Source organism: Channa argus, chromosome 24 (genome assembly GCF_033026475.1).
Source record: "Channa argus isolate prfri chromosome 24, Channa argus male v1.0, whole genome shotgun sequence".
NCBI classification, from domain to species: Eukaryota; Metazoa; Chordata; class Actinopteri; order Anabantiformes; family Channidae; genus Channa; species Channa argus.
The window spans coordinates 7,440,518-7,728,078 of NC_090220.1; the positions used below are offsets into that span (position 1 = coordinate 7,440,518).

At 38.9% G+C, this 287,561-nt stretch overlaps 17 protein-coding genes across 31 annotated transcripts in view; 4 read left to right on the plus strand and 13 right to left on the minus strand.

Annotated features, from left to right (window-relative positions):
* Positions 1 to 26,344: 26,344 nt before the first annotated feature.
* Positions 26,345 to 28,003, minus strand: bhlha9 (basic helix-loop-helix family, member a9). Its single transcript, XM_067494477.1, has one exon. It carries the CDS (start codon positions 27,778 to 27,780, stop codon positions 26,929 to 26,931), a length of 852 nt encoding a protein of 283 aa, XP_067350578.1. The 5' UTR covers positions 27,781 to 28,003; the 3' UTR covers positions 26,345 to 26,928.
* A 12,928-nt stretch (positions 28,004 to 40,931) lies between these two features.
* Positions 40,932 to 67,635, plus strand: sptbn4a (spectrin, beta, non-erythrocytic 4a). Of its 4 annotated transcripts, XM_067494875.1 has the most exons (20): positions 40,933 to 41,615; positions 41,822 to 41,976; positions 50,789 to 51,051; positions 52,923 to 53,160; positions 53,259 to 53,348; positions 53,437 to 53,715; positions 53,818 to 53,948; positions 54,074 to 54,278; positions 55,262 to 55,507; positions 55,654 to 55,788; positions 55,923 to 56,164; positions 57,172 to 57,310; positions 57,427 to 57,511; positions 57,829 to 58,040; positions 58,323 to 59,683; positions 59,840 to 59,900; positions 59,987 to 60,255; positions 62,051 to 62,221; positions 62,413 to 62,455; positions 64,641 to 67,635. In XM_067494875.1, exons 2-20 carry the CDS (start codon positions 41,854 to 41,856, stop codon positions 64,917 to 64,919), a joined length of 4,572 nt encoding a protein of 1,523 aa, XP_067350976.1. In that variant the 5' UTR covers positions 40,933 to 41,615; positions 41,822 to 41,853; the 3' UTR covers positions 64,920 to 67,635. The 4 variants fall into 4 exon arrangements, with proteins under 4 accessions (XP_067350978.1, XP_067350976.1, XP_067350977.1 ...); XM_067494876.1 differs by having other exon boundaries at positions 40,933 to 41,976; positions 50,789 to 51,052; positions 52,927 to 53,160; XM_067494874.1 differs by having other exon boundaries at positions 40,933 to 41,976.
* A 7,043-nt stretch (positions 67,636 to 74,678) lies between these two features.
* micu2 (mitochondrial calcium uptake 2) lies at positions 74,679 to 80,924 on the plus strand. The gene is made up of 12 exons (XM_067494884.1): positions 74,679 to 74,913; positions 75,183 to 75,312; positions 76,293 to 76,324; positions 76,405 to 76,480; positions 76,744 to 76,791; positions 77,090 to 77,172; positions 78,712 to 78,765; positions 78,848 to 78,945; positions 79,683 to 79,854; positions 79,940 to 80,048; positions 80,129 to 80,286; positions 80,384 to 80,924. The coding sequence occupies exons 1-12, from the start codon at positions 74,716 to 74,718 to the stop codon at positions 80,483 to 80,485; spliced, it is 1,260 nt and encodes a 419-aa protein (XP_067350985.1). The 5' UTR covers positions 74,679 to 74,715; the 3' UTR covers positions 80,486 to 80,924.
* On the minus strand, positions 80,922 to 85,138 carry LOC137109278 (interferon regulatory factor 2-binding protein 1-like). The gene is made up of 2 exons (XM_067494880.1): positions 82,943 to 85,138; positions 80,922 to 81,784 (listed from the first exon to the last, which is right to left on the minus strand). Exon 1 carries the CDS (start codon positions 84,745 to 84,747, stop codon positions 82,969 to 82,971), a length of 1,779 nt encoding a protein of 592 aa, XP_067350981.1. The 5' UTR covers positions 84,748 to 85,138; the 3' UTR covers positions 80,922 to 81,784; positions 82,943 to 82,968.
* Positions 85,139 to 86,322: 1,184 nt separating this feature from the next.
* Positions 86,323 to 99,449, minus strand: hnrnpl (heterogeneous nuclear ribonucleoprotein L). 2 transcript variants are annotated; one of them, XM_067494881.1, is made up of 14 exons: positions 98,988 to 99,435; positions 98,447 to 98,565; positions 97,224 to 97,461; positions 96,852 to 96,939; positions 96,619 to 96,713; positions 96,440 to 96,512; positions 89,143 to 89,178; positions 88,811 to 88,879; positions 88,466 to 88,716; positions 88,138 to 88,259; positions 87,637 to 87,838; positions 87,506 to 87,563; positions 86,808 to 86,903; positions 86,323 to 86,657 (listed from the first exon to the last, which is right to left on the minus strand). In XM_067494881.1, the coding sequence occupies exons 1-14, from the start codon at positions 99,069 to 99,071 to the stop codon at positions 86,599 to 86,601; spliced, it is 1,590 nt and encodes a 529-aa protein (XP_067350982.1). In that variant the 5' UTR covers positions 99,072 to 99,435; the 3' UTR covers positions 86,323 to 86,598. The 2 variants fall into 2 exon arrangements, with proteins under 2 accessions (XP_067350982.1, XP_067350983.1); XM_067494882.1 differs by lacking the exon at positions 89,143 to 89,178 and having other exon boundaries at positions 98,988 to 99,449.
* Positions 99,450 to 99,739: 290 nt separating this feature from the next.
* On the minus strand, positions 99,740 to 128,074 carry slc8a2a (solute carrier family 8 member 2a). Of its 2 annotated transcripts, XM_067494878.1 has the most exons (13): positions 127,887 to 128,074; positions 113,409 to 113,819; positions 111,840 to 111,977; positions 110,729 to 110,956; positions 110,376 to 110,648; positions 108,320 to 108,754; positions 107,747 to 108,108; positions 106,432 to 106,535; positions 105,833 to 105,850; positions 104,196 to 104,308; positions 103,240 to 103,339; positions 102,601 to 102,873; positions 99,740 to 101,480 (listed from the first exon to the last, which is right to left on the minus strand). In XM_067494878.1, exons 2-13 carry the CDS (start codon positions 113,754 to 113,756, stop codon positions 101,104 to 101,106), a joined length of 2,769 nt encoding a protein of 922 aa, XP_067350979.1. In that variant the 5' UTR covers positions 113,757 to 113,819; positions 127,887 to 128,074; the 3' UTR covers positions 99,740 to 101,103. The 2 variants fall into 2 exon arrangements, with proteins under 2 accessions (XP_067350979.1, XP_067350980.1); XM_067494879.1 differs by lacking the exon at positions 105,833 to 105,850.
* Positions 128,075 to 132,972: 4,898 nt separating this feature from the next.
* On the minus strand, positions 132,973 to 136,739 carry nccrp1 (P1, F-box associated domain containing). Its single transcript, XM_067494752.1, has 6 exons — positions 136,518 to 136,739; positions 135,452 to 135,532; positions 135,280 to 135,376; positions 134,995 to 135,090; positions 133,317 to 133,455; positions 132,973 to 133,222 (listed from the first exon to the last, which is right to left on the minus strand). The coding sequence occupies exons 1-6, from the start codon at positions 136,657 to 136,659 to the stop codon at positions 133,088 to 133,090; spliced, it is 690 nt and encodes a 229-aa protein (XP_067350853.1). The 5' UTR covers positions 136,660 to 136,739; the 3' UTR covers positions 132,973 to 133,087.
* Positions 136,740 to 145,028: 8,289 nt separating this feature from the next.
* On the plus strand, positions 145,029 to 148,995 carry ckma (creatine kinase, muscle a). Its single transcript, XM_067494325.1, has 8 exons — positions 145,029 to 145,169; positions 146,337 to 146,544; positions 146,737 to 146,891; positions 147,075 to 147,207; positions 147,404 to 147,575; positions 147,965 to 148,088; positions 148,196 to 148,385; positions 148,496 to 148,995. The coding sequence occupies exons 2-8, from the start codon at positions 146,352 to 146,354 to the stop codon at positions 148,672 to 148,674; spliced, it is 1,146 nt and encodes a 381-aa protein (XP_067350426.1). The 5' UTR covers positions 145,029 to 145,169; positions 146,337 to 146,351; the 3' UTR covers positions 148,675 to 148,995.
* A 182-nt stretch (positions 148,996 to 149,177) lies between these two features.
* On the minus strand, positions 149,178 to 172,930 carry mark4a (MAP/microtubule affinity-regulating kinase 4a). 2 transcript variants are annotated; one of them, XM_067494323.1, is made up of 18 exons: positions 172,363 to 172,928; positions 170,119 to 170,316; positions 168,705 to 168,758; positions 164,766 to 164,814; positions 164,398 to 164,463; positions 162,134 to 162,204; positions 161,985 to 162,041; positions 161,372 to 161,608; positions 159,685 to 159,804; positions 159,496 to 159,595; positions 159,278 to 159,387; positions 157,604 to 157,790; positions 157,055 to 157,266; positions 156,146 to 156,249; positions 155,050 to 155,334; positions 153,871 to 153,953; positions 153,217 to 153,261; positions 152,896 to 153,103 (listed from the first exon to the last, which is right to left on the minus strand). In XM_067494323.1, exons 1-18 carry the CDS (start codon positions 172,414 to 172,416, stop codon positions 153,039 to 153,041), a joined length of 2,097 nt encoding a protein of 698 aa, XP_067350424.1. In that variant the 5' UTR covers positions 172,417 to 172,928; the 3' UTR covers positions 152,896 to 153,038. The 2 variants fall into 2 exon arrangements, with proteins under 2 accessions (XP_067350423.1, XP_067350424.1); XM_067494322.1 differs by lacking the exon at positions 153,871 to 153,953 and having other exon boundaries at positions 149,178 to 153,103; positions 172,363 to 172,930.
* Positions 172,931 to 183,101: 10,171 nt separating this feature from the next.
* On the minus strand, positions 183,102 to 197,584 carry exoc3l2a (exocyst complex component 3-like 2a). 2 transcript variants are annotated; one of them, XM_067494685.1, is made up of 13 exons: positions 196,563 to 196,807; positions 194,750 to 195,301; positions 193,766 to 193,983; positions 192,534 to 193,284; positions 192,319 to 192,433; positions 192,126 to 192,236; positions 191,930 to 192,030; positions 191,512 to 191,622; positions 191,217 to 191,352; positions 189,839 to 189,961; positions 189,585 to 189,740; positions 187,347 to 187,468; positions 183,102 to 186,330 (listed from the first exon to the last, which is right to left on the minus strand). In XM_067494685.1, the coding sequence occupies exons 1-13, from the start codon at positions 196,601 to 196,603 to the stop codon at positions 186,021 to 186,023; spliced, it is 2,847 nt and encodes a 948-aa protein (XP_067350786.1). In that variant the 5' UTR covers positions 196,604 to 196,807; the 3' UTR covers positions 183,102 to 186,020. The 2 variants fall into 2 exon arrangements, with proteins under 2 accessions (XP_067350786.1, XP_067350788.1); XM_067494687.1 differs by lacking the exon at positions 196,563 to 196,807 and adding an exon at positions 197,382 to 197,584 and having other exon boundaries at positions 183,103 to 186,330.
* Positions 197,585 to 201,308: 3,724 nt separating this feature from the next.
* ppp1r14aa (protein phosphatase 1, regulatory (inhibitor) subunit 14Aa) lies at positions 201,309 to 208,807 on the minus strand. The gene is made up of 4 exons (XM_067494589.1): positions 208,553 to 208,807; positions 204,399 to 204,479; positions 203,435 to 203,467; positions 201,309 to 201,554 (listed from the first exon to the last, which is right to left on the minus strand). Exons 1-4 carry the CDS (start codon positions 208,790 to 208,792, stop codon positions 201,366 to 201,368), a joined length of 543 nt encoding a protein of 180 aa, XP_067350690.1. The 5' UTR covers positions 208,793 to 208,807; the 3' UTR covers positions 201,309 to 201,365.
* Positions 208,808 to 213,230: 4,423 nt separating this feature from the next.
* Positions 213,231 to 217,919, minus strand: dlb (deltaB). Its single transcript, XM_067494785.1, has 7 exons — positions 217,695 to 217,919; positions 217,375 to 217,614; positions 217,223 to 217,280; positions 216,856 to 217,113; positions 215,426 to 215,787; positions 215,050 to 215,266; positions 213,231 to 214,846 (listed from the first exon to the last, which is right to left on the minus strand). The coding sequence occupies exons 1-7, from the start codon at positions 217,743 to 217,745 to the stop codon at positions 214,131 to 214,133; spliced, it is 1,902 nt and encodes a 633-aa protein (XP_067350886.1). The 5' UTR covers positions 217,746 to 217,919; the 3' UTR covers positions 213,231 to 214,130.
* Positions 217,920 to 227,722: 9,803 nt separating this feature from the next.
* Positions 227,723 to 232,923, minus strand: zgc:153990 (uncharacterized protein LOC768125 homolog). Of its 3 annotated transcripts, none has more exons than XM_067494653.1 (5): positions 231,192 to 232,075; positions 230,904 to 231,006; positions 229,500 to 229,937; positions 229,110 to 229,163; positions 227,723 to 229,008 (listed from the first exon to the last, which is right to left on the minus strand). In XM_067494653.1, the coding sequence occupies exons 1-5, from the start codon at positions 231,330 to 231,332 to the stop codon at positions 228,566 to 228,568; spliced, it is 1,179 nt and encodes a 392-aa protein (XP_067350754.1). In that variant the 5' UTR covers positions 231,333 to 232,075; the 3' UTR covers positions 227,723 to 228,565. The 3 variants fall into 3 exon arrangements, with proteins under 3 accessions (XP_067350754.1, XP_067350756.1, XP_067350755.1); XM_067494654.1 differs by lacking the exon at positions 230,904 to 231,006 and adding an exon at positions 232,770 to 232,923 and having other exon boundaries at positions 227,729 to 229,008; positions 231,914 to 232,115; XM_067494655.1 differs by lacking the exon at positions 230,904 to 231,006 and having other exon boundaries at positions 227,728 to 229,008; positions 231,914 to 232,073.
* Positions 232,924 to 234,696: 1,773 nt separating this feature from the next.
* capns1a (calpain, small subunit 1 a) lies at positions 234,697 to 239,573 on the minus strand. 4 transcript variants are annotated; one of them, XM_067494244.1, is made up of 11 exons: positions 239,424 to 239,573; positions 238,255 to 238,308; positions 238,135 to 238,171; positions 237,952 to 238,044; positions 237,610 to 237,667; positions 237,331 to 237,395; positions 236,838 to 236,906; positions 236,479 to 236,557; positions 235,889 to 236,005; positions 235,404 to 235,462; positions 234,697 to 235,273 (listed from the first exon to the last, which is right to left on the minus strand). In XM_067494244.1, exons 2-11 carry the CDS (start codon positions 238,296 to 238,298, stop codon positions 235,247 to 235,249), a joined length of 648 nt encoding a protein of 215 aa, XP_067350345.1. In that variant the 5' UTR covers positions 238,299 to 238,308; positions 239,424 to 239,573; the 3' UTR covers positions 234,697 to 235,246. The 4 variants fall into 4 exon arrangements, with proteins under 4 accessions (XP_067350345.1, XP_067350346.1, XP_067350348.1 ...); XM_067494245.1 differs by having other exon boundaries at positions 239,380 to 239,477; XM_067494247.1 differs by lacking the exon at positions 239,424 to 239,573 and adding an exon at positions 239,130 to 239,226.
* A 6,533-nt stretch (positions 239,574 to 246,106) lies between these two features.
* On the minus strand, positions 246,107 to 269,497 carry nova1 (NOVA alternative splicing regulator 1). 2 transcript variants are annotated; one of them, XM_067494242.1, is made up of 4 exons: positions 268,873 to 269,497; positions 261,521 to 261,664; positions 254,455 to 254,621; positions 246,107 to 254,079 (listed from the first exon to the last, which is right to left on the minus strand). In XM_067494242.1, the coding sequence occupies exons 1-4, from the start codon at positions 269,045 to 269,047 to the stop codon at positions 253,060 to 253,062; spliced, it is 1,506 nt and encodes a 501-aa protein (XP_067350343.1). In that variant the 5' UTR covers positions 269,048 to 269,497; the 3' UTR covers positions 246,107 to 253,059. The 2 variants fall into 2 exon arrangements, with proteins under 2 accessions (XP_067350343.1, XP_067350344.1); XM_067494243.1 differs by lacking the exon at positions 268,873 to 269,497 and adding an exon at positions 264,257 to 264,903.
* Positions 269,498 to 270,396: 899 nt separating this feature from the next.
* kptn (kaptin (actin binding protein)) lies at positions 270,397 to 278,726 on the minus strand. Of its 2 annotated transcripts, none has more exons than XM_067494714.1 (12): positions 278,254 to 278,726; positions 278,052 to 278,134; positions 277,888 to 277,972; positions 277,756 to 277,810; positions 276,341 to 276,419; positions 274,745 to 274,818; positions 273,802 to 273,908; positions 272,794 to 272,889; positions 272,647 to 272,710; positions 272,405 to 272,540; positions 271,353 to 271,523; positions 270,397 to 270,753 (listed from the first exon to the last, which is right to left on the minus strand). In XM_067494714.1, exons 1-12 carry the CDS (start codon positions 278,453 to 278,455, stop codon positions 270,589 to 270,591), a joined length of 1,317 nt encoding a protein of 438 aa, XP_067350815.1. In that variant the 5' UTR covers positions 278,456 to 278,726; the 3' UTR covers positions 270,397 to 270,588. The 2 variants fall into 2 exon arrangements, with proteins under 2 accessions (XP_067350815.1, XP_067350814.1); XM_067494713.1 differs by having other exon boundaries at positions 272,785 to 272,889.
* Positions 278,727 to 286,501: 7,775 nt separating this feature from the next.
* crx (cone-rod homeobox) overlaps positions 286,502 to 287,561 on the plus strand; it is a 2,488-nt gene continuing 1,428 nt past the window's right edge. Inside the window, exon 1 of the mRNA XM_067494490.1 lies at positions 286,502 to 286,726. Within this exon, the coding sequence (XP_067350591.1) occupies positions 286,630 to 286,726 (97 nt within the window). The 5' untranslated portion in view covers positions 286,502 to 286,629. The remainder of the gene's footprint in view (positions 286,727 to 287,561) is intronic.

A 287,561-nucleotide genomic window follows, 5' to 3' on the forward strand; every position in this document is an offset into this window, starting at 1 on the left:
CTCTTTGTACTTCATGCTTTTTGAGTCTAAGTTTAAGTTTTTTTGGTTTGTTTATTTTTTTTACAAGTGTCAATTGCTCCTTTGTGCACGCTGAAATATTTAATGGAACGGATATGTTAATTATCAATGTTTAGAGAAATGTGATTAGGTTTCGACATAGCAAACTACTTTAAGTCATGTTATCATACACACACAGGGGAAATAATGTTGCACATGTTTAAGATAATAATTGCTCACAGTTTCTACAATGAAAATCCATTATATAGTAGCAATTTTTTCCTAAAATGTATTATTTGAACTGCAGGCAAAGCAGAGTCATCCCTGCAATGATGTTTCCTACAGCTTTGGAGCTCTTCGTGTCTATTGCCACATTTACCTGTATTTACTTCATCCAATTAGAAAGTTGCTGCTTTTTTACTGCTTAGTATTTGTGGATGATATCACCCAGGACCTCACAATAATGTGGGGAATATTTGTCTTTATTTATTAGTTATTTTAAAGTCAAACCCATTGAATAATGGATGATCAAATTATAGTAAGTTGCAGCCTGGTGTTAGTCATGCGCAGCACAACAGACATTTCTTTTATTTATTCTGAACAAACCATAAAACTGACAAAGTCCTGTGAACCAGAGTTTTGTTTTATTCACCAAATACAATGAAAATGCTTGTAAATGTCAAAGCTTTCATGAACTGGGTATAGCTTGAATTACATCTTGCCACCAAGGAGTACAGACAGTTAAATGACATTTATATGAAAATGTTACCGATATTTTTAACAGAAGAGTACACAGTGTCTCGTGTTTATAGAAAAACATTGGGTTTTCTTTTTTCTACAAATTGATGAAGAATTCTTTGCCTGTAAAGATTCAGATATTTCATTGTTGTCATGGCAAACTTCCATCAATGATGCTGAGCACCAGTGAAAGCATAAGTGCGCTGGTCATTATGTGCATTAGTATCAAATTGAATAGATTAGCTGCTAGTTCAAATCCGTGGGTTTGCTCCACAATAAGAATCACTGGACGCCGCATCAAACAGGACTCCACTTTCTGAGTGAGCATTCAATTTTGAAACCTATCCTCTAATGAGGACTGTTGCTGAGCTGAACTAAATGTCAACTAATGGATAGGCTCTCAGACCGCAGTCTCCAATGGCCCCCAGTTATCTCAGTCCTCTTAGCGTGCTCATCAGGGTAAGTATACATGCAGGCAGTGCAGAGGTAGAGCTCAATCTCTGGGCCCTTAGCACACAAACTCAATTCTCTTTTAATGTCATCTCACCCCTCGTAAATAACTTCAGTGGGTCCCAGGCGGTGTTTAATAAAACACATCTGATTATGTGGGAAGGGGAGTTTATTAAAACTGTATTTCTTCCATACGCTTTGTGACTTTGGTGTGCACCTAGATGCAGGGCATGTGACAGGTGCTATTATTCGTTATTCTGCTCTCTCCCACCCGGGCCATTTTCCTCTTCTTTAAATAGTACCTCATATCAGAGGAAGGCGTTTCAGGATGTTTTTTTCCCATGTTATCTTGTTAGAATGGAGGCCTTGGAAGAAGACAAACTCTGCATAATTAGCGGAGCCTATGATTATTGTGTCTAAATCGCTTTCTGTATTCTGAGGAGCTGCAGCCTCCAATAAGTCTCACAGTTAATCCATTTGACAAGCACACAGTGAAAAGATGAAGAAAACACATCTGTTTAAAATCAATAACATTGCTTGGCGAGTCTCAATCAATAGCTGGATTTGTGTGGAAGCTAAACATCTGCCCACTGCATTACTCTGAAAATGGGACTTTTACTGTATGTGCAATGTAAAGCACACACGGATACTTACAATAATCTTGCTGAAGCAGTGATCATTGTTGCACTTACAACTAGTCAGGAGTAAGAAGAAAATCTGGAGTTTTTTTATTATAAAACCTCCTCCAGTGCTTTTGTTGAACAAAGGTACAGAGAAAAGGGGACTTTTATAATAAATACATCTCCTTCTAGTGGTCCACCTACTGTAGCTTATTAGTGAGTATACAAAGCAGAAAATCGTATTCAGTCCCTATGTATTATATGGAACACAGAAATGACTCCTTTGTGAGAGCTTACATCCACCATTAATTAACTTCCCTGTCTTAAGGCAACATTCCTCATTTCAGCCATTCAAGAAATCAATCTCAGATTTTTTTGCATTACAGATGTGATCAGTGCTCTTATTGCTAATTGCTTTTTGCCAAAGTCTTTCTGCAGGTGCATGTACTGCAAAAAAGTAAAACTAACAAAGCTAAAATACTGTATCATGCAGGATCCGCATGATTAAAACCTCTTCATGCACTACAAAATCTACACACTGTTGTAAAGATTAAAATCAAATATTTGTTATCTAAAAATGGTAACAGATATCAGTACTGGTAAGTAATCAGTCATCAGATTAACATTATAATCTATCAAATGATATAACATGTCCCTTAGCCATATGCCTACTGAACTGTACTGACTGGTTTGCAATCCACATGAAGTTACAGTACAACAGTGTCTTGTCAAGTGTCCTCTCATTATATAACATTAGCTTGTTAAGCCTCAATCGAGCCTCCACTTCCCCCATACTGCTAATTATGTACCTAGACCTCTTGTGACAACACACTGTCACGTAGCTCACTGACTGCAACCACTGGTGCATTCAGTCTGTGCAGCCGAGGGCAGATGAGACTATAGAGAGAGGTTATAGTATGTCAGACTTTCACTTTGAATTAATGTAAGGGGATTATATGATATACATTATAGAAAAAGACATCACTGAAAAGCTGAGGAAATACCTATTTGATAAGTAAATAAGAGGTATAATTGTCCTTACCTGACATAAAAATTGATTTATAATCTTAAAATAAAAGAACAACCTACAACCTTAGGTTGTATTATTCATGATCCAAAAAACAAAAAATCTAACATTTCAAGAGGTAAGAGTTTGTTTTATCATAACACATTAAATTATGGCTCTGAAGATCTGATTTAGAGTGGAAAAAAGCTGCTTGTGCCATAGCGGCTCCATGATATGAAAACAACAAGCAACATATTGATGATTTGGCTTTTTGTACACCCTCGTTAAAGTTTTCCTTTAGAGTTCTGTATTTTTCAAATGTCTACATGCATTTTCACTGCTTTTGCAGTTTGTTTATTTTTTTCTAAGCAGAAAGTGAATGCATCATCATTTATTACACTTTGTAGGGTTCTCAGTCTGCTCCTATTACATTCATTTCAATACACACTGCAGTCTATTAAGTTCTATAAGTTAGTAGCTCAGTAGCCCCATATTTCCACATACAGTACAGTATATCAAAATATGCTTGTGCTCTGGTTTCCACTGTCTGCAGTACTGTACAGTATAGATTCAGTCAAGTTACTTGGTGATAATTTATACTTCATGTGCTGTATGTATCTATTTTTCTTCGGTAGTGGAAATTTTGTCCCCATATATTGAAGGACATCGTATGGCCCTGGTGTCTCAGTGGTAGAGCATTTGGTTGGGATGCAGAAGGCAGCGTGTTTGAATCCCAACACACCAGGTGTGGCCCCACCCAGCCACCAAGGGTGACCTTGGTGCCGGTTCCAAGCCCAGATAAAAAATATGTTGCAGGAGTTGCAGAAGCAGGGGCATCCGGCGTAAAAACATGTGGCAAATCACAGTGCAGAACATGTTCCGCTGTGGTGACCCCTGAAGGGACAAGTCAAAAGCTGTTGAGCTTTTGTATTGAAGGACATCGTGTTACCAAAGACAAAAAGATTATCACGTGGGTGACTGTGGCGCAGGAAGGTAGAGCGGTTGTCCACCAACCTCACAGATGTTGGTTCAATCCCCGGCTCCTCTGGTCACATGTCAAAGTGTCCTTGAGCAAGACACTGAACCCCAACTTAGTTGCTCCCGGTGAGTGTTGGCCAGCTGCATAGCAGCTCCCCCATCGGTGTATGAATGTGTGTGTGATTGTGAGTGTGAATGGGTAAATAAGAAGCAGTGTAAAGTGCTTTGAGTGCCAATAGGTAGAAAAGCGCTATATAAGTCCAGACCATTTACGTCAACCTTGTCTTGGCCAACTTGTGGCACTACAACACACTGCAAAGACAAAAGCCGATGAGCATGGATACAGGATATGTCTGATAACAATAAATGCAGTGTCTTCCAGTGCACTGATTCACTAAGCTGAACAGCCAATCAGATTGATCTCCAACAGTGATATAACATGTCGAATTGGCCGAAAAGCCGACAAAAGGGCTCCAAAACACGCCACTAGTTGTGGACACACCGCAAGAACTAGGCCAATGGATGTTCCCCATCAGCCTGATGCAGGCTTATGGGCAACAGCCAATGGGCAATCAGCTTGGTGTGTCTTTTATGTGTCCTTTAACATCCAAGAATTTTGCTAGCATGTAAGTCTTCACCAGGTGTGCGTTTACCTTCACACCTGAAGCACTTTGTTTGCAAAAAAAGAAAATACACAGAAGAACCTACTGTAAAGGGAAAACTCCTGGGGCTGGGACAGTGCACAAATCAATAACCTTTTGACATTGAGTGACCAAAAGTCACTCTTGGGTCTATGGCTCCAACCAATCTCCTGTATTGTGCAGTGCAAAAGCTCACACAACACGGATGATTCAGTTTAAAATGTTTGATCTGTTTTTTTTATTGATTTATTTTTTCCTTTTGGTAGAATTCCAATAGAAATACTCTGGGTGATGTCTGGTTGAATTTCTATGGTACTATTTTGGATTTCTGTTTGCCTCCTTAAACTTCAAATATCTAAGCCATAGATAATTATATCTATATCTAAAAAATATCTATAAAAAACATCAGGTTGGATCTACTGATAGACTTTTGTTGGGTAGAGATGACTGTTTTGTTTTGAACAGTAATTTGTTTTCTGCAGCCAGCATCTCGGAGGCTCTTCCAGTGTTTGACGTGATATCAGGGGCATTTCAGTAATAGAGGCTGCAGTTATTTTAGCATAGGGGCCAAGGTCCCTCTTGGCTCTCTGCCTGAGGGCCCCATTGATTGCATTGACTTTTGTGTCCTTTTGTCTCCTGACTATTATGTGCCACATTAGCCTTCAGCTGTTCTGTGCATATCAAGGAGCAATAATGGAGCTTGTAGAATTGGGATTTGGGTGTTCCATTTAAAACTGAATGAGCACCAATCGTATTCTCTGTTGTTATTTGGCAGCAGACCCTCTAAGAGATCGACTGCTCAGCTGTTACAGGCCTCCACTGCTGTACAGTTGAATGTGTGGGCTGATGGAGGCCAACTTCACCCTCTGGCAGTTGTTCAGACTTACTGACTTTTTTGCTTGAAGGTGGACTCTTAGCTCCCTAAATTGACAATAAACCCTTTTTCAACCCTGTGGGTGCTGTCTGTGCCACTTTGGATAACATTCCTGAAACAGGATGGTTCCCTGGGGTCTAACTTTAAGCATGACCACTTAGTTTAAAGGCAGCAATTGTTGAAAACTTTTGGGATCTGCAGTTAGGACCGCTCACAAACTTTTTTAGCTGTTGCTGCTTTTAAAATGAAAATTTAATCTGTTTCTAGCCGCGAGACAGTCTCTAATGTGAAAGCCATGACTAATAATTTATTAATTATTGTTGTTAATTGTAGTCTAAGGGGAAGAAGGAAAGAAATTTACCAGCTAAGTCAAAATGCATTATGTCTGGTTCACCTCCAGCTCTAAAATATAAATGAACAAACTCAGATTGTTTTGGGATCTGCATGTAGTTTATTAGAAATACGCCTGAAAATATACATGCCATACCAGGTTTATTAAAATGTTTTATGAGATTCCATATTTATCATTATTATCATTTATTTGTTGCTTTAGAATATTCACTTTTTAAATTACAGTGAAACTAAATCATTCACTTACATCACGAGAACTTCACTTTTGTCCTCGCTTTGTTTTTAAATGACATGTGTTTCTAAGAAAGTGGAAATTATTGCATATTGTTTTTTATCAAATATATAAACAGGCTTAGGTCCTTTTCAATAATTAGGTTGTAACATACCACAAACACAAATGTTTTTCTCTACACAATTTATTGTTCCAGTTTTCTTTCATTGTGAGCTAATGTGATCAAGGCCTGACTATTTAAACCTGCAATAACAGATTTTTTTGGCCCCTATATAGCAGATGTACAGTACAGGTAAGTTGTGACCACAACACTGACATGTTAGTACCTTAGACTGTAGGTTGAGGTGTAGCTTGGTAAAACCTGAATGCATTTACACAGTATGCAAAAATAAATTGGTTATAGTCAACTTTCTGTATTAGCTAATTACTTAACTCCCATCTAAACAGAAGCTTGGTTACTGTAATGGGGGTAGAGAATTAGAAAAAAATAATTTCTGCAGCTATTATTCTCCTGGAGAACACATACAGTGTTTCTAATTTCTCTGGGAGAAGGCTGTGCCATTGGTATATGTATCAATATTTCCAATCAGTTTTTTTCAAGTGTGCTAAAGGACAGAAGAGAGGGAAAATAACAAAGTGCAGTGGCTGGATGAAGTGACAGATTATTACATGGAGCAATGCCTCCTTGTATTCAAACCAAATCCAAGTAAAGCAGAAAGTTGCCTTTAGAAGTATAAATACGTCAGTTTCCACTGTGTATTTGCTACATTCAGACAGTTTGCACTGTGAAAAGAAAGTCCTTTGACAAAGAAAAAAGTCAGGAAGCAGAATTTTCTATCACTACATTTCTGAAGTTGAAATCTTTGAGTCATGGTTCTAAAATACATTTGAAGTACATGCAGCAGATAAGCTAACCCATCTCCTGCATGTTCATTATACATGGCTCTACAGTAATCAGGTTACTTCTGTATAGTGTAAAAGATGCATTCACTAAGTACCAGGTTACTTAAAGCTTTAATATGCATCTTAAACACTGAGGCACTGGAAATATTATTTTAAAAAGTTGCATACTGTAGCTTTTAAAGCATGTATGTACAGGGGAGATTAACTCTTTAAGTTACACCAGTGCTTTTCAAGTGATTGTGACTAAAAAGCACTATTGTGGTGTATGATGAAGGAGTTGAGATAAGGATTTTATCAAAACAATCAAAACAAGCAAAATGCTTTTTCATTGGTATAAACGAGTTGTAATTCTTTAGTAACGCACTATTTTAATCCTGAAACTCACAGTGCCATCTTCCCTCTAAATTTTATACATTAGCATGAATTCGATTTTTAGAATCCTTCTCCACATCACATCCATCCAAATTTTCACTGGTCTCTCACCTGTCTAGCTCCACCATCAGTGACTAGGGGTATTCCTCTACTGCTTAATATGGTGATTCACAGAAGGGTCTAAATGTAGCCAGAACACCAAACCAAAATGATGAGCTAAACGATGCAGAAATGCTGCTTCTCCCACTAGATGCTGAAATCTGAGCTACACTGCTTGTTGTTTGAAAGTTTCATTTATGGCGTACCTGATTACCTTTATTCCTATTATTTTCACACACACACACACACACAGATAGAATTAATTTCGGAACGTCTGCTTTGTACTCCTCTCTGGTTTGATCTCCTTGCTCATCAAACAAATCACTCATTATAGTGCAGCAGCACTTGCTATCTGACATTTCACTTATTGGACTAACTACAAGATTAATCTCCTCAAAGCTGCAAGGGGCAGCTTTGTTCATCTGGAGCCAGGCAATAACAGTGAGAGCAGAATGAATGAATTTTAATCATTTGACTTCTTGATCTACAATTCATTTGATACAGTTCAAATAATCTGACCACTGTTAATGTTAACAGACAAACATGCAGGATACTAAATAAACAGCAGAGGCAAATATTTGAATACTAATTGGACCGGGTGTCTGTACTCAGTAAGCTACTGTATTTCTGTGTTTTTTGTGTACTTCCAAATTACTGGGCTCAGGATGTACAGTTTTAATAAATATAGAGAGTAAAAATTGATCCACACCCACATTTGCTAAAGACCTGTACTTACAGTATTGAGGTACAGTGCTTGTACTTCACTTAAACATTATGTAGTGAAGTAAAATTACTTTTACTACAAATGTAGTAAAAGTAAAAGTAGCCTAAAATACACATACTCCAGTATGGTACAAGTACCACAAAATTGTACTTAAGTACACCTTTTGAGTAAATGTACTTGTTACCTAATACTGCTACTGTCCAATACCTGGATACCTTGGTGAACTTTTAATGTGGAAAATATTATTTGTACAAAAACAGTATGATGTGATCTGTGGCATTTCGGTGGGGATGCGCAGCTTTGTTGCAAAAATATTTAGCATTTTATTGTGAACACAGTGGTTTGTGCCCACATTAAAAACTTTCATTCTCAATAGCTATTAAATTTTAGCTCTTTACACCATCTCAAAAACATATTTGACACCACAAACATGCACTGCATTATCACGAAGCTCCCCTGTCCAGCTCTGTCCCCCTGCATCATTGAGGAACCTGTGTTATATGGATCAATGTATTCACAAACGAACTAATTATTTTTTTCACTCCTCTAACTTGACATAATTTGACAGGTTTTCCTATAAAAACTGTTGGCTGTCTGCTGACCTTTATCACACTATGCTGCCTTGCATTGTATTCAGTTTGCTCACTTTTCAGGAATTTATCAAATGGTGTCACTTTGCTGACATGAGTTAATGTGCTATTTGGAGCTAGATGAAGCTCACAGTGCTGCTGATAACACAGTAAATTGCCCTCATCTTAATGAGCCAGCCATGCACTATATTGTCATGAACAATCTATTATCTGGGGCCATTTCAGCATCTTCATTAGTGTACTGAGTTTTATATAAGATTATTCATAGTTGATCGAAGCACCTTTTTAACTTCACTTCAATGTCTTTTAAGAAGTGAAAGACAATTAATATGCTACAGATAAAAGCATCCGTGTAGGTGTAATAAGGTATTAGAAATCACATTATACCTGGTGCTATAATACTCTAGTTTAAGGTATTTTTTTTAATTTGTCATTAAACTTCAAAACTGTGGGCCCACCCCAGGTCATAGTCCTCCATGAGTTTAAGACTAAGTGAACAATTTTGCAATATAACAATGACCTCTACCCTGATGTGAATATTGGCTTTTATTTTGTTCACTTCCTGTAGATATGGAGGTTATGTGAGGGTAATTGCCCTCTGGGTGAGTGCTCCACAATTCTATGGTAATGTTCCACGATAATTACCTCCCGCTTAATTGTCAACAAAGGCTCAGCAAAGGCATTATGTTGATCTCTTAGTGTTCTGAGAGTGATGGATGTGTTTAGTATTTGCAGGTTATTTGCTATTATTCATATTTTTTTTTGTTTACCTGTTTTAACCTACAACCTAAAATGTTGTGTTTTAATATTTGTGTTTTTTTTGTTTTTTTTTTGTCAATAAAACTGAACAGGATATAAAAATGTATATTTTAGAAAGTGCCTGGGCATTTATTTATTTTTGAACATCCTGGATTTCTTTCAAAGAGCAAGCCTGAAGCTGTCCTTTACTCAGCAATTCATCTAAATTGTCTTTCAGGATCATTGACCGGCAAGCTTACTCGTTCTCATGAAAACAATTTGACATTTCAATAGAATAAAGCAAGCAAAGCACATTAGTTCTGCTGCATGTACACTTTCAAAGGCAATTACAGAACAACAGAGGCGAAAAATAAAGTGACGAAGCAGGAAATCTTTTGTATTTCAAATGTTATATATAGCATGTTAAGTATTGTTGGAGTCTGACTGTTCAGTGACTTGAGAAAATGTTTCTTTGTTACTGAGTAAAGGCCCAGTGACTTCAACTGTAAGGCACAGTGCACCACTGATAATGGAAAAAACATTTTATGTGACCCCAAAGTTTGAATTTCATTGTAGCCAATCATTGTTCATCTTTTCACAGAAACAAAAGGCCCTGGGCCCCCTGCAAGCTGTGTTAGGGGTGTAATGGTTACATTTTAATGGGCCATTCTCACAGCAAAATTGGTACAGCAGGAATAGCAGAGCTCACTGGTAAAATGGACAGTGCTTTTCTACCTTTATGGTCAATACACTTTACAATCTCTGTCATACGCCCATTAACACACACACACACACCCCGATGCTGGCAGAGTCCAGGTTCAGTGTGTTACACAAGGACCGCCAACCCTACGATTAGTGGAAGACCTGCTCCCCACCCCCGAGCCAGAGCCACTCATGTGTAATTAATAACATTAGCGATGACTTTGTTCCATTTAAATGCCCCCAGAAGCCAGCATGCACAACACCAGGTTTCTGGAACAGGCACACCCCAACAGAATTTAGCCATTAATCATGTTAACTTGCACCTGTGTTTGATGAGCCAAAATGTCTGCTGCTGTGCGAAATGTCTATAAACAGACGTTCATGATACACTGAAAGCTTAGACAAGGTTGAGAGAAAACTGAAGTGTACAAAAGTAACACCTGAGTGACAAAAGACATCACATTTTGACACGTCCCAATAGAAAAAGTCTGTAAATAAAAAAATGGATGATGACTGAATTACATTGATTCAGTTGCAGGGTCTTGATCCTCACACTGCAGACATGTGGATTTGCTTTGTGAAAGAGGCACAAGTCTTGGTGAGCCCCATTGAGCCAGGATGTGCAACATAACTACTGTGAGCTTGTCTGCTGTGAAAAAGGTCTATTGTTAATGCTGCTGCAGTGTCAAACTGGGGCATGTGAACAGGGCAGAGACATTTTTAATATTATTTGTAACACCTTTGCTTAATGCCAGTTAGAAATGATGGCAGTGGAGGGGGGGGGGGGGGGGGGGGGGGGTCAAATTCACCACTAATACACACAAAGAAATAAGAGTCAAACCACAGGTTCATTCATATTCATTGTTAGCTGAGAAGAAACAATGGTATGAAACAAAAGTGCTCACTGGCTCGTTGTGGATGAAACAGACTGTGAAGTCAAATAACCCACAAAGAAATTCTAAAGAAGCAAATCACATAACAAATATAGGATTGTTTTCTTTTTTTTTTTAAGCGTTAAATTGCAAATCATTGTTTGGATGCAGTGGAGAGATATTTATCAAATATTCCCCTACTGGGATAAATTATTGACATTTATCAAATAGAGGACGGCACAGTCCTAACAACTGACACAACATTGTCAATTAAAACTAATTTTGCAGTAGAGATTCAGCAGCCTGCACGCAGAGACGAGTTAGAGTGAGCCTCATTACAGCGAGCAGTCACAGGATAGGCTCTGGCTTTTCTATAATTGGGTCTTGGTTTTGTAGATGTCTCATGCTTACAAAAACCGTCCATCTTATGTTGATTAATACATGGTGCAGTATTTTCTCACTGATCATTTCCAGACAGAATTACATTAATTATTAGTTTTCTTTTTCCAAGACTGATGAATGCAAATTTTTTAGCACCAATCTAAAAGGACTGCCTTTTCAGTCATTAACTAATTAAATCATTTTTGATCTTGCAAGTTTACCTCATGAGTGATTATGAGGGAATAAACTTGTTATAATCTACGGAAATGTGCAGTGTGTAACACTAGAGTCTAGGTCCACATTTTGGTACAAACTGGGTTTATGTACTAATTATAGAATTTGGAATATAATAGCCAAATCATTTATAGGCTATAAGAGTTATGTAAACCTGGGTCAGTTTTTGTTTTTCTTTGAAATCACTATCAAATTGTTTTTTATCAATTTATTATGTATTACTATTTCTGTTACTCTCTGTAGGGACACATCCACTAGAGGACGCACAAGACCAACTTTTCCCCTCTTCTGTAATTTGATCTAATTGTTGAGCTTGTTGCTGTTTAATAAAGCACTATAATAAATATATCATCTATTCCTGTACTAAACAACATACATTTTATTTGAAGGGATTTTGTTTAGCATTTATAACCTTAAAAGCAGCCTTAAAATGCTTGTACTTGTTATCATTTAAGCTATATGCAAGCTCTAGATAGCTACTGTTAGCCCAAGAGCTTACTTCAATTTTACACGTAACAGCTAGCTGTTATTTCAGTTTAACTAAAGTTTGAGGTTAATGAAGTTCAGTTACTCTTTCCTACCACGAACAGTCAGTAGTTGTCTCTTTTCATTTACTACTCTATGTACAGTTGTTACCTTAAAGCTTAATTGTCTTAAATGATAAGGAAGAGAATAGTAAAAAACTGGCGAGGTAGCTCAAAAATAGGTGTTTGTGTAACCTCAAAGGCTTTATTAAGCTGTGTTTTATTGTTCGACTGCTTAAATTCATACTAAGGTACCTATGTTACTGAGTGCACAACCTCACACAATCATGGAACAGTTCCCTAAGGAGTACAGCTCTATGCACACAACTCAGGCATGGGTGTTATTATGTTTGCGTTTCATTTTCTTTAACCTCACAGTAAATATAAAGCTTGTTTGTCTTACCTAACTGAACAAAACTAATCCATCTTCTTTCGACAGTTGGGGTTCAATTCTTCACTCTTATCATATTTTCTTGCTCAGTAATTGCCTTTTCTTTCTATTTCTGCAGCTCAGAAAAGAGAATTTATTAAATTCTGAGTCTCAACAGCATAGGAGGGGAAAGAAAACAGTAAAAAATACAGTAAAGCCCCAGAGGCCAAGTAAGTCTGGCATATAATGTATCTTTATCTGTGACTAATGACACAACTTTTCTGGTACTCTCATTACAGCTGAGCCTTTGCTATCTCTCCCAGAGGACACTAATTTGAAAGAGATTGTACAAACGTGTATGAAGATCTATGTTGCCTAGGTCCAATATTAATTTGACCTCAGGATGTTGAAGTTCAATCAGCAATGATAATTTTTTTTCTCATAACTGTGATGAAATTGTTTCAAACAAATGGTTAGAGGGAGGTTGTGGAATACAAGTGGGTGTAATTGCTTGGCGAACCTATTAAGACACAAGCATGAATTTCGGCTTTTTTATAGTATTGTCCTTAGTGTCTCCCCTGATGTCTTCTGACACTTTTCTTTAAAGCCTTTAGTTGTTCTCAGCCCATTTCCCTCTTGTCTGACACATTCCTGTTGCTCTCCCTTCTCAGAGGATCTATAAACTAGTTTCCCCGGGGGGAAAAAAAAATCAATCCCGTAGAGATAGATTCCAAGAAGTGGAGAAAATTAAATAATTAAGGGTGCAGCAGTGAAAATAGCTGCTGAAATGAGCCTGCCCAATCACTTAGCAAGGTGTCGTTTTATATTCCTGAGAGGTGGTCCCGTGTCAGAGTACAGATAACCTTTTAAAAGACCAATTTCTTTTTCACAATTATTTAGACCAACTCTATTAACTAAATTACCAGCTTTAAGTGATCTAGGCTCCGTACTCACTTAAGGTGTCCCTGCTGAGGGATGCACAGCATGCCAATAAATTTACCTGAAAGTTGACATACAGTATATACCAAAAATCTCCTACTTTTGAAGTAAATCAGGTCCAACTTCCAAGTAAAGGTTTCTTGCACAAATGTGCTCACGAAATCTTCTATAATTACAATCATATGATCTTAAAATTAAGTAACACACAAATGTGACACACTAAAATCTGTCAGAGCAAATGGTTTGTAGTTTAATCAAGTGAAAGTACTTTGCTGAAAATGTCAGCAACTGACACATCTCAAAGTTCACTCAGTGTGAACATGTATTTATTGACCTTTGAGTTAATACAGAGTGGCGGTGGGAAAGCAGCACCTAATGTACATGTACAAGCTGTCCGTGGGTAAGGTCAGAATGTGACATTGAAGTTCTCCTCAGTTTATGTCATTAAGTGCTTCTCACATGTCTATAACCTGCTTCACAGATCATTATAACACAGAAGAAAGAGAAGTTAAATGAACACACTCAGAGCAACATTATATAATGTAATATGCCAATATGCTCTGCCTGACATCTTGATTACTGATGTTAGAGGGTACTTGGAGAAATGACATCCATCTTGACCTTATTCAGGTCAGTCAGAAATCATCTGAAATCCTGCTTGTTTGTAAATTTTGTCTGCCTGTATCTGTATGTAAGCCAACCAATAATTGTGTGTTTTATGTAGCAGTCTGTTGCAAATGATCTCCCTAACATACTGATATAAAACAACCACATCCCTAAATAATATATTCTACTTCAACCAAAAATCCCAATCATAGTACTAAAAGTAACAGTAATGTCAGAACTATGCTTTGTTGAATAATATATTTTTTGTATGTTAAAACAAAAACATCACAGGATTTGCACCTCAGCGGCCTTTGCACTAAAACTAATTGAAGGCAATTGAACAGAGGTAAAGTCAACTGGGATATGGACAAATCCAACACAAATGAACAGAGAACAGGCCAATATGGACAAACCACACCAGTGTTAATCCAGCATTAACACTGAAGCCTGAAGTTTCAGGTCAGACATTTCTCATTCATCCACTTGTTTTAATCTAGGGAAGCTTCACTCAAAATGCGTGTGTTCCAAAAACAGCTTCTCTGGCCTAAATGTACATTTTCAAAACAGTAAAACCAACTTGGTGGTTTAACACAGCATTTTTCCAGATACTTTATTTCATGGGCCTCCCCCAGAGCTGAGTGCGCAAAAAAATAAAATAAATAAAAATAAATAAATAATATATCTAATATATAACATAAATTTTATATATATATATATATATATATATATATATAGATATAGATATAGATACACACACACACACACACACACACACACACATGTGTGTTCACATATGTGTGTGTGTGTGTGTGTGTGTATGTGTGTGTGTGCAAATAACCAAAAACTAATTCATTTCACATCATTTACCTATTTGATAACATGTGTATGCTATGTGTATCAACAGTACTACAAATGCAAATGTAGACAGTACAGCTTTCACAAACAGGAGCTCAGTTGTTAAAATGTTTTTAAGCAGAAACTAAACTGATAAGCCACAACATTAATACCATCTGTTGATTTTAGTGTGTGGGTCTGTGGCTTGCAGCCCTGTATAGATAGCAAGCTCTAATGTGTTCTGACACCTGTTGTGATTTTGGGTTATAACTGCCAAGTGGTATTAATTTTTTACATAATTCATTTTGGCTGTGTCTGTAGTTGTGTGTTTTCTGCATGTGTTGTGAAATTGGTGAATGTGTGCCAAAATGGTCAAATGAGTAAAGATTTGTGTTACTTTGTTAATATTTGCCATTATAATTTCTGCCAGTGTGCCTGTTATAGCTAACAGTTATGAATAACACATTTCTTATAGAGTGGAAGCAGTAGCAGCATGTTCCGAGAGCACTTAGTGCAGACATCCAAGTAGTTCCAGTTTGGACACAGACATTTTGAAAGACACCACAGATCTTTTTCAGAGTTGTATTTTTGTCAGATTCTGTCCTTGCACTTATGATGCAGGCTTAATTGGAACAGACTGTCCTCAGAGCTGAAGGCAGTAAATAAAATGAAGGAGGAGGAGTGAATAATAATACAAAATTGTTGTTTACATACTGCATAAAAATACATAGCCAGCAGTGAATAAATAGACCAACTGTAACACAAAGTACTTTTCTGTCTGTGTCTATTTGTGTGTGTGCGTGCGTAGGTGTTCGTGTGTGTGTGTGTGTGTGTGTGAGCGAGATTCCAGATGAATAGTAGCCAGAACAGTAAATGTCATCAAATTTCCCAGCCCTTGGTTATTTCCTGCTGCATATCAACATAAGGCTGAATGGTTTTTTTCCCATCGCAAAGCAAATAAAAACATGTACTGTATTGGCAAATGAAGAAAGCCTGAAATTTAATGAAAAAGCAAAGATGCAGGGCATGGAGACAAAATCAAATCCAGAAAATCCATTAGAGCTGGGTTTCACGTTTTCAAAGTCATAAAGAACGGGGGAAACTTTCTCCTGACATTGAAAATAGCCCCTCTGAACTCACAGCCAGATAAGAACTGCCACCCTCTATTCTCAGCGCATCCCCTGTTACTTGCTAACTTCAGTGTCAGTCAAGCAGGTTTTCCGTTGTGGATTGTGAGATGTCATAGCTATCAGCCAGCTTTGAGCAGCTCATTTTTGTGGTGCATCCTGCAGCCCTTACAGTAGTTGGAACTCCATCTGCAGCTTCTCAGAATTCTGCATGTTGACTCACTTCTTTCAATCAGTGTGACCAATCTCATTGGCTGGGGTCAGTACACTACGGTATTACTTTGATTAGAAGTGGCCCTGAACTGTTTGCGATGATTGTAATTGATGTGAAAATGATAAGCTAAAGCTGCTTTATTTACAATTTGTGTATCTGTGGTGCCAGGTTATCCGCTTTCTCTTCCTCTGATGCAAATGCACATGCACATGCTACACACTCATCTTTGGTGTCAGCTTGATGTGTCATGGCCTTACATGGAAACTTCCTTACTGTAGATCAAGTTGCACAAAAATGCTGTATCGATTGGAAAACAGTCATTTGTATATCTGTAGTTAAAAGGTAATGGACACATGATTTATAACATTAAAAGTTCACTTTAAACTTGTTCTGGTTGTTCAGTATGAACCTTGAAGCTGCTTTTAAATAGCCAAAAAAAAAACATCGCCTCAGCAGCAGCAGTCACAGTATCAAAACTGCGTCCTCCATTTCCTTTACTATTTGTCTACTGGATATTGTGCTACACATTTAAAACAGCTAGAACAACAGAACTAATAATTTCATAAAAGGGCCAGCATGGTGGTGGAATGGTTGACATGGTGATTAGTGAAAAGGTACCCGGCTCGATTGCGGGGTTAACATGTTTCCCTTTGCTTGCATAGGTTTTCTCCAGGTACTCCAGTTTCCTCCCACAGTCCGAAGACATGCTAATAGGTGAGAATGTGAGTGTTAATGGTTGTCTGTCCTTAAGAGATAGACTGGTGACCTGTCCAGTGTGTATCCCCCTCTTACCCATGACAGCTGGGATATGCTCCAACCCTGAACAGCATTAATGGTTATAGATAATGGATAGATGGATATTTTATAAAAGTGGAGAAGTTTGCTTTTCTTAATCTAAAAGATATTGTATTTTATGGTGGCCAAGATTATTAAGATAATGTTAATAGCTAGAATGTAATATTATATTCATATTTTTTTATACTAACAAATGTGTGTGCTTTCTGTGTTGATCTAATATTCAATTAATAGTAATAACGGACTTATGTTGAGGTAGGTTTTCTGAGCAGGTAAATGTGGTCACACCTTTGATTTTATATGTTGGATGACAATTTTCTTGCTGTTTTTTTGCCCAATTTGTGTGGCAGCCCACAAAATGTCCAGCCTGAGTAGCAAGAAGACCCTGAAGCAATGGGCTCTTCTAGACGTGTCTGTAGCCTTCTGCAGTAAATCACACAGTAAAGACAAAGCTTTACCACTACAAATCAAAGAAAGACAACTTTGTATGTGTACAATAATGTTTGGTCCACAGTGGTGTTGTGCCATCGAACAATGGGAGAATTGCCTGGCAGATTGAAGATTTGAAAGATAAACAAATTGGATCCAGGATCATTTTGCAGCTGCTGGGGTCAGCTTCTCCCTCCCAAATTCTTGATTGGGCTTCCGCTTCTGCAGATTTGTGATTGGTTAATAAAGCAGTACTATGGTGTCCAGATGTTCCAATTAAATTGTGTTGCTCCCTGTGGTTTAGTATTTGTCCTTGTGTCTCACCGGGGATGCTACTTGACATAATTATTCTAATTATAAAGTTTGACTTTTCATAAAAATAAACACTCAGTGACAATTGTTGAACAGAATAAGTTAGATTGTGGTTGTAAATAGAAACTCTCTCTGACTGTGTATTAGACCACGGCAGAGGAAACATTCTCATGTACACCTTATAAAAGGTCTGTTTCAGTGCTAAGACCCCAATGGTATGCAATTTGAAAACAAGTTTCTGTGGCTCGTTGGGGAGCCTTTTGTGATTCTTTGCTTTCTATCTATGTTTTATTTTATCTCTAGAATTTTACTTCTATTATTTTCCTCAATTACCCCTATTATGTGTTCTTGTATTTGAGCCTCAGCACCAATTTTTAGCTTATGGCAGAGGGAGAATAGTCTGGGGGAAAATGAAATCATATAACTTGTCACGACAGGAAATCTATGATAATTAAACCCTAAAACACCGGAAACTAAACAAAAAGAATATAATAGGCAGCAATGTTTTGCCATGTCCACAGATGATGTTGTAACATCATGCAAGCCGTTGAACCCTTTTGGTTGTAAATCTCCTGAGAATTGGCATTTAGAGTGTTTGCATCCTTCGTTAAAAGCTTACAAAAGAGGCTTTGTGTTTACATATTAAAGAATAGAAATCTATCATGGAAAGTAAAAATCATCATACTAATGTATTTAAATTGTTTCGTTTTAATTTTTTGTTTGTTTTGTTTTGCTGTCTTACATTTAATAGTTTTTCCTGCCACCAGTTATACACTGACTGTACAGCTCAGCGCCCTGATTCCCTCACTAGCAAGGAAGACAGCAGAACTGTGCTGTCCTGCCTCCATCTAGTGTTTAGTAGGGAAACTGCTTATTGCTCTGTGAATCCAAACAAATCAATAAATCAAGCTGCAGCTTGTCCTGTTTGGTAGGAAAAAGGGCAGAGAGAACATTTTAAGAACGACTGGGGCAGGAGTTTTTGATATTTAACAAGTTTTATATGCACACTGAGAGAGAAAGCGTAGTTAAAAATCAAGTCATTTTGTTTTAATGATGCAACAACTTCTACAACTGCTACATCTTCTGACCCCTCCGGTCTAACCATATATGAATGGAAAGCCTTGTATAGTTTTACCAAATCTGTATAAATTTTACTTGTAAAACTTAATATGTGAATATTATTCAGTGTCTCTGGGCAAGACACTGAACCCGCAGCAACCCATCCTCAGTTGTGCATTGCTGGTCCCAAGCCTGGAAGAAATTGGTGATGGTTGGGTCAGGAAGGGCATCCGGCATAAAAACTGTGCCAAATCAACAGGCGGACAAATGATTCAGTGTGGCGACCCTGACGTCAGAGGATAAGATGAAAGGACAGAAAAAGAAAATTCAGTGGAATCCGACTCTAAAGGCAGCATGTCAGAATGCAAAATTTCATAGTGAGACAAAAACTAAGAATTCCTCCAAAAAATACTGGAAACAAAATGACTAAGTATCCATTGTTCCAAATGTAGCACCTAATTCTTGCATACAGCTTGTGGTGCATAGATCACTGCCCAAATTGTTCAAACAAAGTGATTTACAAATGTTAGCAATTTATCATTTCAAAGGAGACTTTTATGTTATTAACTAGAAAAAGCCTTTCCAAAGAAAAAATGCGATTTTACAAGCAAAGCTGAAAAAAGCTGAACTGCTTTTGCTGAAATAGCTGAAACTTTTGCTTTTGCTGAAAGCTGGATTGAAGCTGAACTATTTAAAATTAGCTTTTGTTAAAATAGCTGTTACGTTTACTATAAACATATTTTAAAAGATTTAAAAAGCGGAAAAATAAGTAGAATTGAAGGTTAACTGTTTTCCTTTGAGTAGATATCACATGAAATAGTAGCATAAAAATCTGTACGTGTGTGTGTCTCCAATGTATATCAAGAGGGAGAAAAACTCTCAGGTAAAGTGTTTGCTGAGACTGATCACATGACCTGATTCAGCGGTATCCATTACCATGGCAACAATAGAGTCAATTGCATATCATGAAGAAGGGCTGTGCTCAGACTTTGCGTCACAAAATGTGCAAAATATGAAAAAGTATTAGCTGAAAGTCTTGCGATTTGCTAAAAGTTTGAACGGTCTCTCTAGGCTGAAGTATGGCCGACTAGTTAAAGCTGAAAGGGGACAAAACTGAAGAGGAGGTGAGGAGTCTATCCATTCATTTGAATGAGAACAAATTTTTAAAGTATAAAAGATATTAAAATGCGTAATGCAAGAGCACATGTCCTTAACAAGCCAAATAGTGGAGCTAGCAGCAGATACACGTATGACATCAGTGTGATCAACCTGGTGCCGCGTTTTTTGGATGAGGTTGACCAAGTTTGTATAATCTCCTTAGATCAGCGTTGTTGGGATCAGACTTATACAAAGGAGGTTATATTCACAACACTCAGGTGGACAAAGGCAGATATTAATATATTTAATATTTTAATAAATTTAGATTAGAAACTCCATCTCAGGAGATGACATTAAGGACGAGATGGTTCAGCCGGGATTAAGTGGCTTTGGTGTAAAGAGGAAGCTCCTAAGTCGTGAAGGCACAGGTTTTAAGGACTGATGTAATGGGATGTGTACACAAGAGCAGATGTTTGTGTGATTGGTGCAGGCTTTTTGCACAGTGGTTGTAGATCTGGATGAGGGAGTTTGGGTGGGCATGTGACCTAGACATCTGAAACCTGGAGGCACGCAGGTCCTACTTGAGGATGTGATGCCATTCCTGCCATAAAGATGTCATAGTTCAGTCACCTTTTAATGAGAAAACAAAAGCATGAGATTAAAAAAAATACAACAGTATTCAAATTGATAATATAAACATCAACATCAGATATGATGAACTCAACTTAAAATAACTAGCCTGATGTTAACAACATTTGATTTACAAAGTCAGGTGTGTTGTCTTAGATAATATTTATATTATGTTGTAATATTAATATGTTTGTAGTTACTGTATAGTTTCTCTTAAAATAGCATATTAGTCCCATATACACTGAGATGCAAATGTTGTGTTTTCTCATATAACACTGAATTTAATTACCTGGGAATTGAAGCCCTGCACAGTGAGGTTGTTCTTTACTGCAGAGAACTGGAAGCTGGGGGGTGACATATTAAGCCACATAGTCATAAAACAGTCACAAAACTAACAGCCAAAAATCACGTTTCTGCTGAAATAACTTGCTGAGTCTGTCCTAAGAATGAGCCAAAAAATGACCCAGGGCAGACAGAGCAGAGGGTTATTCCTACTGTTTTATGGACCACTGATAATAAATGAAGATCTGGGTATCCATTTAAATTCTTTTTCTGATGAAATGAAATAAAACTGTATTTAACTGTATTTAATTTTAATAAAAGTTAAATTAAATGGAATTGTAACAGCAACACTCCTGTGTGCATCTCCAGCAGTTGTTGTGGCATTTAAGCATGTGCTGGAAAGTCATTAATTATTCATAAATTTTATTTAATCCTGACACTGAGACAGGATCAGCCAAGATGTAGCAACAGATGGCATTTGAAATTGTTCTTCACTTCAACAAGAAACAAGAACAACAACAAGAACAATTACGAGTACTACTATAGTGATAAAATAATAATAACTAGAAAAAGCATTTCCTAAAAGAAAATACACTGTGAATGTTTCAGTGCTGAAAGGATTTTCCAAGCAATGCTAAAAAAAGTGGAACCGTTTTTGCTGAAATAGCTAAAACCTCTGTTTTAGCTGAAAGCTGAGTTAAAGGTGAACTGTTCAAAAATACCTGAAAGTTTTTATAAAAATGCCAAAAAGCTGAAATGTGTAAATTTAAAAAAAGTAAAATAAGTTGAATTTAAGCTTAATTGATTAATAAAAGCTGAATCATTTTGCCTCAATTAGTTGTAACATGAAATAGTTGCATGAAAATTGTGGAAACTGTAATAGCTGAGTGCAAAGTCAAACATCTGAGGAATAGTAGAATTTATAAAATACAAATAATATTACAAACAATGTAGAACCATTTACATCTGAATGTGGAGTAAGTTGAAAATGATTTTAGCAATTGTCCAATTAGCTGAATACTGTAAAAAAGAAAAAGCTGAAGGTCAATAAGATGTCTTTAAGAAGGTGAATACTTTGATAGTTTAAACATGTTTAATCTCATATCAAGTCTCAAAGTATTCTAACAGGAGAGCGATAGTGTTTTAAACGAGGCATTAATTACTTGTCATCATTCAGATCAGTCTGATGTTTTTTCTCTGTCTTGTTCTTTTATTGTGAAAACCCACTTCCTGTAAGGTCTGGGATCAGAGGGTCTTTAAATTTGAGTAAGTATACCACCACAGGGCCTTTTTACCCTTTCTATCCATCCATCCACCATCATCGACCTCTTATTCTGTTAGGGTCATGGGGAGCTGGAGCCTATCCCACCTGTCATATTGTGAGAGGTGGGGTCCACCCTGAACAGGTCTCCAGTCAGTCTCAGGGCCGGAAAAGAGAAACTTACACAGACAGATGAGCATACACATTCATATTCAGACCTACAGGCAATTTAGAGTCACCAACTAACCTAACATGCATATATCTTTGGAGGGTGGGAGGAAACTCGAGGAAACTCACATGAGCACAGGGGGAACATGCAAACTTCATGCAACCCTAGCTGTTAGGCGTCAACGCTAACCACCACTGTACTGTCTGACTGGGGGTGACTGTTGGCACAGGAAGGTAGAGCAGTCGTCCACCAATCTCGCAGTTGTTGGTTCGATCTCTGGCCCCTTCGGTCACAGGAAGAGCAAAACACTGAACCCCAACTTAGTTGTTCCCGGTGAGTGTTGGCCAGCTGCATAGCAGCTCCCCCATCGGTGTATGAGTGTATGAGTGTGTGTGTGATTGTGAGTGTGAATGGGTGAATAAGAAGCAGTGTAAAGTGCTTTGAGTGCCAACAGGTAGAAAAGCGCTATATAAGTAGAGAACATTTACTATTTTACTGTCCCATTGTTTGAAATTACTCATGAGTTATTTCTCATAATTCAAATCATTCTGGGATTTTTCTGTCCTTATCTTGTGCTTTTATTGTGAAAAAACACTTCCTTTGAGCTTTGAGGCCTAAGGGTTTTTAAATTTCACAACCCCCTTGAGGAGCTCCCAGATTTTGAGACTCTATTTCACGTCAGTGTATTAGAATTTATCATTTAAACAGAACAACAACAGTTCAAAGTAGCTAGTATTGAAAATGCTGAGTCATGGTTGGGGGGTGCTATTTGATAGACAGTGTCTGTTTCCATAGCGATGAGAGAGAGAAAGAGCTACAGAATGTTCGAGAGACACGCAGCTGCAGTTTTTTTGTGTCTTGTGTCTTGTGATATATGTTTATATACAGACACATGTCAGAAAAGACTAAAACCTTTGCCTCAGAAACAGTGCAATAAAAAAAATAAATAAAACTACAAGTCATATCTGACAAATTGCGGTCTCCAACAAACATGATGATGTACTTTATGTCAAGAAATTCCAAACAAATTGAAGTGTTTAAAGTTTAAAAGCTAGAGAGCAGAAGCTAGAGCATGTGATGTCATAACGACTCTGCTGGAGGAGCAAATTTAAAATCCTTAACCTTATTTAAAAATGTGACACTTGCATCTGATTTAATCTAATATTCTTCTTTGGATATGAGTATAAAACAATGAGTAATAGTTCACGTTCAGTTGAATTTTGTTTGTTCGTACATGTCATGAGAACAAACTCACTTCATGTCCTCCAGCGCCTTTACTTACTTACAATAATCCGTGATGTCATATCAGCATCTAAATGTGTGTGTGTGTGTGTGTGTGTGTGTGTGTGTGTGTGTGTGTGTGTGTGTGTGTGTGTGTGTGTGTGTGTGTCTGTGTCTGTGTGTGTGTGTGTGTGTGAGCAGTTGAGTAACTTGTGATGAGGAGACATAAATCTTTTCACATGGTTACACAGTTGGGTCTTCAATGATTACATTACCTGCTAGTTTAAGATTAGGTCAAGGATAAATAAGTAGAAAATAGTGGTTATGTTTAGGTGTAAGTCCGTTTCATGTCCTCTGAAGTGATGGAAACATGACTGTGTGTGTTTATGGGTGTTTGTGTGTGCATGTGTACTCTGAGAGAATGGGGGGTCAGCATAGTAACATGCATTTTCAGTCTGAAGGCTGACTCATCCCCATATATCACTCAAACACACCCTCGTGTCTTGGCATCATTTCTCCCTTGTTTGCTTGTTTTCTTTTCCATCAGCTTGGCAGTAGAGGGTGTCAAGGAGGCGGAACAGTCTGAAAAAAGATTCATCACTGACATGCCTGCATGTCGGACAAGTGCGGTAAATCCTCAGGTGAGTCACAATTCAGCATGAAAATGTTGACCTGTTAAAGCACTTTCTGCCAGAGACCAGACTAAGCTGTGAGCTTTTCACTCAGAGCTACATACATATTAATCATACTTTTCTCATAATAGTTTTCTCATAAACTGGTTTAGATATTTCTGTGGGATAGTTACTATGAATGTATATCAGTGTCACTTTTTAAACACTAATGTAAACTATGATAATTATTTATTTAAATCCCCACAAAAAAGAGTGAATGTCTCCACATCGCTACCAGTGCTTTTCAATTACTCTCTTCAAAGGCGGCATTTTTTGGAGCATATTATTAGTAAACAAAGTTTGGAGAAAAGTCTCATAATGTAGTTTTTAGGGTGGCAAACTCCCGGTTTTAATTTCTCTGTATATGTAAGTCAGATAGTTTGTTGCCTTTCTACACATACCTGTTACTACAGCATATAGAAGATGGTGGTACATTACATTTAGGACTGTAAAGAATGAAATATTTCTTATAACACGCAGCTATGAAATACCCATCATGTCCCCAACCAATAGTCTGTGTATGGTTGTGCACAGGTGTAAGACTTTGTCTAACTGTTAACAGTTCAGGGTCTTGCAGCTTTACTCTTACTCCACATCTTTATCTGACTGCACTACTGGCAAGTAAACTGAATGATTAATACAAAATTTGGAAAAATTTGAGAAATTAATTGTTGTGGTCAGTAAACAGAACATGTTTAAAACTATCAAACTTTTAACTTTTAACTTCTATACCCTTTGGAGGCAGTTTGACCTGATTCTTAGGTTAATTTGTGTGGTCTGAATAAAATAAGATTTTCTTTTTGCTACATTAAAAACTCACTACTTTTACTCTATACTCACATTACAAATGGTTATATTTGCTTATCTGAATACCTGTATAATGCATCACTTAACAATGCTGCATAACATAATGTAAGAGTTAAGCCTGTTCTAGGTGAAGGTGCTTTAGTGTTAAAGATGCAGAAAACTTTCCCAGCCAAACAGCCGGCCACCACATTATCCATGCTCGCAGTATGGGCCAAACTCTTTGCACTTTTATTTCCCTGATTCCTGTGGGGATTTTCTCTCTATGATATACAACGACCACAAGAACTAGAAAAGCAGTGTAGTCTTAGTGGAATTGCATGGTTCTATCAGACCACTTTCACTCTTGATCCTCTTGAGGACCCAGACAAGTAGATAAACTGGCACTGGGGTGAGTGGAGCTCTGCTTTTGTGCCAGAAAGGAAGGAGAAAGAGACATACCGTCACTGAGTGCTGTCAGCCACATTTGTTTCTCACTGGTGAGTCAAGGGTTTGCAGTGATTCACGTCTGTGCAGAAGCTGAACGACAGCCTCAGTGTAGTCACTTTCCTCTTCCTTTTTCTTACCACCTATGCCCTCCTCTTCCTATTATTTCACACCTCCTATCCATTCATCTTTTTGTCCTTATTCCCGCTCCTTCCTGCCTGCTAATTGTTGTTGTACCACACCATTTATTTCTCGACTGAGTCGGCATTTCTTCTCCCCGGGCCAACTCTTTTCTGCAGCATCTTCGAGGCCCTTGCTGGAAGACCTCCAGGATGTTCAAAAAAACCTCACACACCCAATTTCACCTGCGGGCCAGTGCAGCCTTTCAGGGGATTTCACCATGCTGATGACGGGGCACACTCTTCCTTCCTGAGCCCACATAAATCTGTCGATGGGCTCTGTCCTTTAGTCTAATAATTAAGCTGTTTTCCATGACATGCTGCTCTGCAGGGGAGGAAAAGCTGTGGTTGACTAACATGAGCTGATAAAGCTGGGAAGAGAGCCTGTTTTTAGAATTACATTTTTTGATCTCCAAAGAAGAGCAGTTAATCTATGACTAGGAATTGAGCTCTATAGCTGTTGCAGTAGAATTTTGAACCAAAATTTACTAATGTGCAGAAGTAAAGTTTAGGGAAATGTATCGTGCAGGATGCACTGTATGCACCTTTCAAACCTGCATTACTTTTCGATTTTTTGGATCACATAGCAAAAATAAATTCTTAGCGTTGTCCTTGAACCCACGAACCCATGCTTTTATTTTTCTGTGGGTAAACAGCACCTTGCCTTTTGTCTCCAAGGAAAATGACAAGAATAGACTTGTAAGAACATTTTTTAACTGAGTGAAGGACCTCCATCATCTCATACTCGTAATAGTAAAGGCTTTTGACCTTAAGCTATAATCAAACACACACACAAACACACAGAGACTCAGACCCACACAACTGTAAAACACTGTGTTGTGTAAGTTTTATGGGGAAGTTTTGAAATGAAATTAGAGGACCCATATTATTTCAACATTTAATTTTGAAAATCGAAAATAGTTTACAGATGCTTAACAATTTTATAAACAGTCAATACTTTTATGCAGTATAAAGAATAAATACAATAACACATTTTAAAATCTCAGTTAAATCACATTTCATTAAGATGCACCTTTCACTGTCCAAACAAGTTACATAGAATGAATAGCATGTAGGCTGTTCTATCATTCGACATTAGTTTGCTTATTGCTTTTTATGGTTTAAATCAATTGTTTATTTTTCTTTATAAACGTATCACACATCTACATTGTGAAATGATTCAGCTTTTGCAGAAGGCAAACAGATGTGAATTTATTCACTAGAAAACTCGCTTTGTGGTAGAATAATTACACCAGATAAAACATAATACATTTCCTATATTTACAACATTCTGCTGTCTAGATTGCCATTGCACTTTTTTCTTATTACTGTGACTCTGCTCTACATTAAATGAAGTGTTGCTGAAATACTGAGCTCATTGCAGCAGAAAACACGAAACCTCATATTTTCTCCCTGAGATCCTTTAACAGTACTAAAAGAGCAGTCTTCAGGGTTCGCAGTGGAGCATGAAGTCTGTTACAGTATGTCGGAGCACAGAGTGCTGCTGTGCTCTGACTCTTGCAGGTAGCTCACCTGCCATGGAAGCCCCAGAGCTGGAGGTGATTCGACAAAAGGGTCCATGTTTCCCTGAGTGTTGGAGCCCCACATTGCTGGCTGGTACCCCAACCCCTCACCCATCTGTGGGTATCGCAGAGGACTGGTACAGTGTCCATGTGATACATAAAGCTGTCCCTCTGTGGGATAGCAAGGGTAGTGTGGTGATGGGGGGCATGATGACACAGTGTTGTCCATGTAGACATGTGGCTCTGTGGGCAGCCTGTGCACATGAGGTCCTTGTTGTGGCTGCATGTGGTGAGATATGGAAGCATGCCAGGGGACGTAACTCTGATGCTCCAGACGAGGAACTGTTACCCTTGTCTGCTCATGTCTAGAAGCTCCTGCTGCAGCTGGCCCCAAAGAATCCCTGCTGCACTCTCTGTGAGTGCAAGGCTTGGCGGGAGGGTTGGAGTTCAGGAATACTGAGAGAGCAGAGATGCGGTTGATGGCCCTCTGCAGCGTGGCTATCTTGGAGAGCCGTTTGCCACTGAGGTCATGGTTCAGAGCAACTCGCAGAGCATTGAAAGCTTGGTTGTAGTCCATGATGCGCTTTCGCTCACGGACATTGGCAGCCATTCGTCGAGCTTTTGAGCGGACCGGTCGATTCCGCTTCTTAGTCTGGCCTTCCTCTGGGTCACTTGGGCTGCTGGTTGAGCTCTCGCTATCTTGAAAAGATGCCTTTAGACTTTCTTCATCCTCCACTTCTCCCAGCATACCAATCTCCAACTCCTCCTCGGAGAATTCAGAACTTGCAACACTGCTGCAGCTCATTTTGTAAGTAATGTGGAAACTAAACCAGTTAATAAAACGTATTTGTATTGTAGTTGTAAGTCTGTCCGGTTTAAAGTTGGTCTGCTCTTTTTGCAGGCTGTGATAGTTCTCTGAGTAATCCGCGCCTTGTTTTCCAGGGGCTGTCGGTATTTGATACTGTGCCGACAGCCCAGGTATTCTCCTCTTCTGACTCCTCCAGCACCCTGTGATTACTTGTACCTTGACAAGACAGGTTGGCCTGCTTTTTAAAGCTATTCAAGTCACATGGTACAATCACCTGTGAGGAATGGTACACTCTCTCTCCTACTCCAGGTTTATGGGCACCCTCCGGGCAAATGGCACTGTCACCTCCTCCTCCTACTTAGACTCTCCCTCGAATCCCTTAGACAATCTTACAGAACACTTAATGTCAGTGTAATATCATAAGTGAAACATGGACATTTTTTGGAAGTAGCAGTTAATGTTATGCCTCCTGATTTCACTTTTTTTCACTACCTAATGCTCATCTAATCCCTGACTACAGTTATAAATGCTGTCTCTTGACACTTGATACATGAAACTGTGGAGTATTAAAAAGCTTTGGTAGGGTACTGCATACTCATGTCAAATGGACCATTTTCTGTCATTGTAATTCCCTCCTTACAAAGAATAACACAATAATGCCAATCAGACTTATGGTCCACCAGGGGCAGAGGTCAGTGGTTCGCGCCCCGCTCTTCCCGACCATTCCCATAACCAGCCGCGCAGTGCCAGTCCCAAGGCCGGTAGAAATTGGGGAGGGTTGCATCAGGAAGGGCATCCAGCTTAAAAACTGTGCCAAATCAACATGCGGACAAATGAACCACCAAAACCATTATTTCTTTTTCTGCACAGTAGCCTACTGTGTGCTTGCCTTTTTTTAAACCCGATTTGCAATGAAAAGATGTCCACTTATTTGAGTATTGTATGAATACGTGTTTATACAAGTACCCTAATATATGTAGGTCCCCTTTTTTCAGGCAGGGGGAAAAGGGGAACCTTCTTATCTACTGCAGGGTAGATTTGTCCTTGCAATTAGTTGCCTCTAGAGTGGCAAATCTCTCTCTCTCTTTCTCTCGCTCTCTCTCCCTCTCTCTCTCTCTCTCTCTTTCTCTCTCTGGTTTGAGGGGCCATGTAATTTAGAGTAGCTCCTCTGGAACCCATCCCCATAAATCAGGACTGGGCAGCACCTGAGGACAAGAGCAGAGTAAGCCCAAGACTTCAAAGAGAGAGAAAAAAACAACGGCAAATATTTTACAAATAGAACCTACAATTGCTGCTGGCTTAGGCTATTGATCTTTCATAATCTTATGCTTGTAAAAACTTGAATGGGTTTCATTCCATACCAATTTTGACCAAAATACTTGAAATATATATTTTAGGAATTACCTTGTAAGCTGGGGAGTTCCATGTCATTTTTAAAACAAACTTTCTGTAAATTTATTAAATATTACTAAATACACTAAATATTGCCCTTTTTAGTTTCCTTTGACACAAAACATGAAAGATCTGTGTAGTGGACAGGGATAGGGGATTGCACTGACCTTAAGCTAGGTTACGAGCCAAGTACAACAGGTCAGGTAACTAAAGGGCTTCAGAGACTGAACTGGGGGTCGTTGAGAAGTATTGCTTCCTTCCTGCCCTTAGCTTTTTGTTTTTACAGTCCAGCGTTGTAGCTCTGGAAGCACAACTATTTATTTCAGGCGGGAATGTTCAGTTTAGCCATTTTACTCTCACTGGGAAAAGAGCATAAACTTAGATTAGTGATTCACTATCTATTGTTTTGTTTGTACACTATAGTTATTGAAGATAAGTGCACATGGTAAGATGCTTCCTGACGTTTTACATATTTTCAATGCTACAATTCCTTTGGAAACACACATACTCTTAAAGTATTGTGTTGTGCGTGCAAAACTCAGTCTCCATGTCTTTGCACTGTGTATTCGTTTTCAGTAAAGCCACACACAGTGCACACCCATCACGCATACTGACATGTGTTTAACGCATTTTTGTCTTTCATGGTTTGTGTTAAACTGTTGGTCGATTCTTGTGAAGTTCTAAAGTAACCATTTTAGTAAACGTGTGTTTTAAATAGCTGCATGCCTTTATGGTTACAATTGTTTGAAATGTTCAGTCCAAACCCCTCTGCTCCAAGGAGTATGTACGTTTTATCACTAGCTGAGATTTATAGCTTCACAAACATGTCAAATTTATTGCTTTGGTGTAAAGAGCATGAAGACTGCAGCCTCGGACTCTCCCTGTCCATTCATTTTTGACAGGTGACAAGACACCAGTAATTATCAAACGCCAAGAATAAATCACGAGATTTTATCACACAGCTCATCATGCTCCTGATGGAATAACCGTTTTCAAGCAAGGGGAACCTGTCCAACTCTGCTGAACTTAAGATTTGTAAACCTCCTGCTCAAGCCCCTATAATGACTGGTTGTTAGCCATTTGTTATTAGAGGTCTGTGTGCCAAATGTTATAGATGTATATTTCCAAGGGGGTAGTTAGGAGTAATAAGTGAGTAAGGTCCAGGTTCGCTAACCTTGGCTTTGCCGTGGTATGTTAATGTATGTTTTTGGTGCCTGTCATGGAATTTTCTCACCTCAATAAAAAGCCTCCAGTCAAATAAAAAAAGGGTTTGCAGTTACCCTCCTCCTCCACTATTTGTGCACCACAATCCCTTAGGAATTGTTTATGTCTGCAGAAATCCATGTTATCATGGTCAATCTGTGCTCAATTCAATGCGGTTACATTTTACACCTACCAAAGTATAATTTCTTTTACAACATAATTTCACCATCATTTCTGGTTCTTTGTGTGTTACTCATGCTTACGGGCTTAAGTAGAAGAAATTTGATGTATTTTTTTTTTATTTTTTATTTTTTTTGTGGTGCAAATGGAACTCATTAAAGACAGTGCTAGAGGAAGTTGTTACAATATTTTTCTTAATACTACGGTGTGTAACCTTTTTCAAAATATTTAAAGTGGAAATGAAAGGAGCTTTCAATGCCTCCTCCCCCCTAAAGTCAGACTCATTGAACAGCACTGACAACACTGCAGAGATGTTTGCTTCTCCAAGTTTATCAGCAAGTCTTACCTTTCTGACCAATCAGAGAACTTCAACAATTCCGCTAGATTAGTAGGCTCTGCAGAATTATTAGCAATAGCTAATACAACAGTTATGCATATGGTGATAGGCAGTAGCACATGGTAGCAGAGCAGAAGAGAGCAGACTGATTTCCAGCCTTATGCTAGCTAGGTATCTATCTATCTATCTATCTATCTATCTATCTATCTATCTATCTATCTATATATCTATATATATATATATATATATATATATATATATATATATATATTGGGGCTGCACCTAATGATTATATACTTTTTTGTCAATAATATATATAATAACATAACATAACAAATGTTTTTTTTTTCCTTTCGGCTAATCCCATGAGTTCATGGTCGCAACAGCAGATCATTGTCCGGATGTTGATTTGGCAGAGTTTTTACGTCGGATGCCCTTCCTGATGAAACCCTCCCCAATTTCTACCGGGCTTGGACTGGCACTGCACAGCTGGGGATGGGAATGGGCTGTTAGTAGTTCAGTGTCTTGCCCAGAGATACTACCCTGTAGTCTTGTTCCATTCAAGTTAAAGGAATGAGGTGCAATCTACATTTCCTCAGTAAATAGTTTACTTTAGTTTAAATACTGTAACGGAATAGAAGAATGAACATGAAATCATCCTTATCACTGATCACTAGACAGGACCCTGTAGCAGCTGTGAGCCCCATCAACATAGCAGCTCACAGCTGCTACAGGGTCCTGTCTGGTTTGGGACTGTGACTGTCTCAATGTGATTGTCCACCAAAACCTGTGGCACATTAGGTTGAAGAGTTAGTGTATTAAGTGCAGCACATCCAGCTTTTTCTGACCTCCAGCTTTAGGTGGGTGAAAGCTAACGTGTTCATAGCAGTTAGTGATTAACCAACAAGCTTATTGTGGTGAACACATGATGACGGATGGGGCACAGCTAAAATTATCTTTTTTTTCCAAGTTTTGAATTGTTTAATAAATGTTTGGATTTCCTCTTATAGATTTGCTGAGCTTTTTTAAGTCAGTACCCAAACGAGCACTGATGATGTCCGGTCTAGTTAAAAAGTAACTTTACCTGAGCTGTTTGCCCCCTCTCTATATGTCAAAATGGGTAGTGGAGATGTACTGGGGTGCACTATAAGAAGAGGTGGTTCCTATGCTTTGGCCACCCAATTTAAAATGAATGAGGTGGCCAAAACAATAGAACCACCTCTTCTTATAATGCACTCCAGTACGACTATATAAGCTGATATTAAACAGAATGGTATGTTGAATGTCCACATTTATTAATTTAATGCCAAGCTTGCATATTTTGAAGACTTGCAGCATAAATATAAAGACCCTAAAGCACACAGAGAAGAAGCTAGGAATTTAAAGAAGTTCCCTGAGAATTGAGTGAACATCTTGTGCATAAAACTCTGCAAAATTTTTAATTCTGTGGAAGAAGAGAAATAAAATCCAACCCAGTGAAAGCAGAAACCAGATATCAGGAACATTACCTTGAAACTTGAAGATAAAAATAAATCAGAAGATAAATACAAGAGAAATAAAGCTGAAACAACAACTCTGATCCAGCAAAATGGGGCAGAAGGTTCAGGATCTCCTGAAGAATATTTCAATGCAGAATCACCTGAAAAATGCACACACAAACTCACAATCCCACAAACTCAAATGCCAAGTCCAGGAACTGAAACAACAGTATGAAAAGTTAAAAACATAGCTTGAGAAATACTTCAAGGAATCAAGGCTGAGACAGATGCAATTCACAAGACAAGGTACACCCCATCAGAGGAATTTAAGGAGTTTGGAGATAAGGTCAGTGAGTACAAGACATTGAAATCAGATAAACAGACCATTGGCAGTGAGAATACTGCTCTCTATCAAAAAAAGTCTGAACCTCATAGCTGATCAGCGTATTTATGAGTTTACTCTGGGTTTACCCCATCTAATTAAATAAAATCAAATAAAAATATATTTGTGGTTTTGAGTGAAATGTCTTTATTTCTTATGATGAAATTTGGTATATACATGCAACGTAATTTTACACCATCAAGTCAAAATTTCAATTTGTTCAATAATTGTCCTTAACGACTGCTGGCATGCAACTTAGTATTGGTGAATTTTTGCATGCTGACGTCAACATTTAATAGAAACCAATTCTCTGATTACAGTCAAAGCCACTAGTAAGCTGTAGACTCAGGGAGGACATAACTCCTAAGTATGTTATGTGACAATTTTACTTTGAATATAAACATAATATTTTATTATCGTGTTCAAAGGTTCATAATTACTAACTAATACTACTAATTACCTAACCCCATAAAAACACAATGTGGATTTCCCTTTTTTGATTAGTATTTATAAACTGCAATATAGTGTGTGTGTGTGTTTGCGCATGCGTGCGCGTGTGCATGTGAGTGTGCGTAATCGTGTGTTAAACACATCATTGAATGTTCCCAACATGTCAGCAGTATTTCACTGTCATATCAGTCTAAAATGCAGCTAACTTCAACTACTTTTAATGCTAAGTATTTATCATAAAATTGCATCCTATTTTGTAAATTAATTGTTTTTTTAGGTCAATTAGTTGTTGTATCTCTAGATTTTTATCAAACAGTGAGCTGCTTGACAGGTCCTTCATTGTCGATCATCCCTAAAAGCAGCCTGTCATAGCTGTTGTTGTTTTTTACATAACTACTGTAGTGAAGGATTTGATCAGGGCTGTCTGCGTCACACTTTCGCTAAATGATCAAAGTGAGACAAGTTGCCATATTGATCTATGGTCTAGTTAGGCTTACTATGAGTCATTGTGACCTTCTGTCAACATGTACCACAGACACATACTTGAATGAAACACACTTGACATACTAAGAGAGTCTCTGTTTCAGAGATCTCACCAAACAGGTTGAAAACCAAATGAGAAAACAGCCTACTGACACAACAATTGTGAATCACTCTGTCTGAAATTACTGGCAATTACGTGTAGCTGGCTGCTATAATCCTTCTCAAAGTGCAAAACAGCTATAAAATCTTAGTTTTTGGTTTGAAGCAACGCCCGCGGTAATGCAGCACACACAGCTCAACACTGAAAGTGTTATTCACTGAATGTCTGTCACAGTGTTGGCTATTAATCATTGAGGTGTGTTAGCGTTTATTTTGCAACATTAAAGATGTTTACAGTGGTTAATACTCAGACATGTATGAAAGTTTGTTTGAATCTTAACCCTGTACCAGAGGTAGAACAGTAAGCAATTGATTAATGGGACATTTTTGTTTCAGTCATAAAGACAGGCCAGTTGCCATGTAGACAAAAACAACAGATTTAATGTTTGGGTCACTAAAAATCCTGTGCTCTCTAATTTAGCCATAAGCAGAACATTTAGTATAGCCTCTGTCCTTGGTGATTTATACCTTGTAACAAAACCATGCATATCTGTCAGTACTGATGTCATAACATGTCTAACAGTTTCCTCCACATAGGAATGTCAGTATACTTCCTCCCCTGTCCCACATACTTTTTTTTTTCCATGATAGGATCCACTGTATGCAACAAACAGAACTGCAAACAGAAGAAATTTGCTGAATGTGTTTTTTTTTTGCTTTGAGCAGTCGGCAGGCCTCCACATAGCTGTTCACTAGAATCTTTTTTTTTTTATTTATTTATTTGTGCATGTCATTAAATTGTACATGACAAAACAATATGCATAGAGTTAAAAAGGCAGAGGTGTATAGTATGTTCATGGTGCATTCCTTACCAAGAGAAGTCACTCATTATGTGGGGTTGTCATTAAAGGGTACATTTGGAGTGTTGGAACATGTGGTCAAGGTTAAGTGTCTGTAGGCTAGTTCCCACACAACCCACAGCAGTTAAAGTGATGCCCTCTGACATGAGTCTAATATACTCTCTGTTTAATGGATGGATGGCTAATGTCTGCTTGCAGTAATATAGATTAATTGGCAGTGTTGATAAGACTTAGTAGGTCATTTGTACAAGGAGGCAAAAATGACTAATGTTGTCACAAATGCTGACTCTCCATACCTTTGTACAAATGTATAAAGTAAGCCAGCTACCTGTGCATGCTCAAGATCTGCTGCTGAAATTGTGAAGAATCAAAGCCTTTGGGGCAACATTTATGTATTATATTTTGACAAAGTATTTTGTAATGAAGAAAGATGTCCTCCAGTGGAGCGATGAGTCTAGCTTTAAATTGTTTTTGAACTACTGTAGAGATCTATGGCACAGACTAATAAACTTATCCAGGTTAAACTGAATGAAGTTGCTTGTCATGTGACGTGAGTAATGTAAATGGAGATTCTTAGTTTTAATTTCTTTAGAGGTGATTATTAAAAAATAGATAATTCCAAAAATGTATAAATGTTTAGGAGAAGCTTCAAAAACTGGACCTGTCATATTCATTTATCATACATTATTACTAAAGTCTACAAAAAATTGGTATCTCATCCCTTTCCATTTGTCCCTCGTTGAAGAAAGGTTGCCCTCTAGTGGCCAAAAGGTTACACACAAGTACTAAGGTAAAGTCATGGCAGAAAATCAACAAAAACCTTTTAGCAAGAGACTGTTATCCTCACACATCTGTCTTAGTCTTATTGATCAGAAAGGGCTTACATAGTATGCTCTATATGTATGTGGGTCAACAAAAATAAAAAAGTGGAGTGGCACTCATATTATTTACAAGGTGACTTGACCCAGACATTTCTTGTACTTGGTGTTGTTTGCACACCATGCACACATTACTTACAGTAATGATGGGGTCTGATGTAGCATATAGCTAAAAGGTAATACATACACTTTTTGGCTGTGGTGGTTGTTTTAAGCCACATGACGTTAGGATAATGTCACTGGTTAAAAGTTGAAAATTAGCTTCATCCTTTGCTTTGCTTGGGAGATAAGCTGGTTAGATTTATGATTTAATTTCTTACTGTTAATGTCAGTGGAGTGATATGAGGGTAATGGATAGTGAGATTTGAACATGTCCCCTACAGTTATCAGTTATTTTAGTCTTGACTTTATTCTGAAAAGTGCCTTGAGATGACTTTGTTGTGAATTGGCACTATATAGATACATTTGAATTGAATTGAATTAAAGTGAATTGAACTTAATATATTTATTTATTACTGCCAGATACTTTGAGTAACATTTAAAGAGACGGTTATAGTAACTACATTGCCGTGTACACAACAAATACACATCCGGTATTATCTTTTTTGGGGGTGCATTCATGCAGTTGAAAGTTTTGTGCAAAGAATTCACTATACCCATAGACCCAAAAAGGAAATTAATTGTCTTAATAAAGGAAAAATGAAGATACTGAAAATACTGAAAATACTGTTCTAGTGTTTGGCCAACCAAATGCCCACACTTTCCTCTAGGTGGTGTGAGTAAGCTGTAAGTTTACTCACACCACCAGTGTATGTGCTTTCTGTTAGATATATTATTTTGGATTGGGGTTGTCTCTAGAAAAGATTAAATTATAAGTTTCTGAGGTTATTTATGGTCGTGAGGATCTAAATGACTTTGCAGGGTTGTGTGTTGTAGGCTTGTGTTAAAATCATTGGAAGTTTGATAGAAGTTCATAAAGACAAAATATCCTTTAAAATTATTAAAGGATACACAGGAGATCACTAATCACCAACACATTTCCAAAAAACTTGCCATAGAAAAAAACTTAAAACTAAAAAAAAACTATAGTAGTTTTTGTTTGGCACCACTGTAATATGATTATGGATGGCAGTTAGTACATTTACATCAAAACTTTTCCATATTCATGTTTTCATCAGTGCCATAGAAAGTAGTGCTTTAGCTTTAGCTTTTACATGTTGTTAACAAGTGGGGACATTAAATGTCAAATGCTGAAAATACAGACTAATCTAATCATTAATCAATCTTTAAAGCTTTGACTTTGTACTTGTAATCACTGAGTCAGTATGAGAAAAAAGACTTTTGTAGAAGACAAAAGTGTGCTAAATTCATTTACAAATTGTAAAAAAGTCATAATAAAAGTCATGTAACTGTGGTGTAGTTTGTTTTTAGCCCAACACTAGCTTTTTACTTGTTGTATTAAAGCTTCAGCAATCATGAAAGTTGTGTTCATCTGTAAATAAACTTCTGCTTTTCACTGATCCTTTATTCAGTAATTATAAATGCAAATGCAAAAGTCTCATTAGCTTGTTGTCGAGGTAAGGTGGTGAGGAAATGTAAACCATTGCAGTCAAGCTGTATTTCACTTTAACAAAAAGAAAGAAGTAGTTGCAGAAACAATATTAAAACAGTAAGTTGTTGTTGTTTTTTTCAGCCTATTAACAAGACATTTTCTTCTTTCTGGCATCTGATTGGTCAACAAAACATACTGCTCCAGATGAGCAGGTCTGAGTACTTCAGAAACTGCTGATCTAATAGGATTTTCATGGACAACCATCTCTAGGGTTTGCAGAGAATGGTCTGAAAAAGACCAGTTCTCTGCAGTTCTCTGAGCCAATATGCCTTATTGAAGCCAGAGGTCAGAGAAAAATGGGCAAAGTGGTTCAAGCTGATAGAAAGGCAACCGTAAATCAAGTAACCACTTGTTATAACTGATAATGCAGAAGAGCATTTCTGAGGGTACATATCAAACTCCTGTCAGTAATACGAGGGTACAATTTGCAATGGTACACAAAAACTGGACAATAGAAAATTGGAAACACCTTGATTGCTCTGATAAGTCTCTATTTCTGCTTTGACATTTGAATGGTATAGTCAGTATTCGGTTTAAACAGCGGCAAAGCACCACTCAGTGTTGTTAATACAAGGCAGGATGGATCCATGCTGCCTTGTATTAACAACACTGAATGGTGGTGCAGTGGAGTTGGGGATATTGTTTTGGCACATTTTGGGCCTCTTATTAGCAATTGAGCCTTGTTTAAATGCTACAGTCGACCTGTTGGTTGCTGATCATCTCCATCCCTTTATGACCACAGAGTACCCATCTTTTGTTGGCTACTTCCAGCAGGATAACACTTCCAACTGACTAAAACACTGTTGGATCTAAATCCAAAAGAGCACTTTTGGGATGTGGTGGATTCACAATCTGCAGCAACTGCTTGAGGCTATCATGTTGCTATGAATCAAAATATCTAAGGGATGTTTGCAGCACCCTGTTGATATTTTTCCATTCAGAATTAAGGCACTTCTGAAGGGAGAAGCTGCTCCAACCCTGTACTAACAGGGTGTACCCATAAACGTGGCTGGCCAGTGTACTGTATGTTAATTTTCTAACATTTATTCTGCTGGATTAGAAGGTTTGGAACATTCTCATAGCTTTATAAACAGTAAATTAAGTTGGAATTCAGTGTTTTGCTTAAGGACACTTTGACATGTGACCAGAAGAGCCAGGGACTGAAGCAACAACTGCGAGATTGATGGACAACCGCTCTACCTTCCTGTGCCACAGTCACCCCATAACATTTATAACAGTGACTGACAGAGCATGTCAGAATGTAGCAGAACACAGGAGAGAGATGGTGCCCTCCTAAGTTGCATATAGCTTTATTGTTAACTATAAATCGCCTATAGGTGTGGGAAGTGTGAATGGTTGTCTCTCTTTCTGTGAGCCCTTTCTCTCTCGGTGCCATCTCTGTGATAAGCTGTGTTTAAGAATTCCACTGATAATCACATTAAGAGCCAATCAGGATAAAAACGTGTCATGTAACCGCATGATGATGATGATGAATCTTTGAGTGAACTGCATCAGGATTAATTGAATTTAATTAGTTCATAATTTGGCAGCATGATGGTGAAGTGGTTTGTGCTCACAGCTAGAGGGTCTGTACTTGCATGGGGTTCTACCATGTACTCCATTTGCCCTTAGTTGTGAGTTTGAGCATGAATGGATTTCAGTCTGTGCATGGCTCTCTGTGTTGGCCCTGAGACTGTATTATGAGTGTACCCTGCCTGTTGCCCAATGGCAGCTAAGACTGGCTCCAGCCCTCGCTGTTACAGATAATGGATGGATTTCTAGTTCATTATTTCAGTTTATGAACAAGTAGCTGAAAAACGAACCACACGCCAATGCATTCCATTCCATGCATGCTGGCATGCAAACTATGGGCATGTTGATATGCTGACATTTGCAATTTGCTCAAAGCCTTAAAGAGCATGGATGTAGTCTTGTTGACTTGATTTGCTCAAAGGGCTTAGGGTCCCTCCCAGTATCATCAGCTATCAGAAAAGTCTGATTTGGTTATATGATGAGGATTTGACATCTGCAGTAAATCTGTTTATGCAGAGGTTTAAGTAACTAATAGTGTTTGCGTGCATCAGAGTGCTAACAGTATTTAAACATCTGAGGTAGGGATTTTGAACATGTGATATTTTTGGAAGAAGGGGAAATTTACACCATGTTTTTAAATTATTTTAAAAACCTTCTTTCAAAGCTTATAGATTGACATGTGTTGTGCCTGAATTGAATCCAGACTGTGTACATTTTGTACTGTGCTGTAAAGTATCTAAATGTTGTACAATTTTTACAGCACTGGGTCAAAAGTTACACTCACTCTTAAATTGCCTGGCTCCAAATATACTAAAACAATTATTTTAAAAAAATCATGTTTTATTATGCTTTACATTTCAAAATCAGCAATGTTGATAAATGCAGATGAAGTACACAAGACCTTTATCTCAAATGATAGAGGCCTTGTGAGGTCTGACTGACTCCTGCAATGACAAGATGGTGAAAGAAAAGTATAAAAAGATGTTTAATGTAATCTTCTTTCAATATACATTATAATGTAACATGAGGTAACATGATTTTTGATTTTTAGTTAAAGGACGCCTTCACTGATTTTAAACTTGCTTCTTATGGTTCTAGTTTGGGCTGTACATGTACATAAAGGGCATTAAACGTCCGATTGACTTCCTTATATCAAAATATCTCTCTACTTGTAGCTGAAAAAATGCCTCCAGATGACATCACTTGGAGGAACCTTTAGTTTAGATTATGTTATCTTGTTGCTCACAATATAGAGTTTGTAATCATGGTTATCCTACTTTTCAAGAACTCCCCCAGATGACATCATCTGAACTCCTAATGATGAAAAAGTTCTCTGGATGATGTCATCTGGAGGTCTTTTTCAGCTAGAATTAAAAAAATATTTTAATATACGGAAGTTAGAGGGAAGTTTAAAGTGTATATTTACACCCTAAACTAAAGCCATAGATAGCAAGTTGAAATTTAGTGAAGTCGCCCCTTAAGAAACTTTCATTCAGATTGAAAGCATTCAATCGGTTCAAACATTATGAACTGAACATAGAACTCACATTTACCCGAACAACCAAACTTAGTGTTTTTGGGCAGTGGTCTACTTCAGCCTCTATTTCTGAAACTTTAATCACCTCTAGAGCCTTTGATAATTTAATACGATAAGAATTGGTATTTTTAAAGAACAGTATGTAAATAATAAATGTTTCAATTCTGTAACGCCACGACAGAAAACAGGTTTTTGTCAAAACAATTTTTGATAATATATAATAAAATGAATCTGTTTCTATAATTCAGAGCTGAGGGAGCGGTACAGTAAAATGTGCACACAGTCTGCACCCAAATGACATATTTGCAGCTAGAGAGTTACATTCATATCCCCCTTAAGAAGGGTGAGTGAACAGTGATCCCAATCAGGCAGCTACACTGTGGACCATGTGCATGCATTTTAAAATCAAACCACCACACCACCACCACCACAGTCATTTTTAGTGCAGAGAAATGTCCCTGGTAACACTTAGGGATGACGCAGGCTCTCTCTTCCTTTCTCTGTTTCAGTATCCCCCACCCTCTTGCCAACATCATCTTTCCTTCTTCCATCTTTTCTCCCCTTCTTTTTTTGCTCTGGCACTCCCCTTTCTCTATTTGCTCTCTCTTGCTCCCTCTACACATCCTTGCTGTCCCCCAACACCCCCCAACCTCTCCTTCCTTCTTGCTCTTCCTTTTTCTAACCCCCCCCCCCCCCCCTCTCTCTCTCTCTCTCCCTGCTCCAGCACTGCAGTGCTGATTGTGATTGCACACTCTCACACACACTCATGCAAGCACACCCGCACACACAGAGGAGCATAGCTAAGAGGCAAGGACTGCAGCAGCATGCACCATCCACGGCTGAGCTGTTCAGGGACACGAGAAAGGAGAACTGAGGAGAGAAAATAGTCTGCTGTCTCACACCAGGCTGCATGTTCATCTTTTCAGTGGTGGGAACAGGGTATTTCAAGAGCAGATAGCTTGTGTTATCCGGCCTCCTCTGCACTGCCTCTGCATCCCATTCAGCCTGCTCCTCCCACTCCAACACTTCCTCCTCCTCCTGTCTACAGCATCGTTGAACAGGACTACAGATTGACTGGCTAGTGGTGGATAGTAAGGTTTTGCCCCAGCCAAAAGGTTCTTCTGTGGCTATGCTACATCTATACCTTCTCTGATACCTGGATTGTGATCAAGATTTGGAGCTAAAAGATAACCACTATCTGCAAGGAATTTTGGATGTGTGTGTCATTTACCGGTGCTGTCACTGGCGCATTTCCTCTATTTCACCGGGTGTTTTTGCCTTCTCTGACACTAGCTAGCAGGCACTGCAGCATCAGGACCGCAAGACCCATGAAGTGGTAGGGCATGAGGACCCAGGGGCGACCCAAGGGAAGGGCTTGAGTGCTTCCATTGCTAACGTTGCTGCTGAGGTGCTTATCTTGATTTTTTTTTCTTCAAAAAGGGTCTCTATTGCGGGTTGGGGTGGGTGATTACAGCACAGGTACCCAGGCCCCTGCAGAGCTGAGCGGGTGGCTCTTGCATCCAGGAGGCAGGCAGGACGTCCTGTGGGAAAGGGGGGAAGAAGGGCTGGCTCAAGCATTGGGCTCCTGATGGTGGCTATTTTTGTCTCTCCTAGCTGAGTGTTTGAGACAGCGGGTGGAAGAGAAGATGCTGATGGCCCGAGACACAGCACGGGATGAGGCTCAAAAGCTACACAGGAAGTGGCTGAAGCATCAGGCCTTTATGGCCGAACTGGCCCGCAATAAAGAATGGCTGGCCAAGATAGAACAGGTGAGTGGAGGCATAGCGATGGATCAAGGGTTGGATGGGGAGGATAGATGAGCAAAGCAGGTGAGTCTGAGGTGGTTAACGTACCAAAGAGAATGCATGACTAAGAATCATTGTCAAAGGTGGGTGTGGTGTGAATGGAATAGGTGAAAGTGGGAAATGTCATCACTCAGCTTTAATTTTATCTCTTAGAACTGGGATATCTTGAGTTAAATTCTCAAGGTTATGGTGCTGTTATCAGGTTGACAGGTGGTGTGATCCCTGCTGTTCCCTTTGCACTGAGAATAGGCCATATGGTTTACATGGTTTAGTTATGGATATAACAATGACTGATATAATATAGAGGACATGTAAACCTTTGCACAAATGAAGGCCTAACATACAGAGAATGCACTTTTCTTTCATTTTCTTTAATTGACAAATGGTATCTGCTAGGAACACACAGCCTATAGAAGGTTACATCATATTAACATTTTCTGGTTTGCTTTATGCCCCACATTGCCATGATGTTTTGCTGCCCTGATAGATCAACATCCAATCTGCACAGAATGTTCTCCATGCCCTCTACCTTAGTGAGATAAAAAGTAGCCAGTGACCCTATATTTTCATCTCTATTATTGGGAAATTGTATTGGGTTTATGTTTAAGACTTTGGTTCAAATAACAGATATAAAACATGACAATAGATTGTGTCACATGTTAAGTTGCTAATAGTGAGAACATGTTGAACATATGGGATACAAGTCCTATTTTTTGCAACCTTCTTGGTGAAGGTTGCAGAAAATATTTGTTTATCTGGTTTGTTTGGCAGAGTGCAATATCCTTTGACCCATTAATGCAGAATTGTTGACTAAAGCTTTGCACTGTAAATTTGTAATGTTTTATAGTGGAAACAATGTGGTGTGGTTAAACCAGGAATTGCTCTTTTGAATTCAGCCCCAAAGCACCCTGTGAAGAAAATGTCTGGCAGAAACTATTTTTGCAGCTAGACTCTTCTAATTGCTTTATTGTTACACGTATTACAAATAATATTATTTACTTTGATGCGCTTTACAGGCCAAAAGCTTTACCCATGCAAAATGTATAATTTATATTTTTTTATTGTGTAAGATGTGTTCTATAAGTGATCAGTTTATTTATTATTAAGTAGTTATTTATGGGTTCCTATCAGTTATTATGGTGAAAAGTTTAAATGAAACATGTAGTATCCTGATACCTTTACATGATCCTTCTGGACTAGTCTATAGTAATAGTTTATTTCAGCATTGGTGATATTTATCCTTGACCTTGCTAAAATGTATTTACATCTCTACTTATATACTATTGATATTATTTGTGTTTTAATTATTCATTTTTATTGAATATACTACGGAATTCATTGGAGTGTATAGATTTTAACACAGTATTTGGAGTATATATAGTAATATGAAATATTCATAGGATAGCAGTGCAACTAATTATTACGGTGGTCCATGAAGACAGGCACCACTATAGTGTGTTACCTAATTAAGAAATCCTCATAAGCCTGTTTGTTCATGTATGAAGTGTATTTTAAGGATTATAATGCTGTAGTCTAGACCCATCAAACAGATGCTTCGATTTAATTTCGTCTCAAGGAGCTAAAAGATGACTTCAGATATGACTGCATTGTCATTCCTTGATATGTCCTAATAAGTTTGTGCTTTAGTAGATGATGATTTCTTAAACATAGCTTTTTTGTATACGTTAGTCACTAATTCTGAAGCTTTTTATGTTTGTGACTCATGGCTTAATTGTGCAGAATAGCTCAAATACTGAGACTTGAACAGAACAATACAGACATATTTATTCATGGTGGGAACACCTCAATGTTATTTTTGAAGAATTAATCAAATGTAGTAACCAAAAGTAGCATAAATGGAACTGTAAAAAATTTATGCCATCAAAAAGGTTTGTAGAACAATAATGAATCTAATATTTCAGAGAATATCTGGGAAATGTTTCAGTATTCAAAATAGCTTTTATTAGTTTGTTGGTTTGGAGAAGTTTAATCCAAAGACTTCTCAACATGTTGAACTGTAAATTATTACAAAGGCACTACAGTAGGTTTGTGTATCTCAGTTTGATTTGGAAATACTTTATTGATCCCATCGGGAAATCATTGTTGTGGACAGCTTCCATTCGAGGGCTACTACTTGGGGGTTTAGTGTCTTGTAATACTGTAGGCATGTGGCCAGGAGAAAGAGCCAGGGATTAAACCAGAGTCTGTGGTTTGTGAACAACTCACTTTAGCAACTGAGCCACAGCTGCCCCTTGACAGCCAAAATGAAAGTCACTTAGTAAAGTACAACGGTATTGTGTATACTTTATATTTGAAAAAACTTAGAAAGCCCCAACATTAGATTTTAACTAATATTGGTGATATAAAATAAATGTGCTTGAATACAGAGATAAAGACAGGGAGAATTGGGGAAGAAGGTTTCAACATGCAACAAAGTTTAGGAACCAGGACACTTTGTAACTCAAAACAAGTGTCTTTTAATAGATGTGAACACTGAAACTTTAGAATTTGAAGTGTCCATAAGGTAAAACATTACAGCTAATCTTGGCCACAAAGAGGCCATCTACCAAGAATGACACCTTGAGCTTGAAATGAAAATGGGCTGAAACAGGATACTGCTTTACTTCTGAATCATCAGCATATCGGTGTAACCTTTCATTTAAAAAAAGAGAAATAAGCTGAAAGGACTGGTACAGAAGATGGCTGCTTCACAGAGCTTCTCTCACCTGTCTGGTATGATTTCATAAAGTTACTGTGTATGTAGCCCTGTACAGACAGTTACAGTGCTCCTCGTGGCTTCATAGCCTCCTTACATCACTTAATCTACCCCCATCATTCGTTCAGTTGTTACCTGAGAAACAGAGAGATAAAAGATGACACTGCATCTTGCCGTGATCAGAGAACTGTGTGTCCTTTTTTGGAAAGGTTTCTGTCTCAGCCCCTTTCCTCTTTTCTGTCTCAGTACTTACTCTGCGCATGATGCCAGACGTACAGCTCTAGACTGGCTTGTGTAGATAGAGGATCTGTAACGGTCTCTGTTAAATCAAGAGGACTCACAACTGACCTTGTGCTAGGCCTCACCATGGGCTCATAAACCATGTACCTGTCTAACTGGCTGACTTAGATTCCTGACTATTGGACCCACACTGCTTACATACAAAAATGGACACTGATGTTAATTGGTCGCTGGTATATTTTTCAGTGTTTTTCTATTTGTCAATTAATTCCATGATCAATAATCCAAACAATAATTCCCAATAGACTAAAATTAAGAATACATTAGTCCATCTCATAAACCTTTCATTACTGTTTAAAATGTACTGTGACATATCACTCTGGGAAAAGCAAAGATGTAATAAAACAATGGCCGAATTCCGTTTTGCTTAAGTTTGAAGGTCCTGATACTATTTATGCAGGCTCTCTGTCACACTGTGGATATTAAGTAACAATGCTATTGTTCTTCCTATTTACTTTACAACCTCTCTGCCCCCGATGTGGCACATAGCTCCTCGCCCATTTTAAATGTAGGTTTTAGAAACAGTAAAAATGTACAGTAATTTCCATATTTAGGGCTTAACAGTGTCCTGAATTAGCTGGGCACAGTCTTTAACAGGTTAACACTGTTAAAGACCCAAAAAGGCAAAAAATTAACCGTGCAATTCTTTGTAATTTGGTGAGCACTTTGCAGGATAGTGTATGGCAATGCTGTGTTCACCTTAATGAAGGAACTTGCAACAGTGTGACTCTTTAAAAAAAAATACTTTTCAGCCTCAATTTTGACAACAGTGCCTGGTCCAATAATATTTTTTTGAAGAGCATCTAAAATTTGAATGTGACAAAACAAAAAAAACCTTTGCTCCTTTTTTGCTTGTTTACATATACCTGAAGATAAAATAGATTTTAATAAAAAAAATAAAATAAAATAAAAATAGAAAAAAAAGATTTTGCCAACAATATTGACATAAAAAATGAAAGTAAAAAATAAGTAATAGCACCATAAATATTTTAACAATTAGTTGTTTTTATATTTGTCTTCATCAATTGACTGTGATGTTTTTGAGTATATATGTTGATGCAGAATACAATGATTTGTTTACTATTTGTTCGACAATTTAGTTTAATGTTAGTTCTAGTCTTCATAGGATTTGTTAATCAGAAAAAATAATAGAATATTGCTACTGTTATAATTAAACACAAATAAGCAGAAAATTGTGTTAATCCTTTCTTTTACAGTCTGCTAATTACAGAATTTTGCCTGACGAAAACATGGATAACAGTATAGTATGTACAAGGTAATTGTAACATGTAACAAGTAGATAAATACAGTGAACCTACAGTTGAAATACTAAGAAAACCTTCCAATTTTTACGGAAATAAACTGTAAAAGGTACCCCTGTCTTTTCTGTAATATTATTAGGATCTGAACATGATAGATTATTCCATTTTCCATGCAATCACCACAAATGCTAATCTTCTAAATTCTGCAAGGTTAGTAAAACATGACTATTTACTCTGTAAGTAAGCTGCAACTGCAATGTAAAAGAAAGCCTTGTTTTTTTCCATTGTTTTTCACAATCTCATCATATTCACCTTCCATATAACTCCAATTTATTTTCAACCCCTAACCACAGTAACTGTAGGTTTAGAGAAGCAATATATTCTTGGGGTTTATCTTGTATAAATGTTCTCTCCTCCTGTATAATGGGCTGTATGCCTGTATGGTCAAGTAGTGTATAAAAAGCAAGTTATGATTGAAGTGCAAATGTTTGCACCCCCTTTGTGAAATGTCCTAATATCGCCTTCCTTTGCCTTAGTAACCTCCTGCAACCTGTTTGGGTAACCTCTGAGTAGCATTTGTATCCTTTCAGGCCTAATTTTAGACCATTCTTTATGTTGCTCCAAGTCTACCAGCTTTCTTAGTTGTCTGCCATGTAAAGCCTTCCTGAAATCTATCCACAGGTTTTCAATTATATTTATGTCAGGAAGCTGAGAGGGCAAAAGTGAAACTTTCACTTTATTCTTTTAAAACCATACCTGAGTTGCTCTCGCTTTTGTTTTGGATCATTGTCTTGTTGAATGATTCACTACCTCCTAATTTGTAGCTTTTTTACTGGTGGCCTTGCTTAAAAATCTTCTGAAATTAGGTTCCATTAATTTTTCTTTCTGCTTTTTCCGGAAATTGAGTCATGTCAACTTGACTTCTTTCTACTTAGTTGGAAATGTTTTGGTACTCATTTATTCTTTTTTCCTTCCACTTTATGCAGAGCTCCAGTGACTGATGCAGCCATACACCAACACTAGTGTCCATCATGTTTTGGAATAAAGTTCACCTCCTCATAGGCAATTTTTTTTTTTTTTTGCCACAATACCTGTGAAAATTATGAACAAATAACTCAAGTTTAGTTTCACCGGACCATATAATCAAGTTCCCAAACTCATTTGGCTTGTTCCCATGCAATATATCATACTCTGTCCATGCATGTACGTCTAGAAGTAAGCAAGGGCTTCCTGTGTGATTTTATTACAAACAATTTAACTCCAAACAATCCCAAAACTCCGCAGTCTATACTTGACTATGTTCTGGATTCTTATATTTCTCTCCACCAAGTTTCCTAGTGTCTCTTTCTTGGCCTTCACTTCTCAAAAGAATCTTCGTGTGTCCATGTCTTCATAGTTGGTACTGGTGCTCTTTCCTGATCCAATTATTTTTGTTGCTCTATCCACTTGCAAATGTAAAGTCCAGTTTAACACCCCTGGTGCCACTAATCAAGGATTAAGTGTTTAACAGACAAATTTTTAAGATCAGCTGATTTTTAAAGTATTAAAATTAATTACCTAGAGGGTTTATTAAGGAAGATGCGAACATTTGCACTGATATAACATAATAACTTTCTTTTTAAACACTCTATTTTCTTTACTTCTGATGCTGAAAGAAGCACATTCAGCAGTTGCACTAGCTGAATGTGCATTGATTATTATGTTGATGGAAAAACTGTTTTGCTGTTTTTACTCGTTTTTGCCATTTTAACATAAGATTAATCCAAACCTATTAGCACGTCAACTTTCCTAAATCATATTTCAAAATTTGTATGAGTACTTTATGGTCATATATATAACAGCCAATGAAAATGAGTCTTTAGCTAATTATCAAGTTACTTCAGCTGGATAAAAACTAGTGGATTCTGTGATGTTGTGCAAATAGTAAAGTAGTATCTTGGCAATGTGAAGTTCTACTCTATTTAGTAATATCTGTTGTGTGAGATTTAAAACAAAACAAAACCGTTGCTTTAATGGAGAATGCATACATACAATACTGTACATACCATATGGCAAATGTGCTTGAATTTCACTGGTCTTTTTTGTTTTTTAAACAGAGCAGAATACACATTAGCTGAACATACTCTATTTAATAAAAATCTATTTACTAACATCCGATTTTATAAAAATACTTACCTATATGTTGCGTAATAAACGTTTGTGACTGCTTTCAGCCTACATTCCAGTTGTGTGTGTTGTGGGTTAAAATGGTATGAAAACTAAGTAGGATGTTGACACCTTCACGTGCTGATATTCTCAGGTTTGCAATATGACTATTTTTTTAGCCAAATCTGAATACCAGCCATCCGCATAAGTTGCATAGTGTTTTCTTTGTGAATAAATTAGGTGTTAATACATTTTTTGTGGTGTTAAAATAAGACAAGCCCTTGAAAATCACCCACAGTTTCACTATGCTGCATCAGCATTATAAAAAAAGCAGGCAGATTTTGGCAGCACAATGCTGCCATAATAGCACGATTCATATGTGGTGGCCAGTAAAATATCACACTACGCCTGACATGACTGCCTAGAAAACCCATTTCACAAATGCCCTTTGGATGAAACCCCAGCACAAATGCAGCATCATTTCTGTTCCATAAACCTTTGATTTCCTCTCCTTTCGCTTCCCTTCTTGCTTTACTTTGCTTTTCTCCTCTCCTCTCTACACCACCTCTCTGATTTCTTCTCCCTCTGTTTCAGTCTGTGTGTCAGTAAAGCCAAGAGAGAGGAGAGAGAGAGAGAGGGAGAGACCTGCTCTCTGCTGGCTCTGCATTATGAGAATGAGAGCAAGGCTGAGGAAAGAGGAATGAGAGAATGTGATGTGAGAGAGTGAGCACTAGTAGCAGTTAAGCAGTCAGCTTGTGCCAAGAGGAAGAATGCAGCACTGCATTATGAAACCCATAGGATATAGGTCCAGCTTTCTGTGAAAGATGATTGAAGGAAGCAGGATTTGGATTATAAAACAAATCATATGCACATTGTATTGCAATTCAAGTTAAATAAATAGTCCACCACTTTTCAAATGCTTGTATATTAAGTTATAATGAAAATGTCATAATTAGGGGCTTGAAGGTGTAGGCTATGAATGAGCTTTCAGGAAAAAGATACAGAAAACTTGTCATAAAAACAAAAGGCCTCATACTCGCTTAAGTCTGGGTATGGGAGGAAGTAATCATCTATTTTAAAGAAGAGCTTTATGGACCCATAAAAAAATGGCACAATCTTTGATGTGTGCCATCTACCCATCCAGATCACATCATTCAAATCCTAAGAGTTTGTTGAGTGAAAAGCTGAAGAGCTCAGGGCAAAGGACAAAACAAAGGCTTATTAGACTCACCATGGATGCTTTTCAGGTCAGCCTGAGGCCAATCTTTGCTCCATACACCTGCTTTTCTGTGAGCAGGGGGCTTGCTCTTGGCATGGACCTGTGTTGTCCCTATCTATTTTGGGGACAACACTGAATTTAGCCACTAAAGTTTTAGTGCTACAATATGTAATGTTATTCACACAAGTTTTAAATAATGGAATGAATATAAAATATAGATCCAGAGGTTTTTGATTCGGAATAACTTTCTAAATTTAGGTGCCTGTATGGTGATTTGTAAAAAAAAAAAACTGTCCATCTCAGTCTAGCATATTGCTGGAACACCAATTCCAGGCGCTAAAAAGTATTAATTGAAGGTTGACAGTGTCTTAAATTGTTTACATTTTGGAAATAGATTTTTGTTTTGTTTAAAATCTAAAATGGTAGTCAATGGTAGAGAGGCAGATTGGCAAGGATTTCTTGTACCAAGGGAGGCAGCAATCATCTCAGCTTATAAAAATCATCCCTTGAAGCAAAAACTGACATTAAAGGAGTGTGTGAGTGAGGAGCAAAAAATCTCTCAGCCACGAAATGACACTCTAACACACAATGTAATTCGTAAATAGTACACTTTTATAAATAGGTGTAGATTCGTCCTTGCAGTTAATCTCTGTGCCCCAAGGAACAGTCTATACTAATCTACCCCCTAGGGCTAAATATTAGACCTCAACGTAACGTGTGTGCTATTTATGGGCTAAAAGGGTACGTATGTACTATTTATTCAGTTAAGTTACAATTTCAGCAGACAATCTGCTTTTCAAGTAGATTTGTGGATATAAACATTTGCTATTACAGTTATAAAGTCAAAAATGTAATTATGATTGACTAAGTTAAATGGAAAGCAATGACATATATGCACTCAAGTGGTAAGGAGTATATAGTAGCTATTACCACAAGGATACAAATAAGTACCCATTGTGAAGGGTACAATTTGGCCTTCTGGAGGGTACAGCCCTAGTGGCATTCCATTGTACCCCATTGTAAAGGTACAGCAGTGCCGCTTATTTTCTGAGAGTGTAGTGATTTTGATCAATGTGTTATTCAGTGTTATTTTACAGCCGTTGGTCCCTTAAAGTTACTGTTTTCTGTGTCCAGGAGGGTCAGGAGCTGATCCAAGAGAAGCCAGAGCTGCGTTCAGTTGTTCAGCAGAAGCTGGAGGAGATCAGAGAGTGCTGGTCTGACCTGGAGAGCACAACCAAAGCAAAGGCTCGCCAGCTGTTTGAAAACAACAAGCCTGAGCCAGCAGTGAAAAGCTACTCAGACCTTGACAACCAGCTCTCACACCTGGAGCAGCAGCCCCCTCAGCTGGAGCAGGCACACCATCTGCCTACCTTCAATGAGCAGCTCCAGAAATTCCAGGTAACTTTTAAAGCTTCCTGGGTTGCTCTCAGAGTTTTCTGGCACAGCCTTGTAAAACTCCAATGATCAGTGAAATATCAGTGAAATTCTGCTTCTCTAATAACTGAATAGGCAGAATAACAAACTCCAGTTGGTTGCCCTCTGACACCTATACTTTGTCTTGACCTGCATAAGTGTATGTTTGCACTCTACACCACAAAGTTTTATTCACATATTTAACATTTTCATCATTCAACATATTATGCAACATTTTTACACAGTGGAAAATTGTACACAACACAGTGTACTTAGAATTTTCTATTTATATACATACATTTTCTAAAATATAACTAGTAACTAGCTGTGAAATAAGATAACGCTTTGTCCACAGTGTTATGGCTGCTAAGGAAACGGAAAAAAAAGAAGAAATATCCAATATAAAATAAAACTAAGAAATAATAATAATAATAATAATAATAAACATGTAAAAAGGAAGGAAGGGTATAAACCTCTGTAAAACAACCTCTGATCCTTTGATTCAGCCTATTACCAATTATTTCTCATTCCACAAAGAACTTTTGCAACTGTGTTTCTTAACAAGCTGGGATGCTGTTTAAAGTTTAGATTAGGAGAACACAGTGATTTACAAATCACTGACAACATATTAAATGTTGAAACCAAAACAATCAAAAGTTGCTCATTTTGAAGTTGATGCTAAACTGGGACAGGGCCATGTGTACCACTGTGTTTCATCAACTCTTCTCTTAACAATTTTAACAATTGGAGACCACCGGAGAGCATTTGATACATATGATTAATGTAAAATACCAGCTGCTCAACATTTCGGGGTCCCCTTTGTTGTAGTCTTTGCTTCATAATGTTCCAGATATTCAATAGGTGACAGATCTGGACTGCACACAGGCCAGTTTAGCAGAGTGACCCTTTTACTATGTCAACATGCTGTTGTTATACTTCCAGAATGGGGTATAGTTTTGTCAAGGCCTTCCCCAAAAAGATGTTGCTCCAAAAGCTGCAAATATCATTCTCCATTAATTAATTTTTTACATGTGTGCAATGTCATGTGCAGTAATGCATCCCCACACCATAATAGATACTGGTTTTATACTGTGTTCTGTTAAGTCATGTAGGCACTCTCTTCTTAGTATGGAGGATGTGGCGTCCACGATTTCTTTGACTCGCCAACCACAGGACAGTTTTCCACTTCACCTTACTCAGTTATGAAGTCGGGACCAGAGCAGTGATGTTTCTGGATCTTGTTTATATATGGTTGTTTCTTTGTATGATAGAGATATAACTTGCATTTTTGGGTGCAGTTGTGTTCACTGACAATGTTTCTAAGATGTGTTCCTAAGTCCATACAGGATCTTTCTGGATTCTTTGGACCTTTTAATTATATTATGTACAGTAGATGGTGAAATCCTCAAACTGAATTTTATGTTGAGTACAGGATGTTCTTCTGGATTTTTTGTTAGCGTTACACAAGTTTTCCAGTCTTTAATCGGCCAGTAATATCCTCTTTTTTACTATTTTTATGAATCATTGTTTTCTCTTTTAATTTATATTTTACGCAGCATCACAATGTATAAGAAAAGTGGTTGGTTAACTTATTGTATCTAATCTTATTGTATCTAATGTTTTTGACGTACTGTTTAGTCAGCTCGTTGTAGTTTATGTAATTTTTCATTGCTATGACGTGTGTCCAAAGATGTCACTGTTGTGGCGTGGTTCTAAACCTGAGATTCGGTGCCATTAAAAAATGCAACATATCCTTTTTTTCCTTAAAGTAAAGCAAACCTTCACGTAACATTGAAATGTTCTGACGTGCTGTGCTTGTCCATGTCTGTAACATGACCTTTTATTTAATACTGTTGCAGGCAATGGAGTCCCAGATAGGGGACTTTTACAAGGATGTGGGAGACCTGGGAAGCTTACAAGGGGTCTGTCTACCCCAGCGAGGGCTGATGGCAGGTGACAAGGAGGGAGGCGAGCAGCCAGGTGAGGTAGAGACCCGCATCGTCCGCCTCATTGAGCCCCTGAAGGAAAGACGCCGCATCTTGCTGGCTTCCAAAGAGATGCACCAAGTCGCCCAGGACCTGGAGGATGAGATAGTGAGTGACAAACTTCTATTCTTTGAGCTTTCTATGCCTATGTCTCCTCTTCCATGTACATTACAAAATGTGATGACCTGATATTGACTACTTGTTAGCTGTGGATTCAGGAGAGGCTTCCTCTGGCCTCGTGTAAGGATTATGGCACTAACCTGCAGAGTGTGCAGCAGCATGTAAAAAAGAACCAGGTATGTGTTAAAAAAAAAAACTTTTGTCATTGTGGAGTGTGACCTAACTGTGCTCAGTCAGGAAACTTGGCTCTGATTGATTTTTCAGACACTCCAAAGGGAGCTAACAGGGCGACGAGCTCGTATTGAGGAGGTTCTGGACCGGGCGGGTATTATTGCTTCGCTGAGGACCCCTGAGGTGGAGTTTATACGTGAAGGCGCAGGACATGTACGGCAGCTGTGGGAGGTTTTGCAGCTGGAGACAGAGAGGAGGTCAGTAATACTGGAGGCTGCATTGCAGGCACAGCTGTACTACAGCGAGGCGGCTAAAGTAGAGTCCTGGCTATCAGGTCAAAAGCTCCAGCTGGCCAATGAAGAAAAAGGCATGGTAAGGACAACTCTTACCTTCAGGAAATAATAAGTATTTTTGGGAATAAACCGTAAATCAACATATTACCAACAACTTTTTTATTCTTGATATATTTGTCAGGATGAAGCAAGCACCCTGCATCTGCTGAAGGCCCACCTGACTCTGGAGCAAACAGTGGAAACATATGCAGAGACAGTAGGCATGTTGTCCCAACAATGCCAGCATCTCCTAGAACTAGGACACCCAGAAAGGTGAGCCATGACTGACTCTCACATTTGCAGTTAGTTTTATCTCTACATATCCTGTCTACTGTATTGGATAATATAGGAATAGCTGTAAATAATGTTCTTGTTGGTTGCTATAACATTTTCAACAGTGAGCAGATCACCAAGCAGCAGTCCCACATAGACCGGCTGTATGTCTCATTGAAGGACATGGTGGAACACAGGAAGACCAAGCTGGAGCAGCAGTATTGGCTTTATCAGCTCAACAAAGAGGTGGAGGAGTTAGAGAGGTGGATCACTGAGCGTGAGACAGTGGCCAGTTCCACAGAGCTAGGCCAAGACCTTGAGGATGTCACGGTCAGTCCATGACACAGTTTTAGCTACTACACAACTCAAATCAAAATAAATGTTAGGCATGAAACCTGATATTTGACCTTTTCATATCACATACAATTGCATTTATACTTTTTTATAACAGCATTAAATAATTGCATTTTTTAAAAAGGTGTTTTTTGAAATTAATTTGAGGCCTCTTCGAACGGTGCATATCTCAATGAGCCAACACCCAATTCTTTTAACAGATAATACTAATGTTAATTACACATAGCATAATATTGTTGTTTAGACTGTTGTGCAATATCTTTAGCCATTCAGCATGTAGAGATAAAGGAATTCTGTTAGTCAAACAGAACGTTTTGATGATTGCTCCGATTATTTCAACATCTGTTGTTGTATCAGGATGTCAGAATGTGATTCATATAAATAACACCAAAATACAATTAAAATTAGATTTTTATTGAAAGAACAGAACACGAGAGCAAAAATAGCTATAAATGTTCTAAATAAAATTACATTTTTATGTGAGAGGCTAAAGTCTCTGTCGATTCAAATATTTAATAGCCACTATGTCTGCATATATGTGCAGCTGTATTTTCCCCAAATGAACATATAATAAAGACAAAGAAAAGAGAAATGGTTTGTCTAATGAAAAAGAGCATTTTCACAAACATCAGTGTCAGGTTTGGTATTGTTTCTTACTGCCAACGTTGCCCAGTCCTATTAAACAATCAGTCACTGAAAAGAGTGATGCTGTCCAGTAAAAATATTTCCTTAGAATACACCTGTGGTTCATTACATAGTCTCCATGTCTCCTCTGAGACACAGAATGGTCAAGTATAGAGAAACACAATAAAATTAGTATACTGGAAAGAACCAATCTTCTCAAAAATAGATATAAGCATCACAAAAGTAGTATTTATAGCAGGGTTGATGCATCAGAATATACTAGTTCATATATTTGTGTCCAGCTCCTGTAGTGTTTTGTAGTTTCTGTATTTCAGGTGCTTCAGGAGAAGTTCACTAAGTTTGCCTCAGAAACCAACAGTATTGGCCAGCAGCGGATGGAGCAAGTCAACAAAATGGTAAATGAGATGATCGACTGTGGTCACTCTGACGCAGCCACCATCGCTGAGTGGAAGGACGGCCTGAACGAGTCATGGGCAGACCTCCTTGAGCTGATGGAGACACGCAGGCAGATGCTGGCAGCATCGCACCAGCTGCACAAGTTCTTCACCGACTGCAAAGAGGTACAGCCACATCAAATATCAGTATTCGACTTAGATGTACCCCATTTTTCATTTACATTTCAAACATAGGAAGCCTGACATCTGCCTTCTATTTTCTTTTTTTTTTTCATTTAATACTCATGATGCTGACCGGTCCTGTGTTGTAGGTCTTGGCTCAAATTGCAGGGAAGACGAAGCAGCTGCCAGAGGTGAGGGCATGCCAAGCCAACATTACTAATCCAGCCACCCTGCAGAGACTCATGCACTCCTTTGAGCATGCCCTTCAATTGCTGGTTGCACAGGCAAGTAATTTCTGAACCCAGTTGCACAACGCATTCATTGTTTATAGACAGAAGAGTGGATGAGTGGAATTTCAGGTAATTTTGATGTTTGCGCGATGAACGCCACTTACTCCCTTCATCTTGTACTGGTGCAGGTGAGGCAGCTGCAGGAGAATGCTGCACAACTGAGGACTATCTATGCTGGTGAAAAGGCTGAAGCCATTATGGTCAAAGAGCAGGAAGTAATGGAGGCATGGAAAGATCTGCTGAGCTCTTGTGAGGCCAGTCGTGTCCAAGTCACTTCAGTAACCGATAAGGTGCAGTTTTTCTCAGTGGTCCGTGAAAATCTGATGTGGATGGAGGGCATCATGGGCCAGATAAGATGGGATGAGCCTAGGTAAGACATCAACTTTTCTCTATTGAGGTGTGCAAACAAACTAAAAAAAAGGAAAACGGTATAGTATGTGGTCCAGGTTTAGTGTCTGCATTTTGTGTTTCAGTGTTCAGTTAAACTGAAAGTCTCTGTGGTCCTGTGCAGTCTCTGTAGACAAAATGTCATTACTCTGCAGTGTTGAAATAGGCTGCTGTGTCACCTTGACCTAATTTCAAACCACAGTTGTTTCTCATATGAAAGCTATAATTTTACACTGCAATCACTGCCATCATTTTCCGTTTTCCTGTTTTGTTGTCATTAGGCTTGCAGAATTACCGGCTTGGTTATAAATATTTTAGCAGATGTCCATCTATTAGCATATGTGTGAACATAGAGCACTGTGGTATTGGAACAGTAAAGGAAAGGGACAGTTTCTACCATTCAAAGCTGACCTGTCAATTAAAGTTAGTAGTTTTAATAACAGAAAGTGTCCAGTCTTCTAGGGTCAGAGCCTTGGTGCTATTATTATGTGTCTCATATAATATTTAACTGCTTCTCTTTAGATTTTGGACTGATGGTAGAGGAAAAATTGTTGTTGTTGTTGAACGGGTTAATCAGTGATGGAACTAATTTACTTGTAGCCATACTTCAATTACTGGTTAATCTGTGGCTTATTTTGTAAACAATAAATTGTTTAGGCTAACAAATATCAGGAGATGTATTTGATTAGCTTGCTTTGTCCCAAAACATTTAAGCCACAATATTTCACTCAGAATTGGTGTCAGATTTTACACAAATTCAGATGCCATATTAAAGCATTTGGATTTATTTCTGCACAAGGTAAATGCCTATCAATATATTATCATTAAAGATAATATATTGTTTAGTTTTGGCACAACTACTGTATATAATGTGTAAAAATGTTTACTTATGAAGCATATACAGCTTTACTGTCTGCATGCAGGTGTAGGATTCCCTACTAGTATTTGTTGCTCAATTCAATCTGAATAATCTGATGAATCCATCCTCAGGGATTTGACTGCTCTGGACATGATGATGAAACAACACCAAGAGTTGAAATCCAAAATAGACGGCCGCAGCAAGACCCTACAGCAGTGTGCAGATCTTGGCAAGATTCTGATAGCTGCAGGCAACCCTGCATCTGAGGAGGTCAGGCTAGCACACTGTACATCAAATGAGATATCACACGCCCCATAGAAAATAGATAACTAATGAAGATATAACAGTATGCTGTAGTCATGACTGCAATCTCTCTGTCACCACAGATTAAGGAGAAGTTGGACAGCCTTCTGTCTAAGCAGAAGGATCTCGTTGAAAAATGGGACAAACACCAAGACAAGTTACAGCGCAGTGAGTACAGTAGCTCACTCACTAGTCAGAGCAGGAGCAACACAATGTTAAATGTCAAATGGACTCAAAGAATAAATGCTTTTTCCGCATCAATCTGTTATATTCAGTTAAAATATCATGACTGATGTATGAATGTATTACCTCCTGTTTGAGTTAACACTGCAAATCTACTCGGAACATGACTCCAAATAAGATAAACATCTAAGTTAGGATAGAATGCATAATACACATCACCATAATTCATGCACAAGCATGTAAATAACACATTCAATTGTGGTGTGATGGTAATCGTACTGTTGGTCTGCTGTTACCTACAGAACAGGAACATTTCCGGTTTGCCCAAGAGACAGTCAAAGCGGAAGCCTGGCTTAAGGCCAAGGAGCCACTGATCACCTCTAAGCAACCAGAGGGAGGAGGGGCCCAGGCCCAAACAGATGAAGCCGAGCAGCTCATCCTTCGCCATGAGGCCTTCCGCAAGGCTGCTGTAACCTGGAAAGAACGCTTCAGCTCGCTCCGCCAGCTTTCTGCGGTAAGCTTAACTGCACATAAATGTCTAATCAGTTAGGTGGAGATGTTGGGTTTGCTTAGCAGACATGGGGACATGCATGTCAGTCTCATTACATTTACTTATTTACGGCATCCCATCTGCTTTTCATACTATATAGTTCAGTAGCCAAAGAAAGCAGCGTTTGGAGCAAATATTCTTGATAGCATGTTATACTTCCATTTTCCTACATCAATCTGGACTGCTGTTTCTGACCTTATTGTATTTTTTATACTGCTTTAATTTATGTAAACCCCTTTATTTTAGGCTGAGAAGAAAAAAGAAGAGGAGAAAAAGACAACCCCTCTTTCTAGCCGTAGGATGTTCCCATTATCATGCCTGACGCCAAGTGTTTCCTCACCTTTTGCTACCTCATCCTTTTTGAGGCAGACAGTACAGGCACACATAGAACCCAAATCTTTACAGACCAACCTGGGTCTGGGGGCCACCCCTGCAACTCAGAGATTGTCATCAACTCTAGCCAGTTACAACCCGGTTCAAAATGGATCAGGCTACCATGGACTGGAACATCAGAGCAGTGGCAAGTTGGTTGGATCCTCTGGAGGTGGAAGTGACTCTGGTTTTTCAGCATTGACTTCGCAGGGAGGTGAACCAGACACTTCTACTTACCTTGGGATAAACCATCAAACTGCTGGCAGTGCAGAAAGCTCTGGGTACTTTGGAATGACTACTGGGTGTGTGGGTGGTATGCAGAACCATCTCAGCAGCGGCAGATTAGGAAGTTCAGGAAACCTAGCTCAGCAACCAAGCAGTGGAGGCATGGGAAGCCCTGGCTTTCTGCCACAACAGAATATGGGCTTTGCTGGATATTTGGCCCAGCCACAGAATATAGGAAGTTCTGGATACTTGGGACAGCAGCCTAATTTAGGGAGTTCAGGATATTTGGCACAACAGCCTAATATGGGGAGTCCGGGGTATTTGGCTCAGCAGCCTAATATGGGGAGTTCGGGGTATTTGGCACAACAGCTTAATATGGGAAGTTCTGGCTATTTGGCACAACAGCCTAATATGGGGAGTTCTGGATACCTAGTGCAAAATTATCAGAGCAGTGGGGGATTGGGCAGCTCAGGATTTCTGGCACAAAATCATTACAGCAGTGGAAGTCTAGGCAGTTCTGGTTACCTGGCACAGAGTGGTGGCATCATGGACCCTAAAATGGCGTATGCATGGCAGCACTTAAAAGCTGACTTTATGCAGCCCAGAATCAATCACATCCACAAGGCTGTAAACCCACTCCTAGAAGCCAGCAGAATGCAGCGTGAACAGTATGGGGACATCCCAATGGCAGACATGACGGGACCAGAGTCAGGACTGGAGCTCCTCCATGGTCGTCTCCAGAGGGATCCCCGTGGAAGCCGCTCAGACCCTCAAATGGACCATCTGAGGCGAGAAAGGGAATACAAGCTAGGTAGACAGACATCTAGCGAACAGGAGATACAGGCCAGGCTGAACGAGTTACCAATGATTGTGCGTCAGGAGCGCTACCGGAGGCGCCTGGAGAGGCAGTCGTCCAGTGAACAGGAGGGGAGTGGCAAGCAGAGGCTGCAGAGACAGGACTCGAGTGACCTGGAGGGCTCTGCTAAGGAGGGCTCTGACAAACGTTCAGGGTATGTAAGGGAGCTGTGCTAGTGAGTGTAAATTCAAATATTCGTAACAGAATTTGGTTTTACAGTAAGTATCTAGTCAGCTCTGGGATTCTAATAATTTTTAAAGTTGTATAAAGTATTTAGGTGTTCATGTCATCATGTCTGCTGTCACTGCAGGGAGAAGAGATCTACCATGGCAGAAATTGTAGAACAGGCCCAGGAGCGAGAGGCAGCACATGTGAGTTAGCTTTCATAAGTTATATCACGATGTTGTTTTGTAAAATAATTTGTCTTATTTTCTCTTATTTTTCTCTGTTTTCTCAGGCAAGAGGAGAGCCTTATCGACCTCCTAGCAGCCTATCAGCACCGGTAACCCGCTTTGATGGACGTCCTCGAGCAAGGGACCGCCCGAAGCCAAGGAGGAGGCCTCGTCCAAAAGAACCCGAGGAAACGCGACGTTCTCGTTCAGCCCCAGCAACTGGTGCCCCTACAACACCCCAGCCACCTTCACACACTGCCCATAACGAAGGCTTCCTCTACCGCAAAAAGGCCACCAGCTCTGACCTCGAAGCTCAGCAGAGGAGCCCTAACAGGTGCAACAATCACAGACAATTCATACAACTGTTTTTCGAAATATCCAGTTGTTGACTAGCAGTTATAAGGCACAAGAATTCTGTGATGCTGTAGAGTGAACATGCCTTCAACAAGGGCAATACACAGCATTTATAAATTAGTAAGGATCATTTAGGCACTCAAATGCCGCGGGGTCGATGTACAAAGGTTTATTGTCTTTGTCTTGCCTTGTCTTGTTTTTTTTTTGTTTTGTTTTTTTGTATTATCCATCGTCGTAGATTCATACCCTCAATAGCATCCTCAGTGTGTCGCTCTTCTTAGACTCCTTTAAGTGGAGGCTCCTGACATTTAAGTGGCAGAGCAAGATTGCAGCTCTGTCTGCTTTAGCGTCACAGTTTTGCATGGTCTTTTGAACATAATGGCTTTCAGGCACTGTCTCACTGTAACTGACTAACAACAATATAGCTCCTCTTCCTTAATTTGCATCTGTAGAATTCACAAGGCAGCAAGTTGAAAATGTTTATCTGCCCTTTTTTTGAGAGAGAGACAGTGTGCATTTACACATTGGCCCAGATCCATGATGCTTTTGTTAATCAAGACTTTTTAAACCTAAATTATTTTCTGCGTGGCAAACATGAAATCCTCTCCAGCCGTCCCTCCCACCCACTGCCTCATAAACCTGAAATTATGTTTGGAGATACTTTTTTTCTGTCTGTTTTGTGATTATTAATTTTCATTTTTCGGTCATAAATGCATCGTTGTGTGAAGTAGTGGTGTTTCTGCGTGCACAAAACTTCAATATAAAGATTTTGTCTGATGTAGTACAGAGCTACGAATTTCTGTTTTACAGGAATTGGTGGGTGGTGGGTGCTAAGAAGTCAGGGCTGACCTGACCTCTTGGTAAAGATAGTGTCTTTTTGTAGTTCTTTCAAAAAAAAAATAGAAGTCTAAGAAGTGTAAGGTAAAGTAAAAATTGGGTTCATCTACTTTAATATAAGATAACGTTACAAATAACAGCATGCTAAATTAACTAATTAACTAACTAGCCACCTAGAACAAGGAGCACATGAACTTTATTATTTTGTGAAGAAGTTGAAAATATGCACATGGCTGTTTTTCCCCACAGTGTGACCCTCAGTAATGGATGTCATTAAAGCTTGGGCTAACATTAAAAATACAATCATTTTAACAATAAATTACAATAAACAATAAATTTCCTGTGTTGTTGTAGCAAGTGTACATATCAGCCTATATGCCTTTGTGCATAGGTTTATATTAAGGAAGTACCACAGCGTAGCATAAAGAGTTGTCTGAACTTGTAGTATTATCTATGTATGGTCTTATGCTGTTGTATTTGTTTAATGTTCATTTATCAATTTCTTAACATATAATTACATTTAAAGAAAGCTGTGACTATTATTTTGCTTTGTGTCTAAAAAATTAGACTGGTTTGTGTGTGATTAAGCAATTTAGTGTATTAAAATACGCTGAAAACGTAGCAGAAATTAATAGTTGTAATTATCATTCTGCACTATATTAGAAAATTCTGATATTGTAGGAAAACTCATTAGAACAAGCTTAACAACAAGTTAGTTATATTAAATTAAATTAAATCATAAGTTTAACAAATAAAATATGTCTCACACTGTGTTTTGTTTTTGTATCCTTGTAATGACTTGGTCATAGAATTAAGCACCAGAGTTGAATGAAGCATTTGAAGTAGTATTTTGACTACCTTAAACCATTTTTTTTCTTTCTAGTTATCTAGAAAAAAACATTTCATATTTATCTATTAAGATGTACTTTTTTTTACAGCAAGTCCTGGGTGAATGTATACTGTGTGCTGAAAGAGGGAAACCTGACCTTCTACAAGGATGCTAGGAACCACAACGCAACATACAATGGAGAGCCTCCTGTGGACCTTAGTAACTGCTCATTTGACCCTTCGGTGGGATATAAGAAGAAGAAAAACGTTTTTGTTCTTCAGTAAGAACAATTTTACTATTATAAATTTTAAGTTTGATTTTTTTCTTAATTCTAAATTCTAAATTCTAAAAAGCATTTTTCCTGACTTGGGAGAGATTTATTATTCATTACACAATATTAAGAGAACCGTAGAAATCCCTGTTGATGTTTTCTTTTCTTTTCTTTTCTTTTTTTTTTTTTTTTTGCAACAGAATAAATGATGGGAACAACTTGGTTTTCCACGCAAAAGATGAGGTAAGGACATCTATTACATTACTAGGCACTGTGGTTACTGTTTACCCAATCTCAAACATATCATCCTAGTAAAATATTTACTATTATGCACAATGTATATGAATCTGATTCAATAATAGCCTGCAGACAACTGACTATTACTCCTGTTTGAATAATGTTAGCTACAGTAAAAGCTATAGTCACCAGCTGAAATTATGCATCTATGAGCTATTTTTATACATCTATATCATTCGCAGGAACAAGTCAACTTAGAGCTAAGAGTGAAAGAAAGAGTAGAGGAGTGATCTAATTAATCAATAGACAAAGTTTTCCTGTGGAGAAAAACAACCAAACAAAACCTCCATGCAAAAATTACCCTAAGAATTTTAGTATGCACCAAGTGCATTGGAAAAAATTGGACAAAAATAGTAAATCATAAAAATATACAGAAAACATTTTTTACAGTTTTCTCTCTTTGATCATCACATTGTGCAGAAAATATCAGACACTGCATCCCCTTGGGAGTTTTGAATATTCTTTCTTTTTGTTTTATGTAATGGGTTAACAAAATAATAAGGTAATTATACAGTATAACAGGACTACTGCAAGGAGATTTCTTAATCATCGGTGTAGTCTCTATATGAACCATGGAACCTGAGAAGACTCGTGAAAGACTTCGAATCAACATTAAAAAATATTTCTTTCATGCACTTTTATTGCAAAAAAAAAAGGGCACAAGTGATGTGGAGTAGTGGAAAGTACTTAAGTATAATTTCGAGGTATATTTTACTGGACTGCATTTTCCAGTTTATGGATATGCCCTGATTGACTCACAGATAGCAAGCTCCTGAATCCTACACAAATTAGAGAAAAAACTATTAGAGTATCTTAGTAAGATGGCCAGCAGAAGCCTCCAGAGTAGCTTCACAGTGCTTTGGCATTGATTCTCCAAGCATTTGATGCTCTACTTTGATGCTCTTCCTAAAGATATTTCCAAAAAATATTTCCATTAGATGTTTTTGGTGATAGTGGTGGAGAGCACTATTTACACATAGGTCCAAAATCTCCTCTAGGTGTTCTACTATGTTGAGATATAGTGACTGTGAAGGTCATAGCACATGATTGAAAACAAATTCCTGTCCACATGTTTAGGATTTTCCTTTGTCACCTGCCTGTATAAAAAAAACATCTATTTATTTTCTAAATAAGCAACACATTTAAAAATAACCATAAAATCAACACAGATTTGTGAAGCAAAACATAGTTTTTTATTCTTTCCTCATTCTTGAATTATTTTATCACTCATCTGATTTTAATTCAGACTTTTGAAGGGCCCCAACCCCTATAGATTAAGAAGCACTGGACTGAATTATTTGACTTCATCTAAACTTAATAAAACTAGGTTAAAATCAAGTCAATACTATTTAATAAACCATGCACATTATATAGGGGTGCAGGAAGGTAGAGCGGTTGTCCACCAAACTCGCAGTTTTTGGTTCAATCTCCGGCTCCTCTGGTCACATGTCAAAGTGTCCTTGACCAAGACACTGAACCCCAACTTAGTTGCTCCCGGTGAGTGTTGGCCAGCTGCATAGCAGCTCCCCCATCGGTGTATGAGTGTGTGTGCAAATGGTGAATGAGAAGCAGTGTAAAGCGCTTTGGATGCCAATAGGTATAAAAGTGCTATATAAGTGCAGAACATTTACCATTTACCAAATATAATAAGATGTCTTTCACTGGCATAGTGACAGATTGTGTAGGATTCAGGAGCTTGCTATCTGTGAGTTTATTGCAGAATATTAAGTACTTTTGACTTTGCTTTGACTTTGACTTTGACTGGCTTTTGACATTCTTGTAGTAATCTTTACTCTAACCACTTCTTTAACCACTGGTTGTGTCAGTTTAGCCTGAAATCCTAACACCCGCAGGTGAGGGTGAGGAATGTCAACCAAATATTTTGGTTGACATTTGGTTGACATTCCTCACCCTCACCTGTGAGGTATATGTCAAAAGTACAGACAATTGCCAGGAGCACACTGGTCATTTGCTGTTTTGTACTGATACTTTATTTATTTAAATAAAGGTTTAATCAGATGCTCTGTTCATTTGCAGGCTCATATAATCCTGAAATGACAGTTGTGATGATTTGATTCCAAAAACCCAATATACTGTGTACTGTAAGCTATGTGTCTCTTTCACTTATAAGGAGGACCTGAAGGCTTGGACTACAAATATCTCCACCTGCATAGCTGAGCATGAGGCCATGGGCAAGTGGGACAAGCCAGGCACCTCGTCCATGGACCCTGACCACTCTGAGAGGAAGGAGAAGTCTGAAGGGGATGCGGACGCCAGGTCAGAGAGGTCCGAGCCCGCTGAAGAGAGGTCAGACAAAGGGGATGGTTCTGAGAAGTTAGACACATCTGAAATCGCAGACAAGCTGGAGGGTGGGGCGGGGGGCTCCAGCACGTCTGGGAAAAGCAAATGAGGAGCCCCTTTGTAATTTAATGTTACTGACAAAAAGTGTATGAGGCAGTGGGTGGGAGGGACGGCTGGAGAGGATGTGCAGCTAGGGTTGTAAATCCTCAGTCATGGAGCTGGAACACGTGGAGGCCATGGTCCTTGGACTGACTACTGTAACTGTGACGGACTAATCTCTCAGCCCCTCCCCTTCACCCAGGCAATACATCCGTGCTTGCTTTGTGCCACCTGATGGTAGATAGGAGGTCGGCCCAGACAGACAGACTGACCTACAACAAGTGGTCCCAGGAATTAGTCACTGTCACGTCCCATCATTGATCGTTTAATCTCTTGGATTTACAGCATCTTTCTGTATGTATCTCTGACTGACAATGTAATGCTCTGTCTATCTAGACAAACCTGAGAAGTGGTGAATGAAATGTTTCACAATATTAAAAAAAAAAAAAGAACAAACGTTTTTTGAAGCAATATACTTTTTTATTTCTTCTCTTCGTTAGAGAGAAAAAGGGAAAAGGAAACAGTTGCAAACGTGAACTCTGTTACTGAACTATGATTCTCCACATCCATATAAGCTTACACCAGGCAGTTGTGCACCTTTGACACTTGACACTTCTGTATACTAATCATAAAGACATGTAAACCCATCACATGGGTAGCTTTTAATCATGTTAGTATAACGGAATGCTGGTGTTACACACCTGACTTCATTGGTGCCAGTGAATCCACAATTCTACAGTTTCTGATCAGTTGTTACTATTATTATTCATCCTCAATGATCCGTGATCGGGAAAAGACCTGGACATCATGTTCTAATTTATAGAATTCAAGGTGTGTTCAAAGTGGCAATGCTCAAAGTAACACAGAGCCTATGTGACACAATGTCTTTGTATACATGACCAGAATCAGAACATTGCATGGAATAGTCTTAGTGCACCTGCTAAAATTGCCTTTATTTTTATGTTCTTGAATAATAAGTTGGGCAGTATTGGAATTGCAATAATTTAATGCAAGTGGAAGATACATGCATATTGCTAACATGGTCCACTTCTCAAAATCTAGAGGTAAGTTTGACAAAGTAGGGTTGTCTTCTATCCACAGTAAGCATGAGAAGAAGGAAGGATATCAACTTCTCTTTTATCTGTAACATGAACTAAGCCACATGGCCCCTGTTTGTACTGTGTTACTGCGATTTATTCTCTACAGAACATACTGACTTTAATCACCACCGAGCTTGCGGTGGCCAAAATTGTAAACTCTTAAAGCAGGTTCACTGAGAGGGAAACCTCTCTGTGACACTGTGCCTTTAATTTGAAGTTCACTCTGATTGGAATCTCTTTACCAAAGGCAAGTTTAATGTAAAATTGTAATGAATTAAGTCATGAAATGTATATACCTATCTTTGTATGTATACCAATAAATCCTGTGCTATAATAAAACAATACTCTGAACTAAAATGGGTAAAATTAAACATTTGTATTAATCCACAAATCAATCATCACTCAAATATATTAATGTTTATTACATTTATTAAAATTGACAAATATGCAAAATTAGGAGTCACTATTAACTATAAGAGTGTATATAAGTACACCCGTAGCTAGTTGTATTAAACATTTTTACCAGGGAAGAGCAGCAGGACATACATGTAAGTATGCTTGCTGTATTGTTATATGCATATATTTATTCTTATTACATCAGGAGTAGCCCCAGGGCCCCAATAGGAACTTGTGATATTTGATGATTGAATAGCAAGGGTATCAGTGAGAGGTGGGCTAAATTTATATCTTACCACCAACAACAAAACTAGTCAGTGCTGTTCACTACATGCTTCTCTGGATAATCAAATTACTGGTGACTTAGTACAGAACAGAATGCTGTGATCACAGAGATAAACAGATGTTAGTCCACCTATTGTTTGTGATTCATGTCAGTAAATTTTACTAAGAGAAGTACCGTTAAACTTCATCTGATGTTAGTAAAATGTGGCCAATTTGACATTGTACTTATACTGAAGAAAAATGGGGAAACAGAAACAGCTAAGATTTTGTTCAGATTAGAAGGCTTTTCTGTTTCCCTTCCTGTCAAATTACACCTATGTAAACTAAAAAAAAAAAAAAAAGGCTTCTTAACAGTCTTCCTTTTGATTTAAGCACCAGAAGTGTATGTCAGATGCAGCAGTGTTTGAATGATTGAGGTTGTCGGCATTTCTGCAGCATCGAGATCAGTTAAAGAAAAACACTGGGTGATATGATGTAAATGTCATTGTTTGTTTTTACATGTGTGAGATATCATGAAGGTTGTCAAATGAGAGGCTAAGAAGAGACAACAAATTGGTTATTTAAAACATTTCATCTGAATCACCTGACAGAGTCCTTGTCATTGCAATACGGATTTCTATGGCTATAATAGGAGCTTTAGTATTTTCATGTGGCTGTAATTGTTTAGATTCATTGCTCACGGCAGATATTTAGACCACTTCATCATGTATGTTTTGAGTGTGTGTTTCTCATCACTTTTATGAAACACACAGACCAATTTTTGCCACTATGTTATAACAGTAACAGTGAAAATCAAATTGGACATATAAATCCTAACAAAAGAAAAAACAATACTGTGCAGACCTCATTTTCTTTATTGATGGTCTACAAGTGTGTGTGTATGTCTTTGTTATTTTACATTTACAACTTGCTGCTATGACATAAATAAATCATCTTGCTGATGCAGACTTGGTGTCGAATTGTGAAAATACATGGTTGTCTCTCTCTATCTTTGCTTTCTCTCTCTCAAACACACAAACGCATGCACACACACACACACACACATTTTTTTTCAGACTTCAGCTGAAAAAGACAAAACATTAGCTTCACCAGATAGCAACAGCATTGATTAGAGTGTAGATGATCAGCTGCATCTACTCTGTGCTAAAACCTTTGTGTTTCTTTGTCTAGGGGCGGGTCGTACATAAAATATGACATAATAGAAACTTAAGTACATTTGAAAACACTGATTACATTAATCAACTAATTTAACTTGTGAAGATGTCTTTTTTTAATAGCAGCATCTCAGTACGTGTCAATGAAGCTGAACTAGTCCTTGCCATTTTTCTACAGGAATCGCTTCTTGGTGGGGATCAACTAAAGGCCTTTTGTTTACCAAACTGTGTCCATGTCTTGATATTATCTAGACAAGAGCCATTATATTTGCTTCTGTACATAATACTATAGTGACTGCTAAAATAGAAACATCATTTTGCTGTATTTTTGGCCTGTAGCAAGAACTGAAAATGCTGAATCTCACCCAGGCTTGGTTTGTGGACTTTTAAATCAAATGTGAGTGAAGGTGTGAATAATTTATGTGAGTAAAAATAAAGATTGATTTTGTTTAGCAACAAAGCACAGTCCCATGAAGTGTGTGAAACAGTAGTGACGCAGGCTCCTATTCTATAATAAAAACAAATACATGTATACAAAATTGCACAATTCTGCACAACTTGATGTGTGTTTTAAGAATGTACCTTAGAATTATGATTTATTTACTGGATTGAAGATAATTCATTAATATCTTTCTGTGGAAATATAAAGTATAATATTGTCTCAGAAAATCTGTTTATCCCTTAATTTTGCCATTGTCTTTTTTCCCCCCATGCTTAAATTTATATTAAGATTGGTCACTCTACATTATTCCACCTGACTCTGCTTGTCCCTCTGGTTTTGTGAGTACTGACTCTCTGTTACCGACCTTATGAATGCCTAAAGATTATGAGTACTGTTATCTCCCCATGAGGAATCAAGATTATCACAAGCCCTTGTAGCTAGGAGATTGTAAGGAGACGATTAATCACGTCATGTCTATGCTTTAATCCTGCCATGTTCACGTCACATGTTCACAGGCCATGTGATTATCTGGCTATTACTCTATACGGAGCCCAAATGAGTGTCCATCATGTGTTCAAGTATTGCATGGTTACCTGTATCAAGGACTAAATATGCACTGTAAGGATTTTCATGTGTATCATTGTTAGTCAAGACATTATCAAGTATCAAGGACTTCACCAAGTAAGTATCCACTAAGGATTTTTATGTGTATCATTGTTAGGAAGACCAAGTTTATGCCATGTAAGAGAAATATGGAATCCAGAGCTAAGAGATTATGACACCAGCGCACTGTAACTAAAGGGATTTTGGAGTTTTTGATATTATTTATTAAAAGGGGATTTGGAGTTCTTTTCAGTATCAGGGATTGGAGGTTCACCACGGCGACCTTCCATGCACTCATTACCAGGTCTACCTCTGGGTTACGGATCTCGATCACTACATCTTCCCCAGTGGACTTACCCCCTTCTACCTTTTCTTAAAGTTACTCATCCTCGCTGCATCTAAGGATCTACCTACACTACCAGGAACCTACTCTGCTCTTCCCCATAAGACCCCTGCCTCACCTCCAGACTCCGCTCTTCTTTCCACTCGCTCTGGTAAGTCTAGTTTCATGTTTAGACACCATATCCCACAAGTCATTGCCAAGATGCTCATCTGCGTATCCTCTCTCATAGACTGGAGTTCAGCACCACCTAGCAAGTCGGAGGACTCACTACATCTCCATCTTGCTTTGCCAACTACTATATTTTATAATAAATTTTATTTAAACTGAGTAGTTGTGTCAAGCACCTTATTGGGTCCAACCCTAAAACTAGTTATCTTACATAATCATTAGTGTTTAAAGCAGTGAATAGTTTCTTAAGCAAAGAGAAATTTGGTACACTGTTGTCATACTTTTTTTAAAATAACGGGTTAAAATCTATTATTATAAATGGAAACACAAATTCCTTTTATTTGAGGGCTGTATCTTTTTACTTGGCAGCTGCTTTGCCATGGAAAGATGTACAAATGACATTCTTGACAGATATTGACAAGGCAATTGAATTTAGACTCCCTGTCTGTAGCGACATAAAGATGCTGCAGAGACTGCAGGTCCAAGGGTCCAGCAATAACAGCTGGCCTCACATAGTCCTGGGTCACTGTGACCTGAAGGAGATGTTGTTGTTGTGATACATTTTCTTACTGTACTTTATTGGAACCATGTGAGACCCCCACAGATCTTTAGTGTCATGACTTAATGTCTGCTTTCTAAATTATAGGATATTGTAGGAATTGATAAACCCAGGTCCCTCTGCTACAATAAGTAGTGTTTCTTCAAATGCCTTGACCTGTATTGGGAGAAACTAGCAGCACCTTTGAATTAGAATACAACAATTAACTCCTCTTCATCCTAAGATCATGCATAACACGGCAATGATATCTTTTAGATCCAACAAAATTGATTGTTCTTCTGTCATAAACATTTAACCCTGTTTTAGTACCTTATATTTCTGTTTATAATTTCTTATTTATGATAGACAATTATTTTTACATTTATTATATAGTAAATATATAATAAAAAAGTGTTTTTCTAATAAAATGACTTTTGGTCTTGACATTACAACTGTCTTGGAAGCAATTTCTGGTCAAATTGAAAGCTTGCACTAAGTGTTATACCCTAAACAAAAAACATCTTCATTATAACCAGGTTTTGTCTGTGAGGGAGAATGAAGAGGTTAGAAATGTCAGCAAGGCAGTAATTAAAACTTTTAGACAAACCATTAGAGAAAAAGTCTGAATTGAACAAGAGTATTTTATGACTTAAAATGTGCCTGCAGGTGAAATGGTTATTGAATTATTCTTCCAAGATGTTCCTAGAAAATATCTAAGATTATATAATTAACCACTGATTTGTGAGCTTATTTTTTTTAGTCTCTAGATTCTCATAGATTTTATTGTATACCTTAAATGAAGTCATTTAATGTTTTGTTGGACATGCAGGGACATGTATGTTGGTCATGTGTTAGCCTTGTGTGAAGATTTGCTGCAATGCTGAAGGGACAACGAAGACATAAAAACAATCAATTCACTACAAGGAACTTTACTGAACAATCTCCTTGTGACCACAGGCTAATTACTGATTACTCTAATAACCAACACAGATTGTGTTTACTAATCCATACTAGCCTGACATTACATGTATTTGGAAAGAGGAGAAACTGATGGACCATGTTCAAAGGCCTCCTGCTGAGATCTGTACTCAGACTAGATTTTGACCTTTTGACTTTCATCCCATATTATGCAAGACGGATATATACTGCCTTTGACATTTATAAATAAAAATAATAATGTAAACAGTATTATTAAATGTTTGCCACTCTCCTCTTACTTGTAAATAAAGATGCGAAGAACAATGTCTTTAAAAGAAAAGCAGAAATCAGAATTCGATTTGAATGAAATATGGCACCGGACCAAAACACTTCAATAAAATTACAGGTCCAGGAATTACAGTAAGAGCAGTTGGTGTCAATGTTCTTTTTAAACCTTAGGGAGAGATTTCTCTTAATTTATTAGTTACAGTACAAACTTTTTTCCAAGGCTAGTGACGTTTAATATCATCCCATACAGCAGTTACACTAAGTTGTTGATAGAGAGTTGTAGTGGCTGATTGGAAAACATATCTTTCCTAAATTACTTTGTCTGGGATCAATATCTGAAACGTCATGAGCTAAGACAGAAAACCCCTTTAACATTATGACCACACCAGAAGGTATTATATTAAGAACTATAGAGAATTCCTTTAGAGATACAGGAATTAAATAAGCTGTGAGAAATTATGTATAATTACAAAATTGATCAATTGGTTTCAACAACTGACCAACTAATGCAACCGCAAGGGGGCACAAGCCAGTGTGTTCTTGTGCCCGTCCCAAGTCTGGATACATGCAGAGGGTTGTATCAGGAAGGGCATCCGAGGTAAAACATATGTCAAATTAAAAACGTGAATCGAGACAATGACTCCCATATCAGATCGGTCAGGGCCCGGGATAACAACGACCGCTGTTGACCTACAGGGTACCGGTGGTAATGTGGTTATGCCCCACAGGTAGGATGTGAGTAAGAAGAGAAGGAGAAATTCTGGAGTGAGTTAGATGAAGTGATGCACAGCATCCCCAGAGGTGAGAGAGTGGTGATTGGTGCAGATTTCAATGGACATTTAGGTGAAGGGAACAGAGGTGATGAGAATGTGATGGGCAGGTTTGGTCTTCAGGACAGGAATGCAGAAGGACAGATGGTGGTAGACTTTACAAAGAGGATGGAAATGGCTGTAGTAAACACTTTCTTCCAGAAGAGGCAGGAACATAGGGTGACATATAAGAGCAGAGGTAGAAGCACTCAGGTGGACTACATCTTGTGTAGACGTTGTAATCTGAAAGAGACCAGTGACTGTAAAGTATTGGCAGGAGAGAGTGCAGCCAGACAACACGGGATGGTGGTGTGTAAAATGACTCTGGTACAGAGAAGGTCATAGGGAGTTGCATTGTGTCTTCGTAGATTTAGAGAAAGCGTATGACAGGGTGCAGAGAGAGGAGCTGTGGTATTGTATGAGGACGTCTGGAGCGGCAGAGAAGTATGTTAGAGTGGAGCTGTAAGACAGTGGTGAGGTTTGCTGTAGGTGTGACAGAGGAGTTCAAGGTGGAGGTGGGTCTGCATCAAGGATCAGCTCTGAGCCCCTTCCTGTTTGCTCTGGTGATGGACAGTCTGACGGATGAGGTTAGACAGGAATCTCCATGGACTATGATGTTTGCAGGTGACATTGTGATTTGTAGTGAGAGCAGGGAGCAGGTGGAGGGAAATCTAGAGAGGTGGAGGTCTGCTCTGGAAAACAGAGGAATGAAGCCGCAGTAAGACAGAATACATGTGTGTGAATGAGAGGGACCCAGGTGGAACAGTGAAGTTACAGGGAGCAGAGGTGAAGAAGGTGCAGGACTTTAAGTACTTAGGGTCAACGGTTCAGAGCAACGGAGAGTGTGAAGAGACGTGTGCAAGCAGGTTGGAACGGGTGGAGAAAAGTGTCAGGTGTGTTGTGTGATAAAAGAGTATTAGCGAGAATGAAAGGAAAGGTGTTCAAGACGGTGGTGAGACCAGAGATGTTGTTCGGCTTAGAGACAGTGGCACTGAAGAAAAGACAGGAGGCAGAGCTGGAGGTAGCAGAGCTTAAGATGTTGAGGTTCTCTTTGGGAGGAATGAGGATGGACAGGATCAGGAATGAGGACATCAGAGGGACAGCTCATGTTAGATGTTTCGGAGATAAAGTTAGAGAGGCGCGATTGAGGTGGTTTGGATATGGTCAGAGGAGAAACTGTGAATATATCGGTGGAAGGATGCTGAGGTTGGAGCTGCCAGGCAGGAGGTCTAGAGGAAGAACAAATAGGAGATTTATGGATGTAGTGAGAGATGACATGAAGTTAGTTGGTGTGAGAGAAGAGGATGCATAGGACAGAGTTAGATGGAGGCACATGATTCGCTGTGGCGACTCCTGAAAGGGAACAGCCGAAAGGAAGGAAGAAGAACTGACCAACAAATAAAGATTGTTGTAGAACCAGTTTTCAAAGAAAATAGATTTGTAATTGTAAGTAATGTATCTGTTGTTCCAGGTATAGTACCTGTGTGGTGTAAAATTATGTTTGAAGATGAGAGACCAGGAAAGAAGCATCTGTCTGTGAATGGGGATCTTTGAGATATCATAATTGCAGACCAGGAGAAACCTCAGGCCGCCTTTGTTAGAAAAGACAGGAGGGGTAGCATTCCACATGGAATCAGGATCGTTTAGCCAGTTGATTTTTATTTAATCGTTCGAAGCTGTAAAATCAAGTAGATTCATACCAGCACATTTGACTTGGTTCATTAATACAGACAGAATATAAGGAATTGTCCTCTTCTATACAAAATCCAATATATTCTGTCAATCTTTTTGTAAAGTAGGACCATCTACACATAATGAGAGTGTAGCATACGTTAGTCTGGAGAGACCTTCAGCCTTTGAAAGCAAAATTCTACCCGTCACGTGAACTGTTCTTGTGCGTGGCACCGCCCCCTTTACGTAATTACGGAAGCTTAGAAGTGTACGCTAGTGATGGGCGATACCAGTGATTTCAGATTCGATCCGATACCAAGTAATACCTTGGCTAGTATCGCGATATCGATCCGATCCGATATCCAGAGTGTTATGTTAATTCTGTCATCTGATCACGATGAAACACAATCACGTGAACCCTTACAGGGAATAATTAAAAAAATTAAAACGACAGCAAAATCATTGTTCAACCTATTGGCATTTTTAACATTTTCATTATTTTAAATAAAACGTATTAACGTTCTGACTTATCTCCATGACAACAGCATGACACTTTCTTTATCAGGTGAACAGTTTATGTCACTTGATATCCATGACTCGCCCTCATCTACATGTACGTCTTATATACCCATCTGTATTTCCTTCCCTTTGTTTAAAACCAATTATGGATTAGACAAACTTTGCCTATTTCTACAATTCTCTTGAAACAGAACGTTCGTAGCGAAATAGTCCGTGAATAAAAATGATACATTTCGCTCCGAAATGCTGCCTGTGTTTGGAGGCGGAGCCGCCAGCCGGCCGAGCAAGTGTCGAATTAGTTTAGTTGAAGATTGTGGATCATGGGGCGGATCGGCGGAAGGAAAAGTAGTTCCTATGCGGTGCATCACAAATAATATACAAATTGATGTAGAATGAGCAGAAAACATTCGGATATGACTGCAGAGAAAATATGAATAAATAAACAGAACATATCGATATTTTAACTTGAGAATCAATATTTAAAAATTGGCCGTCAAGATCGAAATATCGATATTTTGGTATCGATCCGCCCATTACTAGTGTACGCTGTCTGGCGAGGACGCTTCCTGAAAATGGCCAGCTGGGGGAAGGTTGCTGCTCTCTTGAGGAACGTTTTAAGAAGTTCTAGCTCTGTGCGACATTTAGCAGTGCGCTGTGCTGTCGGTTCTGGTTTCCTGGGCTCTGTATTAGGAACCGGTGTTTTCTGGTATCACCAGTATCATGCTAACAACAGGACTCTACCCTTCGCTGTTCATGCTGAGGGACAAAAAGTGAGTACACCCCTGACGTTAGCTAATAACATTTTACCGTCGTCGACATTGCTCGCGAACAGAGTGATTCGTTACTGCGCGGCTCATTTGTCTGTCAGGTTTAACACAAACTGTGTGTTGTTATATTTGGATATTCTAAGACTTTGCGTACTGTTGGTATAAACAGTTACCGCCCCCCAGCTGTCACTGCCTGACTGATTCTTTTCTCTCAAGCATTCGCATGTGTCGCTTATGTCACAGTGATGTGCATGTTTCCCTTCACCTTGCAGGAAGCTGCAGCCCCCCAGTTGTCCGGCAGAAAAGTCCGTTTCACCAAGTTCGCCTCTGTGATCTACGAAGATGAGCCCTACATGACCCCCAGGGACTTCTTGTTCTCTGTGATGCTGGAGAACGTTGACAGTAGGCTGCACCATTGTCAACTAATAGTTTATAGTTTCCATGCACTGACAGTATGCAGTATTTCCTCCCAGGCAACAACTAACTTGGTCATCCACCTTGACTATCCAAAGGCAGGACCAGATACAAATATTATAGCAGGACCTTAAAATGAGAGTTTAATTAGAAGAACTGTATTTTTCTTTTGAATTGTAAGATAGATTCTGTATTGACAAAGCCAGACGAAGTGGGATGTGTGCCTGCATCAACACCTCATGTCCATGCACCATAGAAAATAGAAAAAAAAATACTGAAAGGTGTATTCTGATAATGCTGATAATTGTGAATGCATTAGAATAGACGGGGAATGGGAAAAACAGTAGCTCAACGCATGGACCTGAGTGAAAGGTTTTAAAACCTTTCATGGAAACACAGATTAAAAATTAATTTGCCTGCAGTATCCTCAAAGTAGATATAAGAGATGGTGTAATGTGAAAATATTGAATTCCAAAGCTCATATTAAGACTATTATCTTGACAAAACATTATTTATAAAGTAGCCTCAAATCAATTCATTTCAGCTTTATTAATATAGCAACCAATTTCATCATTGCACCCATTAACTTTATTCACTTATCCTGTTTAGCATCATGGGGCAGGGCTGGAGCTTATCCCAGCAGAGAGGCATACACAGAAAGACAACCACTCACAGTCACGTTCACACTTAACGGCAATTTAGAGTCACCATATAATCTAACTGTATGTTTTTGGACTGTCGGAGGAAAACCACACATACAAATGGAATAAAAATAAAAACTGGATCCTTTGCTATATCATTTCAAATTTTGATTTGCCACATCCTGCCTGCTTTGACTTTCCCATGGGTGTTGTTTTTATTAAATATGCAAAAAGTTTTAAAACCATGTAGTTGTACATCACTCCCACATGTATTATGTGCGGTGTAATTTCTACAGTTTAATTTTTTTCTCTTTTCTTTCATTGTAGGAAAGCTGCACAAAAGAACTTTAACAAATCAGGTTTGTTCATCATCATTTTCACAGTGTGGAGCACAGTTGTTAGTTGGGGTTAGTAAATGCTGTTATCTGTTTTTTCCCAGGAAATTAATAAGATGTTGGTGGCTGCCTCCAAAGCTCGGGCTGCTAAAGATCTGTTCAGAAACTTAGGAGACAATGGTACGTTATGAATCTATCATCAGAGTCCAGTTGGTTCACTTAAGGCCTAATAATCTCTAACCACATATGTCCAGATTATAGTATTTTATACATTTTATACATTTTGAGGGACAGACTGTGGGGTGGGCGTTTTATTTTCACATTTACCTTCACTGTGATAAACCTGTATGTCCTGAGAGGATTTCTTTTCAGTATCATTCACTCTGTTTGTTTGTCCTGTTTACAAAAATCAGGTTAAACAAATGTTTCTCTGTGTTGTTCAGGTTTGATATCCTACACGGAGTATCTGTTCCTGCTGACCATCCTGACCAGTAAGTCACACCTAGATTCCCTAAAGACCAGTGCTCTCTAAGGTCTTTCCTGCTCCTTCCACTCTTCTGTCCACACTGTTCTGTTCTGTCCATGCACTCTTACACATTACAGTTAAGCTTCACAATTTATCAGCAGCCTTCAGCCTGATTTGTGAGATGATTTTATTTGTTGTTTTTTTGTCAGTAGCATTCTCCAAGGTCTGTTTAGAAATGCTACATTTCCCTATTGGCCACTTTTATTGATTCATTGTAGTTTTTAGTAGTAAGATTATCAGATGACTGTGCATTACTGTTTCAGAGCCACACACAGGATTTCATATAGCTTTTAAAATGCTTGATGTGGATGGCAATGAGCAAGTGGACAAAAAGGAATTCCTCAAGGTAAGACCTCTGAGATATGAGAAACAGAATAAATATCACTTGTAAAAAAGATTGTTTACTATTATTGCAAGAGAATACAAGTCTGTACCCTGAAAATGGGACATTGTGTAAAATGTAATTAAAAAGAGAATGAAGTCATTTGGAAATGATTAAATGAATTGATTGTTTTTCAAAATATTAACTCATTCTGAATTTGATGCCAACAACACATTTCAAATTTGGGCAGGACAGAGACTTGAAAAACTAATGAGGATAATTGGCAACTGGTCGGTATCACGATCGGGTATATAAATTACATCCCAGAGAAGCTGAGTCTTTCAAAAGGAAGGATTGGACTAGGTTTATCACAATGTAAAAGACAAACGGTTCAAAGAACTAAAAACAATGTTTCTTGGCATAAAATTAAAAAGAATTTGAGGGTATCAATTAAAGCAAAACAAGGGAGAGTGTGCAGTACACAATGGACATATACATGTTTTGGCACAACATAATTCACCAACACAATGTCCAACCGCATTCTTCAGCTATTACAGCAGCATGTCTCTGAAGGACAAGAGTCCAAGCAGGTAAACTGCCCTGCAGTACAGACCTGTCACCTATTGGAAACATTTTTAACGTTGTGAAGTGAATAATTTAAAAAGGAGGTCCGAACTGTTGAGCAGCTGAAATACTATCAAGAAAAAGGGTCAACAATATTACTTTAAACAACTAAAACTGTCAGTCTCAACAGGTCCCAAACACACTGGTAAACGCCCCTGTTGCTTTTATTTTCTTTTTTTGGTGTTGTTGGCATTGAATTCAAAATTAACATATATTTTTCAAAAACCATCTCAAATTTCTCAGATACATCATTTGATAAATCAGAAGAGATTGGTAAATTATGGTATTTTTAACTTTTACACAGCTTTTTGTGGGCATTGAGTATTGTATTGTGATTCTTTTTGTTCCAATGTCTGTTATTGTCTGCATTTAAATTTCAAACTATTGCCACCTTTAATGCTGCCTCAAGCACTGATGCTACCTCAGGTGTAAGTATGGAGACATGGCCCCATGATGAGGTGAGGGAGAGCTGCACTGCTAGCTGCTCGACTCTGTTTTTCATCATGTCATGTGTTTGCATCGCTAAGGCCTGAATCGGCTCCTGTTTATTTTAAGAATTACTTCCCACCAGACTTGTCGCCTCTGATGAGGAGAGAGGCCCTAATGTGCTTAGTCCATATCAGGCCTAGACTAGTAGACCTGCATGTTGCCACGTTACACACATTGTATTTTCATATTTTTAACTGATGCACAGGCTTCAAGTATTGAGTATGATCAGGTGCATGGAATCTCGTTTGCTGCAGTTCCTGTTGTGTGTGACTTACTGTAGATGAGGGTTGTACCTTTTGGTTTATAAGTGAAGTAATTAATTCTTTTGATAAGTCGGAGGATGTATGCACACTTTTTGTCATTTCATACTGCAAAACCTTCTTTTGTATTTAATGTAAATATGATGTAAAATGTAAATTTCTAACATTTTCTTTCTTTTTCATGCTGAAGCTCAAAAATATAATTGGGAAAACTAAACTAAGAGCTGCGAAGGATAGTGCAGAGGTCGGTATTCAGTTTCAACATCACCAATACCGTGTTATGTTTGATTTTAATGGTAACAGCATATAATGCATGATGTTTCAAGAACCCAGCAGAGGACACACAAAATGCGGACACAACACTACAGGCCTACTTCTTTGGGAGGAAAGGAGAAAACAAGTTGCAATATCAGGAGTTCCGCAGGTAAAACAAAGTTGTCTTTCACACACACACACAAAAACACACACACACACACACACACACTTGCTGCTATCAGTGGTGGTGTCACATTTGGCATTTATAAAATATGGAATACTTTTTCGAAGGCATTTACTGGCTTGTTACTTTATTTATTAACCTGGAGATTAAGTGGGTCTAGAAATTCAATGTCAATTGTTGTTTCATCATTGCTATTACACAAACAATTGTTTATTCCAGTATTTTACAGTTTCTTTGGCTCAATTTGTTTAAGAACAATAATGAAACAAAATTAAAACAGACTCGCCAAACAAAAAGAATAAAAGATTGTGCCTTGTTTCCATAAAAATCTTTATAATGGACACAACAGAGACAGTAGACAGTAATGTTAATGTAATGTATGTAAAATTATTATTTTACTATATAAATGTAGAATTTAATGTAAAGTTAAAAAAACTACATAATTATATACACAGCAAAATTCTTGTTTCTGTGTAGCCTTAAAGAAATGGTGCAGGCTCTGTTTCTGTGAGAATATTTTGCTGTCGAACCAAATATTTCATGAATATTGAAAATACATATGAAATAGAACAATTATAACAAATCAGTACTAAACATGCTGTTCATATGTTGCACACAGTGTTTCCTTTTGATATGTAATAACTATTAGATTACTAGTTACCTCTTGAAAATGTAATGTTACTATAAATTATTTAATCAAACTGTTAAACACGGTTCTTCAGGTTCATGGAAGACTTGCAAGCTGAAGTTCAGGAGATGGAGTTCCGACAGTTCTCTAAAGGTATGGACACCATGCGAAGAGAAGACTTTGCCGAGTGGCTGCTGCACTACACCAGTGAAGAAGACAATGAAGTGTATTGGGAAAACATGAGGAGGAGGATCCCTGCTGGTCAGGTACAAACAATGCTATGAAGCTCTGCTGCTAGACAAATCCTGCAACAATGCAACATGAAAGTGAGCTGATATGTTTGTGTGGCAGAGTATCACATTCGATGAATTCCAAGCCTTCTGTCTCTTCACCAACAATCTGGAAGATTTTGCCATTTCATTGAAAATGGTCACCGGAGCAAATCGTCCTGTTGGAATGGGTAAGGACTATTCTTGGGTTTGAATTCCTCCAACACTTTCTATAATGGGTGACTACATTGTTCTCTTAATCTGATTACAGCCCAATTTAAGCGAGCTGTGAGGATCGCCACAGGCAACGATCTCTCTGACAACGTGTTGGACACTGTATTTAAACTCTTTGATACAGATGGAGATAACTGTCTGAGCCATAAGGAATTCCTTGGTGTGATGACTGACCGAGTCCTGCGAGGTCTAAAGGTGCCTTCACCTTTTTGAAGTTGTAAATATACTTGTGAATCAAATTTGACGGCTGGTAAAAAGAAAAAAACTGTGACTAACACTGTTCTGCCCTTAGGTGCCATCTCAAAGTGGCCTCTGTGGTTACTGGAAGTGTGTGAAGCGAGAAACGTTGAAGGGAGCTCAAGAGGCCCTGGGAAACACTCGGGGGCCCATCTGAACCACAGTTCCTACAATCATACAAGTTGTATGAACATGATTCAAATGTAACCACGTGTAAAAACAAACAAAAAAAGCTAAGGGTTTACACCACTATCTTGTGTGGAATTATGTTTACAGATCAAATCTGTTGTTCGTTATTAGCTACCTGTGGGATTGTGGTGTTATTTTTATTAGTGCACTGTGCTGATCTTTATTTAGTCATGCGTTGTATATTTGAATTGTCAGCTAATATTAATGCCCTGTAAACTTTGTGTAAACACCACTTATGAGGTACAATTGGGTATATTTGGTTCCAGGACTACTTGGCTTTGCAACACCTGGTGTGGGTTTTTTGTTTTGTGATAATATTTCTAAGACATATGCTATGGTTTTATTCGTGTGTTGTACATTTCAATTTCAAATCAGTAGCACAAAAATAAAGCAGCTGTAACAAATAAGGGTTTTGTAATTTATTGGAGAATTGACCTGTTACGATCACATGAGTATGTGGGTTAACCATTGAAGATTGTGTAGCTAATTATCTTACCATACATACAATTCAAAAAGTAAATAGACAAAACAAGCTTACCTCTGTGATAGATGAACAAATTAGTGAGTGATTCCAAGGTTATCAGTAAATACAGCATTACATAGCTATATTACCATAAAATTACATTGAGCATGAAGCCATCTTTGGTCTTCTTATCGCTATAAACAAATACATAGAAATTTGTATTGTATCAAAAATAGAAATTACATAGCCATATTGAAAGTAAATTCACATTTTTGACAGACAATATGAGGAGAATACCTAAGAGACATTGTGGGATTACATTTTTTTCAATCCTTGGCTTTAAATATCCAATGGTTTGCCATATTCTAAACATTCAATTGCTTTTCAAACAACTGCATGATTTTGTCAATTGTATCAATATCACCATCATCCATCTGTATAAGAACATTATGTAATGTATATAACAAACAAAAAAATAAAACCAAATAGATTGTCATTCTTAAAACAAGTGTGTGCTTTGAAATGGAGGCTTGACGAGAGGTCTCTGCTGCACTGGACAGAGGGGGAGACGCATTGAAGGGACTCAACATTCGATCGTGGTTAAACAGCTCAGCCTTCACAGGCCAGCCCAGCCCTGACAGATGGACATGTCTCTCCTCTCACAAGTTGCTTTATTTACTGCGTGTGTAGCTCTCCACCTGGTCGTCAGAGTTATTCTGTTCTCAGAGGCACGATTGATGAAGTGGAGCCAAAGAGGACCTCTGCTTGAAATAATTGGGAAGTGCTTTCAAAGTGTTTGATCCACTGTGGAAACAGAAGAAGTGTGTGTCAGGATCTGGCAACATGTCAAACAGAAGGGTAATAATGAGTAAACTTTTTGTCTGAGGAGTGATACAAAAGCATTCTGGAGATGTAGAAAATGTGGTTCTTAATAAAAGAGGTGTCCCCAACATATAGTACAGCATCTTACAGCTGCAGCTAATCAGGCTTTCTTCAATTTAACAATTTAATAAATGTTTTCTATAAATTCAAGAGTTTTATTTACTGCAACAAAGACCCACCATACAACAGAGTGGCTGCTTTCTTCTAACGAGGCTAAATAATTGATTGCAAGATTTAAAGTGTGATAATTGTTAAAAACAGAAATAATGTATATATATTCCAATTATTTATAATCTTTTCTAACACTCATCTGTGACATTTTGTCTTGTTTACTTTTGAATCGAAAACCAAAAAGCGTAGTCGGATTTCTTTTTAATCGTTTTTCTTTTACTAAGCCAGTTTTAAAATTATGGGTTTCCTACTTTTTTAATGGAAGGGTACCAACAATTTGTCCATTTCTGAGAGTCAAATTAGTATCATATATGCCCACTTGGAGAGATGAAACCAGGTAACTTGTATTCTTCCTTTTTGACCTATGAAATAAACTTTTTATGTTTAATGACCAATACAATAAACATTTAAGTAACACTTGAATGACCTATAATCAGAACAGCAAGATATCTATTGATCAACTAATTGTCAACTAATTCAGCTCTTTTCCCAGTTATGTGTACAGAGCAGATGTCCCCAAGGATAAAAACTAATTTAAATATGCATTTCTAATGCTAAATGTACTCTGTATGTTAAGATTCCCTTATCCAGCAGACACATTAGACCTGAGTAGGTCAGTGTACTTTGTTTCATACTAAACATTATAACTGTTGGGTATAATTAACTTAACATTTTATTATTATACAAATGTATGCACTAAGAATTTAAGACTCTTCACATCTTTTTTCCTCCTGTGTACACGGTGCACTCTTTTGCCTCCAAACTAGATGATTTTTGATAGCTTTAAAAAGTTGAATATTAAAATGTTACACAATGGTGACATCCAGAGCCACCTCTGAACAGTTGCATCCTGTGTGTCACGATGGAGATAAACATGCTGATCCCAGAATTACAAACTCTCCATCTTACCATTGACCAACAACAGGATGAAGACATCAAGGGTCGTTCTCCTTCTTTACCGTCACATCTCCATCTCCAGCCAGGATAGTCGAGATCTCTCCCTGCATGAAGGCCCAAGGCACAGTGGATCCAGCCAAAGGACAGCGCTCTCCACTGGGGCAGTACACCTCCCCCCCTTGACCTTGGTTGCGGATGAATCCTCGGGTACAGGGGAAACAGAACTTGTGGTGTGGGACAGAGGGACACTGGACAAAATGTGTGTCCTCCAAGCGCTCTCTGCAGAGAGTGCAGCAGAGCAGATTGCCCTGAGTGCTGCTCGAGGACTCACCACCACTGGTGTTGCTGCCCTGCCCCACCACACCCTGCACCATGGCTGCCTGGGAGACTGAGGTGGAGGCAGTTGAGGGACTGCTGCTGGTGGGACGCCCTGCTGAAGAGGAGTGGGCTGCGGACATGCTGGGGCTCTCTCTAGCCATCTGGCTGGAGCTCAGACTGTCTGCAACTCCCATGAGTGCCGAGATGGGTGAGGGCTGGCTGTGTAGACGAGGTGGGCCCTCTTGAGGGGCAGCCATGCCAGGAAGAGGCTCCATGCCTGGGTAAGCACCTCGAGGCCAGGGTTCCCTCGCTGGGTGATCAGCCCTCCCTTCACTCTCTCCATTCTCAGAGCCTGGAGAAGCCTTGCGGCGGCGTGTTGTGCTCTTCGCAGCTACAGGGCGCCCGGCGGCTGCTATAGACAACACTGCATCTGGTTGCGGCAGAACCTCTGGGATTGGGGGCTCCTTAAACATACGCACACCATCATTCAACAGCTCAGACAGCCCACGCCAGTCTCCCGTGCCTTGGCGCTTCTCATATTCCACATATCGTAGCCCAGAGTTAACCGCTTTACCTGCATCTTTGGCTGAATCACGGAACATTTGTCTGACCAGGTCTGGGACTCCTGAGAAGATCATTCCAGAGCCGGCAGGATACTCCACAAACACCTTCAGCTCAAACTCAGGAACTGTACTGGCATCAAAGGCCAGGACACGACCCACAAGACTATGGTCTTTCCTAAAGCGCACATTAAAAGGTACGCAGCTGCTGAGAGCTACAAGCACATCGCGGACTGCTTTGGGACGGTTTGACCAGCCTTCAGCCCTGTTCCGAGACACCTCATTCAGTTCGGCCATCACTTCATTGTTCCTCCACAATGCAGAATCTATACCCACCAAAGCAGAGGTGCTAGCTCCCACACCCAGAGACACAGCGTGTCTTCTGCCAACATCACCCAAAATGGGGCCAGCTGCGACTGCAATAGGAGTAGCCCCAGCCCTGGAGCCTGATATTGGGGCTAAAAGCCCATGTGGGGCTGCTGCTACTAACCCCTGAGCTATCAAGGCATGGGATATGGTGCCATGAAGGTTAGAAACTGCCCCAGCTATGGCACGACGAGTATTCGGGCTCTGTCGGCTGCCCTCTGACATGACCACATCTTCAGCTCTGTGCAGGCCATTGGGGAGGCGGGAAGACATCCCATACTCACCCCTCCCCCTGTCTATACGCTCTCCATGCTGCCGCCCAGCTTCAACGGGCCCAGCCGAGCTGGGTTTAACCTGCTGTGGACCGGGCGACCTGCCGTCTAACACGCCGTGCGTGCTCTTCAGTTGTCTGGCAGTTTCGATGAGGAGCTCTATTCGGTCTGCCCCGTCGTAGTTAACACATCCCCTGCAAACAGCTTCGCTGAACTCCCACAGCATAGCCCAGGGCATCTTGGGCAGATCGCAGAGGTAGCACCACTGCCGTCTGGAGGAAGACTGCGAGGCGGAGGACATGTTGTTTACAGGCCCTCGACCAAACTTTCTTCGGAGGCCTACACGTTACCGTCAAGGTTTCCCAACAATTTTTCAGTTCTCAGACATCACTCGCCACATGCCGCAGCACTTACCGTGGAAATTACACAAAAACTGGGCTCAAAACGCGACTGCTGGCTACAACATTCAAAGTTAGCGACGTCTTCTTTCTCGATTTGTTCGTGTCGGTCTGTGTGGAAGGAAGTAAAATGTTATAGGACACCGGAAACACCTACGTGACAGCGGCTGAGTGTGGGAGTTGTAGTTTTATTGCTAGCAACAGCACGTTTTCCCGTGTTCGCTTAGCAATAGCCCTGTAACATTAGGACATTTGGGGAGTAAAGGCGCCGTCGCTGGACGGACGATACCCACATTCCAAAGCTTGTTTCGCTTCAGTGAAGCGAACTGTTTCGGTGCATTGTGTACATACATCACGTGACCGATGACGCCCAACGCTTCCAAAAGCTTTAGTTTCAGTTAAAACGTTTAACAAGCATGTAAACATTAATAAAGTTGCACAGTTGGAGTATATCAATGAGAATTTTCCCACTAACACAGTAATAATGTTAGAAAAGATAGTATGAAAACCATATTATATACATATCACTTAATTTGTAAATTGTTACAAACACTCGCAGCTTCGTGGCCTTTCATTACACACGTGACTAAACTTTTAAAATCAAAAGTGTTGCGGCGTCTCATTCCCAGTCTTTAAGTGCGGGTGTTTTTACTTATCGAAGCCACAAGATGTTGCTACATTGTTGTTCAGAGCATCATACGTCCATCGCTAAAAGATACACACGATCAAGATAAACCAGGATGTGCACTCAGAGAAGATTTGGGAATTATTGTTTATTTAATCGACAGGGGACGTGATTACTGGAGATACTGGACCACGCACAACTAAAGAAAGTAAACTATCTGAATACTTTACAAATGGACACCGAGCAGCAATTGAAGGATAGCCGAGAATAAAAAAGTGAGAGGTGTGAGGTTTAGACTAGGAATAGATTAGACTATCACAGCACTAAACGAGTTATTTAGAAAATCGATTAGTGTCTTCTGTGTTAAATATTAGCCTTATTAACATACCTGCCTCTTTTAGGCAAAAGTTTTGTACATGATAGTGAGGAAGGTTAATAAAAGTAAAATGCTGATTAGACAATATTACTGCTCTAAACCCTAATCTAATGTAGCATTTCTGAATTCAACTGTGTCCATTTCAATGCATGTAATTACAACACTACAGAATTGAGCTTCAGAAATTGTACATGGAGCCTCTCGGGCTAAACAAGGTTTTCTCCTAATTCTATGCTTTCATCTTGAAAGTGATGATCCTGCTTGCTCTGCACATTGCCATTAGTTAGCTCCTCTGTCCAAATCAGTAAAAATGCATGATTCCATCATCCAGAAAACTAGTTCTCTTTCCTAGAAGTGGCCAACCAATGGATATTTAGATTTCCTAATGAATGGACTTGAACCCCAGGATAGAGGACATTTATAAAGAATCAAAATTTGTTCATGAAGATGCGAACACTGGTTAAGTCAGTAATCACATCAGGTTACAGATCACTTTATTTAAAAACCAAAAACAGAGATCCACATGGAAAAGCTTTTTTAGGGTAGTGTGCTTTTCTCGTCTTGTGAACATACAAACAATTGAAAACATGGCAAAATTAAAATCATAAAAAAATCATAAAGTAACTTTTTCTAAAACACATTATTCCTAGTTTTTATCAATACTGATTGAATGTTTTAAGGAGAGGTGACAACAGAACTGCAGTATACACTTTGCAAAGACACAAGACATTACAAACAGCTTGAAAAAAATTATTAGTTGGCATGGTGTGTAGTTGAAAAACACAGTTTCAGTGTGTAAGGGTAAGGCCCACCTAAAAGATAAAAAAAATGTTACATTTAAAAATAAAGGGTAACACAACTATGCATTTTAGTCGTTCAAAGTGTAAAGTAAGTAGTAAAAAGTACATGGCTGGCTTTTTTAATGTCCTGTTGTATATTACCACACCAAGATGAGTACTTACTAGGATTTTTCATTTGGTAGTGGTTCATCATAGCTAGGGCCTCCATAGCATCATTGATGGATTCCCACTCCAGCAGACCAGATGAACTTCGCTCACCTTTTATGCCAAACAAAACTACCGATTAGATTATCTTATTACCTTATCCCCAGGGGTTTGTTAGTGCATTGAACTAAACAGACCTGTATGAGCAACATTTAACCCTGTTTTATGCTTGACTTGCTAAAACACGATTAGCAATGTTGTAAAACACGGTTATGCTGCCAAAACTGATAATACATTTCTTTTTGTCAAAATCCATAATTTTATACACATGGGAAATGAACCTAACCTGTTCTAAAATGATCTTGTTTGCATTTAGAGAGCTGGGGTTTACTTCAATTATCTGTCATGAAGATTAGTTTGAAACCTAAAGCAAAGCTCTGTAGGCAACTATCAGTGTGTTGCACGTAAAACGTATGCACCTGTACAGTGGATACACAGTACAATTCCTAACTGTTAGTTTACAACTACAGTAACAGTTACCCTTATCCCTGTATTTTCATTGTGTAGGAATGTTTTGTTTGAGCACTTTGTATCCTTCTTGCACATTTGCCTACTCACTCATCACGTTTTTAAGCTAGAAGCCAGAATCATTAATAAACTGTAATGCAAACATATCAAAGCACAGCAATGGTACGACGTTCTAACAAGTTACTCACTCTTTCCAGTGAATAGCTTCACACTGGTGGGGCTCTTAATTCCCAGTTCATCACAGACCTGGAAGGAAAGATCAGTTGAGAAGGTGGTGTATGAAAAGCATTTCAGAAAGACCCCTAGAGGATTTTCTTACCTGGTTGAAAATCTCTGCAGATATGTCAGGCTGCGCATTAAAGAAGTGGAGGACATTGCTAGGGTGCTGAATTCGATTTTTGGCCGCTTGCTCTGGGGAGGTGAAGCGATTGTTACGAGAACCATGAAAGTCTTTGAAGCTGCTGGTATTGTCCTCCAATTGATAACACTGCCCTGGCACAATAGCCTGCTGCTTGGACACACTGCCAAGGAAGGACAAACATAGGTCTGTAGTTAATTTTATAAAGACAAGATGTCATCAAAATGTTCGTATCTTGAAATATATATTTTTTTAATTGTGACAACTTCATCTGTTCAAACAAAACATACAGAAAGCTTGTTTAGTACAATGAAGTGATAACTTGTAATGTAAGCTATGGATTTAGCCCATCAAGCCTATTAATGCAGAAATCTAGGTCAATCCAAAGAGTTCACATAGTTTTTCTGCCTATATTTTATAAGTCTGGGCTAATGTTGCAATGTTTATAACATCTTGTCTTACCAAACGTTGAGTTTCTGACCAAAAAGGAAGTTGTTATTGAGATGAGTAATGGCTCTGTCCACAGCGTAGCAGTCTCCCATTTCCACCATTGCTGCACCAGGCTTACTCTTCATGAACTTAACCTTAGGTGGAAAAGCAACCAGAGGAAACTAATCATTAAACTGTTGATTAAAGAACTGATAGAAGCACCTGCTCTCAATTTTAACTAATTTCACTCATCACCTTTCTGAAAGGACGGGATGAGAATCAGGCATTAATATTTGGTGCCTAACAATAGAACACTGAGTAAATGCCCCAAACAGTGTTTGGTTAGCTTCATTTTACTAACCCTCTCTACATTGCCATAGAGGCAGAAGATGTTGAAGACCCTGTCAGCGTTGATCTTTGAAGGCTCAAGGCCATATACCATAAGAACTGGGGAGTCAGCATGAGGGCCATACTCAGGGGGCGGTGGCCCGTATCCGGGGCCGTAGCGCTGGCTACCTCGACCACGTCCACCCATCCCTGGCCCCATTCGATGGGGAGGTGGGGGGCCGTAGTTGTCGTCATTGTATCCATGGTAACCTCCTTGAGGTCCACCTAATTAAGAAAAACGAAAACACAAACAAGGTACAGATCCAGTTTTGGAATGTCATCTGTTATTGTCAGAGCAGTTTATTCACTGGATATTTACCATAATCAGGTGGGTGGTCTCCCAGAAGAGCTGGCTGCCTCTGCCGTTTGTTAGAATTTGCATTAGGATCTAAAATGGTCAAATAAAGTTGCCTATGAAACATTTAGCTTACACGAGGGAGGTGGGGGGGGGTATTCTAATGCTAATGGGCAAGGGTACATTTGACATGCAACTAAGTGTCTAAGTGTTAAAAAAGTTTGCAGGCTTTATTTTGCTATTCTAAAAAGTAACATAATGGAGATTTTTTTTAAACCAAGATTTTGAGAGACAGCTTTCAAGAATGTTCAAAGACCTTCTATATCTGCCATTCCAGTACAAGCACACACACACACCTTGTGAATTGTTCCAATTGCCTTCACCATCAGCATCTGTGCAAGTACACATACACAGGTCAAATCCAAATTAACATTTATAAAATATTTATTCATATTCTAGAAAATAATCTGTAACAGAAATATTCAAGATTAAAATATGCATCAGTAATATTGGCCGCGCCTGCAATCTAAGTATATTTTATTGAAAATTATGAGAACTAAACAGTGTGTACAAACGGGGAGAAGACATAGGTATGGTATCAGAAGTATACGGGTATCAAGCATTTGTCCTAGATTACACTGTGAAAGGAAAAAAAAACTGCAAAGACAGACATGCTTGAATCATCGCATCGGCATCCACCTGATTTTTTAAGAGGCAGTTATGTTTTGCAGATCAACAATCTGCTCTTAGCAGTTAAAACAGCATTAAACAGAAGTTTACAGAAGTGTGCAATTAGTGACCATACAAAGAATGTTAATACCAATTCCATTTCCAGAAAATTCAGGATGCTGTGTAAAATTTTAAGAGAATGCAATCATTTGTAAATAATTTGAAACCATATTTTTGACAGTTGATCGTACAAAGATAACATATCAAATGTTAAACCTGAGAAATATGATTCCATTTTGAAAAATATTGTATTTGTTCATTTTGAAATTGTAACGGCAACACAGAAAATGTTGAAAAAACATGTTTTCCATTGTTTTGTGTTACTGCTTTAGTGTTTTCCACACATACAATATACTTAAGTCACTTAGGAATCTTTCGAGCTGCCCAAGTATAACTTTTTTCATTTGTTTTTAACTACTACCATTTTCTCTCGCCCTACCACTCCCCTTCACTGCTTAGAATGTCAAACAACTTAGATCGCCTGTCGGTAGGGTTAATTTAACGATTTAAAGTGATAACAGGACAAATGCAACATGTTGTCTCGTGTTTCTCTCTGCATGTTGGTGGAGAAACAGGCATTAACACAAGACCATTGAAGCAGAAGCAGACGAGAGAGAAAGGGAGGGCAGAGGCTCAGTGATGGTGACTAATTTTCTATATTCATCATTCTTTTTAAACTCTTTTAAACCCAGATATTAATGTCATGACTGCTAAAGAAACAAATCTGATCAAAAAAGGTAACAAATGATTTGCAAAGGATTGCATTCGTTGTGTTTACATTTTCACAGCTTTTCTGAAAATTGGGTTTGTACAAGCATCGCTACCACAATCCAAGCGGATTTATATTAAATAACATTCTGATATAAAATGTTGTTCAACTCAAAAACTGAGAGTAAACCATTATATCCTGATCAAACAAAACCTTCTGTTGTTACAGTATTTTAGAACAGGTCAACCACTTAAGAACAGTGCTAAGTAATACCACAACTAATAATGCTACAACAAGCAAATAAGTGCAGTTTACCAAATACTCTCTTAACAGAGACTTAAGTTATCCAGATATACAAAAATTCAGGTAGTCACTGACCTACCTATCTTCTTAGATCTAAGGTGCATAGGCATCCAAAAGAAAGCAGTATAAATATAAAACAACTGCCTAATTTGACATCCTTCTCCTCAGAAGATGTTTTGAGGACTTAGCTTATAAATTATGTTACTAATACCCGTTTGCTGGTGTTACTATGGCACTATTACCATAACTTACTAGTAATGATAGGATGGTTCAAAATGTAAAACAAAATAGCCAAGTTGATTTAGTTTCACAGACACATTCAATTGTTAACCATTGATTCAGATTAATTTATTTTATTCAAGTACTTACAGCACCACACATGGAGCATGGGACACAGTGGGCAGGTAGGGGGCAGTCTTCAGTAAGGATGCTACCCGCCAACCTCTGATTCCAGCCTCAACTCATTCTCCCTCCTCAGTCTTTGCTTTCTTCTTTCCTTCCTTGCATCCCCACCACCAGAGAAAAAGTACATCCACATGTCCATGCTTGGTTTGACTTGCTGCCAGTTTGTTTCAAAAGTTGCTATTAGAGGCTCATTTACAGCTTACCATGCTGTGACCGCAACGCAGGACATTTGCACCATTTGAGAGAGGGCTGTCAGTCCACAGACACACTGAGCCATACCTGTATCACACGGGAGGCGTTAAAGGCATCACTATGGGCCAGTGGAAAAAATGGTAAATGATATAACGCAGAAACAAAGCAAGAACAGCACAGTGAGAAGGAGGGAAATGGGGAGGAAGTTAGAGGGAAAAACAGAACACCAGAGGCCATAAATGTAGAAAGCTTTGGGAAAGGAATTTTAATCTGTTTGCCTCTGTGCTGTATGCTTGATAGGTGTTTGATGCTTGTGTCTTCATAGGCCCCCCTGTGGATATTTCTTCTCATGTAAAAATGGGCGTTCACATGATGCTTGCTTTTTTGGCTTAAAAGCTGTCAGCCACTTGTGAAAAGGCATCTAGTGCTTGACAATAAGTCATCTGGAATATCTGCGTGACGATGTGCTGTCATGGTGGTTGGGCTCTGTGTGATGCCGTGGATATTCAGCATGTTGTGTTGTCATGTTGTGTTCGGCACAGGAAGGCAGAGACGAGCTGTAATAGCGTCTGTGAGAGAAAATGGCCTCTTTTGTTTGTTTATTGCCCCAGTATGTGGTGTCATCTGTTCCCTGGTCAGGCTGAATGTGTTTGAAAACTCCTCTGTTGCTCCCTGTGGTTGTGTTATGGCAGGTATATCCAAAGGCCAATGAGGCGTGGCCACAACCATCACATACCTCCCTCCAATCACCTTCAATGTGTTGTGTCAAAAGTGGTGACTCCGCGGAGCTCTGCAGATGTGTTGTACTGGTAAAGAGGTGGTGGTAGATGCTTATCAATTTATCATCAGTCTGTGGTGGATATGCAAGGTGTCTGTTTACGTGGCCTTGGGAGTATTTCTGTCCCTCAAACTGAAATGGTGGCTAGTGTCCACCACCAACAATAAAATGGATTTCCATGTCAGATGGTGGAGATAGGGGTGATGATGAACTTGGAATAAGGAAGTACTGAGTTGAGGTTGTGTTCCAGTGTTTGTTGCCCCACTGTGTCCGATGTATGCCACAGAGCGGATTTACATTATTTGTGGCTGTGGGTGCTGTTATACTGTTGCTTTAGAAGACCCTGAATCTTTGCACCATGTGTCTGCTTGAAGTAAGCCTGCATGAGTTTGCAGTGAGGACACAAGGAGTACCTCTGGTTCATAAGGCAGCACGAACAAGAATATCAAGAAATCTAGTGGGAGATCAAGATGTCAAACACCTGTATGGAAGTTGCATTGCATATGGTTTGGTATGGGTTGTGTCATCATCTTTTCACAGTTCGTAATAAAAAGAAGAAATTATACAATTCCTGCATAGAATTACATTAACATTATGTATTTGTCAGTAATTAAGTTTAAAACACCAGAAAATGCTAAACTGACCAGGTAGACTCTCATGCAAATGAGTAATATTATAAACAGTAGTATTGTCTTCTCCATTAGTTTTCTAGTACATAACATTCTTGTTCTTTTGCCAATCCAGCAGTATCACATATATTAACTGTATTTGGGTAATAAAAGTGGCAAAAACAATTTCTGTGCCAATTTGCTGATAAAGTTCGACTCTTGCACTGATAGAACCTGTTTTTTTAACATACAGTGCATTCAAAAAAATGCACTTCCTCTCGCTTTTTTCGTTATCTGATATAATTGTTTTTTTTTGTTATCTGATATAATTGTATAAACTGATTTTTTTCTTATTAATCCCCACTCAGTACCAAATAATGAAAAAAAGTGAAAACAGACTTTTAAAAATGTTAGGAAATGTATGAAAAAGTATCACATTGGCAACACTTGAAATTTAGCTTAGGTGCCTCCCATTTCTCTTGATCATTGCTGAAATATTTCTACATCTCAACTGGAATCCATCTATAGTTAAATAAATTGATTGGGCATAATTTGGAATGGCACAAACTCTCTACAGAAGGCCCCAAAGCTGACAATGCATACTGCTTCAGAGCAAAAAGCCATGAGGTCAAAGGAACTATTTGCAGAGCTCAGAAACAGGATAATTACAGGGCACAGATTTACAGAAAACTGGAAAAAATAAAAAATAAATTCTGCAGCACTGCAGGTTCCCAAAAGCATAGTGGCCTCCATAATTCTCAAATGGAAAACATATGTTACAACCAGGACTCTGCCAAAGAGCTAGTTCCACCAGCTAAACTAAATAATTGGGGAAGTAAGGCCTGGGTAAGAGAGGTGTCCCAGAACCCAATGGTAACTCTGCCTGAGCCCCACAGATCAAGTGTGGACATGGGACAAAGTTTCAGAAGGACAACCATGACTGCAGCCCTCCACCAATCTGGGCTTTATGGGAGAGTGGCTAGCTACAGAAGCATCCCCTTAGTGCAAAACACACGAAAGCCTGCATGGTGTTTGAGAGTTCTTCGGGTGCTTATTTCAGATTGTGAGGAACAAGATTCTCCAGTCTGATGAGACAGCTGTTGAACTGCCTCAATTCTAAGCATTAAGTCTGGAGAAAACTAGGCACTGATCATCAACTGCCCTATACTAAAATGAAGCATGGCAGTGGCAGCATCATGCTGTGGGGGTCTGTTTCAGCAGCAGCGATTGGGAGACTGGTCAGGGTTGAGGGAACACTGAATGGAGTAGAGTACAGAGATATCCTCAATAAAAACCTGTTCCACAGTGTTTAGGACTTCAGACTGGGCTAAAAGTTAACCTTCCAACAAGAAAACCACAAAGCCAAGTCATCACAGACGTGGCTTAGAAACAACTCTGTGAATGTCCTATAGTGGCCCAGTCACAGCCCTGACTTGAACCCTATTGAACATCTCCAGAGAGACCTAAAAATGGCTGTCCAACGACGGTCCCCATTCCAACCTGACTGAGCTTGAGAGGATTTTCCAAAGAATAATGGCAGACAATCCCCCAATTCAGATGTGCAAAGCTTGCCACATGATGCACAAAAAGACTGCTGCCAATGGTGCTTTAACAAAGTACTGAATAAAGGGGTTGAATACTTATGTACATGTAATTATTTAGTTTAATAGTTTTTTTATTTTTTAAAAATGTACTGACATTTCAGTTTTCACTTTATCATAATGGGCAACTGAGTGTAGATTTATGGAAGAAAAATAAATTCAAACAACTGTAGCATCAGGCTGCATCTAAAAGCTTAACAATGTAGATACGTCTGTAATTTACAGCAGGTTCAGAATGTTCAGACGCCTTCACTTATTAAGTAGCGTTTTTGCCCATCAAGCTTTCAATAAAATAACTTGGAATTTGGAAATCAGTAAGATTTTGGTTTAGGTTGTAATATTTTTGCTATAAATCCTAAAAAACATATATAGGTTATTGAGATCAGATTGAAGGGCAAAAAAAAAAAAAACTATTTCATGTTACATTTACGAATGATTATTGTGCGCAGGGGTTTCTATAATTTCTGAGGACTGAGCAAAACCACTATGCAGAAGACAGCAAAACGATACATTTTACACATTTGTTTCCAAAAACAAAACTAATGTACTTTTGGTGAATGTAGTTATCTAAACAGTAAAAAAAAAAAAAAAAACATAAGACAACAGCACCTAATGTCTCTGCTGATTTAATACAAGATCCAACAATAAAGTTGGTTGTTAGCAGGACTACTAGTCATTCTGCTGTTTATGCCCCACCACCTCTCAATTTCCTATCAAACTGGCGCACAGTACATAAAACCTGGGTTTGCAAACATAGAGATATGAAGTGTTTACTGTAGCTGGGCATTAGAAAAGCTGTAGTTCTGGGGGTGTGTTATGCTCAGCACCTAACTTTCATGCTCTGCTCTGACTGGGTAGTTGTTTTCGGATGTATCCACCACTGCTACACGCCAACAATATTGGGGAATTGTTTGTTAAACTCATTCTTGTTTCTTTCTGCCCCCTTAAGTTACATTACATAGCGTGCTAAACCCAGACTGTTAATAATTAGAAACTGCAATAAGCAGCCTTTTCTCTTTTTTAATTAATAATTCTTTCAACTTGGAATAGTAGATGAAATCTATCTGCTTTGGTTTCCACTAGAACCAAAAGACTACCAACTGGCTCTCACCTGACTGTAGCTGAAATGTGTCAGAACATACCTATAAAATACCTGCATAAAATTTTACTTTGCTCAACTGCTGTGTAAACAAGGTCTGGTTGAATCTGTAGTGTTGAACTTTATTGTAGTTTGTTGCACAGAGGTGTTTCTGTGCCTAGCTTCATTTATATAAATAATAGAAACTCATGTTAGTATAATGCAACACAACTCAACGGCATCAAACAGTAAAGCCTAAAAAATGTCCACAGTCAAACCACCACATACGAAACAGTTTCAACAAACCTAACCTTCATAAAATGAAGATTTATTATAGTGAATTAGTGTGCGTTTTGAGTGTGTGTTTTGGATTATTTAAAATTACAGTACAGTAGTGTTATAAGATATTCTATACAAATATTTTAAAATAGAAAGTGTTCTAAACTGGCTCTATATTAATTCAGTTGGCTCAATTCTCATTCATTAGAACTTACTTGAAATAATTTAGATATTTTCACCATTTATCAAATGTTTTTATACGTTAAGCATATTTTTCTAACTTATTACATTGTGACATATATGATGCAAAGTTAGAGAAAAATTAATAAACATTTCAGGATCAAATAAGTGGCCATCAGCCTCCCCAGTCATTGACCATTAAAAAAAAAACATATCAGTTGACCACTACTGGTAAAAATTGATCATTTCAAGAGAAATTTGGTGGGACCTTTAACCAGAGGTTTGCCTCATGGTCTCCTCATTCAACTCAGCTGGTTTTAATTTCTAATTCAAACAATGAGAAAATCTCCACTATGTTTGAAAGAATACTAACAGGCGTGATAGTGTATAGCCTTTACTGAATCTGAGTAGGCAGGGACGTGAGGCTGTGCTGCTGTGACATGCTCTTTAGGGAATGTGAACCTATGTGACAAATAGTGCACCTGCATATGCTACTGTGACGATTGTTTTACATGCATGAGCTTGTAACTGATGTTGGCTGCCCTTGAGGTTTCTCCTCATGCCCTTACTTTTTGTTTTCTGTGTGACAAGAAAATGCATAAAAACTGAAGGCATCACAGGAGTACTGCCTCTGAACAGAGTGCAGCTGCATATTGAATGGTGAAGAAACCATCCATCTGTGATCAAAGGCAATACTCCCGGAGGCAGAGAGCCCTAAACATCCCCAACAGTGGCATTAAAGGAAAAGAGGAAGAAAAAGGGGGAAGGAAGGGTTGGGGACTACGTGTTACCTTGGCCACTCAGGTTGGGGTTTGTGTAATCCCACGTGTCTTGGTCGTTCTTGAAGACATTAAGGCGTGCTGGCTGTTGATGGAATTGCATTTAAAAAACAAAAACAACAAATCAAAAATCAAAACTGGTTTAATCTTATTAATGTTAAAGCTATAGACCTGGATATATGTACACTCACCTTGGCATATTCGATTTTAAGAGTGCAACAGCCAGAATAGATGTCTGCCCCATTCAGAGAGGCTTTGGCTCTCTGGGCACTTTGGACAGAATCAAATGTGGCAATGAGTTAAGGGAAGATCTGATTATGGGAAGATTTGAGGATAAAAATTTATATCATGTTAAACAACTGCAAATTGTAAACCGACAAAATGTAAATGACAACTGACAATAGAGTAAGTTTTTAAAAAGGATATTCAACCATGGCCTGAACACCATTCTTTCTGAAGATGACAATCCTCTGTACAGGACCACAGTTGTTACAAATGGTGTAGAGTACATCCTGTAGAAGCACAGAGATAAGCACACTTTAAGCACCTGCAGATAAATTGAGATGCTGATTGAGCAGCTAATTGAGATGAAACCAAACAATATCACCCTTTCTCCCTTTACATATGAAGACACAGCAACAAAAAGTGCACTAATGGTCAATGGTTTGACACACATGCATTTGAAAGACAGCTAGAATGTAGATATAAATTGGTATTCATACAAACTGCAACAGGACTATATAAACAATGTTCATACACTCACTGCACACAAAGCTTGTTAATATTATCATGTTACCGTAGTGATGGGATATATGGGGTTTATGATCGTAAGCAGCAGGACATTGTTGACGCTCCGGGTGTCATCCGAGTCTCCTGGTCTAGAGATCTTTTGGCTAGTGGAGTAATTGATGAAAGCAGGGTGGCCTGCAATGTAAACCTGGTTCTCTGCTGCATATGTAACAGCATTGCAGGAGCCATTCATGTCCTCATACTCAACCAGGGCCTGGCGCTTCTTCGGCATCATAACCACATAACTGAAAATAAATGTTAAAAAAAATTAAATACAGGGCTGGATTAATTAAGCATATATATTAGTTAATAAAAGCATGAGTCCTAAGTGTTTTTGGGCAACTTGTTTGAACTTGCAGTTACAATGACTTTGTCTATAACTAATTTTAAAAGGGCAATATGTTTTTTATATTAACACAGTAAAAATGGATACCCAATAATATGGTGGAGTAAAAATAAATAAATAATAATTTTCAAATTTGCAGCTTTAAGACTGATATTTAGTGTTTGATTTTCACTGCACTTACTAAAGTCCCTACATAATATAACAGGTATTTGTTTTCTGTGGACAAAATCATATCAACCATGTATCAACACAAATTCCACAGAATGTGTAGAATAGAGATGTTGCAAGAACTAATACTTTGGTACAAAATTGATACTAAAATTCTGAAAACCAATTGGTAGAGATGATACCGAAGTACCCTAGAAGTACCATTTTGCCCTGAAGCAGCATAATAACCTTACAGCTGTAGTCTAACATTAGTAAGTAAAGCTACAACAACATGTGGAATACTGATGTCAGCTGGAGCAGCAACATGTCTACTGCAACTGGAAAGAGGGGAAACACAAACCAAACTCATCAATGGAAATATTTTGCTTTTGTGTCTGATGATCACGGACAGGTTATCAGCAATCAAAAGCCACTACACGAACTGTGTCTCGGAATGAAAGGAAGAAACACCTCAGACTTAGCAAAGCATAGCACAGACAGATATCCAGATCTGTTTAATTTCTAATAACGTGTAGTCAATGTCAATGTTTAAACTGATTTCCAAGATAATCACCATGTATTTGGCAGGTTTATAATGTGCCACTGATGCGCTGTCTGTGCCTGCGTTTATGCATGTTCCCACAACTGGGCCCATGAAATATGCAGCATGAGAATCGTAACATGGCAGATTATGGTGAATTATGTGAGGACATTAGAGATAATAGGTTATATATTACCTAATAGCTCCAAATTCCTGCAAGGCCTCCACCAGGTCAGCCTCCATGACACCGTCCACCAAGCCCCTGATGTGCACTACTGGGGAGGGAAGCGGTTTATGAGGGTCATCGTAGCTCTCCTAAAAATGACAGACACAAGATGATGCTTGCTAAGTTGTAGCAATCTTTCGCCCCAGGTGGAACGAGAAGGGACCGTATAAAGTTAAAAAAAGAATCTGCTATTTTCCTCTATATGCACTAAACGTAACCCAGGATTATAAAGAACCATCCTTAACGTTAACACCGAAAATGCAGTTACGGTAGCTATTAATCAGTAGGTACAAACGCTGTAATCGTTTTAAAGTAGTAATAGAAATGACGTTAACGTGCACTGGTTTACTACGGTTAAACAGTTTCTAGATTAGCTAACATCAACATTTTAGCTAGCGGCGAGATAAGCCTAGGCGCTACATTGTCAAGTTTATCACTTTAAAAACAAAGTCTTTAAAATTTAACCAAATAAAGCTGACTCATTCTGTACAAGTAAGCAGGAAACACTCACCGTCGTCATTCCTCCGTCTTCAGTTTTTTGTCTTTTCGTTGCTCTACCACCTTCTCCGTAGTATCGGCCCGCAGCTGCAGCCATGTTGTCCTGTCCCCTGTGCCGGGCAAGTGCTGCATTCACGATGTTTGAAAACGGTAAACTCTATGTAACGTGTGCATTTGGAAAGCAACGACTCTGTTACAGTGTCCTCCATTAGGCGCTTGAAGCTCTAAGGCGTCCTGGCTGGACCTTCTAGTGATCTCTGTTTTTCTCAAAATTACATGTTCTAATGCAGACGGGCCGAAGATTTATAGGTACACATTTCCTGCACACGGACACCTCTCCTCCTCTAGTAATAAAACAGCCTAACTACACAGCGTGACTGAAGTGCCAGTTTAGGTTTTATTGTTCTCATGGAATTGCAATATCCATTGTATCCCTTTCAGACCAGGGCGCTCAATAGTTTTATTTCCCATGTTTTGTGAACACAACAGCAGAGCATCACACCCCAGACTTGCTTTTATTGGTCAATTTATCCTGTCAATTAATATTATCGCGTCTTCTTAAGAGAACCCTACTTACACAAATGGGGCACACAAATATGTAAACTCTGTATTTGGTATTAACTCTATAAACGAACTCGTTATTTTTTACTAAACTCACTTTCCTCCCATTACATTCCATATCTTACAAATTAGCAAAATTTCCATTTATGAAGTTAAGTGAAGCCCAGTTTTTTTTTGCCTTATGCATTAGACTGTACATGTATCTCAATAGACAGTTTTTTTATTTAACACATGTCAAAAATCTTTTACAATGACCAGATTTTTATTATTTTAAAATCCCGAAGCCAATAGAATACAGACTAAGATAATAATTTGTATGTATAGAAGTTTGTTTGCACCAAACAACGAAAACCCGTTAATATTATATCGTACTCCCTTATGAAAATTTTGCCTTCCACACTAATGAGGAAGTAATACTGCAGTTAAACAACCAATATGAGTGACTTGTCCAGTGCAAACACAGTTAATATTTAAATGTAATTGTTTCAACTTCAAATAAATTACAATATTTGAGATATGCTCATATCAGTTAAAATACATTAAATTACAAAGACATTAAAATACACCATTGATAAATAAACAGCTAAGACTTCAGGGGGAAATGAATAATCAGTTTCAAACTGGCAGATAATAGGAATATGTGCTTTTTTGACAGCTTATTAAAAATGATTGTGTCTAATGCTTTCATTTACTTAATACTGGGCCCATAAAGTGCATTTTTGAACATTGTTGGTCATATTTTTAGTAGGATCAAATATGTCAGACAGTTGACACTGTCTTGTGTCACATAACTTAAAAAAATAATTTAGTAGACGGAGACAGTACAACAGCGGGTTATCTCCTATATCAAACCATTCAGGTTTTAATACCATGGCCACAGTAGATATATTTTTCAGATTGGCTGGCAGGGTTCAATTCAAAAAAGGGAGGTAGCCTTAACAACAGTACTTGCCTTGAGCTACATTATAGATTAACAAAAAACAGTCAAACAAATCAGTGGGACAATTTGAGCATTACCTTAATCTTTTTTGTGACAAGTGGCCATGGTTGATAAATGTGATAATACACTCAGGTGACCTGGAAAATAATATAACAATAATATACAAAAAAATCCTACTCAGCTGCTACTCAGCAAAGGAGTAGTGCTCATGATAAAACATGTTCCTATAATAGAGCTTCCCATGTATCATCACTTAATATCACCTGGCTGATTTATACACTAGGAAAGGCCGTCTAATGTGACCCATGCTCTACAAGTGTGACCAAACTTGAAATCCAGGTTATGAGCGATCAGGTAACAAGCCAGTATCAAGCAGAGTTCAGTGGCCTCCCAGTCCACTTGAGTGTAAATCAGTACTGTCACAATCATTTCTATTGAGTATTGGTGTTGCAGTGGATGTAATGAACATATTAGCATGTGTCAGTTTTTAATGTGTATACCCCTTTTTACAAACTGTGGCAGCAGTTGTCAAGATTAGTTGGTAGTTACTGTATTGATACTTTTCAAGTCAAAGTACTGGTGAATTGTGGGTGAGTGTGGAGTCCTTACTGCCCTCAGCTTTGTTACCTCAGAAGCCTTGTATATGGCAATAGGCTTCCAAGCTGGAGAAGAGAATGTAGAGGAACCAGAGTCCAAATAAAAATAGTGAGGTGAGGACTTTAGGGATCCGTGGGCCTCCCAGTTCTCCACCTATGGAAGGCCTTCGGCGTAGCATCAACACACCCATACTAAAGAAGGCAAAAATTGTAAAGAGTGTGACGGAAAAGGCCAGCGAGCCAGGGTCCACATGGAAAATTTTACCTTTCACTTCCCAATATATGGCAGCCATGGACCAGGCCACCCCAATGCCCAAAAACACATTTACTGCATTGCTTCCTGTCACATTTCCCACAGATGCATCCGCATACTGGTCCTGAGTGGCAGCCACTTTACTGGCAAAGGTGTCTAGAAAAAAATTGCACAATCAAAACTCTCCCCTCCAAAAGTATTGAACAGTTACGCCAATTACTTATGTTTGCTGTAGACTAAAAACATTTGGGTTTGGCATCAACAGATGAAAATGAGTCAAGAGCTCAACATTTCAGCTTTTATTTCCTGGTATTTACATCTGGATCTGATAAATACCTTAGAAGATAGCACCATTTGTTTAAACCCACCCATTTTTATGTGAGTAAAGGGGGGTTACTTTGTTCAGTCTCCTCTGAAGAGAGTAGGTAAAATGCATGCTCTATAGGGTTTAAGTCTGGCTCGGTGAGTCTAAAACCTTCCACTACTTGCCCCTGATGAACTCCTTTGTTGTTTTGGCAGTGTTTCCATCACTTTGGTAAATAATATAAAAACATTTTCTCATCAGTCGATAAAACATCTCAGAAATTTTGGGGGTCATTTCTATACTTTATAGCAAAATCCAGCCTATTCTTCTAGTTAATCAGTGGTTTGCATCTTCAGGTGTAGCCTCTGTACATTTGTTCATGAAGTCTTCTGCAAAGAGTAGGTGATGATACCTTCTCTCCTGCCCTCTGGAGGTTGTACCTGATGTCAATAACAGTTGTTTTAGGGTCTTTCTTTACAGCTCCCACAATGATATTGTAATCAACTGGTGTTGTTTTCCTTGACCTACCCATTTAATGTCTGTTACTTAGGACACCAGTGGTTTGTTTCTTTTTCAGGACATTCCAAATGTTTGTACTGGCTATGGCCAATGTTTGTGCAATGGCTCTGATTGATTTTCCATCTTCTCTCACAATTGTTTTTAACCCATGGACAGCTCTCTGGTTTTCATGGTGGTTACACCTCTTAACTAAAAATGCAGACAAAACCCAAATCTGAAACAGGGCATAGAGATTCATTGCTATTTAATGCTTGAATAATGGATGGGTTCATACAAAAGGTGCTATCTTCCAAGTTGTGTATCAGATGCAAATGTTGTCTTATCTCTCTCTCTCTCTCTATATATATATATATATATATATATATATATATCACCCAAATGTTTTTAAGTCAACAGTCAGGGCTGTGTATACACTGTCACATATTGCATTTGTTAACAAATAAACAAACTTACCAGGAAGTGAGGTACCCAGTGCAACAAAGACCACTGCAGTGACCGAGTCCCTCAGGCCTACAGTGCAGCCAAAATGGGATGCTAGATCTCCAATAATGGCTGTTAGGACACCAATGACACTGATTGACACTATGAAGCATGCCCAGCCATTCCAATACTCAGTGGGTGGGACACAGGCAAACAAAATCTTCCAAAAAATGCACAATATGTGCATGAAATAGTCAAAGCAGTTGGGCATCAGCTGATCCTGTCCTTCCCCCTCATCTCCATCACCTTTTAAAAAGACATAATAAAGATAAACAAAAAAACTAACCAAAACAAAACAAAAAGACATTAACCGCAAGTAATACAATCAAATTTTTAGCGTATTACTGACAACCTTACATTGTCACATTCAAGCTGCAAACAATAAAAAAAAGCTGTAACAGCTTTTATATACAGTTCATTTTCTGATGAAGTCAATACCAATCTCATTTTATATGGTAAATAAAAAAAACACAACTTGTGATTTTTTTTTTCCACTAACAGTGCTTATAATAATAATAATAAGCACTGTTAGTCAACCAGCAATGTCCTCCCATGTTTTTTTGAAGACATTACCTTGTAAAAAACACAATATCAAACACAATAGCCACCGACCTGCACTGACTGTGACTGCTTCGATGAACTGCTCTCTCCACGAATGAGAGCCAATGACTACAGCCAGATTTGTATCCTTCAGGAGTTTGTCCACGATGCTCTGTCACAACAGAATAATTAGATAAGTAATGAAGCAATAATCATAGCGTATGACATAGTGTATTTTTGTCTCGTCATCCTCTTTGTTGTCATGTTAAAACCCCAAATGTTTATTGTAAAGCATTTTAATTTATTGTATGCAGAGTACGCTCATAGCAATACCCATAGCATACTGTACAGCAAAGATATGTATATGCTACATATTTATGGTATACCCAAAAAAAGCACTGGATTCACTGATCTGCTGTAGAATTTGAATTAAGTTTACAGTAGAATTAACTGATCCAAATACTGCTCATACATAATCATACAAAAACACACACTGAAGCAGTGCATCAGCAGTAGCAGTAGAATAAAATGCATGTAATATATATAGGAAAGGTGGAAAATTGTAAATGACGTAAATGTACATTAATATGAGTATAACAACAATTTAATAAAAAAATACATGAGAAAAGACAGATCCACACAACATGCTGGCCAGAACTGTACCTTGTCTAGTACTCCATTGGGAGTCTGCAGTGTGAGAGGGCACCAGGTATTTGATGAACAAAAAACACATATAATGATACTTTTCACACTGAAACAATTACAAACCTCCACAGTTCTTTTATTGCGTAAGTCTTTCAAAAGGAAACACTACTTAGTTTTAAATAATTTATGTATTGCATACGCTTTCACCACTTTGATTTAAGCTTTAGGGCTGCATACGTTCACTCAATTTGTTCATATTTTCTAATGAACCCATTGTGAACATATATTTCTCTGCTCCTCGTTTACAGTAATGTGTTTGTACAAACAACAAAGAATGGTTGGTTTAAAGCTAATGTAATTCCTTTTATTAGCCACTCACACACCTTAAACTCACAGGACTCCTCTATGATGACCTCTAGCCTGCTGTGCTCTCCTAGAATGGGTTTACCCATCTCAGAGATCCTCCGGGCCTCTTCCTCTTCAGGGGTGGGGTTTGCTGTCAGAAAACAAATACACTTATTCAACATGCTTATAATTTATTATGTTATTTATAGAAAACAAACACACATATGCAGTTACACTTAAGTTAAAAGTACAGGCACAAGCCTCAAGCATAAGGAAGAAAACATGCCACACTGCACACACTTTCAAAGTAAAAAAGATTAAAGGCGCTGTGTGTATCAGGGCTGTGCTATATCATGTTGTCTGTCTTATCTTGTAATATATTCTTCCCATATATGTTGGTTAATTCTAAAATAATAAGCTTAACCTTTTGTCTAGAAATGGTTCAAAACATGAATGATTTGTAAATTGTGTCAGAAACCAGAACCTGGAAAGGGTGGAGAGGGAATTCATTGTGTTACCAGCTCAATCACAAAAACCTGAATGTAAAGAGGCCAAAATTAAAGCAAAAACGATAACAACAGCATCTATAAATATAGAATGTAAAATAATAATGACTTGAATTATATCATGATAATTATTGGTGTGGAATAATATAGAAATAAATGATCATAATTCTTTTTTGTATATCTTTTAGCACTAGTGTGCATGCATACATCATTGACAGTCTTTTTTTTATTATTTATTTTAATAACAGACTCAAAGCCAGGGTCCTACTCCTGAACTTACAATCAATAAACTCAAACAATATGTTGTTGGCTGTACACAACCCAGAAAAAAGCATGATCTGAATCTTTGTTCAAAAAACCCTTATCCTACTAAACTAACATAAGATAAATCAAAAGTGTAAACCAGCATATCAGTTAATAGCAGGAAGATTTGTTAAGGAAGTATTCACATTAATTGTTAGGGTCAGTCTGATCCATTGCAGTTGGACATCGCAGTAAAAAGCCCCAGCCTTTTCATCAACCACACTTAAAACACACATGGCTCAGCAAACATGGGTGGCATATACTGCCACAAGAAGTCTAGTCCATAGCTCCAGTGGTGGAACTTGTACCTCTAGCAGTGGTAAAGGTCCACTCAGACCAAAATGAGCCTGGTCAAATTTTAGTATAGCATGGCAAAATGTAAAACTCTCAGTAGGAGTAATAGGCTAAATATGGCACGTGATGGTTGCTGAACTGTACAACATTATACAGAGAGGTATTACTGTTATTTAGCCAAGCATCAATTATATACTGTAAATAGGGTTTTGAATAGAAACACCTGTCAGCAGCTGCACAAACTACACTACATCTACAGTAAGAGAAACATCTCGACATTATCCTGTTCATGAGGATTATTGAATGACTGTAAATTACAGCACAAAACAAGAAGAAGCAAGCCTTAAGACTTTCATGATATGTTAAATTTATGCTCTTCTACCAAATAAGCACAATGCCAAGGGAGGCAAAATGGAAAGTAATAAGCCTTTTTTTGAACAGGACGTAATAGTCAAAGGAAAGCAAGAAGGGTTTTATGTATATAATGAAACCCTAATTTTGATAGTGTGATCATTTTAAATTATTATGCAGCACATTGCAGCATTAATAACCAGACTTACAAACTGCCTTACCCTGGTTTAGCAGCAGTGCTGTGAAGAAAGACAGATAATGATTCAGTACCATACAATAACACTATTTTTAGGGCCTAACACATTATTTGGCCTGACTGAATCTAAAACACAACAGGAAAACAAATACTCTACACTTCCAGATTGCTGGCCTTTATTTTCACTTTCACCTGATGAAGTAAACGTTCATTATAAGCTGATGTAACTGATTCTTTTGACCTCCACTAACAAGTACATATCCAATTCCTGCATCATCCTGCTGACACATTGGGTTACAGGCAACAGGCACTAAAGGATACTAAACTTATAATTGCCTGCAGCGACAGTGAAACAAAGACAGCAGTGAAGTGCAGGATGTAATCTTCCATCACTGGCGTTTAAAAAGGTGTCCAACATACAGACACCTGGTCTGCTGTTGTTTGTATTTTATTTATTTCAGCTCTTATTTTTGCTGCAATCTACTAGTTTGTCTATAGTATTTTAGGTTATTATAAATAAAAAAAAAACATTTTCTTTGACTATCATCTTGTACTGGCTTACATAGCATCATGAAATCACATGTCACTCATTAATAATAAAACTTAAAATGCCTACACACTCACCAGAAAGTCCTCGCTTCAGCCATTTTGGGTCCTCAAGCACTATGAAGAAGTTTTCCTGCTTTTCATATTCGTCCACATTTATAATGTGCACTTGTAACACCTGACTGGATATATGCAAGCACACACACACACACATAAACACACAAAAAAATTATTAATAAATTCAATTCACAATAAGGTGGCTAAATACACAAAACCGCCGGAACTTTCTTGGCTCTAACATCTAAATCACATCTCCAGTTGAAGTGAACTAAATAATTAATCACACTGGACTTGTAAATAATTCAAGACTAATCATAGTGTGTTCTTCCTCTAACTGTGCCACAGAAATAGCACTAATCTAAATGCTCACATCTCACAAGTATAAAAATAAATTATTTCAGCAGAAAAGAATCAGTTAAATAAATAAAAATTAAATGATAACGCTAACCACCTCCCACTCCCCCTATCTACTACATCCCATGCTCTTTATCATGCAGCATCTGCTGATGTGACATGTTACATAACAGTCTTTCACTAAGTGTACAATTAGTCCATGTGCAAACAGTTTATATCGCCTGAAAGTTTAATGGGATGAGGATCTATCAGCTTACATGGGGTGACTGAAGGTTCCTAGACTCGGTCGGAGAAAGGATTATCTTTGGGTGTCAAATCGTCCGGTAATTCTGTCTAAAAGGGCCTCTTCCACTTGAAGTGGATGACTGATCACCCATAGTAATGTTAAAGTTCATGTTCATATACTCTGTTCCTAAAAGTCCTAACAAACCAAAGTAGCATAAATACAAAGCATTTAGGATGTTTTGTTTCAGGACTAATGGTTTTTAAAAAAGTAGGTTTACTTCTTTTTAAACCACCACAGTGGTCTTTTTGATTACTGTGTTCATGGTTATACTGGAAAGGCTTATTGGCTTATATTAAGTTAGATAAATATAAAAATGTTCAAAAAGACCTTTTTAGAAATACATAGAAGAGATGCACAAGGAACTGATACTATTAACGATATTTTTTTGAAAAATTATTCAAAAACTAAGTCAGACCAAAACATGTTTAACATTTGTTTCTATGCCTTCAGTAGAAATCAGTTGGTCTGGGAGTCAGTACTGTACAAATGAACTTATATTTTTGTTATAAAAACAATAAAAAATACTACAGGCCTTATGTCCTGCAGGCATTGTGATAATGAAAAAGCATGGTTTTCCTGTATTGTATTTTAAGGGGCAGGAAAGTGGCACAACCATAACAGACCCAATGTCTACCATTGTCTCCATCTCTGCAGAGGTTGACTTTATACCATGCTTGCTAGTCAGTGCCTAACCTGGTCTGTTCATTGGTGAATTGAAGCTCCCCACTTGTCTCCTCGTAGTCCACACCAGCCTTGGCACTGCCATCCTCTGTATGGTAGGGCACAGCAACAGTGCCTCTGGAGCCTGAGTTCCTCATCACTGTCACACTCAGTGTTCCTGTGCTCTCACTCACCCGCAGCACCTGCTGACCAAAAGTAAAGATGCCAGCATGGTCATCGTCCAAGATAGTTATAGTGGCAACCAGTGGCTCCACCAGTTGTCCCTTAGGTGGGGTTCCTGTCCCTTCATTTCCACCTTCTTCTAACCTCAGGTTTTGAAGACGCATAAAGAAATGCTCATCCTCCTCAAAGATGTCATCATCCAAGATAACAACCTGGAGAGTGTAAAGTACTGTACAGTTACACACCTCATGGCACACACCTTAAACTTTCTTTGCAACATAATCTGGTATATTTAAACAAAGCAGAGAAATTGAAATACAGCAAGCAGCGAACTTTGTGACAAAGGCAAAATTTTGAAATGGAGACAACATTTTTTGTAGTAACTAAGATGACTACCTTCCACAGCCACCTGTTCTTGCTCACCTTGATCTCTTTGCGAGTCTCCCCTGGCTTAAACACCAGGGTTCCTTTAGTGAATTCATAATCTGCCCCAGCATTCGCAGAGCCATTTTCTGTACAGTAGTCAACATAGAAAATGTTCTCACCAGTGCCTCCATCAAGGATCACTCCAAGGCTCAGTGAGCCACAGTTCTCAGTACACTGGTACTGAGGGCTTTCAAAACAAATGTGCGAGCATGTGGCCTTGTCAGCATTTTGGACTCCTAAACGCCGTGTGTGCTCAGCAGCGTGTTTCTTTAATATGTTGCCAGCACCGATCAACATGCGTGTCGCCTGAACACGATAGAAGGCACGGCTTTTCTTCTGGTGGACTAAGGCAGAGTAATTGGCCATCTCAATCAGTTGGTCCAGGTCTTTGTCCGGATGTTTGTCTTTCAGGTCTTTGAGGATGCAAACTACCTATCCAAGAAATCAGTTGGAAATTAAAACACCATATGTACTGAGATGTACTTTTTGCCAGATGTTCTAAAACGGCTGCACATATTGTTCAGTAGTCCCGTCATACAATGTGACTAAACAGGCTGTGTGTGGACAAGAAGGTTCTAGAGAGAGTTCACAGCAAAATAAGGACAAATGGCTTAGAATATAATGACAAAAGTATTGATGTTTCCAAGAGAAAATTCCTGCTATTCAAACTAGCCACAGGAAATATAATTTTGACCTTCAATTCCCATTATTTTTAAAGTTATAAAACCTCAGAACCACCAATGGTCCTCTCAGGACAGAACATGTACACCTGCTCATAGATGTCTTTTCTCTTGCCTTTTAAAGAGCTGATATTATAGCTTCTATGTTCAACACCAGTTAATGGGAACACCACTCTATGAACAATGTTACGCTGCAGGAACAGCTACATAAAACTGGCTGCTGGAGATGTAAATGGAGTAACACACTAGTTATGTAGTTGATGAACTTGATATTGATTGTAAATGTGAAGGGGAAGTGGTTGCTGTTTCCTTAGCTAGGTTGTTCAGTGACAACTTTCTCAGCAATTGCTTTACAAATCTTAGAGTTTCTTAGAGAAGTAATACTTCTGTTCACTTGGAATTGGTGGTCATAGCTAAATGAAAATCATGACCTGATGTGTTGTATGAAAAGTCTGTCTAAAGTCCCACAGAAAATGTATTTAACACCAAGTGACTCATAGAAGTCTAATGAGTCAATTTCCCTCAGAGATTTTTAAAATAGATTCAGTTCCAATTGTGGATCAGCCGCATGTGTCTCCCCTTTGTTTATTTCTTATCCCCTGTGCTGTCACTCTGCTGCGACACAAACACACATAAAGACATTATACAGTTAAAATCTGTGTACCAGGTGTCTAAAATCTGTCCAATGTCCAATACGGAGGAGAAATCCAATTACTATTCTGCTCCATGTATACACAGATTTCCAATAAGGTTTCTTAAGTTTATGTACACTTTTACCCAATGAGCAGAGAAAGGTGGTTTCTCAGATTAACCTGTTAATTTAGGTACGTGTAAATACAGTCTGGGTTACAGCACTGCCAGATTTCATTGGGCCCCTCTGTGTAGTAATGACACTTCTGACATTTCTATGGCACATGTGCTTAGCACCAAGAGCTCCATAAAGGTTCATAAAATAGTTCATGTTTAAATGACACATCCAAAGTCTTGCCTTAATTCTTACTCTGCTGCAATGTAAACTCTCTCTCAACTCTATTTTCCCTACCATAGCTGAAGTTTATTCAGCTTCACAGTCCAAAATGATGTCACGGTGGAAGCAGGAGATTTAAACTTTTGAATTATTTAAACCACCACAGAGATAGAATGATCGAGAAGCACCTTAATCCATTCCAAAACTATTACTTTTTGTTTTCCATAATACCAGCTCTTTAAAATAATTACAAATATAGGCCCAATTTTTAGTAAAACATTTACAGCACTCTAATATAAAATAGACACAAACCCTCATCTTAAGGGAAAATCGTGATTTTACAAGCCAGTCTTGTAATATAGTGCCATGTATGTCAACAAGATTTAATCCTAAATCTTGATCTTACCTCTTTATTCTGGTCTAGTTCATTGCTTGTCTGTACAGAGACCATAACACTGGAGTTTCCAGGGTATGAACTGCCATCAGACAACTTTCCATCCATGATCACATCTGTGCCTTTGGGGCCAAGGTCACCTTCCATTTCCACCACAATGCCATGCCTCTTGTCAGCACGATAACGCTTGTGCATGTATTTGTAGAAGAGTAAGCGGCGGTCAGCAATCCAAGCCAAGATCACACACACCGGGAAGTAAAGTAGTGTCACTATAGCCTCCCACACCTGCCAATGTAAGCATTTGGATTTATATACTTCATTGATTAGAAAATACAATAATGCATATGACGACATCGGAAACACACCTCTACAATCCCTGGTGAGATGACAGCCAGTATTAGGTAGAGCCAAATGTAGGCAAAGATGCTCCAGAAAGCCGTAATGAAAAAGACACGCAGATGTTTGATCTTGCGAGACTCTCCATCAGGGATCACCCACACACACAGTCCAATTATCACAAACATATTAAAGGCAGCACTGCCCACTATAGTGCCTGGGCCGAGCTCTCCTGCATCAAAGTTGTGCCCACACACCTGTCAAAGGGAAACATTTGAGGGACAAAAGAAATAAGGCAACCGAGTCAGTTCTGTACTAACTTTCTTACAAAAATATATTAAAATATCCTTATTATTTTTTGGTGGGAATTCTACAATACTATATATTTACTATATATTTACTGATATTTACTATGTATAAGTAGAAAAATAAAACCAGAAAATAACCTATACTACAACAAGAAAAAAAGTTTGTCTCCTCTTAGACCATAATGTTAATTTTATTTATGATGAGACTGACAAAAAGTTAGACTCTGATCACCATTCCACATTCATAATTAATGTGAAATGTCTCTTGTGTGTTAACAAGGTAAGTTAAAGCCAAAAACACTTTTATATTAAAATAAACACTTCAAAATTATATTGATGCTACACTGACTGGTAATAATGCAGATGAAAACATATCAAGGTAATCCTTGCTTTGTAAGTTTATTTTAGTTGTAAGCTGGTTTTAGAATGTCTGAATATGCATATTTACTTCATTATGCAATTTAGTTTTATCGCTGCAGATTATATAAGATGAGATTGTTACAGGAACGTGAAATTACATAATAGTGTCACTGCCAGGCTGTTTTTAGTGTTAATGTGAAGAGAAATAAAACTATGCAGAGTCATATTTGAATAAAATCCTGTAATATTATTTTAACAATGTTTGGCAGCTGATGCTTTCTTTGCAGTTTCAGTAAAAGCTACAGCTTGTAATTAAATACATGCATAATACAAGCTTAACCCTCCCTTTATGTCGAGACCTCAAACCGCAAGTATTTATAACAGATAAAAAACTCTCAGACACAGTATAAACAGGCAAATAACAAAAGTACCAAATCCTGCTTATTGGTGCTTTAAAGTATTTGAAGTGTACCTCAATAACAGAAAGTAAGATCTCCGGTGCAGAGGAACCCAAGGCCATGAGTGTGAGGTTAGACACAGTTTCATTCCAGATCCTCACTGTAGTCACTGTAGTTTCACCGTTTGGTTTGGTGATAGTCACCTCCTTCTCCTACAATGACAGAGATTTGTATTTAAAGTTATTTACCACTGAATTCATGCAGGCAAGGTTCAATTTATGTAATTAATGTCACATAACGATGATGCTAAAAATACATTTTAATAAATAATCAATGATATATTAAACTTGAATAATCGAACAGAACAGACCAATCTTGCTATACACATGCCTTCTTGTTTACAGTAGAACTGCTTGATGCCTTTTTTTATGTCAAAACCGTTAAGACTGTAAATGGACAAAACTGAGTGTGGTTCTGGCCAGGCAAAAAAGCCAATTAAAATTTACAGTGTCTACTAAAAAAATGTACAAGACCAAAACTAATCCACAATGTCTGCACTTGAGACATAAAATAGTATTTAATGTGAAAAATCTCTTTATTCTTAACTGTATGTAAAAGAGCTTACCACAGGCGAAGAACCCAGAAATTGTGTGACTTAGAAATCAATACAGAAACCAAAACTGAGTATGGACTATGATAATAACTGTAAAAAGTTTTTAAAACACATTGAGCAAAAGTTTAATATTAGGATCATTTAACGCTTGTCAAATAAAGCTAGTTTTAAAATGTTTTGTAGAAATAAGCTCCTGGATTTAATTAACTTAACGACCTATTTAAAGAAGTGCTGTCGACACCTCTTTTGACACTCACAAAACAGCACAGGCAGCAGTACAGAGATACATGCTTCTAAAAGGTTTTGAGTGAGGCTTAACCTGCTACTCAATCAGATTAGTACATTTCAAAGCATTGTTATTTATTGTAATTTGATAATAAACAACAGTTAAAGAGCTTTGCAGAACGCTGTGAAAGGTAGCAGTTGGTAGATGACAGTAGCAAAGCAGTGGGAGGGATGGCTGTGTGGAGCAGACTGGATTGACTTTAATTCTCATACTAGAGCTAGTTTAAGCTGTATGTTGTAGCTTATAGTAGTTATGGCTCGAAGCTCATGTGATACTTTTATTTGTCAATGAGCAATCACTAACAATCCGTATAAAAATTTTATAAAAGTTATGGTTCTTTATCTTAACAACAGTCAGGTTCATATTTATTTTGACAGTAAAACAGTCAACAAAAAAGCAGCAGAATGAATTAATGTGCAGGCTTGGTAAGCATCAGGAAAGAAACTCATTATGTGGTGATCTCTTGGGTCCAAACAATAGGCAGTGATTGAGAAATCAGCAATCAAACAAAAACTGAAACATTTATTGTCATTAAGTCAGTGGTGTCCAACTACTTCTGAGCCATCAATATAGATTACCAGTAAGAAGAGGGACAGATGTATATCTAAATCTATAGATGCAGTTTGCAGTTTATATTTGTTTACAAACCTGACTTTATAAAAGCACATGTAACTCTTGCTCACCAGAGCTCAGTGCCCATTATTTGTTAGTAGAATGGGACCAAAGAATTAACAGCAATATTACCTGAGAAGTGATGACTTCTATGGATGCCATGAAGCGATCTGCGATGATGGATACACCAAGGAACATGTACATGAGACAGAGGAAGTAGATGACAGCCCTCCCTGTCTGCTCCACCAGTGGAGGGTTGAGTGGTGACCACACAGGTAGCAAGATACCAGGTCTACACACCACAGTGCCCGAACATGTCCGTTTTCCAGATCCTGTTGTGTTACCCATGGACTGAGGCACCTCAGCGCCAGATGCTCGCTCCAAATCCTGTGGCTGGAATGAGGTGCAGGGGTGGGCCAGGAGGAAAAGAGAGAGGAGGAGGAAAAAGAGTGTGGAAACTCTAAAAGGGGGGGGTGCCATAATATTCCTGAGTCAGGAGGGGTCTGGGGGTCACTGGGGGAATCGCAGGGTCAGAAGACTCTCCTAGAGACAGAGGAGGCACATTTTTGAGAAACAATCTGATGCAATCAGATGTAAAAGATTACTTTACATTTTTTCTGCTTATAAAAACATATTATCCTAAGGCTAAGAATTCAGCAGTAAACAGAATATCACATTCTTGCGCAAAATTCAGATCAAATTAAAAGCTCCTACAGATAACTGTATCTGTACGGTGTTAAGTAATGCAGTGATTTCATTATGTCAGAAATGATGATTATTAAATTAAGATTATTATAATTAAGAATTATTGCATGATATTTCTTTCAATACTTTGCAATGTTTATCCTCATTTCCACCAAATATATTAAATAATAGTAATTCTTGATAAACTGCCAAAAAGTTGTTCAAACTTGTATTTACACAAAACAATTTCTGGTTTTAGCAACACCTGAGGTTCCCATTTTTAATCATTTACCCCTCTCTCACATAAAATGTGGCCAAGCTGACCCCCTTCACACACACACACATGCACGCATACACACACATGTATGCACACACACACACACACAAACAAATGAGACAAAAAAGGCCACACAGGAGCACAGGTTCAAAACTGTATGCCAAATGGTTATTAAAAAGCTAAATACAGACAAGTATTGCCTATTATGAAATTATAAGCATGGTGATCAGAATCAGATTTATTGGCCAAGTATGCTAACACATACAAAGAATATGATATGTAATGACAAATAACATACAAGGGAAACAAACTACAGACAGCATAAAAAATGGCCTAAAGAAGGCAGGTTCAGTTCCAACACAATTACTTGTGTACTTACAGTGCAATGTGTTTATTTGTGTGAGCATGTAGTAAAGTGTTTGTGTATCCAGTGTATACTGAAGCAGGGATATCAGCAATGTATCAGTAAGTATGAGGTCAGTTGTTAATAACTGATGGTCTGAAGAAAGATGGGAGAAGCTGAAAGAGGTTGTGTCCAGAGGGAGAGGGGTCATTGGTGATTTATTTTGCCTGCTTCCTGGCTCTCGATGTGTATAAGTCCTGGAGAGTGGGCAGGGGAGCACCAATGATTCTTTCTGCAGTTCTTAGTCTCCACTGCAGTCTGTTCTTGTCCTGTTTAGTGGCTGCTCAAACCAGACTGTGATGGAGGAGCATAGGACAGACTCAATGACAGCAGTGTAGAACTGGATCAGCATCTCCTGCAGCCATTTACCATTTAAAATTACTAATGGGCCAGAAGAACTGAGTCCTTATGTCAAACCAGGATAGGTTAAAACAGATGAAACTGTGAACATTTGGAACATTTGGGGAGTGAACTTAAGACATACCTTTGTCTACCTAAATAGCAGTTTGGACAACACAACAACTTTATGATACCTGTTACTTATATCATTTTTGTCACATTCACACTAGAGTATTTATCCTATCTGCCTCATATAATATAATTTTCATTTTTATTATTGTTGTTGTGGTTGTTGTTACTAATAGTGTTGTATACAGTATTACTCAAGACAGTATCTGATCTTAAAAAGGGAGACTAGTAATTATTTTAATGCACTTTAGATTTTCATATAATGACAACAATCTGTAACATATGTAAATAATTATTAATCTTGCTGTTAATTACTTACTTTCTTTATCATCCAAATACTTACCAAATTACTTATCCTAACTGTACTCGATCAATCCTCCATGACACTCATGACTGCTATGGTACCTGAGTGAACCTTGTATGCACTACCATAAGCTATCAATTGGCCATTATGGTAACTACTTACCTAGTTGTAATACTGCAAAATGTTTCACTGATTCTAAAAACATGTCTTAATCTTGTTCAAAACATTGTAAATTACATGTGTGTTGCTGCTGCCTCAATGTATTCATTTAATCAGTTGCATGACATTATTTAACATTTGTGTGTGTTTTGTATTAATGAAGAGGAAAAACACAGGCATATCAGCAGAGCAGTGTAAGTGTGTAGCAGACATTTCACAGTAGGAGGTCATGTGGGGATGTATGATTAGAGAACAGCAGAATGGTAGAAAGCTTTCAGTCTCTAACTCCTCCTAGGCCCACCACCTCCGCCCTTCTCCACAGGTGAGGCTGTGCACTGTGAGTTGAAACAGATACTGTGGTGCTGCATCTTTGATGCAGTCTGAGCTCTGCCAGCTCATTATGGAGTTGTAATTCAGAAACACAGTGCAGAGGGCCCACCGCATCACATTTCACTTTCCAAGGCCTGCTATGGTTACCACGACCTCAGACAGAGGGCCACCTTACACCAGTGGGTGTTGAGGGGAGGGAGGCTCACCAAAAATATCTACTTTAATGTTCATATTTTGATACCAAGAGCAAAACAAGGGTTTGGTGACAATGGTGTGACAATGGTTTGTCACATCAGATTGCATAATGCTAAAAGTGTCAGTTCAAACACATTAATAAAAAAACAGAAATCAGCAATACAAACACTCACAGATCACCTAAATAAAAAGGCAAGCAATAATAAAATGTGTGATCTTATAGTTTTATAACCTGTGCTAGAGGATACAGACCATGCTAACATCCTGTATTATAAATTATCTAGAGCCATACCCGATATGTTGCACAGTCGTTAACATTCAACATCAATTATGTTGTGTCTGGCAAGTGGTGATTATTCAAAAAAAAGTCTACAGAGCCACAATGTGAATGATAGCTAATCAACAAGCTGGTGCTAGAAGAATTGGAATGCATTTTTGAGCAATGTATTTACCTAAATCGTCCTTCATGTCATTTACAAGCAATTCTGTAAACATCCCTCAGCTAAAGATCCTATTAAATTTTTCGAGTGGAGATAAGTGGGGTATCTCTTAGTTATTTCAGCTGAGAGACTGGCTACAACTTCATACCCTCACGTGAACAGCTCAGTGACACTGAGACAGCTGTTTTGATTTTGTTTCATAAGGGATGTTTACTGGAAATATCAATGTTCAACTGTTGTTTCATTACAAGGGAAAATGCTTAGACCCTCTTTACAGTATAGGTTACAATGTTGAGGGTAGTGAACAACCCAAGCCTTTGGTATACCTGGGGGATGGGGGTTCTGATGACAGGTCTGTGGTCTCCTTGTTCACTCCTGGTACAGGATCAGCAAGCTGGGTGACAGCTCATCTCTTTAACTGCCTCTGACACTGGCCACTATCTGTCAGCACCATCGATAAGTGATTGCCTAGGATTAGCTTACACTGATAGGAGTGCTAGCAAAAAAAAAAGAGTTAGCACCTTTAACAGTTAAATATTTCCTGCCTGTGACCTGTCAGTGAGGTTCAATGGGGTACAGTCACATTCTGGTGTAAGGCTCTGGCATGAAAAACTCAAGCCTCATTCACAGAAAATAAAATGCAAATAAATGCAGTTAAGCACTGGATGCCTGTCTGAACTGATGCCCTGTTCTCTTTAAATGCTTTAAATTATCTTTGCCTCTCCTATCAATTATAATTTACAATACCTGCAATAACAACACTGACATATTATGATACTTAAATTCAATGTAGAAAATATAGCTTAGCTTAAATGTTAAAACACGTGCCAAACACAGATATCTTATGACTGCAGAGCAACATAACAGTCACCCAGAGTTGTATATTAGTCATACTGGCAAATTTAAAGTAAGCTGAATATGGTGAATAGTCTTCACTTATATGGCGCTTTTCTACCTATGCTTTTCTCAAAGCACTTCATACTGCTTCTCACTCACCATTCACACTCACAATCACACACCAATGGAGGAGCTGCTATCCAGCTGACCAACACCCACAACTAAGTTGCGGTTCAGTGTCTTGCTCAAGGACAATTTGACTTGTGACCAGAGAAGCCGGGGATCGAACTGACAACTGTGTGATTGGTGGATGACCACTCTACCTCCTGCACCACAGTCGCCCCTGAAATATTCACTCTCTTATAAGCTTTGTCTTCATTAAGTCCTAAGTAAAAGTCCTGGCATTGTCATTGGACAGCTGCCTCATGCCACTGGTAACAACGGTGAATAAGAGCAGTGAGAATTAATAGATTCACTATATCTATAGAGCCAAAACAAAACAATAGCCTGGAAAGTAATAAAATCCTGTAGAGTCAGGTCATGAATCTTTGTATGCTAATCGTTTGCTCCATTGTTAATAAATATTAGGTACAGCAGCTTCACATAATTATACTAATAATTAAACTTTAAGGGCCTCGCTCACCAGTATCTTAGTTTTTTGCTAAATTTGCTGTTAAGAAAAGTAAAAGAAAAGCAAAGTCTATGTTGGGTTCATGACACATTTTTAAATTGCAGAAATTGTTTGCACCTGTGTTCATACATGATTAATCATGCTTTCCTCATAAGTTTAAACCACATTATATTTGGTCCTAATTGTTTTAGTGTACATAAAGGCTCCTAAGAATACAAGATAATTTTTCATATACAGAACTCTCATACCAAAACTAAAAATGCTGAGAAAATGAAAATCAAAATCTAATGATAGTATTACAAGATTCTAAACACCAAATTGCATGAGGTGAAAATCAAACAAGCTGTCAGATTTAATAATATTAACTGTACATATAAACCAGATGTGAAAAAAACAATAGGCATTCAGTTAACGGTGTATCTGGTGACCGGCGCAAAACTAATGAGATAGAAAATGTCCAATTGTAATTATCTTAGGGAACTATATCTAAGCTATACAGGAACTGCTGGCACAACTTAACTAGTGTCAAAGCGTATGGATGCGGAGAAGCAAACTGAAATGAAACTGCCAGCAACACTTGCACACTGTGGTACAAATGATTAGACCAATACATTTTAGCTGGATGCTTGGTGCTAAACCAATATTTGACATACAGATAAAGCCAATATTTAATTTAAACTACTTTATAAGACACAAATCTGAATTTGGGATGTTGGAAATGTGGAAATTAATTTGCTTACCCTGACACTTGTCATGAACTGTACGTCCAAATCACCTTTGCTACAGATGATGCGCTTTGAGCAGCATGGTATAAAAGGCATCCATTACAGCACAATAACATCTGTTCAGATAACACACAAATCAAGGCAGTTAGACATTCTCTCTGTTTGCAGTTCAAGTAAAGAAAGGAAAGGGATCCATCCCTTTAATAAATAACACAAGGCTTTGGCTTGCTGCTATAGGCATGTCAATGAACCAGATGAATCACAGTGTAAGATAATCCTCCAGGCCTCACACACACACACATAGGCAAACAGACAAAGACTGGTCCAAACCACAAATGCTGCATTAAAGGTATCTTGTGAAGGCTTCATTGTAAACAAACTTGACTTTGTTTACATTCAACAAATTTAAATTTTTAAATTTAACACTTACTCGGGTGAAAGTTGTGGGTTTGCAAGGAACATTGTAATTTAGATTAGCAGTAAGTCTAATCTGTTTCAATATATGTAAAATTCAATCGATGGTTTTTATTATATTAAGCTGTATTACACATACAGATGTTTTTCTTAAAAATGAATGTCTGTCATTTACTGAATTTGTGAAATAGTTTTTGCGGTATCCAAACATTCACATTGTTAAAGAGCAATACAACAGGAAAAGCTTTACAGTGGAGCATCCTGTGTTTTGGTCATAATGGGAAAGCACATGCAAAGAAAGTAGGGTTCATTAAAGCATTATCTAATGAAGTTGTTTCTCCAACCAGTTTTGTCATGTTCAGTAAGTCACTGGATAAAGAATCAATCTAAGAATGCACTTCAATGAATCACATAAGAACAAGCTGACAGTACGTCTACAAAAGACCCAAAAATATTTACCTTAAGGTACAGTTTGCAGTGCCTTTGTTCACTTTTAATGTTTATGTACAAATGCGTAGTGTTATGTATTTCTTCAAAAGATGCTGCAACCCAATCTTTACCATATCTGCAATGTGTTTAAGTCAAAATCATTAGCGGAATCATTATACAAAGAAGTTAATTGGTTTTTGAGAGATTCATGTATATGCAATGCAAGAAAGATAAACCAAGTCATGAACAGTCTCTGTACCTGCTGAGTCAAAATTACTCTCAATCTGGACAGCATCAGCGAGAGCTTGGCTGAGCACAAGGTTTAGTTTACAGCATGATGGGCATGCTGCCATGCTGTTCGGTTCTTCAATTATGGCGATCTACTTTCACTCACCACAGTTCAGCTCCATTTCTCTGACCTAAATATGAACAGACTAATTGAAATGTCAGTGTACAGAGTCTTAGGCAGCTAGCGTTCAGTACAAAGGTCTTACACAAAGTCCTAATGAAGAACTAAAACACTGATAGGCGGTTTTGGTTGTGGTTACAAAGATAGTCTTCCAACACTCTCCTAAAGCATAAACACAAAGAGTTAAGTTTTTGATCCATGCAGTGTTAGCACTTCAATAATTTATAGTTCAAATAGAAGAAAATGTTTTTAAAAACAGACAATTTTTGTTAGTTATGATGATAAAAGAACATATTTACTGTTTATTCTTTTTAACTCTTTTGGCCTCTTGAAAGTAAAATGTAAACTTTTGTACTCTACTGTAGGTTTTATGGAAAATCAACTGAGAAACTGTCTGGAAATGACAAACAGACAGTAAAATCTTGGATTTGTTTTATAACATTAAAATTTTAATTTAATTAATACATGATGAATCCAGTCATCTCATAAAGCAATCCTTTTCATTGAATGATGACAGAGACATTTAATAAGGATTAATATCATCTTATAAAAAGTACAACAAAATTACTGACAAATTAATTTTATCTCCTAGTTCCGTACTGCTCAAAGGTCTTTCTCTTTGGATTCATTCTGCAGCAGAACAAACAAACATCCAGATTTATTTTGAAGAACTATCTTCAGTCTTCAGTCTATATGTGCTGTAACCCTCACAGAGCTCGGAACTTGACATTGGAAGTCATTTTGAAGAGACACAAGAAAATAAGACTGGCTAAATTCACAGAGAACCGGTGGCAAACAACCAACCAGCGCCTTGTAAAAAGATGTGCAAGTGTAACTAGGACAAACGGTGCTGTATTAATGGCAAAGGGTATTTATAGCGAATATTGGTTTGATTAGGGATGTCATCTGATCTGAGCTTATCTGAACCATTCTAGATTTGGTTCCAAAATATTCAGAATCTCCATGGTGTAACAAATCACCTATCAAATCTTTTAGTTTGGCTGAACTTATCCTCTGTACTACAGCCTAAGAAATTCTGAAAAGCATGATAACTCAAAAACAACTGCAGAATGTACTGTAAGCACACATGTTGCAGGAGGGTACTTCCGATAAAGAGGCAACAACATGTTCTTAGTTTAAATATTTATCTACCATATAAGAAGTTAAAGTAAGAACTTGCATTTTTGATAACTAGAGAAAGAAAGTGCTCTGCCTTAGCCTACAACCTTAAAATGACTAAGGACAGGGTTACTGAATATTGATAAATTATGTAGAGAAAGCCCTACAGTACAATCCATGAATACAGCAGAATGCTGTGTTTAAGTTTGACTAGTTGTTACCGTAGTTTCGAACACTCAGTGTTATTCTTGTCTAGTAATTGGTCCTTAAATCCCAATTAAATTTGCCAATTATGTTAATAACTTGTTAAGAAAAAGCTAGATTCTTATACATTAACCATTGAAATGTCTTTTGTTACTGTAGAAATGTAATCTAAAAAACAAAACAATTTTATAGGATATCAAACTTTTCTAAAAAGATTAAATTTTAAAAAGTCAAGTTAATTGATAAATAAAAACTATTCATTAAAGTATGTGAAAGCACTCTCACATTACCGTAATGCCTGTCTTCTATAATGTTACAGGGTATGAGCATAAAAGTGATTTCAGTGTAAGCCTAATTTATATACTTTGGCATAAGAAAGGGTCCCTAGAGACCTAATGGAGGATTAAGTAGTTCTAGTCTCTCTCCTTCCCTAATTAGTTTGAATGTGAGGGAAACAATCAATTTGCTTTTTCTTAGCCATTTGAATCTCTTATTTCTCCTGCTCAGATCATTCTGCCTCAAAGAAAAAAATCACACAGTTTTCCTAAGACTTCTCCACATAGGCCTCACACACGTGAATAGATGGAGGCTTGTCGACAGAAAGTGGTCATTAGACAAACAAGTGACAGCCAGCGGACAGCAGTTCCTGAGGTTTCCATTACGTGAGGCACCCTGCCCATTCATTGATGGGCCGGTCACCTTAGAAGGAACAGCATTCTCAACTTCAGTATGAGCCTAGACATCAACACTTGGTATCCAATTTTCAAGAAACTGTCAAACACAATAATAACTGAAGACAGAATGTGCACACGTATACTGCTGAGTATAAGGAGTGATATGGCAGTATCATATGATATGGAGGAGGAAGTATTCAGTACCATTCCTAAATAGAAAGCAGTAAAATATTAAAATATTACATTACAAGTTTTATTAATTAAAGAAGGAACAGTCTGGAGCCCACTGATAAATGCGCTGCTCTTACTGGTGGAAGAATCTGGACTAAAGTTTTTACACACCTGTCTTCATCAGAGCCAAATAGAGAGAAAGCATGAGGCATATTCTTTGGTAGTTAGTCTAACAACTTACAAATACATTTGTGAATGGATAATGATAGACAGGGTTTTAAATTTAGATATGCATGTCTTAAGAGGTCATTCTGTTTATCAAATTTAGCCAAAGTGACAGAAATATAAATCACGTGTGCTACTGCAGTTAATGAAAGACTTTGTATTGTGTTTTTCGTGGGTGTGTGAGGAAATTAGTATTTATAGGATACAAGTACTGTGCACAAAGACCACAGTGAAAATTTGATTGCTTAGACAACTATGTGGTAGAATTAGGTGATTTGATGCAAAATGTGTGAATGTTTGCTTTGGTGTATGTTTTAAACTATGAATACACCAAAGCAAAATGGCACTTTGGTGTGTGGGCGACTGTGCGAAGTAAGGTAGAGCGGTCGTCCACCAATCTTGCAGTGGCTCGTTTGATCACCGGCTCCTCCGGTCACACGTTGAAGTATCCCTGAGCAAGACACTGAACCCCAACTTAATTGCTCATGATGAGTGTTGTGTGTAATTGTGAGTGCGAATAGGTGAATAAGAATCAGTGCAAACATTAGGTGCCAATAGGTAGACAGGCGCTACATAAGTGCAGACCCTTTACCACTCTCATGTAGCCTGATTTGGCGCTTTGGTTGTGCATGTCAGAAATTACTGCTAGGCGTACACAAGATGCAATCCCACATATTTCCAGTGGGGGAGTGTCAAATAATCTCAGGAGCACATTCAATCACAACAACAATAGTAGAAAGTTCTGGGGGGAAAAAATTACTGAGTCTGTCCACAACTACTCACATTTACATACCTGTCATTTATTTTGTTATCATTTTATTTCTGCCATAATTTTAAAATTAAACTCTTGTCAATCTCAAAATTAACCTGTTGCTAGGGCTTGTGTTGAGTTTGTGAGGAAAAAATGATGTTGTTGGTCAAGGATAATTAGAGTCTGCCCCCCTTGTAGCTAACATTTCAAATCCTAAACGCATACACAACATATGTCAACCATTTTAGAGAAGATGCTGCCATTTTCTACACATGCACTAGTAGGCAGTAAGTCTATCTGCACCCTAAAAGAGGTATAGAGCTTATGTCATTTTTGAGGACCTTTCAACAAACAATAGGGAGAATTTAATGGAGAAAGTAATCTTGTCTAAAGTATTAGCTCTGATGTTCTTGAGTAAGAGGGATTCTCTATCAGTATTATGAGCCCTATGATATGCTGATTAATATAGGTTACTGTATATCCTCTTTTTTGGGAAGGTTCATTAATTTTAACCTCTTTAGATTGAAACTCTGTGACCATATGGCAATTTCTACACAGTTTTAAGGTAAAAACAACTGAACTATGCAGAAAAAAACTGTTTTGAATAAATCCTATAAGCTATCCCATAAGAAATGTTTCTTTCTATCACACTCTTATTTACCTTGTACATTGGCATATCAAGAAAATTGATAGAATATGATGAGGTGAATAAAGTTAGTAGTAAAATAGCTTTCTAGAAAATTTCTTCAATATTTTTTTTCTAGTGAACAGTTCCGCAAAAAACACTTTTTTGTCTTGCATTCAAATTTTCCAGTATTAACATCAAAATGTTAATATGTCAAATTTAAAAGTATGCATTCCGCAGTAAAATATTACGTGTGTGGTATTACTACAACGATCACTATTAGATTACTACTACAGTATCGATGCATAGCATTTTTCTGCTGCAACTGAAGTCTCAGTAGATAAATTGTTGATGATGTCAAAAGACTTACCGTGCCCATATAGTACCCTCCCATTTTGATGACTCTGGAATCGCAGCTTAAAATATAACAATAATGTTAAGAAGACAGCTTGCTTATGAAGAGTGAGCCAAATTGGCTGTTGGCAGGTGCAAGACTCATTAAAAGATACAGAAACTACTTGTTTGCAGTAACTGCCTAAAGGTAGAAAAGGTAGCAACAAAATATTAGATTATGGGTACTACCTAATTTGTCCAGGCCATTTAGTTTTTTTGTATTTAAAATATTCTGTTGAATCAAAAATCAAGTTCAGTTACACAAATAAGTCAATATTAATTAATTTGAACTTTTCTAAACTTTGCTTTTTTAATCAAATTATTAAATTTGGTGAATAATTTGTGTTATAAATTTTTATTGTTGAGTAGTTATTTTAAAATGTATGTAATGACATTGTGAATGTTTGTTTATTAAACACCGAAATATTTCCTTTACAAACAGGTATTTACACCCTGATTCAAGCCCCTTTAGCAGCAATTACCGCTTCTAGTGTCTGAGCAAGTCTATAGTCTATTCCATTCTCCCTGATATATCCTGTTGTTCACCAGACACAGTGCTTGGAGTTCTTCCCAAAGGGTTTTTGTATCATCAGAACAGAGAATCTTTATCCTCGTAAACTCTAATAATTAACTTTATATACTGTTTGGTCAATAGTACGGAGCAGTTGCTTCGAACCAACGACATATGGACTTGATTTAATGTTACTAAAATGGATGTCTTTCTAGCAGGTTCTACCATATCTGCAGAGGACACAACAACACAAAATCTGAAAGTTAAGCTTTATATATGTATTAACTATATTATTTGACTAAAAGTGCTTTTCTAGACTGGCTTCCACCACTGATATGCAGAAACACTGCTTGCAATTTCTGCAACTGCACAACTGCCAGACTGACAACTTGAGCCTTGTGAGCAATCACTAATCTCTAAAAGTGAGTTTGTCTCCAGTGTGGCTTAAGAAAAATACCTCTCATGCACAGTTTAAGTTTTAATTAACCTCACGCTTTGACAGCAAAGTGACAAAAAAGGAAACGTCTACAAACCACTAGCCTAATATTTCCATTGAAAACATTTTTGACACCTCACTTGCACATGTACTGTCATGGTGCCTTTTATTCTTCACCATGACTGCTGGGATTCAGGGCAACAATCTAGTTTAGACCAACAAAATGTAACAAAATGTGCAGCGGCAGCCAGCAGGCCTGAACACACAATAGGCTAGGGAGTCAATGAAAACAAAACAGACCCCCACAGGCTCTAACTCTCCACTACAAATCGCTCATATGATCCCACACATTCACATAGAGGCCGGTACTGTAAATACTATGCATTTCAGTATGTGCACTGCGGTGACCAATGATAATTGACTCAGAGTAAAGGAGACCTATCCACAGGTCATTACTTCCATGTACTGAGTAAATGAAAAGGTTTTAAGAGGCGAGTCTAATGAACAACATGGTTTTACTGATTGATTGTAGCGGAAATGTGAGAGAAATGTGAGGTGTAATATAGACCAATGTGGTGTGGCTGGTGCACATATTGGTGCCTGCATACAATGCTGCAGCATTGGTTTACTTGAGCTGTCACATGCGTGGGGGAGAAGGTTGTGTTTCAGGATAATTGTCCGTGAGGGTTAATGGTGGACTCCTTAGATTTAGCTTCTAATCCCCTGAACGCATATTGTGTTCCCTGTGTTTAGATGCTACCATAAATAGAATGGTTCAAAGACAAAAACTTGTAACCATTATTTTTACTATGAATAAATAACAAAATATCTGACAAATTACAGTGTCCAAACGACCAATGAAACACAATGCTCGCAGTCCAAAACCCAAAGATATTTAATTACAAAAAAGACAAAAGTAAAGAAGAAGAAATAATACAAAATGCTCCGATTTAAGAAGCTAGTCTCAGTGTATATAATGCAATGTGCCAGGTTAATATGTTTCCAGCAGTCTGTTGTTTACCTGTTCTTAGTGCTAAAATTGTCATTATAATCCAGTATTCAATTCTAAAGATATTGTGAGCTAATGATATGACATGTTTATAAACTAAGAAAAAGATCAGTGATCACTGTATGCCACAAAGGCATGAATAAGAAAAACTTAAAAGCCTTTTAGGATCCTTAAATGTACAAGGCAATATAAACAGTATTGTGTGTGTAATCAAATATAATAGACTGACATGGTAGTACATTTGAAGTCAAGCCCTCCAATCTCAATCATCACTAACTCTTAACACTTTTAAGGGCAGCCAGTACTCCTGTGGACAAGAGACATGGTCGCGTCTTTTGGGAGAATGCCTATCAGCTGCAGTAAATGAATGATGCTTTCATGTCCGTTAAATGGCAGCTCTGAAGTCCAGCTCTTATTAGAAAATGTCAGAGAGAAAGCAAAGTCAACTGTCAGCATATAGTCAGTGAGACTTAAGCATGGGTCTCTTAGGCCAAAAATAAGAGTGGAAGACCAAGACAAACTGTCAAAATCTGATGAAAAGTTTCTTAGTTTCTTTTTAAAAGACCAGAAAAAGTACTTGGCTCAGTATCTGGTAGCTTAATCTGGATGCCAAGTTGGTTCTGCCAAAAGTCCAAGCCTTTGTCAAAGGATAGCATGCGAAAAAAACAACCACAAAAAACACTTTTTCGCATGGTATCCTTCCACAAAGGCCATTCCTCTCCAAGCAACTTCGGACTGTGGAAGGATAATCTTGGCATCGAGATGAAAATGCCATATGCTGAGCCAGGCCCTTGCTGGATTTTCTCAGGACTCAAAGAAGAAACTCTATGTAAACTCTCATCAGATTTTAATAGTTTTATTGGCTTCAACTCTTACTTTTGTGCACTGAATATTTCTGAGACCTTTTTCTAAAGTGTACATATTTCCTATATTTTTAGTTGTATTCTAAAAAAAAAAATGTAAAAAATATATATATATATATATATATATATATATATATATATATATATATATATATATATATATATATATCACTGTAGCTTTGCTAAAAAAGCAAATGTCACAGTGGTCTAAGACTTTTGTTCCACCCTGCACTTGACTTAAAGGTTGAAATCTAGCTTTAGTTTGTCCAATTGACCAGAAAAAACTGATGTTACTTTCAAACAAAAAACTTAGATTGAAAGTATACTGTGTGTCAACAATGTCTCTTTACGTTGGTTAAGATGAGGTAAATTATGTTTGTAAGTTGAAAAAAAGTATAAGGTGAAGATCCTGGCACAAATACTGTATGTTATGCTACGTCATATTTCAGCCAGCTTCACATACTCTGGGTGTCTAGCAAATTGAAGAAACTTCGTTCTAGTTATTAATGATTAGAATGATTGTCTATAAATTCTTATATTGTATTTCTGTATCTTGACTGGTTGCATTCATTATATTGCTTTTTCTGCTGAATTCTAACAACCGTTCGCTAGCTACCACTTCTACCTTAGCGTTAAGTAACTAACACTCCCCCCTCGGGACTCAATAAAATATCTTTAAACTTTTAACATCAGTGTTTTAGCGATATGAAACCCAATTTCTTCTGAATAACTTCAAACGGCCCGCTGCGCTGAGTGATAATTTTGTTATTAATGTGGAGTATACTTTTTAATATCAGAAAGTTATCAATCACAATCCCAGATGGGTCACGAGGGCGTAGCCTGTAGCAGTGACCCCCCCTCAAAAAAGTGGAAATAGTAGTTTACCCGTCGCACCTGTTACTCTGTCCTTCCATCGTCTCTTACCTTCTGCTTTATGGCACAGCTCCACCAAACGCTGGCATTGCCTCTGAAAGTCTGGAAACACACGTCTGGTGAAATTATCCCTGTCTCGACACGCAGCTGAACTCACAGGGTGAACTTTCTCGTTGGCTCACATTGCCGGTAACTAACGATGGTGATGCTGCGAGCTCACGCGGCGGATGGAATGCTGCCTTCAGGGTCTCCTCCCAATTTCTTCTTTGGATACTGTGAGGTGATAAATACACGGATTTTTAGTGTCTGTTTTAGGAAATAATGAAAAAAACAAATATGGGTATAGTAGATATTATAACAGAGTGTGTTTATTCAAATAACTCGTTTTTGTTTTAACAAAAAGATGGAAGTACAAATGGTTTATTTGCATCCTCTAACATCTCGTCCGACTTGTTTGGGGAGCGCATAAAGGCAGCACAAGCAAGTTAAAGTGCGCAGCTGCACAGCTGACGATTTTGAGACTAGAGCTCTGCCAGTTCCTAATACAGTGCTGCAAACGATTCATGTGTTCAATGGGGTCTTATTTCCACTGATTCGACGGGTATACTTTATCCTGCATGTGCGAAAAATGCATGACTTTCATCAGTATTCAGAGTATTTGCATAACGACAGGGTAGTCTGTTTATCCTCTGGGTATTATTTTAAAATGTCTCATAGACACTTTGGCATAGCCTAAACTCCGTACTTCTGTTCTTGCTGCCATTTTTTCTGCCTAATATATGTCCTTCAGGTGTAGGTACACTGCAGAACTTGGTCCTAAGGTGTTGCTTCTCCTGTGCTGGCCCATCCTCTTGTGTAGAGGCTGTTTGGTTTCTCCAGTGTAAAGCTCTGAGCACTCTTCATTACAATGGACTGCATTGCTCTTCTTGTGTTTTGGTGTTTGGTCTTTGGTTGACCAGTCTTTGTCTCAAGTGTGTTGGTGGGTTTGAAGTGAACAGGTATGTGTGTTTTCTGAAGATCCTTTTGACCTTCTCTGACACTCCAGCCATGTAAGGAATCACCAGGGTTTTCTTTTGACTCTGAGTTTCTGCTCTTTCCATTCCCTACTGTGGGATCTGGATGCCATCTTGTTTAAGCCATACTTAGGATAATTGCAGGCCTTGAGAGCTGTCCTCAGATGCCTATCTTCCTTCTTTTTGGCTTCAGAGGAGGTGTGGATGTTTTCTTCCTCGTGGTGCAAGGTCCTGATGACTCCTAGTTTGTGTTGGCAGTGGATGGTGGGAGTGAAACCATAGGTACTGGTCCGTGTTTGGGGTTTTCCTGTAGATTTTGATTTATAGGTTCCTCAAGTCCAAATGTTCACTGCGCAGTCCAGGAAGGCCAGTCTGTTGTCCCTGGTCTCCTCCCTGGTGAACTTGATGTTGATATCAACTGCATTTGTATGGTCTCTGAAAGCCTTTACCTACTGGATCTTGATCTTTACCCAGGTGTATTCTACATATTTTAACCAGTGGGTTGGTGCTGTCCCTAGGAGGGAGTTGAGCGTTTTCTTCTCCACATCCTCCATGTATAGGTTGGCAACAATAGCTGAAACTGGAGAACACATGGCACAGCCATGTTTCTGTCTGTAGAGGTCACCTCTGTAGGTGAAGTATGTGGTGTTCAGACAAAAGTCCAGGAGGGAGCAGATGTGATCTGTGTTGAGGTTGCTCCTGATGCGCAGCGTGTTTTCCTCTTCTAGTCTTTTTTACTGTCAGGGCATCGGCGGTGGGGATGCTATTGAAGAGGGAAGTGACATCAAAGGATACCACGGTTTCATCAGCATCCAGTTTCAGCTCTCTGACCCTGGCTGCAAAGTCTTCGTTGTTCCTTCGTTGTGATAATCATCAGTGTTCTGCTGCGGGCAGAATGGTGATGTTTTCATCCCTGCTGAGAGTTGTCAGGGGCATTTTTTCAAGGGCAATAAGATTGGTTGGTGGTGATTGAGCATTGGTTAATGCTGCAGAGACTTTTACTATATCACTATTTATTCTGCCTATGTAACTGGCAGATTGTTGTTCCAGATTGCAGTTTCTATTACTGTAATAAAATTCACAACTGGAACCTGTTTAGGGGTAATTGCAAAGTTTAGGCCTTTGGCCAAGACCTCCCCCTCTGCCTAGCTGAGTTCCTTATGTGAGAGGTTCTTTGCCCACTTGTCACTGTATTTCCTGTTGTTGCTCCTTCACCTTTCTTACTCCTGGTGACCTCCTCTGCTGTCTGTTTGTGGGAGAGAAGAATGTCAGATTTCTTGGTTTGTCTCTTTCCCTTTGTGGTGTTGGACCTGTTGTATATTATGGATGGTTGATAGTTTCTATGGAAGGTTGTCCAATTTCTGTTTTAAAGTGTTGATGGAGACTGGATCTGTCTTATCCTTTAACTGAGCAGATGTTCCTGAGCTATATAGCTCTATAGCTTAGACTGCTTGGGGACCCTCCCCCAATTCACTGAGCTACTTTCCTCCTCTTTACCCTCTCTCCTCTCCTCTCAGCCCACGACTGTATCCACTGTATGACCTCTTTTTCATTCCCTGAAATCTCATCAACTGACATTCTTCATCCTTACAGCAGATGGCTCTCTAACGTCCTCCATTCCCCGTCAACTGGCCTTTATGTCAACTCTCATATTTACTCCTAGCCTTCTTATAAGATAGATAAGATTTCTTATAAGATTTGTTTTGTGTCTAGCCAACTGGCCTGTTACTCGTGTTGCTTTTGGTACCTTTTGAATGGAATTTAAACATGTTTCTCCTTTCCTGTTAGCATCTCACCATCTGATAAAGGAATTCGACTGTACGTCCCTGACCATTTGTGCTCATTAGTCATACATAATTTTATTTAGGTTAGTGTGGTAATTCAAGTGTGTAAAAGTCCTGTAGTCAAAATGTTACTTAAAGTAAGGGTTAAGTTTTTGAAGCAGGCCTACAACAGCCAGGAGCCTATATTAACATTGAAACAAGTTTTACTTGCTGTAACCATTCATACTGTTAATACAGGCTTTCAAGTATTGATTGATTACTAAATGGGCCTATTGGGCTCAGGTCTGGGGGCTCTAAAGACCAGGAGGGCATGGGCAACAGCATCTAAAGTTGCTTTTCATATTTCATGAAAGATTGTTAAAAAAGAAATTAACTGTGTGTTTTCTCCTGTAGTTGTCGTTCGTCTTCTCTGTCCCTTTCTGCAGGTGTCCCTGGCTTTGGAGCTGTGTTTTTTCCCTTGCGCAGCTACTCGTTTTGGTAGTTTGCTGCTTTCCTTGCTGCACTAGTTTCAGGGTCTCTGCCCCAAAGGTTGGAGCAATATGTTGGTGAAGATTCTCAGTCATCCAGGTTTGGTAATCCAAGATTGAGTTATGTCAACTGGACTTCTTTCTTCTTGCTTTGAAGCGTTTAAAGAATCCTACTCTCAGCAGAGGAGGAGGCCTCAGGCACAACCTGTCACCCATTTTTAATGCTGCCCTTGCATCCATCCCCAGGAAGATTAGGACCACTTCACATATCTACCCAAAGTGCCACACCTAACCACTTCCATCTTAGGGATTTAGAGGGTTAGGGTCGTAACCGTTACATCTTGAGGATTCCATCCTGTACCACCTCCCACCTTAAGAAGCCTATTCAGGGCAGGGTGATACAAAGGCCTACTCTGGAGGATATAACTGGGTTCCCTTGCTACTTTATTATGAAGGAGCTGCTTGGATAAGTAGCAAAAGATTTCTAACTAAGAAGAAAGATGTCCAGTTGACATGATTACATCTAGTAAGTTCACCGACATTACTATGGAAGCCATTTACAGGTAAATGCCAAGTGGGCCAATACCCAGCAGGTAGGCTGTCTTATAAACTCCATGACGAGTGACACGGCCCTCTAGTTCTATCCTATCATACCTTGCTTTTAATTTCTGCCATTTCCCAACTGAAGACTAAATAATCCACATCTTGACCCAACATTGGGCCTAAACTGTATCTTCTTAAGATAAGTTGTCTTGGCTGATTAGTAAAATACCACCTGCTAATTAAACATAGTGTTGAAGAGTTCTTGAATCCTACTGGGTACTTAATCCAACATAAAGTATCTCTGCTTAGGTTGGTGCCAGACCCACACAAACAAAAATCAAACCTTATTTTCATACATTTACATTTAGTCATTTAGCAGACGCTTTTATCGAAAGCACCTTACATGTGAGGTACAAGGCAGCAAAAATCTAAGTCAAGGAGAAAAACATCAAAGCAAAGTCTTGTCAGAAAAGTGTTTACATTTAACGAGATGCAAGTGCAAAAAAGAACAGAAAGGACGGAAAAGTTTTGTTTGTTTGTTTGTTTTTGAATATTAGAAGTGAGATGGCTAAGTGTGCAGAGTTTGGTAGCTCATTCCACAATCGTGGGTTCATTGCTCTGAACAGTTTTGCGTGGTGTCTTCTGTGTGGTGCTGGGACCACCAGACGTCGTTTGATGGAAGACCGCAGCGGACGAGAAGGATTGCAGACCTGAATGAGGCAGGAGCAGGAGCTGTTGAGGTGATCACCCTGTAGGAGACAGAGCTCTGAACCTGATGTGAGCAGCTACAGGACACCAGTGTAGAGATCTCAAGAGTGGTGTGACATGAGTCCTGATTACATTGCATTCAGTAAGTTTACCTCTATGGGATTAGTCACAGGGGCTGCTGTTGTGCACTTATTGTGTCTCCTTTTGTATCACAAATAAGTCAGGCCTGTTTTACTCTCTCATAAAATAAGATGAAGTTAAGCTACACTGAACACAGCACGCAGGGTTCTGGACAAATGGTTGCACATTATATGTTGTGCATCCATCTTACCTGTTTCTACTCCCCTCTACATTTTTCTCCTTGACATTTTCCCATCTCATCCACTGGCTCTACTTTCAACAAGAGGCTACTCTTACAAATCTAAAACATCTATATGCTAGATTTCTTGTGTCAGCTGCTGTTTCTGTGCTATGAGATGCTTAGACCAGACCCATCCCATCCTATGTCTAAGTGCAATGTAATATTGTCTGCATTCATGGAATGTTAAAACCTGATGCTTATTTTATGAATTTCCATTGTTTTCAGAAGCAATGCTTCTTGAAAGCAATAACCAGCTCAGAATTAATAAAAGTGTATGTTTTATTATTGCACAAAACCTGGATACATTTTCTCACTTTTGTTTCAGATGATGATTAAAATCAAAGGCAAAATAAAGCAGGTGATCAAACTGATTAAGCTAATTTGGTTTGACAATCACTGAGCTGCAGGCAAAGAGTGTGGGGAAGAATTCCATCATGAATTTGTTCTTCAGTCGGTGCAGGAAGCGGACGTATCTCACCCCAGGTCCATAGCCAGAGAACACATGCGACACCTGCAGGTCAACATACAGACATGCAATTACAAACTGATAAAAGTCAATTACTGTCCCTGTTGGGGGGTGGGGTGAGGGTGACTCAGTAAAGTACCTCCTTCCAAGTGTGTGAATAAGCGCTGAGGTCCTCGGCGGGGTTGACATTGTACTCTGCGATAATGGTGCTTTTGTCTGCACCCAGTAATTTTACTTGCAGCTGGTAGATGGACTCATGCACCTGACTCTCCTCATACCTGACAAAGTAGCAGATTATTAAAAGTTAAAGACATTATGCAGCTTTTGTTCCATTTAGATATTCAAAAACATGATTAAGTGTTGCAAAAAAAAAAAATGAGCAAGGACTACATTTTTCCGTTTCTAGAAAAGTGATAATGTTAATGTGTATATTATTGTATATTATACATGTGGAGTCTTACTGGGGTACATTATAATAAGAGATCGTTTCAATATTTTGATTAACCTTATTCCTCCATTCCCTGTCAACTGGCCTTTATGTCCACTCTCATATTTACTCCTAGCCTTCTTATAAGATAGATAAGATTTCTTATAAGATTTGTTTTGTGTCTAGCCAACTGGCCTGTTACTCATGTTGCTTTTGGTACCTTTTGAATGGAATTTAAACATGTTTCTCCTTTCCTGTTAGCATCTCACCATCTGATAAAGGAATTTGAGCGCACTTCCCTGTCCATTTGTGCTCATTAGTCATACATAATTTTATTTAGGTTAGTATAATCATTTAAGTATGTAAAGGTCCTGGAGGGGGGCATGGGCCAGAGCATCTAAAGTTGCTTTTCATATTTCATGAAAGAGATCTGTTAAAAAGACTCAAAATGACTAAGAAAAAAAAGAGGTAAAATGACTGAAAACAATAAACAGCAACTGGAAACTATCCAACAGAGGCAAAAATAGGAATACAAAAATAGATACAAGATTATCAAAATAAGTACACAATATGGTGAATTTGGTCCTCTAACTGAAAGGGTTTAATCATTGCAAATGGTTACAGCAATAAAAACTTTTCAGAGGTCACATGGGCACCTGAATCAACAAATTTTAAGCAAAAGTAAAAGAGTCATATGAGAAAAGTACTTAATCTGAATAGCTTATTTTAATGGAGTTTCAATTACACTTATTATATTCGTTTTTTTTATAATAAGCGATGCATTCGTGTGTGCATTATTTTAATGTTAAGCCTGATAAGGGTAAAGCTATTTGTAATTATTTCATAGGCTGCAGGGTAATTTATAAAATTACCCTCACGGATCAAAATGTTTTAAGGTCAAAATCGCTTTTGGCTTGTCCCTTCAGGGGTCACCACAGCAGAACATGTTCTGCACATTGATTTGGCATGAGATTTTTAAGCCACATGAGTTTTCTGCCACAACCCTCCCATTTTATCTAAGCTGAAGACCAAGGTGGCCCTTGATAGATTAGTTGGGCCACACCTGGACGGGTGTGATTCGATCCCGCTGCCTTCTGCATTGAGCCACCAGGCACCAAATGTTTTGAAGTAATCCATAATAAATATTTTAATTTTTATAATAAAATAAAAAAATGTATATTTCTTTTTAAAAATATTGAGCCTGCTCAATAGGTCAGTTTAGAGGAGTAAACATATTAAATGCAAATTCTCAAAGTGCAAGCATCTTAAAATTGTAATTAAGTGCTTAAAGTAAAAAGTTACTTTGTCTTGTGCACAAATATAACAGAATGGAAATTATACATTGTCTGGTATAAAAGCTAGAGGTTGGAGGGGATGCTTAATAACCCACCAGTCTTGGATGACTATTTCAGGCTGAAACTCATCTAGCAGCTCGTCCCACAGTCCCTCTGCCTTCAGGTCTATAACCTGCTCCATGGAAAACCAGCTGGGGACAACAGAGGAAACAACAGTCACATTTACCACATACACATAAGTTTGGATTAAGTATTATTATGTTGTATGCTAGTCTAACATATAGTGGTTTTTACATATCTTATTGCAGGTGGAAATATACGCTTTCTGTTAATAACTGGTATAACCACCTCCAAACAGCTGGCCCCGCGGAAGAACGTACCCGTACTGAGGCAGCTGACAGATAACAACACCTGGTGGAATCCCACTAGTGTCATAGGGTAGGACTTCCGTGCTTGTGGACCAGCCAGTAAAGTCACCTAAGAATTGAGGAATTTGCATCACACATCATCCATTTTCATTGTTTTTCTTTGCCAGTCACTCCTGTCTCTTACCATCAGGCTGAAACCGTGGCGGCCCATGTGTTGGCATGGTAGGCAGCTCAGGTTCAGGTGGAGGAATGTCCTTGCTCAGCCCTGTGACAGGAATAAGACAAAGAGACAACTGTAGAATGCACCACACCTACTGAAGTCAAGCAACCCCACTGTAAATATCCCAAATCCAAAGATTACATACAGTATTTCTGACAGGGTCACTGGCTGTTAAAAAAACACATATCTTAAAAGATTAGCAGCAGCTCAAACCCGTAAGTGCAGTTGGTGGACTGCATTAGCAGATTTAGCTTTTATAGGTATTTTAAAACGTTTTAGTATAATTTATTTAGACTCTTGATACAGTAGAGTTCAAAATAATAGCAGTACAATGTGACTAACCAGAATAATCCAGGTTTTTTGTATATTTTTTATTGCTACATGGCAAACAAGTTAGGTAGGTGCAGTAGATTCTCAGAAAACAAACAAGACCCAGCATTCATGATGTACACGCTCTTAAGACTGTGCAATTGGGCAGTTAGTTGAAAGGGGGGTGTTCAAACAAATAGCAGTGTGGCATTCAATCACTGAGGTCATCAATTTTGTGAAAAAACAGGTATGAATCAGGTGGCCCCCTATTTAAGGATAAAGCCAGCACTTGTTGAACATGCATTTGAAAGCCTGAGGAAAATGAAAAACTAAGTAATAGTAGACACAAAAGGAGTCACTGCTGTGCAGTTTCATCCTACTTCTCCAAATTGTTAGTCAATTGTTACACAAGAAGTTTCATGGACGTTATTTCCATAACTCTGCTCTGTTACTGAAGATGAAAAAGATGACTAATGAACAGCACTCCTGATTACTAATCATATAAAACTCACCTGCTTTGTCATAATCAGCCTGTTGAATCAAAACATAACTTTGAAACTTAGGGCAATTTGGAAATGACAGATTCACGAAAAAAAAGTAGGCTGAAATCTACATCAACAATAACCTGTAACTGTACTGTAGCATTATTCAACCTCACTGCTGATGAGGATTCACAGTATTCAACATGATAACAAGAGGCATCTTTCTGAAATAGTGGTACCGTGGGGCGCAGGGTTCTTCAGTAAATTTCTCCCGAGCGGTCTCGCTTCATAGATGGACTTCCAGTCCAGGCTGTCGGGCATCGGTGCGCCCTGTAAACTCCACTCAGCTTCACATTTCTTCTTCCAGTCAGCAGCAGACATGGTGAGAGCAGACACGGCTTGACCTCACACTGATCAATCCAGGAAGTCTATTGCGATTTTTTAGTGCGTGTAGTCACGTCACGCCACACCCCGGTGTTGAAATGCGAGCAAGTCCATGCAAAGTGCTCCCGGGCCTCTTAAAGTCACAGCAGTTAAACAATAGTTCCAAAAAAAAAAAAAAAAAAAGCATTAGCTTTAACCTACCGTGTAGCTCTCATCAGGCCTTTTTTGAACAATAAATAAATAAATACATTAAAATACAGGCACAGTTTTAAGTTTCACCTAATACTTTTTTACATTTGTCCCTAGATGTAGATAATCATAAACACTGCACTAAGGGAGGAGACAAATGAGATGTGAAATAGAATGTGCAATGTCAAAAACGGCTTGATGAAATAACTACATATGAAACGGAAGTCCGATTTGAAAATAAATGAATTATAATTGACACCTTATTCTGATGTATTATTTATGTTATACATGTTACAATTGCATCATTCACTGTCAATAGTTTCTCACTAATGAATTAAATATAATGAACTACTTAAAGAGTTTACAGTTGTATAATTTAGACTCGACAGAACACACCCTAGAGAAGTGAGTCATCTGCGATTCACAGTGTTATCAGTCACAGGGGCTGCAGTGACCGCCTGTCCCAGGCCCTTTGCATGGTCACAGGAATGTGTCGAGACACTAAAAGCCTGACCTTTGGACTGCTGAGATGTATAGACATCTCAGCAGTCCAAAGCAGCAGTACTTTGACGTGGTTTCAAAATGCAAGTATTTTGTCTTGAAGAGAATGTTTCCAAGTGAAACATTTAACAATAAAAAGAGTGCAACAATGATTACATGAGTTCAACAAGAAATCTTTGCTTTCACTTGTTTAAATGGCTAATTCCTGGTAGGAAAAACTATTGTTTCTCTAGTTATAGGGCTAGTCCTTTTGGAAAATCTGTATTCCCTACCAAAACACAGTTAGCATCGAAAAAAAATGGTGATATGAGTTCCAAAATCAGGATCTCTCTAAAGAATTAAGTCAAAAGGTTTATGAACCCAAAACACGATCATGTTGCAATTTCTCATAGGAAATGTTTTTTCTTATAAACCTAAAACAATGTACTGCATAGTAAGCTTTCTTACAAGGACAACGATATTATTATGCAATATAAGTGTCATATTAGTTACATGGTTTGACCATTTTTACCACTGTAATTTGCAAAGGTCATGTTTTATTGACCTATTATCTTTAACCATCTTTTGTTGGTATCTTGTACATGGTGGTAAATATGATCTATATTCAATTCATTGCTTTGTTGGAGAGGAAATGTCTTGGGATATTTTTGGTCTAACATAGATGAACAGTAGATGACAGGGTGACATGCAAAGTAAAATCTCAACACCTTGGGGATAGAAGCTGCAGACAACATTAAACTTGCTATTATATTACATACCAGTACATATTTTAGAGGACAGAACAAATGCAGTTCCATTTCCAGAACTGATGAATGGACATTAAGGATTATAAGCATAAGAAGGCACTATATTTAGTCATACTCTAGGCCATTTATCTTAATTTAAAATTATTTTTCATTCCTGCAAAGTTGGAGGACTTCTAAAAACACAAACTATTAAGGTGTTTTTCAGCAGTAGAGCAGGGGGAGCTGAGATACCCAGTCTTTTAGACATTGGAACCTACATGTCCTCTAAAGCATCTCTCATCCAGACTCTCAGCTGTTGTCAGATGTTTAAAGTGTCAGGCCTAAAACAAAGTATTTTTCAGAATTTAAAAAAAGGACAGTACTGTACATGGTGTTTTTCACAGACTGAGTACTACTTTCATTAGTATTGCAACCAGTGGAATGCCCCTTTAACATACTGCAGCGTTGAAACTCAACTCAACCTTAGAGGTCGTCGTGGGCGCCATTTTACTTTAAGCATTAGGTAGTTTACAATAGATCATTACTTGAAGACATAAGGGCACCTTACTTTTATCACAGTATCTTAATTAAGACACACTTTATGTGCAGTCTACTGTAATGAAATTGTTTACATTCGTATACACTGGAACTTGTATATATAAACGATTATAGAGGGTCCACAAGAGAAAAGTCTGTGTTCACTAATGGATACTGAATAATAGATACATATATTTTGTGTTGCACATTTAAAGGGTATGAAAGGATAAGAGTCTTTAAATGCTTATGTTGTACCTGGTTTAAACACAAGTAAAGCAGATGTATGTTGAGGCTCACCTGAAAACAACAGGCATGCTGTAGCTTGAACGTATGTTTTCTTCTTCTGTGGAGGTTAATTTATAGATCAGCCTCCAATGACAAAACATGGAACCAGAGCCAGAAGGGTCCATGATTGACTGAGAGCCACAGAGGCAACAGAGGGCAGCATACACTGTTTGTTGAAGGAGAGCTGCTGTGGGGATAATATATTGTAGTAGTGTAATCAGTTGCAAAATGAATACAGTACATACTCTTGTAATAAAAAGTACTGGTGGATTTAATACATTTAAATGCAATACCAAAGCTTTGTTAAAGCTTTTGTTTACACTAAAGCTGTGTTTGAAAAATACCCTGTTAGATTATGTAAGAGTCACATTCAGTAATATGATCAGAGCTGCCAGTTGTTAGACATGTGTTACTGTATGGACAGGAGTGTTGACTTCTGAAATAAGCTCAGTGTTATGGCAGAGTTAATTTTTATTATTTCCAGAGAGAAAACATCTTCAAACTACAGTACAAATTTCATTCAGATGTGTTTCACATGAATTACACAATTACACAAGTATGACTAAAGACCGATTCATTATTTTCATAAAAAAACAACAACCCTGTAACACCATTGCTTAAAAAGCTGATCAGTGGGGAGACACGTAGGCTATGAAAACATCCCTACCTGGTATTGTCCATATACAGGGAAAAAACAGTTGTCTACCCTGTTTCACTCTGATAGGAGGCATCACACAAACATTAGCTCGGGTCTTAGAGATACAAATAAAATAGAGAAAAGTACTTGTATTTTTTTTTTTTTTCCTTTACATATATCTGGGAGATTTAGTCACTAGCTAAGCTACTTTGCAAATGCAGATTTGCAGTGTAAAATATACTCACCTCATAAATCATGATGCATTATTAATCATGGACTGAAGGCCTGCAAGCAGCCTATTTTACCAGCTGTGCTGTTTTTGATCTATTTTTTCAGTTTTTTTTTGTCATAATTTACAACTTTGAAGGATTTGAACAAATCTGGACTAGGCTTATACATTCACGCTTTTCAACAGTATCAAATTCAATACTGTTATCTTACTTACTTTTTATACTTAAAGTTCATTTTATAACACATACTTAGTGCTTTAACTTAAGTAAACAAATTAATGTGGTACTTGTATTTGTAAAGGAATATTTTTCTGCGCAAGTACAGTCACTTCTACTTAAGTATGGGGTGATGGTGGATGAGGGGGGAGAGTGATCGCCCACAGGGTGGGCTGTTTGAGGCCTTACTCCTCCAAGCCATATGTCAAAGTGTTCCTGGATGAGACCCTAAACCCCTCAAAATGTCCAACCCCAGCTGTTGAGGTTGCACAAGCCAGAGCACTCCGAGCGCTGGTCCCATGCCCAGTGAATTGAGAAGTGTTGCACTGGGCCATTAGGTATAAAAACCTGTCACAAATGGTGACCCCTAAAGGAAAGAAAAAAAAATGCAATTTAGCTTGAGCAGTGAACTTTGCATACTTCTACCACAACTGGATTCATAGAGCTACTGAATATCAGTGGTGGCTAACTCCCCGGGCTGTTGCAACATCTTAGTTCATACAATTAATTTAGAAATGGCTTCCTTTCTTATTTGTGTGTGTGTAGATCACGTTTGTGGAGCATTTTTTACTCAACATAGCCCTGTCCCTTCAAACCATGAACCATGGTCACACACTGTGCTGTGGTCACACACAAAGCTTTTGGAATGCCAGCTTTTGATTCACATATACTGATACAAATTTGTTTTGCCTAAATAAAATGTTGTACCTAGAGGACATTACAGTATCTTCAGGATCTTAGCCCAGTTAGTCCTATAAAAAAAAAAGGAAAATACCTGTTTTATGACAAATGGTAGGTGGGGGACAAATGGTAGATCCCTAATGTGACCTTTTTTACTGGTTTAGTTGTGTTTTTATTTTATTTTATTCATTTATTTGTTGAAAAGCTGTTAGATTGACATTCAAAATACATATTGTGGCAATTAGTAATCATTAACTTCATCTGACCAGAAACTATCCAGCTTCCTTTGCAACACAACCATTACATACCATTAATGCAGTGTCTCGTAAACTGGATTCTCTTTGGTGGAGAGATTAGCCAAAGCTAGACGGTGTCTGGTCAAGACTATGGACAAAGAACTGACTCAATGAAATTGAATCTATGTCTTGGGTGGACACCTAGCCCCACTGGTAGGGGCCCCTTTTGACAGGGTGCAGATGGACCAACAAGCCTGGTGTAATTATAACCTCGCCCTCACCACACTGTGTACACGTGACCCTAGTGACTTATGATTCAATAGAGTAAGACCAACCGCCAATACTCCCAACAAGCACTGCAAGAAGTATACTAATTTATCTGATTTCCCATCCATATAACAATCATTCAAACATTTTCTTTTCAGGATTTTAAGACTTTACACTGGTGCAGGTCTGTAGATAAATCACCTTTTATTTACACTCATACACATACCATACATACCTTGAAAAAATCATTACAAATAACTGGTTTTATACATTTTATGTGATGTTATGACCTGTATTTTGTTCGTGCTGTACAGACAGGTGTTGAATTTAATGTTCAAGAGAAGCTTTAAATATAGTCTGCCATGAAGGTGTTATTTATAAATGCTTGCTACGTCATGGTATTTGGCTGCCAAGCACGTAATGTTTCTTTGCCAGTCTCACTCGTGCAGTCACTACTTGTAGCAGAAGTATTGAAAATGGCCAGGTTCAGTAAGTGCCATAATGTTCTCTCACCTAAAAATCAGAGTCCAGCGCTGGACATAGCTGCAGCTTGACACTGTGGTATTCTAACAGAGGTCAGTACAGTTAGCACTGACACCATTACAAGGGTCAAGCTGTGTATGTATCAAGAAAGTGCAAGGCTACAAACTATTTCTCACTTCCTCTGACATTCAGTTGTGTAAAAAGACAGACATTGTCCAAGTTTAACACTAAGATTTCACAAAGATATGTCATAATACAGTGCACACTGAATTCAAATCATTCTATGCAAAACATCACCCAAACCAAAATATAATACTACCTGTCCTTCGTTGTCAGTTCCAAGCTGTGATGGATGAATATTTCTGTCACCTTAAGGGGGGTTCAGCATCTTCTGAAGAACATCTTGTGGAAGTCCATGGTTGACATTAGCAATAGGCACATACATCGGATCACTGCCCTGTTGCATAACTGTTCTAGACTGGCATTATTTAGTTCCTCTGGGTGAAATGTCAGGAGGCACCCACTGTATCTGGTGTCCTATCTGCAGGTGGTACTACTTCCTCTTGGAGTCTAATAGTTAGCCAAACCTATTGTGAGTCTAATTTTCTTATATACCGTAAATGTAACTAAAGCATTGAGTACTTCCCAATATAAAATCCAGGTGACTACAGCTTGCTTCAGTAATATACTGATTTGATAAATCAAGTGTAGCATTAGGAAATTTGGCAAAATTATTACACGGAGTGATAGTAGAAACCTGCCCAGAGACTAATTTGGTAACCTCGCTCTTTGAGGAGGACAGACAGTGGGCAGCTGCGTAACAGTAGATGGGGTTTCAATTCAAGGGCAAGGGTACTATGACCAGACTTTGGCAGGGACAAAAGCAAAATGGAGAAAGAGACTGTCAAATTATGACATAAAAGTAAGAAAACATGCAAGGCAAGGTGTAAAGTGTATAGAACTGTGTGGCAGTTGGATATGTGCGTGTGGCACATACATGCCGTCTGTAGAGACAGAAGACTGGAAGGAGCAGGAAGGAGCAGACTGGAAGGAGCAGGTGTGAACCAGTCAACTGCCAGTCAGAGGTAGGAGGGACATCCATAAAGACAGAGCTGCTTGCTGGAATGGCCCCACCTGTCATGGAACAGTGCCCGAGATAACACTCTTGTCCACATTCCAATTGTTGAACCACTTTTATCATTTCACTTTTATTCATGTGTCATACAAGAGAAGTCATCACCATTCAGTATCCCTGAGATGTAGACAGATTTAGATTTAATCTACCTATTGTAACCTTGGGCATCTTTCAATGCCCAGTCCATATTAGATGTCTGCATTAAACACAGGGACTTCAGTAAAGAGGCCACAAGAGTCAGTGCGGGCTAACTGCCATAACAGCTATTTAATAAACACATTGAATCGTAAAATTAAAGGAAAAGAAGAAAATAGTAACACTACAGCTGGGAGACCCACCAGCCACAGGTAAGGGGCTGGGACTATCCTAAATGAGCATTAACCAAATAAGCAAACATCAAATTAAATAAGGACACCAAAACCATACAAGAACAGAACATACAAATCAAAAGTGAGTGAGTGAACTCCCAGGATACCAACTACACCGATGGCTGGAGGCCACAGCCTGGCGCAGTACTAAAAAAGAAAAAGCAAAGCTTAAAACTAAAACCACAATATACAAATCCCATCACAGTATAAAATAATAAACTGGAGTAAATGGCAGTCAGTACTTTGTCTTTCAACGAGTAGTAAAACTGCTTAGCTTGATGACTACATCCACCAGCAGACAAATCTCAACACAGTCACAGCAGCTAACGTAACACACCTGCTTCACATTTCTCTCTTATCATTTTGGTGTCTCTCTCATCAGCTGCCACAACGTTTTTGACACCACTGCTACTTGAGTCCTGGTGTTTACCTGCCATATTATTTATTGTATTTGACTCCTGGGAACAGGCTTGTTAAAGCGATGTGCCTAAAACATGTAGAAGTGAGGTAGCTTGTCTAGAAAATTCAGCAGATGTGAGACAAGCATGGGCTGGAGTAGTAGCACTGTTATCCTCTCTAACTTACATAAAGTAGCCAGCTGTTGATTACTAATTCTGCCAATAAAGTGTGAATCCAAACCTTTGGAATTATAAAAAATAAGCAAACATAAAAATATACCTAATTTTTTCTGTTTTGTTAATTAAATTTTTTCAATGCATTTTTGACTTGTGTGGTCAGTCATTTTGGAATGGAAAACAGGTTCCAAACATTTTCATTTTTGGTGCTTACATCAAAATCCCAGCTTAGAGCTGTAAAATAATATAGCCCAGCTCAACTGTAAAAATTTCCAATCAAAAACAAAAGCCCAGATGATTTTTCAAGCTGCATTGAATCCCATCTTTACTGAAACGATGCACAAAGCCTCTGCAGAACTTCAGCATTGTTAAAATAGTGTGAGACATTTGAGAAAATACAGTGAGAAGGGAGCTAATGAAGCTAAGCTCAAAGATGGCATTATCTTTCATCCTCAACGTTCCATCTGACAGTCAGTAGACAGTAATATCCAGCCAACATGTGTTCCTTCAATGTCTGATAACTGGCTTATTAGTTAGAGGTAGACTGAAGTGTGGGTGGATGAGGAAATTTCATCTGCAAATCAGTGGGTGTCAACATACTGCAGTGTCAACTGTACAGTCTAATGCTATTCAACACCAAAGCCCTTCAAAAAGGTATTTACGCCAAAGTCAGTTGGCTTCATTCTCTGGTGACCATTGGTATATGGAACAAAACAGTGGACCAACAGACCAACATTTCCATCCCTAGAGTAACAGTTTATCCTGACAATCTGCCAATGTTGAATATGGTGTGTCCATACTGTTTATAGTGCAAAACTGATAAAGTCAGCTTTAAAGGGGCCATTACTCATAACTAAGGAGGTATTAAGATACTCAGTATTCCCCTGATTCAGATAGCAGCCCAGGAAATACTAGGTACTACATTAAATGATACTTTGGACAGTGTTCCCACATGGCAGCTAACCCTTTCCAATCTTAATTCCCAAAACAAAGATCCCTAATCTCCATGGTATGCTTGGGAAACATGTATCTCAGCTTTTTTAAGTTGCTTCATGTCCCCTGACACACCCCTCACCCACCCTTGTAACCCCCCCCCCACCCGTCCCTCCGCCCCTACTGCCCCTCCCCCTTACCCCTCTCAGTTACCCCCACTGTCCAACTGGTGCTATCTATGGGCCAAAGGTGGGTGAGGGGTTTTGAGGGTACAGCTGCAGTCCTGGGTGACTGACATGTAAATGCATCCCTTTCATAAAGTGTTCATGGCAGAGGCTCTGGCCAATGAGAATGTAGCAGGCACTAAAATGGCCAGGCCAATGGGTGGGTGTCTGCTCGGTATATAAACAGGGCGCAGAGATCTCCAAGGTTGGGTGACACCTATTTTGGCTGTGGTGAACAGGATCAGATCCCAAGGACTGTTACGGTTGTTCTTGTCTGGTGTTCAGGTAAAAAAATTATTACAAACGTCATTAGTTTTGTGGATTTAAAGAAGAAACAGAAGAGGTATGGAGACATATGAAGATTTGGAAAACCAGCCAAACATTTAAAATAGCAAAAATGACTCTTTTTGGCTACTTTTCTTGCAATCGCACCTTTGTGCACAAAGTCCATGTTTGAATCAAAGGACATGACAATCCTGGGATCTTTAAAACAATGTAATGTCATACGTAATAGACGTGATTGACATATAATCTTGTTCTCTGCAAATGGTTGTTTCACTGGGACAGTTATTAATGTGGACAGGTGCACTGGTGTGAGACATGTAAGGAAGACTGTCTAAAAGACCTGAATATTCTGTAATTGACTTTAGCCAACTTTAAGATGATTTTTTTTTTTACTTTAAGCGGACAAGACAATCATTCATAAAAAAGCGATTACTGTATCAAAAATGTGGCTTATTACCAAAATAAGAGATCCCATTTGTTATGATGTAACAAATATGTAATTGCATGCATTGTTTCATTATCATCATGTGGTCAGGCCATCAAGGCAAGGTGAAACTAACTGCCAACAGCAAATATGTATAAACGCACTGTATAGGTGAACAGAAGCAAAGCGATCTTGGTGGATCATTGTGGATGAACTGCAATGAAGCATCTTCTGTTTGTCAGACATCTCTTAAGAGTTCAGCATAGTGTTAACTTTAAGTGCAGTGTGATAAAGTATTTCCATGATGAATTCATAGGTTCCCTGATTATAAAACCCCTTGAGCAATTTACGATCCATGCTACTGGGCTATAGAAATAAAATTGGATTTCATAGTGCACAGTGTTTGTAATGGCTAAACATATGTAAAACAATAGTAAATACCTCTTCCTGTGTATTTATTTGCCAATGTGTAAACTGGAGAACTGGGGATGTGTGTAGCACCAAAATTTAAATGCTACTTCACTTTACAGACAGTATAGAGTTAGATGTGCTGATGCTAAAAATATCCAGCCAACATGTGTTCCTCCACATGCTCCTCATGCTCGACATTTGAGCTGTTATAAACTTAGTGACACTTGCAGAGTCTTTGAGAGAAATTTCCCACTCAAATTGTTTCTTTTTCCTGAGCCTCAGCTAACTCATCCTGTGTTTTCCTTTTTTTTTTTAAATTTATGTTTTTGCAGCATTAAAAAGCAATCATGCCTTTCGGAAACACCCACAACAACTTCAAGCTCAACTACAAAACTGAAGAGGAGTTCCCTGACCTGTCCAAGCACAACAACCATATGGCCAAGGCCCTGACCAAGGAGATTTATTCCAAACTCAGGGATAAGCAGACACCCAGTGGCTACACCTTGGATGATATCATCCAGACTGGTGTTGACAACCCAGGTGAGGCCCAGATTAAAAAAACTTAACTTTTTTATCAGTCCCAAAATCATTTAGATACATTGAGCTACAAAATTATACAAGGCCTTAGAAAAATGAAATATGCGCCATAGCCTTGGCTAGCATACAGTGTTTTTCTGTATCTGTCCTTCTCATCTTCTGATTCCTGCTTTCCTAATTGTTCCCTGTCTTCAGGTCACCCCTTCATTATGACTGTTGGCTGTGTTGCTGGTGATGAGGAGTCCTACGAGGTCTTCAAGGATCTGCTCGACCCAGTCATCAGTGACCGTCATAATGGATACAAACCCACTGACAAGCACAGGACCGACTTGAACTTTGAGAACCTGAAGGTACGGTGTTCTAATTATCAAAAAATTGATGATAACACTGTGGTTCACAAAGAAAAGACGCTTAAAAACAGAAATCACTGCAAAAAAAAACAAACAAAAAAAACATATAGCATTTAATACACAAGAATATATGTATATATGTGTTTTTCATCAGGTAATTGAGCAACCTTATTTTGTTATTAGGGGGGTGATGACCTGGACCCCAACTATGTTCTGTCCAGCCGTGTTCGTACTGGCCGCAGCATCAAGGGATTCACCTTGCCCCCACATAACAGCCGTGGCGAGCGTAGAATTATTGAGAGGCTCTCAATTGAGGGTAAGTTATTAATAGCCTGAGCATGACCTGCAAAGGGTTAGGAGGTATGCTAGGCCATGAGAAAATGGTAAATTGTCATTTAGAGGTTAGAACTGTGAAACTGCTAGATTTCTGCAAATGGTTCCACTGCTCATAACTGTTTGTTAAGATCTGTTGAAATGTGGAATCTTAAAAATCTCTCTCTCTCTCTCTGCAGCTTTGAACAGCTTGGATGGTGAGTTCAAGGGAAAGTACTACCCTCTGAAGACCATGACTGATGCCGAGCAGGAACAGCTGATCGCTGATCACTTTTTGTTTGACAAGCCTGTCTCTCCCCTGCTGACCTGTGCCGGTATGGCCCGTGACTGGCCTGATGCCAGAGGAATCTGGTGAGTATGAGCAAGTTAGCAATTTAACTTTTTTCAGTTTTTGTATTATCGGGGGTTTTAAAACAAGACTTCACTGATTTTCAACTTTCTTCTTTTGGTTCCAGTTTCCAGTTACATGTAAAAAAAATGCAATTTCACTTCCCTTTGAGCTCCCAATATTAAAATATCTTTCTACCTCTTTCTGAATATAATCTGAACCCTCAATTCAGATTATGTCCCCTCGTTGCTCTTACTATGGAATTTGTAATCATGGTCAACCTGATTTTCCAAAGCTCCTCCAGTTTTTCAGCTAGAAGCAGAGAAATGTTTTAGACTTATGACCAGCCTAAGTTGAAAGTTGGTGGTAAAGTCGCCCTTTAAGTTGATAATTTGCATCTATCTTCATCCAGGCACAACGAAAACAAGACCTTCTTGGTCTGGGTGAACGAGGAGGATCATCTGCGTGTGATCTCCATGCAGAAAGGTGGCAACATGAGAGAGGTCTTCAAGCGTTTCTGTGTTGGCCTACAGAAGGTACACATTCATAACTGGTCCAAAAAAAACGATTTAACTGTTAATGAACAGAAGTGAGTATCAGGGTTGGATGTTCATCTGACTGCTCCTTGCTCCTTATCTGCCAGATTGAGGAGATCTTCAAGAAGCACAACCACGGCTTCATGTGGAACGAACATCTCGGCTACATCCTGACCTGCCCCTCCAACCTGGGCACCGGCCTGCGTGGTGGCGTCCACGTCAAGCTGCCCAAGCTGAGCACACACGCAAAGTTTGAGGAGATCCTCACCAGGCTGCGTCTGCAGAAGCGTGGCACAGGTATGCACATAGCCACCTGTGGATCAGCCTGGCTGCCCCATGAGGATCTAGACTTTCTAGCATTCTGAGCCATAATGTGTCCTCTGTTCCTGATCCCCTGTTCTCTTTAGGTGGTGTGGACACTGCCTCTGTGGGTGGTGTGTTTGACATCTCCAACGCTGATCGTCTGGGCTCTTCTGAGGTGGAGCAGGTCCAGCTGGTGGTTGATGGTGTCAAGCTGATGGTTGAAATGGAGAAGAAGCTGGAGAAGGGAGAGGCCATTGACAGCATGATTCCCGCCCAGAAGTAAAGAGGGACAATTATGATTTTCTCGTGACCATTCATGTGCAATCGAGCCAGCTGACGGGCATGCAGGGGAAACAGCCACTCACCTAGAGACTCTTGACTCTGCACATTTCTCTTGCCACCTTCCAGCTTTTTAACTTCACTCTCCTTCGTCCTGATTTTTTGTCACGTTCTCCTGTGTTGGTTGGTAACATCCTGGGATTGGCCTCTGCTGAGCTGGTGATGCCTAGCAGACGTGGCATCATATACTTTTTGTTATAAAAAGTAATGATTACTGAATCTGTTCACACTGTTCAATAAAAACGTGCCCCAATAAACAACTAAATTAATCTTTTTGGTTATTTTTTCTTAAGGAACTGGAAGACGAGAAGAATTCTTTTCAGATTTCTTTCAGACTTAGCAAGTTATAAATATCTCATAAATCTCAGATGATCAAAAACTATCCACTAAAAATTTAATACTGGGTGCCAAGAGTATGAAATCAAGACACAGAAATGAAAGAAAAAATGCCAACATCAGTGAATTTTATTAACCTTCTGTTCCATGTTCTCCTTCTATACCACAACCACTGGATCTCAGCCTACAATTTCTTTCTGAAGGGAGGAATTAAACAGTACAACAGTTTAAAATTACTCATACAGGCCAAACTGTTTCCTTCTGTCTTTTTTTTTGCATATAACATCAACTGTTTCCAAAATCTGTTGCTGGAAATGACAGTGCATGTTAAATACTGAGCGTCCTGGGAATCATAATACTGTACCATCCACCATCACCATGTTATCAGACCAGTGACACAGTGTCTCTGAGCAGGAACACAAGTACTTACTCAACATGTCATTGTACTAAACTCATTTCAAGGATTTCTCACAGTGGATTCCACCTTAAGTTCATCCATTTTATACTGTTATACCATTTTTTATAAGAGTGAGCTGTTTTACACAAGTTATTTATCTTTTAGTCGGTTTCATTTCAATAATTTCGACTGAAATACTTCTCAAACATCCTGATAAATATTTACTATCAGGAAAGTAACATTATATTTCTATGGCTTGAATGCAATCAAGGGCTTTCAATGTGTCAAAGACTTATTGGAATGAGTTTAAAATCAAGTTAAATAGAACCAGCAGTAAAAAATTGCAGTTTTTCCAATGTCTTCGCTGGATCTAAAAAAACGAACATTTTTCTCACTGACTGTATGTTGTGATACACTTCATAGCATATCTACAAATGTCTCAGAACTCAGAAGCCCTCTTTAATGCACTGCACCTATTCACTAGCAAACAAAATGCAGAGCCACAGCTGTATTTCACCTGAACTTTCCGGTTTTTGTGAAAGGGGTGGAGAAGAACCTGGCACTAGCACCATTTTCTTTGTATCAATTCATGTCTAAAAACTGACTGTGCCTGCATTTCACAAAGCTTCTGATCATATGTGTGCATCATGTTTCTTTATTTACCCTAAAACCCAAACTCTGACGTCATGCATGATTGCAGGGTGGTTTTGTTCCTTGTTGTCACTGAAACTGCTTTAAACTATAATTACCTCCCTTGCTCTAGCTAGAAATAAACCTTGAGCTCTAAGATATATACTATATTCATATATTTTATATACAGCCATCAACTGACTGATATAAATCCTGTTTTTTAATGATATTATTCTAAAAAATAAATAAAGTACCTGTGCAAATATCCACAAATTGAAGTGTTTCACATTTAAGACATTGGCGCCCTCCAGTGGCTAGATCTGGGTATTACCTATACAGGTACACTGGAAGGAGCTGATTCAAGTCAAAGCAAAGTGCATTGAGGTCTATATTATATAATGCTAATATACACCACAATGAGAGATGTCCAGGGAAAGGACAAGGACAGACTCCTGGTGTCCATATTGGTTTCTGTATCTCACCCTAACGAGGAGAACAGTTCAAAACTGGCCTCCCCTGTCGGGCTCAATTAAACAGCGCACACCAAATGGGACTGATGCCATACATGGCTTGACAGTGTAATAGTGTGGATGATGGCAAAAGTGTTTCCCTGATTTAAGGAAACAATGTCTCAGACGCAGTGCTGAGGAAAGCCGCATGATCACTGTGATGACAGAATAAAGTTGGCTGGCACATGTAGACAGCCACGGTTGGCCTTACTTTTGAACGTAGAGAGTTGGGGAGTTTATAATGGGCAGGAAAGGCAATGAGAGTGTGGTAGGAAGGTGTTTTGGGTCACCATGAGCAAAGCCACAACTGAGAGATAGTATTAACAGTTAGTCAGCAGCCAAACAACATGATCTCTGTAGCCTACGTAAATATCACAGTACGTTATTCACTAAAAACAGGGAGGGAGAATAGAAAGCTTCCTCAGTTTTTTCTGTAACTTTTTTATAACATTAAATCAGTACTGTATGAAGGCGCTGGGGGTTATTCACTTTAAAGGCAACTGGACTGAAAGAAGAAAACACTGTCCACACTGCCTTCACCGTGCCTTTTCCAGATTCAGAGCACTCCCTGTGATCCCCACAGCCCACAGTCATCGGCAATGAACAGATCAGTTTATATATCGTGCCACAACAAGAAGAGGATGGACACTTAGAAGTATGTGTTTCTCTGTGTGTCATGGTGATGTTGTAATCTCAGAGGTTTTGCTGCTTGGCTGATCCTGTTTTAGGTGTTTCCCAATGACATACTGAGATGATGACTGAGGAGAGATCACATGGCACAGAATAGAAGTGCACTGCACTGACAATACACCAGACTTAAAGTAGTAGATGACTGGCTGCTTTCGAGCACGAGGTTGGCACGTTTGTAGCTCAGCCTTGTATAAACCTCACCTCGAAAGATTTCAACACTTTAGGGCTTAGAGATAGAAAGGTTTTCTCAGGGATGTATCACTGCTGTTGTGTCCTCCGTACTCAGAGGGTTGACACAAGGTGGGAGGTTGGAAAATCCATATGCTCTTAAAACCCTGAACAAGATTTGCAGTCGCTGACCTGCATTGACAGGTGATGAATCCAGCCAATCAGAGCAGAGCATGTCCGCATGTAGTCCTTAACAGTATCTGCACGTGTATTTTCTTCTTACAGTATACGGTAGATGAATGAAAATTATAGTTTGTCTGTTACTATGCTATAAGCACATCTGCTAGATAGACTTAATTTTAATGCTAATGCAATAAAAATATAAGGTTCTCCCATTTTTTTGATACATAAAAATTTAGCAGAGGAGTTTATCTCTCAATTTATCTTATCTACAATTTAATTTTGATTTGTCTTAAGCAGAAAACTGTGAGGTTCAGTCACTGTACTAGCTCTCAGTCATCCTCTGATTGGATTTTTTATCATCTCAGCCTCTGATTGGCTGTTTCAAAGGTCTGTAAACCCTACCTCTTATGACCTTAATCCAATGCAGTCATCACTGCTGTATGTATGTGAAACAAAGCAGCGCAACCCTCTGCAGCTGCTTATCTCATCAGTGAGCGACCCTCTCCACCTTTGTGCATGTTATTGTCCCGAGGTGATGAAAAGTCAGCAATTATCATCAGTGAGGAAGAAAATAAAGAACAGTCTATGTGAAGGTGGCGTATAAAAGAACAGTTTAAAAAAAGGACTGGCTTGTCGATAATGTGTGATACAAGATATCATGAGATACAGTTTGTCTGTAGTGGTGAAAGTGGGTAAAAACAATGATCAGAGCAATAAATAACAAAATCATTATGGCTAGAATAGCAATAAAAAATTATCTAACTAGGCTGTCTGATCCATGTCCAGTAGGTGCAGTAGCTCAGTGAAGAAGGTTGGCTGAGCTGGTAAGGGTGATTGTGGGAGTGGCGGGTTGTTGCCTCAGCTTATGTGACTTTACGTCTTTGTGTGTATGTGTGCCTCTGTGTGTGTGTATGTGTGTGCAGGGGTGGTGGTGGTGGTCATGAAAGAGACAGAAGGAGAAGTCTTTTTTTCTTGGGTCCAGCCCCTTGGCCTTGTTTTTTTTGTTTGTTTTTTTTTGTAATTCTAATATGTCCATCCCCACCTCTCTGTCTGCACAAACACATACACACACATACACTCACTCACACAAAAACATACACTTATTTGCAAACACACCCTCTGTTCAAAGTTCAAGGTCCTTAGAGATTTGGGTGGCAATGTCCCGAAAAGCTAGCGGTGCCCCCCAGAGACGGGTGTAGCGCACCCCGTTAGAAGTCTCGGAGTTGCCCGTGGAAAGATGGCACACCTCGGCCTCAAAAGCCACGCGGCCCCCTGCCACGCCATGGGTGCAAGAGAGCAGAAAGGGGCCGGCATGGTGGACCTGGCAGCCACATCCAAGCGCTGCCTCCCGCAGAGCCAGTACCACCTCTGCAGGGTCCCGCCGCCCACCACCTCTCAGATCCCAGCCATGTCCGACGGCCCGGGGCTCGGACGCTTTTTGATACCCAGGTAGATGGCAACTAGATAGAGGAATACAATTTTTTTTAAATTTTCAGCTACTGATGCTACTACTAAAGTCATGTTCAGAACTTAAATAAACTGCTGTCAACGGAGCTGGAACACATGTACTCACCTTGTGAGCGCAAATCTCCTGATTCCCTCAGATTCATTTGTGACCCTGTAGGACAAACAGGCAGAGTCACAGCTATTTCACATATCCCATGACTTATGAAGAACTGACAGCTCTCAGATGAGATGAAAATCAGCAGTTGATACAGAGCAAGTATCAACCACAAGCATACGATGTGCAGGACAGTGTGTCCTTCAGCTATAGGAATGCACTTTTGTGTTTTTTTCACTCACATCTTTTACGGCATGCAGGTATATATGCAGTCGTTTGAATTCAAATCACTTCTGTGATTCATACTAAATATTTTCATCTCCACTGTCCCCAGCAACATGTGGAATTACACTGAAGTTTTACGTCATCAACCAAAATCCAAACATGAAAGATCCCTTCTAAGGGTGTACTTAGGGTAATAATACATTAAAAGACTCATTACATCCAGTCTCTACTGACAATGAAAAAAAACATGCTTGACACCAAGTGTGAGAGACTTTGGACAGTATGATGATGATTAACAGGCCATGCACACAAACTGTAATTCAAATATAGAAGTATGAAAAAGTCAGGCAGGCATGGTCTGGAGCAAATTCCCACATGACCAGGCAGACAAATGGGACAGCACAAGCAGACAAGAAAAAAGCGAGAGACACGGGAACTTACTAACTGTTTTTGATCCTTGTGGAAGAGTACAACCCGAGACTGATTTGTTTGAGCCCTGGCGCTTGGATGGGTCAAGGTTGACCCTGATGCAATGACAGGGAAAAGCAGAAGATAAAGAGGAAATTCAGGGTAAGAGCAGGGGGCTGGGGGGAAGAGAGATTATAATTGAGTCACAGGAGAGCAAGTGGTGGAAAAGAGTGCAGCGCAGGAGCTGATTGGCAAGGATAAAGCTGAGGTTTGATAAGATTAGACATGTGTGATTATGACGACTGGGAGGGAGAGGGGAGCAGAGGATAATCCATGGCCACAGAAGAGCTTGCCAAAAGGCCTGGGTGAATACAATGTTGGGATAAGCACAGATCCAAACCAAGGCTGTGCCCAAGCTCAAAGGCAGAACCGAACAACTTAAAAAAGCATGCTGAACAATTCATATCATATACTGTATTTGTTATCCTAGGTTTGATTTACAGGGAATCTCACAGCAACAGGCAAACAAAATGGTAAATAAAAAAATAAGAAGCTACCAAATAAAAGTACTACAATCAGGGTCATTCTGCCCCTACAGTATATTATACAGTAAAAGGATGAGGGACCCCCAAATAAAATAAAAGTTAAGCTGAATTACGATTAATAACAAAACTTAATACCACTCATATCTGCTTCAGTGCTTCAGTTTTAGGGATGTCCTGATGCTGATACCAGTATCGGATCTTTGTGTACTTGTACTCTTACTCATAAAACTGCTTCAATACTGTGTTTTTCTTTTCTATTTGTTCTTTCCGCAAAAGTTGCTCTCTTTATTAAATACAGAATGCCACCATATTTGTTTTGACAGAAACTTCAAAGAATTTCCGTTTTTCCGCCTGATGATTCTGCTGTCCAGCAGCTCATTGTAGAAACAAAACAGTTTAGTACTTTTAATAGTACTCGGTATCAGTGGACACTAAAATGTAATTGTATCGGGACATCCCTATTCAGTTTCAGCTTGGCCAAAACATAAAAAAGTGCAAACATGTTATTTACTAAGTTATTTATTAAGTGATAAGGTGTTTGGTGGGTGTTTTTATCCTGTATGTAACTGTATATTAAGTTCCAGCAAAATGAGCATATTAGTGCTGATAACCTTCTCATCTAACTCCTATTTACCCACATTTCACACAAGTATAATAATGTATTTACCTGCGAGTAAGTTTCGAGGTCAGCTTGGTGAAGAGGTTGGACGTGGCCCTGGTGCGGGCATGAGACAGGGGGCTGGCATCATGGTGAGACAAGGTGGGTGATGTGGGTGGGGCGGAGTAAACCGGGGGGCCACGGTCCCTCAGCTGTCCCCCGTGAAAGGTGCTGCGGATTGTGGAGCCTCTGGTAAGTCGGCATCGATCTGTAGAGGAGGACGATGAAGCAGCTCCAGCTCCAGCAATACTGACTGTGGAGGGAGATGCTGCAGGCATGCGGTGGCCCAGGGAGCTGCAGAGGAGAACGAGACATAGTAAAATGATTTAGTTTGTCCGGCACATTTGTATAAATACTTTGTTTCGATAAAGTCCCAAGTTCCATAGATTTCGCTTTAACAGTGCTATTCATCATTTCACTTGCTAAAAAAGGATTCAGTATTTTTTCTGAAGGCTATACGTTTGAAAAAAAAGGTGTTGGAGTTACAAAGTAGTAACTAGAGGACATAGGCTTTCCAACTCAGTTGAGTGAAATTGTGGGTAATGCAGATGTAAGTTTTTGAGATTTTGAAATCACAAATTCTGCTGAATGTGTTCTCATTCAGTTTTATCCATAGTGTGTCCAAAAGTGTTACATGAGCTGAATCCATGAGCTGAACCGTCGTCAGGATGTTTCATTATTTTCCCATACAGATGTTGAAGTATTATCTACAGACAGTCAAACCCTCTATTTCACTTTGAGATTACAGGCTTGATGTTCGTAGAACTGAAAGCGAGCAGGCAAGTTTCCAAGACACAAAATGTACTAGGGAGTTCTATTTCAGATTTTCACACATCCTCCTAACAAGAGAGCAAGAGAAGGTGACAGCTGCTGCCTCTTAAAGTAAATAGTATCACGCTAAATAACAAGAGCACCCATCTTAAACCCAACCTTTAATATAGGATTTTACTGTTTACCTAGTGTTTAGGTCTTTAAGATTTGTACTGATGCTGGAAAAAATAAAAATAAAAATACTTCTTACCTTTATTCCGGAAATATCACCTTTAAACTATGAAAGACTCACACCGGTAAATACAAGCATTAAAACCTCAAACGCATACAGTACCTGTTGTCTTTGCCATTCTGTAGGAGAGAGTGTCTGTCAGCGCCTGAGCGGTCTGTGCACACGTATGTATTCCGGCGTGTCATGGCACTTCCAGGAATGTTATTCTACAGAGAGAAGAATAAGGTGCAAGACATTAGGTAAGACACATTGACATTCAGTGGAGCGAAATCCACAACACATCAGTCTCACATTTAGCTTAAACAGTGACAAGGATGTTTTACAAAGTGAGAATGTTCTCAGTAGTGATACTATTAATGTTACTATAACACAAACTCATATTTGGTTTTATTCTGGTTATCTCAGAAAAGTATCTGTATTTTGGGTTTAAATCAGTAGATGAGGTGAACACTGGAAGTTCCAAATCCTCAATACTGCTTCATTTTTTTGTTTGTTAGATTTAGTGCAAATAGAAGAAAGCTGTGTATATTTAGCTATAAGAAAAAATACATTTTAATATAATAACTTGGCTTCCTTTTATAGACACCAAAATGTTAAAACATTTCTAAAACTGAGATTAAATGAAAGCTCAAAAGCTTAGTGCAGGTAGAAATTAACAGCTGAAATAGAGCTAATGGTTGTAACTACAAAATGAAAAATAATAAAAAAATTAAAAATAGACAAATTAGCCAATTTTCTATAATGGTAAGAAACCAAGAGCTGTACGTGATTTAAAAAAAAAATCAGAAGGTTTACAGAGGTTTTACATGCAGGAGCTAAACATTAAAAGTGGACGAGACAAGAAAAACTAATTATTCAAAATCTCGAAAGCTCTTGTTGACATTTTAGTGCACTTTTGCGACAACTCTTATCTTTAATAAGTGAGTAAGGTAAAAACATGTGTGCAACATAATTCCTCAAGAACTTCACCTGAGTCTCTTCTCTGTGTGAATGAGGAAGTGATTCACTTACCGTGGTGGCAGTCATGTCTTTGCGGCGGTCCGGGATCTCAGACTTGTTTGGATTGTTGGCACTGCTGACCATTGGGCTGGAGGGAGGAAGGCTGTGGCTTCCCATAACGCTACAACTAGCCTTACGTGAAGGCATTCTTCCCTCCCGCAGCTCCCGGTCACCTGTGCTGGTCGGGCTCCGTTTGGGGTGCATGACGGGCATGGAAGGCCCGCCTTTGTTGTGGAGGACAGCAGAGCACAGACACAAAAAGACTCATATAAGGAATATTCTGCAAATATAGTGGGATACAGTGTGCATTATTGAGCTGAACGACACAGCTAGTTATGGACCTATGTTACCACCACTGTCAGAAGCAACTTGATTAATTTTAAATCCTCCATTTTAAGAGACAAAATCTGTTTTGTATTAGTTGTCTGAATCACTAACAAGCATCATTTATTTATGAGATTCATAGATTCATGTCAAAAATCCTAACAAAACTGTACAATTGGCCCTGACAGAATCTGTAACTAATCCAGAATGAATTTCAGAGTAAGAAAAGAGACTCACAGAAGTCACTGTGTCGTCGCTGCCTGTGGTAGGTGGAGGCACTGCGCTGGGTCTTGCTATGTGAGGACGAGGTGGAGGAGGAAGAGGAGCCAGTGGCTGAGGAGTGCTTGTTGGTCCCATTGGTGATGGGGCTGGGTCGAACCCTCGCCAGGGACAGGGTACTAGCTGTGCGAGTCTCACTTCCCTCCTATAAAATCACAGGTGTGGCTAAATGTGATGTTTTACAGAGCTTTCAGCTATACAGTTTGCTCTTTGAATGATCCTTTAATAACATTACTTGTGGTTAAGAAAGTAGGAAGTATCCTTATAGAGGTCATTTGATTGGCCCACTGATAAAAACATGTACAGTATATGACTCACTGAGTAAACCTGTTCAAGTAATCGTTAACACAAATCTCTAAGCAGCCAAATACAGGCTGCAACTCAGTGGATTTTAGCAATTGACATGGACAAGATGATGTGCTGAAGTTCAAACCAAACATCAGAACAGGGACGAAAGGTGATTTAAAATATTTAGAACATGGCAGGACTGTTGGTCTGAGTATTTCAGAAAGATCTACTGGGATTTTACAGAGAATGGTCTGAAAAACTGAAAATATGCAGTGAGTGTAAATTCTCTGGGCAATTATAACTTATTGATGCCAGAGGCCAGAGGACAATGGCCAGCCTTGTTAAGCAACTCAAAAACAACCAAAGTTACAACGAATGTATACAGAAGGCACAACATGTTGAACCTTGAAGCAGATGGGCTACAGCAGCTGAAGACCACAGCAGGTGCCACTTTTGTCAGCCAAGAACAGGAAATAGGCTACAATTCACAAGGGCTCATTAAAATTAGACAGTAGAAGATTAGAAAAATATTGCCTTGTCTGATGAGTCTGAAAATTCAAAAACAACATAAAAGCATGAATTAATCCTGCCTTCTATCCTTGGTTCAGGCTGCTGGTGGTAGTGTAATGGATATTTTCTTGGCTCACTTTGGGCCCCTTATTACCAAGTGAGCATTGTATAAATACCACAGCCTTACTGTGCATTGTTGCTGAGCATGTCCATCCTTTTATCCTTTTCCTAATGCACCATGTCACAAAGTCAATACTTCCATAGATTCAAGGTGCTAAATCTATGCTACAAAGAATTAAGGTAGTTATTGAGGGCAAAAGGGGAGGGGGGCAACCCGGTAATAATAAGGCGTGCCTAATAAAGAAGAAATATATACACAATACCTTGCAGCATTCTTCTATTTCAAAACTGATTAATTAAATTAACAAATTTAAACATATTTGAAATATAACAGTTGATAATTTTCCATTTTCCATACTGTACATAGATAAATGAGCTAGATATTTGAAGATATTAGTGAAATGATTAAGAATTCATAATAAATTGAAGCTATAGCGCACATCCCTTTTGTATTATCTCTAACAATAACAGACCATTTTTATTTATTTACCAGGATAACAGACAAAAGTCTGTTATCTTCAGACAAAAGTCTGTTATCTTGGTAAATAAATCAGGCTATATTTGTCCAAGTAAGATATGATAGACATGATAGTAATTTGCAAAAGAATTCTAAACCATCAATTCTTGAAAAGGTCACTGCAGGGTCCTCTATTAGTACAGAGAAGTAAAGAGCTACTATGGATGAAAAATATTAAGTAGATCTTCATAACTCACATCGCCTTTGCGGCCCAGCAGTAAGTAGGTGGCGGTGACCTCATTGTATTTCTGATTGAGGAGAGAGTCCTTGATTTCCTCTGGAGTGAAGCCCATACCAACCATCACCTCTAAAGAACACAAACAACCAAAAAGCAATAGACCTTCACATACATCCAAACTAGAATGGCAGGCAGGCCAACAGCTAAGCTGCAGTAGCAGTGGTCCAATGAACTCACCTATCCGAGCTGGATCACTGTAGTCCTCAACAGGTTCAACATGGGGTTTTAGCTCTTCTCCCTCATACCCTGTGTTTATCCACTTGTCCTTCATGACTTGCTACCAAAGCAGAAACAGAGAAAAGCTTCAGCTGTGCTGGAATTTCATGTGAACTGGGCCTTTTGTGCTGCAAGCATGGCCTTTCTTACCTCCAGGGTGCAGCGTTTGGCGGGGTTGAGCACCAGGAATCGGCGAAGGATCCCCTCACAGTCTGTGGACATATAGAAGGGGACACGGTACTTTCCCCTCAGCACACGCTCCCTCAGCTCCTGTTGGCCATATCAAAGGCATGTTACTCTTACAGTGCAGTGCAAAAGCAACTAACCAGTGGCAAAAATGTTTTTTAAGATGCCACATTATTTTAATGCAAGTTTTAGTCATAGAACAAATTACTGAACTCTGGCGTGTACACTCTCACAGCTGTAACTCATTTGGGTAGTCTTGTTGCCAAACTATCCCATAGTACATGAAAGGGCCTCACACTAGCTTGGCGGTCTCTGATAAGACCAGTCAGTGACGCATAACGATGGAAATCCTCAGGTCACTCCTTGGAGGCAGTAGGCAGGGGTGCAGTCGAATATGAAAGGGGTTAATAAATAAATATACACTTGTCTACACCCTCTGGTGTGGAGCTATAGGGGGGCATTCATTGCCATCTGGTGGATTTTGGATAAAAATTTTATTTTTAGGTTTTGTTCTAGCAGCAGGTGTTATTGTGTGGAGCAATAACTTTACAGAATATTAACAAAGGGAAGACAGAAAGTAATTCTTGAACACTATTCTTCATCAGAAGCAGTGGAACCAGCGTATATTATTCACAAGAATGAATAATCCCACAGCATCTGCTTTGGTGATGGTTAGTTTTGTGATAGTTTTGCTAAAGCTATATTTTTTATTTATTTTTTGCCAGGTCTGATCTTTTTGTTGAAGGTTCACAAAATAATGCTTGTAAGTACTATTGAGTTGAGATAACAACACTGTTGAGGGTCCTAAACTGACATCCATGCGCACATTTAACTGAAACGTTAGTCATGTGTGTACAAAGAAACAACGTAACACACGTGACAGTCAAATCGTGCAATTGCCTCAAAAACTGTGGTTATTTTATATTCCTTCCAACAAATCTAAAGCTTCCTCATGTCTGTTTACGCCCGTCTGTGTTTTTATTTTTACAGACTGTGATATCCTGACACTGACTGATGGTGACAGGCAATATGCCCATGTGCACAGGGGTGGGGAGCTAAAAAAACAACACTTAAATTCCATTCTAATCATTCTGGCACACTGTCAGAGATCAGATATGAATCAGATCTAGGCGCCCATACTGTATAAAAGTGGCCCATATTTGATTTGGAAAATCTGATTTTGTTGATGTTTGTCTTCACCTCTGTGAAAAAAATCAGAGTAACTTAAGGGTATAAAGGTCAGATTGGGCCACTTCAGTGTGTAATATGATTGCACCATGTATCACCAGTGTTTCTAAATCCCTTGACTGGATTTTGACTTTGGAGCCAGTAGGTCAAGGCACAAATCATCCACTGTTGCAGTAAAAATAACTAATCACAACAACAACAATACCAATAATAAACTAACGTAAAAGAAAGCGAAGGACAGCAAACACGCTTCCTCACAAATGAGTCCTGAGATGCACTGACATTCAAGACACTAAAAACCCAACACTAAGGATAGGATAGGCCAAACCACATTCCTCAGTTTTTTTTTTGACCTAAAATGTAGGGTGGTTGGAAAGTATGTATTGCAATAAAAGTATGACTGTTGCCATAATCCTGTGAGTGTACCCACACAGACAGACAGTCCCTCCTCACATCCACTTGCCTTCAGGTTTTGCCCATCAAAGGGCAGCGAGCCGCTGACCAGTGTGTAGAGGATGACTCCCAGACTCCAGACGTCCACCTCGGGGCCATCATACTTCTTGCCCTGGAAAAGCTCTGGGGCAGCATAGGGTGGAGAGCCACAGAACGTATCCAGCTTGTTGCCCAGCGTGAACTCATTGCTAAAGCCGAAGTCTGCGATCTTGATGTTGGCATCGGCATCCAGCAGAAGGTTCTCCGCCTGAGTCATGCATACATCGATGGAGAGGTGGATGAGGCAGAGATGAATAGCAGGAGTGGGTGGAGAAAGCAGTTGATAGAAAAAAAATGGAAAAGACAGATGTGAGGTTGGTGGGGGTAATGCTTGCGACTTGTTTAACGACATATATGCCGTATGTGAAACTGAGAGTTTAGAATTGGTATAATGTATTACAGCAAGAGCCAGGCTCTGACTGCCTTTCCAGCCGCCCATCAGAAAAAAAGCCTCTCCATGCTTTACTGTGCGATTAAGATTTTTAGCTCAGTATTATCTGTCATTGAAAGACGTGTCCTAGTCGTGGACTACCCTAATTCCTTTTCCCTGAAAGCAAGCCAAAATATCTTATAAGTCTTCTCACCTTCAAATCTCTGTGGACAATGTTCTTCGTGTGGCAGTAGTGGACAGCGGAAACAATCTGCAAACATGAGGAGACAGACAAAGCTCAAGTACAGAGAATTAAATGTGAGGACTGCTGCAATGTGGGCGTCAGAGGGGGTGTATTCGCACCTGTCGAAATTTGGCTCTGGCTTCAACCTCCTTCATTCTCCCATGAGACACGAGGTAGTCAAACACTTCACCTGCGAGTGAGCACAGCAGAAACAGATCAGTCATGAAATAAAGCCAAAAGCATTATAGTCATATTATTATATTAACACTATGACAGGGAACAGAGGGAACCAGCCAGAGTCTTTCTAAAGGAAACAAAATCTATGTACAAGCACCTGTTAATGTTAGAAATACATATTATGCTTTGCCTTAAAGCTAGAGCAAACAACTTCCTGTCTTCCTGTCCTGATTCTCATGGTAGGAATCAACCTGAAGGAATATCATTCAGCATACCATGAAACTCCATTTTAGGTATTCTTTACACTCCATATTGTTTGAGTAGATAACAGATTTTGGAATAATAAGAGTTGTTGTACAATGTTTTAGTAATAAACTGTAATTAAACATAGATTTAAGGGCACTAAACCACCATGGCCTCTCCCTGACACTTTCTTCGGGTTATTTTATTCTTGACCTAAAGTCATATGGCCCTAAAGGAAATGCACATTTGAAACTGTGTCTGTGACATTCTCCAAGGTCATAGTGAGCAAATGATATGGTCTGGGCCAAAACACAGACAAAACGGATTAGTGACAAGAAACTGACACAAATAGAAAACATAAAAGAGACTAATGGAAGCAAAAACAAAAGGAGACATTAGAAGCAGCGTGCTGGCATTATCCGTGAAATTGTGTTACAAGTCATTTTAAAAGAGCAGCAGCAGTACTGCATAGAGGTCTCTGTTATTTATGTTGTAGTTCCGTACTGTGTTAGCGTTGAATGTAGCACTGTATTAGAGGAGAGTCAGTCATATTTAATCTAAAGATCTTTAATTTAAATTAAAAGAGAAAGCATGTACTGTAAACTGCCATTTTTTACTGAGTACTGTTTGGTTGCAGTATCTCAGGATTTCCAAACATTATGTCTGAATAGGTAATAGTAAGAGTAGTAGGTTTATGTTCAAATCACAAAATAAATAATTGAAAAAACATTGCAAGGAATTGTGAAAATTTGTCTCAAGCCCACTTTTGACCCTATTTTTGTTCACTAGAGGTGGCAGCATCTGATTTTAGGTACTGTATTCACGAACAAGATTCATGTATTTGTTAAGGTGGACTAAGATATAAAAATGGATTTTCACACTGGACAAATATGCTTATTGAATTCTTGCTAAGAATGAGGTGAGCTCCTATTCCCATTCTCATTCATTACTGTAACTATAAGGCCCAGTCTTCAGACTAAAGTGTAGCATAAAAACAATACGTTGTAGTTTAATCGGAGGTTCTGGACTATTTCTTGTCTAAGTGCAATGAAGGCAACAGTGATGACAACACTTTGAGGGTTGTTTTTTCAGTAACCTTTGAACGGAGTTTGTTTGTAATCTGATGTTAAACAACTAAAAGCTGTTAGGCAAAAAAGACTTCTATTAATGTACTTTGTGTGTATGTGGCAAAAGCATGACAACCCATTTATCCAGTAACTATTTTACAGCAGTAACTTTAGCTTGGTGGATTTTTAGTTTAAGGTCAGGACTCTGACTGGGCCTTTTCAAAATAATACATTTTTTGTGCTTCTAAGATTCTCTTGTACAATGATCAGTATTTAGGATCCCTGTCTTGTTGCATCTTCCACACTCCAACAATAATGATGTAAACTGACCATTATTTAACATCTCTTGAATAATGCAAATAGGACCAAATCATGATCCTGCCATCAGCATGTTTAGTAATCATCTTGTTTCTTTTTCGAGCCTGGTGAGCATCAACAATTTTCCCCTTAGAAATCTCCTTTGTTCGATCCGACACTTCTACAAACCCGCATTGTCAAACTTTTATAGTGAAAGTACAGATTTCTACTGTTTAAATGAAGCAGGGCCTCCCAGACTCACACCTGATCGTCATCCTGACTCCAATCTTCCCTTAAAATTAACTGATAATCCTAAAGGTTCCTACACTTTTGCTCATTGTTTTTTTCTTGTTTATCTAATTGGTTTCACTACATGTGTACATTTCAGATCATTTATATGCAGAAGTAGATCAAATTCTAAAGAGTTCACAAATCTGCAAGCACGATGCATCCGAATTAATTAGCTAAAACGCATTAAATATTACTATAACAGGTCACACACTCCATAACCACAAAAAAAGTGCAGTTACTCCAAATGTGTAATCATTTCTATCATTTGAAGTAAATCATTTCTTGGATCTGACAGCTGATGTACCCACCTCCACTGGCATACTCCATGATTAAGTAAAGGGTCTTCTCCGTCTCAATCACCTCGAACAGCTGCACTGTAACCCAGAACAGATTCAAATCAAATATATACAAACAAATTCTGCTCACACTCTGTCTGTCGTATGCTGTTAATGCTATATGGGTTTTGAGCCATCTGAAATTTTAGTTAAAGAAAATCCCACTTTGTGACCTCTGTATGAGGTCTGCTCTGTCTCTTGCTAGAGTTCTGTCGATGAATAGTTGAAAGCTCATTCAAAGCATTATACTTGGCATGCATGGAAGCAAATATGTCACACACATGGGTGCACACTCATATCTACAAATATAAAGAATATTTAGATGAAAAAGTTTGCCTTACCTATGTTAGGGTGATTTAAGCCTTTCATTATTCGTACCTCTCGAAAAAGCTGGGAGGAAGAAACAGAGTTTATTGTAACGATAACATTAGACAAAAATAAAACTTCCAAATTTCAGCATTCAGTAAATGTGCAAATGTGTAGCAGTTCAGAAGTCCTGCAGGGTTTGCATCAGTAGAGCTGGATTTGGGACTCATAAACATGAATACTAAAAGATCAAATCTGACAACAAGATTGAAATTGAGGCCTGTTATGTGAACATACAACAAATATTAGGCAAAAGAATTCACCCGGCCTCAGAGAGCTGCCGGGGCATCATGTAAAACTTAGTGTGGCATACTACCTATTTTAACTTGACCACTATTCAAAATCCGAAGAACAAAAAGTTGTAATGCTTTCTACTAATTAAATCTGATGTTCTTGAATTTGATTTCACAGTGAACAATTTTCCTCGTTCTAACTCAGACACAAACACAATGATTTACGGCATTGCAGATGCAGATCACTGGAATCACTCGCATATCAGACCAAAGACCAATGTAGCCCACAGATTTCACTAAAATAGGTTTGTACAATTATATGACATCTGCTCACATAATTACATACAGTTCAACATAATTGCCTTGACAGAGATAAAACTTCAATTCTCTTATTGTGACTGAGCAGATAAAGCTCAGTAATCTGTTAAATTTAGCATAGCAAAAATTCAATGTGAATGTGTTTTTAAATTGCTAGACTCAGTTCATTAGTTTAGGCCTCAGTATAGGAACTCAGAGCAGAATCTGATATCTATTGTATGCGGCTCTTCATTTTTGGAGTCCAGTAGGTAAAAGAACATACTTACTCTTCAGCTACATTTGTCACTACTAGCTTATCACACCCAAATCTATGAGTGAATAGGCAATTCAGTCAGGTCAAGTTGCATTGCCAAGCTTTTGGAAAAGAATTACGGGATTAAAACAGAATATATTTGGTTTTTGAGTCATCAATTTTGATAGTTCCTTTTGTAAACTGTACACACAATGACACACAAACAATATATTGAAAATAAAAATCCAGAATACTTGTTTAATACACCACATCACAGATTAGTTAAAACTATAACATTTATAAATCGCAGTGCTCTTATATGCTACCAGCTCAAATTCAAATTCACAGCCCCAAACACATGGGATGTGGACCAACAAATTTGTGTTTTTGCCTAAAAATAAGAATATCACTTTCCATCTCTGATATTCATCTAAATAAGAATTTGCAGGGTGACAACAACCAACAAACCTCCTCACCATTAAAAACAAACTCACACAAATGTGATGAATGTGCAGCCAAAAAGGGACCAACTTCAAGTCTGTCTGAGTGTCTCACTGCATGTGATATGTCTACTTGGGGGATATATTTGTACACTTTGTCAGACCAGAGCAGGGGATTAACTTTGAGCCAGCTCCCCTGGTTGCATGCATACAGCAGCACATGCCCTCATTAAAAGGCCTTTGCTAAAAACCTGCGACTCTCCTCCATCCGCCACATTGTAAATTCCAACAAAAAAAGAAAAGATAGTGCGAGAAGGCTTTCTGTCCTCTTTTCTCAATCCTCCCCCTCTGCTATTTTCCGACGTATGCCCCTCCATCCCCTCCTCCTTCATTCAATTCTTCTAGCAGCCTGCTCCTCTAGCAGTGCCCCAACGTCACTGTTGCCATAGCGACCCAGTTATTAAGACCCAGCTCTTTCCCAGCTTCTCCAGCTGTGCTGGAGGGGATCTCGGGATACGTAGTGTTGAAGTATCTTATCGCATCACATTAATTCCCTGCTCATTACGACAGAGCTGAGTGGTCAGATCGGTCAAAAGAAAAAAATTGAACCTGAATTGTGTGAAATACATATTTTTTAAATCTGGCTAAAAAACAAATTCTTACTGACACATATTTTGTATCCAATTCCACAAAAGCCAGGATTAAAGTCTCTCCTTGAAATCAGCTCTTTCCTACTTAATTAGGATTGACGTTATGATTTCACTTCCCCTTTTCTTTTGTTATTTTAACCACACCTATACACATCTTTTTTGCTCCCCCCTATATATCTATATCACCATTCAGATTATGCTAATATGGGCTTCAGTAGTAAGGATTTTCTCTAGCCCACAGGTATAAAAGAGACCCACTATCATTACCAGCCAATTGTAGAATATTCTCTCCAATCAGCTGCCAATTGTTCACTGCTCTCCTCAAACCTGTCCTAAATGTTGCCATTGACAGCAGCAGTCCAGTCTTAGAAAGGCACTAAGTTGGAAGGAGGGATAAAATACAAGTTGTGATATCCTGCAAAACATCTAATATGTTTGGAGCCAGGTATAAAGAATCCATTTTCTGTCATGATATAAGCAGCGGCAATATGACAATTCCAAGTTATCAGGATTACAGGAAGCCAGTGATCAAAAGGGCAACAAATGGCTATGGGGGAAAAAAGCAATTGGGATTTGCATTTGTGTACTAAAGCTTTGATAATACTGTTACAATTGAAGGTCACGGCTATCTTTGCACTGTAAATATGGAGAGTGAAGAAAAGGTGAAATCCTAAAAATAGGACTCAAATGAAAAAATAAATAATATTTGAATACATTTTAAAGATTAATTAACTTTAAGAATTTGAGGCGGAGTCTTTTTAGACATTTTTATATGTAGTTAACAATAAAGTGAAAGGCACTAATAATTCTGGGTGCATACTAAATTTCCAATAGGATGTATGATAAATAGGGAGCAGCACTTTTCTCTCACAGGGCCAAGAAATCTTAGCTACCTCATGTGAAGTTTAAAAATACAGACATCACCCTGTCAAACTAATCGCACATATGTACTTCTCCTTCTGCTCTGTTCGCTTCTTGCCCACAGGCAGAGGAGCTCAGGAAGGCCAAAGGAGGAAGAAACTCAGAGTCATAGAGAGAGATAGAGAATCTTATGGCAAAAGGAAGAAGATACATCAGCCCATACAGAATGTGGAAATAAACACATTATGACCAAATATGGGTTCACAGAAAGGCCCAAATGCACGAGGAACACACAACATGGCAGAAAAGCAATTGGCTGGTGTGCTAGGGACACGACTTGGAGATGTCTGAGAATGGGATCAACCCTGACCAAATGACCTTCATGTCAGCCATGTTGTGTCTGCATATCTACCTTTTTGAAGATGCCTACATCTCTAACTGCTGAATCTGAGTTAGTGTGTATCTGCAGCACACTGAGGTTGTTTTGATAGCTGCTAAAAGCAAGGTGTCCACTGTTTTGCATGTTACTCACTTTAATGCACAACAAACCTCTAGTGTCCACCACGCAGGCTCAAGTGTCAACATGCTGACCAACAGGATAAAAAAGTCAGCCAATCAAAAGTCTCCACCTTTGTGACACACATCCGATTTTATTAAAGACACCTCTCATGATAACCAGCGATCATCATCAATGCAAATCAGCTACGTAAGCATTGTGGTTTTATTTTGTTATCCACTGAAAGCAGCTTCAAAACCAAAAAAAAAAAAAAAAAGGTGGAGTGGCCATGGTTTTAAAGATGAGTCAACCCACTCCCAGGCCCGTGATCAACCTAGAGAGAGACAAAAGATGATCTCTGGAGCAGAGGTCTCGCTCCCATCCAGTTCCTAGCACCAGCCAAACAGCATCACATCCTACGAGCCTTCTCTCTGTCAGCTGCTCTCCCATTCCTGCCTCTTCTGAGGCGGAAGAAGCTGAGGATAAACCTGAACCTCTCCAAGTACACAATGGCATCAGCACGTTGCTGAATGTGACCAAATCATCCACATTCTTAGTGCTTAGCGGCTGTTTATGAGGCCACATAATATTAGAGAGTATAATATGTGTATCATTCTGAACCAGACATGTGATGCACACATCAAACTCCACGACAATACATCTGCACAAGAAGGGCAAACTCACCTTTTGTAGGCTGGTTGGGTTCAACTGAGTTTTGTCAATGATTTTTATTGCAACCTGGAAAGAAACACGAAGGGCGTCATGGTGAGAAAAAGAAACACATCCCCACAGAATTTGCCTTTAGTTCTAATCACGTGCTTACAGGAGAGCATCCCGTAAGCACGTGATTACAAGTAAAGGAAAGTCTACTGATGTCACTGATCCATGTCCAACATCAAAACAACAACTTCAGCTTTCATTCCAAGGAGAATATTGGACTGTTTACCAAAGCAGGTGAATGAGGACTAAGGGCACAATAAAGTCAATCTAAATAGTTGTAATCCCCCACTGATTTACATTGGAACAGCCAGACAGGGCTAATGATGATTTACTGCCAATTCTGAAGGAAAAAACAACACTAGTTTCAAAGTGTTTCAGGAATCATAAGGACCTGGCCAAAAAATCCAGAAACTAATTAACACAGCTGTCTACTCGTTTTTAAAGACTTTTTTTGTTTGTTTGTCCTTTCGGCTTATCCCGTGAGTTCAGGGTCACCACAGTGGATCATTGTCCGAATGTTGATTTGGCAGTTTTTATGCCAGATGCCCTTCCTGATACAACCCTCCCCAATTTCTACCAATTTCTATCTGGGGAAGCAATGGGAAAGGATTTTGGGGATTCAGTGTCTTGCCCAGAGACACTTTGACATATAGCCGGCACTGGGGATCAAACCACTGACCCTGTGGTCTGTGGACGGCTGCCTTTACCGACTGAGCTACAGCCGCCACCTACTCTATTTTAAAGACTATAGTAGCTCAAAATTATACAAATTAAGTCGCTATTTAATGAAGATGTTTTTAAGTTTAAACAAATGGATTTATTAAAAAAAAACAAATGCTTCATACATATTAAAAACAGCAATATATTTTGGGTTGTCATGTCTTAAAACACCTGTTTTCTTTTTAGTGATGGAGGGAAGAAATTTAGTGGTCATATGGTCTAGTCAAAAGGTATTTTTACAACCTAAGGTACTGTAGCTATTTGACAGTTGTTCTTAATGGCTTAAAATTGATCTACAGTATAAAGCTTTTATTAAATGACCTATTAAACATCCAACAATCAATAGGTTACAACATTAGAAACCTTATTAGAAGGCAGTATCATTTTCAGTGTTTAGATCTTGTCATACATAAAGTAACTGAACAATGAACTAAAATAAATTTTGAAATGACCACTTTAATTTATTCTCATGAAAATAACTCAAACCGTAACATAATGTTATTTTACTTAAAAGAAAGACTCCCCCTCCTTTCAAAAAAGAAGATAAAAATCAATTTCTCTGAAAATCCTCATACTACATTCTGCAGCTTTTGTCTCCTTCACCCACCATCCTCCACCCAACCATCTCCATATATCCACCAGTGCCCCGGCGTCTCACCTCCCTGCCCGTCAAGATGTGGCGGGCCAGCTTGACCTTAGCAAAGTTTCCCTTGCCGATAGTCTTGAGCAGACGGTAGTTGCCGATGTGCGGCTGCTCGTCGGAACAGGAGGCGATGGAGTTCCTGCACCGGGCACCCAGAGAGCGGCTGGACTGGCTGGTAGCCTTGTCTGAGCGGCTGGCCCCCAGTGATACATGCTGCAAGGAAATGAGGGGCAAATGTGTTATCCTGTCACGCTGTGTCAAGTATTAACCAAATTCGGAAGGTCATCGAGCAGCCATTGGTTTACCAGATTATTATTATGTGTATACAACAGTAACTACACAGGTAAAGATGGCTATAATATAACAGCCCAGATTCATATACGGTACAAAATAGTGACAGACTAAGACAGCAGCATGACTACACCAGATGTTTGTTTCATAAACACAAAAGGAACGCTGAGCCGAGTGCACACATGCCTCTCATTTTTGGGTTACAGCTGTTTGCCAGCACATGAACACTTGAATGTAATGTTTTCGTCCTGGGCTGAGCATTATCCTGTTTATGGGTCTACCACTAGACCACTGTAAGATGTCTTCAGACAGTAAGATCATACTTTCACTGCACTGTGAGGCAGCCCTGTAAACAGTTGGCTGTGCTGTTTCTTCTGTGCCATGTTACGGCCTGATGCTGCCACTTGATTTTGGACCATAGAGCCTTTTTGTGCAGCAATGATAGAGTTCAAAGCTTTTGTCAAAAATCATTTGGCAGCAAAAGCATAAGAGAACGGGAGAACTACAATGTACCTTTACACAACAAAGCTTGGTGTATAACAGTGTACGTGCTTTTTAGTATGTGACAAATTAGGGAAATATACAAAGGAGGAAAGTGGAGAGATGAAACCTAAAGCAATATCGAGAAACGACAAAAAGGGAGGTGAAAAAAATAATGTAACCAGGAAAATTGTAGCTAATGGAGAGAGGGATGTAGCAAGAAAGAGTAAAAATGGGAGCAGATGCCGGCACAGTGGTCCCTGGCCAGTCCCAGACCCTGAGGCATCACACTTCCATCCCCCGCAGCATGTCATCTTGCTCAGCTTGTACACAGAACCACGCAGCCTTAAGCTCCACCTTCAGACGGGAGTGCCCTTCCCATGCTTCCAATCTTGGTCTCATGCACCCACCTTGAGCCAATTTTGGACCCTCTCCCTCCAGTCTACAAACCAACGAGTCCTAAGCTTTTCACAGCAGACACCAGAGTACAACCTGTGCCAACATGGCAGCCCAACATTTCATCCAGTCAATTCACTCTTCTGTTATCATTGCTTCATTGAAGAGTGATGAGAGCTGATCGAGATCCACTTTAATGGAAGGAAGGGATCTGCATTCATAATCAATCATGCACCTCGTAAATCCTCACACTTATGCGCACACAGTAACACACACACATACAAGCTCTAACAACAAACAGATGGGGGAGAATCTTGCCATAAGTGTGAGGGAGAGAAATGACAATGCAACCTCAATCATCTTGTCACTCTTTTGATATACATGTATACAAATGGATAGATTCTCTCTGCCTCACTTGGATAAACCCCCTCCATTGCCTTCCTTTCTGCAGGACCCCACTGTTTTCCACTGTACTGAATGTACAGCACTGTCTGACACCCACTGGCTCTGGGGTTGGGCGCTTTGTAGGCTGCGCAGCAAGGGACTGCACATCATTTTTACGCAGTAATCCCCTCACTTCATAAGAACAACCCAGATATTCTCTATCCATATATTTTGGCCTTCTGTGCTCTCGTCCCACCCATGTAATTTCTGGGGAACACACACGCACACACACACAGAGGTAGCCGATCAACAGCAGCAGCAGCAGCAGCAAGGAGGATAATGTGACACCCCTATCTCTCCACAGCCCTTGATAAGAGGTGACGGCTGGTTTTCAGGCTTTCTGCGCATATCCGCTGAGTGTTACCGTATGCGGATGGACTCATTCCGGGCTTTTTGGTTGCCATCAGCTCTTTCCCTGCGCAGATACTCAAGGTTAGCCCATTTTAAAAGAGGCTGTTCTACTAAAATAGCCATTCAATTTCACCTCCAGAGAGCTATCACCTAATAATGAAAAATAGCACCATCTATGACCCCGCCTGCACTGCGAATAAACCCAGACTACGTACATTAGAGGATCTGTGTTAAGTGATGCACGAATTATCATTTGCATGTACATAAATACCGGCTAAAGGCTGCAATGGCACTTACATGGTCTCCAGTACTCCTGTCGTTGCTAGACGGTAATGCAGATCGAGAAGACATGTTTTCTTTCTCCTTTTTCCCTGAGTTTGAATCACGCTATGTTTGCACGGATGCTATTTACACGCTCCACATATAGAATATCATCCGCAGATGCGACCCAACGTCCCGAATCAATCTGCCTCTTCTGCAAACGGCCGAGCCGTAGTCGAGAGGAGACCTCTGTCTATCATGGCAGCAATGGATATCTGGAGGGGGTGTCCTCAAACAAGCTGCATTTCCACCATGCACCATGCAAGAAAAAGAAAAAGAAAAAAAGAAATGATAATAGAATTCGAAAAAATACGGTCGATCAACGATGCAGCAAATGCAATGCAAATCCCGAGCATCGAATAGGTGCTAAAATGCGGTGATGTTTGGCCGGAGCCCAGCGCCTCTGTAGCGACTCTCCACCCCCTGCCTCATTTCGCCATACAAAACAAACACGGCTCCTTCTGGATGTGTGTCATCTCCATTTGACACATCAACACTGAGCAATATGACCGCTCACTTTAACCCCGCGACGCCAATGCAACAAGCCCCCCTTTGCAGCAGCTCGCAGAAAAACACAGCTTAAGGTGCAGCGAGGGGGGGGGGGGGAAGGCCGAAATGCTCAGAAATCGGTATTCTCGGTCGGTGAGATGCGCACAACAGTCAAGTCAGGCGAGAACACAGAGAGTGGATTTCCGGTTGGTGGCTCCAAGTATGGGCGACCGATTCACATCACCGTGACAAAATAATGTATTCATTTTAAAAACGTTTTTGACATATCGTCGCCTTGTTCATTTTATGTTTTCCTAAGTATTTTATTGTGTATTTCACTCTTTATAATATTTGTTAAGCTACTTCATAGTTTTCATGTTTTAGTCATTTTCATTCTATTTTAATTCTCTCTCTCTCTCTCTCTATATATATATATATATATATATATATATATATATATTTTTTTTTTTGTTTGTTTGTTTTTTCCTTTTGGCTTATCCCGTCGCCACAGCGGATCATTGTCCGCATGTTGATTTGGCAGTTTTTGCGCCGGATGCGCTTCCTGACTGGGAAGGGTGTCTTGCCCAGAGACACATCGACATATCGATCGAACCACTGACCCTGTGGTCCGTGGACCACTGCCTTACCAACTGAGCTATATTATATATACTTCTTAAATGCTATTTTATATTTACCCCAATTGATACTGGTTCTGGTGGAGGTTTCTTCCATTAAAGAGAGTTTTTCCTCTCCACTGTTGACTAAAGGCAATTGTTGGGTTTTCTCTATTCAGTATTATAGTCTTCACTTTGTTATGTAAAATGTCTTGATATTGCTTTGTTGGGAATTGGTGCTACATACATTGGCACTGAAACTGGATATTGAAAACCATCAAGTGTCACTTGCCTCTTCACCAGTATCCCCACCACCAATGCCCTGACAGTCGTTAGGAAAAGACTAAAAGAGGATAACACCCTGCACACCAGGAACAACTTCAACCCAGATGAGCTCAGCTCCTTCCTGGACTTCTGTCTGAACACTGCATACTTTATCTACAGAGTGGACCTCTACAGACAGAAACATGTCATCTATTGTTGCCAACCTATCCTTGGAGGATGTGGAGAACAAAATGCTCAACTCTCTCCCAGGGACTGCATCCAGGTTCCGATATATAGATGATACCTGGGTAAAGATCAACATCCAGGAGGTACAGGCTTTCACAGTCCTCATGAATGCAGTTGACACCAACATTAAGTTAACCACAGAGGACACCAATGACAACAGACTGGCCTTCTTGGGCTGTGCAGAGAACGTTGGGACTTGTGGCAACCTAGAAATAGAAATCTAGAGGAAACGATGGAAAGAGCAGAAACTCAGAGTCAAAGGAAAAACCTTATATAGCTGGAATGTAAATGATCTGCTTTTCTACCTATTCCCCCTCACAATCACAATCACACACAGATGGGGGAGCTGCTATGCAGCTGGCTAACACTCACCAGCAGCAACTAAGTTGGGGTTCAGTGTCTTGCTCAAAGGCACTTTGACATGTGAACAGAGGAGCCGGGGATTGAACTAACAACTGTGAGATTGGTGTATGACCACTCTACCTTCCTGCGCCACAGTCACCCAGGGTCAGAGAAGCTCAAAAGGATCTTCAGAAACCACCACATGCATGTTCATTCCAAACCAACCAACACACTGAGATGAAGACTCCACCCGAAAGACCAACCATCTAAGCACAAGAAAATCATCGAGGTGTATGCAGTCCAGTGCAGTGAAGAGTGCTCAGAGCTCTGCATTGAAGAAACCAAACAGCCTCTACACAAGAGGATGGGCCAAGCCTATTCAGGCCAGGATGGAACAAAGGCCTACTCTAGGGAATATATAATTGGGTTTCCCAGCCACTTTATTCAGAATGAAGAAGTTGCTTGGATAAGTAGCGAAACGTTTCTAACCGAAAAGAGAGAGAAGTCCAGTTGACATGACTCAATCTTCTGATTAATTTTTTAACAATATTGTTGTTGTTGTTGTTGTTGTCGTTATAAAAAATTATGTGTTTTTTTTTTTACAAATACAAAACATTATCACTGAAATATAGAGTAAGATAAGATATATTAATAAGCAGTCTTGATATTAAAACAGGTCTCTTCTTAATTCCTCATAAAACTTTGAGTTTACACATACACACCCTATGCACTGCTAACATTATATTAAAAGTTAACCTCTGGTAATATATTTATACCAAGTATTTTTTAATATATGATCTAGTTATTAGATCCTTTAATTATGTGTCAGCGCATTTGCAGACTAAGCAGGGGAACTGAAACACACACAAACACACACGCACACCACTTTTCAGAGAACGAACAAATAAAGTGTCCCTACAGTAGAGCAAACGTGATAAAGGGAGGAGTCCTCGTAATAGAGCAAACACAATTAAATGATAACGCACACGCATATCATGAATTTTTGTTCTCTGCGTAAACCTTGCAATAATATTGCCCCTGCCCCTTAGAAAGCCTGATTTATTTGCGTTTTTTTTTCATTCTTATCATCTGTATTTGTAACTATACGTTCCTATACTTGCTTGATGGAAACCAGCGGAGCGTGAACGATCAACGACTACTTCCCGGAAGCGTCAAACGTGTTTTACTTTTGAAACCAAATGTACCAACTTCCTGCTTGAGACCTTTGAGCATGTTTCACGTGACACAGTTGAGATGCGCCACATCAGAGATGCTGACAGGTCCAACACCACACAACCGTATATTTGCATAAAGTACGGAGCGTTAGGATCCAAACCTCTCAGTCATCTGAGTGTTTTCTGCTGTTCACTATGTTTGTGGTACTGTAGCAGTGTTCTGCACAGGAAGAATATTTAACAGATGAAGCAAATCCTATAAAAACACAAAAGGGTCACTTCACCAAACCCATACACCCTGCATCTCTTATTTGATAAAATCTTATTAAAATCCACCAAAGACTGGAAGAGCGGTTTAGAATTTCTTTTATTTTTTTGCATGAGAACGTATGTTTGCACTAGATTTGTGAAGTTCGGCTTGGTCTACACCAAATGATTGTTTTGATTTCAGGGTTTATCTGTGGGATTTGGCAAAACAAAGGGAGTGTGTGAGCTGCTGTGATTGAGTAAGTCCTGCTATATTTTGAAGGCACATCATCTCACAACTGTACTGTACTGTATATGAGCAAACTGGTTGTAGGACATGGAGGTCGTGTTGAGAAACTGACAGCGTGTCTTTTCAGCCGGTCTAACAGTACCTCTAGGACATGTCCGGGCATTTCCACACGTCTTGTCTGTAGCAGTGGTATTTAAAGTGGTGGAGAATAAAACAGTCACTAATCTAGTTCAGTTTGTCTCTCGGAGCACAAAGAGCACAATGTTCCTTTGGTTTGGAATGGAACATCTGAAATTTGTAGGAAAAATAATCAGAGCGGTCTTTATCATCTTTATCATGAGAGGCCTTGAAAGGCAGAAAAGGCTCTCTTTGACCACAAGGCCTTCACCAATTTAAAATTTTATTTAGTCAACCTTTTTTTTCCCCCAATCACCACAGTTATTACAAACCTCGGCCTAGTGGTAGCCAAGAATGGATTGTAAGTCTGTTTTTGCACCTCTATAGAAACATTTAGTTATTGTTTACTGATGTTTTCCAAATGTGGTTGTTTTCCATCTTTTGACTGAGCTCTTTCATACAAGAAATGTGAACAAAAACTTCGGAGAAGTGATCAATTAATTGTTAAAATATTTCACCCTGTTGGTGAACTGGTAAATTGGTGGCATTAGCATCCTTACAGCCAAAACACAACCTTCTTCATAGCAATATTGCTGATAAATCTAATAACTCATGTAATATTAAAAGTATTCTATATATATATATATATAATGGGTATACATAGAATATAAAAACAATTACAGCATCATATTAATGGTCTATTTAATGATTCCTAAACAAAACTAGCTTCCTTTACCTTTGAAGCATTTCTTTTTAAAGTACTGTAGACTCAAATGACTCCAATGGAAATGGGATGTCCTAGTGGAAACCCACAAAAAATAAAGTTAGTATATTTACATGCATTAGTTACCATCATTGCCTGCCATGAACCGGTACATGAGCCTTGTGACCTTCTTTCCCCGTGTGGTTATCATTTGCATAAAAATGCAGCATCTATTATCTATTATTTGAAGATATATAAATTTATTTGAAGAAATAATGTCAAACTTTGAACAGCCTTTATAGTAGATTCAAATACTTTGGAATTGTGTGCATTAATATAAAACATTATTCAGTGCAGCTCGATGAGTTTTATTAATGTATCATAAAGATATAACACATCAGTGCTGCAGAATGTGTTTTGTCTGTGGAACAACTTATATGCGTTCAGATACACATAATACTGACCTGACACAATACGAACTTTGCAATCCTGATCACCAGAGGGAGCCAACGTGTAAAAAATGTTCAGGGATTCAAACCAGGGATGTTCTAACTTTAAAGGCAACATCACTAACCAATCCTCCACCGTGACGCTGCTGCAGTTATACAAATTTAATAAATGACACATTGATTTTTACGTTCATAACAAAGGTCTACTTATTCTTTTTGGTCACAATAACTCCAACCCACTTCTTTCTGGACCTTCTAGATCTTTCAGTTTTTCAGTATAACCTGCTTTAGCTAAATTTATATCCGTTTCATTCCTTCCAGTTCTTAATGATGAATTAGGATGTTCTGTTTTTTCTTTGACGTGAAAGAATATTTTTGTGTAAAGACAAATTATGCGTACCATTATTCTATGTTCCAAGGGGGAATAATTTTTATAGGCACATTGTATAGGCCACTAAGTGATTTTCATGATCCACAGCACTTACTTAGGTCAGTGGCTATGACCTACTGTGTAACACAGTTAGGGGGGCCTGTCAGGCAGATGCACTGATGAGTGTGAGAAAGATAAACAGGTTCAGGCACCGTGTCAAAAGTCAAACAGACCAATTGTTAGTGGTGACAGGGCAAGTTTGCAGTGCACCATCAGTAGGAGGGCAGAGAGGATGTGGAGTCATTAGGCAGCCAGCTCTGACCTTCTATGGATGAAAGATGGATGGTCATGGATGGCTGCTTGGGTCATGAATGGATGGGAGAGAATGTTGAGGTATGTTGGTGTTTAGAGCTCCTAATCATTTGAACCCATGTTGACTCAAAGAAGAATGCTGAGATCTGAACTGCCAAGAAGACAAAAGTATGTATGAAAAATATTTTTCAGTCCACTTGAGCTGAGTGGACAGTGAGGTTTTACTTGCAGCCAAACAGCCAAAAGAAATATATCCAGTTTAATCAGTCTCTTCACTTTATTTTGATTGGTCTGTTATCTTGCAAAACATCTTCTTATGAATATTTTTTCTTTTTAATTGTACATTTATAGTAATTTTTATTTTGTATTATTTGTATAAAACATGTAAACATACAAGTACCCTAAATGTTTCCAAAGTATTTCATATTATACAGTTATCCAAAATACCTCTTTGTCTAGGATCTCACAGTGTGACCTACCATTTTTTTTTTTACCACAGACAGTTTTTCTACCAGCAGATGTTTGGCCCTCTGAGTGAACTTGTTGTTGTTGTTTTAATAATAAGATAAAATCATAAACTGAAAATACATTAAAACTAAACCCACTGCACCTGGGTCAGGCTGCAAATTTGCTTTTGCCTGCTTGGTCGTGGCAATGTTTGGTTGTATTGTCCCTGCAAAAATAAACCAAAATAAAAATAAAATAAATGTGCACTTTTTCAAAACTAACCTAAATTATATAAATTTTATAGAAATAATAAAATAGTTTGGCACTTGCCCCTGTGGCATTTGACTCGTGTCCTACTTTACAAGCATTTGTGAAGTGAATGTTTTCAGTTCGGAGCCAGTTTTCATTATAGGGGAAAAGCAGAGCCACTTCTGCTCACGTGTGAACGATATGACAATCTAACACCCTGAAAAAAAACATTGCACGATGGCACGCTGCCTCCTTTTACTAATAAAATTACTTTGTTGATATTTCTGTGCACTTATTGATCCTACTTGTACCACCGCTGCGATTAAATCCAAATAAACACAGAATCAAAAGTAACCTTTATTCTTAGGTTTGCGAGGAGTAAAGTGAAGTATTTTTGCTTTTGATCTTGTACTATTTCAAATACAAGGTTTTAAAATTTAGAAGAAACAAATAAAGACTTGCATGATGCATACCGCTAACTTACACTTTAGTCTAATAAATATAGTCTTCTTCAGTGCATTAGTGATTTCTTCTGGTGCTTTTATTCGTTTTCAACTGCCCTGTTTATCATGTCATAACCTTTATATGGTTCAAAGTTGAATGTGTGTCAAAACAGCAGCTTAATGAACATTGCTTTGCACAATAGACAAGTTACACTGCAGGTCAGCAGGAATTCTCAGCAATGTGGAAACAACACCACCTGCAATCCAGTGCAGTGAAGTCAATATCTAGCTCCCCGTGGGTTCTGGTGCACAGGTCATGCTTGTGTTTACCCTTTTATTCACCTCACTCAGAGATCAGATAAGCCGTCTTTTGGGGTTTAATGTTGTGAGTTTACTCTAAATTGTACCTTAGATTTGGGTTTCCTGCAACACCTCTTCCTGATGAACACAACCTGCTTACGTAAATAAGCTGGGGGAGGAGGCACAAAGAGCCAAAGGTGAGACCCTGTATCCATATTTCACAAAAGGAACAATTGTTCAACTCCAGACTTATTCCTTGCCATGCAAAGTAGTTTCCGTTCTTGCAAAAGGGCTGAGGCAATAAATTAGCTTAATGTTAGCTGTAGGAACAGACAGGTTTCTGGCAGGTACCGGGAAATTGATTAAACTAAGCGGGGTAGACTTCTTCATGAACACCGGAGCTGCTCGGACAAACAGTTCATCACCTTTGTTCGCTGGCAGAAACACTTGCAGACAATAATATAATGTCAATTTATTGCGTCATTAATTCAATATTTCAAATTTGTTCTTAAAGATTTCCTCCATTTGGACTAATTTGTGATTGTCGTGCAAAGAGCACTATGACATTCAGATCCAAAAGTTAGAATTTTGTACCAGTAGCCAAGCATATCAAAACACCAGCTCCTGGGTCTGTTTCTTTAGAAGCCGCTATGACCATGTTTGCGTTTGGGGTTATAACAACAGAGATTCTCCCAGAGAGTAAAGGTGAGGCCTCTAGGACAGACCATGGACTTCCCTCGCAAATACACAGCTTTGAAGGATGTCCGTTTGTCCACCCTGTTTTTAATGAAAAGATCTGACAGCAAAGTCACTCACTGTCATTCCCCTTCTTCCTCCTTTCTTTTGCCCCTCATCTGTTGTTAATCTCTTTGTTTTTGTGAAACTTTTTTTTTTTCGGCACTTCATCACCAACAAGAAAAGACGTCACAGTGCCGTCACTCTGCGAAGCAATGAGCCCTTTTGTTCCACTCTGCAACATGAAAAACATCTTTTCAACACTCTAGTACATTTCAAAACACTTCTAAAAATTGTAAGTCAAGTACTGTAGTTTGACAAAAAAATGGACATAATTGCACTTTATTTGAGTAAATTCATTTCTCCTTTTCCTTAGTCATACCTATAGTCTGAAGCCAATTTGGCTAAATAACTAATTTTATTTGTTTTACACTGAACATACTATGTTTAGGTCAGAGATCCATCGCAGGCTGATGGACGACACTGATGACATGGTCAATAAAGAAAACTGATGGTTTGTCTGAGTTCGCCTGTTCTGTGGTGCTCACCTCCAGAAAGTCAGATTTTTTAAATCTTCCTATTTACCACTGGTAAAACACTGGGTGATTGGCACTGATGCAGAGCGTCCTTGTGTAATAAGGCCAAGTCTGTGAGGCCAGGGGATGTGCTCGCATAAATACAGACACTCAGGACCAAGAAATCCTCCCCCTGGTTTTTCTCACTATTATATAGATGTCAAAATAGTTTACACAAAGGAAAACAAATAAGTCCACAGGTTGGGATGTTTATAACGTAAGTGGCATCAGGCCAACACAAACCTGAGCAAAATATTTATATCAGTGCATCCACCCGTAACTTTTAGCCCAAATCAAATGTATTAGCATTTAAGGTGAGGAAATCAAGTACGTTTTGATACGTTTTGAGAAGACAAACAATTTAAGATTATGACTCAATGTTTATTCTACATTGCAGTGCCTGTTTTTGTACAAAGGTGAACTTCCTTCACTCTGCCTGTTGCCCAGGCCTGAGAATGATGATATAATGCGTCTGTTGATAAGAAACAAACAGGTTGGCGTGTCTGCTCAGTCTGACCCGAAGTTGAGTGGGCACCGGCAGACAGGGCCTTGCACCTCCTCATTGCTAAATAAAGATGCACTTGATGGATACATGCAGATAACATAAATCAGGATATCCCATCAGGAGTGACGAAGTGCACTATTGTTTTGGTTCAAGTGGGCAGCCATCCTGACAGGCAGTGTATACTGGACAAGTGGGAGGACAGGAGTTTCTCTCTATTGAATCTTGCCCCAATGGGTCATGTCAGAACAGGTCATTTATCGTGTAGTTACCCAGTGTGATGGCTGTCAGGGCCACGCCTAAACCAAAACCTACAAGGCCAGAGTCTGCTGGTACATGTCTATGGCTCTGTGCCAGTAACCAGAAATATTTACTCTCTGTACAACAAAAAGTTTGATAAGAGTTTGGTGGGCACCATCCTACTTGATGTTGGGTTTCAGTTATCTACAAACTGAGCCAGACTGGATGTTCCAACATTTCTTCCAACATTTCTTGTCTTTCAAGGAGCAGTTATATTCCAGTTATTTCATTAAATAACTACATGCAGCATTGCTAGCTGTGAGTCCACTCCTTTTTTTGCAGGTTTTGGGTTTTTATTGTCATGAGTTAGTTGTACAGAGCAAGAACCATTCACGATGACTGTGCCTCTAAAACACTGAATCTTCAATTGCTGATAAATTGATCAAATTTATCAGACAAGAAAAGGTGAAGTGCTCTAGTATTTAGTGGTCAATCTAAAATCTGTTCTGTGGAGTGGAGTTTTTGGTGAGGTAATGCAAGTTTCTTTGCTTTTATATACAGATAACACCAATCAGGCATAACATTATGACCACCTGTCCAGTTTAGCGCAATCCAACACAGTGGCTCTGCCATGAATTCTACTTTTACAGTGTTATAATTTTTCAGTTTTTAGGTTGAAACTGTCATAAAGGTAATAATACGACATTATTGAAGTCAAAGTGGGTAGTGGAGTCGTACTGGGGTGCATTAGAAGAAGAAGTGGCCACCCTGTTTAAATTGAATGAGGTGCCTAAAACATTAGAACCACGTCTTCTTATGTTTCACAGATGTTTATTGACTGGCAGATATCTGATTTAAAGAGATATTCTCTGCTCAGAATTCCTGTGGGCTGGTTCATCAGTCTAGTCTGAGGCATGAACATAGATTTAAACCTGGAAGAAGAAAAGATTCACCTGAGTGGCCTCGTCTAGACTAAACAAGCCCTAGTGCTCAAGCCTGACCTGAAAGAAATGCCCCCTCTTAGCCACAACACGTTCTCTTAATTGAAGACTTTTAAATACACAGAACACTGTTCAAGAAGCAAACAAACAGAAAAGAGTGGAACTGTGAAAAGTGCATGACAGTGTGAACAAAGAAAGGGCACGGCTTGCTTCCGAAAACAAACACTGAATACAGCCAGATGGATTTTCCATTGCAGAGCTGTGTTAATGAGAGGAAGCAGGGGAGTGCTTCCCAGGGACTGCATTGTGATACCATGAAGCGTTCCACCTTCTAAAGCTTGATCGAGGGAAACCTCCAAGAGTTTGGCCCTCATTTGTACCTGCCCTTCTCAGATGGTAATCCCCTGCATGGGATACCTGGAAAACAGCCGTCCAGCATCCTGCTATATAAGAGGATGTCTGATAATGCTCTTAGATATACATGTGACTCAGAAGCCAAACTGCCAAACTTAACATTTAGTTGATGCCAGCTACACTTAATGTTCTTCCTGTTCTGTTCTACAAAATCGTGGAACATATTATAAATAAAAACAAGGGCACGGTGCAGTCGTAGGTCAGGGACATCTGTGATCTATTGTTGGTAACAAGTAAACAGATTAAAGACATGTTAAAGTTTCTTTAGACTTTTTTTATTTCAGAAATTTTAGAAAAAATCCTTCCTTTGTTGTGCAATTGCAGGTTTGAACACTGGTCATATTTCACCCCATGCAAAAACAGGAAAGCACTGAACATGTTGCATCGCATATGGACAATCAGAAACATTAAACCTGTGAACGTAACAAAGCAATTAGCAGGATTCTTTGTACCATCGCAGTCAAAACACACAGCGGAACACTGCCCAACTGGCCTGATACACTCACATCACTCATCTCTAACAAGACACTGTCAGTGAAAAACATTCATGTTTTATTTCACACAAATATTTCAAATCTTATCATGCACAAATCAAATTCCTTGTTTCTACAACAACTGAATAAACTATTTCAATCTTACGTTGTGCTAAAAATTCATCATGTTGCACCAGTTAAATCTAACTACATAATTGTGATATAACTGATGCAATTTCCAATATATTTCAAAGCAACTACACTGTAAATGGCATATAACCCCCAATGGATTGATCTATTTTTGCTTCACATGTGTGTGTTTATTTCTGTATTCACCTATTATTGTTTCTTCCTTTGTTGTGCTGATCACAGTTCCTTGATTACATGCATTTGTAGTGACTGCTTCATGCACTGGTATACTGTACGCCTTAGTCACTTTTATCAACAATGGAGGGAAATCCGAACTATAAAACATAAAGGCAGGAGGTAAATGCCATGTGTAAGTATCAGAAAAAACTAAAAAGTCATTTACTCAACAGCTCTATTCACACTTTACTCACAAATGTGTTATCACTTCACATGGTTGTTTTTAGCATACAGAATAAATAACGTGCAGATTTTGGCTCAATGGGACTAAAGGTTCTTTGGTAAACAGCGGCGTTTGTGACTGCATAACTACTTTGGAGCCAATCGTGATTTTGCTTACACAACTTGCTGTGATGTAAAAACTCAAAAACATACATTCAGTGGAAATTTCATGATGTAAATAATTATTATTCAGAGTCAAATGTTTTTGAGCATATTTTTGTTTTACTATTTTGTAGATTATAATGCTCTATAATAGTGAATGGATCACACAAAATAATGGTCTCGACCACATGTTATGTCGTTCCAGCTGTGGCTTGGATTGTTGAACGCACTGCTGTTACATTTACAATGAGTCATTTGGGAGATGCTTTGTCTAAAGCAACTTACAATTGACATACAAAAATTTAAGTCAAGGAGAAAAACAGTAAAGCACAGTGCTAAGAGAAGGAATATCACTGTTTCATGAGATGCAAGTTCGAAATGGGATAAAGATTTTTAAGAAAATTTTCTTTGAGCAATAGTTCTAGTGTATAGGAAGTTCAACTTTTTTAATATGTGAGGCTCCCCATCGTGCAGATTTTGGTAACAACATTAATTAAAATGTGAACCTACTAAGATTACATTCTGTGGACAAAGCCCATATGTTATCATTTACCTCACCTCAATTTTCAAGTTGTCCACTAAAAAAGAGTTACAAGGGGGTAGTAAATTAGTTGTAATATTTCCCTATGAAATGCATCATCCGCAGGTGACAGTGGTGGTTAGTTATAAATGGACATGAAAAGTTTTTGGCAGTCACATTGCTTCTCAAACACACGACATTGCTCTCTTTTAAGATTCGTATGTGTCAACCACCAGCTGTACTGTAAATTCCAACAATCACTATCTATACCGTAAATTTCCACAAGCTGACAGTAAACTTTGAGAGCGAATTCAACATTTCAAAGCAACCAGATGGTTTTTTAAGATATAGACTCAGAGAGGTCAGAATGCAGAATGACCCCTGCTGAGGCTGTCTGATTTTGTTTTGAGAAGGGCACAAGCGGTTTAGACATGAAAAAGCTCTGTGGCCGCTGCGCCTTCTCTCTGAGCGGGTGAGAGGAAGTTCCCTCCTAATGCATAACGTAAACTTGGCTCCAATAAAAGCATCCGTTGGCACCTCAGTGGACAACAGGAAATCTTTGTTTATCAAAAAATATCCCGTTGTTGGCCTCAGGGTGGATGACCTTTCTCGTACAACTGTGGAACGTTGTGGGTCATGATGGAGCCTTATATATCAAGATCCCAGTAAACTAAACAAAACTGCCATGTCCTTAAGATAAACAACAAAGTATGTGTGTATAATGTACTTTCGGCTGTTATGCGTCAGACCCGAAGTGCTTGATGGTATATATGGTTTCACATAGCTCTAGACTTAATGCCTGCCACGCCTCTGCTCACAGACTAAATCACCTAAAGTAAGCACAGGCAGAATAACACAATCCATTAGCATATCCATTCAAACAGCTTCACTGTGTTTACATGCAGACAAGCCCTATTTCGTAATCATTCTTAACTAAAATACAGAATATAATATTTAGATCCACAATGACAGAGCTGCTTAATCTTACCAATCTACCCAGTCAATGGGTTTTTATTACGTTTCCAGCAACATATCCATTTCATTCACAGTGAGAGTTCAATACATTTACAATTTCAAACGCTTACATACATGTGCACTATATACCAGAAAAGGGGTATACTGTTTATGGCTGGGTAAATACCTGTTTAACAGCAAACATCATATCGCACTGCACCTGCTTGCAGTTGTAGTTGCAGTAGTGTGGAGTAATAAAATGCAAAAAAAAAAAAAAAAAAGCGAAGAAGAAGTTACATTTTGAGGATTTGTTATACCATTTGTTTACTTCTGTGTTTGTGTAGATGAAAATCAAACAACTACAAATAATAGTGAGCTACTATGTTTCACATTTCCATTAAAATGCACTTGTGGAGAGAAATGTCAGTAAGTCAGAGTACAGTACAAGCAGTACCTGAAGTCAAGTTTCTTTGAATGGCTGGTAACAATACAACAAACAGTTTTTGGTCAAGGTGCATGTACATCAAATCACAGCATGTCTGTGACTGCTCTCCTATAACACAAACACCGACAGCTAATCTTCTCTGTGAAGTTTATTCATGTCTTCCATATTCTCAGCCGATTGAGGAGTTGAGTTACTTGTCCGTTGGTTTCGCCTGGGACGGTGCTCTGAGAACCAGTTGGAGACGCTCATGGTCAGGCGGAGGAAACCCAGGCTGATGCAATGCACCTCCGAAGTGATGGGGATGTCAGCGAACAGGGCATGGTCACGGCACATGAGGGCACTGCTGCTTCCAAAGTCTTTGACAATGTTGAGGATCTCCTGGCGCTCAGCCTGCCGCATCATTCCTCGTATGTTTAGCAGGGTGGAGACATGCTTCTTCCTGTGGAGAGGAAGGATATAAAGAGGATGATGAGGGGAACTGAGGTAGACGGATGTTAATAAAAACTGAAACTATTTGGTGTTGTCAAATACAGTCATGAAATAAGAGTCAAATCTCTGAGTCATAGCATCTTTTGCTGGGAAAGAACAGACAGTTTGGCTCCACTTTTAAAAAAGCACGTTTCAAAGAGTTTTATAAGGTGTAACTGCAAAAATGTTTGGTAAACCATTCACTTGACTGGGAGATACTTGTACACCAACAGCAGGAACAACTCGTGCTTCTAGCTGTACATACTATTAACATTCTACTATTATATTGACATGTATGCCCACGTGTAGGCACAGTCATTTGTGCATGAATGGACTGTGTTATTGTTGAATGAAGAAACCAGAAGACCCAAGGAAGCCCGGCAGTCTTTGATCTCCTAAAATACCAGCAGGGAATGCCATGCAGCAAACAAAGGGGGCCACTCAATCAGTGAGTTAGCATGTCTCTAGGTCTGAACTACTATGTTTTGCTCTCCTCTTCCACACCTCTTTCTTTTTTATTCCAAGAGTGGCACCAGTCTGTCTCCTGCAGGGTTACAGGAACAGGAAGTACTCGGCAGCAGCTTCCTGTCTGCTCCGCGGAGGGCTATGCATCACACACGATCATGGGTTGCCAACGGTCACCTGAGTCTATGTGCAAACAGCCTCAGCCGCTGGGTCTCCCCCCCGAGGCCTCATTCATTCTCAAAACAGACCCGCATACTTCTCCAAAAATAGCAAAGTTAATGTAGATGTGTTTTTGCGCTCCTTTTCCTTGTTTTGATCCATTGTGACAAAATAAACCCCATACATAGTCTTACATTTTTTCTGCCTTGGCTCAGTGCCAAAAACAGCATTCTGGATGTGTGGCAGTAAGCGTAAAAGAATATAAGACCTTTGGGGGTATGATGCAGAGATATCTTTTTTATAGGCTCTTCCTGCTTGCAATAGAAACATTCCCGTCAACTATTATTTCGTGAAAAGCCTCACCGAATATCTGGAAACTCTTTGACCAGGACAGCGACCTCCATTTGGATGGAGGGAGTGTCCTCCAGGAGAATGATGTCAGCAAGGTGGCAGATGATGCTGTCCAACCAAGATGAGCCTGATTCCTGAAGAAAAGACAGAGAGCATAGCTATGTCATAATTATCACTCAGCAAGTAAAAGAATTTGTTGCTACAGGTAAGTTATCAGTGTCCTTATTTCACTTTTATTTATAACACATTTGTGTTAAAGTTTTTATCTTGGTTTCATAACTTTACAATATAAAACTTTATAATATAAAAGAGCTTCCTTGAGTCTTTCAGAAAAAAGAGGCTCATCACTCTGTGAAAGACTTTATTTACAAATAGTTCCACAACTTTAGAATTACATTTGTGATTGTAAAATTGCAAAGAATTTGGGAATTTCATCATCTGTGGTTAATGCCAACAAAACATTCAGATATTCCAGAGAGAACTACTGTATGTGTGCAAGGGACAAAGCCAAAATAGTTGTACTTAATGGCTGTGATCCTTGAGCTCTCAGGCTGCACTTTATTAAAAGCAGACATTATTCTGTTGTGGAAGTCACTGAATGGGCTCAGAAACACCATTAGTCTGTAAACACAGTTCGTTTCTGCATCCACAAACGTAAGTTTAAACTCTACCATGCGTAGAAATAACCATATATAAACAAGATCCAGAAATGTGGCTTCCTCCTCTACACCTGAGCTCACTTTAAATGGACTGTAGCGAAGTCAAAAATGGTCCTGTGGACTTTTGAAGGCTGATATGTGATCAGTGCACGGTTCAATAGCCAGAATCTGTGATGCTGTGAGGAGGCTTTAATGTACACAGCATAAGTAACCTTCTGTAAAGGCTCGATTGATGCTGAATGATATATACAAGTTTTTGAGCAACACATGATACCATCCAGGTGACACCCTTTTCAGGCAGGGACTTGCTTATTTCAGTAACACATTGTCAAACCAAATTCTGCACATATTACAGAAGCATGGCTCAGTAGTAAAAGATTTCAGGTGTTCAATTAAGACTTTTTTTGAAATTTATTTTTTTCATCAACTTCAAATTTGCGAAAAATATCAAATGACTCAGCTGAAACATTTGATTTGCACTATTTTCAAGACAAATTAGGTTTGAAATGTTTTGCAAATATTTGCATTCACTTTTTATTTACATTTTATACAGCATCCCCACTTTTAGGGGAAAGAGGGCTGTGAATGATACATTTGTTAACACTTCTTATTAACTTTTTTTAAAAATGTGTTTTTAAGATAAAGCATGCGTAGCATGATGGTGAACAATCAACCCCTCAGAGGAAACATGGATTAGCACTGCTCTTTAGCAGTGACTAGAAGCCAAACATTAAGTTGATTTATGAAGTGAATAACAAAACTCCACCTCTGTTTTTGTAGGTCTTGTTTTTTCCATCAAACACTCAGGAAAAAGAAAGCAGAATTCCTTGGCTTAGCACTCACTAAAAATAGCCATTAAAAACTACCCAACCACCCCCCTACCTTAAAGTCCCACTTTCCAAAGACTTTTCATTTCACTCCTCAGTAAAAAAAAAAGGCCATCAAGGCCATCGCAGAGCTGCATCAAAGCCAGCCAGCTGAGAGGAACAGGAAGTGCCTTCTGAACACAGCGGCTTCCTGTTGTCAGCCAAGGTGATGGACACTTGTTTGAACTTGTGCACAGAAAGGGCACAAATGCAAAGTTGTCAGGCCTAGTTGCTTTACACCCTCTTCCCCCTTCTGGCATGCGCTAACGTAAGCCCGATTCATCCATCTCCATCTCACTGACAGCAGCCATTTTTCGGGACTCACTGTATCAACACTGTCTGAATTATTCCTGAACTAGGAAGTTCGATGGGTCAGGCTCCATTCACAGCCACCAGGCTCTGCATCCTCCTGCCCAGTGTTTTAACAATAAGCACTTTGGAATTACTTAAAATACTTGGGGTGCCTTAAAAAGAAATTATGAGCCCTGTCTAGGATGCTTTGGACTTCATTGTGCTTTTTGAGGCCCTTTGTCACACAGCTGAATCTACAGTATGTCACTTCAGTTCAAATTTAACAGTGTTAAGGACTCAGCTCCTGGATGAGTCCAAAGATCAATAAAAGACACTGTTCTTAGCATGTAAATTCAGTCTAAACATGTCCTTTTTAAAGACATTACCTCATTCATTTAAATGAATTTAAAGTTTGGTGCCAAGACCAGACTCACCAAGTCTTTAAAGAGACCTTTCAGCTGTTTGGCCTCATCCTGCAGGCGGAATGCCATCCTCTTCCTCATCTTGGAGGATGTGCAGATGACCCGCCCCCGCATGATGGCTCGGACATACTCCACTAGGACCCGTCGGTGCACCTCACCCACCAGCGTCTGTTACACATTCATGAAATGTATCACTGGCTATATTACCTTCAGGCAAACACTGTGTGGTTTAGTGAGAGATGTTAAGCATTCCATCTTTCTCTCACCTGATATGGTGGAGAGTCCATCCTTCTGAATTTCTTGAAGTGTTGTTTGATCCCGGCTTCAATGGCCTCAAAGGCCTCTGTGTTGTTCAGCCATTTTCTCTTTATCAGTTTGTCAAAAAAAGGCTGGAACAATAGAATTTCAGATTAAAGAAATGTACAAAGTACTCAAATACTGTACATAAAGGGTAGCTTTAAACTTGCTTCTAATTTGGGGAGTGCCTGTATTTTAATGATATTACTGTCTCTCTTCCTTCCCCATATTGTAACATTAATCTGACTCTAGCTGAAAAGGTCCACCAGATGACATCACCTGGAGGAGTATTCAGTTCACATTATGTCATCTGAAGGAGTCCTGAAGGAGCAGGTCAACCAAGACTACAGCCTTGAGAAGCATCAATAGATTGTATTAAATGGAATGCAGCGCTAAATTTAATGCTATTCATATAGATGCCGTCTTTGAACCAAAATCATGGGAAACAAGTTGAAAATGTGAGAAGGTGCCCTTTTCCCAATTTACCAATTGCCCAATTCTGAAGTACTTGCAATTTGCTTGCATTTTCACTTTATAGTGTACGTATTCACGTTATATTTCTACTACACCGCATTTGAAATTTGGGTACTTTTTACTGCATTACTATTTCTAAAAGCAGTAGATACTAATATTTTTGGCAGAATAAAATTTTACATATGGGCGGCTGTAGCTCAGTTGGTAAGGAGGTTGACCATGGACCACAGGGTCAGTGATTCGATCCCCGCTCCTGGCTACACGTGTCCTTGGGCAAGACACTGAACCCCAAGTTGCTCCCGGTTAGTCAAGTAATCATCTTGCATGGCAGCCACCGTCATCGGTGTGTAAGTGTGTGTATGAATGTGTCAATGGGAATCCACATTATAAAGCGCTTTGGATAAAAGTGCTATATAAGCGACTTTTTATAAAATGTTTGAAATTACAAAACCTTATGGAAAATAGTAATATATAAAATGAATGAAAATGAGTCCCCCCTCTGCATAATGAGTATTATTTTATCCTTAAAGTAAATTAAAAACATTGCAGACAACACTACTCATCTAATTACTTAGGTAAAATTGTATTTTTTATAAAAGATATTGAGATTTCACCAATGATGCAGATTGGCAAAAGCCGCTGATATCTATCTATCTATCTATCTATCTATCTATCTATCTATCTATCTATCTATCTATCTATCTATCTATCTATCTATCTATCTATCTATCTATCTATCTATCTATCTATCTATCTATCTATCTATCTATCTATCTATATATATGTATAGGTCAAAAATGTTGTTATGTGACTGTCTAAGTGGGGACACGCATTTTTGGCCGGAAATGTGACTTCCTACTGACTCCTGCTCACCTTGATGTGCTCAAACAGTCTGTCCGTCAGCACCCTCACCGACTGGTTGATAATCCTGTCGAGAGAGGAGTTTGCTCTTAGCGCTGACTCCTCGCTGCCCTGTGGGTCACACTGCCTGCAGCGCTCCACAAAGGATCTAGGGGGGACATAAAGCAGCTCCTTCAACAAAATGCAGCTATTGCATCCCCCCCAAACACAGATACAAACACACACACACACCAACTCTCATCGCCACCAAAAAAGTTTAAAAATGACAAAGTTCTGCTGCGTAATATTTCCATTGGTATTTCTGTACCTGAGAGGAGGGCAACAATTGACCAGAGCTATGGTCCTGGAAACATATCCATCCCCTCGTTCTCCAAACTCTGCCCGTGTCTCATGAAAAATCTCCACCTTCCTATGGAAACTGAACACATTGGTTTGATGAGAACCTAGTGAATTCTAGTATACTAAAATAATTAGCTTGTTCTTTAGTGTAAACCACTGAGTTATGTCCAAAAAGTATCTTTCCTGAATCTGCATTTAACATGTTTACATTAAACATTAGTTAATTCAATAGTAGTGATCATTCTTAAAATATCAGTTCACTTTACTTTACATCTGCCAACTGCAAATCACACAATTTAAATCAGCAAATTTTATAAGGTTTGGTTATTTTTCAACTTTCAGTTATTTTCTGCATATTAATCTTTATTCTTATCTAAGAAACTCACCTGTAGAGAAAATTAGCTAATCCAGTGAGACTACAGCGAGCCACTCTTGCCCCTAAAAAGTGGTTCACCGATGTGGATCTGTCTAAATCCACCTTTAGTCTCTGGAATTGTGCAAGATGTGAGAGATAATCACTAAAATTGCTAAAAATATCACTTAAAAGTCTGTGTCCATATTTCTTTTTTCTTTGTTTTTTACCTGGATGACAGAGCGTGCTAGCTGAGACTGATATTCTTCTATGTGCAGTGTCTGGGCCCATCGCCTCTCTTCTTCATCCAGAACTTGAATCAGCTCTGTTGTCACCTTCTCCTAAAAATCAAAGTAGAAATTTTAAGTTGTCTTCTAGACAGAGTTTCAAAATAAGAAGCGTTCAAAATAAAAAAAACCTTACCCATACTATACTGATGCAGTCTTCTTCCAGTCTATCCACAGTTTCTTGAAGTAAAATGGGTTCAAGTGGGGCATAGTTTATAGGTGTGGCTGTGCCAATGATTCCTAGCACATCCCTGTTTGAAATGTAAGAATTAATCAGTTTTCAGGTTTGATATGTCATTGTCTATGTTGGTATGAGGGCACTAAGATTCACTGCCTGAAAAGATACTCTACCTGTTGTAGATGTTGTAGAACCAGTCCAGCAGTGAGTAGACATCTGTAATCTGCAGCGGGCCGCTGGTAATTGTCCGAAGACGTTTGGCCACAGCTCGATGGTAACTTTCCACATACACCTGGAAGGCCGCAAACTCCTCTGGATAAATGGATATGGCATTCCTCCGTGCTGCATCCAGGTCATCCACCATCCTGCTCCTCAGACGCTCCAGGTAAGAGGCCAGTTCCCCTGCCTGGGTGTCCACTTGATGTGGCAGGCTCCAGTCTGCTGCCTCTGCAACAGCTTGTCGCCACTTCAACTTCAGTTGCCGAGGACGCTGGCTGGGTTGGACGGGGGAACTCTCTTGCGTTGGCTTGGTCTCTGGTCTCAAGGCCCAGGCAGCATCAGCATGCTCCTCCTGTTGGATCACCAGCACCACCAGTCCAAGGTTGGGACCAGCGCTGGGCTGGCGGAGGGACTCTCTCACTACATCCCACATCTCCTTCTGCAGAGCCTCGTACAGAAGCTCCACATCCTTAACCTTCCGCCGACTAGAATCCAGTGTTGCGTTGGAGCTAAGCGCTTCTTCTATAGATGAAGATGATAAGGCAATCAGACTGTGAGGGGTGCTGGGACACAGGGTTGGGGTAAGGTTGGGGGGAGTTGGGGCTGGTAGGAGAGACAGCAGCTCACACTCTCTCTCCAACTCCTGAATGTGAGTGTCAGCCAGGAGCAGGTCCCTGTGGTTAACCAACTGTAGGATCTCCAACACTGTGGGGAGCAAGCAGAGAAAAAGGAAGTTATGTTTATTTTTAACATTCACAAAATGGAGGATTGGCCAACAAAGATGCAAATTATGAATCCTTTGAATGGTTGCTTAGTAAGTGTGCATGTGCCTGATTGACAAATTAGGTTATTTGTTGCCCACTCTGCACATTCTTCTGTTCCTGAGGTTCCCTGTGAAGGCTGTGAACAGTAGCTTGGTTGAACGTCTATCCAGAGGAACCTTAAGTATGAGGAAGTGCAGTCATTTCCTGAGTTCACAGTCTGCTGGTGATTGAACCCAGTGACTCAGGGATCTGGGGAGCTCTAAACTTCATCGTAAAGTGGACTGGAAGGAAGTGCTGCTGAAACTTGACCAGGATGACCAAAGTTCTCTAACATAAGGGAATTATTCTTCTAGGGCATTTGACCTGTAAGCAGAATTTTCTGATCGTGATGATTTCACACCTGATGTTTCCTCATTTTTTACCTGAGAGGGGCTCTCTGCTTTTGACCACCAGCTCCTCCTCTACTGTTTCCTCCTCAGCCTCCTGGGAGGCCTTGTCTGACATGGACTCCCTCTTCAGCTTGCCCAAACTGACCATCCTGAGGAAGGACGGCCGCCTGGAAGCCTCCGCCTCGCTGTCTACACTCAGGTCCCCACAGGGCAGGCTTTCTCTGCGCTCCTCCTTTTGGCGACCTGTAAAGCTGCACAACATTCACAACAAAAACAAAGAGCGTGAAAAAACGCTGCTGTGAGAAATTTCAACTGAAAGAATACATACTGTAATGGTATACTTGCAAATATGGGAATATATATGAATAGAAATGACATAAAGAAAGATAAAGAATAATTTCCCCTAATAAATAATGAAGATCTACGAAATAATTCAGGAGACTCATCATAGTTGGAATGCCACAAATTTTTTACACATCTGCTAAACTGTGCTGCCAGACTGTCTGTGTTGAGAATAGTTCCATTCTGTAAGCACAACAAGTACACAACATGTCACAGAGAAACAAAAGAGATTCCGTAGACCATCAGGTTGCTATAACGTGTTACATAACTTCTCAGGAAAAAGGAAAAAGCAAACTATATGTTATTCTATTGCTGACCAGTCAATGCAACAGGGGATATTTTTTCACTTGCTTCTGTGGGACTCATTCATCAGACTCACAGAAATCAGCTGTTCAAAGGGCCTTGTGCTGTCTGATTTGCACAGTGTTTATGGAAGCAGAAAACTAATTTGGTGTTTATGTTTAGCTACTGTGGATTCCTGAAAATATGATTTTCTGAGGAACCGCAGCCCAGATTTAGTTTTGTTTTTGTTTTTTTTTCCCTTTTTTGATAAAAACAAAAACAATGTTATTATTTTGGGGTTTTACGGTACTGTATAGTACCTTGACCAAAGATAAAAATGCTACTAAAGAACTTCACTTTTTTGGACTTTCTTTCCTCCCCACCCCTCCTTACCGGAGCAGGGTCATAATTCCCTCAGAACTTCTGCGTCCCTTCCTTTTCTCCCTCTCTGGGGGGAGTGTGTTTGAGTCTCCTGGGTTGTAGTGGGGGGAGTTGTTCCCCCATACATTGCGTCCTGAAATGCGGAGCCCCTTTCCCAGTTTTCCAAGGGTTTTGAAGGGTGACACTCCACAGATGCGCTCCAGGGTCCCTCTGAGGGGTTTCCCTTTAGGGTTCCCTGCTCCATGCCTCTCTGCATTCACTTCATTTTCCTCCTCTTCTCCATCACGGGAGGACTTCAGCTGGACCTCCCCCATGAAGAGGCCCATGTCACCTTTGTTCCTCTCGTCGCCATCCAGGTCAATATCTTCAAAAGGGTTCAGGTTCTTGTTCAGATGCTTCAGGTCGTTCAGCTCCTTAAGGTCATTGAGATCATTCAATTCCCTGAGGTCCAAATCCAGCCGGGGCAGGATCAGTTCACCGTTCACTCTAGGGAACTCTTGGCAGCTTTTGGACCTTCCTGGGAGCTTCTTCAGAATGGGCATGATTTCAAGATCTAAGAAAACACTGCAAGAAAAAAGATCAGTTTAAAAGTCTTGTCAAAAAGAAATTGAAATATGATGAAGTAATTAGCGAATCAAATTGGAGTAAGACATAACCCATGGCAATCATTTATACACAGCAAATTGATAACAGAGAATGAATAATCCGTATATTTTGCGAAATGTCCTCTTAATTGCAACACAAATTAAATGGTTATGTAATGCACTTTCCTCAAAAAACAGGAAGTGTGCGTTCAAAACAGTCCTGAATGTACACGTGCTGCACTTTCTTATGTAAATATTCCACTTCACAAAAACAAAAAAGTCATATCGAGTGGAACAGGAGAAGTTGACCCACTCACGTGAGTAGCTGGAGAGTTATATAAAGTATTTTGATCCCTTTGGGTTACAGAATGACCTGAACTTTTTATTTTAACATGGAGGCAAAATAATCCAGTTTCTTGATTGAAATCTACTCAGTAAAGTACTTGATCAGACATTTGTTGTTGTTGTTGTTTTTTTCAAATATTGTCAAATATTAAAAAAACAGTAAATAACATAATTCTCTTTCTGAAGCCAGCTCAGGTTTTCTTTGTCTCCTTTCAGATACAATGTCAGACACATGTTTAATAATGCACAAAAATTTCAAACCGCTCACCTTTGTAAGCACTAAGTTGGCAAAATATTGCTTTGTGGTTAGAATGTTGATTTATGACTAAAACCTTTCTTACCCCCATGTTGTTTCCAATGTAATATCATCACACTGACTTACATTGAAACACTGTTATGTTATGTCTGACTTCCAGGTTGCTGTTTTTTATTGTCTTCATTTTGTTCTTTCTTTATGTCTGTTATACATCTTTAAAAACTTTTTTTTTTCTTAAAACAGTATCCACGTGTATCTCCTATCCATACAGCTCATAAAAATATTATCCTTATTACAATATGTTGATTATCTATCTCAACTCAGCAAGAAATCTCTTTGGGGAAACACAAACAATCAAATTAATACTAAAGAGACTATAACATTGGATATTGTCAAAACCAGTTACAACTGATTAACTCAGTTGCTCAACTGCCAAATTAGCTTTAATAGTTTGCATTTTTGGACAGGAGTTGCAAATTTTGTCTGCTATCTCTTTCACTGAAATCTTTGTAGGAATAAGAAACATTGTTTTCACAGACAGTATGTTTTAAGAAAGAGCCAATCATTTACCATTGCTCTCTAACATTATAATCATCATCAGAAATAGAAGAGTCTTATAAAACATATTTTAGCCACCTACCAAATAATAATTGAATGGCTTTTTGATGGGCTCACATCCATTTCTTTGTTCAAGGTGCTGTCTGTAAGCTAGAAGATTCTTTGTGTAATCCGAATTATCTAAACAACAATTCTCTGGTCACATGTTGACCTCTGTACTGAAGTCATGTTGGAAAATCTTTAAGACAATTTAGTCACTTTGTGTAGACTGCACTAGATGTAGAAGACCAGACTCTACCAGAAGGTGACAATAGTACTGATCATTGCACAAAAAAATAAAAACAAAAAACTTTCAAATCTGGACTAACACCTGTGTTATATTAAAACAGTGATCAAATATGAATAATGTATTGAATTTATGCATGAGATTTTCTATATTATACTATGGTGTAGAGTGTAAGAGTAAAGAGAGTCTGCTCTCCATTTTTGCATGCAATTCATATCCACAGGCTCCGTTCAATGTCGGATATAATCTTGTGAGCAAAAATCTTCATCCAGTTATAGTGAGCTTGCTCTCTAAAACATAACATACACTGTGTGAATAAATTCTGACTGATTTCTTTAAATACAAAATTAATCACTGAACATCAAAGCTGCTCCATACCTATTTAAAGAACATGACAAATGTATGGGCATCAATTATTATATAGGTTAGACTGACAGCTAGACAAGCTATATACACTAACTTGTACACTGAAGCACAAAAACATGTATATCCCTCAGGTGAATTCCAAATAAGAATGAGGGAATAGAAACAGTGCCCTCAGTCATTGCAGGTTTAAACTAAAGCATCAGTATCCAAACTCAAACACTGCTTGTGAGTGCAGAGGATGAGCCTTACCTGATGAGCTTGCCTTGCAGGGTTTTAGTTTAATGTCATCCTGGGGTGTGCTAGCTGTGCGGGCTGCCAGGCTGTGAAGTGTGTGCATGTGTGTTTGTGAATGATGAGTGTGAGAGCGTGTCTGAAAGTACTCCGTGACTCAAGAGAGCAATGTGGCTGCCTGTGGTTTCCTGACAGACTCTATTGTGGTGGAAGGTGATATGTTTTCCTGAGGAAAGGCCCGTCCCGTCCTTTTTCTCCCCTGACTCCTACACCACTGACCCCCCCCACCCCCCACCCCCCATCCCTCACACCCGCACCCAGGGGACTATTCTAATTGTGCTAATTGCATTGACCGTACAACGAAGGAGGACAGACACAGCATCAGCGTGCATAGTTTCATGTTTTTTGTCTACCCTCCACAGACACATTGTGCACATTGTGCACGCAAGTGTTAACATGCCCTGGATGATTTCTGGTAGATGTAGATAAAGAACTGTGAGGATGATTCAGTGTCAGCAACCTTGAGTCAAAATTCCATTCCTACATCATCAGCTGTGTATTTTTCCTCAGCGGAAGCCTTTAAGTGGACAGATCTGAGTTAAAGTGACAATCAACATTGTTTTGCTCTAATATTGTCTTTGTAAGGTCACTGTAGCCATGACACTCTACTGTCCCACAAACAACAAAGCAGTAAGCCTGAACATTGAGTATGTAATGTGTGTATCTTGGTGCGTGCGTGTACTTGCTACATAATGAAGACCAAAAATGGTATTTTCCTTATAGAGTGAATACATTTTTGGAAAGTGAGGACATTTCACAACTTTAGAGGGCTATGATAGTGATGGTGATAGTGATGGTACAGTAAGTAACTAGGGATTAAGTTAAGTAGAAGTGTGATAGAATTACAAATGTGTGTGTGTGTGTGTGTGTGTGTGTGTGTGTGTGCGCGCGCGCGCACGTGAGTGTGTGAGAGAAAAAGAGAAAGAGAGAGAAAATCAGACAGTATTGTACAATCACCAAGCAAAGCAGCATGTCAACAAGGTGATGCTGCAGTGTTAACAGACAGATCATCCAAACACCCAGGTGCTCACTGTGGCTCCCTTCTGCCACACAGTGTACAGTCTGTGGCACAACAAGAGGTGATGTTCTTCCCTGATCTATGTCATCATGTGTTGTGTGTGTTAACTGCTTTTTATTACACGTGTCAATGGCTAGTACTACTATCTATATGCAGTACATTAAACGTAAGTACAATACAACCTCATTTTGAACTTGAATGATTTTAAACATATTTTTAAAAGAAGTATTTTAAAATTTTTAAATTAATGGTGTTTAGAGTTCAATATTTGGTTTTGTTTTGCAAAAAAAAGGCCTCTCAAGGGTTTTGAGAGCCTGTATTTTGGAATTGTATTTTATGTTTTATTTGTGTATTTCTTTCACCTAAAGTAACAGTGTGCAACTTAAGCCAATGATTGACTCATTGAATGACTCTGCATCCGTCCCCTCTTCGCCAACCCACTCTTCCTCTCCTTACTCTGATGCAGCTTTGCTTTGCTCTTTGCATTCCCCTACACTTTGCACAGTCCATCAGATAATCGCCTTTGTCAAATTACAATAAAGAAGAATGGTAATAGATGTACTAATCTAGCAGACATTGTTGCCCTTCTCTGATTTGTCAGAAGGGCGAGCCTCATTTAAAATCAGTTGCCAGAAGGAGTAGTGTTGCCAGTGCTGTTCACAGCAGTGGAAAATAACACAGTTGGTGTACTTAATTTAATGTTTCATGTACTGTATCTGTATTTTAATTAAGTAGATAGAATCATGGCTACTTTTTGTCCACTACATCTCAAAACAAACATCTGTACTTGATACTCCACTGCAATTCAAAGTTACACGTTACGATCACACTGCTTTACAGATTTCACAGCCCTGGCTGTTCTTTTTTCAGCCAGAATGTTTTGTGTCCTGCCATCTAGAGCAGAATGATTTGAAAAAGATGATTTTTTATTAAAAATATAACTAATCATTGTCATTTTGTTTAAGGCTATTTTGGTTTGAAGGCAAGAAAAAAATCTGGCTTACAAAGTACAGAAAGAATAAAACCTATCATGAGAAAAAACGCAATTTGATTTGATATATAATGGTCTTTGATTTTAGTAGAATGATCCCTAAGCTTAGAGCACAGAAAGCGGCAGGGGAAAAAATATTAAGTACTTTTACGTTTAATACTTTAAGTTAGTTATATATTATATACTTACCTACTTTTAGTTAAGAAGAAATGTCGATGTGGTCTGCTTTGAATAGGGTTGTTTGTGTATTTTTACTTCAGTCCAGTTTTGAAGTACTTCCATCCATCACTGAGTCGACTGAGTTGTCATGAGTGGCATCCACTGCACCGCTCTACAGACCTTGTTCTGTTTTGTGTTTTGATGTAAACCAAATACCTCCGGTCCAGCATCACTTAAGAGTGAACAATTCAAAGACATCAAGCTTGTCTGAGCTATTTTCATATATTGCATGCCATGAATGTTTTCAAATGTACCTGAGAAGTTCCTACATATTTTGCTATATCTATGTGCAATTCAGCCATTAGGCAAATGTAACTGCGACTGTGGCGCAGGAAGGTAGAGCGGTTGTCCACCAATCTCACAGTTGTTGGTTCAATCCTCCACTCCTCACTCCTCCAGTCACATGTCGAAGTGTCCTTGAGCCAGACACTGAACCCCAACTTAGTTGCTCCCGGTGAGTGTTGGCCAGCTGCATAGCAGCTCCCCCATCGGTGTATGAGTGTGTGTGTGATTGTGAGTGTGAATGGGTAAATAAGAAGCAGTGGAAAGCGCTTTGAGTGCCAATAGGTAGAAAAGTGCTATATAAGTGCAGACCATTTACCATTTAATGTACTAGGAAATTTAATTGTATTATTTGATCTTTTATAACTATAGAAATGCACCTGTTGACACTCTGTCTGACACTATAGTCTGTGGCTATCCCACTAACAACCTTTAAACCACCAGGTTGGTTCAGTGTTGTGGCTAAGTGGTGTATTGCCTGACCCTGAGGGTGTGGTAAAAAAACAAAAAAGCAAAAAAAAAAGAAAAAGAAAATAAACATATGAATGTACAGGTAATAAAAGGATGCACCCATGAAACAGTTTTATTAGCAAATCTTGCAAAGGGATGTCTCTTTGCATTCTCACAATTTAGTGAATGTCTTTACATATGAGACTGAAACACAGTAAAACATTAAACAACTACAGTATATAAGCAATGCGACAGGATTATTTCCAGTGTCACAGCATTGTAGACTCCCGTGTTGAATAATTTCCTGAAATCATGACAATAAATAAATTCAGTGATTTAATTAAAATGCTTATGTATGTTAAATACTAAATCATATACTGAACATGCAACTGCAAACAGTAAGATACAAACAGAGGTGCAGCTAATAATGTTCATGTGTTAATGTGTATGATATATTCTGTTTTGTTTGTTTCTTTCCTTCATCTAATGACATACATCTGAAACCTCTGTATCTGGATAAGCTCCTTCAATGACCATTAGGTGCAATCCTACAATCCTGCAGCTGCAGCATGAGAGAAGAATTAACAAGTGGATCTTGTTTCCTTGGCTGGGTGTAAATGTGGAGTCCAACAGTCAGAGTAGGTGCTCATGAATTATGCCCATTCTGTGTTCATAGCTCCTAAAACAGCCTGTTGGAGGCAACAAAATGTCACAGATATGTTTAAAATACACTCAGTATATAAAAAAGTTGTCAAAAAGGACCCTAATACAAGCTCTTTAAATATAGGCAAAATTGGAAGCTACACCCGGAAGGAAGCAATATTAATCTTCTCCTCTATTGTTAGCATGCAAGCATATTTCCCAAACCATCAGACTATTCCCTTAAGTGTAATGGTAGGTTTTTCTTTCCTTGTTGTTTTGCTTAGTGTGTTCTCGTGTCATTACAGTGTGTGTCTGTGTGTACAGTAGATACTGCAGATCATCAGAGGGTCTGGTTTTGGCCGTGAGTGTGGTTGAAGTGGTGCTTTTGCTGCTGGTGAGGGTTGTTGAAGTGGTAGGGCTCATGGCGGTAGTGGCTGTGAGAAATGACCGGATGCTCGATGCCTTCGCTCTGAAGCTCCTCCTGCTTGTGAAGTCCCTGCAGTTTTCCCAGCAGCTCTCTGATGAAAGTCTGAGGAGGAGCACAACAGCCAGAGTAGGTGTCACATTGAGTGGTGGTCCATCTAACTTGAAAAAACTACAAATTTATTAGCTAGGCCATCAAATGTGTACAAAACCAAAACAAGCTTCAGCCCAGTGTCAGTCTCTCCCTTTAATCTGGTTATCAGCAAGAAGACCCAGAAACCTCTGTGTTTGGTTGCTTTATGCCTTGCATTATTTTTTCCATAATTTTCGTTATATCTGATATAGAGTGCCATAGGAATGAGTCCTAATACCCAAAAAGAAAGTAATATTTCACATCCGGTTCCCTCATCCTGAAGTCTGTGGGTTTTTTTGGCTGGGTTTTGGGTCAGATGCCTTATATCATGTCCATATTTAACAGAAGGTCAAGAGATGAATAGGTTAAAGATTGAATATTTGTTTCAGTACATACCCCTCCTGCACGTTTTGGAGCTTTTACATATCTTGAAAAAAGTGGCTGCAAATTACGAGGTTGGAAGCTTAGTGCTTGTTGTAGTCATCATGTTACGATGGTGTAGATTGATTATTGCCTATCAACATAGCTTTTTACTTATGGTGATTGTATTTAAGCTATAAAAATCATAAAAGTCATGTTCAGCAGTGAAGACTGTCTTCCTGAACAAAGCATCATAAACCTCAGTTTTTTGCTTTTATGACAAAAGCCAATGGAGAAATCTCATTGACTTTGTGTTGAGGGAACCAGGGAGATCGTAACGTCTTTCCCCCATTGGTATGACAAAAATTCTCTATTCGTTTCACCAGTACTCAGAACTTTGATACCGAGCTTAAGGGTTTGCATCATCTGATTTTCTGGTCCTGGAGTCTTCTCTTCACATTTTGGAGGGCATTCGGGACTTGGCGCTTTAATGTTTATGGATTAAAAGACGTGTTGTCATTTAATGTCTCTGGTCTATCAAACATAACTAGTGTGATTCTATTCATGTTTTTCCTCATATAATAACACAATACAGGATAACAAAAAGATTTTCTACACTAAAAAGTAAAATAAAGATACTGCAGTTACAGAAAAGGCACAATTCAGTGAAAGCAACTCAGTTTTTAGAGAGATTGTTTATCTGGAAGTATCAGGACAAATGACTCACAGGCCACTGACAACCTAGTCATCTCTTTCTGCTGGCACCATAAATAAGACCTCTGGGACTAAAACAAACATCATCAGACCATTAAGAAAACAATAACTGTCAACAAAGATAGAGCCAAATTATCTTCTCGAGAATTTTGACTCCTCTTATGTCCATAGATGGAATAAGGCATCGGAGAGCAGTAAGGTACCAGGACAATGACCTCATTACGCCCATGGAGAAAGTTCCCACTCCCTCCACTGTTTTGTGTTTGTTGTGTTTGGTTGCCTTTGTTCAGGCATGTGGAGTCAATGTGTTGCTCAAGATTATTTATTACATCCTTTAAAATCTAAAAATAAGTCACCAGGGTGGGTTTTGAGTGCACTTGCCAGAAAATAACACATTTTGAACATCGCATTTAGTTCACCTTGCTTATATTTTGTAAGTATGGGAGCATGAAACAATCAGTCCCAGTCAATACTGTGAATACTGGCTAAAAAACGAATGCTCCCTGCTCATTAGCCCGTGTTTGCATCTCTTAACAGGTCACAGCGAGGTGAACAATGTGTCCAGAAAGACTTGTTGTTTAAGGACTATAAATGAAAAACGGCAAGAAAACGCACAGAACACCATTGTTCAGGTATGTGGAGTAAGAGATGGATAAGGTGTCAGATGCTGCAGCTTCATCTTAGCTCTGTGTGTGTGTGTGTCTGTGTGTTTGCGTGCAGATATAGATTTACATATGTGTGTCCCAATGTGTCTACTGTGTTGAAAAGCTCAGACATACCTCTGTGCTTTTTCGGCACTTTCGAAGAAGCTCCTGAGAATAGAGAATAATGTTGGAACAAAACAGCCACACAAACACCGATTTGTTTTCAAATATCTACCATGAAAACTTTCGCCTAAAACACAGTCTGGTAATCTTGTTGTCAGTGATATGAAATAACTGATGGAAGACAAAACCATTAACATTAGATACATTTAATTATTTGGATAGTTGTTACATTCTTCTTTGTATTCAAGACAGAATACATGTGTGTCAATGAGAGGGACCCAGGTGGAACGGTGAGGTTACAGGGAGCAGAGGTGAAGAAGGTGCAGGACTTTAAGTACTTAGGGTCAACGGTTCAGAGCAATGGAGAGTGTGGAAAAGAGGTGAAGAGGCGAGTGCAGGCAGGTTGGAACGGGTGGAGAAAAGTGTCAGGTGTGTTGTGTGATAAAAGAGTATCAGCGAGAATGAAAGGAAAGGTGTTCAAGACGGTGGTGAGACCAGAGATGTTGTTCGGCTTAAAGACAGTGGCACTGAAGAAAAGACAGGAGGCAGAGCTGGAGGTAGCAGAGCTTAAGATGTTGAGGTTCTATTTGGGAGTGACGAGGATGGACAGGATCAGGAATGAGGACATCAGAGGGACAGCTCATGTTAGATGTTTTGGAGATAAAGTCAGAGAGGCCAGATTGAGGTGGTTTGGACATGTTCAGAGGAGAAACTGTGAATATATCGGTAGAAGGATGCTGAGGTTAGAGTTGCCAGGCAGGAGGTCTAGAGGAAGACCAAAGAGGAGATTTATGGATGTAGTGAGGGAGGACATGAAGTTAGTTAGATGGAGGCACATGATTTGCTGTGGCGACCCCTGAAAGGGAGCAGCCGAAAGGAAAAGAAGAAGAACATTCTTCTTTGTTGGACTCTACTTCATAATCAGCAATATTTCTTATCCAGTTCAATGAAGTGATATTGTGATAAGTCATGTTACCTTTAACTTTTGGACTCTCTCCTCATCATTAGGTAGATCAATCAAGTCATCAATGTTTACCTCCTCTGGCATGTCCCCCTCCTAAAGTAAACAAATGATGAAAGCAGACTCACACAATTTTAACGTGTCACCATATGAGACTTTAAAATATCCTAAAATCTAGCCTTAAATTTTCAGAGGTTTCCCATGTGGTCCCATACACATATAACAATTAGAGTAAAACAGCTGCATCACTACAAAATGCAATATGCTGCATGTTTTGTGTGCTGTACATGCTATTAAGAATTTTACTGCACAATTCAATTAATAGTTCTATCAAAGTTAGAACTACACTGATTTCTGTCTGTCTTCATCATTTATATACAATCAAATTGCAACCACAAATTCTTGTCTGCATGTCAGCACTAAAAACTGAGTTTCTAATTGTCCTAAAACGTTTTTTTTTTTCATTCATTCAAAACATACATTGCACCAGAACATAATCAAACCAATGCTTGCATTTCCTGTGTTGCCACTTTAGTGCCATGGGAGCATCAGTTGTGGAAGACAGGCTGCACATACTCAGATATGCATTCATACATGTTACAGTAAAGCATTTGTATTCTAAGCTGGCTAACGAGGTCACGGAGGCTGAAAAGCAACAATGTTCACATAGAGCTGGAACAGTGGCCTGTTCTGTTTGAACAAATAGTAATTATTCCAGCTGAGAGAGAGTGAACAGTCCCACCCGTCCATCCACATCACTGTGCCGCATGCCATCCCACCAGCTTTCTTCTCAACACTCTGGTACTCACACAGACAGGTCCTATCACCTCAGGAAGAATAACTGTCCACCCTCTTTGATTCATTAAATGAACTTATTCTGCTAGCAGAACATATTTTGCATTCAGATGAGTCTGAATTGAAGTCCCAGAACCCAAAACCAACAGCTCAGCCAGTTTGTGTTGTGTTCTGCTTTAATCTACTGGACTGAACTGGTTTTCTCCATACACACATAAGAAGAGGATAATTGCTAGGTTTTCAATTTTTCCATCGCAGGGCAAGAGCTAGCCTTTCTCGTTTTGGGGTGCAAAAAGAAAAAGGTCGTAATATTACATTCATAAACTTTCATTTATGTCTTTGTGGTTTCATTTGTTTTCACATTTCTTGTTTTTAATACTGTGTTGACTGTGTGTTCTACAGCTTAGGAGAAACTCTATTTTCTTACACTGGATCTTTACTGCGGAAATGTAGATTAACCTGCAGCAACAAGTGAATGTTTTAGGCATCTTTTAAAAAAAGCAGACGAGTTCATCTCTGTCATGAATCTTCTGAGAAATATGGATTTCAAACAAGAATCCCAGACTGTCACTACATTTTATATGGAAGTAACTGGAAACAGATCAAAAATAAAAATTTAGATTGAGACAAAACACAATGTCTTTACCACATCCCGATTTTACTCTAAAAACCTATTTTTACTTTCATTAATGTCTGTGTCCAGAATGTCTAAAAGAAGAAAAAACAAGCGGTAAAAAAGTGAAAACATGTTTACCAGTGCACCTAGACTGGCTTACACACCTTTGCTGTCGTACCAGTTTCTTACAGTCAAGTTTCCTGCATTTTTCATCCTTCACATCTGCCTTGACCTTTAAGAGGTCGACTACAGAAAAAGCCAGGCCCTGGCTGTTCATTCTGTAAACGCATAGTGTACATGAATGTCACCTGCCTCTAACAAGCACCACATGGCTAATATCCATAGAACACCAACATCACATGGCTCATTTGCCTTCATAATATGTGACTTCAAACTGAAGTTACAAATTACTACTGTGGCCCCATTTGTCCGCATTTGTTTCCCTCCTCGCCGTTAATCTGTTCTTGAATGTCCCAGGCAATACACTGCAGCCTTTTACATATCCTGTCAGTATTTTCCACAGCTGCTGGTCCACTGTAACTTTAGATGGGTTTAGATGGTTCAGATGGGAACTGGAACAAGCCAGACTTGTACTTCCTGCCAGCATTACCCATTTTTCTCTTTATTTCTTCTTATTCATGTTTATTTTTATTTATTTATGTTGTTGAAAATCATAGTTTTGTATTTTAAATACAATTAACTTTAAGCTATCTTCTTAATTTTATTGTGAACACACATCCGCACTGTAGCAGCAAGTCATAGAACAAAAGAATTTACTAGAATGATACTTTTTTTCTACAGTATCTCTTTACCTAATCACAAATAAACAATGATTTAATAAAATAATCCAACTAGTAGTGTGAACTGGAAACCTATGCCTCAGGAAGAAACACCGCCACAGTACAAATGTCTATGGCAAGGAAATCACTAGATTGGAAGACGGTTGCTTATATCAGTATTTCAGATATGCACAATGACATTTATTTTATCCACAATTATCATTTCAGGTGTGCAGAATGACTATTCTGGATATCTGCGATCAAGCTCTTACTATGAAAAACTCCCATTTCAGATATTTACAGTGCAGTTGTTATTAGTCATAATTTCAATTTCAGATTTGCAAAATAACAAATATATCTATCAACATATATCCACAATACATTTGTGTATAGTAGCAGTTGCATTATTTGTAAAAAAAATCCTGACTGTAGATATTTGAAATTGCATTTGAACTAGTTATAATCCAAACTGTAGATATCTGACACTTTTATTATTCCAAATATAATTTTGGACATTCAAAAATACAAGGTTTTTCTTATCTCTAAAGAGAAGTTGTGAATATATGAAGTTAAAAGCCAATAGACATGAACGACAAAAGTGATATTATTTGGCATAATTTGTCTCAGTCATTGTGGATATCTGAAAGTGCTTTTCTACTAGGGAGAATTAAATATTTAGATTAAATATTTGCAATATATGCAGTAGATATCCAGCTCAGCTATTAAATGTTAACGGCTACTTATACTTTTTAAGGAGTTTTAAACATCTCATATGCAGTTTTGACTGGTAAAATCGAACTTATAGATATAGAACGTGACTGCGCATATCTTTATTTATCATTCTGACTAGTGATAATACAATTTCAAATGGTAGAAATTTTATCTTAAATATAATTACACATAAAATTTAATGGTAAAATCACAGATACCTGCAGGAAGGGTTTTGTGTGAATGCAACTGATGCGCACTTAAGTTTTCTTGCCTCTGTGTTCTCTTTGGCTTCTTTACCTGTTAAATGTGTGTGTGTGTGTGTGTGTGTGTGTGTGTGTGTGTGTGTGTGTGGCCTGCAATCAGACAGACACACGGATCTGAAAGTAAATGTAAGGAATGTTTACTATGTAGAGCACTGACATTAGGTGAGTCATGTACAGATAAAACAAATCTACGCATAAAATACATAAAATTACTAAGATACTTAAGTTTGAATCTCATATATATCTTATCCTAACATATGCATTGCCTTAATTAATATTTCGATCAACCCAGTAACCCCAATGAAGCGTTGTTTAAACAGCTATTGTAAAGGAACGGAGCAAAGCCGGCTGGAGCCATAAGTCCCATCTCCATAATAGGCTGATTTATACAATAACAAAGCTGGTTCCTGTTTACTCCTGGTGCTTTGCAGAGCTGACTTATCATTGTGATCATATGAATCCTATTTTCTTATAATCAACATAATGGCTTTCACAACACAGATATGCATTCCAAGTCCAAAAATGCACGTCTTCTCCTTTGAGATCCTAATCGCCTGCCAGCTGCCAGATGTTGACCTCCTCCAGGGACACAGAGCAGCGATTTTCCTCCTCAGCCACAACCTTCTTCTCTTCCTCCTCCTCTTTTGTCCCTCTCTCAGTTCCACGCTGCCCATCTAAGGCAGAAAGACCCAAGACAGATAGAGTTCTCTGTGGGGGAGACAGCTGCAGACCACACATCTGCAGGAGGCTTGGCCTTGTAAGGAGAACCCACTTGCTCCACCTCTCCCCTCCACCAAACACCTCATAGATCACAGAAAGCCTGGAGCTGATGTCATCTAAATATGTCTTGATATAAAACTTACAATTCATATTTAAAACCTAATTTTACTGCCATCTTTAAAAAATATACACAGTCTAGTAGGTTTTTGACTCCTCTGACACAGTAGGCTATATGAAATGCAGACCAGAGGCAATCGCTTGTGCCTCTGGCTCTGGGACACCCACCTGACCCGAGTACAGCCGATCCAAGCATTCGTCGATCCACTTTTCCACGTCCAATCGCCTCTGCAGCTCTTTCCTGTTGTACTTCACAGTAACCCGGGCTTGTCTCTTCTGGATAGTGCACCCGAGTGCCTGAAATGACTCAAAGTCTGATGAGTTATCATTCTCCTCCAGCATTGTCCTGTTCCGGTCCTCTGCCATGTCTCCTCTGGACTGGTCTGACTGGTTCGTCCTATTTTTCATGCGCAAAAGGAGAGATCGCGGCGCTGGGAGGCGACGACGGCGCGCTGTTTTTTTTTTCCTCTCTCTCTCTCTCTCTCTCTCTCTCTCTCTCTCTCTCTCTGATGTTGATTTGCAGGGTATGAATGCAAGTACTGAACAACTGTGCAGGCTGCATTTCCTCTAACACATACAGTGTACAGAGCGTTATGTAAGAGCCCAATACATCTAAGCAGGCACAAAATAAAAGCTACATTTACAATTTGTAGGCAGATGTGGAGCGTACACAAGTAAAAGTTGCCTAAAAAGTACTCCACTATGAGTAAAACTTGAGCAAAACTTTAGATTCTTCAATAGTCTAAAGTTTGCTTTAAGTACAAAAGTACAAAAAGTGTCTAATTAATGGATAGTGACGAAAACAGATGATTTTAAACATTTGCAAACAGCTATTTCATCCATAATAATACATTCTAATTTATCATTGCATATGTTCTATAAGGATCAACATCCACATAAAATAAATGTAGTTAAGTAAAAGTGACAATAACATAAAATAGTCCAAATAAGAACAAGTACCAGTACTTGAGTTTTTGAGTAAATGTACTATTTATCCTTCATCCTATCATACCTATACTAGCATTTTACTACAGTATCTTTTATGGCTTTTAACACTCACAAACAAAACATATGAATATCTTACAAATTAAACTCTACACATACACATTCTATTGTGGTAGAGAGGTTGTCCACCAATCTCACAGTTGTTGGTTCAATCCCCGGCTCCTCCAGTCACATGTCGAAGTGTCCTTGAGCAAGACACTGAACCCCAACTTAGTTGCTCCCGGTGAGTGTTGGCCAGCTGCATAGCAGCTCCCCCATCAATGTATGAGTGTGTGTGTGTGATTGTGAGTGTGAATGGGTAAATAAGAAGCAGTGTAAAGCACTTTCAGTGCCAATACATACAGCAGAAACTATTAGTTGAATGAGACAAACGTTTGCTAATGATTTAAGATAATTCGTGATTCAAACCTATAAACGTTTCATAGTTTGAGCTCCTCAGATATTAGGATTTAAAACGTTTTCTTTTGATAAGTTCAATAAATTCCAATCAGAAAACTACTTGAAGGTATCCCTCTCAGGTAGTGTGATGGCACTGCTATCACCGTTGATGTTTAACAGTTGGTTAATTGATTATAAAAGAAAATAAGCACAAGATTAATCCAGGAACATTCACTTTTATTACTCGGACTGTTCCTGATTATATGTACATATTCTTACAACAGCAATCTTTTCAATTTTCCTATTTTCACTATTCCATCTCTAAACCTGCTCACAGATTACAGACTTTTGCAGGTTCTAAAGGTCTGGCCAGGAAATAACTGCTGATTAAGAAGGTGTGGCAGCTGATTCCTCTTTATCAATTATGTTAATGATGTGTCAGCACAAATGTTTAGATTCAACATCAATAAGGCTGAGCCCTCAAGAGCATGTAAACATCTTCAGACCTATCATAGCTTCATATCTCCTCATGTCAGCAAATGCCAGTTTTTACTTTGATTTACTTTGATTTAATCAGTTCCTTGAACATAGTCTAACAGATCTAAGATCAAGAGAGTAATACTGGATAATTTAATCCTGGATCAGGTTATCTAGTTATGTCATTAAAGATTCGGCATGAAAGAAGAAAAAACCCCAGGGGGCCTTTTATAATGTGCTACTCCCTGAAACAAAGCTTACTTATGAGGTGTTTCTGGAAAAGAAAAAAATTTCTATCAGACAGGTCAAGTTAAGACCATTCTTCTTGTTAGGTGAATATTGTAAAACACAGAAGTCAGTGAGGCAGAAATAAGTAAGCACACAAATGTGTTCACGCTAGTAATTTAAAGCAGAAAACTCTTAAGGAACAACTTAAGGAACCTATGAGCATATGAGTATTATAGTTTAACATACAAACAAAATTATATATGATATGGCAAAAAAAGCAAATAGATGGAGGCAAAAAGTGTCTGTAATGGTATGTTTTATGGTTGGACATTATAACATGCCAGAAACAAGTTATTAGCTAAGTTGGTTAATGGCAGTTGTCCACGGACCACAGGGTTAGTGGTTTGATCCACAGTTAAAACTGCCAAATCAACATACCCTGAACTCACGGGATAAGCCCAAAGGACCAAAAACAAAAAAGGTAGTTGGCAAAACCAGGATGGAGATGTAGTAAGCCATCTGACTCCCTAGGCGGTGCTGTACTCCAGTATATGGGAGAGTAAAGGAAGTGAGTAGCTCAGAGTATAGAATGAATAAAACTTACTCGAGTGAATGGGGAGGAAAGCGTCTGGAGGTGAAACAGATGGTTATGGGGAAGAATGGAGTATGGTCTTGATATTTGAGATAAATCCTTTAATGCTGTAAAAATGATTGACTTGACAAGTGGCTAGAAAACAGTGGTGGGGAATTATCTGGGGAAAATGCAGTGATCTGGATCTGACGTGAGAAAACTCTAAATCCCTACTGTGACAAGATTGGCAAAAATCCCAACAACACAAAGTGCATAAAGACAAGACAGTCCTTTAACTCTGGGGCTCTATAAAATCCTACTGTGAAATAAACATGGGCACATGAAAATCCTTCTGTGAGATAAACTTGGTTCACAACATGGGTACACGTGAAAATCCTTCTGACACATTAAAGCGAGTTCTTACTTAGCATTAGATTAAGAATTGAATACATAAGCATGAGTTCACGATTGATCTGCCACAGCGAATGTTTTACCTGTCTGGGCCTTGTTGCTTTGTATTATTATTCATGTGAAGAAAGATTTGCATTGGAAGGGCCTTTACATTATCTAATAAAGGAGATGTAGTGTTTTTGCAAGAGACATACTTGTTAATGGCAGAAACAATTAATTTACAGAGGAGCTTTTGAATCCTGTAGAATGCAAAAAGCAGAAGAATTGCTATGCTGGTGAACACTTGCCATTTAAACTTATAAAGGAGGTCAGTAATGAAGCAGTGCATCTATTTTACCGGTGGTAGAAATGCATAGCTACATAATGTCGATGGACCAAATGTAGATGCTTCTTCTTTTTGGGGGCAACTGGAAAGAAGAGATTTTTGTACTAAATTGGGAGGAGATTTTAATAAATCACTCCTTTGGTAGATCAGAGCTCTTTATTTGCACATTTAAGAAGACTACCTCAGCTATTAAACAGGTAATTTTAAAATGTTAAAATTATAGACTGATTGGATTAATCAGCAACAAAAGTAAAATAAAATTATTGATTTTTTTTTTTTAAACAACTACAAGTCATATATGGTGGCTCAGTGGCAGAGCATTGGGTTGGGATGTAGAAAGCCGCGGGCTCAAATCCCACCCCACCAAGTGTGGACACACTCGGCCACCCAAAAAAAGAGGAAGGGGAAAGGATGCTGCAGGAAGGGCATCCGGTGTAAAATCTCATGCCAAAACAACGTGTGGAACACATTCCACTGTGGTGGCCCCTGAAGGGACATGCTGAAAGCTGATTGTCTTTTGATTTGATCAACAGGACATATATGGTAAGACTCATGAAGCATTCTGATCTTACTGTTTATTACAGTGTCAATCCTCAAAGAATGGATACACTCTGCAGTCTGTATGCGGGGAAACATCTCGGTGAGACATCATATGACACTGAATGAAAAAGAATCAGAGAAAAGAGCTTAAAACAAGATTAATTCAGATAAAAAATAAATTTTATTTGAATTGTATAGAGCTACATAGATTAAGGGAACTGTATCCTGTTTGAATTGGGTTATATATTCTGTGGTTGTCCAAATATCCAAAGTTTTTAGCAAAATATATATAATAAAGTTCAACTTATCCTGGATATCTCCTTTGAATTATCCCCTGCCTTATTCATTGTGAGAGATCCCTTCCCCTCAGAGATGTTCCCTTTGCGGATATTATGTGGATTCAAACAGCACTGATGTCAGGACTTGTTGTTAGTACTCCCAAGTACAACAGCGGCTCCTTCTTTCAATGAAAAGATTGCTCTGGTAGACGGCGTAGAAAACAATAATACAAATAGAAATAGAAATAAATAAAAAAAACTGAAGTTACAGATTTAAAAATTTCAGACCATAAAACAAAAATATCTGGAGGAGTTAAAAATAGAATCATGCAACCAGGGAACAACTGGGAGGTTGTTCATACAAAGTTTGTCATTTATTATCAAATGTATCAAAGTTGATACATTAAAAACTAAGCTCAAATTAACAAACCCAGTCTCTGAGACTAAACAAGATCAGAATTTGTGCTCAAATAAAAATTAAAAATGTAAAACTATAATAACCCTGCAAGTACCTCAATCTTTTATACCTAACTACAGTACTTGAGTGAAGTTAGTCGTTACCCAGGTAACAACATTATCTCGATGTCGTAAAATTTCTGTCTATGAGTAAAGATTGGAAATTTAGATCCAGAGTCATATCGAAGCAAATATTTTATTCCACATCACAACCACATGATGAAATTAATCACAGACATGATCAAATTAAATAATATGAATAAAAACATGTAAAATAACACAAACTTTGGCATGAAATCAAAATGGCACATGAAAAAGCAACATGATCAGTAGTTTATATACTATATATATATACTGTATTTATATATAAATTACAGTAATGGCTGACTGTGTGATAAAGCACATTTTCCTTTATATCCCTGCACTGAACATCTTTGGGATATTTCACACCACCCCACGCAGCCTATAACCCCTCCAGTTACAAAATCAAGCGTCGGTCTTCATTCAGCATCATATAAATATATCTATACATCTGTGACAATCAAAGTGGAGCCATAAACATAAGTTTTCAAATAAATAAATAATATAAAGAATAAAAATGATGGTTCGCACAATAAGGAAATAATGGTTAAAGGAAGATTGAAAAGCAAAACAAAAACTTTTTTTTTAATGAGAAACAATAAACAAAGTGAATAAATTAAAGTCAAAAACCCAATAAGACGAATTTTTGGGCAGGTTTTCCAAAGCTGTTCAGACTGTTTTGAATTCCTGTATTTGGTTTGTATTGTAAGTCCTATGAAAAGTGGATCATATTATTTGTCTCTTTGGGTCCTAAACATGGAAGAGCTTCGCCCCATTTACTTTTACAACAATCTATGTCAGTCATCTTCATCAAAGCAGTTCGTGTGTCAGACATTTTGTTTCTTATCCTTACATTTAAACAGTGTTTGATCTGCAGTGTGAGCTGAGAGGTTTTCAGCTCATGACTTTGCTCGTCTCCTCACTATGCAGGAAGAGAGAGGAGCAACAAGTGCTATTATGCTTCTTCCCCTGTTGGTCCATTAGTTGTTTTCTCTTTCATCTCAGTCCCACTCCAGAAACCATGCCAGCCTCTTCCCTCCACATAAAGTCCTGACGTTCACCTCTGGTCAGGCCGCTCTCCATGGAATTGTGCCTGTACCCAGACCTGCCATCCGGGCAGAGCGAGAGGCTAAGACGGGCCGTGCTATTGCTGATCTTGAACAGGCCACTGGGACCAAGGAAGGCTTCTCTCTCACTTCCCTCCAGGTTGTTGACTTTCTCCAAGTCATTATAAACTGCGATGTCGCTCAGCTGCTTCCTCCCTTGCAGTCTCCTTCTCCTTCTCAGAAATATAATGCCTGCCACCAGAATCAGAACGAGGACAGCCAGAATGCAGGAGAGGGTGACGGTTGTGGATGAGGGCTGAGAGGTTTGGCGCAGAGCCGGCTTGAAACTGGGCTGAAGTGTGAACTCGCAGCTCGGACCCATAAACCCTTTAGGGCACTGGCATACAGGCCCAGTGAAGTGGGTGAAGCAAGTCCCACCATTCTGGCATGGACGTGCACCACAGGCATCTGAGCGCACAGTGCAGTTCTTGCCAGTGTATCCCAGGGTGCAGGAGCAGGTGTAGTCATTCACACCATCCTGGCAGGTTCCAGCATTCTGGCAGGGACTCGAGGCGCAGTCGTCGATGTTGATCTGGCAGTTGGCACCAGTGAAACCTGCCTGACAGCGGCACAAGATGCTCTGGCCGAGGTCCAGACACTCACCACCTGCAGAAGGGATAAATACTCAGTTTAGCATCCAAAAGATCTGGGATAACCACTTACTTGAACAGTGTGTTCCTTGGATTACATTTAGCACCATCTCTGTGATGGTGACAATTACACACATTCACAGAAACATTTTTATTTCCAGTCCAAAAACTGCTGATTTGCACTGCGGCCACAAGATGTCGCCAGAGGAGTAGCCTCACCATTCAGACAGGGCCTGTTGCTGCAGCGGTCCAGCTTCTTCTCGCAGTTGGAGCCGGTGTAGTTTGGAGGGCAGCGGCAGGTGTAGCCTCCGGTTATTGTCTCCACACAGGTGCCACCGTTGAAGCAGGGACCATCCGCGCACGTCATTGCAATGATTTCGCAGTTCTTGCCATAGAATCCCTGCGGGCAGGTGCAGGAGTAGTCGTTCTCCAGGTCCTGGGGAGGGTGAAAGAAAACGCTTTGTGTTTAGGACATAACATGTGTACTGTGGAGGAATTAAGAAACAAATGATGGACCCCTATGTTACTGTAGTTCTTGGTTTGCAGACTTTTTTTTTTTAATAACTTTTTTTCCCATTCCCCTCTGCAGACTCACATTGCAGCTGCCTCCATTCTTGCAGGGGTTGCTGTCACACTCGTTGGTTTCCAGCTCGCAGTTGGTGCCTCCGAAGCCAGGTCGACAGGTACAAGTGTAGCTGCCCTGGCCCGTGTTGGTGCAGGTTGCACCATTAGCACAAGGCTTGTGGTTTGTGCAGTAGTTAAGATCCTGGTCACAGAAGAGTCCCCCCCAGCCCTCCTGACAGTTACATTGCCATGGCTGGCTGCACGTCCCGTGGAGACAGCCTGGGTACCGCACGCATTCATTGCAGGAGGGGCCCTGCCAGCCCATGCGACATGTACAGCCCCCTGGGGCCTCGCAGTAACCGTGCTTCTCACTGCAGTCCGCTGAGCAGATGGCTGTAGAGGAGGGGAGAGGAGGGGAAAGGGAGGGGGAAAGGGAGGGGGGGAGGGGGGCGATTAGAATGGGCACGTCTTTGCACACACATACACAAACAGTAAAAGCCCCCTGTCTGACCCCAGCTCTGTTCCAGACTTCACTGTTAGTTAAGTATTTAGCCAAGCAGCTGGCAGGCACACTACCGGTGAAATATGGTTTCTTTTATCTTCTCCACATTACACCCACACCCACACAGCAAAATCACCTTGAAAATGAATGAGCGCCTGTGTTCAATAGCGGCCACAGCTTTTTCTTTCATTGTACCAGAGAACAAAAAACAGATGGAATACCAAAGACTTTCTTGCAAAAGCAAAACACAATGACTCAGATCACTCAGATAAAGGAAATACTCAATATACTGCTTTAAGTGTGTGTGTGTGTGTGTGTGTCAGTCAACCACAAGTTCAGTAGTAATATTAAAGATGAGAATTTTAAACACGCCTTGACTAAAACTTGACTGAATGTTTCCATACTTGGGGTTTTGCATCTCTTAGTTGGTTCATGAATTTATTTTGAGTACAAAAGTGTTTAGTATCCAAATTCTTTCTATATTCTTCATTTCTTACCTACTGTCATGTGTTTTAAATACAGTATTTAGTAAAATGTTGACAGTGTTTTACATAGGACTACATTACATAGCTCATTATTTCTGTGTCTCAGTTTGTCAAATTCAACAGTTTATTTGTCTTCACTTAATTTTTACGCATGTAAAACATTTTTGTTTTTACGTGTGCTATATGAATACAGTTTAGTTTAAAATTCTCCGAGATTTAAGTAATTCACTTAATAAATACAATATTTGCATTTTGCAACAGAGAATTGCAAAATAACACACACAATTCTATTGTATACACACTGCTCCTACTGTTAGTTCATTTATGTTGTATGTAGTTGAATCCAGTGTTTTCTAAGGAAATTTTAACTTGTTCCATCCACAGATTACAGTAATCTGCACCTATGGAAAAGAGTAGGTGCAGGTTTAGAGTTTCTTGTTCAAGGTCACTTCAGTAATTATAATGTATACTTACGCTCAGAGCAGTAGTTTCCTTTCCAGCCCTCGAGGCAGATGCGGTTGCCCTCCTCGTCGCAGGTGTAGTGGCCCAGCGTGTCGTCTCTCGGTCTGCAGTAGTCAGCGCAGCCCTCTCCAAAATAGTACTCGTCGCAGAAGACATGGTAGGAGTAGCGCAACTCGCTCTGCTCGCCAAAGTGCACGTCCTGGGACCAGTCCTCGCCAATGGCAAGTCTCCTCCTCGTTGCCAAACGGCTCACAAGGTTATTTTGGTTGTCTGCAAAGAGAATGGACGTTTACAAGGAAATGCCTGTGCGTCGGATAGGAAGTGGTTTAATTCAGTTCACTTAATTTATTAAAGAACCGCAGTAAACAACCTACTGCACCTGTGTATTCAGTTGGAGATTCTGCGTTCCAGGCTTCAATGATCAGTGAAAATGTTCCCTATAAAAGAAGAAATTTTACTTTATTCAGCATTCCATTTTAAATTTTCTATTAGATTTTAACAACATTGTTATTGTTTGTGTTTACCACTTACAGGCCACTTAAAATGGAAAGGTACTCTGATAGGGGCGCTGCTGGAAATCGAGGTGTGATCGGCCCTGATGACGTTCGTGTGTCCGGTGCCAAAGGTGCAAGGTGGCTCCGCGGAGATAACGTCTTCTGAGTGTTTCAGACAAATTCTGAAAAATATATGACAGTCCCTGTGTCGTCTGCAGATGCGTTGCGCTGTGTGAAATGAATTAATCTTCAGCTCAAACACACCAGAAGATAATACCTGCAGTGACAAAAAAAAAAAGGTTAGCAGAGCTTGAAAAATAGAGAATGTTATATCACGATAAACAGGGGGCAACTTACTGTTTGCACTACAGCCAAAACCAAGAGGCATCTAGGGTATACATGTGCCATTTTGTTCGTTTCTTTACTAGGTCCTAAATTGATGTCCACATCCGATGTGTGCAATAATATTCCCAAAGGTTGCTGAGGAAACCTTGTTGTAAAAATGGATTTAAAAAGTTTCACCTCACTGCAACTACGCTGAATTGTCTTCACTCTTCTTGTTTAGCTTCTGGTGCGTAAAGGCGCACAGAGGTTTTATACCCTGATGCTCTGCGTCACGCAAAAGAGGTGGAGCCGGATCAGACCTCAGGGGAGCAGCCTGGCACACGGGGACTGCCTGGGGATTTTCTTATTAGGAATATGCATAGGAAGTTGGTCTGAGACTTGGATTGTAGCTTGGACCTTAATTACCTATTTCAACAGCGATGCAGTTGATTGATGTTAAGTGAACAACAGACCAATTTAAGGAAGTTAATAGCTGAAGAGATTTGATTATAACATGAACGGAGAAAAATGTCCTACAATTAAAGAGCTTACAGCCTAAACTTGTTGAAAACGGTCAGAGTTTGGGAAACGTCAAATAACAACTGGGCCACAACTCATTTCCTACAGTTCATCCAACATGCACTGAAGCACCTTTAACACCGTCTTTAGGTTTAGCGTGAGCTATAGAGAGTGATTTTCACTTCGGAGCTTTTCTGCAAGAAAGATCAGAAAGAAGCTTGGAAGAATAAAATATAGCCTGTCATTCTTTACACAACACCTCCTAATTGCTCTGAAGCGTGTGAGAGGACAAAGATTACGCAGCCCAGGATTGGGCATATTGTCTCTTGTGCTGTGCTCCTGAGCCGGGAGAAGAGTGAAGGGGGTGGAAAGTGTGTGTGTGTGAGGGGGACTGCGGAGTTTGGACTATCATGTTGCCTTTGTCTGGAACTCATGCGAACAGCTGTATGGTAATCAACGGCACATGGTCGACCGTGTGGGGCTTCCAACCCAGCTATTGTTCCACCCGAAGCGCACGCTGGCACACAGACACACACACACACGCCGCTAACGCCTTATCGATTTAGGAAGGAGCCTGGTCGGCCGTCAAATCCTGCACCTGTCGCTTGCAGGGATGTGGTGGAGGGTAAACACACCTAAAATATTATTTATACAGGAGAGCCGACTGTGTTATAAAATTCAATAGATAAAAAATAAGAATCTTCAAGGATTATGTTACAAATTTTAAGAGCTGCATGCACTGACTAGTCTAACCACTTTCCCAACACTCTGCTTGAAACTGACAGGAACAAAAATACTGTTGGAAATTAGAAAAAAGCAAGATTGATGTAGACTGTCCGAATGGAGATTCAATAACTCCAGTGAGCAAATCAAAATTAAGTCACAGATTTCAAGGTGGCCACGGAAAAAATATCATTGTTTTTTTGTCTCACACTGGACAAGGCTGTGCGCAGGGTTGTGTGTGTGGCGGTAATATGTGGGTGTCCGCCCAGTGGGACGGGTGTGTGTGTGTGTGTTGGGGGGTGAGTGGGGGTGGGCGGGTTTGGCGGGGGGTGGGCTATTGATATTTTAATGCGAAAAAAGACGCGTGCCTGAAGTGGCCCCCTGCATCCTGGCACGCTTCCCTGCAAAACAATAAAGACCAGCGAGGGAGGAGACACACAGATGTAGTAGTTAAGACAAAGTATGCAGGAACGAAAGCTGAAGTGTTGTCAACTGTCTCAATAGCTTTGCAGTTGTCGTTGGTTTCCTCATCGGAGTCTAGACCAGTGTTTCGAAAACTGTTAATTATAGAAAAGGTACCAAGCCCTAAGTGCCATCATCTCGTGCAACCTCTATCATGAAAATGTACTTTTCACAGTCAAATTGTCCCTTTTCTAAATATTAACCCACTAGACGGTGTTTGAACTTTGAGTTTCATGTATCCTTTTTGGGATGGACCATATTGATGGTAAAACACAGAAAAAAGTCCATTCAAAATATTTGTTTGCAAGTATGAGCAGGAGACCCTTTTCATATTCTTCTGTTGGGTGTAGTATCATCATGCTTTGTACTTTTCTTATTAGATCCTGGTATTTTGTGCTTTTCACAAATACAAATGTTTTGCGTGGTTTTAGTTAAACTAATTCAAACCATTCTTTGGACATTGTCTTGACTTAAATAAATTCTTATTTGAGTCACAGAGTTAGTAAATCTGAGTTGTAAAATTGTTTTATGGTATTTTTATATTAATTTATTATGTTTTTTTCAAACACATGGTCCATATATCATGTTTTTCCTCTGCGACAGATTATTACTTCATGTATTGTACCCACCTACAGTAGTACCTGCTGCATCCCTCTACTGTAAGAGGGGGGGGGGCATCTTTGTGTCAGAAGAGCAGATGGACAGGGCTCTGCTGTTGTCATGTGTATTACTTGCAGGAGTGTGACATGAGCATGCCACGGGGCATGGGAACCGAAGAGGAGTCATGTCATCCCCCCTTAAACCTTCCATTAGTTTGAGTGGCCAGCATCTGCTTAATCTACAACCCACAGCAGCCTGGAGCTCCTTTCCCCCAAGGACACTTAGAAACAGAGAGGGGGAACTGCTGCAAATCAGACCCATGTGGGCTCTCAGGGGAGAAGTCGGTCTGTTGTCGCCACTTGTGAAGCCCCAGCCTGCTGTCTGACTGTGGGGGGGACAAAAGGAGGTGTGGAATGGGTGTCTGGTAGGTTGTTCTGTGCTTGTGTGTATTTGTGTGTGTCTGTGCATGTGTGTGTGCAAGTGTGTGCATGCAGTCTCAAATTTATGCAAGTCATTTGCTTGATTGGTTTGATCTCACTAAGATGCTGGATGCTGAAGCACTGTTGGGTACCAAAAAATGCACATCACTTCTGACACCTCCCTATTGAGTAAAATTATGGGCTGAGTCAAAAGGATGTCAGGAGGCACAGTATTAATCAAATCACTGGCTAACAATATTACAGAAATACTGTGTCTTACTGCTTCTCTTTACTGTTCTTGGAAACTGGTCATGAAATCAGTGTTTTGAAACATTTTAGCCCATTTGGGCCATTTGCGCTTACTTAGGCAATCGTCCTTTGCAGAACACCTCGCTCAAGTATGTACAGTGTGCATGTGCTTCTGTAAATTGTTTCCTTAAGGCTGTGATTATCCTGCTGAGTTGAGTAATTCACTGGACAGAGTACACTGGTTAGTAAGCTTTCTGTGGACCCACCATTATGGGAGTCAGTTAGATAGTTTAGACTTCAGGATCACAATACATAAAACAGCAGTGGAAGACATATTCAGATTGTTTACTAAAATTAAATTTGTGATACTAAAATGAAAAAATGACATACAAATATGTTTCTTAAAGCAGAACTTTGGGAAATAAAGTAGCATGGGATTGAAAATCAGTCCATCCCGGGCATCCAATACTGAGATTGTGTCAAAGCCCATGGCATCTAATAGATATGTGCAAGGCCAAACCCATGTGAGGCACAGAGTTTAACCTTCTCTGATTGGGTAGAAAGGTGAGCCTCATTAAAAAAACTTTAGAGGGGCATATCTCTTCAGTGCTGTTCTGGGAGTCCATGTCACAGGAGGTGTTGACATCGCTTCTTCACATTAAAACAAGTTATGTAACATTACTCTACTAAAGAAAGATTTTAAAAAGTTGTAGGTATTTGTTAAATTCCTATATTGAAGGTAGCACCATCAAAATGTACCCTGCTGTAGAAAGATATTGGACCTCCTCCTGATTCTCTTCAAACTATTTCAGATCTTAAAACTTAATCTGGCATAAAACTAAGGCAACCTGAGCAAACACCAAATACAAGTTTGAAATGACATTGATGATCTGATGCTCTCATTCAGGATTCTCTGCTACACACCAGAATCCATGTTTTGTTCTCAGTCATGGTAAGTCCCCCATGTCCTAAAGCAGCAGAGCAACTCCACACCATCACGTGTGATCATACTTATGTTGTTCGTTTAGTGGAATTTTGTGTTTGACTGAATATTTTCTCAAAGATTAGAGGTTAATTACAGATAAACTACCAGCCCTAAAATCTATTAACTGCTATCATGAAAATATACTTTTCACAGTCACGGACATATTTTTCCCTTTTCTAAATGTTAACCAACTGGAAGCTGTTTATAGTTTGTCTTTCATGTATCTTATGTAGGATGGACCATATTGATGTTAGGACTCAGAAAGTCCATTCAAAATGGCAATATTTATGATTTGTTTTCAAGAATGGGCGAGGAGACCCTTTTAATATTATCATGTTTCAATCATCATGTTCAAGAAACTGCTCAACAAATGATTATTTAAGCTATAGACTAAGTAAATCCGAGTTTTTAAATGGTTTTATGGTATTCGCTTGGAGTATGAATGGTTTTACAATTATTCAAAAAGTTATTTAGTCATTTCATACTATATCATATTAAACATGGTTTAACAAACACTGTTTTTAGCAATTAAATCTGAGTTAAACAGATTTCTGTCAGTAATGAAGGCGACTATTTTTTATAAACTTGACGCCAGAACATTTAACGGAGCAACATTTGGCTCTGACAGACATTTTCCTCCAGTGAACACACAGCACAACAGGAAACAGTATAAAGACACAACACATTCAGGTGTGTGAGATCTGCTTGATTGGAAGTCAATCTATTCTCAGACTGGACCAATAAGAGGAGAGATGGTTGATACTACACTGGTTCTCTCATACAGTTACTAATAACATCTTTGTGGAATAGAAACACAAGTATATCAGTGAAATGAATACATCATAACATTTTACATACACTAAAATAAACACACACAGGTTTCCACTATAAATATAATTTTAAATGTATACATAATAATTTTGCAATTATATTAACTTTATAGAAGCATTTTCTGAATAGAAAAGGTGAGAGGATGGGGAAATGACAGTATTAGGGCAATTTTGTAGATGTGTGGATTTGTTTTTGACTGGACTCTCATAATAAGACCATAATCATTTCGGTTTGGGTCATAGTCCATACAAAGAGGCATTGGGTGATTCCCTTTTGTTGCACTTCATTCCACCTGTGGGTCCCATTAAATATACAGGAAGAATTGTGCTGATGTTGTTACCTGAAGATTTACATACCTAGGAAATGCAGTGCAACTGTTTTGCTATTTGTCTTTTTTTTTTTTTTTTAAGAATTCCATATGAATATACCTTTCCCTTATTTTTGGCAAATGTCAATAAACTCACTTGATATAAGCAAATATATCTCTAGTTTGTGAGAAGGCAATTTCTTTCTACTCTCAAAGTACAACAAAGACTACACTGATATCCACCAGTGGAAGAACTGTCCAGTTTAATAGTTGGAGAATATCATCCATAATGTAACTTTGTCTTATATCTGAAAATATATGTATATACACTATTTACTATTATTGTTCTATGTATTTCCATAGGTGTTTTTTTTTTTAAAGTTCAGACTGAAACAGACAGAAAGAGTCAAAAAAAAAATAATTAGTCACCAGCCAAGTTTTATCATTTATTATTTTCAACTGTTGGTAGCTCTGCCTCTATGCACTTGTATGTAACAATGAAATACTTTCTACTGTAATGTGCCCAGGTCATCTACAATAATGGTTTTGAATAGATTTCAGGATCAGGAATTGTTGAATTTTAAGTAGATTTACTGGTGTTTCACCTAATAGCAGCAAAATACAAAATATGTGTTACAGATGCAGAAACTGTAGGGAAATTACAACATATTGGTGAGGATGTCATTGTGTATCTTCACTGCTCCCATTTCACAAGGCCCACAAACATCTAACAACCATTTCTCTTTATTGATCACTGGTGCTCTGACAAACATATTATAAACATTCTGTATTTTGTAATGTTGCCTGAACAAGGGAAAGAATACATTTTTTTCCTTTGGTCAGTTACCATGTCACAAATCCACCCCAACACAACAGATATGGTGAAGTAAATAAAATGCTTTAATGTTTGGCTTAGCAGCAGATGCAGAACTTCTTTTGTTTGGGACAAAAGTGATCTCATCCCAGCTGAGATACTGATCTGCCTTCCTTCAATTCTACCTTTCCTGCCCCAGCCCAGACTCTGTCCTGCAGCAGATTCAGTGGCAGATGGGAGATGAAAGCGGGAGTTGGAGGAACGACGGAATGAGAACAGGTGGGGGTTAAAAGTGAAGAAAAGGAAAGGGTACAGGGGTCAACTGGGCAAATAGAAAGGGGGAGGATACTAACATATAGACTTGCAGCAGAAAAGATCGATGGATGGATGGTCCTTTGTATTGTGTAATCTAAATCGGTGTCTCCTTGTGCCAGATGTCCACTAACCAACTTGAATATAAAAATTTTCTGTGAGTTAAAAAAAGAGTTGCAAACACTCAGCCTAGTGCAGCAGTTTTTAGTCAACTAAGTTATTTGTTTTATTCTGCTGGTATCTGAGTTAAAGTGTAGATTTGATTGTTAGAATTAGTTCACCACTGCATTTAGAATAGCAGAAAAGGGGCAGCTTAAAAAGGTGTCGTAGTGTAAGTATTCTCTTTCTAAGTGAAATAGACAAAGTAGTATTTTATTCTAAAGAGATTGGAAAGAGTTAGAATATAGTTTTATAGGCACTCAAGTGAATAATGGCCTTTCAGAAAGGCTTAAGTCTCAGGTTTAAGGGCTCCATAAAGACGTGGAGGAAAAGAACAGCCCACAATGTGAATGCAGCTGCCTATTAAGAACTTCAGCCCCCCAGTCTGACACTAATGCTGCCCCCTGCCTTCCTGCTGTGGAGGAAGCCCCAGCAGACTGTCGAACTCCTGCTGCATCCCACCCTCTCTCCCTCACTTCTGTGGCATGCTGGCCCAACCCCAGCAGCTGTTTAACCAACTGAGGCAGTGGGGTGGGGGCTGAAGGTGAACAATGCAGTTTGACTCAATTCTTTTCCTTTGTGTATGTGTGTGCATGTAAGTATGTAATTTATTTATGGTAAAACATGAAATTACAATTTCAAATTACCACTCTTCAAAATACCAACATGGATTTAAAAGAATTAGATACATACACACCTCTAATTAAACGCAAGTTAGAGTGTTTAAAAATTAACCAAGGAGTGTGTTATACAATATGACTATTAATATAAGAAATGTGACGTGTCATAATACAAAATCTGCCAAAAGCTATGATCACAACACATGATTATCAGCATATAGTTAAATTAGAGAAAACGGAAAGTTGGGGACTGTATACAAATTATTAAGGCTAGAAGGAAATCAGGTGGGGTTTTGTGTATGTTTTGTTTTTACTAAATAAATGCTTATCAGAATCAGTCATAAATGATGGTTGTGATACTGTGATTCAGCACAGTGCATTGTTGAAATATCTCATAAAGCCTGACCTTTTAGAGAGACTGTGCAAAAGAGCCCCCTACTGCAAATTTTAAGATCGTGCAAAACTAACTGGACACCTGCGGAACAGTGTGCACGACCTCTGTTTTTCACAACTGTTTTTCACTGAAGGACGATTGGTGTCATTTTATTTTTCTGAAAATCTCGGGAAGAGAGTCAAATTAACATGTTGCCTTTCTGACTTCCTTGTGCCAAGCTCATTCATTTCTACAAAACCTGTAAACATCAAAATGGAAATTTTAAATAAGTAAATAGTTCTCTAAAAAATGATAGTATGATCAACCAGCAATGTAATTAATTGCTATTTAAAGTATTAATGGATACTTGTGCATTTAACAGAGACTATTTTCAACAGTGGATTATTACTTGTTTCATTATTTGTTGTTCCACTGAATATTTGTTGCAGCAGGACATGGCATGGGGCATCCCTACCCACTAAAATTACAATGTCCAGGTCGTGTGGCTCACTGATGTGTTTTCAATATCGGTTGGACACCAACTGAGCTCTATTGCACGCAGGATTGTAGTACAGTGGTAACAAAGTGTGGCAGCCTGGTACCAAATGATGCATTCACAGATGTCTCTTCTGAGGAGAAGCAGGAATAGTCACATGCAACAGCTGAGTCTAATTAGCACAGGTATAGGAACTACTTAGTGGAATCACCTGGTTCAGTACTTTTTTTGGGAAATATAATTGCGCAAAAACCTCTGGGTAACAAACTATACTTACGTGAATACACGTAAAATACTATTATAAGTGAAACATCCACTCTGCTCAATAAATGCTTCCATCTCTTAAATTTTTCACCTGACATTTAAGAATCTAAGGCAGTGATCAGAACATATTTTTTTAAATTGTGGCTTTAAAAAGTGAATTTCATCCAGTAACAGTCTCCCAGTCTGAGGAGTGAGGGAATGTAAATTCCAGCAGATAAAGAAACACTCAACTTCTGAATACTAGCCCCACACTGGAACTTAATTTCTGCAAAACTACAAAACAGTTGGCTCTAATTAGCAGTTGAAAGTCTCCATTTTATATTGACCTCAGCTGATGAGAGAGGGGATTATTGTCCATCAGGAGAAGGACACTTCAATCAAATTCCGATGTGAATCAAATGAGTTATTAGGAGCACACACTTTATTTGATCGACACATTCAGAGATACTGTTTAAAACTCATCACCGTAAAACTAGTGGTTTTCTTACAAATACAAATAAGGAAAGAGCTCACTTTCTGAAACAGCCTTTTTAGAGAGTCATCAAGCAAAGCTGCACATTTCAGACTATGACTTGGCAACTTAGTGTAGTAAAACACTGATGACTCTAAACGTTCTTTAACTAGTATAAATGTAACATTGTTAGTCATCACAGATGACCCAACAAAGATCATATTGATTTTAAACTGTTTTGTTGCCTTTACAATTTTTACAATTTATTTTGCTGTGAGCACACTGGCAAGGTCCTTTTTTTCTTTCCTACTTGATTGACAGCTGGTAACCTTTTAGTAAAATACCTTCTGGATTTACTAAAATTTAATATGAACTGCATGTCTGAAAGTATTTGTGAGTGTGCAAATGTCATTGTTGTGTGTATAAGTTTTTTACATTCATGTGAAAAATTGCCTATATATTTCAGGAAGCGCCTAATTTCAATTTAATGCAGGTAACTTTTTTAAATGGTTGGAATGCTATCAGTGTGTCTGTTCTTAATTTTAGGTAAAAGGCTGCAAGACCGCTGTTGGTGGAAAGTTATTTTTCCCACTTTATACTTTTTGGTGGAATTAAGTGTCATATAGCAGGCTTTGGATACAGACAGGGTTGTTCAAAATAATAGCAGTACAATGTGACTAACCAAAATAACCCAGGTTTTTAGTATATTTTTCATTGCTACATGGCAAACAAGTTACCAGTAGGTGCAGTAGATTTTAAGAAAACAAACAAGACGCAGCATTCATGATATGCACGCTGGTAAAACTGTGCAATTAGTTGAAAGGGGTGTGTTCAAAAAAGGATGCTAAATCCTAGAAACAAAACGTTTGTACAAAATAGTTCTGAGTTTGTACAGTCAACGGCAGACACTGGTATTTTTTTTTGAACACAAGTAATCAAAGTACGCTGTTCTTCTGAACAATGTCTGGAACGACCCATTTTCCTCAGGCTTTCAAATGCATGTTCAACAAGTGCTGGCTTCATCCTTAAATAGGGGGCCACCTGATTCACACCTGTTTTTTCACAAAATTGATGACCTCAGTGATTGAATGCCACACTGCTTTTGTTTTAACACACCCCTTTCAACTAATTCCCCAATTGCACTGGCTTACCAGCGTGCATATCATGAATGCTGGGTCTTGTTTGTTTTCTGAGAATCTACTGCACCTACTGGTAACTTGTTTGCCACATAGCAATAAAAAATATAGTAAAAACCTGGATTATTCTGGTTAGTCACATTGTACTGCTATTATTTTGAACAACCCTACATTATATCTTAGAATACTATATTACAATGCCATAAACTTTATGATTTAAGGTCTGTGCTTTTTTTTTTCATTATTTGAGTTTATGGTACTCTTTGGGGTCTATTTGGACAATCACCAGTAATCAGATCATACTGTACATTTTAAATTTAATGATTTATTTGTAATGTACCATCTTTAATAACATCAGATTATTAATAAAATGGCAAGTAACCTCGGGTCAAGACGTACTTCAATTATTAAGCAATAAAGCTCCAAATGGAAAAACGCAGCTCCTGAACCCAAGATTTACTTTATAATAACTCTATATCTGATTATCACATTACTGAACTTGACTACAGCACTCTTTAGAGCTAGGAAAATGACTTGTGCTCCGTTTAAATACAGGAGGGGGTTTATTCCATTTTTAAAAGAAATTATTCAAATTGTCTTATTCAAGTGTTTTTTATAATGTAAAAAAACTAAGTCAGACAAGCACACATTATTCAGTTACAGATATTTCTATGTTTAGCTCTCACACATACAGACCATATAATGGTCAGGTGCACAAATCCACTCACCTTTACAGTACATGTGATAATCTCCAGACACTGATGCAAGAGAAAGTTACAATTTATACAAGAACATACATATGGATTTGACCGACTCATTCAAAAATGAAAAACTCATTCTTTGCATGTCATTATTAAAATAATCTAGGCTTTAAATATGGTGTATGCTTAAACACAAGTGGTAGGAGTCTCACTTTCGGTAGCAAAATAAAACACACCCCACATGTTTTTTCTTTCTTAACATTAATATTTTTCAGTCCATTTTCATGTAACCACGCAGACAGGCAATTCAAACAATACAATGTTTCTACGAATAGTTTTAAAATAGAACCACAGAAAATCTGTTCAGTACTATCAAAAAGTACAGCAATCACCAGTGGAGTCCAAAGGAACTTAAAAGTTCCTGTGCCTGAAGGCCATGTATAAAGCCAGTGATACAACTTAACAACAATGTCAGCTTTGTTGCTATAATGCTGGCCGTCCATTCAGTTTGTCATGCATGAGTGCAATGGCTCCACCTGTGAAGTCTCTGAGAACCTGCACTGTCTCCCGTTGTAACTGCAGGGACTCACGCACAAACTCCTGCTGGGTTTCTGCTAGCTGCTGCACTGACTCAGACAGTAACTCAAGGGAGCGCGAAACTGTCTCCAGAAGCATGTTGGTGGCGTGCTGCTCTTGAAGGCTTAGCGATGCATTATGCAGCATGCTGTCCCTCGAGTTCTGTGAGTGCTGAACTGGCATCGGAAGCGTGGCTGTTGATGCTGGAAGTCCTGAGGAGACCTGAGGTCGTCTTTGTTTCTGGATGCCATTGTTTCCTTGGTGTTCGTCGTTTGATTTTGATGTGTGAGTGGAGGGAAGCAAGTCATCCCTTTGGTCATCATCCGAGTCACCAAATGCTGGTTCAGTATCTTGAGTCAAAGTAAAAGGCTCGTCAGCAATTTCTTTTTACTATATCATGCAACAAAAATGCAAGGTATTGTTCATTATTATACAAATATTTACAAACCACCTTCTGTTGCAGGTACTTCATACTGCATATCATACGCAGGTTGTGATGAGTCCCCTGCAATCAATGTATAAATACAACAATGTGAAAGCAGTTCTTCTCAATAAGCCCTTTCTCTAGTTATGGAAATGATCTAAAATTCTAAGGTTTTTCACACGCATGCCATTCATTCATTCATTTATATCTTTTTATGCAAGATGTGTACTTTCAGAAAGTGACATGAAGTTGTGTAACATCTGAACGTGATATTTAGAATAATGTATCATTAGAATTATATATCATTATTATTAAATTAAATAATATTATTAAAGTGCAAGTAAATCCTGACAAAACTATGACCGTATTCACAATAAAAGCTGTTCCCATCAGGTAGAAACTGATCCCGTTTGTTACCTGAAGGTGCAAGTCCACCCATGGTGTAGGAGGATGATGGGGGCATAGACGTTATGTCCACACCGCCATTAGGAGAACTGTGCATTCCTAACATATCCTCCTCTTCATTTTCTTCTTCCTCCTCTGGGACATCGTCGTCATCTCCCAGTGGACCAAAGTCACCTGTGCTCTGGTCTTCATCATCCATTTCCAGAATCTGGAGCACGATTTTCTCTGTCTGGTTAAGGTCTCTGGAAAGACGCGAGTTAAGGCCCCTGTTAGGCACTGTTCCCGACCGCATGGCAGCAACTTTACGCTTGGTGTCACACTTCAGGTCAGACCACTTCTTGATGACCTCGATGACTTCACGCTGACACTCCCCTATCTCATTCACACGTGCTGTGATCTCTGCCCAAGTGCGCTTCTTCACATCTGTTGGCACACCACGGTTGAACTTGCCTTTTAACCATGGCGGGGAAAAAAACCAAGATGACCTTATATTATTATATAATACGTATTGTGATAATTCCTCTCTTTGATAAAAATGTTGTCATAATGTCAATGTATTTATATACTGGTGTTGTGTTATGATTTGTTTGCAAACATGCTGTAACAGAAACAAGAGACATGATGCTGGGGAGGATCAGGTTAATGATAAATGGACCACAAATAATAATGTGAAGGAAATATTTCATTTAGATTTTATTTTTTATGTACTTAATTTGTTTACTTTGTTTAGGATTTGATGATGTCTAAGCTTATTCTCTTCAAAACCAGATTCTTGACTTCCTGACAGATAAACCTCAATTTGTGTGGGTGGGGAAAAAACACATCGACCTTCACTCTACTTAGTACTGGCTCTCCTCAGGGGTGTGTCCATTGTTTTACAATTTGATGACACACGACTGTTGTGCAAAATTTGAAAAAACAAAACAAATGCATTATTCAATACGCAGATGACACAACTGTGGTGGGGCTCATCCAGAACAATGATGATATAGTTTACAGAGAAAAGGTGAAACAGCTCACAGACTGATGCAGCAACAACAAGAAACTACTGATCGACTTCAGAAGAAAGTGACCCAGCGTGTGATGTTTCTGGGGGTTCATATGACAAATAACTTGACCTGGTCCCTGCACAGTTCCTCCCTTGTCAAAAAAGCTCACCAGTGCCTACACTGCTTGAGGAGAGTACATCTCAGCCCATCAGTCGTCACCACCTTCTATAGAGGAGGCATAGAGACTGTGCTGACGGGCAGCATCTCCCTCTGGTACGAGAGCAGGAAGGCCACAAATAAAAAGGATCTGAGGAGAATGGTGAGGTCAGTTGAGAGGACTATTGGGGTCAAACTGCCACCTAATGAGGACCTGGCCCGACAGCACTGTCTGTCGAGGGCAAACATAATCATCAGGGACTTAACTCACCACAGCCATAGCCTGTTCTGTCTGCTGCCCTCAGGTAGGCGGTACCGCAGTCTGAGGTGCAGGTCGGCACGTTTCTGTGAGTTTCTTTCCAACTGCCATCAGACTGTTAAATAGTGAAATATTGTAGTGGAAGGGTACATGGGACAATAATAATCTAAGTGAAATAGATTTTGTGCAATAATTTTGGGAAGCAGGTTTTACACATTTTTATATTCACACCGCTTTTATATTTATATATGTATCTATTTTTTACTTGCAAGTTACATACATTCTTACTGCTATACACACCGTGGGCGACTGTGGTGAAGGAGGTAGAGCGGTTGTCCACCAATCCCACAGATGTTGGTTCGATCCACGGCTCCTCCGGCCACATGTCGAAGACACTAAACCCCAACTTAGTTGCTCCCGATGAGTGGTGGCCAGCTGCATAGCAGCTCCCCCATTGGTGTATGAGTGTGATTGTGAGTGCGAATGGGTAAAGCACTTTTAGTGCCAATATGTAGAAAAGCGCTAAGTGCAGACCATTTACCATTTACCATTTACACCCTCAGCTGCTAAAATGTTTTTCTTACTTTCATATTTCAATTTTATCGTGTGTATCTGTGAAATCAACATTTTGTCCTGCACTGCATCTTTGAAGGGGTGTTTGAATGACAATAAAAGGAATCTTGAATCTTATAATTTTGATTATGGAATCTTTGCTTAGCTCCAAAGATTCTTAACCAATGTTACTTGTGAATAAAAATAAATTCTACTTTAATATTTTGCTATTTTTGTTGCCCCCCCCCCCAAAAAAAATGTTGATACATAACTGGTTTAAAGTACCCACCCATAATACCCATTCCATAATTCAATCTATGTAATTTGTTCTTTATACCCAAACTACTTTGTTCCCTTTCATGTTTTTGTAACAACTTTCCAGGAATGCTGACAAAATCCCTCAAAGCACCTCCTCCTCTAATAGGTAATAAATAACATTCTGTATGGGTTAAAAAGTTAAAGACACATACCCACAACAACCATACGATGCTTCCTCACTTCATCCAACAGTATGTGGACTTCACTGAAGGAGAAACGAGCTTTTCTCTTCTTGAAGCGCGTAACACTGTCTTGGTTGTAGTATACTGGTGAAGACATCCTCCACAGACCGAGTGTTTGTTGGTGTCCAGCTGCTTATTCCCCTTCTGCTGTGCTTTGTTCCAGCTTCTGCAGCTGTAGTCAAGTTAAGAGAGAATGCTAAGTGTTGGTAAATCTGCTCATGTCATAGTGTTTTGCTTTTACATTAGAAACTACGATTAGAGGCTATGGCAGTATGCAAACAGGTGACTTAATGAAAGCTAATGCAAGTAGCTAGAACTGATGCAGCAATGACATTAAACAGGGTTAGACTCAACTGCAGAGCAATGTCCTAGTGTGCGGGTCGAGTTTTAATTATCATTATTATTTAATTATCTCTATGACGTTTTTATGTTCACATAAACTTAAGTATAGAAATATTGCAGGTTTGGCATCATAACAGTTTCAGTACTAGCATTGAAAGAGTGAATGAACAATAGACGATGCTACTTTACACATGCAATAGCCTATTTAGCTAGCTGTCCAGAGGCCATTTGTAGTCAGTCACATGATACCCTTCACATATATCGTCCTCGTTATTTTTCAACGAGTAACGGCTATTTCATTTAAGTCATAATGCATCATACTCTGTTTCGTTAGCCAGCTTTAGCCCAATGTTACACAACAGCGCACACTAACATTAGGTAGCTAACGCTACGTTACAATCACATTGTTAATGTGAAGCTCACGTAAGCCCAGCTCACTGGGTATATGTTAGTGGCAGGAATAATAATGAAATTGTGAACACACCCCAAGTGAAAGAAGATGTGATTTGGTCCAAAAGCGTGAAGATAAACTTCCTTGTCGCCAGGGTAGCTATTGTCAAGCTAACCGGTGTGAAGCTAAGGCTTGTAGCAAGCATGTCCGGTTAACATTATTATTAGGTAGCGTTAGCTAACGTTGGCTAACTCGAGCCGGAAGCTTAAGTATTACTGACGTGCATGACATTAGTGTAACTGTATATGACATTTTATGACATTTTAAATAAATCAATAACAATTGATATAATGTGTCAATCTTGATAGGATAATGTGAGATACATTTCTTGCTGATTTTATCCCCGTTGCAAAAATGCGTAGTTTTATTTTGAAGGAGTAACCCCAACTTCTGGTATCACTTGCTGTGCTTTATCCACTCATACACACACACAGAGGAAATGTGGGCAGTTGCTCCCTAGTGAAGTTGTTCTTAATGAAGAAGCCTTGCTATTTATCATTTTAATGTATTTACATAAATATACTGCTGGCGCACAACTCATATAAAATACAACAAAAAGTAATTTTTATGGTATTTTAATGGGTCTGCTTACCCACGGTTATGTCAAACGTCGGATATTCAATTCCTGACTGATATGACACCAAATATTATGGGTTACCAGGAAACAGCCCAACCAAAATACACATATATAGTCTGAATGATGGTTAACTATATAGATGTACTCATGCTATTGCTTAAATTACATCATTAAAAACAAGCCAAATGTTTTCTAATTGTGAAAAATGCTTCATATGCCCCATTTAAGTTAGAAGATCGATAATGTAATAATTTAATGCATTGTGAATTACTACAAGTTTTGTTAAAACAACCCCCCCCCCCCCCCAAAAGAAAAAATACAAAAACAAACTATGCTTTAGATCAACAGTTCATAAAGAATCAGACTGACAAATTCAAGATACACTTTTATTCAAAATATGGCACACATATATATCTTTTACCAAGCATTTTTTAGTTTAAACTTTATTGTGGCTCGAACTAAATGGTTTATTCTATAAAAATCTTAACTGTTGGCATCATGCATTAGTGGAATTTATATATATTATTAACACATTGCACAGGCATTAACTGTTGCAGGCATTTTGAATACATACAGTGCAAGAAAGATATAGACAATACAGTGGCCTAGTTGCACACCAGCAAACAATGCCAGTGGACATTACTATTACAGAGTGGTTAAATTGTACAAATTCATTACTTTCTTCTTACATGTTGTAAGCAAGAATCTCTAGCTAGTGGCAATGGGCTATGGTCTAACAAATGCAAAGGCTTTTCATGTAGTGTACAGTATTAGTTTTACATAGCTGACTTTCTGTTTGACACATTATCTCTGCAAAAACAGTATTCACCTTAAAATATTCCGTTCTTAAATCTGACCTTCCTAAGGGCTGTATGAGGGTTTACAGTTTGGTTGTCATATTTCCTCAAGACTCCTGTTAGATTTGCTGCGCCTTCAAGGGTGGGGGCAACATACAGTCTTAAGATATTATTTGTACATAGGATTTAGTGACCCAACATAAGTCAATATCTCCATCCAGCAATGCAACCTGATAGCAACTGTGACTGTGCTTGAGACTTATACTTTTCCATTTGGTAACAAACATTTTCCTAAAAGCACTCCACATCTTCACAGGTGATTTCATTTCATGTTTTGTTCTTTCAACAGTCTAAGGTTGGGTGGAGCTTTTTAGAGAACTTGCTAGAGCATTAAATTCCATGTACTAAAAGCAGAAAACGGAAGATTTCAGTTAGAGTTTATAAAAACTCTATCACAGGATCTAAAAACTGTGTTCATAGCCATTTACACTACAAAATATGGCGAGCTGAGGTACTGACACTGCTTACTTCTGTTCACTCCAACAGACACATTGTGCCTTCAGGCAAATTTGTTTAATTACAGTGGTCATCAGCAGGTGACACTAGGTTGTAAAACGTGGCTTTCTTTAGTAAGCATGAGGCTAAGGTGGAATTTTCTTTCTTTGGGTAAAATTATATCATCAATTTGGTGTCAAAGAGCCAATCTAAGACACAGGCTTCCTGCTTTCAGGTTAGGTTGTCACAATTTTTAAGCATCTGTTGACTTCAGGGAACTGGTAGATCTAATGCTGATACCAAACAAGTTGACCAAATGTTATCAATTCAACATACCATTATTTTCACATACGTACATTCTGTTCAGCTACATACTTGTCCAGAACATTTACTTGCTTTTAATCTCTGATTCTCAGCTATGGGTACCATTGTGAGTGCAGGTTTGTGCTTGTTTCAATTGTTCTGTTGTACAAGCATTATTGATTAATGATAAATATCACTACATTTGCAGTGCATTAACCTGTACATACAAGGGGATTAGCTGAGTAACAGGAAGTGGTTGGGATGGCTGATTAAAATATTTTGTATGCTGTACACAAACAAAAAGATTCCGTATTTGAGGCAGGAGACATCGTCTTGGTTTAAGAATACATGGTCAACTGAAGCCACTGAAAAGACACAAAAGCAGATGGCTTTGTGAAAACAGTGAACTGCTCCTATCAACTGAATAAATGGCTTAAAGAAACATTAATTCCAGTTAAAAACAGTTGACATTTAAAATATTTGAGATCACTTTACCTCCTGAATATTGACTTTGATAGTCCCATTGTTGTCCTTGTCCAGAGTTTTGAAGGCACCTATATTAGATCAGATTTCAGGTTAATCATTTACATAATACAGGCAGAGCGGGCCAACTAACCAACACATTAATTTTTTTTTTTATTAAAAATGGATTTAAATACTGGTTCTTGAAGAACAAATCCATTTAAGTTACAAATGTTATCTTTATTTTTCAGCAACTTAGCATTTTTCCACTGAAAGCACTTTTCCCTTATGAAGGAGGAATTACTGTATTTAATTTATTCATTTCTACAACAGGAGTAAAATAAAGTTTGCTTTGCACCAGCCACCCCAGCAGTATTTTACATTTACACTGTCCAAATTTTTGGTATAAAATGACATGGCATTTTCAATACTCAACAAGATCAAAGCAGTTTGGTCAATACCATAAAAAGTATCACAGTTCAATACTCAGACCTAAAGGAGTATTCTTTTAAACTTACGGCACATGGCATCTAGCCTCACAAGACAACCGATGTAGTTGTCAAAATCCATATTCCCATTTTCATCACTGTATCTGCGACTTATCATCATGTAAATCTGGTCACTGAGAGGAAAGCCTGATAGAGAGAAACAGGCAAGTAATTTTACCAAATAACAGAAAAGCTCTAGAGTGGACCCAACGCCTTCAGGCTACCCTGTTCAACACTCATGTGTTCAAACAATAAACAAAAATGATATAGTATTCAAATATGAGATCTAAGGTCAAACTTTTATTTCAGGTAAAAAATATCTGACATGCAGTTTCACAGATTTAGAAGTTTTTTAAATATTCTATCAAAGAGTTTATTCAACTATTGGGTGCCTAAATTGTCCCAGCACAAGTTACATCAGATCTCAAGTTACATCACGCACTCTTACATGATTGTTGTTAAAAGGTAGTCAAAGGCCCTTTTATAAGTTCTTTCAGCATCGGTGCTGCTTGCTGTACCTGGCTGTAATTGCATGGATATAGTATCGTATTATTACTGTTCTACCTGCATCATTTCAGTGCCTGTACAAATATTTCAACAACAGGGGAAAAAAACCTTACCTGCAGCTTTGAAAGCACCGGGCAGCTCATTTGAATCAATGGTACCAGAGTGATCCCTGTCATAGGCCTTGTATACAGCCTAAATAATGAAAGAATATTAATAATTGTATTTATTATTATTAATAATTGATGGCATCACCAGCTGGTCTCAGTATTAGGCAAATACAACTACAGACATAACATAACAACGTAACTCTTTCACTGTGCCATTATTCATTTATCAAAAATTAAGCCAAAAAAGGACAGATCATGTGATTTTTATTGTTTTTACACAAAAAACATGGCATTAAAAAAGGAGGTACTAACTTTTGCAAATAACTTTATATGTAGGACAAATAAAATGGGTGCATTTTACTCACCTGCCATTTCTTTATATTGTCCCAGAGGTGTTTGAATTCATGAAAGCCGAGTTTTCCAGTGCTGTCACTCTGAATCAGCATTAAGGAAAAATCCATTTTCTTTAACTTCAGCTTTGACGAACATTTGTGGTCATGTCATGTATATGTTCAAGGTGTGTTTTATATGCTTTCCTCATTCAAGTGGTACAAAACTAACAGCAAAGCATTAACCTTTTTTGTTACACTGACAAGGATTTGTAGCCAGGACAGGGGGATCGAACCACTGAGCCTGTGGTCCTTTGACGACCGCCTTACCAACTGAGCTACACCGCCCCTTCAAATAGGGCAATGTGAGTATGAATGGTTGTATGTCTGTATGTCTGTCAAGATGCTGTGCTGACCTTAAACAGGATAAGCGGTTACAGATTATGTATGGATGGGTGGAACTCATTTTAAGCTCTGACTTAAAATGGTCCCCTTACTTTTTTAAACCTACTGATGACAGAAAGGATACATCCATGACAGAAACCATGCTCCTGCAGGACTCAATGCTGAAACCATCTGTCTTCAGGTCAGCATCTGAAATAGAATGAAGAAAACAGTGGCTCACCATTTTTGGCCTCTTCATAAAAAAACATAACATAGAAAAACAATACATTCAATACATTAAAATGTGTAAATGCTGCAGAAAGATGACTCAAAAGTAACCAGAGGAACAGGATTTCACAAACAGGAAAATGTATGAAAAAGAAACTTCTAGAGATTCTAAATGACAAATGAAAACATATCTTACGCTTTTTAATGATTCTGTTTAGAATGTTCATCAGCTCAGGTGCACTCACTTCCATGTCCTATATGAAACATAATCAACAGTGTAAACATTGTACAGGCACACAACTGTAGTCAGCTTTATCTAGATTATGGGGTCTTTAGGGCTTAGAGTTTCCCTGTTTAATGAACCGATATCAATACAGTAGAGTGGTTACTGTAGACGACACGAAATATCAGAATTACAGAATTATAGGCAGAAATCAAGTTGCGGAAGACAGACAAAGTAAGATTTTCTTTGCATGATGTAAGCTGTCTTTACAATGTGTATGACGATAAACATTTTAAATCTTGAAATAGCACTCACATCTCCAGCAAGTTGCTGGAAGACTTTGCGGAATTGTTTCTCCTCGTCACTTTCATGCTGCTCTGCAAAGTGTACTGGCATGCGTGGTGGAGGCTGCAGGACAGAAGCACCAACATTACATCTTATGATCCAGTAGTACAGTGACAGGCAAATTGAGCTAATAAAATAATGACTGTCACTTACAGGTTTGGAATGCTCAAACTGGTCTAGGTTGATGTTGCTATAAACACAGGATCATGCATATAAGAGATGAGTTAAACCACAAAAACATATTTTGGGGCTCGACTTTGTGCACATTCTTACCTCACAGCATTAATGATGTTACCAAGAAAATTGACGAAAGACATCTTGAATCAACTGTGAAAACAAAAGCTACCAAAGGTCAGGGTTAGGTACTGAAAGGTCACTGAAAACACCTCCGGAATGAAGACTCCAGCAACACAGAATAATGACTTTATGCACCGATAGTAAAAATACTTTTAATTGTGGCTGCAGTTAGGTAACTCTTACTATAGTAATGCCAATAGAAAAAAATGTTGATCATTACACTGACTGAAGTAATCAATAAGAATTTAATTTAATTTAGTTTCTAACAGCTAACAATAAGTATGAGTGGTATCTCCATCGGCCCCAAAATCCCACATAATACAGTACATAGACAATGTAATGTAACACGTTAAATACAAAGATATTGCAAATTGCGAATGCAACCTAAAGCTAACCTTCGAACATACTGCTTCGTTAACTATTCTGTCGTGTACTATGTCATGCCATATTAGATGTTGGTCTCAAACAGTCTGCCGAATCAGTCTAGTCAACAGCACTGGGTGGAATTGCGATCTGTCAAGCAATGACATGTCTCTGGTCGATGCCAGTCAAATGAACGTCACACCCACTAGCCCCATGTCAACTGTTGGGAAAAAACTTCAGTGCCACACCCTGATTGCAACAAACATCTTACATTTAAAAGCCTGCCTTAGCGCATTAAATGTGAACACTAACATATTCCGACTTTACAAAGGCTACTAGAAAGTACAATATTCCGCTAAAACATAATGGCTAACATGGGATAACCCAGCATTAGCTCATGTTAAGTAACTTAACATCAACGGTAGCGTTACCAAATCTAGCTCCACACGCAAAAGAGGCTGATGTTACAGTAATATTATTATCATTACATTATTTTATATTCACAAATTGACTGCAGCAATCACACTTCGGCTGTCTCAACCATGCAGCGTCTTCTATCTAGGACGTCCTGATGATGGAAAATAACGCATTACACGTTATCCTAAAACAGCAAACTAACTCGAACTAAGCTAGCTAGCATTCAGCTAATTAACCGCAGTAAGTATGTTATCTGCTAAACTTGAAAAAGAAAAACACATTATTCTGATTTATAAATGTCTAGCCCTGCCCTGGACTTACGTTTTACGATTATTTACTCATATCAAATCGATTTTTGTATTTACCGTAAAGCCACAGCACTCGGTGAGCAGGATATGCGGATACGTGTGCGTAAGTTCCAACGCAACACACCCAAACCTGAAGCTACAAAGACAAACTAGGAAGCGAGAGGAAGGCTCTCACTTAAAAACAAAACCCGGAATTCTCCCAGTTTCTCCGTGTTTGCTTCGGGTTGGGTTTATAGTCTACATGGTTTGATATGATGCCCTATCTTATTTCTGTTTTCACTGTCTGGTATAAATGTGTAGTTTAATGTTAATGTAAATTCCGCAACTCAGGTTATGTTGTGCACGAACAAAAAATAATTGAAATGTAAATGTTGAAAGTAATAAACGAAAAACAAACCAAAAAATAGGTACCCTTCCGTATAACGAACATTTTATAATTTTTTTCTTAATGCTTTTATTGACGATATACAAAACAAAGATTATTAATCTTTTACAAAGTAATCACATTGTCAGGTGAAACAGCAAGGATAGTACAAGGATATTACAACAAAGAATGGAAAACGATAAACAAGGCAAAAAAAGAGAAAACATTATAATAAATAAAATAATGCTCTAGTTTGCAGAAAACCCTTTTAACCTCCACTGTACATCTTCAGCACAGTGTTATTCCCTGACTGTTTAAATCTGGTACAGAAATGAAAGATTACTTTGGAAAAGTATATTTTGTGGCAGTCCAACAATTTCACAGAAGAACTGGAGCACTGTTGAAAAGCTCTAAAATCCTTGTGAAGATTTGCCAATGGACTTCGGGCAAGTTTTAAAATGATAGCACATCATGTTGAATAATTAAACACAGCTTAATGAGAAGGGAATGAGAATTGTTTTTTCATTTATTTTCACAAAATCAATTCTCTGATAATTGGATCACGTGAGCAGTGATTAGCCCAGACTTGGAGACAGAATGGATTGTGCCAAACTGCCATTTTTTATTATTTTTTTGTCCAGTGATCAGGAGAATGCAGAATCATATTAAGAAAAGTGTGTTTATTTCTGCAAATGGAGAAGAGCATAAAGTATTCATAGACAGAAGAGTTGAGTGAAACGCTACAGTTCATCTATCTGGCTGGTCTAGAGGCTTTGCAGTTTATTGTGCTGAATGGGATGTATCTGGTTGAGTTCCAAGCAGGAACCGTTGATGTATGTTGTTCCCCAACTCTGTGTCCTGTCATTTGTCCTTTTAAATCTCATCTGTCGAGAATACATTTTTTTGACAATTTTGACCAATTCTGACATGAAAATGAATTGTTTTAATTTTGGCACACATATTAAAGTCAGCATTTATTATTTCCAGCCTCGGTCAGAAGTGTCTACAGGACAGCTCTCACCAGGCTTATCATGGAGCATGGAACAGCTGAAGGACGCACATTTTTTGTTAAGCCTTGTGGTGGTACCACAGTCATAGACGACTGTTGGTGCAGACTTGAATCTGCCAGCATGTATATCCGAAATCCAGCAGATGGAGGCAGAGAGCATCAGGGCGCATGGTATCCTCCATGTTCACCATGCAAATTCTCTACAGGTACAAGATACTTAGAGAAATGTAAATCTGCCTACAAGTTTCTAAATATAACCACTTTTTAAAAGGCCAGAAGTTACTGTATTTGTGTACTTATGTTAATCTATGTGCGCATCTACACATTTTCTTGTAGCAATATAGAGGGGAGATAATAAAATTGTAATTTAAGACAGGATTCTGTCAATCCACAATATGATCCTGCACTCATGCACACACACACACACACACACACACACACACACACACACACACACACACACACACACACACACACACACACACACACACACAAGTACAATACATCTGGCATCTTTGAAATGTGTGTTTGTAACCCTATTATTTTTCCATTAAAACTGAGAAACAAATTACAGTGCCAACGTTTATTGGCAGGGTAATTTTGGCAAGGTACTAAGATACTCAGTTTTTAATATTTCATATTTTTCATGCATTATGACAGCAATGGGTAAAAATATGAAGTTTCTTAGCCTAGTGTCTTGAATCTTGAACATTTTGGCACTTGTTGACTTCAAGAAACTGGCTGAATTTCTCGCAGTGAGGCTTTCTTCCTTCTTATCAAGGCATAGCCAGTACTATCATGGTTGCCTTGACAGTGAAAACACTTTCCTGTTCCCTTTAGTACTACTATTCTGCACACCCACCACAGGCTAAAATTGAATTCATAAATACAGTGGCAACATGTCCATAAAAACATCTTAAATAATGGCTGGGGCTACCTAAAATAAGTTCATTGTTCATTTTGACACAATCTCTCGTGTTTCTGCTCCTTAAAAGTTCATATAGGATCATGTAGAATATGTGAGCATTTCAGAGGAAAGTCACAACCAAGACTTTGCTCATATTAATGATTCAGATTGTTTTCCTGACCACAACCCTGATATTATTCTTAAGTTACGATATTATTTGTTGTCATATAATCAGCAAAACTACAGACTTGATCACGAGCTAATAAATGTGCAGAATGGCTATCACTGCACTGCATTGTTCTAAACAAAACATCTCATATGTCAGTGAATCACTACACATTGCAATATTACATGTACTAGATATGAAAAACATTAACTTTGAGTCTGTTTGAATGCATATCTTAATATGTCTGCATTTTGGTATTTAAGATCTGCTAATACATCATGTGCACCACAGGAACATTCATATCTATCCTTCAGATCCCACTCCAGCTAAAATTACTCCATCCATGAAATAGAGGTATCCATGGTTACATCAGGAGCCATATTAAAGGGTGCCTCAGTGTATCTCTATTCTCTAGCAGTCCCCACCTTTTTCCTCATTCATCATTTGAAAGAAATCACTGTGCCACCTCAAGGTTTCTGACAGCTATGATTTAGTTTTGCAAATGAGATTTGCAGTAAAATAGTTTCAATAATATTGATGAGGATAGACTGGCTATTAAATATCTATGAATTATGAATGCAAACCATATTACATCTGTCGTTACCTCACCAACTCTGAGAGAGTGAAATGCAGAGTTTTTGTAGTTCAGTGTTATGGAGACTGCAGGTTGAAATATTTCATAGGAGCATCCCTAGTATGACATATTTGCAGTCTTCAGAACAACCTGTTACCTTGACAACACAATTTTATCATTCATGCCCATTGCTACCTTATTTCACAGCAGGAATAAAATCTTCCTTAAATGTATACTGCCGCAGGTTTTACGCTACAGCTAAAGGTAGAAAGGTGACATGGGATGCGTTGAGATATCTAGAAATGTTTTTGTTATGATTTTACTCTGTTGCCACACTGTGGATATTGTAAGATGATTTTCTTCCCTCTATAATGTTAAGAAGATGCAAAATCAAACTAAATCAGTATGATTACAGCAAATACTGGACATTATGTGCCTTATAAAAATGCTCTTGTTCTTTTGATAAATACACTACATAGACATGGCATTCCGAATATTTTCTCATGGCAGGGCATTAGCACTGTAGTAGATTAAACAGAAGAGTTTATAAGTTCAAATTGGCAACATTTAATTTACCAAATACCAGTGACCTCAGAGTGGTTACTGTTTCCCATGACTTACTCATGTGGTTATTGTCAGAGCATATTTGCAAGTTAGTTATTTTCATAACTCTTATGGAAGCTGCATGCAAGCCCATTTGCTGCTGTGTCTCTTTCATTGAATTCCACAAGCACCCAGGAAGGAATTCAATGATTTTCCATCCAGGAATCTAAATCACATTAGCTATAAACGTTTATCTCAAAGCTTTAGGGATCCAGAGAAGTTAGAGAAATGGGGGGAAAATATTGCAACTGAGCTTTTTTTTTAGCAGATATGATTGAATGTTTGTGTTTTGTGTAAAGAGCAGTATTCTAAATTTTTAAAATACAGAGAATCGACCTACAGACTATTTTACTTCAAAATAAGGTATGAGATTTTATTTGTTTATACTCCTCCGTGTCAACCTGTTTATTTTTTTCATATGAAGACATCAGTTCCATGCAGGCATTATTGTCTACATGCTGTGTTCTAAGATCCCAAACAAAACAACACCCAAAGAAAAAAACAATATTGTTCAAAATATTAAACATTTTTATTTTATCTCCTTTACTTGATAAGTTTTAAAATTTTACATTAAATCTATTTGTATGTTTACTTAAAATCATTTTCTTTTGCATATTTATTCAATGTAGGAATATAAATGGCATTCCAGGTTTCTAAATACCTAGAAAAATACAGTGGACATCAGTATAGTCACAGGCCTGTGATGTCACTTTCCTTGCTTGTGTAGATGAGCTCAGAAGATTAAGAATGCATTTGCTGGATGGGTAACAAGGTCAGATAGTTTAGGAGGACTAGCTGTACCCTGGATGGCTCATACAAGCGATGACATAAAAGTCGTGGCAGTCTGACATGTGGCAGAACGTTCAGTCCTGGGTAAACATTTTTCTGCATTGTGTATGGTTTATTGTAGTACTGCTTTTCATTGGACACATGGAGACTGATATGGTTCAAATCCCATTCCAACCGACAGTAAGACAAGCTCTGATCATATCATCACATTCACACTAAAGTGATAATTATATATGAATCCCAGCTATACCAGGTGTAGATGTAAGCATGTACCAATATTGGCCCACACTGAAAATTGCGTTAGTCAGTCACATTATCTACCACTGACATAATTATCAACACAAAATCCAATTTATTCAGCTTGGTTAAACAACTAAGGTACAATCATTGTCAGATTTGCTGTGCTTTGAACAGTAAAGTGTGTAACCCTGCTATAAGGAACTTTAACATTTTTATTATCCTGTGTGAATGTCCCGAATATGCTCTAATCGTCTAACCCAGTGGTTCCCAACTCTGGTCCTCATGGACGCATGCCTTGCTTGTTTTCAAATTATCCCCATCCAGCTAGTGTCCTAACCTCTGCTGATTAGCTGAATCATGTACATTCAGATACCACATACCAATTTGCTTTGTCTTCACCCAACCCACCCTCATCTGATATGGTATATTCCAGCATCTGATTAACTGAACTCCCCTGATCCAGGTAATACACAGTTGGTACAGCAGGCATAGCTAGAAAGCAAGCAGGGTAGAAGACAAGGGTTGGAAATTCCTATTCCAAAGGCTCACTCAATGGGAAATGCTGGCCCAAATGTAACTGGATCATGGCAATGTTAGAATCTACTAAATAGGTTTCCATTAATTACTGCACGGGTATTCCCGGTCAACAGGGGATGAATACTGCTACCTTATAATCTCCTGACTTTTTCACAAGCAGGTCTGGTACAAGTCAAGCTACTGCACTAAGATGAATTGCCACACATTTCTGATAATTATCATTAGTGCTACTATGACATTTGTTGTTATGGTAAATGGTAAATGGTCTGCAGTTATGTAGTGCTTTTCTACCTATTGGCACTCAAAGCGCTTTACACTGCTTATTCACCCATTCGCACTCACAATCACACACACTTTGACATGTGACCGGAGGCGCCGGGGATCAAACCAACAACTGCGGGATTGGTGGACGACCACTCTACCTTCCTGCATCACAGTCGCCCCTGTTGTTATGCTTCAACATCTAAGGGTTAGCGTGAAACCCGGCTCAGACATGAGCGTCCCCCCTAACTTTACATTTAGGACTAATAGGTGAAAATACTAAGTCCAACTCCTTGGTTTATGAGAAAATACCTGAAAAACCGATGTTCACTGAGGTCAAGTCTGAGCTTTGCTTTTTGTGTTTAGCAGCAGTGAGCTAATGTTTGCCCCATAGCCTAAAGCAAAATAGTGAAGTAGTTCACATTGTGAATATGTAGCTTTAAGATGACAGGCAAAGATATAATCAAAATCACTGTTTATTGCTAATTAGCTCATTAAAAGGTTTTCTGGCAGCCATGTTGGCATGCTGACATATTAACCTCAAAGCCCCACTAGAATGGTTATAGACTGTTATTTTATTTTTGTTTTGGCTTAATTTACATAACTTAATATGAGCCCTGCGCATATACATGCAGGTGTTTTCATGTTACCTAATAAGATGTCGGTAGACAGTTTCCAGGTAGTTTGGTTAGATTTGCAAAGGTAACGCAACAACTTTAATAGTCTAATTAGTTAGGTCAGGTAACCCACTCAAGCAGGAATAATTGGAAACACCTGTGTGGGTGTGCTAAGCACATAAGCATAAAATTTGTGGAATGCCTGTAAAGCCTGTAAAATTCCACAATTTTTCATTGTTGCTGCAAACTAATCACAGAGAAGACAAACATTAGATGCTTGACTAAATCAAACAAATGTAGATTTGCTCTAACCAAAGTCAATACTGCTCTGAAGCAAAAAAAAAAAAGCTTTTCAAGCTGTATGAGGTACTAAATGTAGTATTTATGAAAAAACAACTATCAAATAAATCCATGTAAACCGGCTATGAAATGTGTGTTACTGTATTATGACTACACTAGTGGCCAGATATTTCTGATTGTGTGAGCACTGTGTTCATGTAAACATAGCAATTGTTCCCATTTAATATGTGCTCAGACTCACCACTCCATCACTGTTATTATATTCACAACATGTGTTGGCTGCAATTTTACAAACACTCGACCTTTCACCTAGGTATGACGGGGTGTTGGGGGTAGAGGGACGAGGTGGAGAATAAAAGCAACAGAAGACAAGTGATGTTAAAATGAACATTTATAATGACTCTTTGTTGCCGTCGCAAAAATAATCTTTAAAAAACAATTCAATTATTAACACTGAAATGCTGACTTCACTGGTAGTCCACGAGTCATAAAACACAACTCACTGAATTTCTTTTACAAACACAGTACTACAGTTACATTAAATAGTCATTACCGTTAAATCTATTAATGAATAATGTTCAAATTAACTAATAATAAAAAACAATGACACTTTTAAAATCCTCTCATTCCCTCACCATAGTAGCTGTTGTCTTTTTTTTTTTTTTAATCAACAGTGTATCATTTAGAAAATATACTGCTTCTGAGATGTTTCTCTGACAAAAGCAGAAAACAGACTGGCAGCATAACAATAATGGAACATGAGCTCAAATGTCGTACAATTAGGGTGATGTTTTTCAAGGGGAGTGGAAATGGGACGTAACCATTCCCATGATCTAACATTTATTTATGTAGGCTGGCTGCCTTTTGGCTCAGTGTGGAATTATTTGGCACTCTTGCTGACAAATATTTGCCATAAAAAGCTTTCACACTTTTTTTTCCCTAAAATGGCACATGAAGGCATTTTTCTCTAATTTCGGAAGAAATTCAGAGCACTCTTTCATTTTTAAGGACACATAAATGCTGTCTAAGAAAGCCCTTTGAGTAGTTAACACTGTGGACTTTCACAGATTCTCCTCATCAGAAAAGATAGAACCACTGTCATCAATGGCAAAGAGAAATGTACCCAATCAACAAAACATCACTTTGCTTAAGTTGGAATATATGGTCTTATGCTGTCAGTCCATTTTTTTTCTGAGATGGAAAGAACAGAGGTTAAACGAAGTCAAACCAAACCCTGAAAGAAAAATCCACAATGATGTGAAAATGTTTGCAAGGTACTGGCATGCTGTCTTCAGTTTACACTTAAGCAAGCGTTCAACCCTGCAGAATTGTCCAGATAACCACAAAACAGTCTCACAGAGTTTAACAAGTAGAAGTGGTTTAAAATCCAACACATATATGAGTTCTCGGGGATGGAGGTCAACTAAGTTCATGGGAGGTTCACAGGGTCAAAGACCAAAAGGAAAAGCAAACAAATAAAATAAAAATGGCCTCATGTGTGGTTGGCAAGACTCCTGTATTTTCTCAGACAAAGGGGCTTGGAAATACCTCAATCTGGTTAAAGGGTGGACAGAGTAGCAGGTGCTCAGTGTGATGAAACACAAATTGTGAATCGTGTGCAGGCTGAGAGAGTGAGATTCAGGTAGAAGAGGTTTTAAGAGAGGAGCGAGCAGCCTTACCCAGTTTGGAGCGATTAAAATCAGTCCTAGCCTTCTCGTGAAAGGGCTCCGTGGGGGTGGATGAATGTCCAGTTTGGAGTGAAAATAAAACACAAACATGACAACTTTTGGAATGATACTGTGGTTCGTTTGGCATTCAGATGCAAAGCAGTAAATGCAACAGGGGTTTATAACATCAAATAACGAGACATTCATGTTACTAGGCTTTTCACAGTCTGATAGGGTTCCCCTAGGATTTTCATTAGGTCGAGGGGGCAGAGGCAATCCTCATTTTGCTGGTGCCAATTATGTCTGTTGCATCCTTCAGTACCTTCACCCCAGTCCTTGCAAATTTCCTGGAGAAACCAGTTTCAAATTTGGAATTTAAAGCAAGGGATGATGCAAAAAGGAACAACAAAGAACATATCCCTCCTGGTTGGTTAAAAACACAGCACTCTGTGATCGACACAAATCTCTGCTCAAGGGAATGTGAAGGATAAGCCTTCGAGTGGGGAAACAAGTGCTACTTTTCTGTTTTGTCTGAGACTCCAGCCCTTTTCCATCATTCATGAGACCCAATAGGATCAGGGAATAAATAAATAAAAATTAACATCAGAGCAACAGCAAGGAAAAAAAAGGCATCAAAACAAAACATTGAAAGCCAACATGGTTTGCGTCATTTCACACCCAATATGACCCACTGATCAGTAAAGTGCATTTATGCAACACCAAACAAACAAGATAATGTTGACAGCGAATCGGAAGTTGTGTTAAAACATATCTGGTTCATGACTATGGCCATGTGAGGCCTACCTGACTATAGCTGAAATCTGTTATTGACATAGATATTAACTCTACATGTATCTGACATTCTTGCCCTGAATTTACTTTAAAGACAGATAACATTCGACAGAAATATTAAAAATAAAAAAGATGATATGGGTACATTCATAGATTAGATCTGGCCTTTCAAGCTGTTACATACAGTAAAAATAAAACTGCGAACATAATGGGACAGGTTATAATGAGGTTGAACCTGTTTGTAAAAGAAATGCATGCCTGATATTCCTTTTTCCATAAAAAGAAAAAAAACACAAGGAGCCAATGCACTGAAAAACATTTTCACGTTTGCTTGTTTCACATGTTTATACTCCTCACTGTACGTAAGAATTGAAATATCTTCTCTGGTAATGTAGATAGATGATTAATGAGAATTTGATCTGAGATGTATGTGTCTGTCTGTGTGTGTGTGTCTTTTTTTCGGGCCAACATGACAATAATGATCTCCCTCCCAACTCACAACATAAAAAAAATAAAAATAAAAATCTTAACATGAGGTGAGAAAACTTAAGTGCTTTACATCTGACTGCATGCAGTGTTATGTCATTGAATGTTGCGAGACACGTCGCAAATTTTTGTAAATTTTTTTTATCCTCCATAATTTACTTTGATACCATGCAATAGAAGACGTGCAAAAAGATAACACCTAACTCCACAAACACATTTTTGATTGTTAATGGCTATGTTATGAATGCTTATAACATGTTATGCTTAGTCCATGCTGGCCTATAGAGACATTTGTGAGAAAACAGCAGTACTTAAGCCACAGGTCAAACAAACACACAAGGGATGCATGGAGTGTAAAACAATGTGGATCCATAAAAATCACAATCTTTAACTCTTACTCTATGTACCTATGGGATAAAACAATGCACAAAAAGTTCTTTGTCCTTTGTTTTCTTAAGTAATGTATTTGATTATCTTTTCTTAACTTAAAAGACAGTGTTTGATTGGCACTTGATCAGCACTTCTAAACAAGTTATTGATATCTAACATTTGATCGCACATCTACAATTTCAGAAGCTGCAGAGGTCTAGTTTGGCACAGGTTGTACTATGGAGTCTATTATTACTTTTACTATCTTACCAATACTGTATAGTGTTCTATACACCCCGTTTTATGCTCCAGCCTTTCAGAGCATGTTTCTAATCAACAGACCAGACATCTTTTCAACTAAAATATTTTGTATAGTTTACTTATCAAATAGCAGCATTTTCATAATTTACAAAAAGTACATGTAAACCTATTCATTCAAAATCGTAGTAATTTCAAAGGTTCATACAACAGACATAAAACACAAAACAGGACAACATGCTACTATATTGCTTCCAATATTCTTTACATTTTCTTACTGTCAAACTAAATCATCAATGACAGAAATATGGACACCACCGGTCGATGATGAGTCATCATAACACAAACAAATTGCGAAGCTAATCTTAATCAGGCTTAGTTGGCACTCTCATCATCCACACAAATATAACATAGTTCACATTGTATCGACAACGCTGGACTGCATTTGGACTACAAACTAGAATAGCTACAATAAAGTACATATAGATCATATGACATGACATATTGTATTCCACAGAAATGAATTCTAGTCATTTTCAGATAAGAGGATATGCATAAAGGATGTCATTGTTTCGGCTTGAGGTCACAAACAGGTTCCCACCTTACTCTTGCTATCGTATGCGTTCTGTCCTTATTATGCTTTGTTCAGAGGCTGAAATTTGAGCTCAGTTTGTCCAGCCAACATATGGATCTTTATTCAACCAAGGTTTGCCTTCTTATGGAAAAAAACAACGCTTTCTCTTCCCGTAAAAGGCCATAGTTCATGGTGTAAACCTTTCTAAATCCTACTTGTTCTTCTTATAGAGGGAGTTGGATATTTTTTAGCTAACATTGCTGGTCGTGGGTGTCACAGTTTTGGAGGCAGGTGTTTTCTGTGCATTTTAGCCTTGTGAACTCTACAGCCTAGGAAAATATTTTCATACCCTTATAGTGCCTATAGACCTATAGTGCATAACTCCCACTAGCAGCACACCTGACACACCGCCCATGAGAAGACAAGACAGGAGGAAGGAGAAAGAGGGGGAGAGCACAGTGTAGGAAGTAGCACAGACAGGGGTATTAGGACACAGGAGGAATTGTCAGAACGGTGAGAAACAGCAACATGCAGGGGAATAAAATGTTGAGAGAAAGAGGAAAGTCAATGAGGGGCAGCGAGAAATAGTATTTGGCACAATGTATTGATCAGAGAGCTTTGGAGGAGAGCTCTCTGCAGTCAAGCAGTCCAGTTGCATTGATAAAACATCCCCTTGTTTTGTGCTTGTATCTTATTATTATTATTATTATTATTCATATATTATATGCTAAAATCTTGGGCAGTAATAAGTTATCTTATGCTATGACTACACTAGTGGCCAGATTGTAGTTATGGATGACTGTGATGCCTTCCAGACACATAGTCAAAGGAAAAAAAGGTTCATTGTTACGTTTGCCAAGTATAATGTTCAGACACAGAGTTGATTCAACTTTCAAACATGAATTATGAAAATGAAAACAGAAAAGGCTATTCCTTCAAGTTTTCAAAACAAACAAAACAGCACCAACCCTCACAGCTGTGTCTTCAGAAAGCTGATCATAGAGCTAGGGTTGATGGGGACAATTGAAAGATGTCTTTAGAGCAGGGACATAATAGGACGGGAGAATACGGTGCAGGAGAAAAAAAGTGGTGAGAATAATTTGTGGTTCGCTGATGGGAGAACGTCCGCTAATTTAAGTGCAGTGCATTGGTACTGGTAAACAGAAACATCACAAGACGCTGGAGTATAAATGCTCTTGTGGAGATAATATCCCTTCTGTCAGTATTAGTAGGTTTTGTGTATGTGACATAGATGTGCACATTAAAATATACTCACATCCCAAGCAGGGACAGACACACTTTACATTGTGTTCTTAATGTCTCACAGTGCAGTCTTCAGAGACCCAGTGTATTCAGGATGAACACCATGGATAGCAGCACAGAAGGAAGCCAAGGTAATCTTCGAGTGCTTTTAGACAATTAGCCTCCCTGCATTAGACAAACAATTGCCCATAAAAGACAATGATGCCAAAACATTTTGTTATGTTTTATTACGTGCTTCACTCGAAGTTAGTGAGCGTTAACGTGTTTTGGGAACAGTAAAAGGCTGCCTGGATGAACTGCAGAATATTTTTTGTTGTTGTTTTTTTTTTGTCTTGATGCAAATTTGGAAGGAGGGTTCACAGAAAAAGTGAGCCCAAACCTTCTTTTCAAGTGTCAGTCTACTTCCCTTTCATTAGTGTACGTCTCTTAAATATTTGGTACCCTTAATGTAAAGGCAAAAGTTTCTTTGTTCACAGATACTGGTTCATAGAGCTTTTCTTATCAAAATGCTTTTGTAGTGCTTTGTTCCCTTTGCGAACTGAACTGGTTAGACACTGCTTCAAGGTAGTCTGAGGCTACTGTTTAATTCTTGGAAGTGACTAAGGCAATAATAATAATAATGTCAGGTAAAATCTAGTGTATGGCCAATTTTTGAAAAAGAAAAAAGACATTGGGAATGAAGATGGATTTAACATATTAAGACTGGATTTGCTTTTATCATGAAATTCTGAAATCAACCCTTTTGTCTTTGGGTAAGAGGCTGAGTCAGATCCAATGGGCTACTAATGCCTGGACGACACATCTGCATTTTTAAATCAAGAGGTTAGTCGCCAGAGAGATTCTGATTTCATGGTAAAGGAGATATAAACCTAATCCTATAGCACCAAGAAAGGGTTAAAAAAAACATATTTCTGTGTGTTTGTAACTGTGACTGAATATGCAAATACGTTTCAGTGTTTGTGCATTTGTGGGAGCATTATCTATGTGTGTTCATGTAAAATATATTTATACATTCCTGTGTGTCTCCTCTGTCCTCTCACATTGATTATTTAACCCCTGAACTATCCTTGCAGACAGCAATACTGAAGTTCAGACTGGGTTTGAGTTATACATTTCGTTCACTGCAACAAATATTTGATCCCTGTAAAAAAAAAAAAAAATAGCAATAGGCTAATATTGTTTTTACATTCAGATCAACCTGCATTCACAGGTTTAAATAATCTATTTGTGTTTGAATGAGACCATGTCAATAAATAAAGGATGAAAATATAAAATACCCAAATTTTGAAACTTCAATTATGATATGAGCCAGAATTCAACATATGTCAAAATAGATACTATTCCTATAAAGAAATTATACTCAGATAGCTTCCTCATAGACTGAGATGACCTCAGGTGCTTGTCATAAAACCTCTCCACTGATAACAATGCTGTCTGCATTGTACAGAAAGAGCAAGGTTTGTAAAACAGCTCTGTCAGCTGACTGGAACTTCATCTGGCATACTCAACTCGCCGGGAGCTGAGGTTTGCTATTGAAATTAAAACCAACAAAATTAAACAAAAATAATAAAGGAAATTAAAACAGCTATGAGGTTTTGGAGGAGGGTGAAACCCTGAGGCATCACCCTTGAATCTGCAGCTTGGCAGTGGACCAGTTCAGCTTACTCTGATCACCATCGTCAAAAGGACTCGACACAAACTTTTAAAAAACATCAGGACGTCAGTCCTAAAAACACATTCACATATCACACACACTTATCTTGGTTGTCTCCCCCACCTCCTCCTTTGTGATTCTCTCATTTGATACTGAAATATTGAACAGATATTTGGACATTTCTTTTTTCTATTCATCATGACCCTCTCGATTCCCTTCTATCTCTGTCTTCATCCTTTCCTTCTTTCCTCTTCTTTTTCCTTTTAGCCCACTTTTTGTGGGTTGGTCGCACGCACGCCCTGCTCGTAAGTGATCCGCTGGCTGATCAGATACTGTGCTGCTTGCGTAGCGGCTGGCGACCCTGTTATGGTAACTTTACGGTTCCGAGTACCAGGAATGAACTCTCCCTTTTTGGAGATCTGGATGCGGGCTCCTGTTAGCTCTTGGTACTCTACAAGCGTTTTCCCTCCTTTCCCCAAAATGGCACCAACCAGATTCTCAGGAACAGCAATCTCAACTACGTCCTTCGCCCCATCCGCCAGCTTCTCTGTTGCCAACAGGGAGGAGGCCATCAGTGGGGATGAAGCATTTAGGTAACCATTGGAAGCCCCTGTAGCAGCTGCTAGAGAACCCAAGGAGAACCCACCAAGGCCTGTGGCGGGGTGGCCAGCACTGCTTGAGGCATCACTGGCATAGGAGGCCAGCAGGTTAGCTGCAGCAGCAGCAGCTGGGTTAGCACTAGCTGCTACTGCAGCAAGGACCCCAGAAGCAGCAGCAGGGTTGAGGCCCAGGCCGAGGGTGTTAGTGTTGTAGCCATAGCTGGCCAGTGTGTTGAGAGCTGAGGTGATTGCCAGCAGATCATTGCCAGAGAAGCTGGACATGGCAGCAGGGAAGGCGCCCATTCCTGTCAAGCCAGCCTGACCTAGAAGGCTAGAGGCGGTTGCAGCAGCCGCAGCCGCGTTGGGCAGCACCTCTGCTGTATTAGCGTAGGGAGAGCCGGTGGGGTTGGAGTTGGCCACTGGGCCTGAGACATTAGAATAGCTGATGTTGAGGCAGCTGCTGCTCTGAGGGTCCTCCTGGATTTTCTGCACTATGATTTCCACAGCCTTGCGGTTCTGTTCTGGCTCCCCACTGATGGTTACTACTCGCTCCTGCAGGTTGATGCCCTCTGGCTTCTGGGAGAGCTGCACCCAAGCCCCTGACTGCTCCATCACTGCTTTGACTGTGGCTCCACCTTTGCCGATGATTAGCCCAGCGGTGCTATTGGGCACAATCAATTTGGCCTGCAGAGAAATAGAAAGATTGAAGTAGCAATAAACTCTAAGTAGACACAGATTCAAATTTAACTGCTTTAATGGTCAACAGAAAGAAGGATAGATCTCACTGACTTAGAGCACTATACCAGCCCCCACTTTACTCAGCAATTTGTTAATCCTAGGGGTTTAGGCTGCAGCTGCCACACAGCTCTGTCTAGCTATGAAAGACTGTAGGTAAAAATAACCACATACCCTCACATTTTCCTGACCTGCCAAACTGTGGGTCATGGCCCAGAAAACAAGTAAGACTGGCAACTCACAAACAAGGTGTCCTGGAAGTGAACTGTTCCTTCACATAGTGTCCATACTCCCTTGTGACCTATCGACTCTGCAGTCTCTCACCTGTTTGACACGGTCGGGATTAACAGTGGTCTGTGGCTGCAGTATGCTGACTGGTTCAGGTTTCTGGGCACTCTGGGGCATCTCACGGACTTTCTCCGCAATGAAGTTATGGACACCATTGAGAGCTTCGACTGTACCCTGTATCAGACAGACACGTTCTGTTGTTCCTGTAATGAAAGGGGATGAAAAGGACAAACCAGTCATCGGTTACTCTAATGTACTCTGAGTGCGTACTTGGCGAGCACATTTGAGGGATTTGCAAGGGGGTGGAACAACATCTACATTTATTTTGAGATGTCTTGGCAGTGAAAAATGTTTCTTGACATTCTACAAAGAGACCCAATTACTTAGTTATTTCTTGCTTCTTTCGTTTACACAATTAACAGAGAAACTGCTGAAAGGAAGAACCGTGCTTGGTTAGAGAACTGCAGGGGGGAGGAATTCTCCTCAATGATGTAACTCTTTCAGTCCTGTAATACTGAGCCTGTCCTTGCCTTGCAGACCTAATAGACTAAACACTTGTTTCTCCTCTACGCTTTTTTCTACACCCACATTTGACCGGCCCAACCAGCATTCCGTTGCCATGGCAAAGAGGTTGAGCCGTAGAAACAGGTGATGCAACAGTGAGTCCTTTATACTTGCTTGCAAGATTTTTAAAACACTCTCCCTTTTGTATCCACCTTTAAGCCTTGCTCTCTTTACCATTTTCTATCTTTTGGCTGCAGATGAAATTGTATGTCTCTTCTTATCTTACTTAGCATGAGTCTAAATAAGGTAGATACAGTAATTAGTGAGAGGACTGTGCCACATCTTCCCCGTTGATTAGGAAAAAACTGTAATAGGAAAGACCCGTTGATAAGGTGATCTTGTGCCTGAGCAGTGCTGCTCTACTTTACATTTTCATGTTTATTTCGGTTGAATCTCAAACACATCTGTGTCCTCTGGATGTTTATAAGTACCCAGAAAACACTTACACAAATTTTAGTGAATTAGTCAAAGGCATTTCGAATTGGCTTTATGCCATACACACGTCTAAAAATAGATTTAAATTGTCAATAGGTCAGTTCAAGTGTATCAAGAAAAGCAGTAGAAAACTATAATTGGATAAAGTGTGGGGAATGTTGTCTCCCCTGCAACTGACCTCATTTCCTTAATTTCACCCTATTCAAACTTATGCAACCAAAATAAATCAAACTACAAATCCTACTGAAAGACAAACAAACAGGCTATAAATGAAATCTCTTAGGAGCTTCAGGGAGAAGCACAGTTGGTGCCTCTTGGTGTTATTGTACTGCACCTGCCTGTCATTCCTGAAGTGACAAACTGATAGACAGGAGCCTATGAGTACACTGTTTTGTGGATTTCAATGTCAGCAGAAACTTTCCCTCCTAGAACATTATCACCAACATTTCACAAGGATGAATACAATTGGTTATGTTTTTCATATTCACGCAGCTTACAGGGCAATGGCAGGAGCTGGCAAAATTAAAAATGTCCAAAAGCCATCATCTGTTTTTTGAAAACAAACCAGATGACACAAACATTGAACACAAATATGAAATGAGAAAGTTAGGATCAATATGTAAAGAGATGTACACAAAACAATTTCAACTTAGTCAGAATAATTTGAATTCAGTTAGTGTAATCTCCTTGCTTGGCCTACTCAGATGCTACAAATAATAAACTAGGTCATCTTGAGTGATGCAACATGTCCTCAGAAGACATACCGCCCTGCATAATTACTGCTTTTTATTCACTTTGTAATGTTCATCACTGGAGCAAAAGGTTCATCTAGGTTTTTTTTTTTACTATAATCTAAAGTTAAGCATGTCTGCAGTCCAGCTCACTAGGACGGCCTGTCTTAAGCTTAGACCATTTGCTGTAATGTTTGACTCCAGCTTTTGTGAGTGAGAAGACACCACAAAGAGGATGTGAAACTATGAATTTTAGATTTTTCCTCTCCGCCCATTTCACTTTCTGAACTGCTTGCATCAGATTTTTTACGCCTGTCTCTATTTGAGGGGGGGTTAATTTCATAATGAAAGCCCCGGGCTTTAAATTGCAATAAGAGTTAGCTCGTCGTTTCATCGGCAGGAGGTGAGAGAAATGTGTCAGTGCCCCAGAGGACACATCTGAGCCTTCAGCTTTCCTCAAGAGGCCAATGACTCTCAAGTCTTCTTCCTTCTTGGTCCGGAAGTAAGAACTTAGTAAGACCTGTCTACATGCATTTTTGTGATTAGACTATTCAGAATGTTAACCACGCATAAAGTATCACCCATAATTATTGTCATCATAAGCAGATTTTTAGAGTAATTATTCACACTACAAATTGAGCTGGAGTGTTTTTGTTGGTATTCCCAAAGCATCATATCATGCCGTTACCATATGGCATGCTGCTTCAAAATGTAAACACCAATTTAAAAATGTGGGGATCTGCTAGTGTGCCATTTATTTCCACTAATTCAGAGATAGTCTCGTGGAAATCATTTATCACCATACCCTGAACAGTTCCAAACATAAACAATTACTGTAAGTGTATATGAAGACAGACAGAAAACATACATTGTTTATTGAAGAATTTTCCTGTTATTCAGCACAAAGAAAAAGGTTATTTATCTCTTTCATGTACCTGCTTCTCAAAGGTGTAAGACCTTAACTTGTAAATGACAGAAACCAGATCCTGTGGAGTACTAGATAGCATCATTTAGTAATTGAAAGTGCAGTAATGTGGGATGTGACTTCCGTGTCGCATTAAAAGATACCAAGGATTTTTCTATTAGAAGTAATACTGACAAAGTGCGTCCTTTCAGGATAGGTATCTGACCGGGGACTAATGACTATGGCTGTTAAAAGCTAAAAATATGTTTTAATTTTAGTTAGTAAGGATACTAGGCTGGTGACAGTCAACAAATTTTCTCGACAATACCAACAGCATACAGTATTACTCAGTTGCCTGTGGCTGACAGCCCCAAGCTAACTTGTTTCAACGGAAGAGCCATCTCTATAAAAAGGGACACACTATTAAAAAAGCTCCCTAATTACCCAGTACTTTTTAGCAAACATTACTCCCACTGGATGAAATACTGTATTTGCTTGGGACTATTTTCAGCTGTGGATTAATACACATGTGCCTTTGGGAGTATTTACAGCAGCAGGATGGTGTACGCAGGAGTCAAAATAAATTACAAAGTCGGACGTGCCCACATCCATGGTCAAAAAATAACATGCTAGCCAGTGCAATGATGTAGCTCAATAATAGTTCATTTTGTTAACAGCTAGAAAAATGGTTAGAATTATGAGAATTCTCTTTTATGGATGGGATGCAGAAGGACACATGTTTGAATCCCACACCACCAGATGTGGCCCACTGTGGCGACCCCTGAAGGGTCAAAAGTCATGGATCATTCATTCACAACAAGTTGCAGCAGTTGTTTAGGTATTGTGTTAGAATGATGGCTTGCTTCTCTTTCTTTCTAACAGATCGTTACCACCCTGAAGCAAAAAAATACACTTTAATATACTGTTGTTTTTTGTAGCATTTGTTTTTTTTATTATTATGCCTAATTTCTAGTGCCATAGATCTCAGTTGTCCAAAAACTTTTAAAAGCACATCATTCAGACTCTATTGTGATGATGAAGAGCATTTTGGTCAACAGTACAATAAGTAATCCAGACATTAAAGTGGGAATTTTAGTGTGTATTTGGGGATTCTTAAAAACACAACTGATTTTGACAGTTATCTTTATCGACCACTTGCCAGAATTATCTTAGTTAAATCAACACCTCCCTAAAAGTATTTGAACAAAAACTGAATACCAGCTTCATTAAAAATGAATTTACTCCCAAACTGGTGTAGTACACTGCATTAGTTTTAGCATGATGTACAGTACTAAACTGGCAACTGTGAGTGTTTTAGAATAGTACAATGTAACAACTATACATCATCACCAGAAATAGCTGTTGCACAAGAATGAATTAGAGAGAAATGAAAGTCTCCAGTCCCCACTCATGACATTATCCTAAACATAAGTGACATTGTCCTAGCTCAACATGGGAGCAGCAGTGAGTGAGTGAGTTTTTGCCTTTTTTTTGCTGATTTTTGAAAGAAATACTCTGAGTCAGCTTGGACTGGAATGGAATCAGTGGTGTTTTCCAGTATGAGGTCACATGTTGTGATTGATAGTTTAACGACCAGGTAATAGGAAACATATTGTCAGTGTTTCTATGACATCACAACAACCTCATCTATGTTTGCTGTACAAAGTAACTCAATATGTGATTTGGCAGAAGACCAGCTGCACAAAGCAAAGTATTTGAAGCTTTGTTTCTAAGTTTATATTCAAATCGTGAACTCCTAGGTGTGAGTAGGTGTGTGTATGTGGTGAATGCACAATACGAGTGGGTAAATGCATATCATGCTACATTTATGGGGGTTCAAGTATAATTCACTCATGGAAGAGTTCAGATAGGGTCATGCCAAATACTAAAAAGTCTGGAGGAGGCTAGCATGCAAAACAGCTTTTAGGAGAAGTATCATGTAATGTCACTGAGAGAAACAGTGATCAGGGAGGAGGAAAGAGGAAACTTGGCGAGCGTTGGAGCAGCCTGAGTACAGCTGGGAGAAGGGTCATATCCACAGAGAGAGATTGAAACAGGCTATTTCTGGGCCTGCCCCCTGTCCCCTCGCTTGCATACAACCGTGCAACATCCACGCCCTTCACTATCTCCAATCATCCATCTCAGTCCACTACAACAGAGCCGGACTGTACAGTCCCGTTTAAGAATTTTGAATTCACAGTCACATGTCTTACACTGATGGATGGGAGACGGTAGGTCGGTGCGAATCTCAGGCAGAGGCACCAAAGAGGGAATTGCAGAAGAAAATGGCTGCATCGGTTGTTGTCCCTGATTTCTCTAGTGTGCGACTGTGCTATAGCCCAAGTGTGCTCAGGTTGCCGCAGTATAAGAGATGAGGGCTTGAACTGTGTGTAATGGTATTAGCATGCTATGTTAGCCCAGATCACACCTGATTCAATGTTGAAGTTCTTTCCAAAATATTTTATTACTATCTAAATCTTGCTATTACAAACTCCACTAAGTTGATTGTACTGAAACATTTTTAAGGTTTAATCTCCACAGACTTCTCAGAAAGTGACACTCTCAGCCATTGTGCAGGGCACAGTAGCAGTTTCATTTTACGTGTGTGGGCCAGAACAACCACCCAATCAAATGCTTGCCAGCACCCTCTCCCTGAACTCCTCACTCATCACGATAATGAGTAGGGGGATGGGCAGAGCAGGTGGTGGCCTATGAACACATCCACAATCCAAAGAGAGAAATAAAGATACATATTACTTGTTTCATTTGATCCTATGCCAGTGAAGTGGCCATAATTCATTCTCTCAAACATAACTGGCTTTGTGTGGAGAGTCTTGAGCCGTGCCTTCTAAACATGCATCCTTTGATCAAGGCTAAAGGAAACATAGTGGACAGGAAAAGTACAGGGGAAAATGTTTGCTAGCACATCGTTCTTTTCCTCTTCCCATGTGCTTAGTTATTCTCTGCCACAGTCATTGCAATATATTCACAGTCATTGCAACGCCCAACAGAACAGGCCAAATTTAAATCATCATGTGTATGCTTCCTGTTTCCTGCACAATATTTAGTTTTCTACGGAAAAATAATCTCTTTTTAAGGTGATGCTACACAGGTTATGGGACTCATACAAAAATCGAAACAGCCATTATGATGGAAAATTGAGTTTTGCGGAACAAGCTTTCTCAGTTTTTCCTGTTTATTTAGGTAATTACTTAGGGCAATCAGAACTGTCTGTGAACCCTATAATTTAAAAAAATCCTTAGTACTTTTAACATGCGTATTGTGCTACTCATTTCAGGTCATGCACAGCGTTTTTCAATTTCCCATCTAAACAGCTTATAATAATATGTTCTACATATATTTACAGTAAAAGGTATACTACTACATCGGGTTTGTTTGCTTGCATCAGTTATCACAGAGAACATCTGGACCTAATAAGCAGCGAGACACTCAGCACCTGTTATTTTTTCAGCAGGTTGAAGCCTCCTCTGAGGCATGAAGGACAAACACCCAGACTCCTCTACAACTCAGTTGTTTGTGTTTAGAGGATAAGATGGTTCAGCTTTGACCTCCATGTTAGAGCGGCAAGCTGGCGGTACGAGCATCCTTCTCCTTTTGGCATTTTTGACTGAACCTCTTCGGCACAGTTAATGCTTTCAGCATATGCTACACATCCTCTGCATTGCCAAATTTGCACTCCTTTTTGGTAGGAATAAAATGGCATCACTGCGCAATTCTTTCCAGAAAAGTGACACAGTCCTCCTGTTCTAATGAAATGGACCCTGAACGCTTAAAATACAAACAAACCTTGCAAGAAATGATGTGACCAGCTAACCAAGCGAATACATTGGAACTGAAATTGCCTGCAGCTTTGAATGCAGCATCTGACAGCAACTACATGCAACTCAACTACACGCATGTTTAGTCCCTTAAGGACATAAGAATAATCAGTGTTTACGATCAGTGTGTGATTAAAATGGAGTGCACTGGCCACTTCATTAGGTACACCTGTGCAATCTAATGCAATTTAATAAAGCAGCTCTGCCATGCATTCTACTTTTACTAGGTTAGAACTTTTTGTTGATTTTATAGTTTTTTAAGATAAAACTCTCAGAAAGGTGAAAATTCTACTTTGCTTATTATTGAGGTCATAGTGGGTGGTAGAGTCAAACTGGAGTGTCTTGGATTAAGAGGGGGTTCAAATGGCCATGGCGACTCTATTTGGACAAAACATTAGAACCACTTCTTAATTTGACTCCACCATCCACCATGGCCTCATTAATAAACTCACAGTAGATTTATCACCTTTCTGACAGTTTGAACATAGAAACTGAAAGTTTATTACCTTGTAAAAGACCTGCACTAATGGATCAAATTGGATTGTGTGGCCACTAGGTGTGTGTATATACATATATATATATATAGCCTTTATTCGTATGGATTTTAATTACTGAGTACCTAGTCTTACCTGGGTAGAAGTCTTTGGATTTGGACAGCTTAATGGTGGCACCCGTCTCTTTCTGCAGTTGTACGATGGTCTGGCCACCCTTGCCAATTATAGAGCCGGCTGCATAGCTGGGGATCAGCACCTTCAGGAAGTACTCACCCTCCTCTGGGGGAAAGACAAATAAAGTGGAAAACGATCTCATCTTATAAAGTAGATCTACACATATACACCACACTGGTAATACCAGTCCCCCCCAACCCTGAACATGCAAAATCTCACAGTCTTGACATCAAGTATAAAGGGGAAATGCAACAATGTAACCATGCATCTGTTTTCCTCTGGTAAAAGGAAAGTAGTTCTTTGTATCTTTCAGTGCACGTTTTACTGGAAATTGGTGACATCTTCTATGTCCTGTCCCAGATTTCCTGTGGAGTAAATGATGACCTCCTTTCCAGTTAGCAGAGGTCTAATTTTAACTGTTTTCAAGGAGTTTTTAGCAACCTCTGACTAAATACAAAGCCAATTCAAGTGTTACTAATCATGCTACTGTACAAACATGAATAAAAGGAATGTGAAAGTGTGAAATGTATCCTGTATATTTTGAAAAACAAAGTTGCACACAGAGACCTAAATGCAAACACACAAAGTCATCGCAGTGACTTGAATGCCATGCAGTTTGTGAATGCCAATACAGGGCGATCTGTCGTAATTAACAGACGTGAGAAGAGCATATGGGAACCAATCCCACAGATTTGTTTGAAGAGTATCCTGCCAAGATGGTCTAAAGCGCCTCCATTTTGGAAGGGGCTTCAGTGGCTTACAGTGGGTTGTAGCAGTCAGTGACTGACAGCATGTCAATTTCAAGAATCTGTAGTCAAACATGTTGCTCACTTTTAGATACCAAACTTTTTTTCCGTTCAGTGTTAATTAAGAATTAATCAGCAGCAAAGTGGGTGAAGTATCGGTCCAAAAAAACCCTGATCACATTGAGTGCACTAATCTAGCAAAGCAATCAACCACATGTTGAGCTTGGACCTGAATATAATCAAAGAACCTGCCAACAAGACATAAAAAAAATATATTTATAAGTGTGGAGCAGGTGGAGTTTCTCCAGTGAATTCAAAATATTGTATTGATGACCTCATAGTAAACACTTTGTACAGGTGCGTACTTCTACTAAAGCAGTGATACAAACAATCCTCTCTGCGTGCTGATTTCGATGTAATGACGTCATGTTCAGTCCTTTTCAGCTGCCTCTAGGGTGACGTCACTGGAGCAGGCAGAGATTGTCAATATCTGTATGGTGAGATTTCAAATATGTTTTCAAATGTACTATGATTCGTTTTCAAAAGCAGATGCCAAAGCCACAGAGTCTGTCACCACGTCGCTGCAATCTATGCTTTGTGGAGGGTATCAAATACGGGGACTTGACTGGCACGACTGGGAATAAACACGGGTGGACAGAGGTGGACCGCGTTGCACTGAGACCAACCTGTTGCCTGAGTAATGCACTCATTAGATTCAGATGTGAACGAACATGGCACTGTGACATTAAGGAATTTCACAGTCAACATGTTAGCCCCTCTCCTTATTGCATTAATATGCCCCTCGTGTTCCATTCAGACACAGGCTTGTTTTCACCCACAACCAAAGGCTCTGACAAACATACACACAATGGCATGATTATTAACGCAATTTCACTTTTGATTTACATTAATTAGCTGTAGTTGCAGAGACCATCCCAAATCCCACAAGGTATTATAACCCACATTTACGTGAAACATTTACGCCAACATTAAATGCCTGTAGATATGTCAGGTGTTGCTTTATATGTTGCTTTATATTATATTTATTAAAACATCATAGCAAAAGGGGGAAGACGTAAACCTTTACATAGAAATCGCATAACCAGCTCCAATCTACTTTGGGCATTGTCTCCTCTTTGGATTGCCATTCTATATTGCAGTCAGCTCTCTGCTTTTCTCCCAGCGAATAACAATAAAATGACCTTGGTGAAAACATAAAGATCATGCATGACTGACACACTTCCCATAAAGCTTTTGAGCCCCCACTCCTATTACAAGACACCTGATATTGTAGCTGCAGGGAGAATTTAATTTGAATGATGCTCATTGCAGTCTCTGAACATCCAAAGACCTGTTGTTGATAGACAAGCCCAAACCCACTGCGTAACTTTCTGCTCATCTTCAACTGGAGTAAACCCAGCAGGGCAGGAAGCCACAAAGATTTCCTCCATCGCCCTCGCAGCCACGTTTGCTGTCATTACTCAATAATTAATTCTGTCCTAGTGTCTGAGATCACAGTAACAGGTTTTAATGGCGTCATGTGGTAGAGTAAACATGGCAATCTGTTGCTGCAATCCGCCAGGGAACGGGAGCAGTGGGGCATATTGGGAAGCTGAACCAGTGGAGTGTTAGTTCAAACCCCTGCTTCCAATACTGGGAGGGTGGCTTGGAGGAGAGACGCGGACACTGAGCCAAATGTGTTTAGTTAAGTCACTCAAGGGGGGTGGGTCAGGAGGAAATGCCTTGTGACCGTCCTCCCTCCTTCTCACTACCCCTCCAAGTACCCATTCTGCATTTCAATGGACTAACCTGCTGCTGACAGGCAGCAAGGACGTTAGAACAAAAATGAGTGATAATGGACAGGATGGGCTTTAGGTGAATGAAAGTGCACGCAGTCTACGCAGATAATGAATAAATTCAACAAGTTAAACAAAAAGAGTTTGAGGCTTACCCATTCTGAGATCTGCTGCTTCTCACGTCCTCTGTCAGATGGCCATCAATGCCGGGGCACAATCTCTAAAGGGGATCTTAACATTAGCCTAGGCATAGGTGCAATGGTAGTGTTGAGGAATGCGGCCAGTCAACCTTTTTCATCGAGGTCTAATTCATCAGTGGGTGCAGAAAAAGAGATTTCACCGCAGCATCCGAGCCATGTCTGCAGCTGGCCAGAGCCTCAATTGTCTGAGAAAATGCTAATGCAGGCTCTCAGTGTTTTCAGTGAAAGACGGCACGCATTGTTCAAGCCTGCATTGGTTTGAAGGGGGGGGTCTTCCCTGCCGCATCACCCTTTTCACTGCTCTCATCCATATTCATCGAGTAGCCTGTCCGTCTGCAGCAGCACGCAGGACTGACACCTCGCTCGGCCAATGGGTAGCCTCCTCCCTTCAGCACGTCATGTCCCCGCCTCCTGATGCCGGTCCCAAAAAATTTAATTTTCTGCCCTACTCCGCCTCTTTTGACGCAGCACTATAAAGTATGGCAGTCCATTCACTCACTTTTTTTAGTAGAAAGTGACAAAGGTGAAGTGGCTGAGGAAGCGGACTTCAGCGGTAAATAGAGAAGCATGTAGAGTGACCTTCAACAGTGTCTAAAGTGGTGTATGGATAAAATAAGCAGATGATGAAGGAGGTGGAGGAGGAGTGATCGGAGACAGCGTGCCTTACGCCACCCACCCTCTATTCCTCGTTTCCCCCACCCCCAATCCCTTAGACGGCCATGTTTGAGAGGGCGGAGGGGCTCATCAACCATTGCAAATGGCAGTGCCGCAGAATGGTGGAGGGGGGTGATGAAGCCAATCACTACGCCTATAAATCTTAACACCGAGAGGTATCTTAAGTGACTGAATGTGTGTAAAAACTGCAACGTGTCTGTGTGTTTAAATGTCTGTGTATTGACACGGGGGGTCCAGCTTCATTTAATAGTTCTTTCCAGGGAACCTGTAAAAAAACGAACTCTTTTTTTTCCTGACTGCTGATTACTTTCATCCACAAATAAAACCCTAACACCGTGGCCCATTTGGTTTTGGAGCGAATGCCTTCCAGAAAATTCTACCAGTCTCATTCACTGAGAGATGCTCTAGTATATAGACACAGCCTCCCTGTAGACTCCACTCCCTCTCACGGTCTATCTATCTCTCCTTTTCTCTACGCTTTGCTCTGTCTTCATTTCTATCGCTCCCTCTCATTCTCTCTTTCACTGCCACCTGGCAAATTCACAGTCCGCTCACGTCACATCACTCTGCAAGGGCACCTGTGTCCTTCCCACCAAAAATTAAAAAAATAAAATAAAATAAAAATACAGCTCACATTCCTGTGCCAACCTTTCCATTAGCAACATTACGAGATCATACCTAATCCCTTGGCCACATAACCTTTTGGAGGCACATGCTTGCCAGCAACATGGGCTCACAGTGTGGGTAATTAGAAAGAGAAATGAATGGGAGACGTTCATTCTGAAGAGAGAGGGCAATGCTGATAAAAAAGAGGAGTAATTTCCCCTATTCAGTGTCCACAGCTCTTAATGCACAATGAGGGGCTCGGCTTTGTGAGAGCTCGAGCTCTCTTCTCTTTGTTGTAACTGCCAGTCATGTTAATGATGAGTTCAGTAGGAATAACGTGATCAATATCAGCTGTAGTTAAAGGGTTGGTGATTACAGGGGCGGTTAGGGATTATCAGCCTGTCTACCCCTAGTCCCAGACAGGCTGTGGGTTTGCCATGTTCCACTTACTGTGTGTACTGTAGATCACATGAATTGGGAGGCGATGCTCAAACACATTACAGAGCACAAGGTGATAACATGTTTGGAGCACCTGATTTTTGTAGGAGTCACCACAAACAGTATAAATTTGAATGAAGCATTGAGCCTCTGTTCTGGAGCCCAGCCAGTAGGACTATGGTCAAAAGTAGCCTCAAAGATCTACCCTTTAATATACTTATCACGATGACCAGTAGGTGGGTGAGCTACTGCCTGTGCTGACAGTTTTGAGAGAAAGCCAGGCTAGTGTGTTCAATTGAAATATTGGTTATATTAGAATATATTCATTGAAATAAATTTGGTAATTTTAAATATTGATATTGGGCCTGTAGGTTTCCACTGCATGTCACGATTGGGCTTGTATTGATGTTGCTTGACTCAGCTGGACAGATTAAGGGATGCATTATGTCTATATGAGAAAAACACATTTCCAGAACTTCTAAAACCAGTTTACTAAGCCCATATTATTATGTAGTGTCACTGCTTCACTGAGATTTTATGGGGAAATAAGCAGGCAGATGTTTTGCCCCTTTTTGACCCTTTCAGGTCAGCATTAAATGACTATGCACACACTAAGTTTCTTATAAGTATGTGTGTGTTAAAATCAAGGCCTTACAAAACTAGTTATTCATCAGTGGATCCTGACCGTTTTTCTATTGTTTTCCTTCATTAAGTGATTAAGTTTTCTATATAGATACAATCTTGGCACCTGGGATTAAAGTTTGCATTTAATATAATTTTTTTTATCGCCACATTCTTAATTACATTGCTCTTGATTTAAAAGTCGGTAAGTCAGAAAGAGACGCCTTAAATGAAGATGGAGTCAAGCTGTTAAAATTGAGTGCATTGCTATTATCAAAATGACAGCGGTAAACTGATGGAACCCTCAGTATATTTTTAGTGGCAACTTAGAGGCTATTTCACAGCATCTAGCCATTCAATACCTTCTTGATATCCAATGGCAAGATAGTGGTGAAGATTATGCTCCAACTGAATGATGAAAACTCTTCTAGAAGCAAGAACACTATATGACTTCTCTATTCTACAGTGCTAATGGAGGACATAAGGGGGCTGATTCTGCTCTAAAATACTGTCTGGTGGCACAAAGATCATTATGTGTCTTGCTGAAATAACAATTCTAAGGTGCTGCAAAATTGCACTCATGCTGTTAGAAACAGGTTATAATGCTGTTACCACTGACTGTTACCACTGAATGGCGGAGAAAAAGACAGACACATCTCAGTAACATATGGTGAAGAAACTGCCTATTCTCTGTGGGCATCTAATTAACATTAAGTTCTTAAATAAGTGGTCCCTATGAGCTGGGCAGACCATAACAACCACAAGCTGAAATAAGATGTTTAGTAACTGGCAATCCGAATCAGACGTCATCCTCACTGCAACACCCCGACATCTTACTGGTGACTAATAAAGCAAGTGTGCACACACCTTCTTGTTAATTTTTTAAAAATTGAACACCACCATTCCTCTTCCACAGAAATAAACCATGATCGTGTTGCAAAAATGGTGCTGCAATCTTTCTGTGGTCATTTCCTATCACCAAGTAGTTCTCACTATTCTCTAATAATGTGTTTTTATGGAACCAGCCACTTTTCCCTGAAATTGTCCTAATTTGACAACAGCTACACCACCCAGCTGTGCCTGAGCACCTACATGTTTTTAATTAGCATTCTAGCATTTCAGAATTGTAAATTTGGCATCATACAGTATGCTGAGAGTGAAGTCTTTCGCACAGCAAAATGCCAAACAGATGCTGAGATTTGTCTCAGCATCTAAATGTTGTGCAATAGCACAACATTTAAGTAAATAGGGTTTGGTAGGAATCTAGGCTGCTAATGGTGATGTGGCCTACAAAATGTACAGGCTTGAACCATTTTTAGCTGTTGGTGCTACTGCTTAGCTGTATTTAAAAAGCAATTTAACAATTCTAAATCTGCATTATTCACACTATAAGACATGTCTGGTGAACATCAGCAATCTACTATTTCTTCAATCCTCAATCAGTTCCCTTTTAGTCCATTGTCAATCGTGTATTAACTGTTCGTGTATTAAACCCATTACAGGTTTATAAAGTATTACATACAGTATATATTATATTACATACAGTATTTATACAGATCTGTACAAGTGAGTGATTAGTAAACTATAGGATGCAGGATTCCCAGAGGGTCCAGGTACATGATTGACATCAGCACTCACAGGATGTTAACCCGTGCTGTTCTTTCTCCTGTTACAAGTCAGCGCCTCTTTGCAAAGTGTTTCTCAGAAAAAAAAGCTGATTTATCTTTGGTATCTGCATAAGAAAGCATTAGGGAATCCCTATCAGATAGGGCAAACACATCACTGATAAACTGAGTGTTGTTCTGACGCTTCGTCTTTGTAATATTTCATCCTCTACGCACAAAGGATTCTCCTTTTTATGAAAAGCTTCAGCATACGTCCAGATGTGGACCAGAGAGGTGAACGGGTTCGAATTCAAAGTTGACCCGAGCTGAGGAGGCCATTCACTCACCCTGCTGGGATATGCAGCGTATGAAGTCACAGCCAGAAACACAGCCAGTGTTTTGAAGTGTCAGGCGCACAGGTGCTGCATGTTACAGCCTAATGTGCGGCCCAAATCTGCTTCAATGCTTCATTGTGTGTGTGTGTGTGTGTGTGTGTGTGTGTGTGTGTGTGTACAGCGGTGTGATAGCATTACTGAGCCTGTGCATGCACAGACTTGTATAACAGACATGACTTCATGCGGGGGAAAAACGGTGCAAAAGCTGGTTTTAGTTCTGTATCTGTCTTACCTCCAGTGTTGGTGCGCTTGGTACAGCCGGCCTCCTCCGCCGGAGTTTCCAACGGTCGTTTGCGGGAGTCCTGGTTATCAGCCTCCATGTGTGGCTGCTGCAGGCTGTGAAGGTTAGGATTTGAGTATATCCCGTTATGGTCCATGGCTGCTCCGCCACCACCGGCCATCATCATCCTTTACCCCTGGAGCTGTAGATAAATTTGCGCTATTCCCCCTCACACACAGCGCCTTTACCACCACATAGCCCGATAACGCGCACCGTGATATGAACGGCAAGTTTTGGGGGGCTCCAAGCAGTCGCAAGAGGATCAAAATGACAGAGAACACAGGGATCAGGGTCTCCTCTTTCCGCAGCAGCGTCGCTCTCAGAGCTAAATATAAAATCCAATTGAGGGAAATGCGCTCATTTCTTGCGTGGCTCCAGCAGCGTGTTCGTTATTGTTGACGCGCAAAAACAACCCCGCGCCTCAACATGAAGCTGCACAGCGGAGTGAGAACAGATCAGCTATGAAAGCAAGTGCAACAGCTTCTCGAAGGCAGTACGCTGACAAAAAAAGAGCTTTCTTAATTCATCTTCACGCCATTTGTCTGTTAGGTCCCGTGTGAGAGAAGTGCAGCTGTTGTTATTGTTGCATTTTTAGTGCAAGAGGGAAGAAATATAGTTTGAGAGGACTACAGTGCCACTGACCGGCCAAAAGACGAGGCCAGTACAGCAAAGACCCGTCTTTATTGTAAAATAAAGCAACTGTACTCCCCTCTTCATTTCTCTATCAAAGTAAAATTTGTTTGTTTACTTCAATGTCTGACTTAGTTTTGTTGGTTTCGTTTTTGTAGTTATATTTTTCTTCCGAATCTCAAAATAGAGCAGTTCAGGTAAAACGATAAGAGCACAGGAGAGTGGCCTTTAAGATTGTGTAAAAGTAGCACTGCAATATCTGTTGAGTCTATTCTGGCCTCATGTTTAGCCCTAAAATCTATTATTTAATTTTTATAACAAATGAAATAAGAAATACAGTTTTGAAACAACTGATTAAGTATCTGGTTGTTCAATCAACACAAACCAATTGTCAGCTGTTTGGACAATCCTTTAGTCTTAAAATGCCAAAAATGCAGTGGCTCTAGTTTTTCAAATCATGTGTTTTTCAGATTTTCTTTGTTGTTTATGTATGTAAATATGGTTATTCTCTTTGGTTGGATAAACATTTGAAGTCATTACCTTTGGCATTGTGACATGCATTAAGCACTATCTCCTGACAAATTTATAGAGCAGACAAATAATCACTGACCACATTAATTGATAATCATAAATAACTCCCAATCCCTTATCCCTTTAAAATTGACAAAAGCTGTCACCCTGTTCATTTGTTTCCATGTGATTTTGGAAAATTCTAGTAACTGATGTCACTATCCTAAACATCACAGACACGTGAGTCAAAAACAAATTAACATCCTGAAATTAATGATTGAAATCCAATTAATGACACAAAGGAAGAACAGAAGAGATACACGCCCAACACAAACCGATTGTGTACACAACCATGTGTCGTTTAATACCTGCAATCACTGTACACTACTTACACTACAGCACATACATCATGTCATTGAATTCTTCTGGAACACTGACCCCTGAGGAGAAATTGCACCTTTAAATAAGGCAGACACCTTAATGTGGACCACTGGGACTGAAACACACAAACGAAATGCACACTTTTGTTTAATGTGGTGGTGCCTGAGCTGCACACTCTTCTTTCTTAAATGGAGTATCTTTCTTCTCAGTGTGTAGCGGTTTGGCTGACTCCAGCTCTGAACCAGCTGTCACTGCCGACATCCTGTGGGCGAGCCGCTCCAGAACTACATTAGCAGTGCTGGTCAGACTGTGCTGAAAAGAGTACAATAGTGCAACATAAAATGAGATGTAAAGTATGTAGGACAGATTTGGGGAATGAGTGATATATAAATACAAGCTCTGAGCAATGGGTTTGACATGGTACAGCAGTGGTCTTCCGAGCAACTTTTGGCTGCATGACAGCAACAACGCTGAATGACCAAGAGTGATGTTACAAGTCAATTAACACAAAGGCTAAACGTGATTTAAATGGAGAAAATACTAGGAAAATGACATAATTGTATCTGGTCATTATATCCTGACTAAAAATTCATACTGGATCCCCTCCAGCTTTAGCTTTCAAGATAAATAGTATTTAATGAGAAGAGAAAAGGCAAGTTAAACTGTCTTTAACATTCTTCTGCAATTTCTGCTGGTGCCCAGTAGAGTCTTAATACTTAGTTTTAGCTCATCTCTGCAGCACAAGTCAAACCCCTTCTCAGTTCTAAACTAAACTTTGAGTTTAACTGGAGAAGCAGGTGAACTAGCTGTTAATGCAGGCCAACGGCAGTGAGACATTCACCCTGAGAAAAGCTACACTGTAGCCTCTGTTAGCATCACGGATCTCAGTAACACACATCTCTGTAGTATACCTGTAAGATGTGCAGCCCCTTTAGTGTGAGGACAGCCAGTTCTCTCAGCCCATCTCCGGTCAGGTCCAAGTAGATGATGGACAACAAAGGACTCTTAAAGCTCCGCCTCCACTGCAGTTGAAACTGGCCCTCTGATCCACTGAGCCCATGGAATTTGTAACACAAAAGTTCCTGCAGATAAGTGCAGCAGAAAAACAATGAGACTTCTCTGTCATGGGTAAACAAAAAAACATGTCCAATTATTTCATCTGGACTGCTACCATTCAAGGTACTACTACTTGTCTTGTCAACAAAGACCTTGGCATGTGGCCAAGTGTGTGTGTGTGTTTAACCCATTGACACTGCAGTGTGTGGACAACCTGCTCTACCACAGCCAAAAGTTCTTTTTTCTTACCATCAACTTTTTCTCTTTTTTTTCCCCCTTACAACTTATCCAATGAGTTCAGGGTCACAGCGGATCATTTTGTCCGCATGTTTACACCAAATGCCCCACCTGATGCAACCCTCCCTGGGCTTGTGACCAGCACCGAGCGGCTGGGAATGGGCTGTTGGGGATTCAGTGTGTCTTGCCCAGAGACACTTCGACATGTGGTCGGGAAGAGCGGGGTGCCACTATACCAACTGAGCCACCCCCCAAAACCCCATAAAAAACCTAAACCCACCATTAACATAACAATAAAAGTATTACGTGTGTATCTTAAGCTGTCCTATAGGGTTTTACTGTTGTCTAAAAAATTATTAAAATCACAGTGAGTCATATTGTTATAGTGCACAACATTTGTAGTGTAGTGCGATTTGCCTCAATCCCACATACTGTTCTGCTGTTACTGTTAAGTATAATAACAATTTAGTATAATCCACGGCAGCAAATACTCGTCTTCAATTCCTATTTGACACTTCTTAAACGCAACAATAATGCAGTGTTTCAGATTACTGAGCTTTTTACAATACCTTGAGATTTAATGACATTAAAAATATAAAATATATCACCAGCTTTTTACTGTAAAGTAGTATTAATAAAGTCAGTGGCAAAGGTAAAGAGATGCTCAAACCTGTCCATATGTTCCTAACAACACCTCCTTCTGCCCGTCAAAATCAAGGTCGATGACTAGAGCACAAAGCACAGCGTCCCACTGGTCACTCTCTGACAGGGACATGGGGTGAGACAAACCACACTCCTGGACATCTCTTAAAAAACAAACAAACAAACAAAAAACCTTAAAGACAACAGAGAATTCATCCGAGTAAAACTACACAAAAGAAAGTTATTATATAAGCTTTTTTTTTTTCTGACCTGTAGACAACGGCCATCTCAATAGTACTGGTTACCAGAAGGTTGTAGCCTTCCACTTCCGGACCTGAAAACGTGAAGTGACAATGTAGAGGTACACAGCAGACTCTGAAAGAGTAAAAAAAAGAACCAGTAACATACTTTTCTCACCAGTGGGCTGGTTAGGCTCAGTTTGGCATCTCAGAGGAAACAGCAGCACTGTAGAGATTGGACTGTCGAACTGGAACCTCCAGCTCTGCAAAACCTCTGATATAAACAAACACAAAGAAACAGTCCTACAGTATATTTATTACTACGCCTTTTTGTTTCATGTACTGTAATACAAAACCCAAGATGGAAAAACAGCATGAATAAAATAAGAGATACAATTCTTAAAGCTCCCTTCAGAGAAGCTTTTAGGACTAGATATTAAACTCAATCTTAACATTACCAAGATAATTAGATCCCTATATTTGGTTCCCACTCTGTACATGGCATCAAGGCATTGACGTTTGAGTGCAATCTTAGCAAAGTAAATGCAGTCAAATGATGAAAAATTACCTTAACCATAATATACTATACACCTCAGATAGACTCATTGTTTGATGTTAGATTTTATTAGAAGATCTAGAGGAGTTTCGACTGAGACACACACAAAATTATAAGAAATAAGGAGAGGGGCTGATATTTGTTCATAGCAAAGTTGCTGTCAGAAATTATTAAAATTACAACTAGGAGGCTAAAGTTTAGTTTTCTTATATTTATACTTAGCTCTTTCTGACCACAGGCCCTTACAGAACTTGTGGGTCAAAGGTGGCCAGTTCTGGTTTGCCTTTGGTGTGAGAGGAGTACTCCTCACACACATATGCACACACAGATGAGAAGAGGACGCTGAGTCTACATACACCAGTTGTTTATTATGCGTGTGACAAAATTCACAACTAATATAGACAATGGGAGAGATGTACTAAAGAAAATATTCAAGTTGTAACAGGGGCTCAAAAGATTTCTTTATCATCCTTTTTTTGTGTTTGAATCCAGTGACATCACATATTTCCCAGCATACATTAGCTCCGTAAACTTATAACTCTTCAGAGAACTAATCAGCCAGAATAAGTGAAAACACCAGTCTGAACATGGTTGGCTGAGAACCAGTTTTCTCTGTTTGGTTCCACTCACCTGGTTTGGCCTGGTTTACCAGAGCCAGTCCAACACAACCGTTCTGGCAGCCAAATGCTGAGAGCCGCCGCCCGCCAGCTATGCACAACATATCCAACCATAGCACACTGTGTGAAGGAAGAGGAACACATCATGGAAGGTTAGGAATGAATTACTTGCTACAAACCACCAGTGTACTGCCGCCACCATGACCTAATCTACGTTTCTTTTTTAGTTTTATCGAAAAGTACTTGATTTAACAAGATCCTTTACAGACTCCAACCATTAGATACATTATTTTTATTAAGAATCTTTTTGTTAAAACATCATGTCATTTTATCTGACACAAAATGTTTGTTGTTTTACCTTAATTTAATCTTAATTTTATTTTAAAAGTGGATCTGACATCAAACTGGGCAACAACTCAGTGCCAGTGCGTACAGTGTTGGCTGCCTGACCACAGATGTAATCTCCCACCCTTCCCGCCACTGACTGCACAGGCAATTCTCACAAAGCCTGATGACTTGACACTACAAAAAATAAACGGAGGCATATTTAATGGTTTAGAAATGAAATTATTAAGATTTGTTTCGAAGGTAGATTAGCAGCTTTTAACTCCCTCAGGGTTTTTTTTTTTTTATATTATATGAACCCTGCAGAAAAAAAATGTCACTCTTAATGCTGATGATTTCCCAGTTCCACTGTCTTTTCTTGAATTTTCTCTCATTGCCTAAAATAAAGTTGAATTATTTCTCTTTTTTGTGTGACCCTTACATGCAAGTTTTGATATTTTGTTTTTGAATGATATTGTTGCAGCTTGAAATAAGATAGTGGGTTTCATTTCATAATAAAGTAAAGTTGATTATTCAATGTCGATCATCTCAGTCATGTCATTCACCCAATCCCTCACCACAAACAACCAGCCAGAAAAACAACAAAGAGAGCTGAAGTCAGACAGACTAACTTGCTGGGCAGCTGGTTTAGTTCAGGGAAGAGCTTCTCCACTGGCTGCTCTTCAAACTGGTGTAGGGAGGCATTCTGTTGGAAACAGGAGAGTCTGGCTGAATGATGCTCTAAAGTTCAGATTTATAAATAAAGCTCTTTATTATTCCTCTTGATTGGCTAAAAAGCCTTGTACTGGAGCTTCTGTGGCTTTCATCCCTTTTAAATCTATACATTTTCAAATTGAAACAGCGTATTTTGTTGTGTAACTTGTTATCAGCTGTTTCCAAGGTCATGGCAGAACTTTAGAGCTCAACTTTCAATTCAACATCAAGGAATGATGAAAATCAGTGTTTCCATGACAACTGGGCAACCTCCATCTACTAGAGGGAAAGGTCCTGTGAGCAAAAGCACCTGAATTAAATAAACTTCTTTTCACAAATGAATCCCGTGTTTTGTTTTATGAGCCTTGAATAAAAGTATTTACACACATAAAGTGGGAATAGAGAAGAATCACCTTCTTTTAAGTTTAAGTAACCTTTTATTTTTTTATAACATTAAATCATGGTCTATTTGGAAGGTAAATTCCAAAGTCACACGGTTAGTAAACTGGAGATCACCAGAGAACACTGGTGACGTTTACAGGTACATTTCCAATTCATTAAATATCAGTTAAACTCATCACTAAGAAATGAAAGGAATATGGCACATGCAGAGATCTACCAAGATCGGCTTGTCCTTTCAAGGGTCATCACAGCGGAACTAGAGCTGAATGACACTGGAAAATTATTTGTAATTTTTTTAGAGCAATATTGCAATAAATCTAGAAAATTAACATACCTAGCATTTCACAGAATATCACATAAATTACCGTTTCCTAGAAAACTTAATGAACTGTTTTTAACCCAGTTACCTTTTATACAGTTGGTGTATAACAACTGGAGATACTAACCAACAACAAAATGTAAACCTGTCATCAAAGTTCTGACTAGTGTGGCCTCCTCTCATGCTGACAGTAATATTCTGCAGTGTTTTGATCCAACTTAGTTTGAAGTGATGCTCTTACTTCATGTTCTTACTCAAATACCTGCCTCAATTGACCGACCCAAGCAGTGTTTGAACCCATCCCAACCTGATGCTCTATACCCACTTAGCCACCAGGCCTGTGCCATAAATTTTTTTGCGAGTCCAGTGTGGGTGTATTAATACTACAATCCTTTAAACACATTCATTTTACTCAGATGCTCTCCATTAACTAAAATGTAGGTGAGGTACTTTAAACAGGGGGTGAATATTTATGTCATCACTTATTTTTAGTTATATTTTTTGTTTAAGTTCAATAACACAGAGATCTGTTTCCATTGAAAAAAGTTGGTTTGGTCCATTAAAAAAGTTGGTTTTAAATATTTCTGTAAAACAAATGCCAAATTAAATTGACAATGATACAATGTTATAAAAAATATATGAGGGGTAAAAACTTCTAAGGGGGGTGATTCTTTTTTATAACCACTGTATTTATTTGCATATGGTGAAATAGACTGAAAAGAAAGAGGAAAGGAATAAATCAACATTTCTAAGTTTCAATAAAAATCCAGTCTGTCAATTCCACCAGTCTGACCTCCTTGTACAAGTGGATTCTTTGGTCATGGCCACTGAGCAGAAACACCGTCTCACTGCCTCCATCTTCATACTGCACTCTGACACAGAGAACAGCAAGAAATTCAGAGCTGCATATTACATGACATAAGACCAGTGAGATCAAAAGGTGTGATGCAGAGTAAAATCGAAATAATAAGAAAAAGCAAAGATTTAGAAATGATTTAAACATGTTTTTTTAATATGATAAAATAATAAATGTTGAAACTGAGAGATTTGATGTAGTTTTTAATAAAAATCTGCTGACTTTGGATTTGATGGCAACAACGTTTTCCAAAAAGTTGGGACATGAGCATGCGTATAACTGTGTAGCATCACCTCTTCCTTTAACAATACTCTCTGTGTGTATGGAAACTGAGGACATCGATTGCTTTAGTCCTGAAATCGAAATTTTTGTCTTATTCTCAGTTCAGGGGCTGGTTTGTGTTATTTTTCCCTTCATTGCACATTAAATGTTTTCCACAGCTGACAGGTCAAGATTGCAGGCAGGACAGTTTAGCACCTGAAAACTTTCTACAATGCCATGTTGTTGTAACACATGCAGAATGTTATTTGGCATCCGTGGTGTAAAGTAATTAAGTACATTAACTTAAGTACTGCACTTAAGTAGAATTTTGATGTATTTCTGGTACTTTATATCCTGATTCATTACATTTCAAAGACAAATATTGTGCTTTTACTCCACTATACTGTATTTCTTTCAGAACTATATAGTTACTTGTTACATTTAAGATTTAGTTTAATGCAAAATATTGATCTTCACTGTAAAATTCACAAGCTATCAAGCAGTAAGCTATATGTAAATGATTCACAATGTCATTATTAGATTCAAAAGTTACAATCATCAAATAACCAACTCCATCATTACCAGATATAACAATAAAGTGATAACACATTAATGCATTAGTAATAATGAACCAATAATATTATATACATTGAAATTAACTTTTGTGAAATGAGCTTGATGTGCAGCTTAGCTTCGCTATATGCACTAATGCATTCTTGTGCCACAGTTGCGGACTTTGAACTGAGTACTGATAACAAGTCGGATGGTACAGCTCCTCTTTAATATGGATTGCACAGCATCCATGTTTTCCAAAAAGAAGTTCAAATTGTGACTCATCAGACCACAGGACAGTCTCACACTTCACCTCAGTCCATTTTAATATGGTTTACGGCCTTGTTCCACGTAAGACTTCTCCAGATTCTCTAATTATATATAAATATATTACGAACCCTATCTTTGCAATTATGCACGGAGAACCACAGTTTAACACAGTTGTTAAACTTTTAGGCCACAATCTTTTACAGAGTGGTGAACCTAATGTTTTTGGAAGAGCAAATTGCTATATTAAATATATTGTGACATTTACTTACTCTGTGTGGTACAGCTGGAAAGGTGTAAACTGCAGCTCCAGATTTAGACAACTTTCTGTTTAAAGAGACACACTAACATGAGCATGCCAAAAATCTATTAAAGAGAGCACCATACACATGCGTTCTACTCACGTGCAATAGACTCCAGGTTGAACTCTGAGCCAGGTTCATAATCACAGTAGATATTGAGAAACGGAGTGGCTTTGTCGCCAGAATCCTGCAGGAGATCAATGTTCCTGTGATTGTAGAAAATACTGCATTCACATGATATGATTCCAAGGTTTTGATATACATACCTTTATAAAGGTGATGCCCACCACCAGGCCTCTGTTGGGAGGAGACTTGTTGAAGGCATCAATTGATACAATCTCTGCATCAACTAGACAAAGAAGACGGTAATAACAACCAACATACGGTATATGGAATAATATGGGGACATTTTAGGTCAATTTCTCCTCATTGCACTGCCAGTAAACGTCCATGCCTTCAGATGACTACCTGGTATGTAGGTGAACTGAACTTCCTTGGCCACAGGTCTGATTTTCTGCTGCAGCTCCTGGTATCGGAAGCACACCACCTTTCCTTTGAGAGTGGCCGCTAAAAGCTCCTGCTCCCCGGCCTGACACAGCCCGTAAATGTTACTCTGCGAGGGGAAGCGGCTGAAGCTGTCCTCTACGAAGGGATACAGCTCTCGGTGCATCCTGCAGGATAAAACTGAACGTGCTAGTTAATGTTATATAAGTGTTTACAATTTTACAAAAGTCAAGACTATATGCCGTCCATAGTTGTTCAGTGATTGTTTCGAAACATTTAGAAAACAGGTTATGGGGCATTCATTTCAGAATACTACTAATCGTCATGACAAACGCTTTGTTTCTTCTGAGGAAAGGCTCATTTATAATAATTTCACTTTGGAAGGCACACATCTCCTGACTCCGGTATTTCTCCAGCTGCTTAGTAGGACCAAAACATCCGGGACCGGAAATAAGTGGAGATGCGTTCATGTTCTCGGATATATTTATTTCCGTACCTTTAAACGATCCATTGAGACGAAAAATAAGTCTCCTACTTAGAAAAATAAGAACACATTAAAAAAACTTATCTCATGTTTAATTCTATCAGATACTGTTCGTTTTCCTGTAATTTGTTTTGGGTTTACACTACATGATGGTCAAAACTAATATATCTTTGTTTTTGTTTTTTGTTTTTTGCTAAAAAATGCGACACGCTAAATAGTTTTAAGCGGAGTACCTATCGACGGTGCAAATAAAAAGAACAAATAACAGTGTTTTTACTAAATTTCTTGGTAATAAATTATTTTGGACTTCTGACAGCGACATCAGCAGGAAACCACCCGATGTTTGCAAAGGCAACACGCGGTTTGTCTACTTCATGTTTTAATTTGTTAACAGACTCGACGCCTCATATATACATTGCTGCCATCTAGCGGTACCACCGCATGTTGCCAGCTACATATTTCAGTCATTGCTTTATCTCTGTTCACGTATTCTCTTCTTTAATGGGTTTATTCTTGCACATTGCTGCTTCTCTAGCTTTTTCGAAAGAGACACCATTATATTTTAACCCCAGTGGTGGAAAAACAACTAGTTTTATGATCGTAGCATGATGGTTAGATAGGTAATTTAACAAAATTACAATACTGTAATATATTAATATGCATAAAACATAGCTTCTTTTATACGTGTTAGATTCATAAAAAAGGACAATACCACAGAAAAATTTGAAGCCTATGTACATAAATATATAGAGTAATTAGAAAAAAATATGGGCTGTCAATTCAGCAACATGAATATGTGACAAACCAGTCACATTAAGACATTGATCCACTAGATGTCAGTAAAAACTCACTCTCCAAGTTAAACAGACTGTATGAGGACTTGTAGTTTGCAGCAGCCTGCTTTAAAGGAATTTCATTAATAAAAAGCACATTTACATGCCAGTGAAGAGATATGATCCAGTCCAAATTCTTCAGGAGAGCTACATTACAGGTTGCTCTGTGCTATAATCTGAAAAACATGACATTTTTAATAAGAGTAAAATCCTCCCATTTTGTAAGCTCAAGTAGCAGACGGCACATCTGTAGTACAGTTTTGCTTTACTTTCTTTCATGTTCTTTTAGATCATCTCTCGAGTAAATGAAGCAGCAAATTAGTGTCACTGAAGATTTTGGGAGAAAACTGAAGTACCAGGCAGACTTTCGACAAACTTGGGCTGAGCATCATCTTGGCTGAGGTGAAACTGATCGAATGCCCATTTAACCAGAAAGCACTCACCAAATCAAAGGAAATTATTAAGAATTTACTAAAAGAATAAGATTTTTTTTAATATACAGGACTGGCAGTTACTATGAGAAAACATGTGCATAATTTGACACTGAGGTCCACTCAAAGTAAAGAAGCAGCAAACCTACATTCATTCCATCCCAACATCCCTGTAGCAGAATTAGCTATTAGAGATACCAAATAAACCATTAGGACCAGTGTTGTCATTCGATGTTACAGATAATTGTCTGATGAGAGGATGTGATCTGCATCCACAGAAGATGAAAAACAAAAATATCAGAGCTGTTGTTAAAGGAACTAGACACCAAATGTATTTTTGTATTAAAGAGAAAAGTGGGAAAGAAGGAGATAACGACTCTGGTACAAATCAAATGCTTGATGCTGCTTGTATTTTGTGATAAAAAGTTAGTAAAACATTCTTGAACATGGCATTAGACATTTATGGACATCTACAGGTGAATAACTGGTGGTCAGCACTTGAGCTGAGATTTCTCAGACACTGATCTCATCTATGAATATTAGATCAAATCTTTTTACTTTTTTATGGTACATGCTTGATGCTGCTCAGCAAACGCTCAGCTATTTCACTCCCAATATTCAAAAAACTGCTGAAAACAGAACTCTTCTGCATCTTCCTATGCACTTAAATCTATTTTTTATTTTTTTTTAAAGTCCTTTCTTTCCTTTCTTGCACTTGCATCTCGTGAAATGTAAATACTTTTCTGACAGGACTTTGCTTTGATGCTTTTCTGCTTGAGTTACATTTTTGCTGCCTTGTACCTCACGTGTAAGTTGCGTTTGGATAAAAGCATCTGCTAAATGGAAAAAAAAATGGTACATGACTTATGGGATGGTTTTCCTATAGGGGTCACTCAGCGTCTTAAACCCTTTCATGCTCAATGCATGTTATTAAGCACAGTCTAAAAAAGATTGGTTAAGGTCAGAAAAGATAAAATTTGTACAACTGAATTAGATCCCTTTGTTACTGTGAAAATGTATATTTTTATGTTTATTTTCCGTGAGGAACAATAAGTGGTTCTGAAGTAGCTCACCATTGCTCTACATAAATGGGGGGTCATATTTAAATGTGAGGCAGTTGTTTTGAGGAAATGGAAAATTTTTCTTAATTTTTGCAGTGTTGAAAGAAGTACTCTAATCACTTACTTTAGTTTAAGTAATAATCTCAAAAAACAAATACAAGAAAAAGTCCAAAGAGTAGCATTCAAAGAGTAGAAAAGAAAAATTACCTTGAAAGTTTAAAACAAATGTTGAAGAATGGTGATTTCACACCAATGAATATGTTATTATTACCTTTGATAATTATTAAAACATTATTGTGTTCATCACTTTAATGTTGCCACATGTAACAATCAAGCTGACTTTAAACACTTTATACGCTGGTTTTATATTGAAAAATACACATTATTACACAAAAACAAATACAGTATTAACTTGCTATTGAGTAGCTTGTGAATTTCCCAGCAGTCATCAAGAAACTCTTAAAATCATATTGTAACATTAATATTCTGAATCTGAAATGTGTCTAGTAACTATAGTTGTTAAATACATGTGGTGGGGGAAAAGTACCACATTTCCCTCTGAAATGAAAAGACAAAGTACAGAAGTAACAGAAAAGGGAAATACTCAAGTTAAGTAGAAAAACTTAAATGTAAATTAAATGTACTTAGTTAGTTTCCCCGACTGGATTTTAGTGCCATAAACTTTATTAGGTGGTACAAAACATTTTTAACAATAAGGAGATAAACCAAAAAAAAAAAAAAAACTGGGACTATCATTAAACTTTGAACAGCAGGTACAGCTTTGTGGCAGGTGTAAGACTTCACAAGTCCTTCTCTAGTCGATGTTGTTGCCCGTTGCCGATTCCACAGCATGTGTCACAATGTCCACTCTGAGCTGCTGGGGTGAAACAGACGGAGGTGAGGCCCTGTGAGCTGCTGCTCCATATTGTGACAGTTCAGAGGTGGCAGTGTGCTACACCCCCACTTCTCCTAATACCACCTGCTAATCCATCTGCAGGATTAATGTCCGCTGTAATCACTCATCCTCCACCCTGACACACCTCACCTCACACTCCAAACATACAAACACACATACACACACAAACACACAGATGCACACAAGTAGACATGCGCTGTAGTTTATTGTGGACTTTACTGTACGGTACATTAATGTAATAAGAAACTAAAAATTAAATTAACAACAACAAAAAAATTTAAAAAAGATCATATATAAAAATAAAGTTTTGCTCCTATCAGGCAACAGAACATTCTTGCAGTTGACTTCAGTCTCCCACATGCCCTCTGACCAACTCTAGCAAAGCTTTTTTCTCTATGAAACTTAACTATAAAACTTAAATCGGTGAGGATTTAAGTTTTCCAGGCAAAAGTTGTTGTCTCTACAGTCTCTCCCATCGCCAAGGTGTTTAATGATGACTTTACAGTTCTCCAAGAGATATTCAGAGATTTGGAAATATTCTGCTTTTCAACAACTACAGTTTACAGTTTTACACTCTTTCCAGCTCAACCAGCAGTAAAATGTTATTGACACATTGCTGCTATTTTTGTGCAGTAGCACGTGAATTCCGCTTCCAATGCAGCGTCATTTCTATCAAGTATTTGCTGACTTTTAAGATAATCCAATATTAAGGAACTAGCCGTCATTTAAAAAAACTATAATATAGGCAAATATCAGCATGGGTACATGATGCAAAAACAAATAGCAGATCTGTAACTAGTTTTTGAATTTGATTTGGGCAGAGAGCAAAACATCATCTGTTTTGAGCAAAAAATTAGCACAAAAAAATAATGTTTCTGAAAAGAAAATATATAATCAGACATTGTCACAACTGACAATTGGGCCAACAATTGGGCTGACTCTTTTTTTATGAAACAACATTTTAGTAGGTCTAAGAAAATCAGGTGTGGTAGAAGATCTCTAAATTTTTATGTGGTGAATTGCAATGAGATTTATAAATCATCATAAAATATATCAAAAAGGAGAAACATAAATCCAGAAGGCCTTAAACATACATATAATATCAAATAAGAAAACCCGGGGAAATGACCAAATAGACAAACTTTATTTTAAAGGAATAGTTTTATATTTTGGGAGATGCTTTGCTTATTTGAGTTCTGATCAAGCTTGAAATGACTTTTATATGTGTCTGTCTCCTGATGTGTCATAAGACAGAAAACCACTCTGTCTGGAATAATAAGTGTCTGATGTTGATTTCCATACAAGAGTTTAGTTAACTTTATAGAAATTGTTAGATTTCAAAAGATTACCTTTTCAACACAAGATGTTTTTCTGCTCAATCAACTCTCTGTGTAAAAATGACTTCAACTTTCTACCACCAACCAACCATGTCTACTGGAAATTACATTAATATTTTAATTTGTTAATATTATTAGATGTTGTCTTATTGGATCAGATGTTTTCATTTCAAAACTTTTAAATGCATTGATTATTATCTGATTGTGTTGATTAAAAAATGTGCTCAGCGGGCTGATGATGGGGGTATTAATTGCGGAAATTACTATAAATATTACTATAAATAAAAAACATTTTTGAATGAAGCTGGAGACAAAAGAAGACTAACTTAGCTTAGCTTCCAATAAGAAGTGGAAACAGTCTGACACTATCCAAAGATAACAAAATGTATCCACTAGTTTCTTTAAAGCTAACAAATTAGCATATTTTATCCTGTGTGTTTAATTTGCACTGAAGTGTGTAAACCACAGTTTGGGGTTTTCTAGGCTGCTATGTGCCTGACTAATTCCTGGCCTCGAGCAGTGGCCTCCCAAAGTCTCCATATCTTCCTGTTTACTGGTCTTATTCTGTTATTCATTCTCCATATTTCAGTGTGAGTGTTTAATTGATAGTGTTAGTCGTCATAATTATTGCTTATCGGATCACCGTTTTTCTCCCCTGCTGTTGCAGCAGGTGTCTAGAATGTCACACAAACACGATACAGGTGTTCAGCTGTACCTTTGTCCTGCAGAGGGTCAAATTGAAGGACACAGGACATGTAAAATCTGCAGGTCATAGTGAGCTTTACTGTGACTCAGCAGACTAAAGGTGTGAACACTAACAACATCATGGGTCTCAGTGTCACTGTGGACGTATGTCACAGATATCAGCTGTCTAGAAGTGTTGGAAGCGCATGTATGTTATGTGGAAACCACAATAGAACGTTGAGTGCTGTTATTGCTGTAATAGACATTTGTAGGAAGGTAGAGCGGTTGTCCACCAATCTCACAGTTGTTGGTTCAATCCCCACCTCCTTCGGTCACATGTCGAAGTGTCCTTGAGCAAGACACGGAACCCCAACTTAATTGCTCCCGGTGAGTGTTGGCCAGCTGCATAGCAGCTCCCCCATCGGTGTATGAGTATGAGTGTGTGTGTGATTGTGAGTGTGAATGGGTGAATAAGAAGCAGTGTAAAGTGCTTTGAGTGCCAATAGGTAGAAAAGAGCTATATATAAGTGCAGAACATTTACCATTTGTGCATATGTGTGTCCAGTGCAAGAGTGTGAAGCTCTAGGTGGTTCTATATGGACAGGGATCAGGCCTGGTGATGGTTTGTGTAGAAATGCTTGTGGCACCTGGTTTGCACATAGGAGATTATTACTGTGTGTGTGTGTGTGCTGAGTGATTGGGGCTGACAGCAGCCTCTGTATTGCTGGCTGGCCTACAGATTTAGCCGACCTGTTTTAGACACTCTAATCTGGATTAACTGCAGTAGTGTGTCAGTGAGGACGAGCTGCAGAGCCTCCCCCACTCTGCGTCCCTTCACCTGCTTCTACTCCAACTCCCTCGTTGTACCTGCTCCCCTTCCACCTGTCCACCTCACTTACTTGAGGTCTTTCTTATTTCCAGGCCTCAGACGACCTACAGTGCCACCAGCTCTGTTCAGTGTCAAAATAAAAGTGCTCACTTACATCACTCTGAATGTGTGTATGAGTCCAGCTTCAGGGGGGAAGGGCAATCGGGCAGGGATTATACCAGCTCAGGCCTTTTCCCTACTTCCCCATTTGCCGTTGCAGATGCACAGTGAGCTGTCCCCATCATCAAAATGAACTTTAAAAAATACAATGCATGTTCCCATAAAAAAATCTCACCAGACAATCCATATTATGGCCCATGGTTACAATGTCTCATCAGAATATTATTTAACATACAATAATATAATTTCAATGATTTTAAATGAAAAAGTAAAATTCAATAAAAGAGCCAAAAAGTAAAGAATTCCTATTTTTGATGTCTTAGGATAGTAATAGAAATTTCCAAAGGAAGATGAAAATGTATAAAGTGCACAATATAGGCAAACATACTGTGTGTATCCCAGAGTCATTCCTGAGAACTATGAATATAATGCTGACATCATGTCCAGGAACAATGTGTCCCTGCAGTATTCCTGTCTTTACCATACATGAAACTGATGTGTCCAGTTAGATTTCCACAGGTGAAGACGATATCTCTTTGCTTTAAAGCTTCTCTCCACGTTTCTCTCAACTTCCTCCTTCCCGCACATTTTCTATCTTCTACTTTTCTCTTGTCTTTCTTTTCCAGAGACTCGTCCACTTCCTCCCTTCATGTGACTGTAGTTACCTGCAGCCTCCTTTGCAGCTCCACCACTGAACGGATTGCTCTGTCTTTCCTCCCTTTATCTGGAGATAAGATACTTAGTTTTCAGATAAAGCATATTATGATAAATCAAATGAGCTTTGTCGGTTTTGTGCATCTGAGTATGCGCGTGTATGTTTGCAGCTGTTTTGGAGATAAATGTAATCTGTCAATTATGTGTGAATGTATGAAGTGCAGCAGATGTGCAGCAGACCAATTCACGATGAGGAGGAAAAGGGGAAAACAAAGAATTTGAAGGAGAACAACATGAGAACTGAGAGGAACTTTTGTATTTTCACACACAAAGATTGTAAAATAGAAATTCTTTTTGATTTCCACTCAAACATCTACTTAAGAAATGTAAAATTTAAACTTCTGAACTAGTGAATTTATTTGAACAACTTTTAAAAGTGTATCTGTGTATTGGGCAGAATTAGTTGTCCGACAATCAGACAAAATAATTAACAACTTCAGTGAGGTTAAACTTTGTGTAAAACAGGCTGGGCTTATTATGTAGCTTTGTGAGGGGGAGGGGTTTGCTGAAGCCACTTGCTCCCTCTAATTAGTAACGTGCGCCGGTAAAGAAACTCAGTGGAGCCACCTCATCAAGGCACAGAGGCGTCCGGGGGCCACTGCACCTGTGTGATGACTTAACTGTGTCAAATCCGACGCGGAGAAGCAGTTTGGATGCTCATTGCGCTGCTGTGGCCTCTTCTGAGCTGCTGACAGACAGTAAAAGCTGCTTCATTAAAAAAAAAGAAAACAGCTCACTTTCTGAAAGCTCAGTCGCGTCCCGCTTCTCCCCGCTGCGCGTTGGAGCCGACGCACCGACTTGTTGCCCCAGCTGAGCTCTGTGGGGCCCTCGGGTGTTGTGTTGCGTGTCCGACCTACAAGTCAGCGACAGGACTTCAAACCCTGCAGTAAGGATGATGTCCTACATAAAGCAGCCCCATTACACCATGAACGGGCTAAATTTGCCAGGTCCCGGAATGGATGTGCTTCACACAACCGTCGCTTATCCATGTAAGTTGAAAGTCTTCTAAATGTGTTTTTTACTTTTTGCTTTTTCTACTTTTAGACATTTCTGTCTTCTGCTCAGGTCTTTTTGAATTTTAACTCATACCGTATACGGTGCGTAAAAACGCGCTGGCCAATGCGTAACGCTGTAGCATAACAATTCATAAGAGCTCGTGTTCTAATAAAACTTGGGTAACGAGGCTTAAAATGTAGATTTATTACATAACTAAGACTGGTTGGCCCAAAAGAAAATCGTATATGTAGGATTTGACGAAAACATTATATTTTCATTTTAATGAGCTGCCGAATATACGGGACAGTGTATTAGTAAAGGTACTTTTGTGATGCTATTTTGATTTTTGAAACCCAAATAATCTCTCCCGGCATCAGAACGAGAAAAAGATTTATAGTTTTTATTTTGTTTTATGCTTCTCAATTTCCCACTCAAAGCTTCTAAAACGTTCTCGCGTTGATGACATTCAGAAAATATATAGATTATAACTGTTGAATGAGACTCTTACTGTGGTAAATGTCAAACACCCGTGGCTCCTTCTAATACTTATTATTAATATATAATTATTGATTGTTATTGATTGTTCAAACAGTACTTATATGAATAAAAACTGGAACTGGAAAAATTCAGTGACTATATTTAATTAACATGAGCAAAAAACAATGTGACTCTACTGGACACAAACAGCCTGTAGAAAAATAACCAGGCTCACCAGCAGTGATACAGTGAAGTTTTTCTAAATCGGTTTCATCTGTAGTTGTTCTCACACACAAAGCTGGAAAGCAACAAAATGCTCCTTATAATAAGATGCGTAGAGTTCGCTGTCAT

Coding starts and splice junctions, on each gene's coding strand:
- ppp1r14aa (XM_067494589.1), bottom strand. CDS start 208,792: ATGAAAAATAGGACGAACCAGTCAGACCAGTCCAGAGGAGACATGGCA. Junction 203,468..204,398: donor AGAGAGTCCAAAAGTTAAAG/GTAACATGACTT, acceptor CTCTATTCTCAG/GAGCTTCTTCGAAAGTGCCG. Junction 201,555..203,434: donor AGTGCCGAAAAAGCACAGAG/GTATGTCTGAGC, acceptor GCTCCTCCTCAG/ACTTTCATCAGAGAGCTGCT.
- ckma (XM_067494325.1), top strand. CDS start 146,352: ATGCCTTTCGGAAACACCCACAACAACTTCAAGCTCAACTACAAAACT. Junction 147,208..147,403: donor TGAGAGGCTCTCAATTGAGG/GTAAGTTATTAA, acceptor CTCTCTCTGCAG/CTTTGAACAGCTTGGATGGT. Junction 148,089..148,195: donor TCTGTGTTGGCCTACAGAAG/GTACACATTCAT, acceptor CTTATCTGCCAG/ATTGAGGAGATCTTCAAGAA.
- zgc:153990 (XM_067494653.1), bottom strand. CDS start 231,332: ATGCAGCTGGCCACCACTCATCGGGAGCAACTAAGTTGGGGTTTAGTG. Junction 229,938..230,903: donor CAGAACAGGCTATGGCTGTG/GTGAGTTAAGTC, acceptor CATGGTTAAAAG/GCAAGTTCAACCGTGGTGTG. Junction 229,164..229,499: donor GGGTGGACTTGCACCTTCAG/GTAACAAACGGG, acceptor CATTGATTGCAG/GGGACTCATCACAACCTGCG.
- nova1 (XM_067494242.1), bottom strand. CDS start 269,047: ATGATGATGGCCGGTGGTGGCGGAGCAGCCATGGACCATAACGGGATA. Junction 254,622..261,520: donor ATCCAAAGACTTCTACCCAG/GTAAGACTAGGT, acceptor CTTTCATTACAG/GAACAACAGAACGTGTCTGT. Junction 254,080..254,454: donor ATCCCGACCGTGTCAAACAG/GTGAGAGACTGC, acceptor ATTTCTCTGCAG/GCCAAATTGATTGTGCCCAA.
- LOC137109278 (XM_067494880.1), bottom strand. CDS start 84,747: ATGTCCTCCGCCTCGCAGTCTTCCTCCAGACGGCAGTGGTGCTACCTC.
- slc8a2a (XM_067494878.1), bottom strand. CDS start 113,756: ATGGCACCCCCCCCTTTTAGAGTTTCCACACTCTTTTTCCTCCTCCTC. Junction 111,978..113,408: donor TAGAAGTCATCACTTCTCAG/GTAATATTGCTG, acceptor CTGTCATTGTAG/GAGAAGGAGGTGACTATCAC. Junction 108,109..108,319: donor AGACTCGCAAAGAGATCAAG/GTGAGCAAGAAC, acceptor TACACTCTCCAG/GTTGTTATCTTGGATGATGA.
- kptn (XM_067494713.1), bottom strand. CDS start 278,455: ATGCACCGAGAGCTGTATCCCTTCGTAGAGGACAGCTTCAGCCGCTTC. Junction 276,420..277,755: donor TTCCAGCTGTACCACACAGA/GTAAGTAAATGT, acceptor TCTCTGTGTCAG/AGTGCAGTATGAAGATGGAG. Junction 274,819..276,340: donor GAATCCACTTGTACAAGGAG/GTCAGACTGGTG, acceptor TGTTTCCAACAG/AATGCCTCCCTACACCAGTT.
- bhlha9 (XM_067494477.1), bottom strand. CDS start 27,780: ATGAGCTGCAGCAGTGTTGCAAGTTCTGAATTCTCCGAGGAGGAGTTG.
- nccrp1 (XM_067494752.1), bottom strand. CDS start 136,659: ATGTCTGCTGCTGACTGGAAGAAGAAATGTGAAGCTGAGTGGAGTTTA. Junction 135,533..136,517: donor GAAGAACCCTGCGCCCCACG/GTACCACTATTT, acceptor TTCCTGTCACAG/GGCTGAGCAAGGACATTCCT. Junction 133,223..133,316: donor ATTCACACACTTGGAAGGAG/GTACTTTACTGA, acceptor GTTGACCTGCAG/GTGTCGCATGTGTTCTCTGG.
- micu2 (XM_067494884.1), top strand. CDS start 74,716: ATGGCCAGCTGGGGGAAGGTTGCTGCTCTCTTGAGGAACGTTTTAAGA. Junction 74,914..75,182: donor TTCATGCTGAGGGACAAAAA/GTGAGTACACCC, acceptor TTCACCTTGCAG/GAAGCTGCAGCCCCCCAGTT. Junction 77,173..78,711: donor ACAAAAAGGAATTCCTCAAG/GTAAGACCTCTG, acceptor TTCATGCTGAAG/CTCAAAAATATAATTGGGAA.
- dlb (XM_067494785.1), bottom strand. CDS start 217,745: ATGGCACATGTATACCCTAGATGCCTCTTGGTTTTGGCTGTAGTGCAA. Junction 217,615..217,694: donor TTTTGGCTGTAGTGCAAACA/GTAAGTTGCCCC, acceptor TTGTCACTGCAG/GTATTATCTTCTGGTGTGTT. Junction 217,114..217,222: donor ATCTCCAACTGAATACACAG/GTGCAGTAGGTT, acceptor TTCTCTTTGCAG/ACAACCAAAATAACCTTGTG.
- exoc3l2a (XM_067494685.1), bottom strand. CDS start 196,603: ATGGATGTGAGCCCATCAAAAAGCCATTCAATTATTATTTG. Junction 193,285..193,765: donor AAGCAGAGAGCCCCTCTCAG/GTAAAAAATGAG, acceptor TGCTCCCCACAG/TGTTGGAGATCCTACAGTTG. Junction 187,469..189,584: donor AAGGTCTCTTTAAAGACTTG/GTGAGTCTGGTC, acceptor TCTTTTCTTCAG/GAATCAGGCTCATCTTGGTT.
- capns1a (XM_067494244.1), bottom strand. CDS start 238,298: ATGTCTTTCGTCAATTTTCTTGGTAACATCATTAATGCTGTGAG. Junction 238,172..238,254: donor AACATCATTAATGCTGTGAG/GTAAGAATGTGC, acceptor CTGTGTTTATAG/CAACATCAACCTAGACCAGT. Junction 236,907..237,330: donor GCATGGTTTCTGTCATGGAT/GTATCCTTTCTG, acceptor ATGCTGATTCAG/AGTGACAGCACTGGAAAACT.
- mark4a (XM_067494322.1), bottom strand. CDS start 172,416: ATGTCTTCTCGATCTGCATTACCGTCTAGCAACGACAGGAGTACTGGA. Junction 168,759..170,118: donor ACATCTTGACGGGCAGGGAG/GTGAGACGCCGG, acceptor GTTTCTTTCCAG/GTTGCAATAAAAATCATTGA. Junction 162,205..164,397: donor CATGGAGTATGCCAGTGGAG/GTGGGTACATCA, acceptor GCTCACTCGCAG/GTGAAGTGTTTGACTACCTC.
- hnrnpl (XM_067494881.1), bottom strand. CDS start 99,071: ATGGCTGCAGCTGCGGGCCGATACTACGGAGAAGGTGGTAGAGCAACG. Junction 88,717..88,810: donor AGACCACCCACCTGATTATG/GTAAATATCCAG, acceptor TTTCTTAATTAG/GTGGACCTCAAGGAGGTTAC. Junction 87,564..87,636: donor CTGCAGAGATTTTCAACCAG/GTAAGAAAATCC, acceptor CTTTCCTTCCAG/GTCTGTGATGAACTGGGAAT.
- sptbn4a (XM_067494874.1), top strand. CDS start 41,854: ATGCTGATGGCCCGAGACACAGCACGGGATGAGGCTCAAAAGCTACAC. Junction 41,977..50,788: donor GGCTGGCCAAGATAGAACAG/GTGAGTGGAGGC, acceptor TTCTGTGTCCAG/GAGGGTCAGGAGCTGATCCA. Junction 55,789..55,922: donor TTCAATTGCTGGTTGCACAG/GCAAGTAATTTC, acceptor GTACTGGTGCAG/GTGAGGCAGCTGCAGGAGAA.